We start from the raw sequence: 262,450 nt of genomic DNA on the forward strand, positions 1-262,450 counted from the left end.
ACTCCCACCCCCTGCAGTGGAAGTGCATAGTCCCAACTACTGGACCATCAGGAAAATCCCATTCAAATCTTAGTCTTTTAATATATTGGCTTTATATGTTTGGGTAAGCTATTTAACCTTTATGGAGTTTCAATTTTCTTATCTGTAAAATGGGTGAAATCTTGACAGGGTTATTATAAAGGTTAAATGACATAACACCGAACTGCAACAAATTTGTTGGTTTACTTATCCTTCTCTCCTTACATGGATGAACTGAACTGAGGTGAACTGACATGCAGAAATTAAATGTCCTGAGAAACTGCAGGTTGCATGTTAAAGTACCACATGTATCTAAAAGCCCTATATCTACAAGTTAGTTGTCAATCTCATATTTCTTATGAGGAATAAAGTCTTTTATTACCTCAAAGTTTAAAAAATCTTTGGGCTATACAGTCTTCCCTTTTCCTTCTCTGTCTGAAAGATGATCAGAAGGAAGACAGTGCTTTGCAACACATTACAACTATACCTTAATAAGTATTCCCATTGGTTTTCTGTGCAAAATATTTTATTCCAATGTTAATTTCCAACAAATATACTTTTAAGAGGGATATTGTACTCCACTACTTATTTAGAATTTGAAAAATCAGTGTATTTCTTTTTTTTTCCCAGTAGTAAATACCATCTTAATATATATCAAAACCAAGGTTACCCATTAAATCACATTAATACTTACTGATATTTTACCCTGAATAAGACTTTTTTTTGCTGCACAGCACAGTCTGTGGGATCTTAGTCCTCCTAGGGATCTAACCTGTGCCCCCTACATTGGAAAGCAAAGTCTTAACCACTGGACCACCAGGGAAGTCCTGAGTATGACTTTATATATTCATCAAATGTGTTACTTGATATGATGATTTTTCAATTAGTTTTCACATTTGTAAAACCACAAGAATTTTGCATATATAGAAATATTAAATTATATTTAATATAGAATCTTTATAGCAGTCACCAAAATCTAGGAGACTGAGAGATCCTAACTCCAATACTGACTGTCAAACTACTGACAACATGTGTCTCAGGTACAGTTCCTGGTGAAACAAAGGTCATTGCTCAATCATATTTTCCCAGTTATATTTAGGGTAGGTTGCTAGGAACTAAGTAGAGAGTATATTTTTCTTTTTTAAATATACTGAAATGTATATATCCAGATTTTCTTTCTGTCTGTCCTTGAGATTCATTACATTTGTTTAAATGAATTTAAAGAGTTTCTTCAGGGAGCTTTATCAGGAATTACATTTGTATTAGTGGTAAGAATGACAAACAGTTCCTTTGTAGTGTTGCACTAGTCAATACCTGTTTTTGCCTAAGGATGTAGCCATACCAATTCTGGATAATCCAGCTTTGAAGTGGGTTGGGCAGTGCTGGGTTTCATTTGTTGGTGCTATTAATTTGAGTTGTGACCTAGTCACACATGTCTACTGAAGATATAAGGTAATTAAGCTCTATAAATTCTAACTAAAGCCAGTGTACATGGCATTTTACATCAAAACAGTTTTCTAGAAAAGGTACTTTCCCCCCACTTTCTACGATGTACTATCTAGAAGGAATATTTACCTTAAATGTTCTGTTCTTGTAAAATATTCTCTTTTTGGCATGTGGAATGCCAAGCATTTACCAAATGCCAAGCAAGCATTTACCAAATGTTCACCATCTTCAAAATGCTCTTTAAATAAATGTTTGGCAGAATTTATTTTAAAAGTCATTTTCAAAATAATTTTTTGGTAGAATTTTTAGATTTCAGTTCAAGGAAGGTGAAATATTAAAAATTACACAATCAAGGTATCCAAAGCCCTTTGTTAAAGCTGCAAGAGGGTAGCCAATACCAAAGCTTTTGTTTTTAGCCAGTCTCTCGTGGTTAAACTCATATGGACATTCTCTGGGTCAAAGAATATTCGCCATTCAAACTTTTAAAGCTCTCATTATTGACAAAGGCGATAGAGAGAGATAATAGAGGTAAAGAGAGAGCTCCTTAGAGCTAAGGGGAGAAGACCCCCTTAGTTAGCCTTGTTTCGCATCACAGAGACCTGAAAAAATTAGTTTGGCTGCCAGGGGTAGGTAGAGGACTCCGGAAAAGTGACTAAAAAAATGAGTCTTTGCTATAAGTTTGGCACTTTGCTAAGCACCTTAAGTTGTTACCAATTTATTCATAACAAGTGAATCAGGGAGGTACTAAAATTATCCGCATTTTGCAGACGAGCGAAATGAAAGTCACAGAGATTAAACAACTAACGCCGGGAGGTCACACAGCAAATAAGTGGCGGCCCTAAAACTCGAAACTGCGCCAGAGCACGCACTCTGAGCCATTGCGTTCTGCCCCGCGATGTGATTCCGCACGCTGTCACGGCCTTCCCACCCTCCTTCGTGGGACAGTTCCCAGTACTGAGGCATGGCGCTGTCCAGCCCTCAGGCCCGCCGCCTTCAACAGGCAAGGGAACGTAGCCCCGCGGGGAGACCCCGCCCGCAGGTTGTAGAACAGCCGCGCCCAGCCACGTCCAGGCTGGCAGGCTGGCCGAATCGCCTCCCGGCGGTCATCCTCAGCAGCCTCTTTGGTTCCCTCAGCTCGGCGGTCTAGGCTCCGCTCGGAAAGGCTAGTGGCACGCAGCCAGAACGTCCCCGCTCACTCGCCCGTCCTAATCCCCTACTCCCACCCAAACAGCCTGAAGCTGAGTTTATACAGCCTCACCTGTCCCAGAGGAGGCGACCTCTCTAGTGACTGACGCACCGCTTCTCCAACCAGGGACTGGCAGGAAGGTGGAGCCTATCTGAGACTGATAGCTTCTTCCCTCCAATCCCCGTGCAGCAACTCTCGGCGCCTGGCGGAGAGCGACAGGTGGGAGCTGCGTTACCTCCGTGCCTCTTGCACACTTGACGTAAGAGCCTTACTAAACCCTGGGTGAATTCACTCCAAATCTCACCAATTCTTGCAGGTCGTCACTTCAGCCGTCATTTTAATCAAGAGTGGAAATTCCCCAACCCTTTCCCGTCACCTCAGATGGGGGCGGGATGAATGGTATCCTTACTGACCAATTGTACCACGCGACGTCCTGTGACAAAGTGACCGACACTTTATGTCGCCAATGAAGTTTCCCATTGTCTGGGGTCACTGTGACTGACCACAAGGCCAACTAATCCACTTTAAGGTCGTGAGGCGATAGTCAGAGAAACTGGCCAATAGACATAGAAAAAGACCGGAAGTCGGCGCGTGGGGAATAGGAGGCGGGTGTTCGCAACCGCCTAGGCCTGCGCTGGTCAACGCAGCTTGAGGGCCGCGAGCCAGCGAGCAGCGCGTGACGAAGAGTCTGAGCGACGGGTCGCCTTGACCAATAATCTGCAGCCGCTGGGGAGCTGCAGCCAGTGGCGAGTGTAGGGGGCGGGAGGCAGCAGGTTAGGCAGTGAGAAGTTAGTGGCGCTGCTGGGACGGGGGGGGAAGGAGACGCTTCTTCCTCCTGCTGCTTCTCTCGTTCCCGGGATCGGCGGCGGCGGTGGCCGCGGCCGCGAGTGACTCGGCAGCGTCTCCGGCTCCGCGTGCGAACCATGCTGACCGACGGCGGAGGCGGCGGCACCTCCTTTGAGGAGGACTTGGACTCGGTGGCTCCGCGATCCGCCCCAGCCGGGGCCTCGGAGCCGCCTCCGCCGGGAGGGGTCGGGCTGGGAATCCGCACTGTGAGACTCTTCGGGGAGGCCGGGCCGGCTCCGGGAGTCGGTGGCGGCAGCGGTGGTGCAGGCGGAGGGGACGCGGCGCTGGATTTCAAGTTGGCGGCTGCTGTCCTGAGGACCGGGGGTGGAGGCGGTGCCTCTGGTAGCGACGAGGACGAGGTGTCCGAGGTACGGCTCTAGGACCCCTGCTTTCCACACAGCTTGAGGCACGAATTCTCTCTGGGCCGGCGCAAGGCTCGGGCCATCCTCCCGCTGCCCAGATGGAGTCGTTCACTGTCAGCGATCGGCTCTCTGGCTGCAGTGGCGGCTGTGCGGGCCTAGTGCGCCCTCGGCTTACTCTTCGGCTCGAGTCGGACCGGTTCCCGTCACCATCCACAGACCCACAATAGGGAGTCCTTTGGTCTCTGAGCTTCGCGCGGGAAGCGGGACTCCTCAGGCACCTCCCGCCCACCCCGCTTTGGCGACGGGGGTGGGGGCGGGGTCTTGCCAGAGTCCCTGCCCTTGGTACTGAGAGAGCGGGACAGAGAGAGGGTGAGGGTGAGAGACGGACAGAGAGGGCTGGCTTGCGTAAAGAGCATTGCCACTGTACTGTGTGTCTCCTCTGAGTTGAAGGATTGGGCATTATTTGCTTTATGCCTTACTTGTGTGCTTAAGGAGGGTTCTTAATTCCCGTTTGGTCTGAGACAGGTGAGTACTAAGGAGCTCTGCTTTTGCGCTGAAAAATCACGTGGGTCCTTGCACCTGGGACTTTGTGTGAAGTTAGACAGGAAGAGAAGGTTCCAGTGCTTGTTTGGGCTTCGCAACAGCTGGATAGCTGAACTCTGGAGATTTTTAGGCTTGGAGAAGATGAGGTCCCCTTTGGATACCTTTTGCAGTGAGGGAAATTTGTTATCAGGATCTTCGTTCCTTTCAGCTGTTAGGCGCATACTGGACATTTTTAAGTTTAGGCAGCCTAGAATGGGAGGCATCAACTTTTGGGCTCTAGGGCTAAAGGAGATATTTTACGTTTGTACTTTTTCCCCCTGACTATGGCTTTGTTATAGTTCTGTCCTGTGGTGACTGTTGTTCTAAGAGCTTAGAATATTCTATTTTGATTCTAAGGTGCCTGGTTCATCCCCTATGACCAATTATTTTAACCTCTGATCTTGGTCTTAAAGTACAGGGGCTTCTCTGTATGTACAACTATCCTGGCTGTTGTATTGAGAGGCATAAGGAGAAACTGTATTTGTGGGTTGTAAAATACTGTTAGTGCGGTCTTACCATTCTTGATCGGAACAGGAATTCTTTTAGTTTTTTCTAACCCCAGTATTTTGCTTGAAATAAACTTTGTGGCTTGTAAAGGAGACAGTTCCTTGAATGTCTCTATGAATTTCACTATAAGAGAAATAACTTCTAAGCCAAGGTGGTACAGGATTTTGAGTAGGCAGTTAACGTAAAGTGTCTCTGGAGCACTTCCACTCCTGGGCTTGTGGAAGGCTTTCATTTAGACTTTGAATGAAAATTGATGAGAAATGAACCTAGAATATAGTTACTCTGTACCTAGGAAGTAAAGATTAGAGTCTGTTTTTCTTTGAAACTTGTTAGAGAAACTGAAAAAGTTTGCTTTGGTCTGAATGTGATAGAAGGATGATGTTCTTGATTTTTCTGGACCATTGCACAGTTGTCATTGATGAAGTCAGAGATCACACATTTGTTTTTACTTCAGTAGTAGTCTTAAATTTCTTCAGAGGTAGAGTGCTAGTGAGACTCCATAGTTATCATACTCTAACTCTATGGGCTTGTGTGTTATAGCTGGAGAAATGAGCTTTTGAAGTAACCAATTTTGCAAGACTTGTTCAGACACACAGATTATTTCATTTGGAGTCTCCACACCAGGCTGTTAAAGCTGTGAGCAGAATTCACACCTTTTGTGTGATTTTCTTTGGTGTTATCATAGAAATTATTCACGATTCCTTCAGCCACTTAGGCTAATGGTAGGAGAACCTCTTATTCTCCTAAATTTTCTATGCTTAAGGGATTTAGATATTAAGTATATATAGGTAGATGTCACTTTTGGATAGAGATTTCTGGAGTACCCACAAACTTGAGCCTAGCCTAAGATAATGCTTAATATGCATATAGATTCTTTCTTAACCTGAGGAGACAGGAAATTTTGTTTTTATGTCCTATTCATCCATATCATATAAAAAAGAAATTCCTGGAATATCTAGTGTATGTTGAATGTGTGGTAGGGTATAGTCTGTGCCTTTGTGAGTGAAATGACCTTTTTTTCTCAAGCAGATTTCTTGGATTTTCTCATTTCTCTCTGACAAGATGATAGTCTTCTCCCTTATTATTACCTTTGAGTTTCATTTAGTGTAGAAAGATCATAAGTAATATTCTTCAAAAAATACTCACCCAACTGACATTTGATGAATAATAGTAGAATTTTTATTTTCATCATACCTAGTTGTTTTAGAACCAAATATTTAGAATGGGGACATTCAGAGAGAAGAGTTTGTGAGTGAAGTTTGTCTTGTTCCCCAAGTGGGGCAGGCCTAGGTGAGAAATGAATAAGAAATATGGAGGCTTAGAGCATTTGCTCTAGAATTAGCTGAAGGATTTTGAGTAGGCAGTATATATTTGGTATACAAAGATATAAATACTTTAAGGATCTCTTTTCTATTCTTTTTTAGAGCCTACATCTGAGGAAAAAAAACAAAGTACTTTCTCTTGCTGGCTAAGTCAAAAGACCTTTTAATTTGAAGAAGTGGCTTGGATCTTTTTGTACATTTCTTACATTAGAATTGATCCTTGTTTTAAACATTGGGGTGGATACTTGTTTTCTGTTTCTTCAGGCATGTTGAGCATGTTCATTAGCTGTCAAGGTCCTTGAACAGAAAAGTCAGAACTTGCCCTAGATTCTTTTGAAATGTACCCATTTTTCAGAATAGAAGTCAGGTTGAAAATTATTTAAAAACTAATTTTTAAATGTTAATTTTAGATTTGTAATTTTTTTTTTAAGTAAGGTAAAAGGAAAATAAAATTCTAAAGAGAGGGTTTTGGTGAGGTTTATGACCTTTAATTTTTCTGTGTTAAGAACGTATGCATATACTGTATGTATACGTGTGTGACATCTTCCTTTAAAAATTAAAAAAATAATAAAGTAATATAATCTTATGGCTAAAAGTTCAACAGTGTAGATAATAGATATAATATGAAAAGTAAAAAGTTCTCCTCACCCCTACTGACCCTTCAGATCCCATTCAGAGGTAATGAGTATTACAGTTTTCCTTTCAGTAAAATTTCTAGGCCTATATAAGCCAATGTGTATATGTTTACCTGTTCCCATACACACTTAAAACATTAGAAATTAGAAATCATTTTAATTAGAAAGCATTGCTGAAGCTTTTTTATATGAGGCAAATGCTGTATTTACAATTAGGTAAAAGCAAAAGGAAATTGGGTTTAACATTTTTTTTTTTTTTTTTTTTGCGGGGGTTTAACATTTTATAGCAAATTATAGCAAAAGCTTTGTAGGGAATTTTTTTTTTTTCCTGAAAATTATGTTAAGAGTCAAACGCAAAAGCCATACAGAGGTTCCTTATGATTTTCTCTAATAGGAGATGGATCATTTCCTTTAGGGTTATTTACAGTCTACTGTGTGGAGCAAAGTTTCTCAACTACAACATATCAAAATTTGGAGCTATATTAATTCTTTGTTGTGAGGGGTGCTCCTGACTTTAGCAGCATCCCTATCCTTTACCCACTGGATGCTGGTAAAACACAACTAATTGTGACAGCTAAAAATGTCCTTTGTTGTTGTTTAGTTACTAAGTTGTATTCATCTCTTTTTGCAACTCCATTGGACTGTAGCCTGCCAGACTCCTCTGTCCATGGGATTTTCCAGGCAAGAACACTTGAGTGGGTTGCCATTTCTTTCTCCAAGGGATCTTCCCCATCCAGGGATCGAATCTGTGTCTCCTGCTTGGCAGTTGGATTCTTTACTTACTACTGAGCCACCAGGGAAGCCCCAAAATGACCTTAGACAAAGCCAGATGTCTTTGGGAGCAAAATCACCCCTGGTTGAGAACCACTGGTCTAGAGGCCCACTCTTATCTGGGATGGCAATTTTGTCATCAGTACTCTATATTCAAAGTTCAGGTAAACAAGGTGAGTCACTGCTTTTAATAACATCTCAGGGCTTATGTTCATAACTGAACAAGAGAGAAATGGAAAGAGGGTAGGTACTGACAGGTTTAATGTTATAAATTTTCCATGATAAATTTATAATTTTAGGAAACTTTAAAATACTATGTTGTTTTTGAAAAATTCACTTACTGCCCATGAAAATGAATTTCTAAAAAACCTTTATAGGGACTTTGTTAAAGGTAGAAAGGCTATATTCCATAAATTATCAGCAATAGTGATAAAACAGGGTTTTCCAGGTGGCACAGTGGTAAAGAACCGACCTATGAATGCAGAACATGCAAGAGATTCAGATTCAATCCGTGGGTTGGGAAGATCCCCCGGAACAGGAAATGGCAACCCACTCCTGTATTCTTGCTTGGAAAATCAAATGGACAGAGGAGCCTGGTGGGCTACAGTCCATGGGGTTGCAAAGAGTCGGACACGATTGAGCTCATACACACACACACACACACACACACACACACACACAGTGATAAAATAGGAAATGTACCTTTGTATTCTAGTGAGCAAATTTTGGAGACATCAGAATGTCAATTGAAAGAAAAATTACATATTATGACGATAGCAAATTTTTTATATTACATGAGTACCAACCTTGCACAAGTTTCATTCTATAAAGCCTTCAGACTTTACATAAAATGATTCGTTGATGAGTATGGTTGTATGAATGGCGGGTCAAAACAAAAAAAAATAGGTATGGGTAGAGGAAAACCTTACTGTGAAACTTGAAGTATGTAGAGGCTTTCTTTTGGTTATTATTTAGTATATTTTGATAGGTGATTTATATTTGCATAGTTCATAAGACTAATAAGGCAAACAGAGTAAAAAGATCCTGACCTGCCCTTTATACTTTTAATGTCTTAATGTCCTTTCAGAATAATTTAAGGAAATACAAATGTGTAGTTTTATTTTTCCCATTGTTATACAATGATGTCCTCCGGGAGTTGGTGATGGACAGGGAGGCCTGGCGTGCTGCGGTTCATGGGGTTGCAAAGAGTCAGACACACTGAGTGACTGAACTGAATTGAACTGATTGTGATACAAAAGATAACATACTATTCACGTGAGATTTTTAAATGGTGAATTTGATAAAAATTTAGACTTTTTATCTAATCAAAGTGATAAAACATGTTAAGAATGAAGCTTTGGAGATGAGTTTAGGCACATTCTTTTCTGAGCCTATCAGATGGTAGAATGATGACCTCTGAAAATCAGTTCTGACGAGATCGGGCGCGTTCAGGGTGGTATGGCCGTAGACTGAAAATCAGTTCTGGCCTTCTGATTCAATGAGATAAGATAAATAAAATCTGTTGCTTTAGTATTAGTCTTGAGTTGGCAAGTAAAAAGAAAAGAAATGAGGAGTCTACTCCTTTTTTTTTTTGGCAAAATTTACCTTCCTACAGAACCAAAGTTTTAATAAATAAATTCTTTATCTTTTTTTCAATGCACTTTAAATGAACTCTTTCAATATATCTTCTTAGACATTATGATTTACAATTTTCCTCTCCTGTTGCTTGTCTATATAGTCACTGAATCTTGGTGATAGTCCTATCTCATCTCATTTTTAGGTAACTGCTACCATTTATTGAATGCTTGTTATATTCCAATACCATATTATATAAGGGCTTCGCAGGTGGCTCAGACAGTAAAGAATCTGCTTGTAATGCGGGAGACCCCAGGTTTGATCCCTGAGTTAGGAAGATACCCTGGAGAAGGGAATGCAACTCACTCCAGTATTCTTGCCTGGGGAATTCAATGGACAGAGGAGCCTGGTGGGCTACAGTCCATGGGGTCCCAAAGAATCAGACACGACTTGAGTGACTAACACACACATAAAATACTTTGGTTATTTTATTTAATCATTCAACATCCCTTTGAGGTGAGTATTATCTACACTTTCATAGATGAATAAATGTAGGTTCAGAGAAATGATCAATTCAGAAAACAACAAAAATGGTTAGTGTTATTTATACAGCTAGAAATCGATAAAGCTAGGATTTGAATCCAGAACTCATGCTATTTCACATTAAGAACTAGGCAAAGTTTTTGGTTACCAGTGCTCTGCCTCCAATAATTACTTGCTTAATCTCTATTGAAGTTTTATGGATCTATAATGAAATCAGAAAAGTAAGGACAATTTAGTGAAATTCTCATAAAGCATTCTTTTCCCACTTTTTTCTATTTTGACTTAGTAACCTTTTTACTGTTATGAAAATTAATTTTTAAAATATCTGTGTTTGACAAAATATCAAATTGGAAAGTTCATGTTAGGACTCTGGTTAAAGCCTCAAAAGTCTGGGAACCATTAATCTGAATAACTTGCTCAGGATCACACAGCTAATTTATAGTAGAAAATAGGTCATGTGACTCCTATTGTAGTTAACTGCTGTATTGTCCTGCTGACTATTTCTCTTCTGACACATGAATTTATTAATAATTAATTGTTTAAGAAATGCCTATGAGCTTCCCTGGTGGCTTGGATGATAAAGAATCTGCCTGCAATGCTGGAAACCCAGGTTTTGTCCCTTTGGGGAAGATCCCTTGGAGAAGGAAATAGCAACCCACTCCAGTATTCTGCTTGGAGAATTCCACAGACAGAGGAGCCTGGCGGGCTGCAGTCCATGGGGTTACAAAGAGTCTGACACCACTGAACAACTAACACTTACTTAAGAAACACATGTCTCAAACTAGCATATAATCTGTAGTTGACCTTGTTGAAAAGCTTTTATATTATATAATAAAATTGATGACTGCCATGTGAATCAATATATTTTAAGAAGGCAGTCAAAGGTGTACCATTGGGGATCAGAGGAACACAACTTTAAGGTAATTTTGTCATTGCTCTTAAACTTGAAAAGTTCAGGCCTTCTCATTATTCATTTTAAGAGAATTAAATATTAAAAGTACCAATATAGAAAGGCAGATACCCAACTTTGCACCTTTGCCACTATAGGAAACATTGGTTTTAATTTGTAAAAATTAAAATCTGTGTGCTGTCTTATAGTTACTTACAGTGTACAGTTCTTGTGAATGAAGATCATTTGCCTTATGATGGTCGACAGGTTTACCTTTTTTTCTGGTCAACTTTACCTAAACCGGGAGGAAAGTAAAGTTGTATATAAAGCTTTTTTATTTCATAAGCTGAAATTTAGCAACAGTTTATCAAAGAGTACATTATGCTCTTCCTCCACTGTATATCCTTCTGTTCTCACAAAGTTTTCCCCTTAATGGATGCTGCTTTTGTTAGTAAAAATGGGTTTTTTTGTTTGTTTGTTTTTATGTAATGTATCCTAATGTTTTGATTCACCTGCATTAGTTTGCAGTTTTGAAAAAAAAGCAAGTAAACTCCCAGGGATTAGCCCCAGGAACCAAAGAGCTGAACAGGAGAACAGTTTACTAAGTTGTTACGATGCTATGTGATGAGGACAGTTAGGTTATGAACAGTTTTTTAAATTGTGGTAAAACATGCATAACCAAATTCACCATTTTAACATTTTTTTTCCCCACTTGTGGAGAAGGAAGTGGGAAATGGCAACCCATTCTAGTATTCTTGCCTGGGAAATCCATGGAGAGAGGAGCCCAGTGGACTGTGTACAGTCAGTCCCTGGGGTGGCAAAAGAGTTGGGCACAACTTAGTGACTAAACAACAAAGTCACAAGTACTGTTACCTTGGAAATTAAAATCTAAAACTTTGGCTATATTTCAGTAGCATACACATAACTTACTAAAACTGAACAGAACCATTAAAATTAATCTTGCTGTATATTTGCAGAAAATAATGAATTGGTACTTGAGTTGAAAAAAGTAGCCTTTGATATTCTGGTTAAAAAAGCTTCCTTTGTTTTAAATATGTTTGTGTATGTTTCAGTACATGTATCACATATGTACTGAATAAAGTGATGAGAATTAACTTTGTATTTACTTTGTAGGAGTTATTATGTAAATATGCAGACAAATGTATTTTTGGATTGTGTGTGCAGTGAGTTTTTTGTTGGATCCAGCTTATAAATATGCCAATTATATACCCTCATATACTAGTCTGATTTGAGTTTGTAAAATGAGGACTCCTTTTTACACACTTGACAAAGAAGGAAAAGAGCTAAAAAAAATTGTGTTAAAATATGTGCAACAGAAAATTTACCTATTTTTTTTTGTCACACTGAACAGCATGTGGGATCTTAATTCCCAGACCAGGGATGGAACTTACATCCCCTGTGGTGGAAGCAGGAAGTCTTAACCACCCAACTACCAGAAAAATAAAAAATTTACCATTTTAACCATTTTAAAGTGGTTATAAGTACCTTCACATTGTTGTGTAACCATTACCACTGCTGCTGCTGCTGCTGCTAAGTTGCTTCAGTCGTGTCCGACTCTGTGCCACCCCATGGACTGCAGCCCACCAGGCTTCTCTGTCTATGGGATTTTCCAGGCAAGAGTACTGGAGTGGGGTGCCATTGCCTTCTCCAAACCATTACCACTAGCCATCTCCAAAACCTTTTCATCTTCCAGAACTGAAACTCTGTACCCATTAAGCAGTAATGCCCTGTGCTCCCTTTTCCAGCCCCTTAATAATCACAATTAACTTCCTTTTCTGTGATTTTGTCTACTCTGCTGCTGCTGCTAAGTCGCTTCAGTCGTGTCCGACTCTGTGCGACCCCATAGACGGTGGCCCACCAGGCTCCCCCATCCCCGGGATTCTCCAGGCAAGAACGCTGGAGTGGGCCGCCATTTCCTTCTCCAATGCATGAAAGTGAAAAGTGAAAGTGAAGTCGCTCAGTCGTGTCCGACTATTCACAACCCCATGGACTGCAGCCTACCAGGCTCCTCTGCCCATGGGATTTTCCAGGCAAGAGTACTGGAGTGGGGTGCCACTGCCTTCTCTGTCTACTCTAGATATCTCAAATAAGTGAAATTATTCAGTTTTTCTACTTTTGGTGATTGACTTATTTTACCTAGCATAGTGTCTTCAGGTTCATGTTTGCATCATGTGTGAAACGTGAGCTGTGCTTAGTTGCTCAATCGTGTCTGACTCATTGCGACCCCATGGACTGTAGCCCACCAGGCTCCTCTGTCCATGGGGATTCTTCAGGCAAGAATACTAGAGTGGGGTGCCATGCCCTCCTCCAAGGGATCTTCCCAACCCAAGGATCAAACCCAGGTCTCCTGCATTGCAGGTGAATTCTTTACACTCTGAGTGAGGAGGGAAGCTTGTGTGAAACTTAACTGAATACTATTCTGTTGTTATGTATGTAACATTTTTGTTTATTCATTCATCTGTTGATGGACACTTGGACTGCTTCTCTACCTTTTGGCTTTTGTGAATATGCTGCTGTGAACATGGGTGTATAAATACCTTTTCGAGTCCCTGCTTTTGATTCTTTTCTGGTATCTACCTAGAAGTGGGATTGCTGGATCATCTGTTAATTCTATTTTTAAGTTTTTGAGGAACCACAATACTGCTTTCCATAGCAGCTGTACCGTTTTACATTCCCACTTGCAAAGCACAAGGTTTCCAATTTCTCCATATTCTAGCCAATCTTCTTGTTTTCTGTTTTGTTTTTGATTTTGAGACTAGTCATCTTAATGGGTGTGGTTTCGATTTGTATTTCCCTAATAATTAGTGATATTGAACATCTTTTCATGTGCTTCTTGGCCATTTGTGTCTCTTCTTTGGTGAGATGTCTATTCAAATCCTTTGCCCTTTTTTTTGGCCACATCTTGCAGTTTGTAGGATCTTAGTTCCCTGACCTGGGATGGAACTGGCCCCACCCATCCCCACAGTGAAAGTGCTGAGTCCTAACCACCGGGTTGCCAGGGAAATTCCTCTTTTGCTCATGTTTAGTTGAGTTGTTTCTTCATTAATTGTAGAAGTTCTTTGGAAGTTAATCCCTTATCATATAATATATATATGTATGTAATTTACACATATTTCTCACATTCCTTTGGTTGTCTTTTTACTCTGTTGTCCTTTTGTGCTTAAACAGTTGTAATATTATTTATTTGACTGCACTGAGTCTTAGTTTTGGCACGTGGGGTATTTGTTGCATCATGCAAGATCTTTTGTTGGGGCAAGCCTGCTGTAGTTGGCATACGATCTCCAGAGCACTCGGGCTCCGTAATTGCTGTGCAGGAGCTTGGTTGCCCAGCGGCATGTGGGATCCTTAGTTCCGCAACCAAGGATTGAAGGTTTTATTTTAGGGACTTCCCTGGTAGTCCAGTGGCTAAGATTCTGAGCTCCCAATGCAGGGGACCTGAGTTCATTTCCTTTTGGGGAACTGGATCCCACAGATTGCAACTAAAAAGTTCATGTGCTGCACCTAAAAGATCCTGCATGCTGCAGCAAAGATCATAGGTCCCACATCCCAACTAGGATCCCGCACAGCCAAATTAATAAATAAAAGTATTTTTAGAAAGGTTTTAATTTAGATGAAGTTCAGTTTATCTAATTTTTTCTCTTATTGTCTGTGCTTTTGTGTGCTAAGCACACAAAACGTGCTTGTGTGCTAAGTTGCTTTAGTCTCACTTACACTGTTCTCCATTCACTAGCTATTTATTGACCATCTAGTGTATGTCAGGCACTGTGCCGAACAACTGGATATAAACAATGGTGAAAAAGACAATCATGAATCTTGGCCTTCATAGATCTTCCAGTCTAACTGGGAAGTGAAAGTGAAAGCTACTCTTTGAGACCCTATGGACTGTAGCCTGCCAGGCTCCACTGCCCATTGAATTCTCCAGGCAAAAATACTGGAGTGGGTTGCCATGCTCCTCCAGGGCATCTTCCCGACCCAGGGATTGAACCTGCAACTCCTGCATTACAGGCAGATTCTTTACGCCTGAGCCACTGGGGAAGCTCTTTTATATCCATAAAGTTGTTGCCAAATCCAATGTCTTGAAGATTTTCCCCCCCATGTTTTCTTCTAAGAATTTTAAACTTTTAGCTCTTACATTTAGATCTTTGAGCCATTTTGACTTGATTTTTGTATATGGTGTAAGATCAGAGTCTTAACTATATTCCTTAGCTTGTGGATATCCAGTTTTTCCTGCACCATTTGTTGAAATGACTATAATTTCTCCTTTGAATGGCCCTGACATCCTTGTTGAAATTAATTGGTCATATGGGGGAGGGTTTTTTCTGGACTTTCTGTTCTATTTCTTTGGTTTTTATGACTGACTTTATGCCATTATTGCACTGTATTGATTGCTGTAGTTTTTGTAGTTAAGTTTTGAAATCAGGCAGCATTAGTCCTCCAACTTTGTTCTTTATCAAGATTGTTTTTGGAGAAGGAAATGACAACCCACTCCAGTATTCTTGCCTGGAGAAGCCTGTAGACAGAGGAGCCTGGTGGGCTGCTGTCCATAGGGTCACACAGAGTTGGACATGACTGAAGTGACTTAGCATGCATGCATGCATTGGAGAAGGAAATGGCAACCCACTCCGGTATTCTTGTCTGGAGAACCCCAGGGACAGAGGAGCCTGGTGGGCTGCTGTCTATGGGGTAACACAGAGTCGGACACGACTGAAGTGACTTAGCAGCAGCAGCAGCAAGATTGTTTTGACTAGTCACGTTTCCTTAAGATTACATGTGAATTTTAGGATCGGTCTTTGTATTTCTGTGAAAAATGCTATAGGATTTTGATAGGGATTGCACTGAATCTATAGATTGCTTTATGAGAACAAGTTTGAGTACAGATCTTACTTAATTGATTCACCACAGTTGATATTAGCAAATCAAAAAGCTTGAGATTGACAAAACATTTGAAAACATTTGAAACATTCGAAGACTGAGCTTTCACTAATGTCTTCCCAAAGCCATTGAATCCAGTTCACGTGGAATACTGTGCTCTAAGTAGATGTTTCTCTAATATGGTGGTTTTTTCCCCCTAGTTTGTCCTCATATTAACTAATTTGTGATTGATCACAATGCTTCACATACAAATTAAATGCTAGAAAGAACACTTTTTAGTCTTTTTATCACTAGAGGTGAGTTCAGTTTTGAAAAAATTATCTCGATCTGGTATTAAATCTAGATAAATAAACCTGTAATATTTTCTTTAATAATGTAGAATTTTAAAGTTTTCATATAGGCATTTTATGAAATCCGAGTCAGAAAGTAAAGGCCGTGTCAGTTGATACCTTGAGTGGTACACTGTACTTGCAGCACTTAATCAGCTTCTAATTGATTTTTTTTTCTCATGTTTACCTATTCTGCTAAATTTCTAATTTTGCCTTTTAAAAAATATACAGTTGCTAAATTCAGTGACACAAACTATCATTATCAAAGAGCAGATTCCAAGGATATATTCTCCCTCTCTTTTTTGCTACTTTTTATTTTTATAATTTCAAACTTACTGGAAAGTTACAAGAATAGTATAAAGAACTCCTCCCATATAACCTTTGTCCAGATAGACCAGTTGTGTTCATTTTATCCCATTCCTGTATCCTCTGTCTCTCTCTCAGATTTATTTTCTGCATAACTTGAAAGTGGGTTGCATACATCATGCCTTTTTTACCCTTAAATTCTTTAATATACCTTTCCTAACAACAAAGGCATTCTCTTACATAACCACAGTGTATTTATCAAGATAGGAAATTTAACAAATTTCAAAAGTATTTTTCAAATTCACATTCCTAAAGTTGAAAAAATTGAAATAGAATTCACATAATATAGAATTCATTCTTTAAATTGTACAATTTCAGTTGTTTTTAAATATATTCACAGAATTGTACAACCTTCACCATTATCTATTTTAAAACATTTTCATCACCCCAAACAAAACCTTGTACCCATTAGCAGGCATTTCCCATTCTGCTGTCCCTGCAGCTTTTGGTACTCACTAATCTATTTTCTGTCTGTCTGGATTTGTCTGGTCTGGGAATTTTGTATAAATGGAATCAAACAATATGTGATTTTTATGTGTTCACGTCTTTCACTTATTATATTGTTTTCAAGATTTCTACATGTTGTATGTATCACGTATCGGGTTTTCCTGGTGGCTCAGCTGGTAAAGAATCCACCTGCAGTCTACGGCTATACCACCCTGAATGCATCTGATCTCGTCTGATCTCGGAAGAATCCGCCTGCAATGTTAGAGATCTGGGTTTGATCCCTGGGTTGGAAAGATCGCCTGGAGAATTCCATGAACTACAGTCCATGGAGTCGCAAAGAGTTGGACACGACTGAGTGACTTTCACTTTCACTTTATCATCTGCCAGTACTAAATTGAAATGTTGTGGATGTACAACATTTTGTTCATTGGTTGATGATGTTTGGATTATTTCCATCTTTTGACTATTATAAATTATGATACTATGAACATTGGTATGCAAGTTTTTTATGATGATATCTTTTCATTTTTCTTGAGTGTATACCTTGGAGTGGAAGCTTGATCATATCATAACTGTTTTATTTTCTGAGAAGCTACCAGTCTGTTTTCTGTAGCAACTTCATGACTTTACATTCCCACCAACAGTATATAAAGGTTCCAATTTCTCTACATCTTTGTTAACATTTTTTTAATAGCCATCCTAGTGGGTATGGAGATTATTGTGACTTTGATTTGCATTTCCCCAGTGACTAGTGAAGTTGCATCTTTTCATGTGCTTGTTGTCTATTTGTATGTCTTTGGAGAAGTGTTTTTTCAGATCTTTTCCCCATTTCTTGGTTGGATTATCTTTTTATTGTTGAATTATGTTTGTTTGTTTTTAGGGGAAAAAACCCCATGTATTCTGGATACTGTCCCTTATCAGATACGTGATTTTGAAATATTTTCTCCCATTCTGTCAGCTGTCTTTTCACTTCCTTGATTTTGCCATTAAATTTAAAATCTTTGGTTGGACCCAGTTTTTATATTTATCTATTTTTTCTTTTGTTGCTTGCGTATTTGGTGTCATGTCTAAGAGACCATTGCATAATTCTGAGTTATGAAGATTTACTCTTGTTTTCTTCTTTTCTTCTAAGAGTTTTATACTTTAAGCTCTTACACTTAGGTCTTTGATCCATTTTGAGATTTGAAGGAATTATTTATTTTTGGCTCTGCTGGGTCTTTGTTGCTATGTGTGGACTTTCTCTAGTTTTGAGGAGCGCGGGCTCCTCTGTACTTGTGGTGCACAGCTTTTCATTGCAGTGGCTGCTTTTCTTGCAGAGAGCATAGGCTCTAGGGCTCATGGGCTTTGGTAGTTGTGGTATGGGGACTCTAGAGTGCGGGCTTAGTAGTTGTGGTGCACAGGCTTAGTTGCCCCATGGCATCTGGAATCTTCCCACAGCAGAGATGGAACCTGTGTCCCCCTGCATTGGCAGGTAGATGCTTAAACCACTGGACCACCAGAGGAGTCCCATTTTGAGATCTTACAGAAGATGGAAGATAGAGGTCTAACCTCATTCTTTTGAATGTAGACAACTAATTGTCCCAGCACCATTTGTTGAGAAGACATTTCTTTCTCCATTGAAGTGTCTTAGCCCCCTTTTCAAAATTTGTTTGCCTTTAAATATGATGGTTTATTTTTGGAATGTTATTTCTGTTTTATTCCACTGTTCTGTATGTATTCCACTTTATTCTTTTTTCGAGATTCTTTTGGCCTTTCTGGGTTACTAGATATGTTCTTGTTCTTTATCTAGTCTTCAGAAGAGGCTTAATAGAGGGTGTTTTGTATGCTACAGAATTTGTGGTCACACACAAAACCCACCCCTTCTCCATTAATAATGTTCATCTCTTGAAATTTCTGCTCCTCTTGTATACACTGAAGGTGGATGTTGGGAACTCTTATAATTAAACCTGTGTTTGCAAGCTATCAGAAGAACAAGTTGTTGCAATGTCTTTTTATGCATCCTTTCCCAGAAAGACACTGGGTATATATTTGAGAGGAGACAAACTTGAAGAGGAAGGAGGTGGTTAGTTTGAATAGTTGTAGTCTAAGTGCATCTGATGTGGACTGTGTATAGCCTGCAAGAGGAATATGGACAGAATTTCTTTTTCCAGAATAATAAACAGGTAAATGGAATAAAATGTGAAACATGGCGATTAGAGTGTTTGCATCTGGTATCTTCTGACAGTTGTTTAAGAGGTATGAATTCAGTATTTGAGTAACATACTATTAGCTTGACACCCAAGCCAGTGTTATCACCTGTGTTATTACACAGACAAATCTTAGATATTACTGCCCAAATGGTCCCAATTAGGCTAATTTACTAGTTAGTTTGGCTCTGAATAGTGAGAATGTATACTCTTTTAGTACCTGATGTGCTTGGGACTTGACTGACAAGTTAACAAAGAAAAGTTTATTTTCTTTTGGTTTGAAGATATTATTATTTAAGGCTATACTTAAATCAGGAGCATGGATTTGACCTATTACCACCCCTTCCCCAACAAAATTTTGAATAATATAAAAATATATCATCAAAAGTATTTACTACTGTGTATTATTTCCTTGTTAATCTGTTAAAAGCATGTTCTCAGTCTCTACTGAGGAAAAGTAATGTTTAGTTTGGGGTAGGGCCTCTTTCATGAACTCATATCTTACATAATAAAATTTTATCTATTAGAACCCTTGGCACTCTGTTTAAGAATTCTGATTGGTATTGCAGATTCCACAATAATTTAACTAGAACCTGCTATTTGTTAAGCTTTGTTCTGGGGTTTAGGATTAGATTACAAAGATGAAAAAATGTGGTGCCTACCCTTAAAGACATCAGGCTTTTCAGGAACATGAACATTTCAGAGAAATGTGAAAACAAGGTAAATTATTTATACAAAGTATATTTCCCCTTCTAAACTACTTTTGCATAGTAACAGATTATATTTGAGTGTTTGTTCAAGGCATGTGTACCTTAATTACATAACCTCATTTAATATTTTCCTAGTCTTGTGACAGCCTAAAATCCTTACCTCAGTGTAGGGATCATTGCCCTGTGTTAGTTGGATGATCACTATAAAGGTTGATGTTTGGGTGTTTTCAGGAGTTTGATGGGCTTTAAGTGACAAGTTTAAAGGGGAAGTGATTTAAAATGAAAGGATACAAATTTCATTAGCATAAGACTGCAAAACCACAACTACTGCATTATGTTCTATAAACTCTCCAAGCATGTTCTGCTCCAGAGCTTTTGGCATTTGTACTTCACTCTCATAGGAGCTTTCTTCTCTTAGATACCTGTGTGGCTTCCCTCTTTTACCTATTTTAGTAGTCTAAGAGCATTTCCTACTGCCTACTGTATGTATGTTCCATAAACATCTCAGATTCAAGTCCTAAAGCTGAACTCGTCGCTTTCCCCTCTACCCCGCCCCCCTACCCTGTAAATTGCATTGCCCTGAAACTAGTCAGTGTAGTTAGAAACTTTGGACTGCATCTGCTGTTTCTTACTACACGTATCCAAACAGGCACTGAATCCTGTAGTTTATTTCTTAACATCTTGTTTATTTGTTTCTTTCTCTGTATTCTCATTGCTTTGCTGTAAATCAAACCATCATTTTTCACTTGTACTTACTGTAGTAATACCTGGCTCTATCTGTTCAGTACCTCTATGATTAAACCTCTAATTCTTCTCTACCTTGCTATCACAGTAAATTGTCTAATGCCAGTTCAGTCATGTCACTCCTTTGGCAAAAAGCCTTCCCGTTCCTTAGATAAAGGATAAATCAAATTCCTTAGTATGGCATACCAGGTTATTTAGGATTTGGTTTCTGTTTCTTTCCTTGCCGTATCCTCCTTTATTTGCTTTTTGTATTTAAGCCATACCAAATTGCTGTAGTTCTCTGAACATTTCAAGCTATTAAACGTCCCGAGTAAATTACTTCACTGCTTTGGCTTCTAGTATCAGGATAATAGTTACTACATGCTGAGTTTTTATTGTCCACTGAACTAAATGCTTACCTTTATATTCTAAAATAAACTTTGCAACTATCATATGAAGAAAGTGATATTCCCAGTTTATAAATGAGGAAACTGAAGCTTAGAGACCTTATATAACATGCACAGAGTTGTACATCTAGTAATAATGAAGCCAGGGTTTGAGTCAGGTTTCTTGGAATATAAAACCCATGCTTATAACTACTACTCTGCAGCTGTTACAGTGGCCCCCTTCCCCATCCTATTGGATACTTCGTTGTTCCTGATCATCAACTCTGATTTCCCTTATTACTGCCCCAGCTGGAACTGACCATTTCTTCATCCTTCTGGGTTCCCATGTTGTCCATATATAACTCCCTGTTATATAGCATCTTTAGTACGTTACTGTATTTATTTGATTATCTGTCTTAGGAGCAGGAATCATGTCATTTATTTTTATGTTCCCTGTATGTAGTAGAATGTCTGGCACATAGTAGGTACTTATTAAATGTTGGATTTAATAAGCCAATGTATCTTGAATATATATGTATAGTGTTTAATATGCTCAGATTACTTGTTAGCCTAAGACAATGTAATGGATTTTATATTTTTGTGGAGTAGAGAGTAAGAGATAAACTGACCTTAATAATAAAAATGGTAATAGTAATAATAACAGCTAATACTTGTTGAGTGATTACCATGTGTTAAGTAAGTACTGCTGTGCAGTTTTAGGTATAGTGTCTTGCTTAATCATCAATAACCCTGTGATGTGGTTATTACTATTATCCTTATTTTATAAGCTGAGGAAAATGAGGCTAAGAACGGTAAAACGAGTTAGCTAACCTAAGATGGCACTGTCAACAGTTGGCTAGTGTTTTAAGACTTCTTGCTCTTAGTCATTATGTTCTCCTCCCATTATTGGTATGAATTGGAGGTTTATGGGTGTTTGAGGCTCTTTTTAACTTACTCAAATCAAGTATTTGGAGTGTTTGATGCTTATTTTTTATTTAGGGTAATGAGCAGAAGCCAGGACTTTTCCCTAACCTCAGTCTTACCCATTTATTATGATAGGGCAGATACAATGTTTCTACTTTCAACATTAAGATTTTCTTGGACTTAATTGCCAGGTTCTTCATTCCTTGTGACTTTCCTAATGAGTATGTGAGCAATCTTCTCTTTTTTAAAAAACCTATTGTGGCACAAATTTTGTTATATATTTGTTTGTTAGAAATAATGTAGTTGTAGCTACCAGAAATAATTAAATAAAAGCATGCTTTGTCTGTCTAAGAACTCTAGCAGAGAGGAGTTTGTGGCTTGATAATCTGTTACATTTAAAGATTTTTTCCTGACATTGCTCTTATTGTTAAACTTTGACATTATGATGCTTGTAGACTCTCTGTTTAGTACGTATTTGGTTAGTGTGTAATTGTTTTAGTCATACTGCATTGTTTAGAACAGTTGCTTAATACAGTTTAGTCTGGTGAAAAGGGTGTGAGCTTTGGAGTCTGAAGTACATGGCTTCAGATCTGCACATGGTTATGTCATCTTGGGTAAGTCTCTTTACCTTTTCTGAATTTCAGTTAAAATGAAGATGTTAATCTACTTCATTGAGTAGTAAAGATGATTGAGTGGAATAATATATGGAAAATGCACTTAATGGCAGCTATTATTTCCTTTCCTTTCTCCCATGTTTAGAAACTTTAAAAAATAATAGATTCAGTATTAAAGCTATGGTTTAGAAATGAAGTTTTTGTGGTTTACTGGAGTGGAGTACTATCTGCCTGCAATGCAGGAGATGCAGCAGGAGCCTCTGGTTCCATCTCTGGGTGGGAAAGATCCCCCAGAGAAGGAAGTGGCAATTCATTCCAATGTTCTTGCCTAGCAGGTCCATGGGGTTGCAGAGAGTTGGACACGACTGAGCAACTAAATAACAACAATCACCACAAAAGTGGAGTTAATTTTCTTCAGCTTTAACTGAGAATTAGGAAAAACCTGATGGTTCTCTCTTGTGCTTATTGAAGTTAATTAACTTCAGAAATCCCAAGATAACATTCATGTTTTTTTTGAGAAGAGGACTGTGGATCTAAAGTTTTTGTGGCAGGGCGGATGGCCTTTTCATTCCATTATTTCCAGTGTTGTTGATTATATTGGGCCTTACAGTATTAGCAAAACTCTTTGCTAAATTTGTCATTATTTGGTCTCAAATTGCAACTGTATTACCTTTTCCTTTTGAATGGATCTTGGAGCATGTTTGTGGTGAATGTGACTATTTGGAGTACCACCTTTTTTGCAAAAAAGAATTACTGTGTCCTTCAATAATTATCTCTGGGAATGCTGACCCATCCTTTTTGCTGCTCCAAGTAGAAACAAGAATTAAGCCACCTGCATTCTAAAATTGGTGTGATTCTGACTTAGTTGAGGGCTTACTTTGGGTGGGAAAAGGTAAGACATGTTTATCTCTCCAGATACAAACTAAACAAGAGAGAAGTAATAGCAAATACATTTAAACATATGTAATATTTTGGATGTTTAAATGTTTTATTTATCTTTTCATTTTTAATGATCAAATCTGAATATCTTAAGGAAGCTTTATTTTTAAAGATTTGTAAGAAGAGTTAGTGAAAAATAAAGATTTAGCCCCTCCCCTTGAGCTTTCTCATAGCTCTGGTGGGAATTCATGGGATTGATGATTGTTCTTAAGGATTGCCAGAAGCAATATTTGTGACTACTGATATTTCAGTACGTAACTCAAAAAACAAATGTATTTAACATGTTAAAAATAAAAATTTAATAATTAGTTTATAAGTGAAAAGGCATTTGTTGGTATTCTTTATTTGCTTTTTGCATGGTATGACCATATAGCTAGAGAATATAGAAACAGAAATGTTATGTACATGTTTTATGATAGAATGTTTTTTACTAACCTATTTTCTCTATTAACTAGCCCTCACTATTTCCAGAAATGTAGCCTTAGAGAAGGTAACAAATGTACAGGTGAGATTTTATTTTGCTGTCATATGACTTAAATCATATTATTGAAGGTGTTAATTTTAGTACTACTTACTTTACTTGATAGAAATTGTATTTTTTTTGTTGTTGTTTGTTTTTTTGGTAGAAGCGAGTTTTGGCCAAATCGTAGCTTAGGCTAATTAATGGTTTTTTTCTAATTAGATTTTGGCCAGGGTTGCTGGGTTTTATTTTAGGTGATAATAGCTGAGTCTGTGGTTATTCTCCCTAGTAACTGTTGCCATCCAGTGGCTTATTTTTGAAATGTTACATGGGACAAAATGTTTATTCCACTCTTTTCTCTTCTTGCTGTTTAGTTGCTCAGTTGTGTCCAACTGTTTGCAACCCATGGACTGTATGTAGCCTGCCAGGCTCTCCTGAGATTTCCCAGGCAAGAATACTAGAGTTGTTTAAATTCTAGATGAAGCTAAAAACTGGACATATTTTGTAGAAAAAGGGAAGGATAAAAAAGACTTTTGATGAGGAAGACCTCAAGAGTTTGTCTTTAGCATTTTAGATGAGATAGTGTTGTCACAGTGTTAGTCGATGAGTTGTGTCTGATTCTTTGTGACCCCATGGACTGTAGCCTGCCAGGCTCCTCTGTCCATAGATTTCTCCAGGCAAGACTACTGGAGTGGGTTGTCATTTCCTTTTCCAGGGGATCTTCCTGACCCAGGGATTGAACCCAGGTCTCCTGCATTGCAGGCAGATTCTTTACTGTCTGAACCACCAGAGATGCCCATAAGGAGAAAAACCTATATGTAAGGAAAAAACATGTAGTTTTTTGTGGGCCAGATTTTCTCACATCCTTTTTCTTCCACCTTTTATTTTTGTACCTAATCAGAAGTTGGAAAAGAAATCTGCCATGTGGGGAGGGGGGATCGGGATGGGGAACACATGTAAATCCATGGCTGATTCATGTCAATGTATGGCAGAAACCACTACAATATTGTAAAGTAATTAGCCTCCAACTAATAAAAATAAATAAAAAAATAAAACACACACACAAAAGAAATCTGCCATGTTTAAGACTTGAAATAAACTTTTTTCCCATTACTAAAAACAATACCATTGTAGGTTGATGTATTATGTTTGCTGCTTAGTGTAGCTGCTGGATAGGGGTGAGCTTTCTAACTATCTTTAGGCAATAAAGAAATTTCTGTGATCCTTTAGCTGTATGTGATCCATACGCTGTGTGTTTCTTCTTCATTTGCATAATGAAGACTAATTTCATTAGATACATCGTTACTTTGAACTTACCTATTATTTAGACAGTTTTTGGTGTTACATCATTGAGCCTTTATGTTAAACATATGGTATTGGTCTTTTTTTTTTTCATTTATGGTATTGGTCTTAATTAACATTTCCATGTTTCTGAAAATGGTTTCCATCTTGACTGGCCAGATACATTTTGAGGTAATGCTGTTGCAATTTGCATTGCAACAGTATGTGCTTCAGCAGGTTTGTCAAGTAAGATATTTATGAACTGCCAAAAGCAGTCCTCCAAATAGTCCCAAAGTAATGGGCATAACGGGATATTTTGTCCTTTTACTGATCCCATGTTAAGACAGGCTTTTGTTTTTTTTATTAAAGTTTAAAAAAAATTGGCTGCGCTGGGTCTTCGATGCAGCACACAGACTCTTGTTGCTTCACCTGGTCTTTCTCTAGTTGTGGCAAGTAGGGGCTGCCCTCCAGGTGTGGTGCACTGGCGGCTTCCCTTGCTATGGGGCACAGGCTCCAGGGTGTGAGGGCTTTAGTAGTGGGAGCACTCGGGCTCAGTAGTTGCAGCGCATGGGCTCAGTTGCCCCTCAGCATGTGGTATCCTAGTTCCCCGACCAGGGATTGAACCCGTATCCTCTGCCTTGGCCGGTGGATTCCTAACCCTGGACCACCATGGAAATCCTGAGACAATTAAGATTTTACAGAGGGTAGGACAGAAAAGTATGAGAATTGAGTACCTTTTGGCACAAATGTATTCAAGTCATTTATATGTCTAGTTATGTATAACTCATTCTGGGAACTTAAGATTTTCCCCACAAGTGTTACAGATATTTAAAATTTGATCTTTTGGGTCAGAAGCTAAAAATAAAATGTCTAAAACTATGTTTAAAAATTTAAGTGAATTCTAACTAGGAAAAAAAATGTAATTATGTGAGGTGATAGATGTTAAGTTATTGTGGTAATAATTTCATAGTATATACTGTTAGCGGTCATTCCCATTCCTCTTTTGCCAGCTCTTCAGGAAACCACTAATAATCTTTCTGTCTCTGTGGGTTTGCCTGTGCTGGACATTTCATATAAACAAATTTGTACAATATGTAACTTTTTTCATCTGACTTTGTTCATGCTAAGCACATGAACTTGGCTGAATAAAATTCCATTGTATGGATATTATTATTTTGTTTATCAGTTTACTGGTTGACATATGGGTTGTTTCCACTTTTTGTTTACTATGCTTAATGCAACTATGAATGTCTGTGTACAAACTTTTGTATGAACATGTATATTTCAGTCTTAGGTGTATACATAGAAGTGGAATTGCTAGGTCATTTGGTAATTCTGTGTTTAATTTTTGAAGAACTGCCAAACAGTGTCCCACAGGCACTTCATCATTTATGCTTCTACTAACAATGTACAAAGGACCTTTTATTTTTGAGAGTGAATCATTCGTCACTTTTTAAATGCATCTTCAAGTCCATTTTTTAATTTCATTCTCTTACTCCCCAGCTACATGTCTGACCACCTGTGCAATTCTATGCAGCCTTCAAAGCCTAGCTCAGATTCTACAAAGTCTTCTTAGAGTACTGGGGCTGGAAGTGATTTCGCTCTCTTTAATGCATATAGTTTGACCATTTATTTCTCTTGGAGGCCATTTGTGACAGTTGTTGGTGTCTTTGACATTTCTTCTACCATATTTTTGTATTCTCATAGTAGTTTGTATAAAACAAGACTTCAGTAAATATTGGAGAATGAATGGGAGAAAATTGGAAATCCTTATCTTGGATTTTTAAAATGTTACATGATGTAATCTGTATTTATCTTTGTAATATGTGTAATGGTGTATGAGACCGTTGCTTTTATAAAATAGACATATTAGCATCTAAATACTGTTTTTAATAAATTTCAGAATTTGTAATGGTTTAACTATCCTTACAACTGCAGGTGTATGTATCTAAAAATATGTAATAATTTCTTGTACTTGCAACAAGCTCTTTCTTGTATGAGCAGTTACCTTTCAAATCATTTGAAAACTGATAGTATACATTTATCTGTTGGCTTTGATCTAGAATGACATCTTTGTCTGTAATTACGTATTAAAGAAGCTGTATTAAAAAAAAAACACAGTACATGGCTCAGTGTTATTGGATATGATGTTAAAGATTTACTTTATTTAAAGCACATCATTGGATAATAAAATATATCAACATCATTTTAACTTTACTATCTTTATTAGGATATCTTTATTTGGTATCCATTGTGAAAACTGATGACCAACTAGTCAAATATTCCAAATAATGTAATCCAAATACTATGGTACTTTGTTTATGAATTTGGTAGGTAGTATCTATTGCTTAATGTCTAAGAGTCCCATGGCCTGTGTTTGAAATGTGACTTTGCCATTTATTAGCTATGCAGCCTTGGAGAAGTACTTAACCCTTCTGTTCCTGTTTTTCTGTCTACAAGTATGTTAACCTGCCTGGTTAGACATATTTACATATTATAGACATATAGAGGTATATAAATATGTATTCATGATTATATATGCATGAGTACTCATATGATCTTCTTTGCATACATATACGTACATACTTTTTGCAAAATAAAGATTGTAGTCTTAAATCTTGTGGTTTTTGCCTAATTTTATGACTTGTACTATTAAACATGCTTCAAAAATATTATTCTTAATGAATGCATAGTGGTCCATCCTGAGAATGTACAAAATGTACTTACCAAATCCCCTATTGTAGTTTTTTTAACTTAATTTTTGGAATTTTAGTTAATGCTGCAATGAACATCCCTGTGCATTTTTTTTCTTGCATTCAGATAAGTTTTTAAAGATGGAAGTGGAAGTGTTATTCGCTCAGCCTGCAGGCCCCCAGGCTCCTCTGTCCATGGGATTTCCCAGGCAAGAATACTGGAGGGGGTTGCTGTTTGCTCCTTCGGAGTATCTTCCCAACCCAGGGATTGAACTCAGGTCTCCCGCATTGTGGGCGGATTCTTTTTCCTTTTTTGACTGTGCTGGGTCTTTGATGCTGTACAGGCTTTTCTCCAATTGTGGGCGAGTGGGGGCTACTCGCTAGCTGGCGCGGGCTTGGACTTCCCATTGTGGTGGCTTCTTTTGTTGTGGAACATGGACTCTAGAGCACGCAGCTTCCTTTGTTGTGGCTTGCATGCTCTAGAGCACAGGCTCTAGTTAGTTGTGGCGAAAGAGTTTAGTTGCTCTACAGCATGTGGGATCTTCCCAGACCAGGGATTAAACCCATGTTTCCAGCACTGGCAGGCGGATTCTTTATCACTGAGCCACCAGGGAAGCCCAGGTGAATTCTTAGAGATTTCTTTAAATGAAATTACTGGATCAGAGAAGTGCTTTTGAAAGCATTTTGATTTATTTTTCCAAATTGCTTCCCAAAAAGGTTGTACATATTTTATTTGGTAAGAAAATTTAGAATTAATTTAAAATTACAGGGTTGCATGTTTATTTTTATAAGTTAATTTTACTTATGCTATTCATTCAACAAAGTTGTATTGAATAACTACCATATACAAGATATTCATAGGCTCAGAGGATAGAGCAGTGAACAAATGGCTATGATTCCTAACCTAATAAAGTTTTCCTGTCTAGAGCACTTAAGATACTTGACAGTGGATTAAATATTCTTTTCTTTAGTATAAGAGTCAGAATTGACTATATTGATTGGAAGAGAGGAGAAACTATACCTCAATGACCTGTTTATGCTATCTAGTCGTTTTACTATCTATTCCTGTATATGTCTTCCTAGGGGCTGTGTTGATGTACTTGTTTCATTTTTTTTTTTTTTTATTTTTTTTTATTTTTTCCAGTGGGTTTTGTCATACATTGATATGAATCAGCCATGGATTTACATGTATTCCCAGTCCCGTTGTTTCATTTTTAAAATGCTGCTTTTCAGGCTCTGTAGTGGGCACAGAGGATTCATTGCTCTCCAGGAAACTTGAATCTGGTGTGTCTGAAGATAAGCAGATAGTCAGGAGGCTCCCTCAAAGTCCGTCCCCATAATCTCCTGTTTTTGCAGTAATTTATTTGGTTATGTTTAAATTCCAAATCAGAAGTCCTATGACCTTCAATTGTAGTATTCTAACTATATTAAGATCAGCTTTATGAATATTGCATCTTTAATTCATCAACAGGTTGAATCATTTATTTTGGACCAAGAAGATTTGGATAACCCAGTGCTTAAAACAACATCAGAGATATTCTTATCAAGCACTGCAGAAGGAGCAGACTTACGCACTGTGGATCCAGAGACACAGGCACGACTAGAAGCCTTGCTGGAAGCAGCAGGTACTTTATTTTTTCTTTTCTCTTTCTCATTTCTTTAAAAGACTCCAGAGAACTCCCTGGTGGTCATGGTTGGGACGCCACACTTCCATGGCCAAGGGCCCAGATTCCATTCCTGGTGGGGGAGCTAAGATCCTATGAGCAGCAAAAAAAAAAAAACAACAAGATTCCATCTCTATTCAAAGTTATACAAGATTATCACCAAATTATATACTATATAAAGTTTGAAGTCTGTAAAACTTAGGGTTTTTAAAAAATTTCCTAAAGAAAATGTTCACATTTTATGTTTAAAAAATTCTTGCTTGAAAGTTCTCAGTGAGTGATTTCTAGGCTCAGCACTAACTTTTTTTAAAATTGAAATATAGTTGATTTATAGTGTTGTGTTAGTTTCAGGTATACAGCAAACTGATTCAGTCATACATATATATGTATTCTTTTCCATTACGGTTTACTGCATGACACTGAATATAGTTCCCTGCTATACAATAACACCAGCATTTTTAAAGTATTAGATAAGTAGCTAGTTATTAAGGAAAACTTGTTACCAGTTACACTGTAAAATTAAAATGTATAAGGTAAATTGAATCCATCAAATTATGAATCTTTTAGCTGATTTAGGGAACTGTGCACTTGATTACTGACTTTAGTCTGTAACTTAATTGTAGATGGCTTTTGTTTACTTAGAAGACATTTAAATAAAAATTGAACACAAAATTGAACCAGAATTTACCAAATGGTGTCAATTTTGAAGCAACAGAAAACTCTGTGATAAGCATGCTTTCTCAAAGTAATATATACTTCTTTAATAAATAACTATTTTATATTCTAAAGCCTTCTCACAATTTGCCTAACAAAATTTCCATCACATTATAATGAAAGCCTTTCATTTCCTAAAATTGTTTTAAGAGGGAGTTTATCTTTTTCTAATCTTTGTATATTGCTTTTGAGATACGTTTACTTTGTATGATATTTCCTTCTTTTACTGTTGTTGTTCAGTTGCTCAGTTGTGTCTGACTCTTTGTGACTCAATGGACTGCAGCACGCCAGGCTTCCATGTCCTTCACTATCTCTTGGAGTTTGCTCAGACTCATGTCCATTGAGTCAATGATGCCATCCAACGTCATCCCTATGTTTATTTATTTAATGTAAAGATGTGTGTACATTACAAATACATAAGAATTTAATCTAGAAAAATTTACAGGTTTTTTTTTTTCTTTTCTTTCGGCTCCACTGTCTTTGTTGTGGCTCTTAGGCTCTTCATTGCTGCATTCAGGTTTCTGTCTTGTTGTGAAACAAGGGCTCTAGAGTACTTGGGCTTGATAGTTGTGGTACCCTGCATGTGGGATCTTAGTCCCCCCACCAGGGATCAAACTCTCATCCTCTGTGTTGTAAGGCAGATTCTTAACTGCTGGATCATCAGGGAAGTCCTATCAAATGTTTTTTAAAACGTACTTTTGAAGCCCTGTCCAAGTCATATGCTTAATGAATACTTTCTTTTTGTGCATTAGTATTTTCATTTGTTTTTTTGGACATTTCATGAGCCTATAACATTTAAGAGGAATTTTTAGACTTATGTTTATTTAATTATGAGAATGTATTAAATTTTACTAGACTTGTAAAGATAAGATTTTTTTCCTTATAAGTATATTTAATTTAAAAAAAATTTTTTTAATGAAGAATAATTGCTTCACAGATTTTGTAAACATCAACATGAATTAGTCATAGGTATACATATGTCCCCTCCCTCTTGGACCTCCCTATCTTTTCCCTCCCCATCCCACCCCTCTAGTTTGATATAGAGCCCCTGTTTGAGTTCCCTGAGACATACAGCAAATTACCATTGGCTATGTGTTTTAAATATGGTAATTTAAGTTTTCATGTTATTCTCCCCATGCATCCCACCCTCTCCTTCCTCCCCTCACCCTATGTCAATAAGTCTGTTCTCTATGTCTGTTTCTTCATTGCTGCCCTCCAAATAAATTCATCTGTACCATCTTTGTAGATTCCATATATATGTGTTAATATAAGATATTTATTTTTCTTTTTCTGACTTACTTCACTCTGTATAATAGGCTCTAGGTTCATCCACCTCATTAGAACTGACTCAGATGCCTTCCTTTTCATGGTTAAGTAATATTCCATTGTGTATATGTACCACAACTTCTTTATCCATTTATCTGTTATCTGGACATCTAGGTTGCTTCCATGTTCTCACTATTGTAAATAGTGCTTCAATGAACATTGGGGTACAAGTTTCTTTTCAATTTTGGTTTCCTCAGGGCATGCCTAGGAGTGGGAATGCTCAGTCATATGGTGGTTTTATTACTAGTTTTTAAGGAATTTCCATACCGTCTTCCATAGTGGCTGAATCAATTTACATTCCCACCAACAGTGCAAGAGGGTTCCCTTTTCTCCACACTCTCTCCAGCATTTATTGTATGTAGACTTTTTGATGATGGCCATCCTGACCAGTGTGAGGTGATATCTCATTGTAATTTTGATATGCATTTCTCTAATAATGAGCAGTGTTGAGCCTCTTTTCATGTGTTTGTTAGCCATCTACCTGTATATCTTCTTTGGAGAAATGTCTGTTTAGGTCTTTTTCCTACTCGTTAATTGGGTTGTTTGTTTTTCTGGTATTGAGCTGTATGAGCTGCTCGTATATTTTGGAAATCAATCCTTTATCAGTTTTCATTTGCTATTATTGTCTCTCATGCTAAGGGATGTCTTTTCACCTTGTTTATAGTTTCCTTTGCTGTGCAAAAGCTTTTAAGTTTAATTAGGTCCCACTTGTTGACTTTTGTTTTTATTTCCATTGCTCTAGGATGTGGGTCACAGAGACTCTTGCTTTGATTTATGTCATCCAGTGTTCTGCCTATGTTTTCCTCTGAGAGTTTTATAGTTTCTGGTCTTACATGTAGGTTTAAAATTATGAAATGCTTCATGAATTTGCATGTCATCCCTGCGCAAGGGCCATGCTAATCTTTTCTGTTTTGTTCCAATTTTAGTATATGTGCTGCTGAAGTGAGCCCTAAAGACAGAATTCTTGACACTATTTTAACTGGAAAAAAAAAAGTTGAAAATATTTTTTACTTTAAGGTTCTTTGAGATTTAAAAAAACAATAGAATTAAGGCCATTTCAAGAAGAATTTTTAAAAATTCTTTTCTAAATTACAAATGTAATAGATAATACAAAATCACATGGATCAGAGCCTTGTATAACTCAATGAAACTATGAGCCATGCTGTATAGGGCCACCCAAGACAGATGGGTCATGGTGGAGAGTTCTGACAAAATGTGGTCCACTGGAGAAGGGAATGGCAGACCACTTCAGTAGTCTTGCCTTGAGAACCCCATGAACAGTATGAAAAGGCAAAAAGATAGAACACTGAAAGATAAACTCTGCAGGTCGGTAGGTGCCCAATATGCCACTGGAGATCAGTGTAGAAATAACTGCAGAAAGAATGAAGAGACGGAACCAAAGCAAAAACAACACCCAGTTGTGGGTGTGACTGGTGATGGAAGCAGGGTCTGATGCTATAAAGAGCAATATTCCATAGGAACCTGGAATGTTAGGTCCATGAAATCAAGGCAAATTGGAAGTGGTCAAACAGATGACAAGAGTGAACATCGACATTTTAGGAAATCAGCGAACTGAAATGGACTGGAATGGGTGAATTTAACTCAGATGACCATTATATCTACTACTGTGGACAAGAATCCCTTAGAAGAAATGGAGTAGCCATCATAGTCAAAAAAAGAGTCCGCAATGTAGTACTTGGATCCAATCTCAAAAACGACACAATGATCTCTGTTCATTTCCAAGGCAAACCATTCAGTATCACGGTAATCCAAGTCTATGCCCCAACCAGTAATGCTGAAGAAGCTGAAGTTGAATGGTACTATGAAGACCTACAAGACATTCTAGAACTAACACCCAAAAAAGATGTCCTTTTCATTATAGGGGACTGGAATGCAAAAGTAGGAAGTCAAGAAACAATTGGAGTAACAGGCAAATTTGGCTTTGGAGTACAGAATGAAGTAGGACAAAAGCTAATAGAGTTTTGCCAAGAGAATGCACTGGTCATAGCAAACACCCTTTTCCAACAACACAAAAGAAGACTCTACACATGGACATCATCAGATGGTCAATACCGAAATCAGATTGATTATATTCTTTGCAGCCAAAGATGGAGAAGCTGTATACAGTCAGCAAAAACAAGACCAGGAGCTGACTGTGGCTCAGATCATGAACTCCTTATTGCCCAATTCAGACTTAAAGTGAAGAAACTAGGGAAAACCACTAGACCATTCAGGTATGACCTAAATCAAATCCCTAATGATTATACAGTGGAAGTGAGAAATAGATTTAAGGGACTATATCTGATAGACAGAGTGCCTGATGAACTATGGACGGAGGTTTGTGACACTGTACAGGAGACAGGGATCAAGACCATCCCCAAGAAAAAGAAATGCAGAAAAGCAAGATGTCTGTCTGAGGAGGCCTTACCAATAGCCATGAAAAGAAGAGAAGTGAAATGCAAAGGAGAAAAGGAAAAATATAGCTATTTGAATGTAGAGTTCCAAAGAATAGCAAGGAGAGATACGAAAGCCTTCCTCAGTGATCAGTGCAAAGAAATAGAGGAGAACAATAGAATGGGAAAGACTAGAGATCTCGTCAAGAAAATTAGAGCTACCAAGGGAACATTTCATGCAAAGATGGGCTCAATAAAGGACAGAAATGGTATGGACCTAACGGAAGCAGAAGATATTAAGAAGAGGTGGCAGGAATACAAAAAAGAACTGTACAAAAAAGATGTTCACGACCCAGATAATCACGATGGTGTGATCACTCACCTAGAGCCAGACATCCTGGAATGTGAAGTCAAGTGGGCCTTAGGAAGCATCACTACAAACAAAGCTAGTGGAGGTGATGGAATTCCAGTTGAGCTATTTCAAATCCAAAAAGATGATGCTGTGAAAGTTCTGCACTCAATATGCCAGCAAATTTGGAAAACTCAGCAGTGGCCACAGGACTGGAAAAGTTCAGTTTTCAGTCCAATCCCAAAGAAAGGCCATGCCAAAGAATGTTCAAACTACTGCACAATTGCCCTCGTCTCACACACTAGTAAAGTAATGCTCAAAATTCTCCAAGCCAGGCGCCAACAATACGAGAACCATGAATTTCCAGATGTTTAAGCTTGATTCAGAAAAGGCAGAGGAACCAGAGATCAAGTTGCCAACATCCGCTGGATCATCGAAAAAGCAAGAGAGTTCCAGAAAAACATCTGCTTTATTGACTATGCCAAAGCCTTTGACTGTGTGGATCACAATAAACTGTGGAAGATTCTGAAAGAGATGGGAATACCAGACAACCTGACCTGCCTCTTGAAAAATCTGTATGTAGGTCAGGAAGCAACAGTTAGAGCTGGGCATGGAATAACAGACTGGTTCCAAACAGGAAAAGGAGTACGTCAAGGCTGTATATTGTCACCCTGCTTATTTAACATTGTCACCCTGCTTATTTAACATGATGCAGAGTACATGATGAGAAACCTGGGCTGGAGGTAGCACAAGCTGGAATCAAGATTGTTGGGAGAAATGTCAATAACCTCAGATATGCAGATGACACCATCCTTATGGCAGAAAGTGAAGAACTAAAGAGAATCTTGATGAAAGTGAAAGAGGAGAGTGAAAAAGTTGGCTTAAAGCTCAACATTCAGAAAACAAAGATCATGGTATCCAGTCCCATCCATTCATGGCAAATAGATGGGGAAACAGTGGCAACAGCGGCAGACTTTATTTTTGGGGGCTCCAAAATCACTACAGATGGTGACTATAGCCATGAAATTAAAAGATGCTTACTCCTTGGAAGGAAAGTTATGACCAACCTAGACAGCATATTAAAAAGCAGAGATATTATCTTGCCAACAAAGGTCTATCTCATCAAGGCTATGGTTTTTCCAGAAGTCATGTATGGATGTGAGAGTTGGACTGTAAAGAAAGTTGAGTGCCGAAGAATTGATGCTTTTGAACTGTTGTGTTGGAGAAGATTCTTGAGAATCCCTTGGACTGCAGGGAGATACAACCAGTTCATCCTAAAGGAAATCAGTCCTGAATGTTCATTGGAAGGACTGATGCTGAAGCTGAAACTCCAGTATTTTGGCCACCTGACGCGAAGAGCTGACTCATTTGAAAAGACCCTGGTGCTAGGAAAGATTGAAGGCAGGAGGAGAAGGGGATGACAGAGGATGAGGTGGTTGGATGGCATCACCTACTCAATGGACATGAGTTTGAGTAAACTCTGGGAGTTGGTGATGGACGGGGAGGCCGGGTTTGCTGCAGTCCATGGGTTGCAAAGAGTAGGACACGACTGAGCGACTGAACTGAACTGACTGAAAACACAATGAGATGTATTAATTTGATTGTAAAGGTTTACATATACTTGTCAAGATTTACATGTACTTTCAGACTTTCACTTGTAGTTATATAAATACACATGTATATTTGAATATACATGATTTTTTTTTAAGTTAAATAGGTTCATATTAACAAATCATAATTTTCCTTTTTTCACTTTCCTTTTTTGGACTTCCCTGGTGGCTCAGATGGTAAAGCGTCTGCCTGCAATGCAGGAGACCCGTGTTCGATCCTTGGGTCAGGAAGATCCCCTGGAGAAGGAAATGGTAATCCACTCCAGTATTCTTGCCTGGAAAATCCCATGGATGGAGGAGCTTGGTAGGCTATAGTCCATGGGGTCACAAATAGTTGGACACGACTGAGCGACTTCACTTTTTTTCACTTAATTTATTGTGTTCATCCTTCTATTTATGTTGATATTTTTAGGTTATTTCCAATTTTTTTATATCACAAATACTGCTATAGTTTATATCCATATATATCTATAACTTTTCTTGCTTGTACAAGTATCTTCATAGGACAGAGTTTTAGAAAGCGACACTGCTAGGTCAGGATATTTTTGCATTCAAAATTTTGATAACTTATCAATAGAAATCTCAAGTTTATGTTACTGTACCTTCCTATCAACTGTTTGAAAGGGCCTCACACCTTTGTTCTTTTGGTCAATTTCATAGTTTGTGTTCAGTCAATATTATCAAGTTGTGTGGTAGTTCTTTATAAATGATATAAATTAATTGTGTGTTAATTTTTCCAGTTTTTATTTTGCCTTAATTTTATTTATGGTGCCTTTAATTATATAGAAATTTTTATTGAAAATAAACATGTCTAATATCACATTTACTAATTTTTTACTTTATAGCTTTCGTGATTTGGTCTCATGGCTAGAAAATCCTCCTTAACATCAGCAATAGAAGAATACTACATAGTATAATAGTACTTTTCATTTCATTTAAGTCTACCTGGTTTTTATTTTTGTAAATGGTATGAATTTGAGATCTTACCTAATTTTCAAATAGCCAACTTCTGAATAGTGTTTAGGAAATAAGCTCTCTTATCTCCATTGATTTGAAGTGTCACCTTTGTCATATACTGAGTTCACAAATAATCCAGGATCTTGGGGGCTCTGTTATATATCCTCGATAGAATTAGTTTTCTGTGCAGGTGTCATACTATCATACTGTTGTAATTGGATAGCATCACAATGTCTATTTTTTCTCTTACAGTGCAATTTTTCCCTTTTTTTTGTTCTATAAATTTTTATTGGCTATTTTCCTCTCATTTTCAGCAGTAACAGGTGGTGATATCCACAAAGTTTTCTGTTACTGATTCTTCACTGAATCTAGAGAAAGATTTATTGGCAGCCTAGACCAACCAGATTGTGAGCTCTGTAAGGACAGGAGCTAGGTTTTATTCCTTTCTGTCTGGCACGTTTAAAAGCACATAATAAATGTAAAATATGATAATTTATTTTAATTACCATGTTTACCCAGAAAATGGTTCTAGGTGGGTGTTCAATCAAAGGAAGAAACTTTGGGTTGCATTGTTTGTTGTAATATTAAAGAATATCTCCTTCACTACTGCTAAGAATATCAATAGATAGATAGGGTCTTATACTCTAGATCTGATGCTGTAATTATACTTTGATAGAAATCTCATCCATTTTTTTACAGCAAGCATTAAGTTATATTTGGAGTTAGGTAGAGGACAAATTAGTATTATGTGAATTGTAAAGATGAAAAGACTAAAACATAGGTAGTTATGAATGGCCTTTTGACATTAGTGGCAAAATTGAAATTGTCAGCCTTACACATGCATTTTGCCCTAGATAATAGAGTTTAGAAATGTAATTACAATTTATACATTTATGCTTCTTCTTCCCCTGCACCATCTAATTGATGCACACTGAAGGAATTGGCAAGTTGTCAACTGCTGATGGTAAAGCCTTTGCAGATCCTGAGGTACTCCGAAGACTGACATCCTCAGTAAGTTGTGCACTGGATGAAGCTGCCGCTGCACTGACACGGATGAGGGCGGAAAACAGTCACAATGCAGGACAAGTAGACACGTATGTGTTTAATGACTTCTGCTGAGTATTCAATTCTATATCTGATTTTCATTTCTAATGAAATTACTTACTCCAAAGGTTATAGTTGAAACTCTAAACTGACCACCTGAGTAATAATAAATGAAATGGGTTGCTAATGCAGTAATCTAGGTCCTTGCTACTCAAACATGGTGCTTGGAACTAGCAGCATCAGCATCACCTGAGAACTTATTAGAAATGTAGAATTTCGGACTTGGATCTACTGAATCAGAATCTACATTTTAACAAGAAACATGGGCTGTTTGTATGCACATTAAAGTTAGAGATTCACTGATTTTGTTATTCATTCTGCAGTAAAAATTTTATTTAGATTTTCATCTTCTATTACCTCTACTCACCTCACTATTACCGAGTAAAATTTTAAATTTAAAATAAATACATCTTTGGGAATCATTACATTAGTTTAAAAACTTGGGCATCTAATGCTTTATACAGTTTACTTAAAACTTAATATGACATGACAATATGTTAGGACATTTTGAAAGATAAAAATGACAGCTGTTTTCACATTTACTTACTGCTTTCTGGCTTGGTGCACATACATGAAAAATTAGTATGCAAATAAATGTTCAGATAATTTTTTTCTTAAAATATCAGCATTTTTCTTTGTATGACTAACTGTATATATTTAATACAATTCATTATCATAGGACCTTGAGTTTTTCTGTGTTGGTTTGTTTTCAGTCGCAGTCTGGCAGAAGCTTGTTCCGATGGGGATGTGAATGCTGTTCGTAAACTGCTAGATGAAGGCAGAAGTGTAAATGAACATACTGAAGAAGGAGAAAGCCTGCTGTGTTTGGCTTGTTCAGCTGGGTATTATGAATTAGCACAAGTAAGCAGAAGTAATCTCTAGTGATCAGAATTGTGGAAGGTTTTGATGTTTTATATATTTTTTATCATTAATGAAAAATCATCATTAGAGACCAAGGTCTTTCCTTTTTGGCAGTAGGTTAAATAGAAACTGATACATAATTAATTTTTGTTTTCTGTGCATGTACTTGGCATGGTCCATTTTTTCTGCCACTTACTCAAAAATAGTCCTAGTGAATGAGAGACACATAGGGAAAAAAAGGAAAAAAAAACACATGAGATAATATTAATAATAGTAAATTTTAAACTTGCTATTAGAAATAATATACAACTATAATGGAAAATGTTGATTTACTTTTATTCCATCTGGATTATCCCAATTCTTTTTAGTTTGATTTTTTTCTGTTAGATCAATATTGAGAAATAGCCATGTGTTTACCACTTAGCTTCTGTCTTATGAATAGGTTTGCTATTCTCTTGCTAGATAATCCTAAGCATAATACAATTTTTTTGACAGTAGCAGTTAAAATTTTATAATTGGATGGTTATGTGATTACCTATTTTACTTAAAGATTAATATGTAATGGTATTGTAAAATATAATGTCTAACCAGTGTTTTGAGCGTGAACACTAGCATATTTTCCCCAAAGGTTATTATTTTTATTTTTACTTGTCTCCATTCTAAAAGAGTATCTTCCCAGATTCAGTATAATAGTACCTAGAGTACTATTAATTGGAATAATTGACAGTTTCTCTCTGTGTGCCTATGTGTTTTAAAGGTATTGCTTGCTATGCATGCTAATGTTGAAGACAGAGGGAATAAAGGAGATATAACTCCCCTAATGGCAGCATCCAGTGGAGGTTATTTAGATATTGTGAAATTGTTACTTCTTCACGATGCAGATGTCAACTCACAGTCTGCAACAGGTATGTCGAAAATGATGTGTTCATTTGAGGATAATAAATTGATATGAATAACTATAACCTGAGAGATAAAAATTTGATTCCTAGGGACAGTTGGTTGTAAATATACAGAAAAATCGTAGCCATTGTTTAGAATCTCTGAGTAAAATATAGATTAATTTATCTTCAGAAGTCTTTGGAATGCTCTTACATTCTGTTTGATCAGTATTGACAGTTTTTCTGCTGGGGACAATTTCTTTGCCACAATGATATATGATGTTTAAAGAGGCAGATTTATGAACTGTATCTTTCACAATTCTTTGTCTCATTTAAATACCAACTACCTTGTGTATATTAACCTGAGAGTCAAAACCTTATAGTTTTTTATGTCAAGTGTACAGAATGCATTTGCTAATCAGGTATTTTCCTGACAACATGAAAACTACTCTAGTAAGGTTCTTTATAACTCTTGGTCATATGTCTTGAGTTGCAGTAAATATACATTTAGTGATGAGATTCTTTAATCTCAAGCAAGCACATGGTTTAAAAAACAGTTTCAATAATGAAAGCATATCAGTGTTCCATTAAGTGACATTTGAGTATATGTTAGCATACTTAAATAAATGTTAAATGCAACCTAATTTATTTTTAAATGACCATGACTTCTTAGAAGGGATTGTAGGTCACTTTGCTGACCACTTTGCCATAGTTGTAGTAAAATTAATATCCTTAGTGTCTGAGACTGTTAAACAGTTGAATTCTGAACAACTTTGGTTTTAAAATGATAGTTTTCTTGCTGAACCTTTAAAACAGTCTTCTTCAGTCTCATACTATTGGGTAGTTAAACCATTTCCCTACTCCCTTTAATAATAAAAGTCCTCAAAACAAATCAGGAAAGAAATAAGTGGCAGATCAAAGAATAATGACCTTTAAAATAAATTTTTATTTTGAAGGAGTTAACTTAAGCTGAGGGAGATTTACTTCTGTCTCTTTGGGTTCTCATAAATGTAGGCTAAACATATATTTCAGAAAGAAAATGTATCTAGAACAATGAATTGTCTTATGAATAAATGTATAAAGATAAAGAAGAGGTAAAAGAAAATTAAGAAATGAATACACATAGAAAATGTTAAGTGTTTCTGAGTTGTATAGTGTTGTAAGAAAAAGCAATACTTTGAGTGATGTATTAGAATATTTTATTTTAAAATATATTGAAGTAATTTTTCAAGATGACGGTCTTATTTTACAAGCTAAGGAAATATGAAGAGAGGTAAATTGGCCCATTTATAATAAACCTTTTAATTAGTAATAAAATTCAGATGATGCTTCTAACCAATACAATGAAAAACTTGAGATAATAAATCTAGTGGTTTCTGTAAGGTCATTGAAGTGATAGAACTAGAGCAATAGTATAGTAGGAATTGTATCAGTTTTATCATATTTTTAATTTCTTTTTGTTAGGCAACACTGCATTAACTTATGCCTGTGCTGGAGGATTTGTTGATATTGTGAAAGTGCTACTTAATGAAGGCGCAAATATAGAAGATCATAATGAAAATGGACATACCCCCTTAATGGAAGCAGCCAGTGCAGGTCATGTGGAAGTTGCAAGAGTTCTTCTAGATCATGGGGCAGGCATCAACACTCACTCTAATGAATTCAAAGAAAGTGCTCTTACACTTGCATGCTACAAAGGTATTCTATAAATGTATATATGTTTTATAGAGTTTTTTCATAGTAACTTTGAATATTTAAATATTTGGATACTGAGTATGAGTTAATTTTGTATTGCTTATGCTTTCCCTGTGCTATAAAATTATCTAGCTTCTAAGACATTATATAGAAAGTCCATTTTAGCCTGTATTTCCTATAGTATAGTTTCATAGTATATGTTTTCTTATTATTTTAATTCAAAATTTACTCAACTAGCTGTAAAGTCAACAAGAATTCTTAGCACAGACTTAGAGGGTTTCATTCTTTAATAACTTTTGTTTTATATGATTTTTCCAATCTTTATTTCAAAAATAATACACACTCAAATAATAAGTCACATGATATATAAATCCTAAAAAACAGAATAGTGTAAAGAAATTTTACAATAACATATAATGTTACCATCTAAATATTTAAAAAGCATATAAACAATATTTTAGTATAGTTACTTCCAGTGTGTTTTTTAGGTATATTTATAAACAAATGTATACACATTTGACTCTTAAAACATGGGTTTGAACTGCACAGGTTCACTTACATATGGATTTTTTTCAATAAGTATGTACTGTAGTACTAAACAGTTCAAAGCTGGTTGAATCCTCGGATATGGAACCATGGATACAGAGGGCCAACTGTGATGTGGATTTTTGACTGTACCCTAACCCTCCACATTGTCCACAGGTCAAAATGTATATATACATTTTAAAAACTAAATGGCCATACTCTAATACTACTTTATAGTCTGCTTATTTTATTTAGCAATACATCACGAACACTTCCCCATCTTAATAAGTATTTTTGTAGTACAACTTTTGATATTCACATGGTATTTCACTATTTTAATTAGGGGTAGATTTGGCTGCTTTCGTTACAAAACCTAAATTAATAGTGATTTGAACAAAAGAGAAGCTTATTCTCATTTATATAAAACAATTCTGGGAATTCTCTGACAGTCCAGTGGTTAGGACTCCATGCTTTCACTGCCGAATGCCAAGTTCGATCCCTGGTGGGAGAGCTAGGATCCTGCAAGCAGCGTGGATTAAAAAAAATTTAAAAAGTTACAAAAATAGGCTATCTAGAACTAAAAAGGCAGTTCCATTTTTATTAAGATATCAGCATTCTGGTTTTCTGCTCCACCATCCTAGTATGTGGTTTCTATTTTCAAGATTACCTATTATCTATGCTCAAAGATGGTAGCTAGGGCTCCAGCAATCCATATTCTAGGAAGGATGCAGAGGGTAAGGGCAAAATGAGGAATGCCTTCCAACTTAGTAAGCTACCTTTAAGGAGTCTTCCTGGAAGTTCTGCCTTGTAAGTCCCTCCTGCATCTCATTGGCTACACATAGCAGCAAGGGAGGCTGGAAAATGTAGTCTTTTAGTCAGGCATGTTGCCACTGAGATGAAATCAGGATGAAAATGAAAGAATGGATATTGGGTAGGGAATTAGCAGTCTCTGCCAAATACATCAAATGGATGCACCATAATTGCCTATTGTTGGACACTTGAATTGTTCCCAGTTTTTCACTATTATTAAAAACACTGTGATAACATCCTTGTGCAGACATCTTTGCCTAATCTCTGATTATTTCCTTAGGATAAATTCCTGGAAGTGGAATTGCTGGGTCAAAGGGTATGGACATTTTTAAGGCTTTTGATACATATTGCCAAATTGCCTTCTAGAAAGGTTGAACCAATTTACACTCCCACCAGCAGTGTTTGAGAGTGCCCTTTACCCCACCCTACACCCTCACCAACACTGGGTATTATCATTCTTTTTAATATTTGCCATTTTGATAGTAAAAAAAATGGTGTCTCATTTTAATTTGCATTTGTTTAGTAGGAAGGTTTAATATATTTTTCATCAGTTTAATATTCATTTTCATTTCTTTTTTTTGAATTGCCATTTCATGTCCTTCATCCATTTTTCTACTGGAGTGTTTGTCTTTTTCTTATTGACTATTAAGGCTTTTTATATACTAAATGTATCAAGAAGGTTGAAATTATTTTAAATGGAGTTTTCTGTGCCTGCTCATTGCCACAGTGAGTTTATGGTTATTATTTTAAAGCTTTTTTTCTGAAAAATATGATCCAAACATACTTTACTTGGCATTCTGTTTTATTTCAGTGTTTTGATTTATAGTTTATATAGATTAAATCAAAGTATAAGTATTACCATTTTATTGCTTTACCTAGCTTGAATTAATGTGCTTTGGACTAATTTGATCTTTAAAACCTAGATAAGACCTTGATGAGAGCCTGCTTACTATTTTGGATTGGCTTTGTAGAATTGTTGTTGATTTATTGAATGCAAAATAAGTTCTCTTATAAATTTTTGTATAGACATCTGAAAGAAAAATATTTCCCATTTTAATACTTATATATTAAATTGATAGTTCTTGAGAAATATAGTTTTAAAATTTGTTTTCTTCTTTTTTTAAGGCCATTTGGACATGGTTCGCTTTCTGCTTGATGCTGGTGCAGATCAAGAGCACAAAACAGATGAGATGCACACTGCCTTAATGGAGGCTTGCATGGTAATTTTAAATTGCACTTTAGATTATATGGGACGAAAGGGTCATATATGTATTTAAGCCTTTGAGAATTATTACTATTTTTTGGAAAAATTATTATGAGATGGTGAAGAATCTGAAAATTTTGTACATTTTTAGGAACTGAAAGGGATGTGTGCAGTGTTTAGCTTTTCATAGTAAATCTACTGATGTAGGAAATCATACAAAAGGCAAGCTTAGCTGTGTTATTTCCAGCACACTCATGTACTTTTATTTTCTTCCCAACTGTTTCATCATGGTAAAATACACATATAAATATAATTAAGAGGATTACCACCACCATACTGTTTTCCATGGCAGTATATCTTCTAGAGAAATGTCTATTCAAATCCTTTGTCATTCTTGAATTAGCTTGTTTTTGGTTGATGAGTATTAGAAGTTCTTTATATTGTCTGGATCTTAATTCCTTATCAGATATATGATAAATATTTTCTCTCATTTCATGGACTGCCCTTTTACTCTGTTCATAGTGTCCTTTTGTGCACAAAAGTTGTGCTTTTGTTGGTTTTTTTTTTTCATTTATTTTTATTAGTTGAAGGCTAATTACTTTTCATTATTTTTTTTTTCATGGTTTGTTTTTCAAAAGTCCATTTCATCTATTTTTGTTGTTGTTTCCTGTGCCTTTGATACCATATCCAAGAAGTCATTGCCAAATCCAGTTTCATGAAGCATTAGTCCTGTGTTTTCTTCTAAAAGTTTTATAGTTTTAGCTCTTTTATTTAGGTTTTTAATCCATTTTGAGTGAATTTTTGTATATGGTATTAGGTTAAGTGTTAAATTTCATGCTTATGCATGTGACTATCTGGTTTTCCCAGCATCGAAGTTAGAAAGAATGACTTTTCCCATTTGAATCATCTTGACACTCTTATCAAAAATTATTTGATTATACATGCAAGGTTTATTTCTAGTCTCTCTGTTCTGTTTCACTGGCCTGTATGTTTGTCTTTAAGTCAGAACCACAAAGCTGTAATTATTGTAGCTTTGTTTAAGTTTTGACATCAGGAAGTATGAGTCTTCCAGCTTTGTTTTTCTTTTTCAAGTTGGTTTTGGCTATTCAGGTTTCCTTTAAATTACGTATGAACTTAATGATGAGTCTTGTTTTTGGTTTCACTGATTTTTCTCTGTTTTTCTATTCTTTTTAAATTTTATTTATTTATTTTTGGCTGCACTGAGTTATTGCTGCACACAGGCAGTGTAGTAGTTGTTTTGAACTTCTTTTCTTCTATCTCGTATATCTGATTCAATTCTGGGTCAATTTTTATTATTTTACTTCTTGAGGTCTATCAGCTTTTCTTGTTTCTTGATATGTCTAATTGTTTTTTACTGTAAACCATATGCTGTAGATGATCCCTTTTCAAGGCTCTGGATTATCCTGTCCCTCTTTTAAGGCTGTTACATTCTGTTCTATCAGGTACTTAAATTACCAGTGAATCATCCTGATCATATTGAGGCTTAATTTATTGCAGCATTACTTTTACTCCTAGATCCTTAGCTCTTTGGTCCTAAAGATGTTCACTCTTTGTTTATGCTTTATTTCCTTGGGCCATGGTTTGGAAGATGCCTAAAGAGAAAAAGTTACAGTGAATGTAGCACTTATCTCATATGCTTCCTTCTTTCAGTGATTATAACTCTTAACCCTAGCTTGGTTGCTGTCCAGTGCCTCTAGTAGTTTTATCCCAGTTTTTATAGTTGTTTATGATAGGAGGGTAAGTCCAATCCCAGCCACTGCTCATGGCTAAGACTGAATTCTTAGAATAAAAAAAAAAATCTAATAATGATATTAGGCCTTTAAGAATGGATTTATTATTATTTTATTTATTTATTTATTTTTGGTTGCTCTGGGTCTTCAGTGCTGCACGGACTTTTTCTCTAGTTGAGGTGAGCAGGAGCTACTCTGTAGTTGCAGTGCGTGGGCTTCTCATTGTTGTGGCTTCTCTTGTTGCAGAACATGGGCTCTCAGGCACGCTGGCTTCAGTACTTGTGGCTCCTCAGCTCTAGAGCACAAGCTCAGTTGTTGTGGCACATGGACTTAGTTGCTCTGGCATGTGGGATCGTCCCAGACTAGGGATCGAACTCATGTCTCCTGCATTGGCAGGTGGATTCTTTACCACTGAGCCATCAAGGAAGCCCAAGAATTGATTATTCTTAGTACATTGTTAGATGTCCTGGGGAGGTGGGAGGAGGAATGGGGACTTAGTATTTAATGGGGACAGAGTTTTATGTTAGGAAATTGAAAAATTTGGGAGATAGATGATGATGAGAGTTGCATAACAATGTGAATGTATTTAGTGCTGCTGAATGGTACAGTAAAATATGGTCAAATTTTTTTTTTTTAAGCGTGGATTATTTTTTAATTTTATTTTTGTATTCTTTTTTCCTTTGTTAGAAATAATACTGTTCATTAATATTTAAAAAGTTCTTAGCACAGTTTCTCTGTTAAGGTCTATGCTCTAGATGTGTTAGCAGAATATACAAAGAATCTTCAAAAATTAAATTCATACAAAACAGTTTCTTGGGAACCTAAAGAAGCTGGGTGCAATAGTAGTTCCCAGATTTGTGGACACTCATAAACCCTTATTTTCTTTTAAATTAGGTGTATATTTCAGACACGAAATAACTCAATATAGTAATTTGGTAAAAATGTGTTTTATTTTAATGTGAAGTATTTGTTCACATTAAAGCTAAAGTGATTATAACTAACTTATTCAGTTAAGTATAATAAAACTCTAGATAGATACTGAAACCTAATATTTAAGGTTTTTTTCATTAGTTCTTCAGTAAAAGAGTTTCGCAACCTTATAAAACCTTATTTTTCTACTCTCTTTACTTATCATTAGAGATACTTGGGTCTTTTTTTAAAATAAAGAACAACATACCAGCTCTGTCTTCATTTGCCACAGGAGTTAAGACCCATAAAATTTTGAAGCAAAGAATTTGAAACTAAAGAAATGTATTTATGATGATAAAGGGGTAGAATGAATACCTCCATGAGAATATTTTGTTAATTGCCTGTCTATGCAGATGGGCTCATGGTAAAATTATTTACAAGTGAGTAATTTTTGCATCTTTGTAAAATTCTTTGCCTTATTAGAACAAGCTAATGATGAGAAAAAATATAGGATAGTATCAGTCCACAGGGATTTACCTTGGTGATATAATCCGAAGTGGTAATGACTTCACAGAATTTGTTGTTATTTTTCCCTCAGTCTTTGTTTCTTAAATAGATCTAACACAATTTCTACACTTAAACATGACCCTTAAGTTTGAGGCTATAGCTATATTTGACCCTGGCTGTAGTATAAATAGTAATTATTTTATTTTGAGTTACTGTTGACTATGGATTTAATAGTTTTTTGAACTTCAGAGAATGTAGAAATTAAAAATTACTTGAAATTGTAACTGTATGTACCAAGTCTGATTCTTGTGGAAATTTTGGGGCTTACTCTGAAGTAAGGTAAAATAATTTTAATGGACTTTTGATAAGACAGATTTAAAAACTTCTCAGATGGGTATGATAATATATATGCATCTAAGCTGCCTCTCCTTTTCTTCCCTCCTGTCTTTCCACAATCTGTAGCTTTTCTTCTCCCACTTAAAAAATATGAAAACAAAAATTCCTTTCTTCTTGTTTTACTTCTGAAAATCTGCAGGATGGACATGTAGAGGTAGCACGTTTGCTTTTGGATAGTGGTGCTCAAGTGAATATGCCTGCAGATTCATTCGAGTCGCCGTTAACGCTGGCTGCCTGTGGAGGACATGTTGAATTGGCAGCTCTACTTATTGAAAGGGGAGCAAATCTGGAAGAAGTTAATGATGAAGGATATACTCCTTTGATGGAAGCTGCTCGGGAGGGACATGAAGAGATGGTGGCACTACTCTTAGCACAAGGTAAAATAGTTCTACTTCTTTAATTAAAAAAATCAATTTCCTTTGAATTTTTGTGTCAGTATCCCTGAAGTTTATTACAACTAAGATATTGTTTGCATTGATGATAAAATAAGTATTCAACACCCTGGGTGGAACACCAGAAACAGAAAAAATAAGAGATAATTATCAGAAATCAGAACACTTTATTGTAAGTCTTTTGTAACTATAGTTTTATCTATATGCTTTCCCCAGGAGCAAATATAAATGCTCAGACAGAAGAAACCCAAGAAACAGCTCTGACGTTGGCTTGCTGTGGAGGTTTTTCTGAAGTTGCAGACTTCCTGATTAAGGCAGGGGCTGACATAGAACTCGGCTGCTCCACACCTCTGATGGAGGCTTCTCAGGAGGGACACCTGGAGTTGGTTAAATACTTACTGGCTGCTGGTATGTGGCTTTAAAAATGCCTTTTATGGAGAAGGAAATGGCAACCCACTCCAGTATTCTTGCCTGGGAAAGTCCATGGACAGAGGGGCCTGGCGGGCTGCAGTCCATGACTGAGCATGTGTGCACGAGGGTGGAGGGAGATGGGTTGGTAACAATAAACTGGTAGAACTAAAAAAAATAAAAATAAAGACTCCTTTTAGAGAAAGAATTTTATATTGCTTTTCATAACTTTAACAATTAACTCTTATTTTTTTCATTTCTACAAAGGCTGAAAAATAGCTCCACAATTTAACTCTCGTCTTAGGCTTTTAAATCTCCAAAAATGTCTTTCTTTTTTAAAAAAATTAAAAATAAAAAAAACAAGTTTTATAAAGTAGTTAATGTTTGCTTAGTGATGGTAAGACTTCCCATTGGCCTTCTCTTTCCATTGAATGATTTGTGGTTTCTGAAGGGGAGAAATTAGCTCCTTCTACAGTCTTTCAGTAAGAGAATATAGGGATGACATAGAGGTTTTACTTTGATAACCTCTGTAACATTTGATAATGTCATTTCTTAACATTTCTTACTTCTCAAAAAAAAAAAGAATGAATGAAAAAGTGGAAATTTTTTTTGGCAGAAATATTTGGTCTTTATATAAAATAATTTGTGCTTTATATATTATGAAGCAGTAGTAAGAAATCAGTGTTTTTACATATAGTTTTATATAGAGCAAGTTAAGAATATATGAAAAAATTGATCCAGGCAGATATAAGCCTTTATATTTCCTTTGAAAGTAATACAGATTTTTTTAATCCATGTCTAATAAATTGTTTAAAATTTGATGTATAAGGAAATTAATGTATAAAGGGAAATGAAATATTAGCAAAACTTTATTGATCCTTTTTGGGCTTTCACTGTTAATTTGATTATAACCAGCATCAATTTTTCTTTTGAATTATTATTAAAATAATTTATTAATCCAGATCATTAATGGTTTGAATAATTGTTTAGATTTTGAACCATTGCACAAACCAACCATACAAGCTGACCTCTTCCTTGGCTCAAAAATTATTATTTGCTATAGATAGTATATGTATGTATATTATTCAGTTACTGTTCTCTCATTATTTTCTGTAATGGTCTGTGTCCTATTCAAGAGTCTTTCTTCACCAGTCTTCATTCTTCCCACATCCCTCTAAGTAGTCATGGTACTGTTAAGGGAGTTTTAAAAAAAGGAATAAATAATGTTAACTAAGAAATCACTGGATACCAGACATTCTGCTCAGCTCATGTGTTATCTCTATTAATTACCACTGGCCACTGCACACACACACATCTTATAGATATAGAAACAATGTACAGTCATTGTGTAGATAGCTTCTCTAAGCAAATCAAGCTAATAAGTGACAGGGCCAATATTCACACTTAGAGCTCACAACACTGTCTTTTCTATCATGTCACCATTAATTCTCACATTTAGCTACTTTTGCTAATTTGAAGTGGGTTGTTTCTGAAACTGTCTTGTGGCTTGAGAATCACATTTTATGTAATCATAAAAAGTATTCATAAAATTGTCTCAGAAGAAACTAAAACTGCCAATATGATTTCTGAAAACTGATATTTTTTGTTTTAGTAGTTCTTTTATTTCTTAGAGTATATCTTACTGGGGGTATATAGATAGACTATTATAGTTTTTAGTTGTTTAGTGTAGTTTCTTTCTTTATGGCTAAAAGCATTTTTTCAAAGCATATTTAAAGGAAAATTAGGATTCTTAAAATATATTCTGATGTTTTCATACTTAGAGTTTATGAGTTTCACCAAATTATAAAATTAAATTATCTAATATAATTTTAAAATTCACAGAATAAATATGTAATTTTTTTTGCTTGCCAGGTGCTAATGTTCATGCTACAACAGCAACAGGAGACACGGCTTTAACCTACGCTTGTGAAAATGGACACACGGATGTTGCAGATGTTTTACTTCAAGCAGGGGCCGATTTAGTAAGAGATTTTTAATTTCACATATTTTTGTATGAATGTTAATTCCTTTATTTTTAACATTTAGAAAACACTAGTAAAGCAGATCAATAGTTTGCATGTTTTATATAAAATAACTTGAAAATCTGGCTACTTTGTTCTTAGCTGTTGCATTTATTAAATGTATTTGAAAATAATTTTTAAAAGGGCATACTGTTTTTTTCTAGGTAAAACCATTTATTTCTTTCTTCCTCTCACTCCAGTCCTATTTAACATTCCTGAACCTTTTTAACTGCCCTGTATGAGATATATAAATGCAATGATATGTTTATAGAATAGAATAACCTTTCAAATCACTAAGTACTTTTCTTTTGTTTTTCTAATTAGTTAGACATTTAAAATAGAGCTACTGTCATCTTCCTAACAACATTATTACACCATTTCATTCTTTTTCTATTCTTTTAATATCTTCTATTTTGGCTTTTTAAAGTTTCAAATTACATGGCACGTTCATAAGTGTAATAATCCTTACAACTATGGGAAATTGTATAATATCCACTTGAAGGTTTATACTTCTTGCTGAAATGTTTGCTTTTTGAGAGAGTATTTTAAACTGCTTTCTGGAGTTTCTTTTACAATTCCTTTATGTATTTTTAAAAAATCTATGTGAGGCATACATAGTTATAAATGTTGCAGGCAATCGAATTTACTAATTTCCCTTATATAGAGAAAACTTTCTAAGTATTGTCTTTTAATCCATTTCTTGTAACAGCAGTTCCTCCCAAAATCCCTCAGAACATTGTTGGAAAATAATTACTAACTAAAATAAGTATATAATGTAATTATGCTATTTGTTTATCATGATTTCTACTACTACTAAATATGGGAATGAACACTAGCATTCATTCTCATTCATGAAGTTCTGCCAGATAGAATTGCTAAGAGGTGTAATTTTTGTGTTTGAAAATTATGACAGGTATGTTAAATAGATCTTAATCTTCTGCCTTCCTTAAGAGTTGCTCTGGGTCATCTATAAAAATTAAGAATTGAAGTATTTAATCACTTGAAATAAATAGGATAGAGCATAAAAACTTAGATACTATAAGCAAATTTAATATTCTTATCCTCTGAATTCTTATAAAATTCATTGTTCTTCCATTTTTCCATAGCAAAGTCACTTCCTTAACTTGTTTGCTAGGAGTTCTTCTAAAAATGTTAAATAGGAAAAAGAAAAATTACCTGTTAAATGCAGTATAAAGTAAAGCAAAACTTACTGATTTTGACAGTTAAAAATTTGTTATGAAATATCTTTAAATGTCTTACAGTCTTCTGTAATTCATTCAGTTGCTTGTGATTAAAGTTCCTTAGAAGAATTTCATTCAACAAGCAGATAGATTTTCATTTGTCATATTGTTTTACATTCAAAATATAAGATTAAAAAAATGGCTTAGATAAATATTTATCTTAAGTACAGAGATTGTAATGCTGTTATTCTAACATAATTGTTTTCTATTTTGTAAACCATCTTGTATTCATATTTATATGTAATTATAATTAAATTATAATTTCCAGCTGTGTGTTCCATCATAATCTTTTCCTTATTGCTACATATTCTCTGTTTATAACTTATATATAATATTCCATCAAGTTGATGAGCCATCATCATTCACTTATTATTGAACTTTTACTTTTTATATTTCACCATTGTAAATTATTAGATCTAATAATTTCATATGCATAACTTTTTCCTTTTTTCTACTTTTGAATTATTTCATATATAGTTTTCCATTTAAAAAAATGTATTCCTGTTTCCTGCTTTTGCTGTCTGGGGAGAGATATTTCAATTTTAATATTATTTTCCTGATTGTAAAAAGCAATTCTTGTTCTTTATAGAAAGTGTGGAAAGTATGGAAAAGTATAGTAAGTTTGATATTTAAAACCTTTAAATATAATTTCAGGATTTACTATAAGCCAGAGGTGGGCAACAAACGATCTACTGAAAAACAAGAAGTGAATAAAGCAGGCAGATCAGTCCTTGAATCCTGAGGAAAAACTGACTGATAATTCTTGCTAACTGAACCTAAAAAGGCAGCATCTTTCTTGTCCTTCATTCTTTTCTGTCATCTCCTAGTATCTGTTTAGAACTGTGGATTGGAATTGGAAAAACTCTATACTCCCACTGCATGGAGTAGAGATGTTTAACATTTCTGGATCCCATAGATGTGTTCTCGATGTCTAGGTTTGGTAGTTCTTTAAGTTAAATAGTATTTTTTTTAGAATCTTCATTTTGCAGGTAACTATTTTTACCTTCAGTTTTAAATAAGAACTCACAGTTCAGTCTTTGAAACACAATCTGGACTAACCTCATGTTTTCTCAGATTTTTAGAGCTTAACTTTTGCCACAATTCAAAGCTTTGTTATTCTATGTTTTTTAAAGGAGCTTAAAAGCCGTTGTCTCCCATTCTTTAAAATATTCTGTACCAGAATCAGGATGGTAGTTATAGTGTTATAAAAATGTAATGCAACAATTTGAATTCCTTTTATTGTTTTCTGAGATGAAACTGAGAGTTTTTAAGGCTTTTCATTCTACTTGTGTAGGAGGTATACTTTGGAACTTAGTTTTAAAGGAAATCTAGACAGTTTCTTACTTAATGCTTTTTAAAAAATCTTCAGCCAGAACTGATGGTATACTTGAGCATTTTCAGGTAGATCCTCAAAATATGTGCATGTTCTCATTTGAATCTTAGTTATTTGAGATTTTGTTTTTTCTTGTTTTAAAAATATTTAAAATGAAAAAGTATTTATAGATATTTTTAGTAAAAGAAAAACCACTGAATGTCCATCATATTTAGAAGATTATGAATTGATATGTAACTTATCTAACTTTGTAATAATTACATAAATGTCAATAGTCCCATTATTAAAAACCTTTGAATGAGATTAGTAGTCTTAAGTAAGCCATTTAAAATGTTCCTTTTAGAAATCAAAAATTAAATGAAATTAAAAACTGTCCATTAATTGCAGAGTTTTTTAAAAATTCTCCCTATTAACATGCAGAATCATTTTAACTACTCAATAAGCAGAGAGCCTTTAACAAATCACCTAATCCATATCTTCCTGCTATTTGCACCTCTTGTTACCACTGTAATGGGAATCATTGTATATTGAAAGATAGTATTCCTTTATGTGCTTCCTTTCTCAGTATAGCATCTTTTATTGGGCCCAAATTTATTTTTAGTATTTGATATAATGACAGGTATAATATGAGGTAAATCCATTGTAAGAAAGTTTTTATTAAAAAGCATTAGCATTCTGTAATATATTTAAAATCTAAAAGGAATTTTTTAAAAAAAGAGAAGATACCTGCCTTTGAAAACTAATCTTGTTTCTCGGAAAAGAAATATACTATCAGTGTCCTTACAAATTTGCTACTCAATTACTTGGCCAAAAATAACCAATAAATACCATTTCAAAACTGAAGTTGAGGGACTTCCCTGGAGGTCCTGTGGTTAAGACCATGCTTCCACTGCAGGGAGCATACACGGACAGGTTTCGTTCCTGATTGGGGAACTAAGATCCCGCAGCTGTGCTGCCAAAAATTAAAAAGTAAAAATAAAATCAACATCTACAGTATTAGAAAAACAAAAACTGAAGTTGATTCAGTTCCATAGTCTTTGAGTCGCTATCCTGGTGTCCTGTATAATTATTACTCTAGGCCTTTCTCCATATTTACTGGTTTTTAGACCAGAAGACATGGTTTTAATGTTTCATTCTTGTTTGTATCTTGATAGCTGACTTCAGCTAAAGCACTTACATGGCTTGATTTCTTTTACCACAGTCCTTTAGCTCCCTGTTCACTATTACTTTTTTTTTTTTCCACTATTACTTTTATGTTCAAGATGGAGAATTTGCATGAACTATTCAACAGTATAATTTGGATTGTAAAGCACTACTCTGCTTCTTTCTCTTTTTTTGGCTTGCTTGCTTTTAATCTTGACTTACTTTGTTATCTTTGTTTTCCTGGCTTCCATGTCCAACTATTTTATTGTTATAGAGTTGCTCCATGTCTATGAAAGATGACTACATCAGGTCAGAGTTTACAAAGGCCCTAATGATAGTATGTTTAGGTGGCAGCACTGTGTTGGTTAACATGTCAGCATTGTTTTGTTTTCCTGTATTTAAGTGAGAGAGAGAGATTTAAATATATAGTTTTTGTTGTGTTTTATTTAAAAATTTTTTTAATTCCAGGTTTATTAAGATATATTTGACATACAGCATTATACAAATTTAAGTTGGGATTATCATAATAAATTACTGAGCATTTATCATCTCATATACTGTGTGTGCTAAGTCACTTCAGTTGTGTCCAACTCTTTGCGACCCTATGGACCATAGCACACCAGGTTTCTCTGTCCATGGGATTCTCAGGCTAGAATACTAGAGTGGGTTGCCATGCCCTTCTCCATCTCATGTAGACACAAAGTTAAAGAAATAGAAAAAAAAATTATTTCTTGTTACGAGATCTATTAGGATTTGCTCTCTTAACAGCTTTAATATATAACATACAGTGTGAATTATATTTACCATATTGTATAATACATTCCCAGTACTTACTTATAAGTTGAAGTCAGTACAGAGTTCCATTGATCTTGGTGGTGGTTTTCAAATCATTTGTGAAGATGGTGGAATCTTTCTGTTTTCATCATGGCATGTTAATTTCAACACTAAAATATTGATACATTTGTTAACATAAAAGAAATACCTGTCATCTACAGAATTTCCTTCATGCAGCAAAGCTAAATTTGGAAAGGGAGAGTGATATATAAATTAGTATTTCTTCTGTGTCTCCAGCTCCTTGGCCTTTCATTTTAAAAGAGGAACTCAAGTAGTATTTCCCACAATAAACAACTAACATAGATATCAGAGAAGGTAAATACATTCTAGTTGTATTCATATAAAGATTTTTTATGATCTATTTTAGCATGTTACAGGCCTTCATTGCTATTTGAAAGTAAATCAGCTAAAAGGTAGAAGTACCTGCAGAAAGCACCCTGTAATCCTACATCTGAATGGAGAGCTAATGAGTGACAAAGACTACACTTAGGTTATTTAGAAAGAACTCTACATTAGAGATGCTACTGAACATTAGACAAGACCTAAATTTTCATTATAGCCATCAAACCACTGATCTTTAAGTAAATAGTTGCCTCAGTAATTTCATCTGTAAAATGGAATGTAGTATTATTTTCTGGACTATTTTACCCAAGTCATGTAAATATTCTTTCTTTGGTTCTGCTGAATGTGCTAGCAAATCACTGAGACTCCCTAGGCTTTTTTTCTTTTTTTTCTCCTCTTCTCCCCCTTTTCCTTTTTTTTATGAGGGGTTTGGACCAGAAGATCTTTAATGGTGTGTGTTAAGAAATTTAATTTTATGTTTTTTAAAGAACAAGTTAAGCAGCTACTTGTATGGAGGTATTGAATGGACTAGATGAGTGCTTAGCCCAAGAATGTGTAAAGTGCTATGGGATTCTTGAAGAAAATGAAATTTTAGTTGTGACTCATCATTAATAGCAGTGATGTGTTACACAAATGATTCTATCTCTTGAAATCTGTGTGTATATTAAATGTATTACTTAATTTTGGATGGTATTTATAATTAATAATTAGCAGATTTAGCTTATTATAAAATATTTTAATAGATAAAAGTTACCAATCCCCAGAAAATACAGTAACTCAGCAAGGCCACCCCAGTAAAGATTATTTGGCAATACAATGCTAAATCATTATGTCTTCCACCGTATCTTTTTACTATCAATATTTTTTCCTATTTAAATACTGTCAAAGAAGTAGGAAGAGTTTCCTTGACATGAATTTTTAAGTGAATTGTTTCCTTAAGAATAAAATCTCTCCAGTTATCTTTGGAATTGTTCAATTAAGAATTTATTCTTCTTTTCCTTCAGTTAAATTTTATTTCAAGTAGCAGAATAAACTTTTGTTATTTCCTCTTCTCATCTTTATATGGCTTCAAACTTTTCAAAATTTCTTTAAGATGGTTTTTTCAGCTTTGGCTTTCAAGTATACACAGATAATATTCAGTGGCTAGGAATTTAGAAATACTGTTTTGCTTCAAGATGTTCACCATCTTGAAAGTAAGGGTGGAAGACAAGTTTTTCCAGGGATGAAATAGGACATGGTTTCTTTCTTTATGTTCATAATCTGCTGTAGGTGCAGTGTCAAAGAAAATAAGTAGAACCAACCTAAAGAAGTATAGTAGGTACACAGTGTTGCTAATTCTGCATCTTTGCCATATTGAATAATAGTTGTCCTATGCAAATCAGTTGTAGTTTTTCTTATTTTTTAAATAGGTAATGCCTTTACATGGTTCAAAATTCGTAAAGTTTTAAAGTGTCCCATGGGCACCCAGTTTTCCTCTCTATTGGCAATCAGTGTTGTTCTTTCCTTCTATTCTTCTGGAGATATTTTATATAGATATGATGAAAAGTCACATATTGAAAGAAATACATACTCTAATGCTTAGTGCTTTGTATAATTCCTTACTTAAATAGAATTTTGGTTTTTACTATACTGATTTTCTCTGTAGAGTTGATCATAGCTTTTAAGATTTATTATTTTTAACATTGGAATAAAAATTGAAGCACTTTTGCACTGAGTAAATTGGGCCCCTTGAATATATTGTGGTGATCTGTCACTGATTTTCCTCCCTAACCATAGAAAGTAAGCTCTCTGACCTCTGTTGGCTTTTCTTAGACTGTATTCTACCAGCCAAATGAACTGTGAGGGAGGTTTTCCTAAAATAGTTGAACTAATGGAAACTGGGTATTTTGAATGTGGATATATTGGCACCCTCTGGTTCTTACTTCTGGAAGTTAAGATTTGATATGGACTTATCTTAAAAGACAAAAATTTTGAAAGATCAGTTTGTTATCTATATTAAATCTTAAAAAATAGAAATCTTCATAAAAAAATTTTTTTTAACTTAAGCAGTATGTTGTGTGTCTTTCTAGATATTTCTGTACACCCAAGCATGTATATATCCTGTGTTTGTGGGCTGTATCTCTTTTTTATATGAATAGATTTGTTATCACATATACTGTTCATCTATAGGGATAAATTCCTAGAATTGCTGGTTATCAGAGGGTCCACATCTAGAAATGTGATAGCTGCTGCTAAATTGTTCAAAAATGCTGAACCAATCTGCACTTCAGTTAGCAATCGAGGTCTCCTGATTCTTAATTCTCATTAAAATGAGTTACATATCTTCTGTCATCCTTCCTTCCTTTTTTTACAATTTAATTTTCTAATCTCTGATCATAGCCCCCATATTTCTTTTATCTTAAAAAATCACAGTATTCCAAGTAGCCCTATTAGCTGCTCATTAATTGCTCCCAAAGTTTTGGTGAGCTATATAAAACACAGATATAAAGTTACTTCTTGAAGAAGTATTCAGACATCATGTACAAATGCAAATTTTGAAATGTTTTGTTACTTTCTTTTTAAAAAACTGATTTTTAAAAAATCTAATATTTAGATAATATTAACTCTGTTCTGAAGAAGAGATTGTGTCTTACATCACAGAATTTTCATGAGTTATTTTATTTTTACATTGTTATGATTTTACAACATTTATGTTCTATTTTATGACCCTATTTCTCAAATTTGTTTAATTGTATATTTAGGTGGATTCAGTGTTTACCTTACTAGTCTTTCATGTTATATAGATTCTGAAATCCTGATTTCCTGAACTTGACTCAAGTTTTGGCTGGCTGATATTGGTATTTTGTTTTGAATTTACTCTCCTCCACCAAAAAGGAGTTTACAGATGCTTGCATTTTTAAGACTACTGTTTGTTGTATTTATAAATGAACGTGTGTGTGTGTGCATGCTCAGTCACTAAGTTGTGTCTGACTCTTTGTGACCCCATGGATTATTGCTCACCAGGCTTCTCTGTCCATGGAATTTCCCAGGCAAAAGTACTAGAGTGGGCTGCCATTTCCTCCTCCAGGGAATCTCTTCCCAATCCAGGGTTCAAACTCGCGTCTTGTGTGTCTCCTGCATTGGCAGTGGATTCTTTACCACTGAGCCGCCAGGTAGCTATATATAGAATTATTGAATCACTGGTTTTTTTCCTCTCAAAATTCTAAGCCCTCTGTTCTATTATCTTCTGGCACTAAATATTGCAAAAGCCTGCTAGAATATTCCCCAGTGTATGTAAGTGTGTGTAAGTGACTTCCTTTCTGCCTGGATTATCATAAGATTCTTACATTATATTAAACCTTTATGATTTCCCCAGGATGTATCCTAGTGTATATTATTTTTTAATAGTTTTTCCTGGAAAACCGTGAATGCTTTCTATTTGAAGATTTTAGTTCATCCTCTTTCCTTTCTCCTTTTCTTTTTTTCTCTTCCTTATCATCCTTCTCCAGTTTTCTTCTAGTACAACCTTGAACACTTCTTTTTCTATTCTTTTTTCTCCTGGGACATTTATTATCCATATGTTGAATCTCCCTTATTTGTATTATCTTTATGTCTGATTCTTTTCACTTCTTTTTTTTCCCCTCTGTATTCTTTCTTAATAGGGACCATCCATCAGGGCCCTATTTTCTCTGTAAAGTTGTTGCTGCTTCTAATGTGATTTTCATGGTTTCCTCACTACTTTGTATCTTCTGCTCTTCCAACTCACTTTTAAATTTCCTCTTGCTGTTATATCACTTTGTTTCACTATTTAAAGCATTTGTATTCCCTTTAATTTTTTGAAAGTATAAGGGAATATTTGGCTTAAATTTTCTTTCTGTTTTTATAGAAACTTCTTAATATGTTCTGTGTTGGATACTTTGTGCTTATCTATTCATATTTGAATGGGACTTGTTTTTGTTGAAACTCATATGGGGATGAGAAAGGAAGAACAAGTGAGCTTTAATAGTCAACTTCTTCATATCATATAGTTGTCTCAGAATATTTTCTCACTAAATCTTTGCCATAAGAGGTTGCACCTTCTTAGGTAAGCATATCTTCCTGGGTAGGAGGTAAGAGTAACTTAGAGTGAAGATTTCTCTAGGCCACATTTCTTTTATTTGGAGATATAGTTGACCCTGGTCGGTGATGGCAGTGCTCCTTGCTGTTTCTTCAGCTATCTTCCTGTCTCATCTGCAAGAACTTTCTCCCTGTCTGGAGTCTAGATCTAGAGAAAATATAGATATTCCATCTCTCAGGTTCTTTCAAGTCTCCTGTTTTAGTTGAAGTGTGAGCACTAACTGCATTTATAATGGGAAGAGGAGGTACTACAGAACTATTTAATCATCTTACAATATTGTCCCTACTCTTTCTCTCAGTTTCTGATATTCACAGATCTTTCAATTTAATTATTTTCCTTGGTTAGATATTAAGATACTGCTCTTTTTTTCCTGTGGTTTCAGTTGTATTTGGAGACAAAGGCATGAGTTCTAAACATTTAGCAGAATTATGTCTGCATATGTTAAGGTTTATGTTGAAATTATATTGGTAGAGACCATATTATCATGCTCTTAAAGAAATCATACTCTGTTCATGAGATTATGGTCTCTACAGATGGTAATCTTTTTAGTTGAAGATCCTGAGTTAACAAAGCCCAGCACCTGAAGTACCAGTCACAAGGTCTTCATGGCCAAATGTGATTTTCATTTTTGGAATAAGATCCGTGAGTTCTTCTTTTTCCTTTCACAGGACAAGCAGGAGGACATGAAGACTATTTTGGAGGGCATAGATCCGGCCAAGCATCAGGTGAGGGTGGCCTTTGATGCTTGTAAGCTACTACATAAAGAATAGATGATGTAGGTAACCAGAACTCTGGATATCTGAATTCCAGCCAAGAAGTTCCAGGACCCTGCTGGGTGACAAAGGAAATACTCTTCGATTGAAAAAGATTATGAAGTTCCAATAAAAAGATTTATATTACTAGTAGTTTGCTTCCTTAGTATTCTTTTATGTGGTATTCCTTAAAAACCTCTTAGGTGAAAATAGTTTTTCCTATTCAGATAGTTCTTTTGCATTCTCCTTTATGGAGAGAGTTAAGATACCCCTCAGTCATAAAGCCCTTTGTATTCAACTTTGTTCAACAAAAGTCTGAAACTCAGATTTAGAGTGATACAGTGGATTATTTGTTATATAATCCTCAAACAACAACAAGAAAAAATAGTGACACATTAACTAGCTGATGCCCTAATTTCTGTAAAATTAAAATTTTCTTCTTAATAGCCTCTCATGTAACCTCATTCTAAAATTGTTGTTTATAAACAAACATTTCTTTTCTTTTGAAAAAAAAAATGTGTGGAATTTTTGCCCTAATGGTTTTAAAAGTCAAGCAAATTTAATAACCATTATAATTCAGGGAGATTTGTTTATACTCAGGAGTAGTGCTTAATTTTTAAATTAAGAATAAGTTGTGATTGCATCACAATTTAGGCCATCTAAAATAAAATTTTCAGTATCAAGCCACTTTTAATCATAATGCTTATTAAGGATCACCTTTATTGGCTTTGGAACAAGAAGTTGTTATATAGTCATTCTATTTGGAGTAAAGTAAATAAATTTCTTTCACAAAATATTACGTGAAAATGTAAACTTTTGCTCAGTTTATGTAGTAACTCTGGCTCCTGTCAAGAATGTAAAACTGAGTGTTAGTTCACATAAAGTTATTTCTTTCTCCCTGTATTTGTTAAAGGAGATGTGATTATAAATATATCTCTAGCTATAAGTCTTAAGACTTTGGATTTTCATTATTATTATTTATTGGAGGATAATTTTTAAAATTAGGTTTGCAGTCCTCCTTTTAGAGGTTCAGATTCAACAGATCTGAAATGGGGAGTCTGCACTTTAGATGATATACCAGGAGATTCTCATAAGTCCTTTATATTCCATACTTTGAGACACTGCTGTCTGTATTGTAGAGACTCTGCTGTCTATACTGTAGAGTCTGTAGATTATTCTGCATCATTGTTGAGTTTTGTTCTCATCTTTGCTTTATCATCATCCTTCCTCCATCCAAACTGAATGAACTTGGTTTTGGTCTTTGTTACTTGTTTTTAGAAACTGAGCTAAATACAAACCCCCAATATGGTGCCTCTTAATCTTTCTCCATCTCAGTTCTATTGAGGGATGTGAATCTGATCAGTAACAAATTGCTAAGGTAATGATTAACATACAGAGTAGTGGGTTGGAAGAGCATATTCACTAAGAGAGATGTAAGAAGCCGTTAGTACGTACATAGTATAAAACAAGTTTCCCTCTCCTCCCCCTGATTCTGGTCCTTACCCCAAGACATTGCCCTCCTTCAACTCCAAGAAGCACTGCCTCTGTGATATAGTGGCAATCTTCAACAAATACCTTGGGTGCCCCGGACTGTGGTTTTAAAGGAAATTGACTTATTTTAAAGAAAAAAAACCTTAATCTAAATTGTTTGTTATCTAAAGCCAAGTAGAAAAAACTTATACTTTTTTTCTCATAGTATTTATGCATCAGAACCAGAACTTTGCAGTACATTTTTTATGAACAAAAGTATAGCAGACTTGTAAGTTCTAATTATCAATATATTTTAACTATTAGTGATTAGTTTACCTTAATAAACTAAATAGGACCTCCCAGTTTTTAAATAACTTTTCATTAAGGAATAACATATACATATTTTAAGATTTTACTACTTAAAGCTGGAAAGCTTTTATCAATTTTTTCTTGATCTCTAAACTATCTGTGCAATACACAAAACTCCTTATAATTTTTTTTAAAAGGCCAAGTTCTTTCCTTCTAGTTCATTGTATATTGAATGAATCCTGTCTCAAATTTGTTTAAATACAAGTAACAAATAACTTCCCTTCCAGAGGGTAAAGTCTCTTAATATACTTTGAAACCTCTCTGTTCTGTCAAGTACATAGATACAGTAAATAAAATATGGGAGAGAAACAAACTAAACTAAAAATATGTAGCTATACTCAGAAACAAGGTTAAAGAACTTTGTGGCCTAAAAATGGACTCTGGATCTACAGTTGAAGCTATAGGCTCAAGGAGAACTAACCTAAAAAGTTGGGCACTGGGGGCTTGAATTTCAACTTCTTTAAGGGAATAAGAACTGAATGTATCTCACATAGAGCAGGCCAATAGATTTAGTCTACTTGATTGAAGCATGAAACTGGTACCTTATTATTACCCAGCCTATGAAGCAGGGTGGAAAAAAACTCAAAGCAACTGCCCAGGATTACCATTAAAAATTAGCAGATGTTCTTCATAGAGGGAAGATGCAAAGACAGCAGTGTAGCTGAGAACTTGGAGGACATAATTATTTGATATAGTAAGAAGAAAGAAGAACAGAAATAACTTCATGGGATAAGAAGCTTAAGTTGCCAGGTAAAGGTCTACTTCTGAAACGGACCAGACTAAGGTAACTTTCAGACCATCTGATGAGAAGGGGTAGGTTTATAAATGGAAATAAAAGAAAAAAAAACAACTCCCATGTAAAATGAACTTTTTCAAATAAGAAAAATTATAAAGCTCAGGAGCAAATCTACATCAAGAGAGATAGTCAAAATGCAAGCAGACAGACAGCAAACTGGGAGAATATAGGCCCAATAAAATTGAATAAAAGACTTTAATCAGAGATTTTAAACATGCTTAAACTAGAACAATAGCCATAAAATAATGAGAGGCAGTGAAACAGGAGCTGATAATTATGAATTAAGGTCAAGTAGACATGAAATACTTAAACTTTCAGGTAAAAAAAATTGTGGAAACAAAAATGTATAAGACAAACAGTATGTTGGACAGTTGAATAAGGAATTAATGAATCAAATGATAAATAAATATAATACAGCACAAAAATAAAGAGATGGAAAATATAAAAGAGAAATTGAGAGAAAGGAAATAGACTCTACCATATATATATTTGAAGTTGCTGAAGGAGAAAATAGAAATAGCAAGCAAAGGCAGTGCTTGAAGAGATAATGATGGAGAATTTTCTAGAATTGAAACCTGACATGAGTCTTTGAAAAAAATTACTAAGAAATGCTTGAAGAGATTGATGGAGAATTTTCTAGAACTGAAGACTGACGGGAATCCTTGGTTAAAAAAAATCACTAAGAAGGACAAATGAAACTGTAGAATTTTAAGGATAAAGAAAAAAAATCTTAAAAGCTATTAAAGGAAAAATGAATTATTCTCGAAGAACAGTTACATTTTTGGCAATAGATCCTCATCAACAATAATAATTACAAAAAACAGCAGAGGATAATATCCTCAAAATATCAGAAGATAATAACATGATACAGAATTCTGTACTCTGCTAGCATTCCAAAGAAGAAGACATACTTATATTTTCAGATGTAGATATTTTCAGATCAACAAAGAATAAAAGAGTTTACCACCTCAGACCCTTGCCAAAAGAACTACTAAAATACATGCACATCAGTAAGAAGGAAAAAGAACCCCGGAGGAAGGTGTGGGATGCAAGAAACCTTGGTAAGCACAGAAGCTGGTAAACTATAAATACAAATTTGTGAGTATAAAACCTAAATTTTTATGCTTAAAAACAAAGTAGTGCTAAAATCTAGACAGAAATAGTATGTAATTCAGCAGGATATGTTAGAAAGTTCAAAAACCATGTTAGAATTCTTGTGTTGTTCAGGACAGAATAATCAGGTACTGAATAAAGAATCTTTTTTTTTTTTCTAAGAAAAATATATTATTAATCAGAACAAATACAAACCTGTTCAACTCATTTGTTAAAAGGGCAGAGAATTTTGAATTAGATTCAAAATCAAAATCTAGCGAGTTCTGTTTTCAGGGGAAAGAACTAAAGCAAAATAACAGGGAAAGATTGACAAGATAATGGAAAACGTTATGTAAGACAATATTAATATCAAAATGGAATTTTAAGCCAAAATTATTCTTAGAGATAAATAAATGCTTCTCCCATTAGTATAATAATCAGTCACTTATCAGTATCTAACATCTACCCTCCAATTAAAATAGAAAAGTACAGTTACAAGAAAATTAGTTCTACATTTCTACTCATAGGATTTTTTTCCCACACTTCTCCATGAAACTGACAGATAAAACAATTGCTAAGAATAGAAAAATCAAGTTTGTTCTTAAAGAGAGCTATAATTTTGTTTCCAATAAATATGGAATATATTATTTTCCAATACATTGAATATTCATAAAAATGATACATGATAGGCCACAAAAAAAGTTTTTAAAACAAACTTTTTCATCCTATGAACTACATTCTCTGATCTTTTGTAGTTTTAAAATTACAAATTGACAATAAAACTTTTTTTAAAAAATCCCGTACACTTAGAAAATGAGGAAAAATACTTTTACATGATTCATGAGTTTAAAAGGCAATCACAGTAAAAACTACAAATGAGTTGTTATCACTAAAACTACACATTAAAACTTGGGAGAGAGGATACAGCTAAAGTGGACCCTAGAAGGAAAATTGTGTGTGTGTGTGTGTGTGTGTCTGTAATGAAAGGAAGTGAAACTACTCAAAGAACAACAACACAAAGAAGGAAGGACATAAGGTTAAAAAAAAAAGTTAATATTGAGTAGTAAACAAAGAGTTTAAAAAATAGGGGTAAACAGCAAAATAAAAGATGATTTTTAAAAAATTCTTAAATAGATAAAATAAGACCAGCTTTTTTCAAAGGGGCAAAAGGCACAGATCCATGGTATAAACTTAAATAGAGTTTTAACTTTGATATAGTAGAGAACTCCCATTTATAGGGCAGTATGAACAATCAGTTTGAATACTTAGATGAAGTAAATGAACATTGATTTTTTCTGTAAATTGTCAAAAATGATTCCAGGAAATTCCCTGGTGATCCACTGGTTAGGACTCTGCACTTTAACTGCTGAGTTCCCAGGTTCAGTCCTTGGTTGATGAACTAGGATCGCGCAAGCTGCATTGTGCAGCGCAAAAAAAGGAAGTTCTAGAATCACATACCTCAATAAAACAATAACTATTTTACAAATTGAGTCAATAGTTCAAAACCACTCATCTCCTAAAAGGGTAAGAGCATCCCAGAAGGATTTACTGGTGAGCTTTACCAAATGTTCAAAGAATAGATAATCCCTTAATTTTTCTAGTTATTCTTCAAAAAAGAGAAAAGTTAAACTGCACAATACCTAACTTTGTAGCCTTGAAAAGTAATTTTGTATATTTATGCAGGGAAAAATCATGATTTTTTTCCTAAAATTTTATTGATACTGAACAAATATTGGCTGAAATAATAAACCCAACATTCATAAGTGAATAGTAGTACTACTCATTAAGTAGCCAGCAGACCTTCTAACAACATGGGGATTAGGGATGCCCACCTGTGTAGTGGAAAATTTGCTTGTAACTTTACCCATGTTGTTCTGGGTTCTGCATCCCTGTGATCAACCAACCACAGATCATGTAGTGTGTGTTCAACCAACCACAGATCATGTAGTGTAATACTTAGTTATCAACATATAAATGGACCCACACAGTTCAAGCCCCATGTTATTCAAGGGTCAGCTTTACAAACAAATTTGATTCCTATCCTAAAAGAAGGACTTAGTGATCAGATATTTTGGGTCAAGTGATATATGTTGTGGGATATACATTTTTAATTTTAGGACAAGAAATGTAAATCCAGTGTAAAATTGCAGCATTGTCTTATCAGCTGTTTCCTTAAACATAATTGTTCAAAACCAAAGGAATGAATGTATATTTATAGGGAGGAAAATAGGAAGCTTTTAACACCTTTTATTTCCAAAATTTTATTAGTATGTTGAATTTTGAAATTTCAAAATTGAGGTGAGGCTCTTGGGATTATACTCTTTGATTTCTTATTTTTAACAGCTATGGGAATATTTTAAATATACAGAATTAACAGTTAATTAAAAGTTTGTTCTAAACAGGGCTTTCAGAATCTTTTGTCTTTGCCACTATTCATGGGATCTAGTTGCATTGATGGGTGTCACTGCCAGGCTTAAGAGATAAGAAAGCCAAAAAAAAAAAAAAGGAAAAATGACATTAGTGTTGCCCACCCATGATCTAGTAATAATGTATCATCTGATGTAGATAATCAATTTCTTAATCTAATTTTAGCTACTACTTTTAATTTATTGTTAACTTCTCTTTCTCTTATTTACCTAGTAGAAAATTTAAACTTCAACCTTCATTTCTATGAGAGGGAAGATTTGAGAGGTCAGTTATGCTTAGGTACCTTCTTGGTAAACAGTATTCAAGTACTTAATTGTTTTAGATATTAGGTATATAATGGTAATCAGAAATGGACATGATTGCTGTTCTTATGAAGCTTGCATTTTAGTGGTGGACATGTTACCCAAATAGTTACACAAACTAATATGTGTTTGGAACTTATGAAGGAGCAATTCATAGAACTCTTTATAAGTTGATAGTAGGAAAATTGATCTAGTCAAGAAGGTTCAGGATGATCTTCTTTGAGGAACTGACACTTGAAACAAGGATGAAAAGGAGCTAACAAAGAAGTGTTACAGGGAAGAGATAGCAGCTTAAGGAAAAGGGCCCTGAGACAGAGGGTAAATAGCAGTTGCTAAAGGAGCAATTTCTTTTCCAATGTTTAGCTGATAGAATTCCAGTGTATAGTGTATTGACATGACTTTCTGTGTCTTTCTGAGTATGCTCTTCATGATGTGTATTCTGTTTTGTTTGAAGTTAATGGCCAGAATATTACATTTATCTACATTTGAATTTAAGTTCAAAATCCATTCTAAAACCACATTATTTTGGCATTGTCTATAGTTATTCATTCTTCGTGTGTGTGTGTGTGTGTGTGTGTGTGTGTGTGTGTGTGTGTTAGTCGCTCAGTCATGTCCAGCTCTTTGCAACACTGTGGACTGCAGCCCTCCAGGCTCCTCTGTCCATGGGCCCTTAGAGTTAATAAAGAATGGTTGGAAGCTGTTTTATCATTCATTCTTCTTGCTGGTAAACTTCCTAGGAAGAACACTATCTTTCTGCTATTGTAAGACTGCTTCTTTTGCCTTGACTGTTCAAGCATTTAATTTTACTCTTAAAAATTCTGCTCATTTGTGTTTTTCTTTTTCCTTTTCCCTTTACTCCTGAAATACCACAGTGTTTTTCTTCAGACTGGTTTCTCACCTTTGATAGAGCTCTTACTGGCTTCTGATATGTTGTGATCCTCATAATCACCTTGTAAAATGAAGGCTGCTTTTTCAGAGTTCAGATGAATAATTAGGGAAACTTAGTATTAGAAAAAAATGCAGTTATTTCTCTTTGGGGACCAAACTAAACATAAGTCTAATTTTTAATGGTTACTGTTTGGTGTGCAAAACTGAACTTGCTCTTAGAAAGTTACACCAACTAGTGTGGATTGAAATTAATCCTGTATTTTCAAGGAATTGAGGTAGGTGGCCTAAGTGATTGCATTGAGTAAGTATTAAATCTTCATTATTTCTTAGGTCGTTGCTACTAAGTGTTTAAGACAGATGGTTAATGAATTGGCACTGATGGATTATTTTATGTTTCTTTAGGAACATGAATCTGAAGGTGGAAGAACACCTTTAATGAAAGCTGCAAGAGCTGGTCATTTGTGTACCGTGCAGTTTCTTATTAGCAAAGGTAAAGAAAGTACAAATGAGAATTTTCAAGCTGCAACTTCTGTAAAAAGTTCCTGAACTGTTGCAATTCATGTTAAAACTACTTTACCTGTAGTCTGAGTATTGTATTCTAGTCTTTTTATTGCTGTATATTCTTAGGAAGCAGAGTTCATAAGGTACTTTGCTGGAATCTTTATTAGTTTCAAGTTTGAGTTTTCATCAACCAAACAGTATATACTTACTCCCAAAAGTTGGAAAAGTCAAATGTGAAATGTCCAGCTATATATATAGTAGATACAGTATTGTTCAGCACTTAGGGCAGTTCTGCTGGAAATAGGGAAGGATAGAGGGGGGAAAGTCTACTACCATTGTTTATGGTACAGTTAACTCAGCCATATTAACAACTTAAAAATAATCTCATGTTGCTAATGTGAGGATGTTTATTGGTGTACCTTGCCTTTCCCAAATGTACTCCCCCGCCAAATGTACTTTAAGTTAGGATTAGGTTCAGCTGGGTAGTTTTGAAAATTAAATAAATAATAGTTTTCCATAGGTTTATTTTTCTTTCATAAAATAAATCTGGTATTAAGGAAGAAGGAAGACCAAACATTGCTGTAGTCTTAACTATCTAATTGGATCCATTTGGGATTTTAAAAGGTAGTTGAACTAAAAATAATGTCTTTTTTTCCTGGGGATCAAAATTAATTTACCAAAAAAAGAGGCTAAGAAAAGATTTTGCATTTAGACTTTTTTTAGGTTATATTACAGAGCTATTGAACAACTTACTAAATTGCCTTTCAATATATTCAGATGATCTTATGTCTTCTCTTCATATCCAGGTCTCTAACTCTTAAAATATACAATATGAAGAATTACATTTCTCTTAAATATTGTTTCAAAAGTTCTCTACCTTGAGACCTGGCTATACTGCCACATTTTAGAAGTAGATCAAAAATGTCTTTAGAGTTACATACAATAGTATTATTTGGTGCTTGTATATATATTAAACTATATATATTTATTAATCTAGATTTTTCATCTTAGAAGTGGTATTGAATGAATGGACTGCAACAATGTAGATGACTCTCACAAATATTATATTGAGTGAAAGAAGCCAGGCACAAAAAGAGTTCACTATATGATTTCATTCATATAAAGTTCAAAACCTAAAATCAGTTTGGAAGTCAGGATAGTATTTATCATTGGAGGGGTGGGTAGTGACTGAAAGAGTACACAAAGTGGGGCTTCTTGAATGTGAATAATCTGTTTCTTGATTTGGGTGCTGGTTACAGAAGTGTGTTCACCTTGAGAAATATTTCATACTATACACCTATGATTTTTGTACTTTTTTATGTCTATGTTGTACTAAAGAAATGTTTCAAAAATTATATTGTCTGAGCTGGCTTTGCTAAGATTGCTTTTTATTTTTCTTTGAAGGTGCTAATGTGAATAGGGCTACAGCCAATAATGATCATACAGTAGTGTCACTGGCATGTGCAGGGGGTCACCTGGCAGTGGTGGAGCTACTCTTGGCTCATGGGGCTGACCCTACTCATCGTCTCAAGGTATTCTACTTCAAAATAAGGAAATTATATATCATTATTAAAATATATTTCAGATATTTTAGTGCTTAATATTATTAATATTCATTGCTGTTTAAGTTTTGATTTTATATGAGCTAAGAAACTAAACGTGTTTAGTAATCATATTATTAAAAGAAATTGACAAATAATTAATTACAATGTCAATTTTTCTCAGGATGGCTCAACAATGCTCATTGAAGCTGCAAAAGGTGGTCATACTAATGTTGTTTCTTATCTTTTGGATTATCCAAACAATGTTCTGTCAGTTCCTACCACAGATGTGACTCAGCTTACCCCACCTTCTCAAGATCAATCTCAGGTAATATAAAATAGAACTTAAACTTATAAATATTCTTCAAATTGGAAATTTTTGTTTAAAATTAGTCTTAGATAAAATGGGCTTATTTCTCTTTTAAAATTTGAATAAATCTTGTCCTAAATTCTTTTGAGCTTTTCTTGAAAAGTACATGGAAATTTTTAAATTGTCTTTATTTACTGAAAATAGTGTTTAGTTCTTAAAAAGAAAAACACACTTGATACCATATAAGTATTCCAAGTTGTCCTTTTATTCAGCTAGGTCTTTAGGGTTGTTAAACAAGAGAAAGCTCTTCCCTTAGTACCTCCCAAGAGTGTTAATTATCCTACTTGTTTTTATTCAGTTGTTAAGTCATGTCCAACTCTTTGCGACCCCATGAGCTGTAGCATGCCAGACTCCTCTGTCCTCCACTGTCTCCTGGAGTTTGCTCAAACTTATGTCCATTGAGTTGGTGACGCTATCTAACCATCTTATCCTGTGCCGCCCGCTTCTCCTTTTGCCTTCACTCTTTCCTAGCATCAGGATCTTTTCCAGTGAGTCGGCTCTTCACATCAGGTGGCCAAAGTCTTTTTCGGCTTCAGCAGCAGTCCTTCCAATGAATATTCAAGGTTGATTTCCTTTAAGATTGACTGGTTTGATCTCTTTTGTAGTCCAAAGGACTCTTTAAGAGATATCCTGGAAATACCTTTTCTAGAGATATCCTAGAGATAGCTACTCTTGTCAATAAGGAAAGTGTGAGTGATATTTGCACCAAAGATTCTTTAATTTTTAAACCTACCTAAAAATACAGAGAGAATGTAGAGAGTATAATAAGTATACAAAGTTCAGTGACATCTTAAGTTCTTTTCTACAACGGTATCCTGAGAACTGCTGAAATACACTAATTTGGGAAATATGTTGGATTTTTTTCTTTTGACCTATAGAATTTGAACAAGGGTAAATTGATCAGTTGAATATGTTACTTTTACTCTTAGCTATAATTGAAACCAGCAAGGCTTGCTCCTTAACAAGAGAGTGATATTAATTCCATTTAGCTTAAAGCATGGACTATGTGTAAATTGCCTGAATTTGCCCTATCAGTATTGTCAGAAATTATTGCTTGGTAAACAATCCTGCTGCTCCTTTTTCATCTTCCTTTCACTCTTCTTCTTTTAAAGAAAGTTAATTAGGTGGTATATGAAGAAAATCTAAAACAAAATCTCTGTTTCATTTGCTGGTATATGAAGAAAATCTAAAACAAGATCTCTGTTTCATTTATGGACGTTTGTTTTATTCTTTGGTCTGAGATCATTTTTTTCTGAGTTGATTTTTTAGGTTCCACGTGTGCCAATGCATACTCTCGCCATGGTTGTACCTCCTCAGGAACCTGACAGAACTTTACAGGAGAATTCTCCTGCCATTTTAGGAGTACAAAAAGGTTAGTTCTTGAATTATTTTCCTTAAAATGGGCATTTTTATCACCTAATGTGTGAATTCATAAAGATACTTTCATGGTACACAGTTACTGTATATCTAGAATTGAGGTAGGTAATTCTGACAAATGCTAATCATCTTATATACCATTTAAAATAGAAAAGACAGAAGTACTAGGAAAATGATTTATTAAAATGGTAACATACTTCTAGGTGTAGTTTTCATCTGGCACTGCCAAAAATAAGCATATACCAAGTACTTCATTATATTAAAGTAGCAATAATATGAAGAATGAAAATATGTGTTTGCTATCAGTCAAGTCCTATTATCATTGATGCAATTCATTGAGTGTCAATTTAAGAATTATATTTAGGTTCTTTCATGAAATCCATTTCACTGAATGGATTAACATCTGTCAGTATGTGAACATAGACAAACAACTATTAAAAAGTATATGAATAACAGTCAAGTGGAATATTAAGGAGGACGATACACTGTTTAAAGGACTCAAGTTTATGAGCTCTGTTGTTTTTCTGCTACATTTTCATTTGTAGATATAAAGTACCTACACTTGATAATCATTTATGGTTGTCATATCTGAGCTCTCTGAAATAAATAGGTAATATGTAAAGTATTAAAAACTATTACAGATAAAACCAACTTATAAGCATATTTCATTCATTATATGACAAGTTGTAGATGTTTGAAATCATAATCAAGTGTGTATGTTTTAGTATCTTTTTTTTAATTTTTTTATTTTTTTATTAGTTGGAGGCCAATCACTTCACAACATTTGTTTTAGTATCTTTAATACAACTTTTTTTTTCTGTAGTCTCTCTGACTTAAGCTAATTCTAGCAGTTTTCCATTGGCTTCCAAGCTATTCTAACTTCAGAAAATGAAGACTGCTATTTTTAGTCTTAAGAAATAAAAAGCAAATTAAGCATGTACTTGTTAAGAATCTGAGGATCCTAACCAGCTAATAGGCTTTAGTAAAGTATTTGAACCTAAAAGCCTCAGGTTTTGTTGTTTTTTTGTTTGACTATATCCTATAGAGGACTGTAGTAACTTTGACTAGAGAAATTCAGTACTAAGTAAGAAATAATTGAAAAAATATTTATTGACACAGAGCCACAGAATAACCAAGAAATGAGCTAGGAAGGACACAGTATGTATAGAAAGGAAGTAAGACATTTTTAATTTAGATCTACTATGTAAGTCAACCGAAATGTTTGGGACATGATTTTTAAGTTGATACTCAAGTGAGTAATCGTATTTTTGCTTACTGAAATATCTTCTTATACTTAGTATCTACTTATTTTCTTCACTTTGATGTTTTATTATTTACTGAATAGTATTAAACTGAACATACCTTTTATGGAATCTTTCATTTTACTAAATTATTAGGGAAGGAAAAAATTAACACTTGTATCTAGACAGTTGGCACTTGCTGTTGCCAGATACCAAGCGGTATTGCCAGTCCCAACATTTTTTTTGCAGGATGAAGGTGTAATAATGCATTGTGTTTGAGTGCATCATAGAATATTATATGACTATAAATTAGGAAAAATAAATTGATGGTGTAAAAATATACCTGTGTGGATAGAAAAAGCTATCTTAAATTATTAAAGATATATTATTTTCTTCTTAATTTTCCTGCCTAAAATTTCTCACTTATGTCTCTGGAGAAGTTCCTTTGAGTGATGAATTTGCTGTTTGATCCTTTTTGCTTTTTCTAAGTCCATAGATATCTGCATTGCATATGTAACTAGGGTTGGAGAGAGGATTCTTACTCTCTAGGACTCTTTTCCTCTTAGCAGTTATCTTTTCAAGTTTATAACATTTTACTCCTATCTGAAGTCTTTATGCATATTTGCATCCTTTTAAAATATATTCATGCCCGTAAGTCTTACCCAGGTGTTTTTTTATATATTCTACTCAAACATTCTTCTTTCATGTGCACCATTCGTCCAGGCTCCATCCATCTTGACTATAGTCTCCTGGTTTAGGCAACTAATTTCACTTGTCCATTGTTAGTTCTCAAAGATTTGAGATCCTAGCTGACATTGATAAAGGCCTCAGAAACACCTTTATTAAAAAAAAAAATGAAGCTGGGTAAGCGTGCTGTACGCAGTTTCCTAGCATTGCTTTGCTTTATCATCTCTAGTTATGAGTACACTTGGGGAAGGATACATAAGTAATATCAAACCTTTGTCTTTCCATATTTAATTTTTAAATAAATTTATTTGTTTATTTATTTATTTTTGGCAGCACTGGGTCTTCATTGCTGCACATGGGTTGTGGTGAATGGGGGCTACTCTCTAGTTGCAGAGTGCGGGCTTCTCATTGCAGTGGTTTCTCTTGTGATACACAAGGCTTAGTTGCCCTGTGGCATTGGGATCTTAGTTCCCCAAATAGGAATCAATCCATGTTCCCTGCATTGACAGGCAAATTCTTAACCACTGGACCATCAGGGAACATTGGTTCCCAGGGACCACCACCACCCAAATTTAATTTTGTAAAGAAATTTGTTGACTGAAGCCACTTTAAATTATTGCATGTAATTTATTGTAGTAACTGACTCTACTGAGATCCTAAATTATGAGTCTGATTATTCTATGCAGTTGTATAGCTTAGAACTAACTGATCTATTGCAAAACATTAAAATGATATCAAGATAAAAAATACACTTCTTTTGTGTGCACCTCAACCCCTCTTGAGGAGTCATTTCTTTTCCCTGAATTCCTGTGGTACTTTATTGGATCTTCCTTCTGTCTGTGGTCACTCCTGCACCTTCACTTCCCCTTTGAACCTCAAGTATGGAAGGTTGGGTTAATCATACTTAATTCCTGGACTTTGTCATCATGGTTCCTGTCTTGTTTTACTTTATTCCTTTTTATCACTCTCTCCACACCCATACATATTTCCCCTTAGGCAGTCATTCTAATGTGTTTAATTTGTAGATTTTTTTGTTCTTACGAAGTTCTTATAAGATGTTCACTTCTTTATGTATATTTTAATTTACACAAGTGATATGCTGTATGTCCTGTTCGGTTTTTACTTTTTTCATTTAATATTTTTTTCAATATCTTCTATTTATCTATATTTTGCTGCAGTGGACCTTCTTTAGAGTGTGCAGGCTTCTCATTGAGGTGGCTTCTCTTATCGAGGAGCACAGGCTCAAGGTGTGCAGACTTCAGTAGTTGTAACACGTAGGCTTGGTAGTTGTGGTGCATGGACTTGGTTGCCCCACAGCATGTGAGATCTTCCTGGACCAGGGATCAAACTAATGTCCCCTGCTTTAAGGCAGATTCTTAAACAGTGAACTACCAGGGAAGCCCAACACTGTTTTTAAGATCCATCCGTATGTCTACCTCTAGATTGTTTCTACCTGTAGCATAGTGTTTATCCTGTATATCCTCTTTTTCACTTGTCCTTTCTCTCAGTGATGGGTACCCAGATTGTCTCTCATTCCCCACCAACACAGACAATGCTATGGTGAAAATTCTGATACAGTCCCCTTATGGATCTGTGTGAGAATTTCTTTGGGATAAACTCAGGAGCAGAATTGCCTGTCATAGAAATGCATAATGTTTATCTGACAAAGTACTATGAATTCACTCTCTAGAATGCTACAGCAGTTTACACTCCCACCAGCAATTTGTTAGGTTACTATATTTTACACCCCATTGCATTTCCATACCTGCCAGTGCTTCAATTTATACATTTTTATCTCCCTTTTTAGACTGTAAGCTCTTTGAGGGCAGGGTTTATGTTGCTCATCTTTGTATGGTCCACTGTGGCTTGCTTGTACTAGCCGTTAAATATTTGTTGAATAAATTAATAAATGCCAGGATAAGAATATAGATTATTCTGAAGGCAAGAGAAATTTATTAAGAATTTTTAAGCAGAGTAACATTGTATTTAAAGAGGATGTTTAAGAACTTAAGAAGTAGTATTCTAAACTGTAGAGAAAAGATTGAAAACAGAAATATACATGAAAAGTAAGCATTAGGTTAACATACTGCTTTATATCCCTGAGCTGTTTATTGGAGTAGGTAACATGAAAAGTTCTCAGTTTAATAGCAAAGCATTAAAATTATATAGAAAAATTATATGTACAGTAAATGAGGTTGAATATTCCTCTGAAAGTTTTACTAATAATATTCTCTAGTAGATTTCCATTAGTAATCATGGCAGTATGGATTTACATTTGCCCAAATTTAATATCTTTTCACATATAACTGCTTATAGTAAAAGCAGTTGATTTAATCTGTTGGCGTATAACACAGATACTCTATTTTTGGACACTGACTTAACCTTGGTCCAGTTGTATGTCATTCATTATTTTCCTTCGGCCATTATTTTTCTGTTTCCCAGTGGACTAATTGTTTAGACCCAAAAATGATTAATAGAATTAAACTCATTTCTATAGTAAACTAAATATTTGACAAGTATATATCCACCTCATTTTCTCACTTCCAGTAAAATATAAAGGCCATGTTCCAAGCTCTCTCTGTATCATAGTTACCCTATTGGAAACATTTTTAATTAATGGAGGAAAAGTGAAAGTTGAGGAAGTAGGATAGAAACCACGCCAAAGAGATAAGATGGTAACTTCACCTATGTTCCTAAATATTAATTTATGATATCACTCAGTGCTACCAAATGAATAGATTTATTTATTTCTCTGACAGTGCAAGATGTTTGAGGAAGAAGGAGCTCTTTTATGACATCTTTTATATAATGACATCTGCTACTTTCCTACATACTGAAAATTTTGTTGCTAAAAGGACACTTGTTTAACATTCTCTCCTTTTCCCCCAAATTGAAGGAGTTGCTTCAGCTTCTAGGAATATTTTTCACCAGCCTGACTTATTCATGATATTATAGCTTTTATTAGTGCTTTGATGTGTATCTAGGCAATCACACACTTCTATGGTTACTGATATTCAGTCACTGGATATTTGGGGAAGAACTGCCTTTTGTGCATTAATTTCACCATTCTCTGCTTTTTCTGCTGCCTAAATTTTGGACTTTTTGTCTCAATTTCAGTTAAATAAGTTACTCTTTTTAATCTTTTGCTCTTTGTATTTTATTTAACAAGTTAGAGCCATTTCTTTCTGTTACTATTCTCAAAATTCTTGTCTTATTTTGGATCTTACTATTTATATAAGATTTTAAATCTGAGAATGTCCAATGTGGTCATAATTAATTACCAGTCTTAGTGTTGACCTCTTAACCTAGTTTTCTTAATCTTAAATACAAATTACATAGAAACTATACAAGAGTGTTTTAAAATAATGTTGGAGGAGCTTGCGGAACTTAAGAATTTACTCTGCTGATGTCATTGAATTTGTTACACAACTGAAAATTTCCTTGCTGAGCTTGCAGATTCTGTGGCAGTTAAACTCCTTTTTCCTACCATTAATTGTCGTCATGAGGTACTTTGAACAAGTAAAGCAAACCATGGTTTTCTATATAATCTTATGGAAATAGGTATAAAATTATCTCACAGGCTAACAGCTTTTGCTCTTTAAGGATAAAGTCTCTTCCCACCACTTTGCTCAGATAGAAATATAAAATTGAATGTGGGTAATTATCGTTAGTGATTTTGGAACTGGTTGTATGACCTTGTTAAAGACAGTATCTAGGGGAAAATCTGTTAGGCTTTTTATGATAATAACATGTTGCTGTTATTTGAGCTACCTGCAGTTTTGAGTCCTCCTCTTCTAACAAAGAAGCAGTTAAATCTTTGATTTTTTTTGTCCAGTAGTTTTGTCAGTCTCTGGCAGTTCAGAACAATTAAACATCTAAAGGATAATTTTTTTTCCTTTGGACCTAGGAATCATTTTGAATGCATTGGATGAGGTAGTTTTTAAAGCTCTGAAGTTACATATATTATTCATATATATTGACCACAATCCTTGAGAATAGACAACTATTTTTCACCTAGTTTTTTTTTAAACAACTTTAATATTGCTTAATTTTCATACCATAAAATTCACTCATTTAAATGTACAATCCAATAACTTTTAGTAAATTTACAGAATTGTGTGATCATCACCTCCATCTGGTTTTGGATCCATCACTCCAAAATCTCTCATGCTTCTTTGTGATCAGCCTGCATTCCCACCACTATAATCCAGGCAACCACTATTTTCCTTACCTGTCTCTCTAGATTTGCCTTTTCTCTATAGATCTGATATAAATGAGATTGTACAACATATGGTCTTTTGTGCCTGGACTCTTCACTTAGCATAATGTTTTCAAGGTTCATCCATGTTGTAGGATATATCAGTAGTTTGTTCCTTTTTACTGTAGAATAACCCCAGTTCTTCCTAAACAAGATTAAACCTTAAACTGGCCTCAAAGTGATTATTAAATATTTCTTCCATTTTATGTCCAGATGTTAGGATTATTGATATTGATAATTATTTTGCCTTTGGGGAGTAAATTTAAGTGTAACTGAAAACCTTGACTTAAATGTATAATTATTTCATTTTTAATGTACACTGCCAATATGAGTATTCCTGTATGGGAAGTCTGATTTTCTCCCAGGTAATGTTCATTGTTTCTCTCATAGATTTTTACATAAAGTGTTTACTTAAACTCAGAATAATTGTCCTTTATAATATAAGTTTAATATGGTGTTCAGGTAGTGAACTTAAACACTTATGGAAGTGTTTGACTTAATTAATGAACAATTTAGAAAGTTATAGCTTAAGAATTAATTTCAACCTATATTTTAAATTAATAAAAGAAACATTTTGGTAATTTGAAAAACACTTTTCCCCACTTTGATCTACAAATTATAATTTCTTACAGTAATCTGTACTTACACAGTTAATATTGTAAAAAGAAAAATTGGGCAGTTACACTAACATTTATGATACCCTCAACATTATTTTGGTTCTGCTTTAGATTTTATGTTCTCTAGAAAGTCCAATTTAATAAGCAGAATTTTGAGATTCTTTCCTCTTTGATTTTCCTTTTCTGCCTACCCCTGACTTGTTTTCCAAAATCATCCAATCCTAAATATTGCATTTTTTAAATTTAAAAAAGTCACATTTTTTTGATTGGCAGCATCCCTGTTTGTGCTATGTAAAATCGAAGAGTTTGGTCATTAGCTACGACTGGTATGAATCTTTGAGCATTCATTCTACAGCATTAGTTATATGGGTTTTGGGAGGGAGGATGCTGGGGGGTGGGGGTTGGGGGAGGGCTGGGTTTTTTTTTTTCTTTCTTTCTTTCTTTCTTCTTCTTCTTCTTCTTTTTTTTTTTTTAGCATGGCACATTTTCAAACATTTTTCATGTGCTTAGGTACATCCAAGCAGAAGTCCAGTTCCCTGCAGGTAGCAGATCAGGACGTACTGCCACCTTTTCACCCATACCAGCCTTTGGAGTGCATAGTAGAGGAGACTGAAGGAAAACTGAATGAACTGGGACAAAGAATTAGTGCTATTGAAAAAGCACAGCTTAAATCATTGGAGTTAATTCAAGGTGAACCTCTGAACAAAGATAAGATAGAAGAACTTAAAAAGAACAGAGAAGAGCAAGTCCAGAAGAAGAAGAAAATACTGAAAGAACTGCAGAAAGTGGAAAGGCAGTTGCAGATGAAAACACAGCAGCAATTTACCAAAGAATATCTGGAAACCAAAGGTCAGAAAGACACAGTATCTCTACACCAGCAGTGCTCTCATAGAGGAGTCTTCCTAGAAGGGGAAGGAGATGATAGTCTCCCAGAGGATCATTTTTCAGAGTTACATCAGGTTGACACAATCTTATTTAAAGATAATGATGTTGATGATGAGCAACAGTCTCCACCATCGGCAGAACAAATTGATTTTGTCCCAGTCCAGCCTTTATCATCTCCACAGTGTAACTTTTCCAGTGAATTAGGTTCTAATGGGACAAATTCTCTTGAACTTCAGAAAGTATCAGGTAATCATCAGATTATAGGACAGCCTCAGATTGCTATTACTGGACATGATCAGGGGCTGTTAGTGCAAGAACCAGATGGACTAATGGTTGCAACTCCAGCCCAGACGCTTACCGACACTCTTGATGACCTGATAGCAGGTGGGTTAAGAAATATACCTATAATAATTTCTCTTTAATTTTTGTGCTCAACTTCTTTACACAACTTTCCAAAAACACCAACTTGGTATTTTTCCTTTTTTAGAACTATGTTTTTAAAATCATTTCTTGAGGTGTTTTGGAAGTGACTTTAACTAAACTCAACAGCATTAAAACACAAAAGTGTGCTTTCCCTCTTCTTTTTCGTTATTTGCAAAAGCAAAGAAATAAAGTTGTCATGATCCTTTATTTTAGACTTTTGGTATCAAAATCACCTTGTCTCATATCTTGGGTAGGAGATCTCAAAGTAGAATTTCTTTGCAGGCTTTAGAGATAATCGTATAAGATTAGACATTTAATTTTCCTATTGGTGATTTTCATATTTGGAAAATCAGAACTCTAAATCACACTGCTTTTTCTTCATGATTTTATTAGATCAATTTAAACGTTCTAATTAAAAGGGATATTCAGAAAAAAACTGTAAGCATTCCATATTGTTAAAATATGTGTGATTAGAAGATCTAATGTACATTGAAAGTATTGTCCATTTGATAATGATTTGGAGATTGGGCTTTTTGTAGTAACTGTCTTGATGAAAGCACACAGACATCCAACACACACTCAAACACACACAGACAGAGGTAATCACCAAAGCAAAAAAGAGACCAGCCTTATAAATTTAAAGTATATGTTTCTGTTTATTGTTGTGTGGAAAATTACAACTAGATATGAAATGAGGTGCACAAGTTTACTTTCCCTTTCATTGTCCTTGCAGCAGTGGGAAAACAGTGCAATTAATCATTTACCTTCCTAAAGATGGCTGGTGAATGTATCACCTCCATGAGAGCGCAGTTCAGAAATGCAGCCAGAATGGCTGTTGACAGTGGATGAAGACCAAGAACTAAGATGTAGCTGGAGTGATATTCAAAGGCAGGCCAGTCCTCTGTCTCTTGATTGCAACATTTTTTTTTCTTTACTGTTGTCTGTTTCTTCTTGTCATATTCTCCTCCCCTCCTCTCATCCCAGTTATGCTTTCCCAGTTTCCTTTCTTCTTCTGTGAGCCTTTAGTCTTCCTAATCTTTACTGAATCTTTTAAATGTGGAATAAAATTACTTAATTCAGGAATTTTATTGGGCATGTGTATGACTTCCAGTGTTTATTGTAAGAGTGCCTTTGAGGCTCCTCTGATATGTAATAGGTATTGCTGTGCAGAGGAGGAATGTCTTAGTTTTCATAAAGAAAATTAAAATGCTAGGAAATGTTTTAAAGAGTTAGATTCTTTATTCTTTAATTTTATTTTTTATGTCTTCAGCCCACAACCACTTCACTCAGATCAACTTTGTGTTATTAGCATTGCAAGTTGTTATAAATATTGAATAACTTTATAGTTCACTTATGGTTCTGATTTCTAATTTGTTTAAAGCAGTTATTGGAGTGTAAAGTATGATTAGGATTAATAATAATGAAACTCATGACCTGGAAGGAGCATTTTTAAGACTTAGTGTTCTATAAATATCATTATAATGTTCCTAATTAAGTACTCCATTTGCTGTTATGAAATCCGCATTATTGATCAGTTTAGTTTGTTGGAACTTAGGACCTGTCCTTTTTATTTTTAAAGAATGGAGGAAACATCTCTAAAGGGTACTTGTAGGTGTTAACTTTATGGTAGTATTTAAGGCTCTTTTTTGTAGAGGAGGTCAAATACTGTTTATTCCACTGAAGTATTTGTTAAATTGAAGTGACCTTTTATAAAGTTCACATGAAACTTCAAAAACTCAGTTTAGAAAACATCTTTTAATTATATTTAACATTAATCTAAATGAATAAAATTTACTTTCTTTTAGACATTAATGTCTCGTGACACTGTTGGCCCACCATATTATACAATATTCTTTTGTTAGTAAGCTTTAAAGTATAAATTTGTCAATACATTAAAAATTATATGTGGCATAGCTTGTGGGACCTTAGTTCCCTGAACAGGGATCAAACAAACCCTGGTACCCAGCAGTGAAAGTGCCGAGTCCTAACCACTGGATTGCCAGTGAAGTGAAGTGTTCGTTGCTCAGTCATGTCCAACTTGTTGCAACCCCATGGACTATAGCCCGCCAGGCTCTTCTGTCCAGGGAATTCTCCAGGATTGCCAGGGAATTCCCTAAAAATTATCTTTATTTAAAAACTTTTCATTTTGTTGAAGCTTATATTTTAAAATATATAGCAAAAAAGGATGACTTGCCTCAAAATTTAAAATGTTATTTTATTAAGTCTGAATTTCTCTTAATTTCTTAATTGAAGGTGAAAAAAATTAGATAAGGATGAATTAGGTAAATACCTAGTTCCATGATTATACGATATGTTAATATGTCAGTAAAATTATAGGTTAGGCCAAATATGTAATTAATTTTACCAATATCAAATCTAGTTATCATGCCTTTATATGATATCATGCTTTATTAATAAAAGAGAATACATCTTACAGTTTTACTTTAGATAATAGTGGTAAGTTTTACTCTTAGGACGGTTTTGTTTTTTTGTTTTTTTTTTTTTAATTTTTCCCAGCACGCCAGGCATGTGGGACCTTAGTTCCCTGATCAGGGATTGAACCCTCACCCCCAGCATTGGAAGGCAGAGTCTTAATTAACCACTGGACCACTGGGGAAGTCCCAGGATTTTTTTTTTTTTACTGCTGTTCTATCTCAAAATATTTGTCATGAAAGCGAGTTAGTTAGATACATAATTTATTAATGTTATAACTTCAGTAGTTGACTGACAGCAGTTTAGTCTTAGATGTATCATACTTGATATAGTCCCAGCCAGAATATATGTATACTTTCGGATTGGAAACTCCAATTGGAAACTTCAGGTCCATTTCTTCTGAAAGTAAGTGCTGGGCTTTTGAAGTTATCATAATACCAAGTGATTCTCAGTTCAAATGTCTAGAATAAAGGTCTGAAAATAAACAGCAATTTAAAGAAATTCAAAATAGCTTTGACCATTGAGGAGTTCTAGAAACATCTAGCAAAATTTTCATTCTTAATATATAAAGTTCCTTAGTTAAAAAAAATTAACTAATACCACTTTATTTACATTTATTGAGTGCTTGCCATTTACCAAGCTCAGTGCTAAATGCTTTTATATATGTAATTTCACGAGCTATTTAGTAATACTAGAAAATAAGTCCATCTCCCATCTATTTTTCTGTTGAAAACTGAGGCTAATGGAAATTAAGTTGCTAGTTAAATGTTAAGATTCAAAAATTCAGCCAGGTTTAAGAACCGTAGATATAATATGCATCCATTTGATTCAACTGGAAGTTCTGAGTTTATATTTAAGATATTATTTTCTTAGAATTCTAAGTTGTATCAAATAACAATTTCCCTTATTATTTTTATATTAAGATATGATTTGTGTATATGGTTTAATACAGTTTTGTGACTTTAGAACATTGTTAATGTTGTTGGCATCTTAATAGGCTCTCAACACATTACAATTCAAAAGTATCTTGCTTTAAGCAATCTGGTGATAGTCAATTTAGGTTTTAGAATAAAGTAATTGAAAATTATCTTTGAGGGAATTTACAATAAAATTCTTTAATAATTTCTTTTAGTAGATGTTAATATTGTATTTATAGATTGTTATTTATATGGAAATATTTAATACAGTTACTGTTACCTAAATTGGATTACAGTGATTTAATGTTTTAACAACTTGCAGCATTATTATCTTCCATATTGCCTACAAAACTGTCTTAAATTTTATAAAGAATTAAGTAAAATATCACCCCATTTTAGGATAGTACATAAATTTAATTTGAATTATGTAGTGACTTTCATGATAATGATCTGTTTTGGTCATTTTCAGAGACATTTTGTTCAGACGTAGGAAGCATTTTAGGATTTTTGAAATTGTCATAGTCCTGGTATAATTTTATCTTAATAAATCCTTTATTCCACATATACTTTTAAAATCTTTGCTATTTTCTAGTTTTATCTTTAGAACTTTTCATATGTAATTAATGCTTTTAAAGTCACTTCTGTGGAATGTTTCTGATTGTCATTATTACAAGGAGGAAAAAATGTTTCTAGGATACTGTTGTACCAAAATGTACAATCAACGTAGCAACACTTTTTTGCTAATAGAGCTGTTAAATGCACTAAAGTATTTTTTAAAAACCAACTCTGTAAAAAAAAGTCTTTTATACCATCACATTCTGACATAGCACTCTAGTCAACTATTTAAATTTTTTTTTAATATCTGTCTTTCATAATCACAAAAAGAGATAGCATGAATAAACAAATTTAACAATGATAGAAAAGTAATTCTTTAGTAAATATATGTTAATGAGTATGAGACTGTTGTTAAAATCTTACTGTTAAAAAGGTGCTATATATCAAAGTTTAGTGTCTTGTTTCTGGAACTTTTTTCCAATCTTATCAGCTGTTTTGAGGGGGGTAGCAAAATACTATGTGCTTTTAATTCATTCAGTGACAGAGTTTTAAAACTTTGTTTTCATCATGCACATTCTTGTAAGGCAAAACAAATGTTTATAATCATTTTTATTTATAACCATATGGCTAAATATTTATGTGTATATTTATGTGGTAATGGAAGCTGCAGAAAGTCATATGATCAAGATGATTTTATATATATTGGTTGGGAGGAGGGAGGGACAGCTGATGTAGAAACATCCTTAAAATTTGCTATTATTTATAAAGAAGTAGTATACTACAGTTAATCTTTCATACTTGTTCTGGTCATAAGTATCCTTGATTGAGATTTAGCCATATTAAAATTCTAGAGAGAAAACATTCTCCAACCATTGAAATGCTTAACATTTTCCTTTATGACTTATGTGTTTTTGATTGACTTTTAGCATGGGTAAGAGGAAGTTAATTGCCGTCACTGAAACTTTGTTGTCTTTTTCTATATTATTGATTATATATTTTTTCTGAGTTTTTTCTTTCTTGAGTGAATTGTAATGTTTTATTTTTCAGTGCAGTGATTGATAGTACTGAAGTCCTATAAAATATCTGATAATTACATATATTGGGCACTTACCATACCAAACACTGTGTTAAATGCTTTTTATATATTATCTCACAGACAATTCACAACATCCCTCTGAGATGGGTCCTGTTTCCCCCTCCATGGGGCAAACTCTTGTCTTTTATGAAAGAAAAGAAATATGCAGAGCCACAAGGATATAATTTCATTTAATTCAGTTTCAGACACTAGATTTTGAGGTCCTAAATAAAAGTTCCAGTGTTAAAGCAGTTTGATTTTCAGACACTGATTCATTTTAGCAAATTGTCACAGTAAATATTGAATTTTAAAAGTACATACTCTGTGCTATTTATGAGAGAGATACTCTAACTTGTTCTTTCCCTTCTTCTACATCTTCTTTCTGTTTTTCTTCTTCTTGTTTTAAAATTTGCATTATTTTCAGGATATTTTTATCTAATTGCCTTTTACAAACTAAGATTTACAATTCCTTTTTTTTAAATTGGAAACTATTTTCTTCCTATTGACACTGTAAAAAGCTGCTATTTCTTCTGTATTCACTAAATTCCAGGTACCATGCTCAGTATTCTATTCCCAACAACCTTACAATGGAGGTACTATACTTATCATCCCATTTTACACATAAGGAAATTGAGGTTCTGAGAGTTTAAATTACTTGCCCAAGATCAGAAAGTCATTGGTAGAACTGGGATTCAAACATATGTCCATCTGACTCCAAAGCTTGTGATTTAACTACTACATTGTATTACTGCTATAGAATTTTCTGTTTTCTGTGTTTTTCTGTATAAAAATGACTTTATTCTTTTAAGTAGAATTCAGCAATATGAATATTGTTTTTCAGCTGTGAGTAGCAGAGTGCCCACTGGCTCGAACAGCTCTTCTCAAAACACAGAATGTCTTACACCTGAACCCTGTTCTCAGTCTCCAAGCAATGTGGCTTCCCAGTCTATACCCCCTGTGTATCCTTCAGTTGACATTGATGCACATGTAAGTAGACTGCTTTATTTATATTTATTTTATGCACATTCCAATTATCTTTGGAAAGGAAAAGATTCATTGTACATTAATTGTGGAAATTAACATTATTGGCTCTTCAATCAATAACACCACCGTAAACAGAAAAAAAAGTTTGCCTCTTTTTTGTTTCCTTTTCCTAGACTGAGAGCAATCATGACACCGCATTAACCCTAGCTTGTGCGGGTGGCCATGAAGAGCTTGTATCTGTACTCATAGCACGAGATGCTAAAATTGAACACAGAGACAAAAAAGGTAAGAAGTGTTAGAAATAAAGTCTTGAGTGTCAGAAAATTTTTTCTCACTATGGGTAAGTAGTTCCTGGACTATTCAGTGAAAAGATGGGTTAGCATATTTCAATTAAGTATATCCAGATTTGTTCATCTACAGAGCCAAATTATTATTCAGAAATTCAAAAATTATAGATCATCCAGGGAAGTACAGCAAGTTGTGTTTGCTTTTTCCTTGGTCCAAAAGTAGAGCATACAGAGGTATCAAAGTTTATTATGAGTATAAACTTGAATAGTTTTCTTTGACTTAGCATTTTCTTTTTATCAAGTATTTATGCGGTTTTGTCAGTAAATTTGGGTTTAAAGGAGTTTTTAAAGGAGTTTTATGATTTTAAGTATCTGTCCTAAAGACTTCTTCCTCCTAAAACAATAAAGAATTAAAAAACAGTGGCTTAACAAGTAAAAAACACAAATTTGACTGAGATTTTTTTTTTTTCTGATTTAGGTTTCACACCACTGATCCTGGCAGCAACAGCAGGACATGTTGGAGTTGTTGAAATCCTTTTGGATAAAGGTGGAGATATAGAAGCCCAATCGGAACGAACTAAGGATACTCCTCTTTCATTAGCATGTTCTGGTGGACGTCAGGAAGTATGCTGATGTTTATTTTCATTTTGTAAACATTTTATTTGTATTTTAAATATGCATGTGCTTAGTAGTTTAGCTACAATGAATAAAACTTGCATGTGTTTTGAGATGTTCTTTATATTAAATTTAATGAGAATAGTAAATGTCCTTTTAAAGAATCTATTTCATGCCTTTTTAGGCAAAATAGAAATTCTCTGTATCCTTACATTTACTGAGTCTGAATGGAGCAAAATCCTAACACATGAAATGTAAATTTGTCACTTAATAATTGAGGAAGTGAAAGAGTAACAACTTGTTATTTCAGTATAATTAGGATTTCATAGGTCTGAATTCCTTGATAAAAATTGAATTCATTTATCTAGTACTGATATTTGAATATTTAGTATCTGATTAAAATGTTAGATATTTAGAGAACTTAAAGATCCCATTTCTTTGTGCTTCTTTCATTATAAGATGAACCCTTGGTGTAAACTAGATTTCTCTGTTCCTATTTTACTTTGCAGGTGGTAGACTTGCTGCTGGCTCGGGGTGCAAATAAAGAACATAGGAATGTATCTGATTATACACCACTGAGTCTAGCTGCATCTGGAGGATATGTTAATATCATTAAGATTCTGCTTAATGCTGGGGCAGAAATTAATTCAAGGTATCTATCACCTGTTCATTTTATTATTCATTATTAGTAAATTATGACCTTGGAGTTAAGTGTTTTCCCCTAAATATTTAGACAGATACCAGTTTTAAGCAAGATAATACTAAAGTTGCAAGGCCAACAATTATTCCTGTAGTAATCAGAGCTTATTTCAGCTAACGTGGCTGTTTTCAAAGAGGTTTCATTTCAGAAAACTCTTTGTTATATATATAGTTAGAAATTTATAGCCTCTGAATAGGAGTTGTGTTTTTAATTGTGAGATTTTCTTAATTTGAGATTTTCTAATTATGAGACTAAACAAATAAAATCTATTCTTTGGTGGTAGAAAGCTTTCTTTTCACTGAAACTTTTTCATTTTTTATGTTCTCTCTGCTTTTAAAAAAAACAACAGGCAACATATTATTTTAATTTTCTGAGCACATTTCCCCCCTTAGGACTGGGAGTAAACTAGGTATTTCTCCCCTGATGTTGGCTGCAATGAATGGACATGTTCCTGCAGTGAAACTGCTGCTTGATATGGGTTCAGATATTAACGCCCAAATAGAGACCAATCGGAACACAGCTCTCACCTTGGCCTGTTTCCAAGGCCGGGCAGAAGTAGTGAGCTTGCTTCTGGATCGAAAAGCCAATGTTGAACATAGGGCAAAGGTAAGCATTTTATAACTTATCAACTACTTCAGACATATTTCTAATAGAAAGAGCATAATATAACATGGCATAGCACACTCAAATGTGCTATTTTAAATTTTCCTAAGCTAAAATTAGGAAATTCCTGCCCCTAAAATCCTATTCAGGATTGTAGAATAGTACTATCCAGTGGTCGGTGACACACTGTCACCGTTCATAACTTTATTAAAGACAGCTAAGATCTCCTTTAATGAGACATGTGCTTTAACCATTGGTAAAAATCTCAATCAAAAATTACTTTATAAATTATAAAACTGAGGGAACTGAAATTGAGGCATCTATAATCTGATTGTAACAGATTATGACAATTTCATGACAGTGTAGCATTTAGAAAGTAGGAGTTAGTATGTCAGTGTTTATAATTTCTCTTCTTAGAACTATTAGGTACTTAGAGCCCCCGAAACACGTAGCTCATGTATAATTCTTTATAACCAGACAATGGTCAATCTAGTAGTCATTTCAAATTGAAAATGTCTGAATGAAAGTCTCTTATTTTTTTCCCTGATTATCACTTTTTTATTTCTTAAAAGAGACAGTTACTGTCTCATGTAGATTGATAACAACAGAGATGTTATGAACTATTTTTATTACCATAAGGTAGTATAAGTTAATTTAGTCTAGCATGTCTTAACTGAATCTGACAATTTTCACTTGCTATTTTAGTAAAGCTTAAGAGTGAATTTTGCTTAGCTCTCTTGGGAGAGAAAATCAGAAATAGAATCCACTTACAAGTCATTTTTCAGTCCTTTAAAGAAATCAATATAATTTACCCACATAATTTTTTGGTTTAAACAGACTGGTCTTACCCCCTTGATGGAAGCTGCTTCTGGAGGATATGCAGAGGTTGGAAGAGTTCTCCTAGATAAAGGAGCAGATGTCAATGCCCCTCCTGTGCCTTCCTCAAGAGACACTGCTTTAACAATAGCAGCGGACAAAGGTCACTACAAATTCTGTGAGCTCCTGATTAATAGGTAGGTAAATTTTATATTTGTAAAAATTTCCTATGATCCCTTTCACTTTTCAGAGCCTTTACAGTTAATAAAATTGTTTTACTTTATTTGACATTTAAAAGAACAGAGTATTTGTTTGAACTTTGTAAAAGAAAAAAGATAAATTAGAGAAAAAAAGGAAAAGTTAGCCCCTTCTCATAGGAAGCAAGCTATACTAACATTCTTTGATTTGTACAGGGGAGCCCATATTGATGTTCGCAACAAGAAGGGAAACACACCACTTTGGTTGGCATCCAATGGTGGTCATTTTGAAGTGGTGCAGTTGCTAGTGCGATCAGGTGCTGACGTGGATGGAGCTGATAACCGGAAAATCACACCTCTTATGTCAGCATTTCGCAAGGTAACTCTATGTGGACAAAAATGACAGAATTTGTTTAAAACTGCTGAATTTTAAGTTGAAGTCATAGGAGAAAGATTGGTCTTGAGGAATTGACACTGTTTCTATATACACACCTCTGCTATCTTGTACTCTCTTTGTGGCCAAATCTAAGAGCTGTATGGTAGTTCCCTATAAGCAACTTTGCTGTTAAATAACTTCGTATCTTGAAGAGTTTTGTTATATTTTTGTACATAAAACATGAGATTTCAGGGCAGATATTACAAGTAGATAGATGTTTAAGAGGAACAAAAACAAGTAGACTCATAAAAATTTATTATACCTCGTATATATATTAAAGTTTACTTCTCTGCTCTATATTACAAAGCTTTCCCATTAAAATTGTGATAGACTATAAACTACTTAACATGGCTTACAAAGCCCTGTATGATATGGCTCATGCCAGCCTCAGACCAATCATTTCTACTGCCCTTCCCCTTTGCCCCTTTGCTTACTACACTTCAGCCACTGGCCTAGAATTCACTAAATTTTTAACTTTCTGAGGCCCTTTGCTCACTGGTTTTCTTTTCCTGAAATATTCTTTCACTTGCTTTTCACCTGGCTCACTTCTCCTCATTCTTTAATGTCTACTCCTTTAATATCATTTCTCAGAAAGTCCTTTCCTAACTTGCAATCTGAAAAGTTTCTCTTGTTCTCTTTTATAGTTCACCATTATTTTCCTTATCTCATTTTGTAATTGTACATGCAAACGTGTTAGTTTTTTAATGCTCCTTTCCCCAATTAGGGGCTTCCCTGGTGGCTTGGACAGTAAAGAATCTTCCCCAGAACCGGGTTCAATCCCTGGGTCAGGAAGATCCCCTGGAGAAGGAAATGGCAACCCCCTCCAGTATTCTTGCCTGGAGAATTCCATGGACAGAGGGACAGAGGGACCTGGCAGGCTACAGTCCATGGAGTCACAAAGAGTTGGACATGATTTAGTGACTTTCATTTTCACTCCCTAATTAGACTGGAAGATCTATGAAGGTGAAGATTCATGATTGTCTTTTTCACCACTATTTATACCTAGTTGTTCAGCACAGTGTCTCACACACACTAGATGGTCAATAAATAGCTATTGAATGAGAGCAGTGTAAGTTACCTATCTTTTAAAAAATCTTAAATATTTTTTCCAATTTTTTCTTTTCTTTAAATTGAGATATAATTTATATATATTAAAAGTGCACAAATCTAAGATGCATAGTTTAATGAGTTTTAATAAATGTATATACCTATGTAACCCACATCCCATAAAGATAGAAACTACTTCCATAATCCTAGAAACTTTAATCATGCCCATTGTCAGTTAATTCCCTGCCCCAGAGGCAACCACTTTTCTGGCTTTTGCCACCATCACACTAATTCTTTTTTTGTTTGTTTATTTTTTGGCTACACCATGGCATGTGCAAGATTTTATTTATAGTTATCCCACCAAGGATCAAACCCGTGCCATGTGCACTGGAAGCACAGAACCTTAACTACTGGACCACCAGGGAATTTTTCCCATCAGATTACTTCTTGAAGATGTTTTAGAACCTTAGTATTAGGGGAAACTATGCAAGTTTCATTGTTAAAATAGATGTACTTTTAATGATTACAGATCATCAAGCCTCTGATAATACCATCTAGAAAATGTTTCACCTAGATTCAAGTCATAGGACTCAGACAAATATGACAGTCGACCTTGTTTAGTTTAGTAAGAGAGAGCCAAAGTTGTTGTCGTAGTTGAGTCACTAAGTCATGTCTGACTCTCTGCAACCCCATGGGCTGCAGCACACCAGGCTTCTCTGTTGTTCACTATCTCCTGGAGTTTGCTCAAATTCATGTCCATTGAATCTGTGATGCTATCTAACCATCTCAGCCTATGCCACCCCCATCTCCTTTTGCATTCAGTCTTTCCCAGAATCAGGGTCTTTTCCAATGACTTTTCAGGGTTAATTTCCTTTAGGATTTACTGGTTTGGTCTCCTTGCAATCCAAGGGACTCTCAAGAGACTTCTCCAGCACTACAACTCGAAAGCATGAGTTCTTCTGCACTCAGCCTTCTTTATAGTTTAACTCTCACATCCGTACATGACTACTGGAAAAACCATAGCTTTGACTAGATGGACCTTTGTCAGCAAAGTGAAGTCTTTGCTTTTTAATACACTGTGTAGGTGTGTCATAGCTTTCCTTCCAAGGAGCATGCTTCTTTTAATTTCATGGCTGCAGTCACCGTCCACAGTGATACCAGATGCCATGATCTTGGTTTTTTGAATGTTAAGTTTTAAGCCAGCTTTTTCACTCTCCTCTTTCACCCTCATCAAGAAGCTCTTTAGTTCCTCTTTACTTTCTGCCATTAGAGTGGTATCATCTGCATATCTGACATTGTTGATGTTTCTCCTGGCAATCTTGATTCCAGCTTGTGATTCATCCAGCCTGGCATTTCGCATGATGTGCTCTGCATATAAGTTAAATAAACAGGGTGACAATATACAGCCTGGATGTACTCCTTTCCAATTTTGAACCAGTCAAAATGACCAGTTCCTTGTAAGATTCTAACTGTTGTTCTAACTGGAGGAGGGAATAGCAAACCACTCCACTATCCTTGCGGTGAGAACCCCATGAACAGTAAGAAAAGGCAAAAAGGGGCAAAATAATGCTTTGGAATTTAGAACATCCTCTTTTAGATTTAATTTCCCTTTTATATTGAGAGAGATTTCACATCACCAGTTTTTATTTTATTAATAGATTTATTTCTATTTCTATTCAAAAGTATTTCTATTTTCAGTGGGATGAGAGCAAATTAAATTCAGGAGAAATATCATTTGGTCTTCCATGTATTTCCCAGCATGTTGTACTTACCTCTTTCTGTTCATATTTTCATAGTTTCAATTGTTAAGTTTAGTAAATTCTGAAGTGTTACTGTATCTTTCACTCTTTTAAGTTTTTGAGGATATGGGCCAGCTTTCATTGGTTTCTTTTGTGTACTTTTTGTTGTACTTTTTACAGGGTCATGTAAAAGTTGTTCAGTATTTGGTTAAGGAAGTCAATCAGTTCCCTTCGGATATAGAATGCATGAGATACATAGCAACAATCACTGATAAGGTAGGTTTAATATGCTGTTGAAGCACATTTTTATTCTTTATGGAATTATATACCAAAGTATATGTTAACAGCCTGTTCTTTTTATCCTTTATAAGACAGATAACCTGATTTTTCAATGATTAGTTTCTCCATTTGCAAATGAAGAATGAGTATAATTTATAAATTATTTTGAGATTTTCTTCCTAATATGGACTGTAATTACAGCAACTGCATCTAAACTTTATTATTAGGTTATTAGCCAGATAAGACAGTTTTCTAAGAACACATAAGCTTTTTAAGGAAATGGTAGCCTATTTTGATTTTTTAGTCAAACTCTAGATTCAGAGGATAACTTGATTTGGTTTAGTAAATATCCAGTAATTTGGACTTTAAGCCCTGAACTTTGGTATACTTACCAGCTCAAGTTTTATTGGCCTCTTTATGTGTTTCTGTATTTATATAATTCCATTTCTGGTATAGGAACTGTTGAAAAAATGTCACCAATGTGTTGAGACAATTGTGAAGGCTAAAGACCAACAGGCTGCAGAAGCAAATAAGAATGCAAGTATTCTTTTAAAGGAACTTGATCTGGAAAAGGTGAGTGAGAAATATAATTTTCCTTTTTAGAACTGGTTGAAAATCTAGTAGAATACATTTGCTACTTATTTGACTATAATCTTAACAAAATCTCTTTTTATAAAATGATAAATTATCAAACTACCATCAATTTTTTTTATTCTAACCTGTTATACAAAAAAAATATTTTTAACCATATAAGTGAAGAATTAGTTTTTAAACATGTCACAGTTTTCTACATGATATTATTGCCTAAGTTGTTTTACCATTAGTGTACGCAGAAATTTATTAAAACATTGGAAATCTTTCATTTATTATAAGATCTGGGGTATCAGTGGTTTATTGAATTCTTAAAGAGTAAGTGTCTAAATTTCCTTGGATGTGCTAGTATAATGGAAATTTTTTTTTAAAAGATCACTTTTCTGAGGTTCAGTGTGCCTCAGAAAATGAGGGTGTTCTTATGAACCCAGAAGTTATATTAAAAGAATAAATACTATAATCAAGTAGAGTTAGAATGTGGGAGATAGCTTAACATTAAGATATTTTATTGATGATAAAAGAAAGGGGAAAAATCCATTTTAGAGATGCTAAAATTTTGATACCAATTCTTAGTTTGTTAAAAGAAACAAACTTGTTAAAAAACAGAATAAAAAGTTGCTTAAAATCAATAAGACAAAAGATAACTTGCCCAGAATGAAAAATAATTTCATGGGCAATTCACAGAAAAAGAAATATAAATTTTCAGTAAATAGATGGAGAAGGCGCAGCTTCATGAATAAACAAAGAAATGCACAGTGAAAGAGTGATTTAAATTTCCTTTGCCAGACTGCTGCTGCTGCTACTGCTAAGTCTTCAGTCGTGTCCAACTCTGTGCGACCCCATAGACGGCAGCCCACCAGGCTCCCCTGTCCCTGGGATTCTCCAGGCAAGAGTAGTGGAGTGGGGTGCCATTGCCTTCTCCACCTTTGCCAGACTAGGGAAACTCAAAATTTAATGTTTGGGGGAAAAAATTTAAAGGTTTGATAATAGCTGTTGATGGCTAGGATGTGGAGAAATTAGGACTCCGGTATGACTTTTGATACATGGTATAAATTAGTGTAATTATTAATGGAGATTTGATGAATTAAATTTTAAAAAGTGCATACCTTTACTCCAGTCATTCCTCTTTTAGAAATATAGCCAAGGTAAATACTTTGACAAATGCTTAAAGATGCAAGTGTATTAAAGGACATTCACAGTTAAATTGCTTATAATATGGGGAAAGGTGAAAAACCTTAAAGTTTTATCATTAGGAAATTAAGTAAATTTTAATACTGCCATGATAAACTTGATTATAGTTAAAATCACAAGTGGAAAAAATAATACCATTTTAAAATAAAGGGAAGTTAAAGTTTGATGACTTCTATGGTTCCTTCCATGTCTGTAATTTTATTTTTGTGTAACTACCCAGGGGTATGGTCAGCAATTCCCTGAACAGCCATTTTGCTCTTATGCTATGAAAATGATAAAATAATTGTTAACTGAATATGCAATTTCTTCTTTCAGTCCTCAGACCCTTTCTTATTTACATAGGGAGTTGAGAGACTTCATTTATCTTTTTTTTTTTTTTTTTAATTTTTATTTTTTTCTTTGTTTGGCCATAATATAAAGTGCAGAAGAGTAAAATTTTGTGCTTTGTAGGCCATACAAACAGTCATGACTCTCTGACTCTGGTAGTATGAGAGCACCCACAGACAGTAGTTAAATGAATGTGTTCCAGTAGAACTTTATTTATAGACATCAAAATTTTAATTTTTTGATTATTTTTGCATGTCACGAAATGTTTGCCTTTTCATTTTTTTCAACCATTTAAAATGTAAAAGTTATTCTTAGCATTCAAGCCATAATTTGCTGATACCTGGTTTTGGATAAATAAAAATGTTAAAAATAGCTTATTTGTGACTTAGAATGGTAAATTATAGTTTTGAGGAAAGTGCTTTACTTAATTACCAGGACAACTGGACTTCATTGACAGTTTCATATGGTGAGGATTTTTTAGATAATTTCCATAGAAATGTGAGTAATTTGATGTGTTTTCTGTTTGTTTCAAGCTTTCTTTATGATGTGAGTCAACCATTGTCATGTTCCCCTTTCTGAAAACAAGTAATTTCTACAATGGCCTCCTATGGATATTTTCATAGTGAAATTTGTTAATATCTTATAAAGATTGTAACAGTTGCATTTTAATTAAACACTGCCACATAAATCTAGGTAGTCAGTAATCTACTTTCTGTCTTTATGGATTTGCTTATTCCAGACATTTGATATTTGGAATCATCATACAATATTTGGTCCTCTGTGACTGGCTTCTTTTGCTTCATGTTTTCAAGGTTTATACATATTGTAGCATATATCATTACTTCATTTTTTATTGCTGAATAATATCCCATTATATAGATACACAACATTTTGTTTATGCATTTATTAGTTGTTGAACATTTAGTTTGTTTCCACTTCATAGGTATACAAGTTGTCTGTTTTGTTTTAACTTGGAATGTTTCATGAATTTGTATGTCATTCTTATGCAGGAGCAATGCTAACCTTCTGTATTACTTCAATTTTTTTTAGTATGTTTGCTGCTGAAGCAAGCATGGCATACAAGTTTTTGTATGAATGTGTTTTCATTTCTCTTGGGTATATATCTAGGAATGGAATTGCTAGCTCATATGGCAATTCTGTGCTTAACCACTTGGGAAACTGCCAGATTGTTTTCCAAGGTAGCTGCACCATTTTATAATCCTACCAGCAGTGTATGAAGTCTTCAGTTTCTTCTTATTCTAACCATGATTTATCTGTCTTTTTGATTAGCCATCCTAGTGACAGTGAAATGGGTATCTCATTGTGATTTGATATGCTTTTCCCTGATGGTTTGTGATATTGAGCATCTGTGTTTACTGGCCATTTGATTATTGTTTGTAGAAATGTCTCCAGATCCTTTGCCCATTTTTAATTGACTGATTTGTCTTTTCATTATTGAGTTACAAGAGTTCTTTATCAATTCCTGATACAAAACCCTTACCAGATGTAAGATTTGCAAAAATTTTTTCCTATTTTATGTTTTCTCACTTTATTGATGATCCCTGTGAAGCGCAACAACTTTTAATTTTGATGATGTCCAGCATATCTGTTTCTTCTTTTGTTGCTTTTATAAATGTGTGTTAAGAGTGACACCCATGGGAAACCCCATGTATCATAAACAAAAGCATCATTTCATTATTTATTTTGAATCATTGCATTATTGTTAAGATGAGATAAAGAGTCGGCCGGACTTTGTGACTAAAACAACAATTTTATTACAGTCAAGAGAGGAGAGCAGAAAGCAGGCTCTTGCAGCTAAAAGAGAGAAAAGAAAAGAAAAGAGAAAAAAGAAAAAAGAGGAGCAGAAAAGAAAGCAGGAAGAAGACGAGGAAAACAAACCTAAGGAGAATTCAGAACTACCGGAAGATGAAGATGAAGAGGAGAATGAGGAAGATGGTGAGAAATGGACCATCTGAATTAGTGATAAAAATTCTTTTGTGTTTATCAGCTTCATTTTGAATGTTTTTTTGCTCTCAAAACTAATTCTAGTTAAATATTCAATTACTTTAATCTGAAATTGGCAGATGACTTCTATATTCAATATTTCTAAGTATTTTACATTGTAAAGTGACATAGACAAACAGAAGGGGAAGACATTCAGGTGTAATTTAAATTCCCTGTAAAAATTATGTATGTCCTAAAGTGATACCATAAGAGGTTTGCCAGCTTTTCTTCAGGTTCTTCCTTACTCTCTCATTCCCCAGTTAGAAACTGGGGAGAGGTCTAGTTCCTCAGTAAACTTTTAACTAAGGTTTAGTGTTGAAGCTGTATAGCACTGGGGCCCATTACTCTCAAAGAATTGTTTATTGTACAATCTGGCAATTACAGTAATAGGCAAATGATTTTTCTCTATTTGAATTCTAATTCTAAAATGCTATTTTAAAAACTTCTTAAAAAAAATAAATAAAAACTTCTTAAATCCAATCTGTATTGTGATTTTTGGTTAGTTCATGAGACTAGCATTTCAAAGCTTAAGAATGTTAATGTTTTGTACTGAGTTAGACATCAAAATATGATATTTTCATTCTCACAACTGTAAAGATTTGTTTATTTACTAGTGAATACTGATAAAAGGAAAATATGACTAAGAGTGAATTATGAATTATTAGGTATATTCTATCACAATCTGTTTTGAGATCCGTGGCTCTCAGTGTGATTTATATCCTTTTTCATAATTTCAGTGGAGCAAGAAATTCCCATAGAACCTCCTAGTGCGACTACCACCACCACAATTGGAATCTCTGCAACATCTGCAACATTCACAAATGTGTTTGGGAAAAAAAGGGCCAATGTTGTGACAACTCCTAGCACCAACCGGAAAAATAAGAAGAACAAAACCAAAGAGACTCCTCCCACTGCACATTTAATATTACCAGAACAACATATATCCTTAGCACAGCAAAAGGCAGATAAGAATAAAGTAAACGGAGAAAGCAAAGGTGGTGGTACAGGTGGGAATAGTGATTCAGATAACTTGGACAGCACTGATTGCAACAGTGAGAGTAGCAGTGGTGGTAAAAGCCAAGAGTTAAATTTCACTATGGATGTGAATTCCTCTAGTGATAGGAGATATCCCTCACTGCTACTCCATTCCCAAGAGGAAAAGACAAGTACCGCTGCTTCCAAAACTCAGACACGGTAAAATTTTCTGACTTGTTAACTCTGCACCTACCTTTCCTTTTGCATACCTGGCACAAGAACTTGAAGTAACACAAGTTGTGTTAAATAATTTAAGTCTACCACATTATCTGTCTTCAACATTTAAAACTGAAACATTTAAAACCGGTGTCCTCCTAATCATGTGCTAGTTATGAAAGGAAATTATTAGAACTTTTAAGGTTTAATTTTGAAGTTGAAAATATTAGCATACCTTGGTTTTACTTTAATTATGTCATTTTCATTGATTATATATAGTCCTTTTGGCTTCTGAATCCATTTTAATACTAAAATAAATGATGAACTCTTTGCCCTATTTCTGTTTTTCTGAATTGTTAATAATTTGATGTACCAAATTTTAATTCAAGTATTTCAGCAAATCTCTTGAGTTTCTATCTTAAAATTTATCTTTTATTGGATTTTGATATTTCTCTTAGACTTGAAGGCGAAGTGAATCCTAATTCCTTATCAACAACCTACAAGTCAGTGTCATTGCCTTTAAGTTCTCCAAACATAAAGCTGAATCTGACTAGCCCTAAAAGGGGGCAAAAAAGAGAGGAAGGATGGAAAGAAGTTGTCCGAAGGTAAGTACAATTAGTCTCATCTTTTTAACTTATCTCCTCGTTTTCTCCTCTTGTGAGATGGTTACCCAGTTAATTAATGACTAATTTGAATGTGATTTCAACTACAATGCCATACTATATCCAGAGTAGACTAAAATTAGAAATTAGAAACAGTATGTAAATTGTGCATGTATATTTTATATGATACAAGAAATGTTGGCTTTAGAAAAACAAAAAATACTTTATTAAAGCATAAGATATAACAGTTTACAGACAAATCATAGAAAAAGGTCACAAACTTCCTAAGAGAGAGATTCACTTGACAGCAAAGTCACGATGTTATTAGTGAGGGCTATGGTATTTGTTTAATGGTCCCATTTTGAGTCAGACAAGTTTGTTCATCTACGGTATTTAAATAATGTTAGAGTTCGCTAAAGAACCGTTGTCTGCTTTTAACTAATGCAGTTAGATCACCATAAAAGGTGGGGAAAGAGCTCATAAAATTTAAACTTCCTTCTCCCTCAAAAAAATAAAGACAAATAGCAACACCCTACAGCTAATTTGACAACTCCTTTTATTCACACTGTTTTATACATAAACCGTGATGAATAAAAACAGAGAGGGACCAGTGCTTTAAAATGTTTCACACAATCCAGAAGGTATCTCAAGCCTCTGCTCATGCTTTACAACAGGAAATTAGGACAAGACACAGATTTACTTGTGTGCACTTAATCACCAAAGGACTAAGATGTCTGAGGTTTTATTGTATAATTTTTCTAAGACTTTTTGTCCATTAGAAGCAAACAGAAAAGGAAGAAGTCTTGGCAGAACAGGAGAAATGATGTGCACTTAATAATTAGATTGATTTAAGTATTATTTATGGCCTAGTCTATGCTCTAGCTTTCAAAATGTCTAAATATAGTCTTCCCAATTTGTCTACATTAGCATATTAAATTTTGATCGTGAAATGTATTTTAGAGTCTGCAATTGGTTATTCTTCTGGAAGGTATAGTTCAAAGCTTGAGGGTGGAATCTTCAAGGGGGGAATCTTGACAGCCAGCAGTGACCACATGAAAATAATGAATGTTGCTTTCATTTGGTTCTGTCAGCAAACACTGGGTTTCCACAGTAATCCTGCAAGAGAGCCAGGCCATCTTGTCAGATCCCAGTGTCAGCCTCTGGTGTTCTAATTCCACTTGCCTCACACAAGTGGAATTCACACACTTGTGAATTGCTTTTTATGTAATTCAACTCCGAGGCTTATTGCTTAGTAAAGTCGTTGAAACTGATAACCTGCCTGTATTCATTTTCACATAGAGTTTAACAATGTGGTATGCATTATTTTAATTTTGAAAGTATCAATATATATGATCATTGTCATTCAGTTAACATGTGATAGTTTGAATGCTGAGATCATGAGTGACTTAAGTATAATTTTTTCAAATGGCAATGTGTTTTTCATCTTTAACTAAATTAAATTCAATATAATAAGAGGTCAGTTTCTAAATAAAAGCTTCTAATAACTTCCTCTTTAAGGTTTGATAAATAGTATTCTCCAGATGTTCATGAACATACTTACTGAGACATGTTTTTTTAATAAACATTTTGATTTCATATGCTCATGTGTGTGGTCTTCCTTTTATAGGTCAAAGAAATTATCTGTTCCAGCCTCAGTGGTTTCCAGAATAATGGGAAGAGGAGGATGCAACATCACTGCAATTCAAGATGTTACTGGTGCCCACATTGATGTGGATAAACAAAAAGATAAGAATGGCGAGAGAATGATCACAATTAGGTAATTGTGAAATATATATGTGTGTGTATATATATATAGTTAGTTCTGTGAGGAAGTTAAACTGTATTAGAAGCACATTTTTGTTAGCCATGGTACAATCAGAATTTCATTTTGTGGTAAAGATTACCTAGTTTTTTATGATTTTGATCTTGTTTTGTTTTTTGTTTGTTTTCTCCCCAGGGGTGGTACAGAATCAACAAGATATGCAGTTCAACTTATTAATGCACTTATTCAAGATCCTGCTAAGGAACTGGAAGACTTGATTCCTAAAAACCATATCAGAACACCTGCCAGCACCAAAGCCATTCATGCAAACTTCTCATCTGGAGTAGGCACCACAGCAGCTTCCAGTAAAAATGCATTTCCCTTGGGTGCTCCAAGTCTTGTAACATCACAGGCAACAACATTATCCACGTTCCAGCCCGCTAATAAACTTAATAAGAACGTTCCAGCAAATGTACGTTCTTCTTTCCCAGTTTCTCTCCCCTTAGCTTATCCCCACCCGCATTTTGCCCTGTTGGCTGCTCAAACTATGCAACAGATTCGGCATCCTCGCTTACCCATGGCCCAGTTTGGAGGAACCTTTTCACCCTCTCCTAACACTTGGGGACCATTCCCGGTGAGACCTGTGAATCCTGGCAACACAAACAGCTCTCCAAAGCATAATAATACAGGCCGTCTACCTAACCAGAACGGAACTGTTCTGCCCTCAGAGTCTACTGGACTAGCTACTGCCAGTTGCCCTATCACTGTCTCTTCTGTAGTTGCTGCCAGTCAGCAACTATGTGTGACTAATACCCGGACTCCTTCATCAGTCAGAAAGCAGCTGTTTGCCTGTGTGCCTAAGACAAGCCCTCCAGCAACAGTGATTTCTTCTATGACAAGCACTTGTAGTTCCCTGCCTTCAGTCTCCTCTGCACCTATCACTAGTGGGCAAGTTCCCACCACATTTCTGCCTGCAAGTACTTCTCAAGCACAGCTTTCTTCACAAAAGATGGAGTCTTTCTCTGCCATGCCCGCCCCCAAAGAAAAAGTGTCCATACAGGACCAGTCCACGGCAAACCTGTGTCCCCCCTCTTCAACTGCCAACAGCTGCAATAGCTCTGCCAGCAACACCCCAGGAGCTCCAGAAACTCACCCACCTGGTAGTCCCACTCCTCCATCCAATAACACACAGGAGGAAGCACAGCCATCCAGTGTGTCTGATTTAAGTCCTATGTCAATGCCTTTTGCATCTAATTCAGAACCTGCTCCATTGACTTTGGCATCACCTAGATTGGTTGCTGCTGATAATCAGGATACCAGTAATTTACCTCAGTTAGCTGTACCAGCACCTCGAGTTTCTCATCGATTGCAACCCAGAGGTTCTTTCTACTCAGTGGTACCAAATGCAACTATACACCAGGATCCCCAGTCCATTTTTGTTACAAATCCAGTTCCTTTAACACCACCTCAAGGCCCACCAGCTACAGTGCAGCTTTCTTCAGCCATGAACATTATGAATGGTTCTCAGATGCACATTAACCCAGCAAATAAATCTTTGCCACCTACATTTGGCCCGGCCACGCTTTTCAATCACTTCAGTAGTCTTTTTGATAGCAGTCAGGTACCAGCTAACCAGGGTTGGGGAGATGGTCCTCTGTCCTCACGAGTTGCTGCAGATGCCTCTTTCACTGTTCAGTCAGCGTTTCTGGGTAGCTCTGTACTTGGACACTTGGAGAATGTGCACCCTGACAATTCCAAGGCCCCTGGCTTCAGATCACCTTCCCAGCGAGTTTCTACTAGTCCAGTTGGTAAGTTATTGTAACTGTCATGACTGCGCAATTTGGGGCTTTAACAGCATAATCTTAACCTTCCAAAGATGATAAAGCATTTATTTTATACATAATGTTTATTGCATGATCATGAAGAAATAAGAGTATATCATAAACAGTAAAGACCCCTTAATGACTGCTGATTGAGTGGACAAAAAACTGGTTGTAGGTAAGTCATTCAAATATGAACTGCTTTATATTCTTTTTTATGATCTCTCTGTACCTGTTATCAAGGGAGTTACACCTTGTGTCAGTTCATTTTCTAGAATTGATATAATATATTCATAAAAGGGACCCATAGGATGCTTCAAGGATTCCAAATTCACAGACATTTTTTAAATCAAAGTGAGTGTTTGCATTTCTTAGATTTAAAAAGGTTGGGTTATAATTCAGAATCTACATTCTTTGTTTTCAGTCATGGGCACTCAGAATGAATATTAAATGATGTCTTAACCCATCTTGTTTATAATAGATGGAGCTGCTTGAAGAGATCCAGTCGTGTATGTGCTCTTATTTTTAAAAAACAATTTCAAATCAGCTCTTTGTTCCTTGAAATTAGAAATTAGCTGCTGAGGCAGTATAAGAAAGATTTGGAAAGATAAGAAGCTAGTGGTGAGCAGAGATATTTGGAAAGCCAGAATCCATTTTCCAGAGTCTAAGGGCCAAAATTGTGTTCCAGTCTGCTCTATTATGCTCTGATTTAGTCCAGTCTGCTCTAATAAATGCTAAAAGACAAATTAGAAATTGTGGCTGACCTAGAATGCGGGGGGTTAAGAAGTAATAGTGCCACTTATTTAGCATTTTTTTTCCAGTTGGAAAACTTCCCAGAGCCCATTTCCTTTTTATTAATTATAAACTAAGTTGTTTAAAATTTGTGAGTTTACTAATATGGCATAGCCTTAGCATTTCTATCAGATACATTTCCATTTACTTACCTTTTCAGGAAAACATAGCTGTTATATCATCTCTCAAATAGAAATAAATGTTACATAAGACCATCCGTGGCCCAAAATATTAATCTCCAAGATTTTTTTTTTCTTCTTTTCTGTAAATAGGTACTACTTTAACTTTTCATTTTGGTCAAACTAATAAAGTTTTCAGAGGCCTTAGGATGAAAGAAGAGCTCATTGCCAGTGCTCAGATTGTGGTAAAATTTAATTAATTTTTAAATTAATCCTTTACATGACTGGCACTAACTAATACGTCAATTTAGATGCTTTAGCTAGAGTTGAGCTTGAGATCTTTCATATTCCAGTGTTTGAGTTCTTTGCACTCTTAATACTATATCCCAGAAGATGTACAGATTATGAATGGCTGGAAAAAAGAAAGTCAAGGAAATCATCCATCTAATTTGGTAGTAAACCAGGTTTGGGATCCTTATTATTCAGGTCTGTAACATCAAAATTACTTATTACTAATGAAAAAAAAAAATTTTTTTTTTTTAAAGCAAGCATTAATCCTTGACCTTCCTTCCAGGGTCCAGGATTGATTAAGTTTGGCTTCATTTCATAACTGCCTGGGTGGTTTCTTTTGTTGACATTCGTCTTTCAAAAGACACGAAAGCATGTAGAGAAATTGGAACTTTCGAACTCTGCTGGCAGAAATTTAAAATGTTACTGCGACTTTGGAAAAATAGTTCCTCCAGAAATTAAAATGGGTTACCATATGATCCAGTAATTCTTCTCCTAGGTATACCCAAGAGAAAACATATGCCTACACAAAAACTGGTATACAGATGCTCACAGCAACACCTTTCATAATAGCCAGAAAGTGGAAACAATCCAATGTCCATCAATTGATGAATGGAAAACAAAATGTGGTGTATCTATATAATAAGATATTATTCTCAGTATAATGTATATTCGGTATTATGAGATAAAGTAAAAGAAATGGAGTAGTTATTTGTGCTACAACTTAGATAAACTTTGAAACCATTTTGCTAAGTGAAAGAAGCCAGTCACAAACAACCACATATTGTATAATTCTTTTTATATGAAATTTCTAGAATAGGCAAATCTAGAGAGAAGAAAATATATTAGTAGTTGCTTAAAGGTTCAGATATGGATCAGGTAAAGGAGGGTGGAGAGTGACAGGTAATGCATACATTTTCTTTTAGTGTGAACAAAAATGTTCTAAAATTGACTATGGTGATGGTTGCACAACCCAGTGAATATACTAAAGCCTTTGAATTAAAGACCTGCCTGAGAAGTTTTGAATTTTTTATGTTGATGTTAACAACTTTTTCCTGAAATGAGCACCTATAATCCTTTTCCAGATCCTTGCCCTCTTTCCCTACTACACTCTCAAGAGAAAGCAATGGAATTTGAGAAGACTATCAAATTCAGACTTATGTAAACTAGATATTGATAGAAATTTTGATGTAGTTTGCAACTTTTGATTTTTTTTTTTTTTATAAGATGGAGTTCTGAAATTAGTTTAATAGTATGCTTTTCCTCCTTGTTAGGAAGAAAAAAATTGGTAGATTTTGTTATTCATCTTGCATAGGAAATGACTATAGTTATAGAGATGAATAGCTATTCTTCCAAGTAATAGGTAACACTTAGTCACAACATGCTGTCATTTCATATCGCCTCCAATGAAGGCTTTGAGATTTAACTGAAACATACTCCAGGTGACTGCCATTCCTAAACACTGGACTTTCTATATCTAGTGTTGCCTGGGGTATTCTTCTCAACTGCAAGAAAAAAAAAATGGGTTTGGGACATATAGTGTGGTATAAATGGATTCTTGTTGCTGTGATCCACAGAATAAACTGTGTGCTTTCTTCTTTTTTAAAGAGGAATTAAGTAAACTTTGGACTTTCATTTTTTAAAGCCTTAGCTAATTTGATGTCTTGGACCTGTTTTATTTCAGGATTACCGTCCATTGACCCATCAGGCAGCTCCCCATCTTCCTCTTCTGCTCCTCTGACAAGTTTTTCCAGCATACCAGGAACTCGGGTTTTCCTGCAAGGGCCAGCTCCTGTTGGGACCCCTAGTTTCAACAGACAACATTTTTCTCCCCACCCTTGGACGAGCGCCTCAAACTCATGTAGGAATCCTGGAGGAAATCGTCCCAAAGAGCCTCTAATAAGTTATTAAGTCATTTGTTACAGGGAACACCATATTGTAATTTTAAGTAATCTAAGTTATATGCAAATACCCAAGGTTTGTATTGCAGTCATGTCTAAAATTATCAGTCATTTATAGGATAGAAAACTTGAGAAGGGTCAGGCTATTCTTTCAAGCCAGATTTGAGGTTACACTGAGACTTGGATCAAGAAAAGAGGTACAAAGAAAAGAGAGAAACTGAGGAAGAAGCTGCTTACCCTCTTGGTTTGAGTTCAGCTTTTTTGTATCCTCTATTTTCTGATGAACCATGGCATTTTTATCAAGAGTCACCTCTTTTAGTATCCAAACCACCACCTAAGGATTTAGTTACTTTATAGCAATCTAAGCATTATTTGTTATTAACTCATTCAGTATATATGCCTTGAGTTAAAAAAAAGAGACAGAAAAGAAAAAGGGAAGTAGTTTTATAAGATGCTTTGAGGACAGTATTGTGAAATGGTTTTATTTAAATATCTAATCAGTTTGGTATGATTCCTCGTTTATTTTTACATTTGAGGAAACTGTATTGCCATTTATAAGTAAAAATATTCCCCTGTTCTGACTTATTTATTTCAATATTTTGAATAGACGAAGTTCTAAAATGACGTGAACAGGATTTGATTTTTTTTTTAATGAGTATCATGAGGTAGTCAGTGAATATTGGTCCTTTGACAAAAGAACTACAGCAAGAATAAATAGGGCCGCCTTCTTTTCTAGCCTTGTTCAGTTCAATTTAAAAAAGTTTTTTTTAGACTATTTGTACTTGCTTCAGGCATTAGTAATATAGGATAATGTTTATAGAACTCATCTATTTTCATTTGAATGATCTTGCAAAATGAAAAATTTCTTTCCAGAACCTGTGTTGTGGAATAGATCTTTCCAACAAGGTTTCTCATATTTTTATAATTTGAATTTTTATATGTAATAAAACAATAGAGAAATATTTTGCCACCAGGTGACTCTCCTATTCCATCTGTTTCTTCGGGATCATCTTCACCTCTTTCAGCCACTTCTGCCCCACCAACATTGGGCCAACCAAAAGGAGGCAGTGCCAGTCAGGATCGAAAAATCCCTCCCCCCATTGGAACAGAGAGACTAGCCCGGATTCGACAAGGAGGGTCTGTCGCACAAGCCCCTGTGGGAACCGGTTTTGTCGCTCCTGTTGGACACAGTGGAATCTGGTCATTTGGGGTCAATGCCATGTCAGGTACAGTTACAGTGCCCTCTGTCTGGAGGGATATCTTGAGTAAAGTGTGAGATTTTGCCTTTTAAACTTAGTTCCTTATCTAAATAAATAAGCTTAATTCCTACACTTAACCTATAGGATTGTTTAAACCTTTGAGGAGCCCAGTCCAGTCTCAAAGTCTGGAATGTTTGTTGGGGTTATATATTAATAATAGATGTAATGTGTATGATAGTAATAAATATAAAATAATAAATACAGAGTGGATTAGAAATTAAAAATTCAAAGCATACTTCCTTTCCCTCTTAAGCTTTTCATTGGAGAGTAGGACAATTATTTGATTTCTTTCAGAGAGCATTTAATCTTTTGAAGGACAAGGTAGAGTGTTTGGGATATTCCGAAGACTACATCCAATTACAGGAACTTGGTTTTATTTTGGATTGCAAAGATTTTTATGAATGTGTCCTGAGCTATCAAAGGAATGCTTTTAATTAAATTTAGTATGAAAAACTCCAGTGGTAATGTTTTGCTATTTTATCCAGATAAATATCTAACTCTTGAATTCAATTCTTTTTTCTAGAAGGCTTATCAGGTTGGTCACAGTCTGTGATAGGGAACCATCCAATGCATCAACAATTGTCAGACCCAAGCACATTCTCTCAGCATCAGCCAATGGAGAGGGATGATTCTGGAATGGTAGCCCCCTCTAACATTTTTCATCAGCCTATGGCAAGCAGTTTTGTGGATTTTTCTAAAGTGAGTTGACAGACATCATTGTAACTTGTTTTAACACTCTGCCAGCCAATGTAGTCACATGTTAAGGAGTAAATTGTACTGAAATAATTCTCCTTTTTGGTATAACTAGTTTGTTTCTATGAATTTGTCAGATCTTTTATCTGTTTTCAAAAGTGGGTTATGTTGTTTACATTAGCTTGTCCTTGAACTATCCTGAAGATGCTGCCATCTTCTTTCCAAACTTGGAAGATTTGACTTTTGCTGCTTTGCATCTGGCTGCTACAGCTGAGAAGAGAGGCCTCTCCCTCTCTGGAAAGCTGGCTCTGAGCTCACCATTGCTTTCTTGTCTGCTCTGAGAGCTTCCAGGCTGCCATAAAGCCAGATTGTGGCTGCAAGCTATTGTGTAGAATTCACTTTTCTTAGCACAAGCTTATTAGTAAATCTAAAATGTGGGAAAGTTGGGGTATTATATGTTCATAAAATATTGGAAATTTCCCAATCATTGAATATTGGATTTATTTGTTTTCTCTATTGTCATTGAAAAAGTGTTGCTGATGTAGATAACTACTTTCAGTTTCTCAACTCTGTACAGTGGTGCTATACATACTACATACTCTGGAGTTCTTTGAATGAAGGGAAATGAGAGAGATCTATGCTGGTATTATGGAATCATCATTTATAGTCACTTCATGATTACACCTTTCTGCTGTTTTAGGGTCTACCAATTTCCATGTATGGAGGCACCATAATACCCTCCCATCCTCAGCTTGCTGATGTTCCAGGAGGCCCTCTGTTTAATGGACTTCACAACCCAGATCCTTCTTGGAACCCTATGATAAAAGTTATTCAAAATTCAACTGAATGCACTGATGCCCAGCAGGTAAAATGAACTTAATGCTCTTTTATTTTTCAGATTTATCATGTCATCCTTTTAATTCTTTGGTTAATAACAAGTTCTGAATATCAAAAGTCAAGACATCTTACCACTTTGATCTGAATTAAGTTTTTCAATATCAAAATGATGCTACTTAACATTTTGTTTCATGTACTGTATTCTTTCTAGGCAGAAACAGTGAATTGCCATTGCATTTATATACTCGTTTTGTAAATGTCTAAAGATTCCTAATTAGAAATTCCAATTTTTCCTCCCCCTTTTCAGATTTGGCCTGGCACGTGGGCACCTCATATTGGAAACATGCATCTCAAATATGTCAACTAAGTTAGAAGGTCTTACTCTTTAGCCTTGTTTGAGAAATTTTAACCTTGGAAGAACCCTGGGGATTTTTTTCTAATGTGCCTAAGAAATTTTCTCTGAGGCTTTAGCAATGGAAATTTGATTGCCCATTGTATAAGAACAAATTGATTTCCTAACCACCTGATTATGTTCTCTGGTTAGTTTAGCCATTTTGAAATTAGTGCTTTGGGCTAAACATACTGAATGCTACTTGTATGCAGAAAAGAATTAGATGATTACATATTTCAACCTTTTAGGGTGGTAAATAACATGTACAATTGTTTACATACTTAAAAGGAAAAAGTTGAGTAAATTTCTTGTCATATAGTGGCTCTACTTAATGTAGCCTGTATTAATGTGAAATATTTACCAGAATATTCAATAAAAAGATGAACAGTGTTTAGAAGTGGGGTGTGATCCTTTCAGTGGTCATGCAGGTACTGCCCAATCCACAATCATATTGAACCAGGTTGTTAATACTATATTTGTAATAGGCTTCTCACATTTTACACTTTAGAGTCCATTCTTAGATTGCCTTGCAAAAGCACTTCTAGAATGAGTTGTATACTTAACTCTGTTAAACATTCCTTGTTTATGTTTCGAGCCCCTGTATCCTATCTGATTTTAGCAGATAGTCCATTAAAAGGTTTAGCTCTTTGTGGATCATGAGTATGTTAATAAGAACAATAGGATTTCAGTCAGATGACACTGAACAAACTTAAGATACCCAGATCACCTTTCAGATTTCTTTTGTGCTTCCTGATTTTTTAATCTAAAGATTTATTTTGGTTATAGGTGTTTTAAGTTTTGAGTTGGGACATAGGAGGGGGTGGGGTGACTCATATAATTCTGTTATATTGTCAGATCAGCTGAATGTTTATAAATATGTGACTAATTCTGAGCTTAGTTTCTTGAAGAGCCAATATGGTGAACAAGCTAAACTCAGGAACCCTGGAATGGATTGCTTTGGCCAAACTATAGGCTATGCCAAGAATTTGATGCAATAGAGAAAAAAAACTATCCCAATGAAAAGAACAGTCATCAACTTGTTCATGTTGTAATGTGGTTGAATTACTTGGTCTTAGATAAAAGCAATCTAAAAAATAAAACAAAATGTTGGAGACTGATAGAGAAGCCAGAACACACTTTAAGGCAAAGAAGGTTGCACAGAAAAATAGTAACTAGGAGCATAGCCATACCAGAAACATTTTTCTACTCTCATACCAACAGGAGTTCTTAATTTTCTCTGCCCTTCTCCTAGAGCCACCACTAGATGAGACACACCATGTTTGTTCTATCTTAGACATACCTGGTTCTTTTGTCTTCTGTATCATATTGCATATGAAAGATTTCTTATTTTCTATTTTGATTGGATTTAGAAATTATCACTGGTGTTGATAATCACTATTGCCTTTGTAGTGCTTAATAACCACATCAGGTAGTCTCAAGAGACCTCACCTTGATGGGAACAAAGGACCCCTAGGATCACCTACATATCTTACTGTTTCCAGTTATCACTAATAACAAACAAACCAAAAGAAAACATCACCTAATATTAGTGAAATGAATGGAACTATTCTTGATGAAATGTATAGTGAGAGATAATAAGTAAATTATTCAGTGGGACAAAAATTAAGTGGTGGTCTATCTTAACTAATTAAAGTACACTTGAATTTTTGGAAGAGCTCTTCCAATATCTTCTACACCCTGAGGACAACAGAATGAGAAACTTCATCACAGGTCAGGAACTAGAACCCATAAGAAGAGGATACAATTATGAGAAACCCCTAGGAGGATTAGGAACAAATAGCAGCTGTGCAGTTTGTAGGAGTTATTTAGGATACCCTTCTTCCTGCCCTCTTATCTGTACTGCCTTCTTTTCTATTTGAATCCCAGTAGCCTACTCCCCACTACATTTTGCCTGCTATAATCTCTTCTTCCTCTGTCTTGCCTCTTCCTGGCATTACTTTACTGCTATTTTACCAACCTGAACCTTGGATTAAATCTAGCTCAGGTAAGAACTTAATTACTTTCAAATATACAAGGGATTTGCGGGGAGGCAGAGCGGGTAGAGTGGAACAAGTGTCAGAAGACTAAGTTCTCTTTTCATTTCTGCTACTCAATACTGTGTGACCTTAGGCAAGTCATTTCTCATCTCTGGGCTTCACTTTCCTCATCTGAAAATGAAATTTAGTATAACTGAACTCAAAAGGGTCTCCTAGTTCTAACAGATTTACTTGTCTCATGAATGAGAATATGTGGTATAGGACTGCTAGAAGCTGATACATGGCTGAGGTTTGAGAGCCCCTACCATTTGGAATCAAAAGCCTGCTGTTGTAAGAGCCATTATTGATTTGGGGGATTTACTGGAGGCAGAAGAAAACCTTGCACACCCGTAGTGAGCCTTCAAGTCATTAAGAAACATCCTGCTGAAACAAAAGAAAAAATAAAAGGAACATCCTGCTGAGGCATAGATCAAACCCTATGAATAAGAGCTCATTCAAGAAATAAGACTATCATCAAGGTTTCTGAACCTACTTATTTCAAGTAGTGTTCGATAAAATAAAATACCAGCACCAATAACAGTATTGATGTTTTTAAGACCCTTTAAACCTATTATGGCTACAGTGTGCTGACTTGCCCTTTTATAGGCCAGTCTGCTTCCTTCAGTCCCTGCTCTCAAAGGGGAAATTTCATCACCTCAGCTAACCAGACCGAAGAAGAGAGTTGGACAGCCAATGGTGGCCTCTCCTAACCAGAGGTAAGAGATCTCAGGACCTGGAACTATAGTTTCCATCTTGTAAATTCTGACCAAGTCTTCCCAACCTCAAAATTAGTATAGGAGGTACCATCCTTAGTTTGAGGTGGCTTTTAGAAGGGGAAGGGCTGATCATATTAGAGTTTCAAGTCAGACAGGGAGGACTACTTAGTATACATGGTTCTGGAATCCCACTGTTTTAAGACCTTTGTACCACATTGTAAACCTAGGAAGAGGCAAACAAACTGTATGAAAACAGCTTCTGAACATCTTGTTCTTTAACTAGTCCTGGAGCTCTTCTACCAAGAAATGTGGCTGGTTGTGACATCTTCCCAGTGGACCCTGTCCTGGGGTGAGGGACTCTAATAATGCTGCATTTTCTATTCATGCTCAAAGATTTGTCACCATGTGTCAATGTTATTGACAGGTTACTTTGCCTTCACTCTCTCCTGTAGGAAGTGGTTGAGTATCCAAAACTTAAGTATGTTAAGACCACATCCAACAAAGGCAGGAGCCTGAGCTTGAAGACCTAATTTGGAAAACAAGATTGTAAATCTAATGATAAGATTGCAAACCTATTTTGTGGTTGCTTTTCATCTCTTCCTGTCTTATTTTAATGATACTGATGTTAGTTCAAAGTAATTTGCCTGGTGGCAGAGACCTGGTATTTCCCTACAGGTGTAATCAGATCTCTTGAGTTTAAGTTGTTTTTTTTTTTTAAAGCTCCTGTACTCTAATGGTCAATAAGTGTTGACAAAACCCTCTGATTTAAACTCTTTCTTGGTCCTTCATGCAGGTTGAATGCATGACAGATCTGGATTTCTCTCTAAAACCCAACTACCTATTCTCTAGTTCCCCAACCCTTGTAGCACACAGTGTCTCAAGAAAAGTAAGCTTCTGGTGGTAGTCTTATAGTAGTAGTAACTGCTGCTGTTGTTCTATAGAAGAGATTAATAGATGGGAGACCTCACTTCCATACTGATCCTTCTTAACAAACTTTGACACTTGTCTCCTAGTTCTCCTGCTCTCACTCATCTTTCCCAGTCTCCTTTGGTGAAATCCTCTTCCTCTACTACCCCTTAAAGAAATGTTGATGTGCCCAGGTCTCTTCTTTTGCTGTATCTTCTCCCCAAGGAATCTCATCCCACAGCCTTAGATTTTACTCCACCCAAATCTGAATCACTAGCCCAGAGTTCTCCCTCTGTAGCTTCAGATCTGTACATCTGGCTCCTTATTTAACATTCTCCAGTGTTTTCCATCTGAACATTCCACACACATTATATACTCCCCAATATAACATAGGCCCCTCCCCTTGTTTTCCTTATTATATTAGTTGGTACTATAAACTACCAAGACTCTCAAGTCAAAAGACTGGGAATTACCCTAGCTTATCTCCTTCCCACCCTACCCTTAAGTCAATCATGTTATCCTTACTCCTCTGTATATCTGGATCCCCTTCACTTCTCGCCATCCTCGCAGCCACTGTCTTCTTGCCCACCCCATTTCACTAGGCTGGAGTCTTCATCTTCAGTCTCACTATCCTCCATCCCATCTCTCACTCCCCTCATTAGACTGCTTACCTTGCTTAAAAGTTGAGTTGTCATAGACGGTTCCTCACAATCTGATCCCAAGCCTTATGCTCCAGCACTTATTGTTAAAACACTTCTTTCAGGCATATACCACTTTATAAGAGGCTCAAAAGCCTTTTTGGAACAATAAAACATACATATCCTTGCTACCTAAAGTGTGATTCTAAGGACATGCAAACCTAAGGCTCTGTATCACCTGGGATTTTATTAAAAGCCTAGAATTTCAAGTTCTAATTACTGTATCAGAATCTTCATTTTAATAAGATCTCCAGGTGATTTATGTGTACAGTAAAATTTGAGAAGCAATGACTTGTAAAATACCGTTTTTTGTTTTTTTTTTTAATAAGTAAAGAAATCAGAGCTGAAGGAAAATTTGGTGAAGCCAGAGCTGAAGTAATACTGATAAATGCATGAAATCAGGTGGCTGGAGAAGGGAGACACTGGTGAAGGGTATACTGATTTTGAGGAAGCCAAACAGCAAACAACTAGATCAAGTTGAGATTTTTAATGTACTCGACTTAGTATTTTCTCTCTCACCATCTCTCTCTCGCCTCCTTTCATATCACCGTGCCTACATCAAAAAATCTCTTTAAAGGCCACTCTTGGGTCAGTGGTTAAGACTCCACACTTCAGTGCTTCCTGAAGCACAGGGAGCTTGGATACCATCCCTGATTGAGGAACTAAGATCCTACATGCTCGGAGACTTGGCAAAAAAAAAAAAAAAAAGCCACACTATCTTGCCAGAGGGCTAAAAAACCAAGCCCTCCTCTCCAGCCCCCAGCCCTTCTTTAGTTTTCTGAGGTTGTGAAGTTAGCTAGGAAAGATAAAAGGCAGGAGAAGGGGATGACAGAGAATGAGATGGTTGGATGGCATCACCCACTCCATGGACATAAGTTTAAGTAGACCCCGAGAGTTGGTGATGGACAGGGAGGCCTGGCGTGCTGCAGTCCATGGGATCACAGAGTCGGATACAACTGAGAGACAGAACTGAACTAAGGTTAGCTGCGGCAGAGATCAAAGAACAGGCTTATAGTATCTTGCAACCTTTATTCATCCTTTAATCAGCCCACTTATTCCTCAACTAATGTCTGTGCACCAGGCCATCAAGACACTTTAACCCTGTACTGAAACTGATTAATGGGGGGGCATAATAGCTGTGCTTAGGGGCACACACTTGAATCAGACACACTCAAGTATGAATCCCAGCTCCCGCCCCTAATACAAGATCCGTGACTTCCAACCATGACCTAACCTCTCCGGGCTTTGGTGTCCTCACTTGTAACTGTAACTAATAATAGTGTCTTACTATCCAACTGTTAAGAGGAATGGATGAATACAAGCAAAAAACGTGTGCCATACCTCACGCGTTCCCAGCACCCGCTGGAAACAGTAAATGACTGTTTTTGCAGAGCTCATAGGCAAAAGCAGGCCGGCCTATTTGGGGCCAGGAGGAACTGGAGGCCACTGCGGGTCCCGGGACATGCTCCAACTTTCGCTGCGTTTGGGGCTTGCTCCCGCGAGGGTAGGGCGGGATCTTCGGGTTGAGTGACAGCCGGCCCGCCCCCGGCGTGACGTCGTCCCGGTGTTGTGGCTGCGGCCGCACGTGGTAGAGTCCGCCACAGACTCCGCTCTGCGTTCTCAGCACCAGCCGCTGCCCTCCTGCTCTCTCCGTTCTCTATGTCCTCATCCACCAGCTGCCCGATTCCTGGGGGCAGGGAAGGACTGCCCGACTGCTACAGCAGCACGCCGGGGGGCACGCTATACGCCACTACCCCCGGAGGTCAGAGGGCCGGGCCAGGGTCGACAGGCAGAAGGCAGGCCTGCGTGTGCTTGTCGCGGGACATGGGCGGGGAGGTACGGGCTTGGAGTTGTCTGCAGGCCCCCTTGCAGGTTTTAGCTTTTGGCGGGGTGGGTTCTTGGAACCTAAGCTCGGTTCCCTAAAACCTCAAAGTGATGCAACACGGCTTTGTGCCTGTTTTCCAGGTGACTCTGGGCAGATATCATCACTGTGGCCTGGGTTCTAGGCTCCTTGTTCACCTACCCCTGCCAGTATTGCCCCCTGGGAGCTAGAGCTGTGCCCTCGGCTGTGTGGCCTCAGCAGGAAGCAACTGGGTTTTGCAGAGCTGCAAGTGGTGGGGATCGGGGGCTAGAGGTGGGGGCAGTCGGGGGCAGGGGCTTTAGGCCGCTGCGCTGGCTGGCTTGCCTAGTGGATGATTGGTGAAGCAGCCTGGAATCATACCCACTCTGGGATTCTTGCCATGCGGGCAAAGGGAAGGAGTGAGAAGAGGATAGGGCCTTGTGAGGACATGGCAGGGGCCAAGCCCTCTGGGCTGAGGTGAGCCTGACAGGACTTGGGAGGGGGGTCAGGATGAGAAGAGCCTGTTCCTGGGTTTCACAGGAGGAGCACTGCCCCTCCATTACCGAGCCCAGGTGGCAGCACTAGCCTTCACATCTGTTCTTTGGCTTCCTCATCCAACTGAGGCTGAAGAGCTAGGCCCTGCCTTTTGAACCAAATAGGTAGAGTTCAGAGCCAGCAGAGGACAGGAACCTCCAGAAGTTCTTGAGCTCCCCTAAACCAAAAGCCCCTGCCTAGACCAGCTGGGATGCACCACTTGCTCTATGGTGCTCAGACACATCTTGGTTAGGCCCAGAAGCCTTCAAGTGCTGTGAGGGCTAGTCAGCTGAGATCCTGACTGGGCTGCAGAGCAGTAGCCCTTAAGAAAAGGAAAGATGTGACCCCTTGGCCCTTAAAAGACCTGTGTCTGGGGTCCCAAATAGCTTTGTACCCAAGCTCCTGCCTCTTACCTAGCCCCTACCCCTTGACAGGCACCAGGATCATCTACGACCGAAAGTTCCTGCTGGAGTGCAAGAACTCACCCACTGCCCGGACGCCTCCCTGCTGCCTCCCTCAGATTCCCGGGGTCACAGCTCCTCCAACAGCCCCACCCCCCAAGCTAGAGGAGCTGACGGAGCAGAAGGAGACAGAGGAAGAGATACCCGGTAAGGAAAGCAGGACCTAAAATTTTAATAATGGCTTTGAAGCCAAAAGCCCCAATTATGTAGATTGGGGGCGGGGGTCAGTTCTGAGGGGGCTGCCTGAACTAACAACTGAGGCTGTAGGCTCCCAGCCCAGCAACCATTCCTCCCGCCCTTTCTCTCCCCAGATGATGCACAGTTTGAAATGGACATCTAATCCCGTGCAGAGGACCACGTGTGGAATGAGAGGAATCCGTCACGCTGCTGCCGCTACCTCCTTTCTCTGGGGTATCCAAAGGCCTGCTGGGCTCATCTAATCCGGAAGGGGGTGATCTGTTGGTTCTGGGCCTCCATGTTGGGTCTGAGGCAGCTAGACCAGGGATAGGAGTGGGCAACTTGCCAAGCCCTTAGCTCTACTCTCTCTTTGGTCTGTAGGCACTCCTCCCAACCCCTGGCACTGGGCTCCAGCTGAGACTGGGCCAGGGGAATGGAGAATGTCACTTTCTGACTGCTTAGTAAACATTCAAAGAAATGCCTTGGCTCCAGTGTTCTCCTCAATGTTGATCTCCCCAGCTCAGCCATAATGTAAGGGCCCCAGCAAACCTGGTTAGGATCAGAGGTCCCAGGTCCCTTCCTAGCTCCCTCTGGGCCCACTTTCAGCAGCAATTAGACCCTGAGGCAGGCTTTGGGGACAGGCCATAGGAGCTGCCAAACCATAAACAGCAATAGCCTGACCCCTGCCAAGGGCAGTTCCAGCCTTTCCAGGAAGCACCATTGCCGCAATCAGCCTCTCTAGCAGTCCCTCCCTGGTTGTTTCAAAGCAGGAAACAAGAGGCAATGCCCCAGCCTACAGCCGCCTTTGGTCTTTCCCCATGCCCTTTCTGCCTCCCACCTGTAAGTACCAGCCTTATTCCAACACTGAAAACCTGTACTCTCCCTTCTCACAGCATGATGTGAACCTCCTGGCCCCTTCCACCTGGTTCTGTTGTCCTCAAAGTGTTAGAAGACCTTAGGGCCCAAACCGAGGCAGCAGCTTATTTGGTGAGTCAGATAAAGAGTCATAATCCTGCTCCCCCTCCCCTGCCCCCATGGGAAAAATCATGTTCCCATATTGCAGCAATCTGGTCTTTTTCACCTTCAATTTATATAGCTATGTTATAATCTCTGTAGCACTTGCATATATCAAGGGTGATGCAATGCAAATAAGCAGTCTCCTCCTTTTGAGAGAAAAAAATCTCCCCATGCTATTTGAGCCTCTGTTTCCATGTTGAAACAAAGTCATCCAAACATAGATGACTCAGCCCAGAAAGGGATGTTTCCATGTAATTTGGGGGAAAGTGGCAGGTGATAATCTGCTCATGCTTAGCAAGGCCATTCATGATGAATAGAGGAAAACAAGGAGCAGAGTAGTCAAGGACACCAGAGGGAACATAGGAAGGGCTCATCTCTCCTACCCAGGGCCCACTATATTGAGATGTTTTTATTGAAATGCATATGGTATGGTAACAAGCAACTTCGTTGTGGTCCAGGTGGGACCTCTTCCCCCAGAGATGGGTCAGACCAGAGTTCCCCATGGGCAGACCATCTCCCCAGTGGTACAAAGAAGTCAAGTTAGAGAAGCCTTCCATGCCAAGGCACAGGAGGTGGTGTGAGATGAGTCTGGGGAACCCACAGGATCACAGGTCGTGCTGGACACCTGGTACAGTTTGGTTCTGCTCAGCTGTGGCTATGGATTTCTCTTCATTGGCCTCCTCCTCTGAAAACAGACTCCTCTTTACCGCAATTAATCTTTTAACTCCCACCATCCACTGACTGACCTCAGTCACATGGTCAACCATGAGTGAGCGGTGGATGTCATCTGCTGCATCCCACTGGTGGCTTGAAAGCTCTAAGGAGAGAGAGGGGCTGAGCAAGCAACCTGGAGCCAAAGATATAGCTGCCACTCCTCCTCCCTCCCCAAGTCAGTCAAAATCTCAGCACCTAGTCCAACTCGGACAACCATGGCAGGATGAGGGGTTAGGCTATACCAAGGGACCCCGCCACACCTTGCACCAGCAGAGCCATCCTCTTCTTTACAGGCGTTGACAGCTTCCCTCCAGCCCACTGTTCCTGCAGCAGAGCCAGGCGTCGACTGATGTCATCACATACCTGTTTCTGAGAGACAGAAGCGCCCTCCAAGTCAGTGCTGCCTACCCTGCAGGGGCAGGGTAGGCAGCACATGCTCTGTCTGGTCCAGGAACTTTACACTCAGTCTGAGTTATGGTTCTTTACGCAAAGATTAGAGGCCCCACTAAGAATCTGATGAAATCTATGGATCTCTTTTCAAGGAAAATGTGTGTATGGTTAGAATTTTTTAATTTCTGGAGCTTTTCAGATGGTTAAAAATTAATTCTATAGTGCTGCTTTACAATAAGGAAAGTGAAAGTGTCACTCAGTTGCGTGTCACTCTTTGCAACCCCATGGACTGTAGCCCACCAGGCTCCTCTGTCCATGGATTCTAAGGGCCAAAGAGGTGAAGACCACTCTACTTTCCTTTAAGACTGCTCATAGGATCAGAGGGTCTACCTTTGAGAGCCACACCTGCATCTGACTGTTGATGGGAGCTTTCCCAACTTACTTTTATGTGGCCACGGCAGTCCTCCAACGCCCGTTCCAAAGGTCTCAGTACATCTTCCAGCAGAGTCTCAGACTCAACGACTGGGGAATCCATGGGCACCGTTCTGGAGGGAGGACAGCTCCCCACAAATGGGGGGGGTCTGGAAGCCTTACTTGATGGAGGTGGAGGCCCCACTGGGGGGAGCCCAGGAGATGTCTCTGAAGTGGGGACTGAAAAGATAAAGCAGGACCAAGCAAACATGGCTTAAATACAAACAAATAAAAATGGATGCTGTGGTAAAGCAGAATAGTAGTAGAGGACCCTACCTAGACTGAGTATTCAAGGAAGGCCTTCTAAGTTGACGTCAAAGTTTACCCTGTGTTACCCTATGTTTACACTACGTGACATTTGGCAAGTTACCTTTAACCTCTGAGTTTGGGTTCCTCTTCTATAAAATGGGGATATTACAGTAGCAGCACTTATTTCACAAGGCTACAACTATGATTAAGTGTAAGAATATAGGTACAGCTGCAAAAGTGGGTAGCAAAAAGTGCTCACAAAGTTAAGAACTTGGATGAGATAGATGCAGTCATAAAGAGTTGAAGGAACCAGACACTAGGGTAGAGGTAAGGGCAGTACCCAAGAGAAGGGAAAAGTCCTGACTTGTTCAAGGAACAGAAACAAGGCCTGTGTGGCTAGAAATGCTTAACACTGAGAAATTAGGAGCTTTCACTGGAAAGGTAAGTAGTGGTCCAGACCCTGCAGGACTTTGGAGGAGTTTGGTCTTGAGGCTGTCTGTGCTTAGTCACTCAGTTGTGTCCGACTCTTTGTGAGCCCATGGACTGTAGCCCACCAGGCTCCTTTGTCCATGGGGATTCTCCAGGCAAGAATATTGGAGTGGGTTGCCATGCCCTTCTCCAGGATATCTTCCCAACCCAGGGATCAAACCGAGGTCTCCTGCACTGCAGGTGGATTCTTTACTGACTGAGCCACAGGGAAGCCAAGAATACTGGAGTGGGTAGCCTATCCCTTCTCCAGGGGATCTTCCTGACCCAGGAATCGAACTGGAGTCTCCTGCATTGCAGGCAGATTCTTTACCAGCTGAGCTACCAAGGAAGCCTGGTTTTGAGCTACTACTCCATTAATGGTAACAGGAAACCATCGCCAAGTTTATAAAATCAGGGGGTGACATCACCAAACTTGTTTTTTATGGCGTTCACTCTGTATGGTCTGTGAAAAGTTGATGAGAATAGGTAAAGAAGGGCAGGGACACCAGTTGGGAGGTTAACAACAGTCCAGGAAAGAGAATGCTGGCATGGACTAGAGCGAGAGTAGACAAGGGGAAATGGGGAGGTCTGATTTATTTAGGAGAAGACAGAACAAATCTTGATGGGAATGGGGGTGAAAGACGGGAGCCAGCAGTGACTCTTGGTGACTTTAATGACATGATGGCAGAATCACTATGAAAAATGAGAATACTAGAGAAGAAAAGTCAAAAATTATTTTCAGATATTAACATGCACATGGATGATAATTCATCTAATTGGTCTGTCAATCTGACCTCACCTCCAGTGACCACTCTCCTTCAGCCTCTCATCATCTGCCTTGTTCTCAACAACAGTGCCCACCCCTCCTAACCCTCTAGCACAGTTACTCAGATTTTCAAGGTGCATTAAAATCACTCCCTTTAAATTCATACAGCTACAGGGACTTCCCTGGTGGTCTCCCTGGCTGAGAATCCACCTTCAATTGCAGGGAACATGGGTTTAAATTCATAGCTACAGATTTTAAAAAAACATCTAACACTGCCTGGAAATCCTATACTTTGCCTTGTTTTTCTCCTCTTCAGAACAATTATTTTCACATCTTATCGCCTATAAGCTTTTCTACCTGCTCCCTTTATTTTCCTTTCCTTGATGTCTACTTCTGACCCTGCCTCATATTTCACCAAGAAAATAAAGGTCATTAAACAGAACACTCATCTTCCCACCACCAGTTCTGCCTACCCACCTGCCCCTGGAGCTGCTTTCCTTTCTCCTCTAATAGAGGAAAGGCTCCTGCTCCGCCCAGAGGCTCTCTCTCCAGCCGGACTCTACCCACCTCTCTTGTCTTCTCTGGGCTTTCCTCCTGCAGTCATCCCCTTTCCCCTGTGCCATCAGTTCTTCCTCTACTAAACCATCCCATCAGCATACAGAACTCTCCCTTACCTCACATTCCATCCTCAGGTACTGCCCTATTTCTCATCACTCCTGAATGCTTCTGTTAGCATCACTGGTGATTGCTACATTTGTCCAATCAACTAGTCCCTTTTCTCCATCTTACTTACCTCTCAGCAGCATTCATCAGGGTTGAATCAAGATATTACTTTCTCCCAGAGTAACTCTACTTGTCTTACTTCATTGGCCACAACCTTGAAATGCTAGAGAAACCTAGGGTTCTGTCTTGAATCCTGTCTTTACTTTTTGTACTCAAGTTCACGACATCAAATACAATTCATATGATAGTGACATATTTCTATAATTCAGGCCCAGAGATCTCCCCAAAGTAGCAGCCCAAATTCAACATGGCCAAGACAGAAAGCTTGCTTTTCTCCTCCCCTGCCAAAACCCAGTTATCCCATATCAATGAACAACACCGTCCAGTTCCTCAAGTGGAAGTTAAGTTACACAGCCTCCTCTTTCACCTCACCTACTGTATCTACTCATTCCTACTGACTTTCTCCGTAACATACCCATATCCACCCAATTACTACTACCTCTAGTACTCCCACCCCTGGCCAAATTATCATTATATTTTACCTGTGTTATAGTTTTTCCTTTCACTTCTTCCTTAAAATCTGTTTTCCACAGAGCAAACAGTGATCCTTTTAAAGATGTAAGTCAATCAGTGTTTCTCAGTCTGGGGAGATTTTGCCTTCAAACGTCTGGAGACTTTTGATTGTCACAACTGTGTGGGTGCCACTGGCATCCAGCGAGTAGAAGCCAGGGAGCTGCAGACATCTTACAATGTACTGACATGCACAAGATAATCCCTCACAAAAAAGAATGATTTGGCCCCAAAAGCCAGTAGTGATAAGGTTAAGAAACTGATTTATATCATAACTCTGCAGTGTTATAGATGTGGCTAAGAGAGGGGTGAAAAGAGCTGAATCTGAGCCCCCTATTCAGGGTCACATCAGTCGTCACTAATCATGTCCCACTGTTTGCAACTCCATGAACTGTAGCCCACCAGGATCCTCGGTCCAAGGAATTTTCCAGGCAAGACTACAGGAGTGGGTTGCTATTTCCTACTCCAGGGGCTCTTCCTGACCCAGAAATCGAACTTGTGTTTCCTCAATTTCCTGCACTGGCAGGCAGATTCTTTACCTGGGAAGCCCTTTCAGCCACAGATCATCTTCAACTCTATCCCTAGCCCACTATGCTCTAGCCATCAGATATTCCTTTAGTCTAAATTTGCCAAACTTATCTTAGGGCTTCTGCACTAGCTGTTCCTCATGCCTGGAATGCTCTTGCACCTGATCCTTGCCTTTTTAATCCTTCAGGTTTCAGCTTAAATGTCAGCCCCTCAGATAGCTTAGTTACCCAATCATTCTCACATCACCCTGTTTTATTTCTCTGCAGAGTTCTTACCACCATTTCATCTTTCTCCAAAGTTATACTGTGGACGCCAAGAAAACAAAACTTTTTGTCTTGTTCACTGCTGTCTAGTTTGCCTTCAAACACAGCAGGGGCTCAGTAGATGATACTGATTAAATGAATGACATGTTAAGTCTGAGTTGCTTATCATATAGTCCAGTGACGAGGTAGAACATACAAATGGGTGTACCACCACCATGGGGTTCCGAGAAAAGATCCAAGTTTGAAATAGAATCTGAAAATAATTTGGGAACAAAAACTATGTTAAAAACCGTAAGTCTGGATGAGGTCACCTAGGACGAAAGCACAGATTCTTTGGAGACAAACCTGGGCAACAGATGAGCTCAGAAAAAGGCCTGAACCGAGCCCCTTTCTGGGACTCCAACCTCTCTCAGTTAAGTCCTCAGAAGAGAAAAATAGGATCACGGGGCAAACTTATCTCGGCACAGCCCATTCTCGGGGGGTCTCGGCGCACAGGGCCGTCACGCACCTCTGGGGGATCCATCCTGGGGAGCGGCGACCCTCTTGGTGAGCGGCGAGCGCTTGGGTCCGCCAGCCTGGGTCTGTAGCCCATAGGAGAATTGCGGCGGATCGTTCCAGCCGCGCTCCGTGTTGCCTGCGAAAGTGAGAAGACGTGTGAAGCGATCCCGGCGAGGCGACAGAGGGTCCGCACCCCACACGGTAACCGCCGCCAGCCTGGGCCGGGGAAGGACCAAGCTCCCCAGCCCACCCGCCGCGCTCACCCGGCTTCACATACAGCTCCGCCATCTCCACTTCCGCACGGCCAGCGGGGCATCACGTCATTTCCGGGGCGGCCGCACCCAGCCGACTAGGACGCGCCCCCGAAAGGGCAAGTTTCCTGGAGCCCTCCAGGTTGGACAATTCAGGAACGCTGAAAATTGCCCTGCTCCAACTCCGTCTATTCCAGCTAGTTAACCCTCGGGAGTGCTGACTATATGGTAGGAAATGAGGCTGTTTTCCAGGAGGTTTTGCTCTAGGAGCTTAAGACCCCTTTGGGTTCCCTCTCCAAATCACAGTTGCTCTCAGGAGCAAGTTTACACCACCAGAAGCTCCTGCCCCACATATGCCCCACTGTGGTCTAGCCAAGTGGACTTCCAGAACTTGTGTCCACTTCCCTGAACGTTTACACTCTTTTGGTTGGAATATATTTATCTGGAAGCCTAGTACACTTTAAAGTGTCTCAGACCAGGTACTTCTGAGGAGTCTCACCTGAGCTCCCACAACCCTCTGAGATTTCCCAGTTGTACTGCATGTTATCTTCAGTCCTTGACTTTCGTTTATTTGACATCCTCAGAAGGTGGAGCCCCTATTTGATTACACCTCCAATGCCGACCTTAATGCCTAGCACAGAGAAGTCCTTTAGAAATATACTTGTTAAATGAAGTCAGATTTCCAACTCTCTCATCCCCTTATGTGACTAGCAGCTGCCACCAACACCAAGGACGGATACAGACACTCATCTCATACAGGCTGAGTATACCCCCAACCCTGTCCCAGGCCGAATATACTTACATCCAGTGAGGTCACTGAGGGATTTTTATTTGTACTGATTTTTGCTATAAAGTGTTGCTGAGGTAGAGCCAACTGTCCAGGGTTGGACAGGGGCAAGGAACACAGGGACCCAGGGAAAGGAGAGTCTGCAGCCTAGGCTGTGGTACAGGGCCTCTCAATCACCCATACAAACAATGAATTGGGCAATAGAGGGTGGGCAAGTGTCAGTGGGGCACGCAGAGAAGGCTCCAAAAGGTGAGAGGCTACAGGCCCCTGGGAAAAGAAGGGGTACAGGATTGGGCGTGGACCCAGAGCCTCCTTCCCCAGTCCTCCCCAATTAACTTAGGGCATGTGGAGCAGAGAGGGTTTCAGCCGGAAGGCATCAAGAAAAGAGAAGACACCCCGCTTTCGAGGGGCTGCCCCTGCACCCCCAACCCCTCCTTTGAGCAGGGGAAGTGGCAGGGGACCTCCTGGGGAGTCCACAGAGCTGGTCCGCTTGAGCCGCAGGCGGGCACGGGCCTGGGCACCCCAGGCCTTGCCTCGAGCTGCAGAGGCCACAAGACACTTCTGGTACTGAACCTAGGGAGAAGAGGAATGTGAGGATCCAGCTCCTTCCGGCCCCTGGACTCCCTGAAAGCTTCCACAGGACAAGGCATCAGGAGGAAAGAAACAGGTAACCTGCCATGTCTGGAGCCCCTACAACATTCACAGGTAGCTCAATAACAAAAAGTCTAAAACCTGGCATTTACTGAGCATTTAAGGAATGCTTGACACTGTGTTACGTTCTTTGTATACTCTACTTGATCCAGTTATTTATCAGGTGTTATAATCACCATTTTGTAAATGAGAAAGTGAGATTCAACGAGAATACATGATTTACCCAAGGAAACAGAGTCAGAAATTAATGGAATTCAAAACTAACTCTGACTGTAAGGCCTATGTTCTTAGCCATACCTACCACTATGCTGGCTTCTCTCTCTCTGCTTACAGTGGACTGGCCCCTGGCAAAGTGGAGTTCCTCATCAAGGGGACGTTCTACAATCCAGTCCCAGTGCAAAACTGCCCTGCTCTTCTCTCTCCTGAATTCAACAGGGTTTTACAAGGTCTTCTTACTTCTCTGGTGTCTTCCAAATCTTAAATCCATACTGTAGTTTAAGTCATCTTCCAAATCCACAAACTTGACTTCACTGTCTTGCTCAAAACCTTTCAACAGCTCAGCATGCCTCAGGATGAAACAAACTCATCACCCTACCCTGTGAGTTCTTCTGTGACCTGGATTCTGCCATTCTTTCTGCCCGTCTCTCATTCTGTCCATCCTTCCCCTGCCGAGCCCTGCCCCCCGCCCCGTGCACTCCATATAAACTACATTCTTTCAGACACTTGACATCCCTCTCACCTTGACCACTGGTGTTCCCTGTACTTGACAGCGCATCTTTGAAATCACTCCCCTTCACCTGGATAACTTCTCTCTTTGGACCGGCAACTCTCAGTTTTCTATCACTTCAGAGAGCCTCTTTGAACCTCTGAAGGGGCCAAAGCTTCCAGCATCCTGTGATGTACAACTTTCTTCTCACCTATCTGTGCTCTAACCTAACTGTTCTGTGAGGGAAAAGGCCATGCCTTCCATACCAGTGAATTCCCAGGGTCAAGTATAGTTGAGTTCTGGCAACTACTCATATTTCAGTGAGTGAGTGAATGGAACCGAGTGCAAATGTCCCACATTCATATGCCCAGAAACCAGAAAACAACTCAAATGAGAGAAAACAGGAAACAGAATGTTCACCCTATACGGCACAGCCCTTACACAATTTCAGCTGAATGCTGAAATGTACACATATGGACTCAAGTGTCAGGGCTTCTGATATTTAAAGAAAAACAGGAATAGCTATTATTATGTGAAATGTCCTGGTCTTTAAATATTGACAATTAAAACCTACTAAAAACAGCATGAGGGTCAAATAAAATACTCCTGAACCACAGTCAGCCCTGGCATGGCTGGTCTGTGATCTCTGGAGAGGCTGCTAATCCTGAACTCCAGTGAACAGAATAGAGCAGCTGCAGGGCAATACCACCCACCCATTCCCACCCCTAACTCACCATGCAAGCCGCCTGCACAGCTTCAGAAAGTCCCCCTGCATGGGGCTGGCACCAGAAGGCTGCACACTGGAAGCTCTGATGGCCCAGGTCGACAATGAGACCAAAGGTGTGTGGGTCACGACCAACACCAATAAAGGTCACGAGGCGCACAGGACACTGCCACAGTGGCTCCTCCTCTGCACCAGCCTCTGCCTGCCCAAATCAGGCCTAGTCACTGAAGGGTCAGATACTAGCTGGACCCCTTGAGCACTTCCAACAGCAAGCAATAACCCCTTAGCATCCCCGCCCAGCCCTCCACAGCCCCCAACTTCACCCTTTTCTGGCTGGTACCTGAATGGGATGTGCTGTCATAACAGAGTCAGACACACTGAGCATGGCAGGGACCCAGGTGTCCCGATCCCCACGGGTGGTGAGCGTACCAATGGCCTCGTTCAGCACATCCATGCCTGGGGGGACATGCCCACCTCAGTGTCTCCCAGACGTAAAGAAGGCTCTGCAAGGAGTGTCTAAGCCCCTCTCACTGACTTAGGTTTCAGAGAGAAGGGAACAGAATAGCTGGGGCCAGGCTTCAAATCCTGAGTGGAGAAGGGCAGTACATCCCAGGCTACAGAAGGCCATGGGAGCACTCTGAAAAATGGTGGTAGAGCCTTCCTTTTCCACCTTCCACTTTCCTTACACAGCCCAAGCCCTCCAGCCCACTCAGTTCTCACCCATGGCTTTGGTGACTGGCAGGGTCCCCATGTACAGTGCCTCATACTTCTGAGCAGCCTGGCTCACAGCATCCAGTAGTTCCACTGAAATATATACAGCAAGTTGGTCTCGGTACTCTCTCAATGACCCCTTTCTCCACCCTTCTAAGGGAACTGGAGCAACTAGGAAAAAGGCCAAGGATGTTCTTCCAATTTAGGGTTTGGGATCCCTGGGAAAAGGATACCTCAGAAGTCCTCTATCTGCAGAGAAGTACTAAATATGCCCCCTCCCCAACTTTCACCAAAGTAGCCTATTTTTGCATTGCAGCCCTGCCCCCCATACCTTGTCGAGGCAGGTCTTCAGGGGTGATGGGGTCTAGTGAGCAGCAAGGGGAATCACCACTGACCTCCACTCGCTCTGACAAGATCTGAAACACAGTGCAAACAGCATGCGGTGAAGGGAGGGGGAAGTGAGGTAAGGAAGCCAATACCACCCTAACCCAACAACCTTAGCAGCTTCAGGCCCAGCTCCATACCCACATTTCCTGCCCCACTCCTGGCCCTTACCTGGGCACAAAGCCCATGTAGGGCACTGGCAATGGCTTTTGCAGGAACGTCACAGCGAAACACATGGCACTTGAGCATACAGCTGTCTTTGTCACCCGCCACAAAAGCGAAGTCCCTGGCAGGGTCAGAGATGAGGGTAGGGCAGGAGTGGAGATGGGGCTGGGGGATGGGTGGGGGCCCTGCAGTGCCTGCAGGAGGCTGGAAGTCAGAGTTAACGGAGGGATGGAACAGGGAGATCAGGGCTGGAGCTCAAGGCACTTGGCTGTCACTCACCTGTCACTGTTCCAGAAGCATGTGGGAGCACAGGAGAGAATCAGCCCAGCCTCTCAGACTCTCCCCCTTCTGTCCCTGCTGGGCTGGAGCCCACCCTCCCCAACCAGGGCTGGATCAGGCAGGGGAGGCAGAGCTTGGGTCCATGTCAGAGGACCTGTGTCCAGGGGTTCAATACAGGGAATGAGCATCAGTGGGGATCACAGCCTGCAAGGGGGAAGGAGAACCAACTCTCACTTCCAAGGATGCAGGGGGTCCTCACCGGCCCTTGGAGCTGCCCACACCCCATACACGGATGTGCACCAGGGGCTGGCAGTGGATCAGACTGTGGTCCAGGGGATTCACCAGGCTCATGGCATCCTTCTTCAGAATCATCAGCATGTTCTGGCCCTGCCAAGGAGAGATCAGGCCAGAGCTCAGATGAAGGTGGTTACCATGGGGAACAGGCAGTTCAGGGACAGCCACCTCTGCTGGATGCTAGGTTGAATACCTCGAAGGATCAGCCAGCTCACCTCACCCCAGGCACCATCTGGGGGCTGGCTCCGGCTACGGGTCTGGGCCAGCTGCTGGATGCAGTTATTGACAGCGATACTGCTCTTCCCTGGTACCAGGTCCTCTTCAGGTACTTCCACCCAGCCCAGAGAGCGGACTGCAAAGCACTGACAGGTTGAAGGAAAGGACAGAAGGACCCTGAGTAAGGGAAGTAGGATGAAGTAGGATGGGTGGTGTCACAGGCTTCACATATATAAACCCTCTGGAGACCTCCCTTCACCCTTTATCACCTCTGCCCAGCCCAATCTCACCCCTGACCTTTCCCTCCCCAAAGTCCTGGGCTGGCCTTCAGGCTTAAGTCACTACCTTAGCCCCTGGTTCCATTCTCTGGATGTAGGATTCTTCACCATACCAGGACAGAGAGTTACTGGAATAGAGCAGAGCTCGTAAGAGGACCACAATTCCTACAGAAGGCACAATGGTGAGAACCAGACTACTTGATGGGCACAAGATGTGGGATAAGAAGCAGAATATAGAGTCCCAAATGTAAACTCAGAGGGAGACAGAGCCCAGGACATATTAAATAAGTGTAATATGGAGCATGGCTTAGAAATGGAGGAAAAATTCAACACACAGGACATAGAATAAAACTTACAAGCATGCAATAGGGCCCAAAATGTGGACCAGTGCCCCAAATCAGGACAAGACGACCCTTGAACACAGGATAGGAACTTCCATGGACAGAAGGTAGGGTAGTCAGCAAGATGTAGAACATGACAGGTCAGGACCCAGAATACATAAGACAACCATACAGCAAAAAACAGAGCTTGGATCAAGGAACAAAACACTGGGACAATCAAGAATATGGGACAAAACCAAAAACATAGTGTGTATGTGTGTGTGCTCAGTGGTTCAGTAGTTTCTGACTCTGCAACCCCATAGACTGTGGCCCACCAGGCTCCTCTGTCCATGGAATTTCCCAGGCAAGAATATTGGAGCAGGTTGCTATTTCCTCCTCCAGGGGATCTTCCCGAACCAGGGATCAAACCCACGGCTCTTGCATCTCCTACACTGGCAAGTGGATTCTTTACCACTGTGCCACCCCAGAACTTGGGCCAGAAAGGAGACTGTAATAGGTCCAGCTGCATCTTTGAGTGCTATGGAACCCCAAGTTTTTCATTTCTGCCTGGCCTATCCCCCTTACCTCTGGTCCAGTGAGCTCTCCAGGCTGGAGAAGGATCTCCCCTTGGGGGGCCGAAGTCCCCAAATTCCCTCTGTCTTCTGTAGAGAGGGGGATAGGTCAGTGTGGCAGGCATAGGTCCACACATGAGCTCTGGCCCTGTCCTCACACTCCACCTACCTTGCCTGGGTCCTCTGCATCTCCTGACTCCCAGGTTGGGCGCTGCCACTGAGTGCTACCGCTGGGTACATGCCAATAATAAGTACCTGCAGCATCGCGGATCTTCCTCCAGCCAGGGGGCAGGCCTGGCTCCCCCTCCAGACTCTGGTCCCCCCACAAGTCATCTACAGGAACGTAGGATAGGAGAGGGAGGGCTTATTTGTGGACTCATAATAACACTGTCATTATTCCTCCAACCCATATTTGCGCTGAAGGTCCAGTCTAAAGGTCGGCTTCCAACCTTGGATACAGCATTGCAAAGATCTGGGTTCATTTGTCCCCTGGTCCTCATCCCAAGACATAACGTACGCAAGTAACTTAAAGACAGGCTCCCTGTCTTTGATCCTAAGGTAGCCTTTCGCGCTCCCTCGCCCTCCCTCAGCTCCCGATCCTCCCATCTGGACGCTCTGTGCACACCATCGCAGTTGACCAGAATGATGGCCAGCATGTAATCCTTGCCCAGCATAGCCCTGGTCGCCCTCACTCAGCCCAGCACGCCTCCGGAGCTGCTGTGCCTACAAGTCCAGCCTCTTTGCGCTGGAATCCGCCAGGCCAACGGGAGCCGCACAAACACGGGGAGGAGCAGAGGCCGGATCCTAGGGGAAAGGACCCGCCAAGGTAGCGCCTCCAGTCTAGAGGTGGCGCGTGTAAACAAGACGTTCGGATCTCCCAGTGCCTGCGCGTTCGCGTCCGCGAGTCTAGGGGAGGCTCAAGGACCGCGGCGCACACGCTGACATCACCGCTCAACTGTGAGCTCATCAAGCGGCGGAAGATCCTCCAGGAGAATGGGCGCAGAACGCACACGCGAAAAAGTGAGATCATCGCGTTCAGGTCGTCTGCGCACGCGCACACGTAGCCTGGCGCGGCTGGGGGGCGCTGCTCAATGAGAGAGGTCACGTGGGAGTATCTGCGAAAAGGGGGCCGTCAGGAAAGCGCTTTCACCTTTTCCTGAAATGCCCCGGAAGTACCTGTGCCCTCAGTAAAGATGGCAGTAGCGTTTGCCAGGAGGGAGGCGGTGCTGCGCCTGCGCAACAAGTTCTGCAGGGAAGATGGCGGATGACAAGGTGAGTGGACATGAGGATTGTCTGGTCTGGGGTGGGCTTCACACCTTTTTAGTTCTGAGGATAGGCGACAGTTGAAACGGCTCCTGCATGAGGGTGCCCCTTGTTTCTCCTGGGGGCAAACTTTTACTCCTGTGGAAAGTTGCTCAGTCGTGTCCGACTCTTCGCAACCCCATGGACTGTAGAGTTAATGGAATTCTCCAGGCCAGAATACTGGAGTGGATAGCCGTTCTGGGTATCCCCGTCTCCAAGGGATCTTCCCAACCCAGGGATCGAACCCAGGTCTCCCGCACTGCAGGAGGATTCTTTACCAGCTGAGCCACAAGAGAAGCCCACAAGGGAAGTTACTCCTGTCAGCTGCCTCAGTAATGGAAAGTGGGGTGGCAGAGCATTACGCCAGGCAAGCAAAGCCAGGGATTTTCCCAGGTGTCCCCCTACCTTCCGCTCTTGGACCATAGCGCTTCTTAAGTTACTTGCAGACACTCCTAACTCTACTCCATTCCTTAGCCCCCGAAATTTTCCTTCTAGAGACGGGAAGTTTATAGACCACAGAGACACATCTGTTTCGATCACATTCCTTGGGCACTTATTAATTTCATACTTACATGCGACCAGAATCACTGAATTCATTTACTCACGCTCCTGCAGACAGCCACCTTCCCTATCTCCTCACCAAACTCCAGCTCATACATCCACACATTCCGTTTGGGGTGGCTTTAGGGAGGAAGGGGGAGAAGCCTAGGCAGAAATCAGGTTTGCCCCCAAATTGTCCAAGGAACTGCCTCAGGCCATTACTCACCATTAATCTGGAAGTTCAGCACTACGCACAGATTTACCAAGTACCTGCAGTTCCTGTGTTAGGCCTCCAAACACATTGGACAAGACAGACCTTCAGGTAGCTTATACTCAGTAGTGGGCTTCCCAGGAGGCCCAGTGGTAAAGATTCCAGTGCAGGAGACGCCAGAGATTTGGGTTTGATCCCTGGATGGAGAAGATCCCTGGAGGAGGAAATAGCAACCCACTGCAGAATTCTTGCCTGGAAAACTCTGTGGACAGAGGAGCGTGGAGGGCTACAGTTCATAGGGTCTAAAGAGTCAGACACGACTGAGATACTAAGAGTGCACACACACACTCACTCATTGACTGATGCTTGCGTGATAAACCTAACTAAAGGTCCCCTAGCTGTCCCTTCTCCCCTATATGCTGCTTGCTGTATAAAGTTCTTGTAAGAGTGTTTGTAAGTTACCGGTGCGGATCCCATCTGTCATCCCTTTCCAGGCCCTCATATGAATTCTTTATTTTTCAATGCCTTTCTTCTTTTACTACTATCACATCAGACTTGAGCAGGGTAGAGAGCTGTGTCAGCCTTCTGAAGCCAGCCTCTTCTTTGTCCTAGGATTCTCTTCCCAAGCTTAAGGACCTGGCTTTTCTCAAGAACCAGCTGGAACGCCTGCAGCAGCGTGTGGAAGACGAAGTCAACAGTGGTGTAGGCCAGGTAAAGAAAGATGTGCCTGTTCCCTACCACCACCACCCCACCCCCCTTAGGCTTTATTATCCAATATGCTTTTGAATGGGTGATAGAGATTTATTCAGCAAGTTGTTGTTTATTGAGTTCCTGTTCTCTGTGACCCCAAGGAACATTTCCCTATAAATGGCAGTTGAACTAGAATCTTAAATAGGGGTTAACAGGGTAAAGAGGGGAGGAGAGAACATTCCAGGCAGGTGGAACAGCACAGACAAAACCCTTGTAGTGGGAGGTAGCATGATGAACATGAGAGGTGAAAGCAGTTTGGTCTGGCTGCAGTAGGGGCAGCATGCTAGGAAATAAGACTGGAGAAGCAGGCAGGGCTCAGATTCATCAGGGACATCTCTCTCAGTGGGCTTCTCTGGTTAGAGCTTTTGGACCTCAGGGTTCTGACATTGTGTGGTCATGACTCCTAGGTTCTTTTTCTGCCCCAGAATCTTGAAAAACTTTGGTGAGCATACTACAGCTTTCCAGAGTAAGGAGGAGTAGGTAGTGGGATGTGCTAAGCTTGGCTTGAGTAGCTCCTAGGTAGAGAAGAGGAAAGCCCGGCTGACTTTTCTCCTACATTTTCCTCCACAGGATGCCTCATTCTTGTCCTCCCCATTCCTCAAGGGCTTCCTGGCTGGCTATGTGGTGGCCAAACTGAGGGCATCAGCAGTATTGGGCTTTGCCGTGGGCACCTGCACTGGCATATATGTAGCTCAGGCATATGCTGTGCCCAATGTGGAGAAGACATTGAGGGACTATCTTCAATCACTGCGCAAAGGGCCCGACTAGCTCTGGATTCCATGAGGGAGGCAGGATGAGCAGCTGGGGGCAGCTGGTGGAGGCCTTCAGCCACAGATGCCATATCTGGCCACCCTGGCTTTCACCCATTTGCTGTCTCCAGCTTTCCCACCACCTTCAGCCTTGCTTCCTTTCCTGCAGAGACTGGACAGTGACTCATCAGCCAACACCCTGAACCCCTTGCCTCCATAACCCCATGGGACTGGCCCCAAGACTATGGCTTCTAGAGCCACCCACCCTTCCTCGTCTAGCCCTTACTGTGGAGTCTGCAGCTAACTCTGACTCTCAGTATTTTCTCTCAAGGCTCCTCGCTCCTGGGAGCCAGCTCTGTAACTTGATTTTCCCTGAACTGTCACAACCCCCACCCCACCTTACCCACCCTTGCTAGCTACACAGGCCACCCAGGGTCTAGTTTGGGCATGAGTGTAGAGGACGGGGGTGTGCCAGGCCTGGGCCGTCCCAGGCAGGCCCGCTGGACCCTGATGCTGCTCCTGTCCACTGCTATGTACGGTGCCCATGCCCCATTGCTGGCACTGTGCCACGTGGATGGCCGTGTCCCCTTCCGACCCTCCTCGGCTGTACTGCTGACTGAACTGACCAAGCTGCTGCTCTGTGCCCTCTCCCTCTTGGTGGGCTGGCAAGCATGGCCCCAGGGGACCCCACCCTGGCGCCAGGCTGCCCCATTCGCACTGTCAGCCCTGTTGTACGGCGCCAACAACAACCTGGTGATCTACCTGCAACGTTACATGGACCCCAGCACCTACCAAGTGCTGAGCAATCTCAAGATTGGAAGCACAGCCCTGTTCTACTGCCTTTGCCTCCGACACCGCCTCTCTGCACGCCAGGGCTTAGCGCTGCTGCTGCTGATGGCCGCAGGAGCCTGCTATGCAGCTGGGGGCCTCCAAGACCCAGGGACCACCCTTCCTGGGCCCCCTTCAGCAGCTGCCACGAGCCCCATGCCCCTGCACATCACTCCACTGGGACTGCTGCTTCTCATCCTGTACTGCCTCATCTCCGGCTTGTCCTCCGTGTACACAGAGCTGCTCCTGAAGCGGCAGCGGCTACCACTGGCCCTTCAAAACCTCTTCCTCTACACTTTTGGTGTGCTCCTGAACCTAGGTCTGCATGCAGGTGGTGGCCCCGGCCCAGGCCTCCTGGAGGGTTTCTCGGGATGGGCAGCACTCGTAGTGCTGAGCCAGGCACTGAATGGACTGCTCATGTCGGCCGTCATGAAACACGGCAGCAGCATCACACGCCTCTTTGTCGTGTCCTGCTCTCTAGTGGTCAATGCCGTGCTGTCAGCCGCCCTGCTGCGGCTTCAGCTCACCTCTGCCTTCTTCCTGGCCACGCTGCTCATTGGCCTGGCAGTACGCCTGTACTATGGCAGTCGCTAGCCCCTCACCACCTCCGCCCTGACTCCTGACCTGTAGGTTGGGCACCACCATCAGAGCCACCTCCCAGTGCTGACCTCTCCCCTCAGCAGCCCTGTAACAAGTGCCTTGTGAGAAAAGCAGGGGAAGTGAGAGCAGCCACATTACTCTCTGGAGGTAGGTTATCCCTGGGAGATTTGAAGGCTGGGTTTGATTAAGGAAACTCTTCTGCCCCCACAAGTTCTTCCAGACTAAGAAATTAGGGGAGCATCCGTTCAGAGGCCTGAGAAGTTATCCTGTGCTGATGGAGGAGGCATGCTGCTTCATCCTGCATGAATGCAGTTGCTTAAAGTAAGGTGTGGGCAGCAGTTGGCTTTCTTTGCCTACTGTGGTCACCCCAGCAGACCCGTAGCCCTCCAGGCCTGGTGCTGGCTGCTCCAGCCCAACCATGGTACATGGCTCCCCCATAACATAACTCATCCCCCAGTGTCATGTAGGAAAGCCCAGTTGCCAGAAGTTATGTGTATGTCCATCACCCAGGCCTCTGCCATCTTCTGTAGCTCCAGCAGCACCTGGAGGTAACACCCCCTGCTCTCTCCACACCTAGCCTTTGTTCTGGAACCCTCAGAGAGGACTGGGACTTGACTCATCTCAGGGAATGTCGCCCCTGGGCCCTGGCTTGAGTCTACACTCCTGATCTCTCTGCTCACCCTAAGGGCTCTCTCAAGGCTCAGTGTCCCCTCTGGAGCTCCTCAGAGGTGTTGTCCTTCCCTCTCTGGGTCCTGCCTTTTCTTAGCAGTGACCCAGCTCCCATCTGCCTGGGGAAACTCTACATGGAGTGACCTGGGACCAGGCACAGGGAAACTTGCTTAACTCAATCAGTGTCTAACTGTATAAGCAATAAGGTCTTAATAAAGTGCTCTGGGGTGTAGGTGGTTCCTACAGTTGGTCATGATTGTCCTGTGTCTTCTGTGTTGCATAGCTCCTCTCAAACATAATTCATTCCTTTGGTGCCCTGAGTATCTTAATCATGGGGTGACTTACAGATTAAGAGAAAAGGCTGTTTTCTCAGCTCTTGCCAGCATGGTAATTTCCTTTGAGAACTCTTTGGAGCCAAATTTTCTCTGGCACAGAGCTTTGGAAATTTCTCTGAAGTACAAAACTTGTTGTTTAGTTGCTAAGTCATATCCAGTTCTTTTGCGAGCCCAGGGACTGTAGCCTGCCAGGCTCCTCTGTTCATGGGATTTCCCAGGCAAAAATATTGGAGTAGGTTGCTCTTTCCTTCTCCAGGGGATCTTCTTAACCCAAATATCCAATCTGTGTCTCCTGCATTGGTAAGTGGATTCTTTACCACTGAGCTACCAGGGAAGCCAAAACTTGAGCCATAGAGAATTTGTGAGGAGTCTTGGGACTCAGTAAGGGAGACTGCAAGCTGTAGGCTAGAGAACTCTTAGGACTCAAGGTAGTTTTGGTTCTCATGCTCTGAATCCCTCACCAATATTCCTGCCTGTTGTCTCTTCTCATGACCAGAGGAATGTCAGGCCCCACTCCTGTGGTAAAATACCTGGTAAGCTTGTGGCGGGGGAACCAGTCCTGCTGAAGCAGAATCTCAGGGATTGGGGTTTGGGAATCTTTATTTCTTTTTTTTTTTTCTCTTCAGTAAGTTTCCTAGGTGATTCTGACACACACTCCAACTTGTGAACCGCTACTGCCTGCAGTGTAGAACTATAGCCAACCAGGTGTGAGTGTTAATTCTGGCTCCAGCACTTACTAGCAGACTGTCCTTGAACAGTCACTTACCTCTCCTAGCCTTAGTAGGCTTATCTCTGAAATGGGGCTCAGATGATACCTACTACAATGTAGGGTAGTGTGTGTGTATGTGTGCACGCACTCAGTTGTGTCTGACTGTTTGTGACCCCATGGACTGTAACCCGCCTGGCTCTTCTGCGTCATTTCCTACTCCAGGGGATCTTCCTGACCCCCAGGGATGGAGCCCATCTCCATATAGGGTAGTGGAAATCTCTAAATCAAATAAGGGATATTAGGCGTTTAACAGGGACTGGCACAACGCACACTGGTTAGTGATGTGATTATTCATCTATAGTAGAGGTAAGCTTGGCTGTTGTGTCCCACCTTCCTCTCCCTTCTCGGACCTTTACAAATGAGGAGAGAAGAAAGTGCCCCTGTCGGATTCCTGATCACCAGATTTCTCCTCAGGGCAGGTATCCAGCACGACCGCTGCCAACCCGGTCTGCCAAAGTTGCTTATTCTGGGCTTGGAGCTCCTGGTTCTGTGTGGCCAAGCTGATGGAGTCTTGCAAGATGCCGGCCAGCAGGCTGCGGTAGTGATGCTCTGTAGTCATGACCTGCTCCTCGCACAGCCCCCGCCAGGCTCGAAATACCTGTGCCCAGATTCCAAGATTCCCATCAGTCAGGTAGCCTTGGGACCAGCTCAAGGCCTGCCCTCTGTCTCTCCCAACTGACCTGCAGCACATGGCATGTCTGAGCCCGGGCAGCCTGCACGTGTAGGTCATAGAGTGCTGTCAGGTCCTGCTCCGCGGCATCCCGTTCTGCCTGAAGGGCCTCCAGGTGACATCTCAGCACTGTCTGCTCCCGGTGCCATCTCTGCCTCTCCTTGGAGTCCTTCAGTGATAACACATGCTCTCTGTGGAGTGCAGTGTGTGTGCCAGGCTCGGCTCTACATTCTATTATGATTTAATTGAGCTAATGATAACCTTTGAGGTAGTTGCCATCTTATAGATTTGAAAACAGTGGATCAGAGAAGTGACCTAACTTGCTCAAATTCACGTGTCTAGTGAGGGACAGGACTGAGATGACATGGCTTTCTACAGTTCACCATCATCCTTGGTGTAAAGTCCAAATGCAGAGTGTTGACACCAGCTGGTCTCTAGCTTTGCCTCTGACCACACACCTGCCAGGCTCCAGCCAGATGGAAAATACGCAACACCCAGAACCTATTTTGCTTCCCTTTGGACTTTCACTCGTAGGGAATTCTCTTCTCAAAACATGTCTCCCACCTCCCCTGACCCCACCTCTGTGCACACATGTTTTGTTTCTTGTTTAAACAAGTTACATTTACGGGATGAGCACAAACTGCCCTGTGGATCTGAATCTAGTGCATTTCTCTGGCTGATTTGTTTGTTGTTTAAGCCTCAGCTTAGATGCAATCTCTGCTCCATTCCAGCCTGGTCCAGGTACACCTCTTTGTTCCAGTGAGTCACTAGCTCCCTCTCACAGCACTTAGCACTGAGAATTGCCTCATGTGTCCCCCACAAAGCTGTGAGGGCCATGAGAGAGGGTGTCACCCAGTCTTTGATGCTGGATCCCAGCCCCCAGCCCCCTGCCTGGCCGGGTTAGAAGGAGCCTTAAGTCCCCTACTGGGCCCTCCTCACCTCCTCAGCCACCAGACCTTTGACCTGGTCACCCGCCACCACCTTGTCGTCCTGTTCCATGTGCTTCAGCACCTCTTGGATCCATGCTTGGTGCTGCCCTCGCAGTCTGTGCCTCTGGGCCTGAGCCAGGAAGAAGTGCAGGGCCACATCCGGGGTCTGCTGGGCCTACGTGACATCGATCTAGGCTCAGCCAGAAGCCCATGTGTGCACACAGTCTTGGGACAAAGGGCCCAACCTGTCCAGCAGAGCCCCATTACCAGGGCAGCCCCTAGAGTGACATCAGGAGGCTAGCTGTCAACCTATGCCCTGGACAGAGACTCAGGCTTTGAGGGAGGAGGAGAGATACTGATTTCTGCCAAGAGGTTTCATGGAAGCCCCAGTAGGGAAACAGCCCCTTCCCATGCCCATCCTTAGGAATCCAATAGCTCTACAGGCCCTTTATTTGCCAGAAACTCTGCATTTCTCCCTGATGTTAGGGCAAGGTAAGGAGGAGGCATATTATTGGCTCTCTGTGACTCTTTACTTCCAGTTGTTCTGGGATACATAAGGTGTTACTACCTGTTCCTCAGAGTCCCTGAATGGGTGCATTTGGTGGAGATCAGGTCCTATAGATGCTGTTCTTCCTGCCACTGGAGGAGAATGCAGTTAAGTAACCAAAGATGGAGAAGACCTCCAGTTCCACCCCAAGCACCAGCTTCACCTTGAGGCTCCTTCTGGAGACCTGGGTTGGGGCTTGCTGTTGAATGTGTCACCTGCTGAGAATATATTATGAGTGAGAAGTCTGTACCTTTCCTCCAAGGATCAGGGTCCCAGCCCTACCCCACCCCCTTTTCTTAGCTATATGACCTCAGGCAGGTGGCTAGTCTTTTGAGCCTCCGTTTTCTTGTCCATGAAGTGGAGCTGATAAAAGTTGTAGAGAGCATTAAATGAGAAAAGGCACCCAAAGCACTAAGCAGTGGCCAGCTCTGTTCAATAACCTGGAGTTTATAGGCCCCAAGGCCCAGGGCTGTAAAAAAAATGAGTACTAAGTAATTATGAAAAGGGAAGGACCAGGAGAAGTTGGACAGAGGCTACTTTCTTGTGACAAATCATGGAAGACAGTGCCACCTTCTGCCCAAGGGAGGCCATGCATCCTAAGAGAATGAAAGCACTATTCTGGATCTTAAGACCTGGATGTCTGCACCTCTGCTGCCTTTGATGACCCTAGAGACCCTGAATTACTCACATCACTTCTCTGAGTTTCCGTTTGCTGCAAAGTGGGAGCAGTATTGTCATCCCTGTTTAAAATAAATTGTGGCTTCCCCTTGACCTTCAAGGCAAAGTCCAAACATCTCAATATATTTACAAAGACCTGCATGACCAGGCCCCTGCTTCACTCACCAATCCTTCTCCCTGGACTTTCTTCCTCAGACTGTATCCTCCACCAGATTGAGCTGCTTGCTGTTCCCCAAAGAGACCAAGGACTTACCTCTGAGAATTTTCCTCTTATTTTCTCTGCCTGGAATGTCCTTCATTCATCTTTGCTAGTCACTTCCCTCAGGTTTCAAGTTTCCATGAGATCACCTTCCCTCTCTTGCCAAGACTAACTCACATGCCTGCATAGGACCCTTCGGATCAGCCCTTCAGAGCACTGATCACGGAGTAATAGTTTCTCTCCAGAGGATTGTAAACTCCATGAGGACAGGGGTTTTCCAGGGCCTGCATGATGTTATGCCCAGTACATAGTGAGTGATCAGTGTAAATGTTTGAGGTTGAGAACATTAATGAATGAAGGAAGGGCTGCCTCACAGTGCTCTATAGACAGAATAAGGCAGCAGACATCAATAGGGCTCCCAAGAGTTTGGATGAGAAGCTGTACCTGTGGTTCTGGGAGCCCCACAGCCTCAATTTTGACCGCTTTGAGCATCCAGCTTCCCCAACGCTGGCTCCAGGCTTTTACCACCTACAGAGAAAGGATTCTGGGCAGGCTCTGGCCATTGCTGGCTCAGGCACCCCCAGGCCTCACCTTGCTCACATGCAGCTCCCGCAGTGCCCTGCCCAGCTGGCTGAGCCCACTGTCTGTCAGGGCATCCCCAAGGAGGCCTGATCGCAGGCTCTTCAGACCAGCTCGGCGGGCCCGGGCCTCTTCTACTGCATCCCACAGGGTGGGCCTCACGTGTTTCACCTTCCTCCTCCTTCCTGCGGCCCCCAACAAAGCAGACTGGAACAAGCTCAGGGGGCTGCCTAGTAAGGGGAGACACAGAATGAATCTCTCCTTCCTCTGAGATCCAAAGCACACTGCTTGTAATACTTTTAATTTTTATTGAGAGTATTGTTCATAAAAATAGCTAACACCTATCAGGCTTTTATATGTGTTTGATGGTACTGTGCTAAGGCTTTCTGTGGATTGTCTCCTTTTATCCACACAATGCTCCAATGAGACAGCAACTCTGATTTACTCTGCCTCCCTCCACATTTTCCAGATGAGGCAGCTGGAGCTCAGAAGTCAAACAACTTCCTGGTGAGTGGCAAAGCTGAAACTCAAGCCAGGTTCTGTCTGACACTAAAGCCTGTGCCCTTAACCATGATCCCAAACTGGTCTGTACATAAACACACTTCTTTTACTTCCTGATTTGTCCTTGAGAATGTGAACTACCCCAACTTATTTTCCTCATTCCTGACATAGGGTGAGGTCTGGGAATACGTTGGCCAAATGAATGTATGTCTGTTGATTTTGGAGACAGAGCACCAGACTTTCTTGTTTGTTTGTTTTGTTTACTCTTATTAGTGGAAAATTTCAGACATATGCAGAGTCTGGGAGGTCCATTCTCTTATCATCCAGGTTCAACAATTATCAACTTAAGTTCTTGTTTGTTCTATACCCTCCACTTGACCTCTTCCATATCTCTGACATCATATTTCACAGAGTCCTGATCTTTTAAAGAGTGTGTGAGTTATTGTGATTGTATTTACCCTTCCTTAGTAAGCATCAAGGGATTGGGGTGGTGGGTTTGGACACGTACACATGGGGTATAAAAGATTTTCACAAATGCTGGTCAGGGCCCTTGGCTAAGAGGAGACTCTGCCTTGGGCCCGCTGGTGTAATAAACTGCACTCCACTAAAAAAAAAAATAATAAAGAGTGTGTGAAAATAGGCAAGCACCTCCCCTTCTCTGATCCTCCCTTTCCTCATTTATTAATTAAACCTGTCTTCCTTTCCTCACCCATAGATTTGATCTGCCTCATGAAGTTGTGGTAATAATCAGAGGTTTTAGTCAGTATAAAAATGCTTGATACACCATTGAAGGCCACTGAAAGGGTGAGGCTTTTACTGTTGGCCCTGCCTTTCCAGACTTTGGCAGCTAAACCCTTCTGGAACTTTTCTGAATCCTAACCCTCCCATCCCTTTCTAGGCTTGCTAGGGTTGGGGCTGCAACTGGTTGGGTGACAGGTAATGCCACATCTTAGAACTTCCCGAAGAAACCACACCCTACCCCAAGTCACCTTGAGGATCCAGGCGAAGAAGGAGGCTACTGTAGTTGTTTCCTTCCAGAAGCCATGAGACAACCCAGGTCAGAGAGCCCTCCACCTCCTCACCAGCCACATTGCCAGCCAGTACCTGCAGCAGGGGACAGTCTCTGCCAGAGGGAGGGAGGGAGGGAGGAAGAAAGGAGATGGCCACTGGTAGATGGAGAGAGAACTGGCCCAGATCACACTCTGATGAAAGGTTGACTATTTCCAGTCACTTTTGTGTACCACCAGACAGATTTGTGACCTTGTATAGATCTTTATTTGATTATTTTTAAATTACACAAATAATACATCCTCATAGTAAAAAAGAATTTAATTGCATATTTGACAAGGGACTTGTATCCAGAATATATAAAGAACTCTTACACTTCAGTAAAAAAAGTACAACTTGGGGAATTCCCTGGTGGTTCAGTGGTTAGAACTGTGTGCTTCCATTGCAGGGGGGAAATACACACATACATAAAAATGCAACCCAATTTTAAAATGGCAAAGCAAGGTGACATTAACAAAAACGGCAGAATAAGGAATCTAGGGCTTTGTCCCTCCTCAGAAGCATCTGGCAAAAAAAATGGTCAGAATCAACCTTACTGGAACTCTAGGAGTTAGTCAAAGGTTTACAGCAATCAAGTGAAGTTTAACCAGGAGAAAGGCAACTTAACTATGGTAAGAGATCTTTGTGGTGTTTTTAAGTTACTCTAGCCCCAACCTTCTCCCCAGTACAGCCCACATTTCTGATGGCGGTACCTGGTTCTGAAAGGAGCAGAGTAGATCTCGTTCCCAAGGAATTGTGTTTGTTTTGACTATCTGGGTTTCACACAAAGGACTGACAAAAGGAGTTTCCCTTTGTTTCACTTGTCTTAGAATTTTCTTGGGGCAGAGGAGCTATGCCAGAAGGTGGTCCCTCCAGACTTTGAGAGATGAAAGAACAAGAAAAAAAAAATAACAGGGCAAGTAGTAGACACATGAAAAGACTGGACAAAAAAGTTGGGTAGTGAAATTTGGGGGGAATAAGAGTTTTTGAAAAGTTTCCGTGTGTACTGGGGACCTAGAAAGTCACACACGTGTCCAAGGCAGTGTGCATGGTGAGAAAAGACCTGAGAAGACCATAGGCTTTCACCTCTGGCTGATTTAGAGCTGAGTGCAAGCAGGATGTGAAGCTAAGGCAGAGCTATAAATGGCCTGGCTAAGCATTGAAGGAGTGACCCAACACAAAGTCAGTGTGTAGAAACCTAGAGATTTTTTTTCTTTGTCTTTCTTCCTTTTTTCTCCTATCCTCCTCCCCACCTCCTGCTTCCTTTCATTCCTCTCTCCTCATTCCCTTTCCCCTTCCTCTCCTCCTTCTCCTTTTTCCTCCCTTTCCTATCTTCTTTTTGAGGTCGGGGTGCATTCTTGGAGGTTAGGGAATTCTGTGTCATTGGCTAAGCACTGAGATAGCAGAATGAAGATTTCAGTGACTGCAAGGAATACAGTCTTTGCAAAAATTGTTTGGAAAAGTAACTAAATAAATGGATGGCTGATGCCCACAATAAGCAACAAGTCAAACCCTGGAAAGGAGGGAGAATCCGACGTTCACAGTTACCAGGTTATCATATATAAAATGCCGGAGCACTGAGGAAAAAGAATGGAGACTTAAGGGACCAGCACAGTAAATAATATAGTCTTCACAAAAATACTCAAATTGGCCAGTTTCCAGAAAAAAATTATTAGGAATGTAAATAAGAAAATATGAAAAAAAAAAAAAAAGAAAAGAAAATATGGCTCACTCAAAAGAAAAAAAGAAAGAAACAAATAAAAACTGCTCCTGAGGAAGCAGACACTGGATTCAATAGACAAAGAATTTAAATCAACTGTCTTAGATATTTTCAGAAAACTAAATCAAGAAAACGATGTCTCAGTGATTATCAATAGGATAGAAATTATAAAAAGGAACCAAGTAGAAATTCTGGAGCTGAAAAGTACAATAACTGAAATTTAAAATTCACTAGAGGGCAGATTTGAGCAAGTAAATCTGGGTGTGGTTGTGATGGTTTAGTTGTTAAGTCATATCTGACTCTTTGTGACCCCATGGACTGTAGCCTGCCAAACATTTCTGTCCGTGGGATTTCCCAGGCACAAATACTGGAGTGGGTTGCCATTTCCTTCTCCAAGATAGGTCAAATAAAATTATCCAGTCTGAGGAGCAGAAAGAAAAAAAAAAAGGAAAATGAGTCTGAGAGACCTGTTGACTGCCATCAAGTGTAGACACATATACGTAATGGGAGTCCCAGAGGGAGAAGAAAAAGAGGAAAGGGTAGAAAGAATATTTGAAGAAATAATGCTCCAAAATTACCCCAAACTTATGAAAGACTTACTATGCACAAAGGATCTTCAATAAGATTTAAAACCAATTTCTCATTAGAAACCATGGATCCCAGAAGGCAGTGGGATAACATAGTTAAAATGTTGAAAGGGAAAAAAACCTGTCAACTAAATTTTCTACATCTGGCAAGAAATAAGATATGCCCAAATAAACAAAAAATTTGAGGAAGTTCATTGCTGGTAGACCTGCTTTACAAGAAATACTAAAGGGAGCAAATCCTTGAGCATGTCAGAGGTGAGGGAAAGAGGAGACTCTGATGCTGCCCTGGGCCTCTACATCCATATTTCAGCCACCCCCTCCCCAACCCTTCCCTAAAGCTATTAAAAACCTCCATGAGACTTACACTTCTCCTGGAAGCTGCAGGATCCGCAAGGCTCCTTGCCACATGCCCTGGGTCCCAGGCCCCTCAGGAGGGTCAGGCCCCAGGCAGGACATGGTGACAGTGAGCAGAGAGCAGCTCCTGTGATGGAGATCATAGGATCAGGCCAAATGACCAGGGGGTGAGGGTGGGATGGGGTGACAGGTGTCCTCCTGTCCTCACCTGCCTTCTCCACATGCAGCCCGCAAGTACAGCTCTGAAGCAGCTCTTGAGTCAGATACCTCCACTTCACTGGCATTTTCCACCACCCTGGAGGAAGGGAAGGCTGAACTCAGCTCCTAAGCACAAGGGTTCTGTCCAGCTCCCAGAATCTCTGGATGGGGAGCCCATGGGCATCCCTAAAGCCTATAAGAATCATCCCCAAGAATCATCTCCAAGCTCAGTATTTCCCCTAGAAGCCTCTCATCCTTATGATCTTATTTTTTTCTCCTATTATCTGCCCAGTGTGGGAAACAAGGTAGTTGGGACTGCTCTCGTTTTATAGATGGATAAACTGGAGTTCTGCTCAGTGAGATACTCAGATCACCTAGAATGGAGATGACAGAGTTGAGGAGGTGTAAATGGATAGGGTGGAGAGAAGAGTGAGAGGGATGAAGGGAAGACTGTGAGAGGGAGTCCTGGGGGCAAACCCAGGCCCTGTAAGCATGACCCCTAGTTCAGAGCCTCTCTTCCTTGGAGTGGTAGTAGGGAGAAGCCTCCAACAACTTGGTTTGGGGTGTTAGCCCTGCCTTAAGATAAGCGCTCTCAGACCTCACTGGGCCCTGGACACTCACAAGCCCAGAGGAGCCACCTCCAGCACGGATAGGTTCCCTGCCCCTGGAGTCAGCAGGTCCCGGCTCCTCCCACTGGCACTGAGCTGAGATCACAAGCACGACAGCTGTTACAAACCAAATGTTTGCTCAGACTTTGGCTCACATGACTGTCCCATTGGGGCCCCGTGAGCCAAGCAGGACACCAGAATTCAGCCATTTCAGGCAGAAAAAAGGAGCGCCCAGCAAGGCAAGCCAACACTGGTGAGCAGCAGAGACTCAAGCACTTCAGGTTGCCCTCGAGTCTCAGGCTCTATGGCAGCATCACCATGGCCTTGGTTCCCCAGGTTTCCCCTTCCCCAGGGCCTCACCTGTACCAGGCTAAGAGTGCTAAGCATAGCGTCAGAGCCCTTGAGGGGCAGAGCTTCTTCAAACAGCATCTGTAGCAGCTGAAGTGGAGAAAGGGGTCCAGTGCAGATTGAGAAAGGATTAATTTCTTTTTCAACATTTCCTGAGGGCGAAGTCTATGCCTGACCCTGTGCTAGGTGCTGTGGACAGGGTGGCCAAGACAAAAATAGCCCCAGGGCTCATGGTTCACAGGAAGCCAGACAAGTGAACAGATATTTTCAGTGGGACCTGATGTTTGCAAGGGCAGGGGCTCATGACAAGGTTTTGAGGCAATTATTTTAGTTTGGGGGCATTCTGATGAAGCCTAAAAACAAAACTTTCAACTTTATTATCAGTATTACTAAGAACAGTGAAAATTAGATTTGCCTGAGTATTTGATGTTTGCACATCACCCCTCCCTGACCCTCACCCTATGTACGCCAGCCACCCACCTTCCCTGACCTCTCAACAGCTTCATGACTGATGCAGGCAAAACAACCTGTATGGACTCTGCGGCGCTATAGGAGCCCTGAGGAGGGACATCTAGTCCAGCTAGGGTGGGGAGGGGAAAGTTCTTGGAGGTCTCCTGGAGGAGGCAACATGTGAGTCTCGAAACAGCTATGCCTGATGCCTTCTCTGGGACTCACCTGAGGCACGAGCCGGGGCGCCTCTGTTTCCCGACCCCGAAGCAGCAGGGCCACACTGTACCCTCGGCCCACGGAGCCCAGTGTGGGCCGGACTCGTGCTAGCAGCTCCTGCTCTGCCTCCTGCCGGAGACACAGGCACACCCCCAACTCAGGCACCCTGACCCAGCCCGCCCTGAGCAAAGAGCTTCGGAAGCACTCAGCACCCCAGGGTCAAGGGTTCTGAGTGCTCCCAACCACCTCCCATCACCCTATCAGAACCCCGTACCTGAGCGGCATCAGAACCCAGGACTCTATCAAAGGTGATGCATTGTTCCTGTGAGCAGGACAGGAGTCAACAGTGTCACTCCCATCTTCACACACACCCCAGCCCAGCCCATATCTACCTGACTCTCCAGAGGCCCAGGCCGAAGTAGGCAGATGCTCCTGGCCCCCTCCAGAAGGAGCGTAGGGCAGCAGGTCTCCTTGGGGCCTGAGACAGGTAGACTTCATATCAACACTCCTGGGGGAAACTGAGCTCCCAGGACCCCCGAGTCCTGCCCTCAACCTTTGCCTCAGTTTCCTAGTGAGATGGCCTTGCCCTCCCCCTCTCCCAGGAGGCTCTCCCAGGCTGTGTTACTTCTGAGATGAATGTGTGGGGGCTTCTTACCAGATCTTGTCTGCTCTACTTCCACCACCACGGTCAACCGGGCCTGTGGGTTGTCAGTGAGGGCTGCGGAGGCTGAGGGGCCCTGGCCCAAAGCAGCCCCTGTGCCCATCACCTCTCCACACTCCATGGCTTCTGTGCCTCTCAGATTCCCCTCAATAATTCATTTCCCCGACCTGAGGGCTCTGGGCGGGGCCTCTAAACAATAACTAAGGAGAGACGGTCCTCTATTTTCTGAGTGAGTCAGACTGTTGCATGGAATTTTTCTTTTTTTCCTCTTATGAAATTTTCAGACATTAACTGTGAAAAGAATAGTTTAATGAAACTCCAAGTACTCAGCTTCAGCCATTATCAACTTAATGGCCAGTCTTATTTCTTCTGTTCCCCTTTCCACCCCTAGTGGATTCTTCTGAAGCATATCCCAGACACTTTATATTTCACACATAGCTATTTCAGTATGTATTTATAAAAGATAACCGCTCTTTTTTTTAAAAAAAAGATAGCTTTATTAAAAGATAATTCATATACCATATAATTCACCCATTTAAAGTGTGTGTTTCAATGGTTTTTGGTAAGTTTGCAGACATGTATAACTATCACCACAGTTAATTTTAAAACATTTCCATCCCTTTATAAAGAAAGTCGATTTCCTTTACTGTAACCTCATTACCCCCACCCTATGCTGACCCTTAAATAATCACTCATCTACTTTCTGTCTCTCTAGGTTTGCCTATTTTGGACATTTCACATAAGTGGACTCACATGTGTTCTTTTTGTGACTGGCTTGTAGCATCTGTCAGGCGAGTGTTTGCTCCTCAGTTCTTCTGTCTCCTGTCAGCAAAAATTTGCAGTGATGGATGTTAGAGACCTCGATGTGTCATAGCTCTCGGACGGTCCGTGTTATAGCTCTCAGGTCTCGAACAGACCGTGTTATAGCTCTTAGACAGATCAGTGTTACAGCTCCGTGTTACAGCTCTATTTTATTTAGAAAATAGCAGGAAAATACATCCTCAAGGCATGAGGGAATGCCAATCCAAAGACTCAAAGAGAAGAGAGTGGGGGAGCGCGCCAGTGCGCAGGAGACAGAGAGACCCCCGGCCCTTTGGCACCTCTTTTTACATGTTTTTTCCTCCCCACTGGGCCTGCCCTATGTAAATTGGGCTAGCCAGGAGTGCTGTTTGTTCTACCTGAGGTCCTCACTCCGGTCCTCGGACCTTCCTTTGTTCCATTTTCGCGGGTTTTCCCTTCCTTGTCTTTTAGCCACCGCCATTCTGGACTCCTGTTTCCTATTCTAACTACCTAACACTTCTATCAGTGCTTCTTTCCTTTCTGTGATTGACTCATGTTCCATGTAGGATTAAATTGCTTCTGTTACAAGATCCCCAGAGTCTGGCCAAACTTCACAGGTGAGGACACAGTTGCAGTAAGACTGCCCTAACTTCAGACGCTTCTTCTGCAGCTTCCATACTTTGATAGAATGACTTACGGAACTCAGCTCTGCTGTGCTCAGTCACTTTTTAAGTCAACATCAGACAAGGTCTGGAAGGGTTCTGAGTGAAGGATCTCCTGTTTCTACGGCGTGAGGGTATGCCTTCCCAGTACATCAGTATGTTCGCCAACCAGGAAGCTCCCTGAGCCTCATTGTCCAGCATTTTTCAATGAGTCATGATTAATTAAATCATAAATTATATGACTGAATCCAACTCCAGCCCTTTCATCTGCAATTTTTTTTTTTTTTTGGTTGCACTCGTGGCCTGCGAGATCTTAATTCCTTTACTAGGGATCTAACCTGTGCACCCTGCAGTGGAAGCTCAGAGTTTTAATCACTGAAATGCCAGGGAAAGTCCCTGAATAGTCTTTTTTTTCTTTTTTCTGGTGAGCAACCTCCTCCATCCTGAAGCTATCTAGGGACCCTGCCAGAAGTTATCTCATTAGTATAACAGAGAGATTCCTATTGCTTAGGAATTACAAAGGTTTTTGAAGCTTTGTGCCAGTAACTGGAGACGAAGACCAGATATGTTCTTCATTATATCACAAATCACTCTGGTTTTTCACCAAGGATCTCTTACAGCCAAAAGAATCATACCTGTCTGACCATCTATATTCTGTGTTCAGTTTGTTCAGTTCAGTCGCTCAGTTGTGTCCAACTTTTTGTGACCCCATGGACTGCAGCATGCCAGGCCTCCCTGTCCATCACCAACTCCCAGAGTTTACTCAAACTCATGTCCATTGAGTCGGTGATGCCATCCAACCATCTCATCCTCTGTCTTCCCCTTCTTCTCCCGCCTTCAGTCTTTCCTAGCATCGGGGTCTTTTGCAGTGAGCCAGTTCTTCACATCAGGTGGCCAAAATATTGGAGTATTCGGTGTACATCTGTGTAACAGGTGGAGCAATAGTATCAAGATGAATATGCCTAACCTTTGGAGGAATCATTTTGGGGTAGGCATAGAAGGCTTGTATTTTCCCATACATTTGCCTATCATCACTGATACTGTATGCTTACCAAAATGCCTGTTATTATATCTCATTGTGTAGCTGTTATGTGGGCTTCCCTGGTAGCTCAGTCAGTGAAGAATCCGCCTGCAGTGCAGGAGACCGCGTGCAGCACTGGAGACCCAGATTCAATCCCTGTGTCTGGAAGGTCCCGTTGAGAAGAAAATGGCAACCCACTCCAGTATGCTTGGCTGGGAAATCCCATGGACAGAGGAGTCTTGTGGGCTACAGTCTATGGGGTCGCAAAAGTCGGACACGACTTAGAGACTAAACCACCACCAGCTGTTATGTGAAAATAAGGAGTAATTAGTTCAGCCTGTCATTATATTTTACTACCAAAATATCACCCACAGCAGGGCCAACCAGATTTACTGTCTTCTCCTCAATCTTGGCAGGTTCCAAAAGCAAAAGTGGTCTCAGGATTAGATGGCTTCACCCTCTGACATCTGGTATAACTGAACTAAAGGACAGGTCATCGTTTTCTCTGTGTTAGTGTAATATTGGAGTTAGTGTTAGTGTAATATTGGAGTTCCTTCACTCCTTCACTCTCAGCCACTGTTCCTCCTTCTAAAGTCGTATGGATGTCAACAGATGCTGAATAATCAGAACAATCTTATAAAAGAAGAACAAAGTTGGAGGACTCATACTTCCTGATTTCAAAACTTATTGTGAAGCAAGAGTAGTGGAACAGTACGCTGTGGTACTGGCGTAAAAGCAGAGATTAGTCAAAGAGCAGTAAGGGTCCAGAAATAAACCCATGTTTCTAAGGACAACTGATTTGACAAAGACGTCAAGAACATTCAGTGAGGAAATGATCTTGGCTGACCTCTGCTTGCAGCGGCCTGAGATGGGGCTTCCGTTCCCTGACCAGAGATAGAGGTCAGGTCTAGGCAGTCAGGGTACCGGATCCTAGCCACTAGACTGGTGATCAGTGACAAAGCCCTAACTTTTTGACTTTGCAGAAAAGAATTCCCACAAAGATGGAAAGTGGTGAAACAAGAGTTTATTAGGACAAAAAAGAGTATAACACATGTGTTTAGAGCCATGGGTAGGCTCAGAGAGAGTCGCACCCTCATCGTAGTTTGAATCACTTTTATGGGGCATTTCTTCCAAGTTTTCTTTGGCCAATCACTTTGATGTGCCTGGTTCTGAGCCCATATTTGGTATATCTCAGGGTCCTCCTCTGTGTGCATGTGCATCTCTTAGCCAGGTTGGATTCTAGTGAAGAGGCCTGTGGCTGATTGCCTCACTTACTATGAAGTGACACCCCATCTTTTTTGACCTCCAAGGAGCCTTTCTGCACATGTGTAGGCAAGGAGGTTTCCTTAACTTCAAGAATATGTGGTCTTTTATCACTTATCTCGGCAGAGCCCAGCCTCTTCCATCATCCTGCTTTATGGAGTTTCTGTCCACAGGAGACAAACTGTTCAGCCTGGGGTCATCTATCTCCTACTTTAGAAGGATTAATCTTTTTAATAAATGACACTGGTACACCTGGATATCCAGATACAGATGAATGAAACGGGACCCTTACTTCAGACCATACACAAAAATTAACTCAAATAGATCAATTTCCTAAATTTAAGAGTTAAAACTATAAAACTCATAGAAGAAAATAGAGAAATTAATCCTCATGACATAATCTGGCAGTGAATTCTCAAATATGGTACCAAAAGCAAGCACAACAAAAGAAAACAGGATAAACTGAACTTCATCAAAGTTAAAAATGTTTGTGCATCAAAATATGAAAAACAACCAACAAAATGGGAGAAAATATTTGTAAATTATATGTCTGACAGTGATCTAGTATCCAAGATATATAGAGAGTTCCTACAACTCAGCAACAAAAAGACAAACCACTCAAGTAAAAAATGAGGAAGAGATTTGGATAGCTATCTCTCCAAAGAAGATAGATGCAGTAAAAGATGCTCAACATCATTATACATCAGTGAAATGCAAAAAGATAAACAAAATTAAAACTAGGCAAAGAATTTGAATAGATATTTACTCAAAGAAGCTCAACAAGCATGTGAAAGGATGCTCAAAATCCTTGGTCATTAAAATGCAAATCAAAAACATAATGAGGTACTACTTCATACTCACTGCTGCTCCTGCTAAGTCACTTCAGTCATGTCTGACTTTGTGCGACCCCATAGATGTCAGCCCACCAGGCTCCCCCGTCCCTGGGATTCTCCAGGCAAGAACACTGGAGTGGGTTGCCATTTCCTTTGCATGGACTCTAATAAAAAGAAAAAAAAAAGATGGTCTCTGATTTCAGTACACAACTGAAAATATAATCTTTCAGGGCATGTATTGCTTAAAATGTATAATACAACTTGCTGCCAGACCAGATGCGTAGAAAAACAAAGTCACCTCCTTTCTATAGCCATTGAAACAAAGTCTACTGTTCTGTTTTAACAAATCTTTATTGTATTTTGCACTGATTGACACACATCTGCTTATTTAATAGTTAAGAGTACCTGGGGCATCCTTGGTGGTTCAGTGGTTAGGAATCTGCCTTGCAATGCAGGGGACACACATTTGATCTCTGGTTTGGGAAGATTGCACATGTTGCAAAGCAAGTCTGTCTACCACAACTACTGAGTCCATGTGCTGCAACTACTGAACCCGTGCCCTGTAACTGGAGAGTAGACACGGCTCACCACAGCTAGAGAAAACCTGCATGCAGTAATGATGACCCAGCACAGCCAAAATAAGTACAAGAGTACCTGATAAAAGTCCCGGCAGTCTGTTTCAATTCAGCAGTTTCTACACACTAACAATGAACAGTCTGAAAAGGAAATTAAGAAAAACAACTCCATTTAAAATAGCATCAAAAAAGAAAAAAAATACAAAAAAGAATGAAAAAAATAAAATAGCATCAAAAAATAAAATACTTGGAAATTAAAGAGATGAAAGACATGTACAGTGAAAACTACAAAAGTTGCTGAAAGAATGAAAAAAGATAGAAATGGATGGAAAATCATCCCATGTTCATGGATTGGAAGACAATATTATTAGGATATCAACACTCTCCAAAGCAATCTATAGATTTAATTAAATTCTTATCAAAATCTAATGGCTTTTTTTTTTTGCAGAAATAGAAAAATCCATCCTAAGATTCATATGGGCTCTCAAGGGACCCCAAGAAGTCAAAGAAATCTTGAAGAATATAATTAGAGACCTCACACGTCCTGATTTCATACCTTATTACAGAGGTAACCAAACAGCATGGTACTGACATGAAGACAGATACATTGACCAGTAGCATTGAAAAGAGCCCTGGAGAAGGGAATGGCAACCCACTCCAATATTCTTGCCTGAGAAATCCCATGGACAGAGGAGCCTGGCAGGTTACAGTCCATGGGGTTGCAAAAGACACAAGTTAATGACTAAACCACTACCACCACCATTGAATAGAGAGCCCAGATATAAAACCTGAACGACATGGTCAAATGATTTTCAACAAGGGTGCCAAGACCATTCAATATCTTTTCAAACAATGGTATTGGGAAAACTATTGACATGCAAAAGTGTTGGGAGGCAGATATATTGAATAATATCCATCGAGCTGAGAAAGAACTTTGAGATGAAAAAACGAAGCAGGCAACTCCATAAAGTACAGTTTGAAGTTTATTGTGGGTACTGACATACAGCCATGTTACTTACATAATGCAGGTGTTGTGAATTTACATACAGCCAAGATCCAGAGGCACTCACAGCTGCACTCTGCGAAGGGGATACCTGAGATTTAAAGGGGTCAAGGCTAAAAACAGAATTTGACTACCAAGTAAGCTGCACATCTGCATCCAAGGGAACCTGGGCTTTTTCCTCCCTGAGGGTCTCATGACCGTTAACCATCTGTGTCAGCAAAAGGCATTCTTCCAGTTTTCATATCAGACGAAGGCAAGAGTAAAAGCTGTTAGGTAAGTTATCTGGCTTGGGTACACTTCTTGTGAGTAGAGTAAAGCTCAGTTATGCAGAGCGAGGAGGGGGCAGGACTGTGGGCCTAAGATGAAACTGAAAAAATGGAGCCAGCGAGGTCTGGCCACACAGATTGGCAGTTTATTTAGCTGTCCCTGTGATTCTTTGAGTCTGTAGTCTGATGACCTGTGTAACTCTCCCATCAATGTAATAATGTGCATTCTCTGTTCCTATCTGTGTGGTTCTGGACACTGGAGGGACGCAGGCAGGAGAAGGGCTCTGTTTACATGCCTCTCCCCACTCCTCTTTAGGTCCCCATTGAGGCATATCTAGATCCCTTATGGATGTGACTGCCTCCTTGATGTGATGAAGAAGGAACCCTTAGAAGGAACAGTCCCTCTTGGTTGATGTCCTAGGTCACTGAGATAATGTGGTTCAGGGGACATACACTGGTAATTGCTGTGTGAAGGGGTCCAAAGAAGCTGTGAAGGGTCTAAGATATTATCCTGTTTGCAAATCAAAGAACAATCATACATTTGTATATTAGCATAATTGCAAAATCTCTGGTTCAGAGAAGGTTAAATTACAGCATCTTGCATCAGTTCCCCATTCTCAAGCTCCCCCATTATTACCTGACAGAGTGAAAATCAGTGTACCTCTGTAGGCAGAGAGGCTATACACTACAGGAGAGCAACCCTGAAATTATCAACCTCAGAGCTTAGGTAGAATGAGTGGCATAGCTGTCTTTCCTCACTGGGGGTTGGAGGAAAAAGAAGAGTAAGAATAAGCAAATGGCTCTGGGTTTTATAACCTTGGAAGGGAGCAGCTGCGTCTTGGAAAATGCACCAGAGAGGATCCTTCCAGGCATGTTTACCATTCAAACATCCTTTAACACAGGTTCTAGTAATCTGTTCAGAAAACCCCCAATCGCAGGGAAACCCTTGGTTCTCCCACGCAGCCCTAGACACGCAACTTTTCCCTGCCCCTTCTGCCCCCGTAGTTCTTTTCTATGGTGGGACGGGTATGGTTTCTAGCAAGTTAGGAAGAAGAATGTTTAAGTATAACGGATTCCCTGCTCAGCAGTGTACCCAGTAAACATCTGCTGAGTGAATGACACGGATCTGCTGTTTAAGATTTTAATAAGGATGGGGCGGAAGCCTGGTTGGTTGAGATGTCCTGACGAGGGTCTCCCGGAGCCAGGGCAATCTGAGCCAATTCATTCCTCTCCCCTCTCTTCCCCCGGCCTTACGTGAAGCCTCGGGCTCCTTGAAGCAGCGCCAGGGTTCCTGACACCCCCATGGTCAAGGCCGAACGCGCACAGGCTGGGACCACGCCGGAGATCATCGGGGCGTCTTGGTGCTGGAGGGCTCCAGGGTCCAGAAAGGGATTTCCGTCCAGAGTCAGGTCATTTACCTCGGGCAGCTCGTCTCGCCGCGGTTTTCTGCTTAGCTTGTTGCAGCTGAGATCAAGCGCGCTGAGCTTGGGCGGCAGTCCTTTAGGCACTTGCTCCAGCCCAGCGAACGACAAATTGAGAGAGCTTAGCGCCCTGGGCCAGACACACCGGGTAGCGCCCGGGGCGGTGGCGCGCAGCGAGTTGTGGCTGAGGTCCAGGCTTCGGGGCTGCACCCTCGCTGCCTCCAGCGCCGCGCACACGCCGCTCAGCGTCTCCATCCCGGCGTTGCGTAGCGCTAGATATTGGAGGGCCGGGAACTTGTGCGGACAGAGAGCCGCCATCAGCCCGCTGTCGCCGAGACCGGGATTGTTAGACAGGTCTAGGGTGGTGAGAGCCTCGAAGGCGGAGAGCCCTGCGCAGGGAAAGGCAAGCGAGTGTGCTCGGGCAACGTTCAGCTCCTTGAGCCCGGGCTTGAGCCACTGCTGCAGTTCGCCGAGCCAGGCGCCTCCTGTTGCCCACGATACGTTACGGAGACTGAGGCTGGTGAGCGCAGGCCCAGCGGCTTCCAGAGGCGTCGGGGGCGTCGGGCCGGTTACCTCCAGGTCCTCAAGCGTCAGTTCCTTGAGACGAGAGTACCCGAGCGCGCGCAGAACGGCGACCAGAAGCTGAGCGGGAACCTGTGCAGCGCCCAGCTTGAGTCGCCGAACGCGCAGAGCCTTGATTGTGTCAGCATACTGCTTCGGGTCGGTGTCAGTTCCCTTGAGAAATTGTTCCAGGCTGCGGCCGCCGCCACGGATCTCCACCTCGACGGCAACCATACACTGAATAGCGCTAGACCAGTCAGGCTTGGGATCCGTGAAGTTGCAGACACAGCGGAAATCGTCGTCGTCCAGCTCGCAGGGCTCTGTGGTGTCCGCAGACACACGCAGCAGCGGCGGCAGCAGCAGCAGCAGCAGGCAGGGCACGCACACCTGGAAAGACAGCGGAGGTCAGGGCGGCCCAAGCCGGTTCCTAAGGTTCCCCGAATAGCCCCCGCTTCGGCCCCAAGAGCATACTCTCACCATAGTCGGTAGATCCTCAGAGCCTCTGCCTCTCTCTCTGGTTATCGGCTGGACTGTGGCTTCTTTCCTTTTCAGTGGCTCACGCCGGCTTCCAGGCTCCACAAACCGATCTGTCCTTACTCTTTGGCAGCCTCTGAGAGTTTATGTAACCCTGTGATGTCGCTCTGCTCCCCCTTCTTTGAACCCTGTCACTTCCCACCTTTCTTCCTCCCAGCCACCCCATTCGCTACTCTTCCTGGAAATTTCGCAATGAAGGATGTTGCCAGGAGAGGGGCTATAACAGGAAGGATCTTGCAAGGCATCTATTCCTCTGACCCAGGCAGTGCCCAGATGACTCAGATGCCTCCAGGCTTGTTTGGGTTGGAGACAGAGAGATCCCCAGTTCCTCAGGACAGGATTCTCAATGTCCCCTGCCCCTATCCCAGTGATTCAGGCTGGGTACTTTCCATAACTTTTCCCTAGTCTTGGTGGTTGTTATTAACTTCTTGTCAACCAAGTTCAACTCCCTGAATATCCTCGGATATCTAACTGGATATATTGTGGAAGAGACTGCAAACTTCATTTATTGACTCCAAGGGCTAGTTCGAGAGAAGGAAGGTGGTCTAAAGAACAGCTTCCCCCCAATGTGCTTTTTTGTTTTTTGCTGACTTGTTCTTTAAATGTGTTTAAGAAAGGAACAGGTTTTTAATTTTTTTTGGGGGGGCGGGCCTGCTGCTTGTGTGATCTTAGTTCCCTGACCAGGAATTGAAAGTCCACACCCCTGCATCGGGAATGGCAGTCTTAACCACTGGACCACCAGGGAAGTTGCAGACACAGCAGAAATCTTCATCGACCAGCTCTGGTGTGTCTTGCTGCTGCTGCTGCTAAGTCGCTTCAGTCGTGTCCGACTCTGTGCGACCCCATAGAAGGCAGCCCACTGGGCTCGCCTGTCCCTGGGATTCTCCAGGCAAGAACATTGGAGTGGGTTGCCATTTCCTTCTCCAATGCATGAAAGTGAGAAGTGAAAGTGACGTCGCTGAGTCTTGTCCGACTCTCAACGACCCCATGGACTGCAGCCTACCAGGCTCCTCAGTCCTTGGGATTTTCCAGGTGAGAGTACTGGAATGGGTTGCCATTGCCTTCTCCAGGTGTGTCTTAGGAGAAGGTAATCCTGATAGATTCTTTTTTTTAATTGAAGTATAATTGATGTACAATGTTATGTGTAACAGGTGTGCCATGTGGTGATTCATGAGTTTTAAAGTAACAGCTTTCTTAAAAGTAGAGAAGTCTATGTGTTGAACAGAGACACATCGGCCAAGTGCCTCACTCTCTTAGTTTCCACTTCTCTATCCTGAAATTTGAGAAACAAGATATTCCTAATATAATTTTCTCACTTGCACCTAGCTCTCTCCTGCCCTCTCCCCAGCACAATTCCTATGTCCTAGGAAGGAAAAGCTGGACCTGTGTTGAATGAGGATTAATTAGTAACTCACCTACTCTTTCAAGAAAAGAAAAGCAAGTGTCCCAGAGGGTGTGGAAGTGTTGCCAAACCAGGTTCGTTTGGCCAACAGGCATTAAGCCAAACTCTGAAACCCTGAAGTTTGTAGAAAGGATTTATTCATGAGGAATCTGAGGAGCAGGAAGAACAAATCTCACATTTACCTCCTCAACGGAAAGGGGCTTAGGATACTTATGGGTGAAGGGTATAGATTGGTTGGAGGTGCAGAAGAAGGTGATTGGGGATAGGAAAAAAGGTGAGGTAATCGGTACTCTGCTGGTGTGTCTGAGTTACATGCTTCTTCATGGGAGGGACATTCATAAAATGGTAGTATTAGCATGGTCTGAGGGTGAAGTTTTAGCCCTCTGACATCAAAAGGCCATCCATCCAGCACTCACACAGACCTGGTTGGAGGGTTGTGGTTTTAAGCAGTCTTAATAAGCTGGAATGTGAACTGGACAAGAGCTGACTCTAAGTTCCTGAAAAATCGGCTTAAGGAACCATTACTATAGCAATCCGTACATCAGAGGTATTGCCCACGAAGAGGTATTAATGGAGTCTTGTGACATACTGTGTAAGCTACATGAAGGTATGTAATTTGCAGCAACGATTAAGGCTAAGGCGAGCTTGATTGATGAAGGCAATTTACATGATATTATTTATAAGTTATAGTTCAAGAGATCTAGTTGATGACAGCCCTCAGTTTCAGAAGGGCTGTACTTTTAAAAGAGCCCTTGTAAGTCTGAACTTCTAGATTTCTGGGCAAAGAGCCACATAAAAACATTTGAATTCTCACTTCCCTTTTCCCCAGAAGTAACTACATATCTGTCCCCAGTGCAAACAAGGAGCCCACATTGGACCACACTGCCTCCTGTATGTCCTGTTGGGCATGTTCTAATAATACCCAAAGTCATGCCTAAAGTCCAGACCGTGTCACTGGGACATCCCTGAGGACCAAGATATGAGTATAGTTCAGTGTGAAATACGCCAACTGACTGCAGTCAGACAAACAGGCTTGGAATCCCAACACTACCACTAAGGTTGTAGCAGTAGCCCTTCATTGTTGTCTTCATCAGAGTCTCTGCATTCAGAGGACCCAGGCTACTGAAGCCTGACTCCTCAACAAATTCCATCACCTTAACAACAAAGATCTACTGTGTAGGGCAGAAACTCTATTCAATATCTTATAGTAATCTGTAATGAAAAAGGATCTGAAAAAGAATATACATAAATGACTGAATCACTTTGCTGTACACCTGAAACTAATGTAACATAAATTAACTATACTTCAATTTTTAAAAATGGTTTAAAAGATTCCATCATCTTAGGGGAGACACTCCAAGTTAAGAGGGGCAATAATAGTTTTGCAAAGGTCCCCAAGTCACAGCTTCATTCAGAAAATATCCACCATTTGTCTACCAAGTGCCAGAGCTGATGCCAAGTCTTGGGATGCTGATCTGATCATCACATAGTTCCTCAAGTACTCTAGAAGGTGGGGGAGGCAAATGCAGACACAGAACTACAGTCCATGGTGAACAGGATTCTTACACAGGAGAAAATAAGGACTTGTGGGAGCTCTCGAGAAAGAAACAAGCGGGTCCCAGCAGCTTGGGCGGCGGGAGGAGCGGCAGCGGCCAGGCTACTCAGCTTCGCGAAGGCCCTCGGCGCGCCGCGGCCCTCAGGCACCCGGCTCTCGCCCGCCCCGCCGCCACGATGCCCAAGAGGAAGGTCAGCTCCGCCGAGGGGGCGGCGAAGGAGGAGCCCAAGAGGAGATCGGCGAGGTTGTCAGCAAAACCGGCTCCTGCAAAAGTGGAAACGAAGCCAAAAAAGGCGGCGGGAAAGGATAAATCTTCAGACAAAAAAGTGCAAACAAAAGGGAAAAGAGGAGCAAAGGGAAAACAGGCGGAAGTGGCCAACCAAGAGACTAAAGAAGACTTGCCTGCAGAAAATGGAGAGACTAAAAACGAGGAGAGCTCAGCCTCTGATGAAGCAGAAGAGAAAGAAGCCAAGTCTGATTAATAACCACACACTCAGTCCTGTCAGTGGTCCCTGTTTCCCTTCTTGTACAATCCAGAGGAATATTTTTATCAACTATTTTGTAAATGCAAGTTTTTTAGTAGCTCTAGAAACACTTTTAAAAAGGAGGGAATCCCACCTCATCCCATTTTTTAAGTGTAAATGCTTTTTTTAAGAGGTGAAATAATTTGCTGGTTGTTTATTTTTTGGTACAACCAGAAAATAGTGGGATATTGGATATGGGAGGCCCTGATTGTCTTGGGTGTCAGCTTAACATTCCATAGATGGGGGGTAGCTTTTATATCCTATAATACAAAAGCATACTAAATGGCAGTTTGGAGTCAGTTGTGCATTTAATGTCTTGAACACTTTAAATTACTTCTCTTCCCATATTGTTTTGGTAGAATTATTTCCTACAGCAAACCACTTTTTGATCTTGGCTCTCCTGGTCAGAATTTTGTGCACTATACTATAACATCTTTGGTCGTGGTAGTCCAGTTTTCCTAGTAACTTGGTTAATGTGCTGTGAACGATCGACAGTTTGGGTATGTAGTGTATATGATATTAAATTGTGAATCACTGGGACTTATGATGTAACAACATATCAATATTTGAAGATATTGGTACTTGATATCCTGTTAAGGAAAGTTTGCTCCAAATTTTAAGCTGGAAAGTCACTGGAATAACTGTTAAGAATCACAACTACATGATATTTTAGATTTCTGGTACGTATGTGAAGAATTGTGTACAAATTGAAATGTCTGTGTAGTGATCCTCAAAACAACCAATAAAATCTCAGTTATAAAAGGAAAAAAAAAAAAGAGAAAGAAACAGTTAGGCCTGTAATAGGACATGGGGCTATTTCTTACAGGGTTAAAAGTGTTGCCAGGCAGATAAGTGCAATAAAACAAACAAACAAAAAACAAGCTCTCCTCCCCCACAAAAAAGAAAAAACAAAAACAAAAATAGTTTGGGCAGCTGTAACTGAGCAGACACTCTGGGCAGAGCATAGATTTTTCCTGGGGACTTGCCTTATCTTTCATATCATGAGAAAGATGTAGGGTCAGAAGCCAGCCTGTCCCATAAGGAAGGGGACAAGACTCAGATCCTATTCCCCAGCTAGATCATGGTGCATCGGTAATGATACTCAGGGAATTCCCTGCTGGTCCGAGGGCTAGGGCTCTGTGCTGCCACTAAATAAATAAATAATGCTCAATAAATGATTGTCCAGAGGCTGGATGGATGCTGGAGCTGAAGGGAAGATGTGGAGGATAAGATGATGTTCTGCAGATATTTAACTAGATGTTTCGTGGAAGAAATCAAAGACTTCCTTGACTAACTCCAAGAAGTGGAATTAAATCCAAGGGAAGGAAGTTGGTTTGAAGAACACTTTCCTTTCTTGGATTTGTTCTTACTTGCACTTTTGCCTAAGTAGTAGCTTTCAAAAAACTGTTGTTGTGTCCATCTCTTTGCAACCCCACGGACTGCAGCACACTAGGCTCCCCTGTCCTTCACTAACTCCCAGAGTTTGCTCAGATTCATGTCCATTGAGTCAGTGATGCTATCTAACCATCTCATCCTCTGCTGCCCTCATCTCCTTTTGCCTTCAGTTTTTCCCAGCATCAGAATCTTTTTCAATGAGGCAGCTCTTTGCATCAGGTGGCCAAAGTATTGGAGCTTCAGCTTCAGCGTCAGTCCTTCCTGAATATTCAGGATTGATTTCCTTTAGGATTGACTGGTTTGATCTGTTTGCTGTCCAAGGGACTTTCAAGAGTTTTCTCCAGCAACACAATTTAAATGCATCAATTCTTTGGTGCTCAGCCTTCTTTTTGGTCCAACTCTCATGACTACTGAACCTTTTTTGGCAAAGTGATGTCTCTGCTTTTTAATATGCTGTCCAGATTTGTCATAGCCTTTCTTCCAAGGAGCAAGTGTCTTTTAATTTCAGATGATCAGCAGATTCTATAAGAATTCTTGAACTTTTTTTTTTTCTTGGCACACACCTTGCCCAGGATCTTAGATGCCCACCAGGGACTGAACTTTCTGTCCTCAGCAGTGAAAGCATGGAGTCCTAACCACTGGGCCACCAGGGAATTGCCTGGCAATAAAAATTCTTAAGTGCTACCAGGACTCTACTCTCTTGGAGTTGTGAAGGGTGTTTGGGAGGAGAAAACATCAAACAATTACACTGTAACAATGACAGCTGTGAAAAGGGTTATGAAGAAGTATATGATGCTACATGCTCTCAAACAGGGGCACTGGTCCAGTTGTTCTGAGTAGGGCAGTGGATATTTTGAGACTGGTGTTAGTTAAAGGAAGGGGGCTGGTTCTAGTAGAGGTGGGGTGGCAGAGACTGGGCTGCAGACAATGGAACAGCCTGTGCAAAAGCCCAGAAGAGAAAAAAGTGCAAGACTTGTTCAGGGAACAAAAATCCTAGGAGAGATGAGTAAGGCACGGCTGGAGAGGTATGCAGGAAATAGGAAATAGGGCTTAGTTGGGCACAATTCAGATTTTTGAGGGTATGGAACAGTTTTTGTTTGTTTTGGCTGCGACGCCCAGCTTTTGGGATCTTAGTTCCAGAGGGCGGATTGAACCTGGGGCTATGGCAGTGAAAGTGCCTATTCCTAACCAATGAACTGCCAGGGAATTCCCTGGAACTCGGTGTTTAATTCACCAGTGTTTCCCCATTACCTAGTAGATGAGTGGCGCTCAAAGTTGATGAAACAATTACTTTATTGTAAAAATAATGCCATTCACTTTTTTTTGCCATTCACTTTTATGCAGAATAGTGATCCATAATTGTATTTGTCTCATTTTTCTCACCCGTAAAATAGGGATTTTTACTCTCCAAGCCAGGCTTCAGCAATACGTGAACCGTGAACTTTCAGATGTTCAACCTGGTTTTAGAAAAGGCAGAGGAACCAGAGATCAAATTGCCAACATCCGCTGGATCATAGAAAAAGCAAGAGAGTTCCAGAAAAACATCTATTTCTGCTTTATTGACTATGCCAAAGCCTTTGACTGTGTGGATCAGAATAAACTGGAAAATTCTGAAAGAGATGGGAATACCAGACCACCTGACCTGCCTCTTGAGAAACCTGTATGCAGGTCAGGAAGCAACAGTTTGAATTGGACATGGAACAACAGACTGGTTCCAAATAGGAAAAGGAGTACGTCAAGGCTGTATATTGTCACCCTGCTTATTTAACTTATATGCAGAGTACATCATGAGAAACGCTGGGCTGGAGGAAGCACAAGCTGGGCTCAAGATCGCCGGGAGAAGTATCAATAACCTCAGATATGCAGATGACACCACCCTTATGGCAGAAAGTGAAGAACTAAAGAGCCTCTTTATGAAAGTGAAAGAGGAGAGTGAAAAAGTTGGCTTAAAGCTCAACATTCAGAAACATTCCAGTCCCATCACTTCATGGCAAATAGATGGGGAAACAGTCGAAACAGTGGCTGACTATTTTTCTGGGCCCCAAAATCACTTCAGATGGTGATTGCAGCCATGAAATTAAACGACGCTTACTCCTTGGAAGGAAAGTTATGACCAATCTAGACAGCACATTAAAAAGCAGAGACATTACTTTGTCAGCAAAGGTCCATCTAGTCAAGGCTATGGTTTTTCCAGTGGTCATGTATGGATGTGAGAGTTGGACTATAAAGAAAGCTGAGCGCCAAAGAATTGATGCTTTTGAACTGTGGTGTTGGAGAAGACTCTTGAGAGTCCCTTGGACTGCAGGGAGATCCAACCAGTCCATCCTAAAGGAGATCAGTCCTGAGTGTTCATTGGAAGGACTGATGTTGAAGCTGAAACTCCAATATTTTGGGCACCTGATGCAAAGAGCTGACTCATTTGAAAAGACCCTGATGCTGGGAAAGATTGAGGGCAGGGGATGACAGAGGATGAACATAATGGACATGGGTCTGGGTGGACTCCAGGAGTTGGTGATGGACAGGGAGGCCTGGCGTGCTGCGGTTCATGGGGTCGCAAAGAGTCAGACACGACTGAGCAACTGATGTGAACTGAACTGAAAATGGGGATAACTGTCATGGCAGCGTCCAGGATTTAGCTAGCACTCATCACTGAGAGTCATTGTTATTGGTGAAAGGGCATTCGATATCTTCAGGGTAGTTTTTTTATTTTATTTTTTGCTTTGGGGGCTTTTAAAGCGGCACTCCGGATTTTAGTTCCCCGATTAGGGATCCAACCTCGCCGACCCCAACGGAAGCGCGGAGTCTTAACCACTGGACTCCAGGGAAGTCCCTTTAGAACTCAGGATAGTTTTGAATGTTCTTTTAGACTGTGTTAGGGGCGGGAAGGTTGTGTTTGCTGACACTAGTAGCCGGGGGTTTCCAATGTCGGCAGCCGAGAAACCGAAGGCAGAGGGACAGCTTGTTTAGTCGCAAAGTCATGTGGGATTCTTTTGCGCCAGGGTCGTCTGTCCATGCGATTTCCCAGACAATACTGGAGTGGGTTGCCATTCCCTTATCCAGGGATCGAACCTCTGTCTCCTGCATTGGCAGGCGGGTTCTTTACCACTGAGCCATCAAAGAAGCTCGAAGCCACAGCCGCTACTTGGAATTCGCTTGGCTAAAGGTCCCATCCCTCAATCAGTGGCCCCTCCCCGCCCTCGCCCCACCCAATCCTGTCTTTTCATCTTCCCTCCCCCGGTCTGCCCCACCCTCTCGCCGCTTCGCCCAGGCCGGCATGTGGTCGCGCCCCCTTGTTCCGCCCCGCCTTCACTTCGCTGCGTGCCCCGCCCACTGACACCTCCCTTTCCGCCCTGCCCTGCGCCTGCGCCTGCGCCGGCTGTGTCCTGTTTTGGATTTCTGGGTAAAGTTGTTGGCTCTCCAGTTCGTGCAGAATTTTTCCACTTCTCTCATGTGGAGCGGACGGCGAGGCCTCCTCAGGCCGTTAGGCTGCGGAGTGGAGGAGCTACGGTGCCGCCGGCGGGAGCGGGAGGCAGGTGCGGTGGGCGAGAGAACACTGGAGGATGGGGTTATGGAGGTCGGAGATGGGGCAACGGGACGAGCCCTGGGTTGTGGGTTCCCCTCCCATGCTCAGCCGTCTCCTTTCCCCTCAGCACTGCGGAAGGCGCGGAGGGAGCAGCAGCTGGTCAGCAAGAGGCTGCTGAGAGACGAAGCTACGGAGGAAGCCGAAGGGGGATGTGTGGTCGTGATCCTTGGAGAAGCCGAGGTGAGCGGTCAGGGTGCGTGTTGAGAGTCACACCCACTAGGCGGCAAATTCCTTCTGTTGAACTGGAGGGCTGTCTCCAAACCTGAACGCGGACCCTTCAACACTTCTCTCCGTCTAGTGCTCAGTCGCTTCAGTCCTGTATGACCCTGTGACTCCCATGTACTGTAACCCGCCAGGCTCCTCTGTCCATGGCCTTCTCCCGGCAAGAATACTAGAGTGGGTTGCCATTTGCTTCTCCATCCGTCTAGTGGGCCAAGCCAGAAACCAGGAAATCATTCTTGACAACTCTCTTCCTTACCGCCACACCAGTACATCATCGAGTCCTCCCCTCCCCTGCCCTCTCTTCCCCTCCCCCCCCTTTTTTGCCTCCTACCTCTTTACATGGCGTTGCCGTCAATACTGACAGTACCCTTTTCTCTGCATACTTAACAGAAGCCTCTTAACAGGTCATCTACCGAAATTTTGCCTCTCTCAAATTCATCCTTTGGGAGGGGGGGTTCAGGATGGGGAGACACCTGTACACCCGTGACTGATTCATGTTGATGTATGGCGAAAACCACCACAATATTGTAAAGTAATTAGCCTCCTATTAAATTAATTTTAAAAAATTCATTCTTTACACATCAGGCAGATGCGTCCAAAATCCTTCCTCTGATCTACACACTCTAGCGTAGTATAACTTCTGCCATTTGCAGTCTTATCGGTTTACTCATTTCAGCCACATTGTCCTCTTTTCAGTTCTTGGAACAATATACCAGCCCCATTCTTCTCTATGGCCTTTGCATTTGCTGCATCTAAAGTAGGTCTGCAGAATGTTAATTATACTAATTGTTTGCTTGTTTGTTACCTTTTTTCTAACTAGACTTTATCCACAGGAACCTAGACTTTATCTTATTTGTCATCATTGAAAATTCAGATGCTTATACAGTATCTGGTGTATAGTAGATGCTCAGCATTTATGGAATAAGTGAACAAAAGAACTTAGCTCATTTATTCATTTAGCAAGCATCAGGCATACTCTATGTTTATACTATGTTTATGTGTATAGTTTATGAAGAACTTACACCTAGGTTATGTCATTTATTCATTGTGTGTCTATTTTGTACCAAGACACCTATGGTGGGTACTCAGGTACACAAAAAAGAAAAGAGTCCCTTTCTTTGACATGTTCCCAACCCACTGAAGGAGACAGATGTGCTCCTACCTGTGGTGAAGGAAACATGAGGCACAGTAGAAACCACTGAGTCTTCCAAAGGATACTAGAAAGAACTAATTTCCCAGAGGCAGTTAGAAGAGAAAGCTGAAGTAAGTGAAGGACCTGTGGATGGTATCCCATGCAGAAGGGATGGATATTGCAAAAGCTTGGAAACATTGAAAAAACAAGTCATGTTATGCTAAATGTTGTTGCAGTGTCAGTTGTATGGGGACAATGGCTGGAGGGGTAGGTTATGCCAGGCTGAGAGATTTAAATATTATTCTTGAAATAACCCAGTAAGACACCAGAGTAGATGTTACTCCCATTTTTCAGGTGAGAAGCTGGGTTTAGTCCCCTGTAGAATAAGTGGCAGGACTGGTATTAAATGCAGTTTTGATTCCCTCTTCTGTCCACTCTACTGCAGGGTTAGCATTTATTAGCCATAATAGTGTGAATGACAAGTTCTCGGGATCATGCCATATTGGAGGGCTCACAAGTGAAGTAGGCAGAGCAGAACTCATGCCTTGCTATCTGGCATCGATGTGTTGCCATGTCTCATTTCCCTGTGCTGTGCTGAAGATCCAGGAGTTCCTGCGGTTGGCCCAGCGGGGGATAGAGGAAAAGGAGAGGGAGAGGGCTCTGGTCAGCCTTCGTCGAGGCTTGCAGCACCCTGAGACACAACAGATCTTCATCAGGTCAGTGTGGATGATGTGAGTGGGTGGCTGGGGCACTGGGGGATGGACAGGGGTGTGGAGGGGATGGGCCGCTAGCTGAGAAGGACTCTGGTGCTCACTCATGTAGGCTGGAGGGCAGCATTCGGACCCTGGTCGGGCTCCTGACCAGCAACCAGGCCCTGCTGCAGCTTGAGGCGGCTCGGTGCCTTCATGAGCTCTCTCACTCTGAGCAGTCTGCGGTGGCTGAGGCCTGCCTGCCAGCCACTTCCTACCTTCTCACCTACCTCTCCGGTCACAGCTCAGACTTTATAGTAAGCCCTGTCCTATCTTGATTTTGGTTTGGATTTAAAAATTATGCTTTTGGGTCCAGTTTGAGCTGGCAGGTAGGTTAAGGAGGAAAACCTGGTTCCCTGACAGCCACAGCCATACATGCACCATCACCTGCCACTCCCCTGTGCCCAGATTCTCAAGGACTGGGATGCTTCATCTTTCCCATTCCCACCCTAGCCCCTGCCCACGCCCCCCCCCCCCCCCCACCCCCAACCCCATCCACTCCCGGCCTGAGATCCTGAGGTAGGCCAAGCCCAGTGCTTTTGTTGTTCTGCTCTCAGGAGCTCTGTCTGTATACCCTGGGTAACCTGATTGTGGAGAGTGAGGCTGTGAGAAGGCAGCTTCTGCCTCAGGGCATTGTTCCGGCTTTGGCTGCCTGCATCCAGGTGAGTGTCCACCTTCTTTCTTCCTCCTGGAGTACCCATCTCCTCACACGGCCCACCTGCTCTGGTTAGGCAGCTGCAGCCTCTTCTCTGCGCTAAGAGGTTGAAAGTCGTAGGAAACCTTATGGCCTAGCTTCCAGAGTCAGACCCCTGCTCTGCTCCTAGTCTCCCCGTCTGACTGTGCTGGAAGCCCTTGGATATGCCTTGTCCCAGCTTCTGCAGGCTAAGGAGGCTCCAGAGAAGATCATCCCGTAAGTCAAACTCATGTGTAGGCAGGTGTGACTTACTCGGTAGTGTAGCCCCTGGATGCCTGACTGAGTCTTGTTTCCAACGCGTTGGACATTTTAACCCCATGTGCCTGACTGGGAAGAGCTTTGGGTTTTGGGCACTTTGCCACCTGCTCTTCGGGTTTGGGAAGAGTGATTGACATCTTGCCTTCCATGGTTCCTACTCAGAGCTCTGCTTCTACTGACAGCTCCGTCCTGGGCTCTACTCTCCCCCAGCACATACTGCAACTGTTACAACCCGGCCCAAAGCTGAACCTTGGGGTAGCTGTGGAGTTTGCCTGGTGCCTTCACTACATCATCTGCAGGTAATAGGGCAATTGGGAAAGTGCCAGACTTCCCCTGGGGCTTCCTTCCATGATATTCAGGCTTTAGTTTCTGAAATTGTTGGGATAAGTCTTCTTTCTTCTCTGGTCCTCTCTTCTTGGAGCCCAGGGAACCCACAGACCTAGGCTGTTGGCCGGCTTAATGTAGGACTGACTGAGTAGTGACTGCTTGCTTCCTGTTGCCCAGCCAGGTCAACAATGCCCTGCTCATCACCCAGGGGGCTCTAACCACCCTGGGGCTGCTGCTGTTGGACTTGGCTGCGGCTGTCCAGAGAACTAAGAATGCAGGACTGGAGCTGGTATGTGGACAGGCCAGTATCTGGGTGACCTTCTGATTCAGTTCCTGCTCGTATGCAGGTTGCCCCTTCCTCCTTAAACCTGAACCCCTGCTCGTCTTTACAGCTGGTATGCCCTGTTGTTCGGTGTCTAAGCAACTTGCTGACAGAGGCAGCAGCAGAGACTGTGGGAGGGCCAGTGCATCTCCGAGATGAGCGTGTTGTGGCAGCCTTATTTATCCTTCTGCAGTTCTTCCTCCAGGAACAGCCCAGCCTGCTTCCTGAGGGCCTCTGGCTCCTTAACAACCTCACTGGTAAGCACCACAATCTGCCTTGGCCTGGACCTTTAGCTCCTGGGAATATTTCTTCTTGGTCTGGGCTGAGGTGGGTAGGATTGGGAGTGGGTTGGTTTCATGCCTGAGTTGGAGGAACTTCACTCTGACATTTTCCCTTTCAGCAAACAGTCCTAGTTTCTGTACCTCCTTGATCTCCCTGGATCTGATTGAGCCCCTCTTGCACTTGTTGTCAGTGTCTAATGTTGTGAGCGTATTGGTAGGTATTTGGTTCCCTTGGGTCCAAGATATGGTGGCCTAAGTGTAAAACAGTGGGAGCAGACCTGAGCCCTCAGAAGTACCCTGAGCTGAGAGCTGGCAGGTGGTGTGGTATGGATTCCTTCAGAGCCATACAATCACAGAGCAGTCTAGGTGTGAGTTCCTAAACTGTAGTTTACTAGTTATTAACCTTGGGCATGTCAGCTAACCACCTTAAACTTCAGTTTCCTCATTTATAATTGGGAATATAATCCTACCAGAGGGTGCCTGAGAGGATTACAGAATATGCATATTAAGAGTGCTTGGCATGGTGACTGGGCATGTGGTCAGCACTCCATTCCAGCTATCTTTAAAATCTTTGGGTTTCATTGTCTGTGGGGACTGTGTACATGTTTCTGTCTGCAGGTGCTCACAGTTCTGTGCAACGTTGCAGAGAAAGGTCCCGCTTACTGTCAGCATCTATGGCCAGGGCTCCTGCTCCCCACCTTGCTGGACACGTTGGCCCTCTCTGACACTGAAGTAGTAGGCCAGAGTTTGGAGCTGCTGCAGCTGCTCTTCATCTATCAGCCAGGGGTGGGTTTCTGGCCTTAGTCCCCAGTCCCCCTGTTCCACCGTGGCCCCCTTCCTTACAGTCTTTAGTTAGTTCTCTGGGCCTGGCTAGCCTATGTGGGCTCCAGGTTCAAACTTCTGTACTCTTTTTGGGAATGCACTCTTCCAAGAAGAGGTGGGCTAACTCAAGGCTGTGGTGTTTGTGTGCTGCAGCTCAGGGACCCAGTGTTGAATCTCTTTCTTCCCTGCTCTCAGGCTGCCCAGGCCTTCTTGCAGCAGTCAGGGCTGCAGGCCTTACAAAGGCATGAGGAGGTGGCACAGCTTCATGATCGCGTGCATGCTCTCCAGCAGACAGCTCTTCATGGGTAACCTGACTTCTGAAAGTCATGTCCTCCACTCCTTATCTCCCATACTCCTGTGTCCTCGCCCATAAATCCCCTTTGGGGGTTTAGAACCATAATGGTATCATGCCCTCAGCTCCCACACCTAAGCCTAAGCCAAGACCTCTGGATCCCAGCTCTTCCCCTTTCACCCAGCACTGTCCAGGCAAGAGGACCAGATGGAACTCAGTGTGGTGTACTTAATACCGGTCCCTGGAATCTCCTTTTTTCTTTTTCTTTCCTTTTTTTTTTTTTTTGATTCAGTGGCTCATGGCTTTTGATGGGACAGAATAAAATAAAGTCTTATTTTTATATTCAACTGCTTTTCCTCAGATGGTTGCACAATAAGGGGTAGTCGGTGGGATGAGAATCAGATCATCTTGAGACAGCATTTTCAGCACAATCTTTATACAGAACAGAATACATTTCTCCACATTGTACTCAGTCCAGCAGAGCCCAGACTCTGGGGCTGTTGTTCCTAATCCTCAGTGGAGACTTCAGGCTTTGCTACTTAGCACATTCTCCAGGGCTCTAGTTACCTGATCAGCACTGAAGTTGTTCAGAGAGACATTCTTCTCTTGGCCAAATGCTGAGGAGACAGGAAGATTATTAATTATTCACTCTGCACTGTACAGGCTACCAAAATAGTCTTGCACTTACACTCTTGGTAGGATAGGAAGGGTAGTAAAAGAGATAAGACCAAAATGTATCTGACATGCCTAGAATTTATCCAGTGGGTCTCTAACATATCTTGGAAGCCCAGGTCTAAATAGAATTTTGGCTCATTCTGGGTGGTCATAATGGGAAGGAAAGTGGTTCAGGGAAGTTTTAAGGGGCATGGTAGCACTGATTATTAACCATTGTGAGCAGAGTATTACATGGGCCTGCCTCTTAATTGTGCCCATTTAATGGCTCCTGTAGTTCATAAACTAAAGTTATTTGTGTGTCCATTTCCTCTAGTCTACTAGCTTTCAGAAGGAAAATTTTTTTCCTGCAAACAACTTTTAGTGCATGGCATACTGCAGTTAGCTGCACTGTTAAAACCAATCTGCCCTGGGTGTGACTCCCTGCCTTCCCCCAGACATTCCTAGGGCAAAGTGTAATTAAAAGCTATGATTAAAAATACCATTATTCAGTGAGTGAAAGTGAAGTCGCTCAGTCCTGTCCGACCTTTGTGACCCTATGGACTGGCACCTGCCAGGCTCCGCCATTCATGAAATTTTCCAGGCAAGAATACTGGGGTGGGTTGCCATTTCCTTCTCCAGGGGATCTGCCTGACCCAAGGATCGAACTTGGGTCTCTCACATTGCAGGCAGACTCTTTACTGTCTGAGCCACCAGGGAAGCCCAATTGTTCAGTAAGTATGAATATTTATTGTGTGTCTATATTCAGGCAACATAAGAGTAGTTTTCAAATTGTGGTAAAATGACACAGGTAGTATGTTAATAAACACTTGGTAAAATGAAATAGGGTAAAGAGGCAATGTTACATAACTGGTCAGGGAATTCCTTTTTGAGGAGGTGATACAGAAGTTCAGACCGACAAAATAACCTGAATTGTAACTGGAAGAGCCAGCTACTTAAGTCTGGCAGAAGTGCAGTCTAGGATGGGGAACAAATGTAAAAGCTCAACCGTGTTATGCATCTTAGCTGAATAACGTTAGGCATGTTCCACACAATTGTTCATTCAGCGCTCTCATCTCTAAAAGATGAGAAAAAGGAATCCACTCCTCATATACTTAAGGTTCAAGAGATCTGAACAGGAAAGCACTCAACACGGCCTAGCAGTAAATGCTCAACATAGCATTATTTTAGGGTTTTACTACTGCGATTCCCATATGCCACCTGGACCCGCACTGACCACTGGTAACTTGAAAGGACCTACATTTGGTGGACTGGACCAGCATCTCTTCTCCCTTAACTGAAACCTGAACTACAAAAACGATTCCTTTGCAGGGCAGGGCCCGCCTCCACATGTTACTTGGATACAAACACTCTAACTCTGCAAATGTATATTTCCTTATTTGCAACAAGATCATAGCAAAGTTGAAGTCTGAGTCCCAGTCCCTGTATAGGTTTCTGTGACCTTGGGCGGCCCTTTATCTCTTCGAACCCTTGTTCCCCTCACCGGGGTCTCTGGTTCCCTGCGTCCCGCGCTCACCGTAGCGGGCCCAGAGCTTGGGCTGCACATCCGAGCACTCGCGGATTAGGATGGGCAGGTCGGGATTCGCTTTCTTCAGCTCCACATAGCGTTTCTCAATGAAGTCCCTGCGGGGCAGGAGAGAGCACCGCGCGTGCGGTGTGGGCACGGGCCTCTCCAAACACCCGGGAGGTCGAGGTCATGACCCTGGCGTCCCGAAGCCCACCCGCCTCACTGGGCCGCGCCTCACCTGACGCCCTGGCTGCCGGGCGAGCGCTGGCACAAATGGATACGAATTTCACGAAGGCCCAATTGCCCTCGGACCCCACGAACCGCTGCAGCCGCCGCCATCTCGGCTAGTACTCAATTATCCGCCCTAGACTTTCCGGCCAAGTAATCCTATCAGATCAGCCTCGGACGCTCCAGCCCTGTGATAGGTTGGCGGGCGGAAGGGGCGGGGCTACGTTTAGCCAATGCCATAAAAGCATTGCCAATCAACTCCTGCTCTGATTTCTCCGCCCGCTGCCGAGACGGAAAACCTGGGGCCCGAAAGGAATTGTGGGTGGTCTCCTGAAGTGCATTGTGGGGAAGTTCCTGTAGCGTCTGTGTTGTTACCGGATCCTCGGTGGTTGTTGGGGTTGAAACACCGCGGACGAAATGCCGGAGCGAGATAGTAAGGCTCGGGTCATCTCTTCTTTTTTCCCCGCGGGACTCGGGACATTTGGCGTGTTATTTTGGCCTTCAGAATTTAAGCCGTATATGTGGGGGGTGGGGCGGAGTGGAGGCGGGCCGAGAGTGTGACGTTTAGAGCCTGGCGAAACAGTTGGGCCCCGAATGAGGCCCGGAAGCTCCAGATTGTACCTGAATCTTGTTCTGGCCCCAGCCCACGACAGATAAGATTTATCTGTGAACCTCCCCCAACCCCTGTCACTTAATTTTCAGTTACGTCAATTTATCTTTCGCGTAGTATCTTAGATATCATGTTTAGGGTTTCTTGGCTGATCCTCCAGCCTGGTTTAGGGGTCCCGTCCTCTGCTCTCCCGTAGCTGCTTGTATTTTTCTGCTTCAGCATTTTTTACATTGTATTGTCAATGTCGCGGTTGTTGACTTCTTTCCCCACCAGATTGTGAGCAAGTTGACAGGAAAAGACATCTGTATTGTTCACTACTGAATCCCCAAATTTTGCACAGGATCTGACTCTAAAGAGATTGATTAAATTAATATCAATTCTTTTTCTTAGGCGAGCCGTTCTCTAACCCCTTGGCTCCAGATGGCCACGATGTGGACGATCCTCACTCCTTCCACCAGTGAGTGTTTTGCTGTAGAACCGTGAAAATGAGCTGGGGAATGAGCGAAGTGGTGGTGGTGATGGTGAAAGAATTCTCAATGTCTTGTCAGGAAGAATGGTCAGAGAATCATACCACTTGCCCTTTTATCTCTGTGAATTTTAACTGGGTCAGGCCAACTGCATCAAAGTGTTAGAGGGGAAATAATGGCAGGGTGAGTGCTAATTTTTAAAAATTTATGTTTAATTTTTCATTATTTAGGAATTTTTGTATAAAATTAAAACATCAGAATGAAGGCAATGTTATCTTTGATAACACACCCAATTTCAGTCCCTATTTTAGAGGTAACCACTTTACCTTTTTTCATGGCAGTGACAAGGACTCCTTTTTTTTTTTAAGTTTGTCTTTTGTCAGTTTAATTTGTAGATCTCTGGTACAGAATATAAGAGGGTACAGGAAAAGTTTTTCCTACCCTGCTTGTTACCTACATACTTGTTGGCATCGAGTATACTAATAGCCAGTCCTACTTGATTCTTGTTCTGCCTCAGCAGCAACAGAGACCAACCCTCACCCTTAGTGTGATATTCAACTTCATCTTCCTCCCAGGCAAGATACCCTGCCTTCATTTTCCCTCACAGCTTGTCCTTTGGCTTTCTCTTAGCTCATGCCTTTTCTCATCAATGGCCCTCCAACGAGAGCATGGATCCTCAGACTACCTGGCAGGGAGAGGCATGTGAGGTTCATGTAGTAAGTGTCCAGATGGCTGGAGCTGGACTCTGCCACACAGTACACACAGAAGTGATTACATACTGGTGCCACCAGCTGTGATGGCTGCACATCCCCCACATAGGTTTCAAAAATGCTGGTGGATCAGGGCCAGGGCTCAGACCCTAAAATCCCAGCCTCAGAACTCTATAGTATGGGATAGCTGTGTCCTAGTGACCCCAAGTGGAAATGTAGTCAGCCCCGAAGTAGGGATGCACACCTCTGCTGAAGGACTCCCTTCTCGACCTAACTCTAGTCAGGCTTCTGCAGGGCTTATGTTTTTTACCAGGTCTCCCGAACCCAGTTGTAGCAAAGAATTCTGTTAGGGTATGGAAAATAGCATCAATCAATCAATCAGTGAGATCCAGTCACGCCTCTCGATATCTAATCAAATTCCTCTTCCACCCTACCTTTGATGTCTGAGTAATTTTCCATAAATTCCCTTTTGTCTCTGTTGTATTCAGAGTTGAATTTTCATCCCTACCCCCTTTTGCAATAGTCTTAATTCCTATTTTCATAGTATTGAAGAGTCATTTTTGGGGAGACCTAGCAGGATTCTTTGCTATAGTGGGCTCAGCAGGCCAAGGAAGAGGCCTACTCTGAAGAGAGTTCAAAGGAAACTTACTTGAGTTTGGTCATTGTACCAGTTAAAATTACATTTTATACCATCAGTGCTATGTTCTCCACACTTGGGAAATACTGTCACAGTTTATTTATTAATAGTCTCCAGTGAGAGTTTAGGTTGTTCCCAAGTTTTTATTATTTTCAAAACTAATTAGATCTCTTTTACAGGCCTTATGCACATAATGCCAGTAATTGACCAAGTTAAATAGACATGAATGGAGTTGCTGCGTCAAAGGATATTACACATTTAGATTTTAAGAAAGATCCTGCCAAATTGTCCTCCTAGTTATCTGTGCTGATTTATATTCCTGTTGGCGATACGAGAATATCCACTTCCCAAATTCTCACTCATTCTTGATTTATCAAACTTTTTAATCATTAGCACTGATGCATTAAAAAGGGCATGTCTTTGTTTTAATTTGTATTTCCCTGATTTCTAGTAAAGTGAAACCATATTTTTTACATATTCCTTTTCCAATTCTCTTCGGGTACTAATTTTTAAAAATTTTTGCCCTTTAGATCAAAACTCACTAATGAAGACTTCAGGAAACTTCTCATGACCCCAAGGGCTGCACCTACCTCTGCACCACCCTCTAAGTCACGTCACCATGAGTAAGTTCTGGGGTAATCCAATCTGTGTTCTGACTTATTTCCTATGGAAAATTTATTGAACTAGATGTCTTATGAACTTGAAAGCCTTTTTTTTTTTTGAAGTCCATGGTTGTGATTCTCTCCCTCTTGAAATTGAAGCTCCAGGAAAGACTGGGATGCTCTAGGGATCTCAGTTTTTCTCAGAGTATGTTCCACGGACCATTTGTTGGACCAACTAGAGTTGCTGCTGGTGCTTAAATAAGTAGATTTCTGGATCCATTCCAGCCCCACAGACTCAGATTCTAGGACAGATATTTGGGTATATATAATTTTAGTAGTCTTTCACATGGTTGTGATACTTTCTAAAATTTGAGAATGACTCACCTACAAATATTGACATGGATCTCCACCTGATTAAAACTGGACAGTTTTTGCTTTGGTCAGTATTCTAGGCTTTTCTTTAATCCTCAAGGCCACTTCTTGGGATTTCTGGGGCTGTGGCAATATTTTGCTGTCAGTGAATTTCTTTTTTTGCTAGAATGCCAAGGGAGTACAATGAGGATGAAGATCCAGCTGCACGAAGGAGAAAAAAGAAAAGGTAAAGGAAGGTGGAGGAGTATTCGGTTTTTTGGTGGATGGTGTTTGGGGGTAAGGAATAGGGGCTAGTTAGGAGCCAAGAGATTGAGGTTTTCCTTTCTTGTCTTGAGGTTCTCTGCTTTTGTAGTGGAGAGGAATGATATTTAGAATGGCAGTTTATTGGGCAGTTTAGGGCTTTGGAGCCACCTTGTGGTGTTTTAATCTCGCCTTTACCAGTTTCTAGCCTGGATATTCTTGGGCATTTTGCTCAATGTCTCTAATCTTCAATATTCTCATGGGTAGAATCAAGATAGTGATAATAATTTTTATTAGGTTGTCATGAGGATCAACTGTGACAGTCCATGTAAACACTTAGTACCAGTTCCTGGCATATAGTAACCATCCAGTCAATCTTGGTTGCCACCATCATTGTCATTGCCATTATTTATATGACACCAAGCTTCCTGGATCTCGAACTTTACTTTTTCCTCTCTTCTTGAGGAGGACTGGTAAGAAATGGCTTATTTTCAGGTGAAATTTGGAAGGTGATAAACATTGAGGTGACTTTCTGATTGTCATATGGAAAAGTCTCATACCTGTAGAGACTCAGTGATATAGTACTGGGTGATAGTGAAGGATTCTGAAGTAACAGATGGAATATAGTGAGGTGACTTTAGAACAGCATATTTGTGAGCTGGAAGATGCTGTAGTTCTGATTTTGAGGACTGTCAGGAGGTGGCCAGGGACTTCCCTGGTGGTCCAGTGGCTAAGACTTCGTGCTTCCAATGCAGGGCACCTGGGTTCAATCCCTGGTCAGGGAACTAGATCCCACATGCCCAAGTGAAGATTGAAGATCCCTTGTGTCGCAACTAAGACCTGGTGCAGACAAATAAATACTAAAAACAAAAAAAGAGGTGACCAGCAGTTCTGTCAGGACATATATGAGCTTTCAGCATAGAGAGTTGGATGAAGGTATAAAGAAACAGGCAGGAACAGGTTGAGCCTCACACATTTGCCTTTCCCTGGTCACAGTTATTATGCCAAGCTTCGCCAGCAAGAAATTGAAAGAGAGAGAGAACTAGCAGAGAAGTACCGGGACCGTGCCAAGGAACGACGGGATGGCGTGAACAAAGATTATGAGGAAACGGAACTGATTAGCACCACAGCTAACTACAGGGCTGTGGGCCCCACTGCTGAGGCGTGAGTACTGAGCGGGCCAGGGCATGATTCTCAGCATTGCAGAGTCATACAACGGCAGTATGAATTCTTCTCATTTTCCTTGCTCTGGAAAGTCTTTTCCCCATACCAAGCCATTTCAAGAGGCACTTCCCGCCCACAAAGGATGGTTATTTTTTTTTTCTAGGCTTCATTTTTCAATTTATTTATTCAAAGGATGGTTCTTATGTGGTCTGTTTCATTCTCCAGGGACAAATCAGCTGCAGAGAAAAGAAGACAGTTGATCCAGGAGTCTAAATTCTTGGGTGGTGACATGGAACATACCCATTTGGTGAAAGGCTTGGATTTTGCTCTGCTTCAAAAGGTGAGCCTTGGTTGGTAGGTGGAGAGTAATACAGCCATGCTGAATGCTCTTGTAAGGGCCTAAAGGGTGACGAGGGAGACTGCTCTTAATTCAAACCATCTAAAAGGTCTAACGGTGACCCTTCTGTAGGACTAGTTGCTATTTGTCCTTCAAGTCTCAGCCTCAGTTTTATCTTCTTGGGGAAGCAAACCTTCCCTCATCACCTAGGTATGGTTGTCTCCCCACTCCTCACCTCCTACTACCTGCACGCTTGTGTAGCTCTTCTGTTTTATTTATAGCAGTTATCACACTTTGTTGTTTAATTGTTTAATTTGTCTGCATTTCTTTTCATAAGCCCCATTAAAACAAGGGACTATATTGTTTTCTTTAGTATTGAATTCTTAGTTCCTGGCATAGTGTGGCATAATGGTGTTCAGTAAAGATATGTAAAGTGAATAAATGGGTAAACCTTAAGTGTTTTCCTGTTAGGTACGAGCTGAAATTGCCAGCAAAGAGAAAGAGGAGGAAGAAATGATGGAAAAGCCCCAGAAGGAAACTAAGTAAGTAAACATTAGGGAGAGCTTGAGAGTTTAGAAAGGTGGGGCCAAACATAGAAACACATTTAGCAAGAATGTTCTGTCTTTGCAGGAAAGATGAGGATCCTGAAAATAAAATTGAATTTAAAACACGTTTGGGTGAGTACAGAATTTTTGTCCTAGTACCTCTGCATTCCAGATGACTTGTGGGGAATTTAGTGCTCTGGGCAGGATAGGCTTCCCTTCTCCCTCAACCTACTTTTATCTCTTTTTTTGTCCCTAAAGCGGGTAGCTCCCACATACTACTACTCTTAATAGAACTCAGATGTGGATTTATTCATTTAATATATATTACTAATGTTCCCGGTAGTTACTTCACATATATTACTAATGTCTCTGGGCTTCCTAGGTGGCGCTAGTGATAAAGAAACTGCCTGCCAATGCAGGAGATCCAGGAGATGCAGTTTCCATCCCTGGGTTGGGAAGATCCCCTGGAGGAGGGCATGGCAACCCACTCCAGTATTCTTGCCTGGAAAATCCCATGGACAGAGGAGCCTGGCAGGCTACTGTCCATAGTATGGGTCGCAAAGAGTCGGATATGACTAAAGCGACTTAGCACACTCGCACGCACTAATGTCCCCTCAGTTAGACTGTCCCCTCAGTTAGTCCCTCTCAGATTTGGGCTTATCCATTAAGGGAGGTAGCATGGTTGGTGATTAAAAACTCCAAATTTGGAAACCTGCATTTGACTCCTGTGGTGAAATCATGCAAGGCATGTGATTTGGGGTGCAACCAACACAATTTCTCAGCTCCTGCTTGTCCACTTGCAAAATGGGGTTCATATTCACCTCTTGGGATTATTGGGACAAAGAGAAATGATATGTGTAACATGCCTATCACATTGGGCATGTTGTAGTGCTGTTTTCCCCCATCTTCAAATCTTCATCAGTATTACCTTAAACTTCATCCTTCTTCCTCACAGGGCCTAATACAATGCTAGGCTCACAGTATTTAGAAGGCAATGTAAGAAGGGTGGATAAGAGCTCAGACTTTGGAATTAAATGGCCAGGGTCCCATTCTTTGTTCTGTCTCTTAGTAGCTCTAGGAGTGCAGCAGTCAGATTAAGTGGTAGTAAATCACTTAACTCTCAGCGTTGGTATTCTTATCAGCTAAAAGTAAACTGCAGCTGTTGTTGTAGAAGGTTCTTACTGGCTACTTGCTGCTGTTTCTCTTTTTGTAGGCCGAAATGTTTACCGCATGCTCTTCAAGAGCAAAGCATATGAGCGGAATGAGTTGTTTCTTCCAGGCCGCATGGCCTATGTGGTAGACCTGGATGATGAGTACGCCGACACAGACATCCCCACTACTCTTATCCGCAGCAAAGCTGATTGCCCCACCATGGAGGTGAGTGACCCAAGTCCCAAGAGCCTGCCATGCGAGCCTTAAACCTGGTAGTCAGCCTTGATGTTGCCCTGAGCCTCATCTACCACATTTAACCAAGTCCTGTCCACATTTTAACCTCCCAAATCTCAGTTGAATCCATTGACTTTTCTGTCTCTGCCAGTAACGCAGCAACATTCCAGTCTTAGCCAGCATCTCTTGCTGAAACTATTAAAAGAGGCTCCTAATTAGTTTCCACACTTCCACTGTTTCCCTTTCAGTATTGTATTTACTTTTATTATTATTGAGATGTAATTTGCATACCGTGCAATTCACCCCTTTAAATTTTACAATTCAGTGGCTTTTAGTATGTTCATAGAATATACTGTGAATGTATAACTGGCATCAAAGTCAATTGTAAAACATTTTCATAAAAAAAAGAAGCATTTTCATCACCCTCAAATAGAAACCCTGTACTATATGGCCACTACCATTCCCCTTGTCTTTCCATCCTCTTTTCCACTATTTTTATACATGGCTAGAGTGATCATTCCACAACATGAATTTTGTTTCATCATGGTTTAGAAGCTTTTGATGATTTCTTACTGTTAGAATAAAAAGCAAAATCTTTATCATGGCCTGTGAGGCCCTAGCCTTTATCATGGCCAAAGGCCCTAGCCTCTGCAACCTGTTTTTACCACGCTTCCCTGTTTGTTCTCCAATCATCCTGGCTTTCTTGAATGTACTAGATTCACTTTTGACCCAGGCCTTTGTATGCTGTTTCATCTGTCTGGAATGTCCTCTTACAATGCTTACTCTACCTGTCTTCACCTAGTTAATTTTCACCCATCCTTCAGTTTGTTAAAGAAAATGAATGAATGAATGAAGAGAGTCCTGCTCAGTGGGATAACATTCTTCTTGGATTTTTCAGGCCCAGACCACACTGACTACAAATGACATTGTCATCAGTAAGCTCACCCAGATCCTTTCCTATCTGAGGCAGGGTACCCGCAACAAGAAGCTCAAAAAGAAAGATAAAGGTAACCTGGAGGGATAGGGAGAGGAACCTTACCCTTTGAGGGGCATTTGAGGATGGAACCAAGGTCTCCTGGAGCCTTCTGTTTCCAGAACTTCAGGAGGCTCCTGGGGACCAGAGAAAAATGGGAGCGATGAAGCATTAGGAAGGGGATAGTTATATCTGGGTTCTGTCTGCTTGACCCACCCAGGAAGCAGTGGTCAGTCTTGAGGCATGGGAGGGGAAGTAGGGATAGCTTTTGTTGTCCCATCTTTTAAAAAGAAGATGTATAAAAGGGTATTGAGAGCTGGGGAGCATGGTGAGGCTGGGTGGAAATTAACTCAGGAGTGTTTTCCTTACTCTCTTTATGTTACAGGGAAAATGGAAGAAAAGAAACCCCCGGAAGCTGACATGAAGTATGTGTCCTAGCCCCTGACTCCTAGTCTGAGGGAAGAAGGTCTTCTGGGTTTCCTGTCTTTGGCATTTGGGGGAAGCCTTGGTGTGAGAATCTGGAGAAATGGTTGGGGGAGATGGAAATATGTGTGACTTTGTCAGCTTGGGATTTCTGTTTTCCTAGTATATTTGAAGATATTGGGGATTATGTGCCCTCCACAACCAAGACTCCTCGAGACAAGGAGCGGGAGAGATACCGGGAACGGGAGCGTGATCGGGAGAGAGAGAGAGACCGTGACAGAGAGCGGGAGCGAGAACGAGACCGAGAGCGGGAGCGGGACCGAGAACGAGAAGAAGAGAAGAAGAGGCACAGCTACTTTGAGAAGCCAAAAGTGGACGATGAGGTGAGTGGGAGTCCCGGGCACCAGATGGAGGGGCTGCCCGTCTTTGCGGCTGCCCAACCAGGTGTAGAACCCCCATGAGTTATATAGGTGCCTCATGGCTCCATAGCAGCAACTGGGTCAAGTAATCTGTCCTGGAAATGTGGGCAAGGGGTGGGGTAGCAAATTGTTTCGAACTTGGGGGAGAGATGAGTGGGCATCCTTTTTGGTGACACTCACTTCAGTTTCTGTTTTCTTTCCAGCCCATGGATGTTGACAAAGGTGAGTTGTACCTGTGGCATCTTGTATTGGCTTTGGCAGTGCTGCTTTGTTCTGGACTGAGAGTCTGACTCAGTTCAGAGCTGCCAAGGACAGGACTGGGGAACTTCTGATTCTGGGTTCTCGAAAGATCCATGTCTTGCTTTATGGGGTAGATAGAAGATAAGTGTGGAATTCACTCTTCCTGCACAATGGTAGGCCATATTTGCTTTGTTGGATGTAATTCTCCCAGCTGTGGGGTTCTGAGGATGTGAGGCGGGTTGAGTGAAGGATATTCTGGGCAAACGACTGCATCTCAAGAAGAGTAGCTCATTTTGAGTTGAAATGTGATTAAAACTTCATTAGTTAAAAAAGAATTCTGTTGCTTAAAAAAAATGTTCTTACAAAAAGCACAGGTGGGAAGGGTGTTGTAGGGAAGAGGTTGTAAATTCCTTATTTCAGAGTCTGAACAGAGTTCTCTCTTGCGCAGGACCCGGATCTGCCAAGGAGTTGATCAAGTCCATCAATGAAAAGTTTGCTGGATCTGCTGGCTGGGAAGGCACTGAATCATATCCTTTATTTCAGTGTGTTCACAGGTTCTAGCAAACTGTTCTCTTTTCATTCCAACTCCACCTGCTTCCCCATAACCACCATCCCTTATCCCCCACCCTCACATGTCTTGCTTTTATCTTTTTGTGCTGGATTTTGAAAAGGATGAAGTTATGATTTTCCACTTTTTCAAAGGACCCATTCACATTCTAGCCCTCTTTAAGAGTTTTCATGTTGGGGCTTCTAGCCCTTGGCCCTTCCTGCTTGAAGTTTTTCTGCTGTTGGTAGAATTATATTCTTTAATGTAGCATATGCTGAAGAAGCCAGAGGACAAGAAGCAGCTGGGAGATTTCTTTGGCATGTCCAATAGCTATGCTGAGTGCTATCCAGCCACGTACGTGAGACTTTTTCTTTTAATAATAATCGTCACATAGCTTTTTATTTATTTTTGATTAATTTTATTTTTGGCTATGGTGGGTCTTTATTGCTGTGTGCAGTCTTTTCTAGTTGCAACGAGCGGGGGCTACTCTCTAGTTGCAGTGGCTTTTCTTGTTGCGGAGGTCAGGCTCAATAGTTGGGACACAGAGACTTAGTTGCCCCCCAGCATGTGGAATCTTTCCAGATCAGGGATTGAACCTGTTCCCCTGCTTTAGTGGGTGGATTCCTAAACACTGGACTACCAGGGCAGTCCCGAGACTCTGTTGAAGAAGGTGGACTGGGATGACTGGAGAACAAGGTTAGGGGTAGTAGAAGTGAGGTGGAAATTTGATTTGCTGGAACCCAGAGGTACTTCTTACTGGATAAAGTATTCTATTAGGCTGTGTGTGGGAGGCCTAGGAGGGATGGCTATTCCTAGGCATATAGTCTCTTAGTAGGTAGGTTTCTGAATGAAGCATAGGTGTCTAGAATTCCACCATCTCTTAAACTGTTGCTTTTTTTTAGGATGGATGACATGGCTGTGGACAGTGATGAGGAGGTGGATTATAGCAAAATGGACCAGGTGTGAAGCTGGAAGAATGGGTGGGAGCAGTTATTGTTTAGCATATACCCTGTTTCCTCCTCCAAAACAGCTGTCATTTCCTGAGGCTCATCTTCCAGTCAGCTAGAGTAGTAGGAGCAGTGGCATTGTGGGGTCTTGGGCAGCTTAACTGTTTTAAAGTGTCAAATGAGATAGGGCCAAAAATATGTTTCTTTTTATTTCCTATAAAGTGCCAGGCTTTGACTTCCGTCTTAGGCAGTAAGCAGGTCTTTAGTGCACACGTAGAAAAGGGCAGAAGGAATTTCAGTTTTTAGAAAATAACTGGCAGGAGAAGAAGGGAAATAACTTGAGTTTTATTATAGCCAGGATTGATATTTTCCTCTAACTTTTAAACAAACAAAAACACCAAACACCCATAAAGGTGAAGAAGTGTCATGTAACTTTTTCCTTGTTCTCTCTGTACTTTTGTGCTTAATAGCATGGTTTAATTCTGTTTTGGAGCCTTGCTTAACCCTGGCTCTGCCAAGTATTAGTGTTGTGACCATGTCAAATTATGTTACTGCATATTCTTCAGTTTCCTCATTAGGAAAATGGAGAAAACTCTTAAGTTCTCTCAGAAGAGTTTCTGAGAGAATTAAATAAAGTACATGTTAAGTGTGCAGAATATTGCCTGGCCCATAGGAGTGAGTGAAGTGAAAGTCCCTCACTTGTGCAACTCTTTGCGACCCCATGGACTATACAGTCCATGGAATTCTCCAGGCCAGAATACTAGAGTAGGTAACCTTTCCCTTCTGCAGAGGATCTTCCTAACCCACAGTAAGTACATAGTAAACACTTAGTTATTGTTTATTAAGGTAGGATTTATTGATAATAAAACCTGGGATTATGGGAGAGCCTGGCTTTAATCAAGGGCTAAAATTTCATTTCCACTGACAACTCTTCCTTCCCTGATCCCCCATTCTGTCCTGAAACAGGGTAACAAGAAAGGTCCTTTAGGCCGCTGGGACTTTGACACCCAGGAGGAATACAGCGAGTATATGAACAACAAGGAGGCTTTGCCCAAGTGAGTCTTGGTACTAAATACAGCCAAGAGTGAGGAGAGGGATGGGGGTGGTTAGAGGGTGTAGTCTGGCTGAAACATTATGAAATCAGATCTCTGCTCATAGGTCCTCTGGGAATATCTTGCTACTGCTCTGCAACCTCTGATGCTTTCTTCACTCAATTCCCCTTTTTTTCCCTTCAGAGCTGCATTCCAGTATGGCATCAAGATGTCTGAAGGGCGGAAAACCAGGCGCTTCAAGGAAACCAATGACAAAGCAGAGCTTGATCGCCAGTGGAAAAAGATTAGTGCGGTAAGTGGGACTGATTCTGGGTGGGAGAGCCTTAGCCGGGAAGACATACTGGCCCACAGATTCAAGAACCAGGCAAGGGGTTGGAGAGCCATGGAAGTAGGAGAGAGGTCAGCCTTGGATTTCAGGTGAGCTTAGACTGGCAGTTTGTCAACTATAACTGTTCTTCTTGCAGATCATTGAGAAGAGGAAGAAGATGGAAGCCGATGGGTGAGCAGCAACATTCTTCCTCTGTGGGACTGGTGAGAATTGCTTAGTATATTGATCTTACGTTCATTTCTCCTTCTATTGCAGAGTTGAAGTGAAAAGACCAAAATACTAAAATCTCTGGTTCCAACTCCAAGAATAATCTCCACAAGGATTTACTCCCCACTGCTTGCTTTATACAATTCCAAAAAAAAGTTGAAAGATTTTTGTGTGTGTGTGAATGTATATAAATTTTATTGTATAATGTTTTGATCCCATTAAAGTTGGTTAACCTGCTGTCTTATCTTATGTATATTGAGGGCCCAGGTACACCAAGAAGTCTACTAATCCCACTGATTGTATAAAAATCACATGGAAAAAGTCAGCTCAGTCCTTTACTGAGCTGTGCTTCTGTTAATAGATTTCTGGGCTGGAAGAAGCACAAGCTGGAATCAAGATTGCCAGGAGAAATATCAATAACCTCAGATATGCAGATGACACCACTCATGGCAGAAAGTGAAGAGGATCTAAAAAATCTCTTGATGAAAGTGAAAGAGGAAAGTGAAAAAGAAAACTAAGATCATGGCATCTGGTCCCATCACTTCATGGCAGATAGATGGGGAAACAGTGGAAAGTGTCAGACTTTATTTTTTGGGGCTCCAAAATCACTGCAGATGGTGATTGCAGCCATGAAATTAAAAGACGCTTACTCCTTGGAAGGAAAGTTATGACCAACCTAGACAGCATATTAAAAAGCAGAGACATTACTTTGCCAACAAAGGTCTGTCTAGTCAAGGCTGTGGTTTTTCCAGTGGTCATGTATGGATGTGAGAGTTGGACCGTGAAGAAAGCTGAGTGCCGAAGAATTGATGCTTTTGAGCTGTGGTGTTGGAGAAGACTCTCGAGAGTCCCTTGGACTGCAAGGAGATCCAGCCAGTCCATCGTAAAGGAGCTCAGTCCTGGGTGTTCATTGGAAGGACTGAAGCTGAAATTCTAATACTTTGGCCATGACATGTGAAGAGTTGACTCATTGGAAAAGACCCTGATGCTAGAAGGGATTGGGGGCAGGAGGAGAAGGGGATGACAGAGGATGAGATGGTTGGATGGCATCACCGACTCGATGGACATGAGTTTGAATAAACTCCGGGAATTGGTGATGGACAGGGAGGCCTGGCGTGCTGTGATTCATGGGGCTGCAAAGAGTCGGACACGACTGAGCGACTGAACTGAACTGAACTGAAGCAATATGTATAGTAGCCAGGATACCCAGTGGAGAAGGGACGAATGACCCTTACTGATAGCACAGAAAAACAAGGATGATTGGTCTTAAATATCAGACTCATCTGGGGACCTAGTCTTAGGGTAGAGGTTCTCTGGGACTTAAGGTTAGCCCAATGGACTGCCAGTCTGATCCCAAGGTTGTGCACGACTGGGCTCTAGGTGAAGGCACCTGATGAGAAACACTTCTGGGAACAAAAAAACTTTTCACAGATTTATGCCCTCCTGGGATCTTCAGTAATTCCAAGCAGAAATCACTGCTTACTGGGTTGGAAGGGAAGTGAGGAATCACTCACTTGAGGAATCCCTATCCTAGATAAGAGGGGTTTGGTGCCCTTCAACACACTGAACAGTTTGTCAGGGCCTAAGTGTGGGCTCTCTGGCTTTCACCTCACTCCTTCACCATCCCTTTCTTCTCAGCTTACTGCCAGCACTTTGGTACTTGTCAGCAAAGGTCACAATTTATTTCTGGCTGGTCCATAGCTGCCACTGCCTGCCCAGAGGTACAACCTGAAGGCTTACAGGATCCAAGAAAAGCTAGATGGTTACCTTAGCCATTGCCTTTGGTTACTTTCACCTTGAGAGGGCTTTTTGAAGAAGCCAGCTTTGTGCATGGCATCTAGGAGGCTGAAATTGGGCTCTGTCTGAAATAACACCTAGAAGGGTTAATTTCAGACAGTAAGTGATACCCTGATTTCATGGTTGTTGTCAGCAGTCACAATTAGGGAAAAGGTCACAGAAACCAACCTGGCTCAAATGATGATACCTAGAGGGTCACTTAAGATCCAGACCTGGGGGTTGACTACCAGTTTAAAATAAGTTTCTGCAAGTACCACCAAGCCTTGTGGAAGTAACCAGGTGGCCGCATAGTGAGGAACAAGGACTCACAAGTCCATACAGGGACTTGGAGCCTCGCTGAGGTCTCTAACCTCACTTCTTTCACCTTTTCTTAAGGGAGCTGGGTATCAGCATGTAAGATGTCTTAGAAGGCTTATACTACCTTATACTACAATGTGAGAACGTTCTCTTCAGACAGGAGCCCATGCTCCTCATCTGTCCCACAATACAGAGTGCTTTCATCTTTGTGGAATCTTTGGTAACCAGAATATCAACTGTTGTGCCAATTTTTCCTTTTCAGCAACTCCTTGCCAGCTCAGCACTGCTAGCCCAGTCCTGCTGAGGGTCTGCAGCCAAACAGTAGGAACTGGTGGGGCACTGTTGGTTTGGCCACGAGGATGTTCAGTATCCATCCGCGGCTGCAGCTTAAGTGTGAGTGGGCTGCCTGCTGTCAGGGACCCCCGCAAGTCAAATTCTTGTGGTGTGGGCTTTTGTCGCTTACTGATCAAACTGGTGGTGGCTCATCTTGGTCTTTCACCAAGCCATGAATAACTGGCGTCCTCCTCTCCTCCCCTGAGGGCAGACAGTCATCCTTACCTTTTGCACGCCAGGCTTCCCTGTCCTTCACTATCTCCTAATGTCCTTCACTATCTCCTAAAGTTTGCTCAAATTCATGTCTATTGAATCTGTGATGTTACCTAACCATCTCATTCTCTGCCGCCCTCTTCTTTTGCCTTCAATCTTTCCCAGTATCAGGGTCTTTTCCTGAGAGTCGACTCTTTGCATCAGATGGCCAAAGTATTGGAGCTTCAGCAACAGTTCTTCCAATGAATATTCAGTGTTGATTTCCTTTAAGATAGACTGGTTTGATATCCTTGCTGTCCAAGGCACTCTCAAGTCTTCTTCAGCACAATTCAAAAACATAAGTTCTTCCCGGCTTAGCCTTTATGGCTGACTGCTGGAGGCAGTACCAAACTGTCAGCCTGGATCAGGAAAACGCAGTTCCCATCTCCAGGTGAAGTGGCCAAGGAGGGGGTTGACGGTTGTGCTGTATAGCCAGCCCAGCAACTCTCCATTGCGAAGCATGGAAGTACCGGGCATAAGCGGCCTAGATCCTCAGTTCGTTTCCACCTACGAGCCGAGTCCGGCCCCGCCTCTTCCGGGTTACGGAGAACGCCTAAACGCCACTTCCTGTCCAGCCCCTCAACCCTGAAGCGGTTCCCTGGGCCATTCCTACCGCTGTGTAGCTGGTTCTTGGGTTCAGTTCCCGGTTCCTTCGCGGCTCAGGTCATCTGGTGCATGGACCGCATGTGTGAGGAGAGGCCCGCGGAGGATGGGAGCGACGAGGAGGATCCCGACTCCACAGAAGCCCCAGCCCGGATCCGGGACACTCCGGAAGATATCGTCCTAGAGGCTCCGGCTAGTGGGCTGGCGTTCCATCCGGCCCGCGACCTCTTGGCAGCGGGGGACGTGGACGGGGACGTGTTCGTGTAAGTGCGGGGCAGAGATGGGGGCGTGAAGAGTGTGGTGGGCCTAGGGCTGCTCAGTCTGGAAGCTCTTCAGGAATGGAGCTGGGATGAGGAAAGAAAGTTACCGGGAGATTAAGTTTACAAGACTCAAATCTTGTCCAGTTCGTTTAATAACGTTCGGCTTTAAGCAGGTTACCACATAAATCTCTTGAAAGAACTGAAAGAGTGGCTGGAATGCCGTGACGGAGCCCGGACAAGCAGGCGAACAAGTAGTCCTTCAAGACACTTAATTCCCACCGAAATATGTATTGATTCTGAAACAGGACCAACTGGGCCCCCTGCTTTCCCTCCTTGCCCACTTTAACTGATGTTTTAAAAACACAAATCCGACCCCTTCACTTCCTTGAATAGTTTACCCTTCAATAGTTTACCTTTGTTTTTAGGATTTAGATTCCTTAATCTGGTTAAAGGCCTTGACCTTCTGGCCCTTGTTCAGATTTTTTTTGTTTCTGTGCTTATTCATTGTTACCTTTTAAAAAATGCACCTTGAAGGCTCAGCTCCTTTGCACATGTTATCCTTCTGCCTGGAATTTCCCTCTCTTGCACCTATTGTCCCAGAGTTCTCAGCATCTCCTCACTCTTCCAAGGTGATGCAGACTAAATTAGATTACCTGTTAGAATCTGCCTTGGCACCAGATCTACCTTTTCCTTCTAAAATGCATAATGATGTGTAATCTGTGTTAATAATTTGAATGTTGTCTCCTCCACTAAAAAAAAAAATTTTAACTTTTTACCTCGCCCCACAGTAAAAATACCTTTTATGTTTTGTGTGGTGCACTTTGATATTTTCTGGTTTATTTTATCCTATTGTAATTGTGGGCATACAGAAAATGCTGACTGCAACTCACTAATGGGTCATGACTAGAATTTGAAATACGGTGTTCTGGAGTGTATAATCTGTAGTCTGTTTAGTTCTCATTATGTCTGCTGCTTCTAGCCCAGGGTGAGTGCTCAATACATGTTTGCTTTTTGAATAAAAAATATAAGCTGGAAGCAGTGAAAAGCCATTGAAGGCCCTAACCAGGAGAGTTGTTCTATCAGATTTACTTAATGGATTTAAATCCCAAACCCTTCATTAGCTACAGTGTCCTTGGGCAAGTTAAATTTTTTTTTTTTTAATCTTTGGAAATGGGAACAATGGGTGATTCCCTTGTGGTCCAGTGGTTAGGACTTGGTGCTTTCACTGCCAGGGTCCCAGTTTCGATCCTTGATTGGGGAACTAAGATCTCGCAAGCTGAGTGCCGCAGCCAGAAAAAAACAAAATGAGAACAATAATACTTATTTTGTAGAGAGGTTTATTACTTCTGTCCACGTTTACAATGTCAGGTACTTGGGAGTCACCTTTCTTCATACCCCTCATGGCTTCTGTTTGTCTCCTCTTCCTGCCCTCAGCCACTGCCTTCTGGAGGACTTGAAGTTAACTCATGACCATTCCAGAGAGGTTCCTTTTGCCCAAAGAATTCAATTCAGACTTCTGTTTGGCCTGCATGATTGTCTTAAGCCCAGTTCAGCTCATCTTTCAAGATTTAGCCATACCTCTCTTGCCACTTGAACTCTCCTCATCCTTTTTTTTTTGCTGTGGGAAGAATATTAGCATCTGTTTCCAGTATCTGCCCCTTGTTCTCTGCCAGGTGAACTACTTATTCTTCATGATCCAACTCAGGTGTCATCAATGTGGTTAGCTTTCCAGGACTATCTTCCCTTCCAAGGTATTCATTCAGTCTGTGAATATTTATTAAGCAGCTTTTTCATGTTAGACACTGGGACAGAGCATTTATTGAACCCTTTTTGAAGATCTGCTGAGGCAGGCACTGTGGATAATCTCTGGACAGGTACTTGCCTTAAAGCTGAGCTTACAGGCTGGTACCTCTCTGTTCTCTCTCCCTTTTCATCCTACCACTATTTCAGCATGTTGTCATAATGTGCTATAATTAATTGTGGCTTCCCTTAGCTCCCCTGGGCTTCCATGGTGGCTCAGATGGTGAAGAATATGCCTGCAGTGCAGAAGACTTGGGTTTGATCCCTGGGTGAGAAAGATCCTGGAGAAGGGAATGGGTACCCACTCCAGTATTCTTGCCTGAGAATTCCATGGACAGAGGAACTTGGTGGGCTACAGTCCATGGGATTGCGGAGTTGTAGACGACTGAGTGACTAACACTTTCACACTTAGCTCCCATAGACCTGGAGTGTAAGATCCCTGTCTTTATTAATCTTTACATTTTCAACTTCTGGCCTGTTCTTCTGTTGTTAGTTTTGGACTTCCAGAGTGATTCAGACTTAATCTTTCCCCAGGCTAGGGTTTCCAAAGATGAAGAGGGATGGGGGTGGGATGAGGTCCCAAAACATACATTGAGTGAAAAAAAGATACAACATTTGAAAGTCACTGAAAATGGGAAAATGGGATGGTAAGCTCCTTGGGCTTGGAGGTGTACAATCAGTAACTCCTAGGTAGATGGAAAGTTGGCTAGTTGGTCCTACACTGCCAGGTGAGGTCTGGGGTCATTCATTGTTCTTCAATTCTCCCCAGCTTTTCCTACTCCTGCCAAGAGGGAGAAACCAAGGAGCTGTGGTCCTCAGGTCACCACCTCAAGTCCTGCCGAGCTGTTGTCTTCTCTGAAGATGGGCAGAGTGAGTGTTAGGGAAGGCTGCCAGCAATGTGGTGGTGGGAAGGGAGCAATGAACAGTACCATGACCTGGGCGTTTCCTCCCCAGAACTTGTTACTGTCTCCAAGGACAAAGCCATCCATTTTCTAGATGTGGAGCTGGGCCGACTGGAAAGACGCATTTCCAAGGCTCACGGGTAAGGGGAAGCCGATTGTGTGTTGAGATAAAAGATAAGGATTGACCGGTACATCCCTACTGGGACCAAGGTGCTCCAGGAAGTTCTGTATCTATGTCTCTAGTGCCCCCATCAACAGTCTTCTGCTGGTGGACGAGAATGTTCTGGCCACTGGGGATGATACAGGTGGCATCCGCCTCTGGGACCAAAGGAAGGAGGGCCCCTTAATGGATATGCGGCAGCATGAGGAATACATTGCTGACATGGCTCTGGATCCCGCCAAGAAGCTGCTGCTGACAGCCAGGTACAGCTTCAAAGCTGTGTTCCACTCCTTTTCCTATATTACATGTCTCCCTCAATGAGTACCTCCAGCCAAGCCTGCTGCTTTGCTCTCTCTACAGTGGAGATGGCTGCCTCGGTGTCTTCAACATCAAGCGACGCCGGTTTGAGTTGCTCTCTGAGGCCCAATCTGGAGACCTGACCTCTGTCACACTTATGAAAGTACAACTGGGTTGGGTGAGATGAGGGTGTGATAGGGACTTGATCTGATGTGGCTCTACAAACATGTTTTGCCCTGTTTCCCTGCAGTATGGGAAGAAGGTGGTGTGTGGCTCCAGTGAAGGTACCATCTACCTTTTCAACTGGGATGGCTTTGGGGCCACAAGTGACCGCTTTGCCTTGAGAGCTGAGTCCATCGACTGCATGGTTCCAGTGACAGAGAGTCTGCTGTGTACTGGCTCTACTGATGGAGTCATCAGGTGAGAGAAACCAGATGGCCCTCAAGTCATAGGAAGGGCAGACCTAACCAACCCAAACCCAACACTTTTCTTTCTGCCCAGGGCTGTCAACATCCTGCCGAACCGAGTGGTGGGCAGTGTGGGCCAGCATGCTGAGGAGCCTATAGAGAAGCTAGCTCTCTCCCACTGTGGCCGTTTCCTGGCCAGCAGTGGCCATGACCAGCGACTCAAGTTTTGGGACATGGCCCAGCTGCGGGCTGTGGTGGTGGATGACTACCGCCGACGCAAGAAAAAGGGAGGACCACTGCAGGCACTGAGCAGCAAGGCCTGGAGCACTGATGACTTCTTTGCAGGACTGAGGGAAGAGGGAGAAGATGCCACAACTCTGGAGGAGGAGGAGAGTGAGGATGACAGTGACTGAAGGGATGAGCTGAAACTCAGGATGGGTTCTCAGTGGACAGAAGTCTTGTTTTCTGGGTTGGATCACTAGAGAGGCTGGGAACTGAAAATATCCTATTGTGCAGCATGAGAAGATGCTCAGGATCAGCACATTGTGTGAGGAAGTACTGGTTTTGTGGCAGCTGCTCACTCTGCCAGTGTAAAACAAAGCCCACAGTTGGGGCAAGATAGCACGGACACAGGTATACACCAACCAGGGGTTTAATATAAATACAACCAGCATAGAAGAATTCAAAACTACACATACACCAAAACCACAACACCAAGTGGTGGGGGCAAAGGCAGATGTTTGACTCTTTGGCTCCACCAGCCCTCAAATAAAAACTTCAACAAAGAAGACAAAACAAGAAAATAAGAAGCAAAGATTCATACTAAACTGTGGGAGGAGGAGAGAGGGTGTGGGTGTGTGTGTGTGTGTGTGTGAGTGACACAGAACACCTTGGGGTCAGATGAAACCCCAAAATGGGAGAAGAGAAGTTCCCTCACCACAACTTTGGCCAAACCTGAGCTGCCCCCAGGTGTTCTGGGGCCCTGCCCCAGTTCGGAGGCTGTTTCAGGTCTAGGGCAGGGCCCAGGCTCCTCCCCTTCTTGGGATCACATAGTGGCTGCCCAGGCCTGCTGGGCTGGGTGCTGACACAGGCTGCCTGTGGAGAGGATAAGGTCACTGCTGAACCATGGTACCTCCTGCCTCAGCCCCAGTAGACCAAAGGAGGCTGGCCCTAGACTCATTTATTGCCTCCAGCAGCCGTGCAGATACTGCATCCTTAGCCACCTCATGCCCATCCTGCCCATCTGGGGTCAGCACAACCCAGATGAGGCCACTGAAGGGCACTGGATGCCCGGGGATCACCACCTGGTACCAGAAGCGGTGCCAGCCAGCAGGGCCTGTGCCCAAACACTTGGTGAGGAACACTGGGCTGCCCAGCTTCATCCGTTGGCACAGCAGCTGCAAGGCAACCTGAGACCCTTGGAACTCGAGCCCCTGGTCCCTGGCCAGGGCTAATCGGCTGCCCTCTGGCTGTAGGCACTGTAGCGAGGGACCCATGAGTTGCTGGCGGAGTCGCTGCTTCAGGTCTGGCTTAAGCCACTCCACAGCCACCTGTTCTCCACAGAGGTGGGACTGCCCTGCAGGAAAAAGGCAGAAACAGGGTAGGTCTAAGCCCCAGGCCCAAACTCCCAGACTCTCGAGTCCTTTGGAGTCACATCTTTTTAATCTGTTAACTGGTGAGTCATGTCCAAATTTGTGACCCCATGGATTGTAGCCCACCAGGCTCCTCTGTCCACGGAATTCTCCAGGCAGAGATACTGGAGTGGATTGCCATTTCCTTCTCCAGGGAATCTTCCTGACACTTGAATTGAACCTGGGTCTCCAGCACTTCAGACAGATTCTTTACTGTCTGAGCCACCAGGGAAGCCCCTGGAGTCACATAAGCCTATCTAATTTGTAACCTCCCCATTTCCTGGTGGTGGTACCCAAGTGTGCATGTGTTTCTGGTTCTTTGCAACCCCATCGACTGTAGTCCAGCAGGCTCTTCTGTCCAAGGGATTTCCCAGGCAATACTGGAGTGGTGGTCATTTCCCCCTCCAGGGGATCAAACTCCTGTCTTGTGTCTCTCGCTTTGGCAGTTGGATTCTTTTACCACAGAGCCACCATGGAAGCCTGTGACCCCAGGCAACCTAAGTTAAATAACTTCTCTAGGCTTCACTGTCTTTATTTACAAAGGGACCTAATAACCCCTACCTTCTAAGTTCCCTTGGGGTACTAGTTGATGGCAGGCTTTGTCTACCTCATAATCATCACAATAGCTAAACTTTACCATGAATACTTGCCAAGAACAAGAGAATGTGCTAAAAGCTGTTTAATTAGGCTCAGGAAGCAGGTTCTACATTGTGTAAAGGTAAGCTCAGTTGTTTGCCTCCAGCAAGTCAATTTTTCTTAAACCAGTCTCCAATCTCAGGAGAGACAACGTTCTGTTTCACTACAGTGTGTAGGGTTAAGTCAGGAGATAATGCGTGGAAAGTGTTACATTTAGGTCATTGATAGCTGGTAGGACCAGTGGAAATGTAAAAACGTGAGGTCAAATAGTCTGTCTCAAACCAGACCCTAAGCTCTCGCAGCTTTAACCCGCTTTGCTGAACTATGCTGACCTGTAGAGGTAAAGTGCCCGGCATAAAGTGTGTGCTCCCAACCAGCGGTCCCCCGCAGTCTCCAGTCCTACCTTCCACCAGGGCCTTTTTGGCCATGGCTGCGGCCCGGTGCGAGCTGAACTTGAGCAGTGCGATCTGTGCGGGCGTTGGCCCGGGGCTGGGCAGCAGCAGCGCCTCCTGCAGGCCGGGTCCCAGCGGCTGCAGCGCGCGGAGCAGGGCGCGGTGGCTCAGGCCCTGCGGCAGCCCGTCCACGCTTAGCTCGCACTTCTCGGTGCTGCGGCACACGAGCAGCGGGCAGGACGGCCTCAGCAGATGGTTATGCAGCGTGGCGATGGCGGCCTGGGCGCCGCGCCGCGAGCTGTAGCGGGCGTAAGCGAAGCCGCGGTTCAGGCCACTGAAGGTCATCATCAGACGAAACTCGTAGAGGCGGCCCACGCGCTGGAACAGTGGGATCAGCTGGTGCTCGTACACGTCCTGGGGCAGCCGCCCGATAAACACCTCCGACCCCGCTGGCGGCGGGCTGCCCACCCATCCTGAGAGAAGAGGGTGGGGAAGGGCACCGTCATCCAACCAGAAAGTTCTTGGGTCGGGGTCCAGGGACCGAGCGCCTGAGGGAGTATGGGTGCACACGTCTGTGAAAATGGGTAAAACACCCGTACTCCTCCGGGTCGTCGGCATAATCGAGTGACTGAATTACCAATGGGACTGGCACCTTAACACTAGACTTGCTCCCTTCCTCGAGGGGGCGGGTGGGTGGGAAGACACAGATTACATATTTCATCTGCTGGGGGCGGGGGGCGTGTAATGGGTAGTTTGGGGTTTCTGACTAAACTCCGAGTGGAGCCTCGGGGCAGGCCCCTCCCTCCCCCGAACGCGGCGAGTCGGGGCCGTAGAGGCTGGCTTAGCCCCCTAGCAGGCATACGGCTGGGACGACCTTACCTGGGGGTGGCCCGCCATACTTCCTCTGCCCGTTCACCTGCACCAGCCGGATGCCCGTCTCCCTGACCCACGCCTCCAACGCCGCCTTGTTCTCGGGATTCACCCTCTCACACCACAGCTGAGGGGAAAAGGGTGGGTTGGAATGGCGGACTGCCGCGTCCGTACCCCGTCTCGCCAGTGATGCCCAGGGTTCATCAACCCTCTAGTATCCAACCACTTACCTCACATTCGCGTTTGGACTGCATGGCTTCCCAGCTTGCGCACTCGTACCCCCTTTATAACCTTCTCCCTATCTGCCTATCTGGAAGCTTCCCTACCCCACCACCCCCCAAGCTCTCATTGGCTCTGAGCACGACCCCGCCCACCAAGGGGGTGGGGTATTCGCCGAACTTGCGCCGTTCGAACCTCGCACCCGCGGGTGAAAGCTAGAGACCCTAGCAAGTGCGTCTGCAGACGGCTCCACCCCTTCAAAAATGGCTTGCAGACTGGCTGGATGGAGGCTACATACAGATGAGAACGTCCGGGACACCCTCCACCCTGCAGAAGAGCCCATGGGGGCTACTGTTAAGTGTCTCTCCCCATTTTCTATCGCTGAAGTGGTTGCAGTGGGAGACCCAGACTCTGACCAGGAAGGCAGGGCTAGGCGGTAGTGACACAGGCAGGCTCCAGTGGTTGAGGCATTTTATTGGACCTTCCAAGGCTGGTTGTGGGGAACGTTCCCTCCACCCAGTTGTAGGGCTCTGCAGAAGAGACCATCTTGCGCCAGGTCCCTGTAGCCCAGGGACACTGGCAGGACTAAGCCCCCAGAGCCATATGGAAAATGGTATAGTACCTGACCATTTTTGTCTGTGATTACAAATAAAATAATCTTAATAAAAATAAAAAAGTCTCTGTTCTGACCACTTTTCAGGTCTTCCTGTTGGGACAGAAATGTGCAAAGCTGAAGTAGGTATGCAGAGTCTTATCTTAGCCTTAAATAGTGTCAGTCCCACTTTCTTCTGATAGTTTGCTCAACTCAGCAGATGCAAAGGGGCTGGCTTGTTCTCCTTTTGATTTCCTCCACGAGGTCTTCTCTTCGGACATCCACCTGGCCAGGAAGGAAGGACAAGGTAGTATGAGCATCTTGTGTTCCACTGCTGAGTGCCCATGTCTTCCTCCAGTCATCAGGCCTGGCTCCGCTGGGAGCAGGAACCCAATCAACACGTCAGGGGAGACAGTGCTTCCTGGGGAAGCCAGAGAGACACAGGGTATGTGGGGATGGAGACCATAAGCATAGTATCATGCTACCTACCCCCTTAGTCCTTTAGGGGGCTAATATGAATGCCAGACTTTTGCTCAGGTCTTGAGTGGGCTGCAGCGTCCAGAAATGGCATTCATTCCATGTCCCTCCCCCTTCCTGCCCACCTACTTACCTCTTCCCTGCTGGCCACTGAGCGCAGCTTGATGACCCCGTCCTTGAGCTCTTGTTCACCAATGATGGCCACCAGTGGGATACCTGCCTCCTCACAGTACTGCAGCTGATTCAGTAACTTGGGATTCTTTTTGTAGAGCAGTTCTGCCTGCAGGGGACCAGGGAAGAAAAAAGGCTGGCTTCTGCAGTCCTCAGGGACAACCTTCTTGGGGCCCCTCGCTCTCATCTTCACCCCAAGAAATCACAGCAATGGCAGGGACACTGTGGACAAGCTTTTATTTCGTGTGTGTCCAGCATTCCCAAATGTGCTGCCACCCGGGGGCTTGCCTTCTCTACCTTGATCCCAGCATCCCATAACTCTGAGACGAGCTTCAGTCTCTCTTCCAGCAGCTTCTTCTGTGCGGATGCCACAAGCACCTGTGTCTCTGTGGTCCGTACCTTCTCCTCCAAGGCCTAGAAAAGAGTTAAGAAAGAGCTGAGCTACCCTTTATAACACCTTCAGTGAGCAAACAGAGCAGGCTCTTGTCAGTATTCTGAGAACAGGCCCCAACTCCATCAGGGCAGGCTAGTCTTTTCTCATCTAGCAATTGGGCAAAAAGTAGCTCTTAGAAGAATAAGAAATGAACTGAGTGGCTTGTGCATATGACTTGCCAGAATAAATAATGGAGGGTAAAGGTAGCTTTTAAAGGAAATGGCAACCCACTCCAGTATTCTTGCCTGGAGAATTCCATGGACTGTGGAGCCTGGTGGGCTACAGTCCATGGGGTCGCAAAGAGTTGGACACAACTGAGTGACTGAGCACACACAAAGGTAGCTTATGTACAGTTTATAAACAAGCTTATCTCCATGTACTATCTTGTGGATCCATCATAAGGAAGTGATATTCTGCACTCATGAAGGCAATCCAATCACCCCTAGCAGTTCTAGTATTGACAATCAAGAGACTATCTTTTACACTAAAGCCATTGGAGGGGTGTGGATGGAGGAGAGAAAGAATGCTGCTGCTGCCTGTTTCTTTTTATGGAAAACTATTTCTATTGTTCTTACAATATAAGCTGCCTATTGGAACTTCAGTTGGAAAACAGTGACCTCAAGAAAAGGATGGGAGCAGTGGGAAGGTTACTTAAGAACAGTAGCAACAGAAGTGGGCCTGAGGCCACGAAGGGCTTCCCTCACATTACTGTAAGTGCTGGGGAGTCAAGATAGCCATCTGAAGGATCCCAGAGCCTCAGATACATGCTTCCCACTTAGAGACAGTATCAGAGTCATTGGGAGCAAGACTGGAGTTAGACTGCCTGCATTCAAATTCTGAATGTGCCACTTAAACTTTGGCAAATTATTTGATCTATAATCTTCAGTTTCCTTGTCTGAAAAATGTAAATAATAAAAGTAGCTGCCCTCTTGGGCTTCCCTCATAGCTGTTGGTGAAGAATCTGCCTGCAATGCAGGAGACCTGGGTTCAATTCCTGGGTTGGGAAGATCTCCTGGAGAAGGAAATGGCAACCCACTCCAGTATTCTTGCCTGGAGAATCCCATGGACAGAGGAGCCTGGGAGGCCACAGTCCATAGGGTCCCAAGAGTCAGACATGACTTCATGACTAAACTACTACTACTGCCACCCTCAGAAGGCTGTTTAAGAAGTTTTTTAGACAGTGCATGAAAAGCACTAGGCACAGTGCCCAAGCACAGAGTAGTAAAATATTAAGTATTCTGTATTATGAGAAAGATCCAGGTCTTTAGATATATTGGCCTGGATTTCTGACAGCTCTGAGCAAAGTAGGGACCCAGAGCAAAGGACTTTGTGAAGAAAGAATGATTAAAGATCCATCAAGCTGGCCTGTATTAGGGTGAGAGTCTGAAGGACAGCAACTGTCTTCTCTCTTTCTTTGCAAAGATGCTCCTTGACCAGTGCAGTACTACTTCCTCCTTAGAGATCAAAGAAGATAGCTCAGGTGCCACCAGCTGCCCAGAATGTCTTCCACCCAGCCCCAAGCCCTACCTCCAGCCTCTGCTCCACGATGGAAAAGATCCGCTCTACTCCAATGCTGAGCCCCACACAGGGCACCTTGCGCCCTTTGGGGTCAAACATGCCCACCAGCCCATCATAGCGCCCTCCAGCAGCCACGCTGCCCACACCCAGGGGTTCTTCCCCTGCTCGGGCTGGGGGCTGTAGCAGTACCGCCTCATAGATCACGCCGGTATAGTAGTCCAGTCCTCGAGCAAGGCTCAGGTCAAAGGAGATCTGGGGGGACAAGAACATGGTCAGTATCAGATAAGGATCAAGGGCTGGCCTCCAGCCCCGGAGCTCAGCTGAGACTCCCATCCCAACCTGACTCACCTTGTCAGCAATGCCAAACAAAGTCAGATACTCAAATAGCAGCTTCAGGTCTCCCAGGCCCTCCAAGGCCTGCTTGTTCTGGGACAGTTTAGGATCCTGGAGCAGCTGTTCCACCAGGGATACTCCACCTGGGGAGATAGATCTGTGAGCCAGACTGACTGACAAGAAGAAAAAGATACATGTATGCATACACACACAAAAAGGGAATTTCGGCTTTAGCGTGAGGGCAGTGGGATGGCTGCTTGGGAGGCAGGCTTTGTTTCTCACCATGCTGCTGGACGTAGTCCCCAATGCGGTCAGCCACCTCAGGTGCCAGGCCCTTCTCTACTACCATCTCATTCTTTACTTCCTCCCAGGACACCTGGGCAGACAGATATGGGTCAGGGAACCCTGGACAGCTTCCCCAGGGCAGAGCAAGTATGACCCCTCTTCAGGGGGTGTCTTGAGCAGAAGCTGCCTGTCAACGTATATCCTGGAGCTAATCTTCCTCTGTGGGCATAGAGGCAGGGCCCTCTCTCTCCTAATCTTTTCCATATCTCAGGGCAAGGTTGCACCATGGGAAAAGAACAGTCAAGTGTTTGGTGGTTACCTTGTCCAGCTTGTCCACTGAGGAGCAGATGGTGCGGAACTTGCTGTCTGGAACACCACAGACAGCAAACATTCCATCTAAGATGCGCCGATCATTCACCTACAGTGACCCAAGGCATAGTGATAAGGAATCTCTTTACATGACCCTTGATAATGCTGGATGCTTAGGCTACTGTTCCCTCTGTACCAGAACCTTCTCCGGTGAGAGGCCAGGCCCAGCTTTGCCCCCCACAGCTCCACTCAGTTCTGACCTTGACCAGGAAGTCGCCGATCTGGAGTGAACTCAGGATCTCACACATGATCTTCAGGCACTCTGCATCAGGAATCATGGGGTCAAATTGCCCAGCAATGTCAAAATCCTGTAGGGAGAGGGGTAGTTAGAGGTCGTCAGGGGTTTAACCTTGAGGGAGGATCCTGGGAGCTCTGCTTTCCATGAAGGAGGCCTCATTGCACTCATGTGCGGGCCATGTTCTTCATTTTCTGTCTGACTGTCAGCCCAGAGGAAAACCCCAGCCTTCCTGGGTCTCTTACCAGGCCTGGTTTTCTTCCCATCTATTGGGCTATTACTTTCAATATTTTTCCTTATTTCCTTCCACTGTTGTGGGGAGAGTTACCTGGCCTCCATCATTTTCTCTCTTCATTTAGAAGCTCTGCCACCAGTCTGGATGACAGTACCTCAAATCCAATTTCCTCATCCTTTGCTGTCATCCTATCACTGTGGTTTAATATAAAGAGCACTGGACCAAGACTTCTAGTCCTAACTTTGCCCTTCATATTCCTATAGTCTCTTCATCTTCCTGAGCCTCAAGTTCACTCATATGTAAAATGAGGAGAATAATCCCTGTCCTGTATGTGAAAATACTAAAGAAATCTTAGGGTTAGCATTATCTGGGGCATCTAGTTTGTTCAGGACACCATGAGTACTCAGGAGGTTCTACTAGCTTGAGGGAGTGCTGCCTTACCCAGCCTGCCCCCATACTCACACATTGGTAGAATTCCCGATATCGGCCTCGGGTCATGGCTGGGTTATCCCGCCGATATACTTTTGCTATGTGGTAGCGTTTAATGTTGGTCAGTTTATTCATTGCCAAGTATCGAGCAAAAGGAACCTGATGACAAAGTTAAGGAGAATGGCCCACTTATCACAGTCTGGAAGTTGATGATCCTCGCCAACAGAAGCTGGGGTCTAACCCCACCCTGTGTGGGTTAAAATCACCACCTGTAAGATTAACAGCATTTCTGAACATCAGCAAGAATCAACTCTGTTACCACAGGGGCTGCTGAAGTCTCAAAAAATATTAAGGCTCTTTTCTTATGGGGCTGTGGTGAGCACGGCAGAGGGGTGCGCAGATTGGCCGGGGAGAAGAAAGGGGGCCCTATTCAGCGATGTCTAAGCAGATGATTCTCTGACATAGCTTGGAGATAAAGGAAACAGACTTTTGGTCAATTAAGGAGAACGCCATCCATTAGAAAGGACAAGGGAGATGTATTCTGAAGCCAGAGGATTGCTGCCAGAGTCAGAACTGGACCCTGACATAAAGCTGAGGTCTCACTCAGGATTTCAGAAGCCTTCTAACGCTAGCTATGCTCTGTTTAGCCAAAGTTCAGTTCCTGCTTTAGAGAAAGAATTTCCCTGATTGCAAGATGCATTATATTTGATTCCACCTATGTCTAGCTGCCCTCAAACCTGAGGCTAGAAAAAGCCCCAGCCCAGTGAGGGCCAATCCATCCAAAGTTTAAAAAGATACAGTGAGGTCATATCGAAGAGACAGCAGCTCCCCACCCTGATCCTTCAGGTCATAGATAAGCTTAGAGTCTTCTCCATACTTTCCAGTCAGTGTTTCCTGGAGAAAAAGAAATGTGATCACAAAGATAAATATAAAAATTTAAAAGTAAGTTTTAAAAACAAAACCCCCCATTCTAACGATGACTGATTTCAACTTACATTTTCTCTAAAATTCATATATTGAACCCGCAGTCACATCAGATTAGGGCTCTATTGGGGGACAGGGTCTTTAAAGAAGTAGCTAAGCTAAAATGAGGTCATTAGGGTGAATCCTAATCCAATAAAACTCATGTCCTTATAAAAAGGAAATTGGACACAGAGGAGGGAAGACAATATGAAGACACAGGGAAAAGACACCATCTAAAAGCCAAGGAGAGAGACCAGGAACAGATCCTTCCCTCGTGACCCTTAGAAGGAACCAACAGCTTATCTTGGACTTCCAGCTTCCTGGCAATACATTTCTGTTGTTTAAGCCACCTAGTCTATGGTATTTTGTTATGGCAGCACTTGCAAAACTAATCTAGTTGGTAGAAATAGAAATGAGTACAATCATTTGATGCAGAAATTCTATCTCTGGGAATTTATCCTGTAGATAAACACCCACTAGTACCAGACATTGTTCTAAGCCCTGTGTCTCCATCTATGAACAAAGGCAGTCCATGCCCTCTTGGATCTTCTGAAGTATTGACAAGAGACAGGCAGTACATTAATGCAAGGAAACAAATTAACAGATAATTTCTGATAGTGATAGCTGCTTTAATGGAAATAAAATAGGTTGATATGCTAGATAAGGGTTGCTTTAGAAAAGACATTGGAGAGGATTATTTGAGGAATGGAATTTTAATTCAGATATGAAATGAAAATCTATCATGTCTAATTTACTCTGAAATTAAAGTCATGCAAAGAGCTAGGGAAAAAGGGAGCTCAGGAAGAGGGAAGAGCAAGAACAAAGTCCCTACGATAGACACATTTAGTATGTTCCAGGAACAGAAAAAAAACCATGGTAGCAAAGTGGGCAAGGGGAAGAATAGCATGAGATGAGAAGCGAAAGGTAGGCAGTTGCCACATCATGTAGGGCCTTGTAAGCCTGGGTGAAGAGCTTAGATTTTATTATAAATGCACTGGGAGCCAGTGGGTTTTAAGCAGGGAGTGATGCAAAGAACTGCTTTTTAATAGAACTAGAAAACACCTCAGGGTCCATCAATAGGCGACTTGGTTGCATATTTATCCTTTATACGTTTGATCTGCTTGTATTTAGGAAACATCTTGGGTACAGGTGACACAGAATTCAGGGTAGTCTGGAGCCATAACAGCTTCCACTCCTGAAAAGGGCTCTCTTTTGGAAGCTGCTGGCTGCAACCAAGGTAAATAAAAAGCAGGCCCTCTCCCTCTATGCCAGTCCTGTCCCTCTTCTCATGGAGAAAATACCAAGCTTTGTCTGCAATAAGAGAGGCCTTTGGGCCTCACTCCCTTGCCACCCTCTTTGTTGTTGGTATTCCCATTCTTCCACCACATAATTTCTGCTCATCCATCTCTCACCTTGAGTTCAAATACAGGTGTATCAATCACTTCTGCACCATGGCGCTTGAAGCAGCTGATGATTACATCAAACACCTTCTCCCGAACTGCCATCTGCCGGGGACTATAATCTCTTGTGCCCTTGGAGTCAAAATCAGCCAGAGAACCAAGGATGCAGTTTAAAAACAAAGAACAATACAGTCTAGAAATATACAAGTATGACTTCAATGATGATGAATGAAAACTCTGTCCCAAACTTAGATTTCCCTACAGGTCACTGAGTGGTAAAACAGGTGCAAATAATTCCCTATTAACTACCACACCTATTAGCTCTCACCTTTCTAAATTTTGATGCATCTTTTTTTTTTTTTTTTTAAAAAACGCATCTTTTACTTTGGTTCTATCTTTCCGAATTCTTGGAACTCTGTTCTCTTGAGAAATTTTCCTAAACTAATTTTCTGGGATAACAAAACATTTCCTTGCCTAACAGAAAACATCTACCTGATGCCAGGCATATAAGCAACTCAAACTGGCTTAACTCATTGAATTCCATATTTTACAAGTAATATTCTCTCCCAGCATACCTTAAAAAAAAATCCTAGTGAATACTACTTATCTTTAATTTGTTTCTGATAGCCCTATGACATGGACTGAGTAAATGAATTAGAACATGTTGAGAAGTTAAATCATTATTTAAGGCCACTCAGCAGGTTCATGGCAGTCAGTACCAGAACTCTGTTCTTTCAGGTCAGAACTTCTAGTTTGGGTTGTTATATGCTACTCACAAGTAGGACCTCTTTATATTCTTACTACTTACTAAGGACTCCAAAGTGGATTATTCCTATCAATATTTATCATGTTTGAAATGAAAACTGCAAACATTTAAAAATATTAATTCACTTAACAAAAAAGAAAATCCATTACATGTTAACAAAAATAACAGTTTAGGAAAATGTAACTACTTTCCAAAACAAAGAGATTTGGTGAGAAGAGTGGCATTGATTTACATTTTTGCAAATCTTTAATGTCTGGATTAACAGAAGCCAGCTCTATTCTCATATATGCTTTTTGCATTCAATTCTGTGGTGATATGTTGTTCTGGTTGAGTATATAAAGAAAATCTAGCCTTACAGAGATGTATAATTGTAAAAGGAGGAATATTTTAATAAACTTTTCAGCTAACTTTAGATATTCCTAAACTACAACAAAATCTGATGAGGGAAAGCTTCTTAAGGATTGGTTACAATGTGGAATCTAAAACTACATCAATGAACTTTTTACACTGTCACATTAAAATCCATTATAAGGAACACAGAATTCATAGAGACAGAAAGTAGAACACTGCTTACCAGGAACTGGAGGGAGGGTAGAATGGGGTATCACTACCCCATTTAATGGGTACAGAATTTTAGTTTGGTATGGCAAAAAAGTTCTGGAGGATGAACAGCGGTGATTGTCATACAACAGTATGAATGTACTAAATGCCACTGAACTGTACACCTAAAAATGGCTGAAATGGCAAATTTGATGTTATCTATATTTTACTACAATTTAAAAGGATCTGTTACTCTATCTTGTACTTGGAATGGCTATTTTACCCAGGCATGATTTTATAACATCATGCATTGGTCATTTAGAAAATATTGGTTCTTTGATAACAGTTATACAGATCTTCCAAATGTTGATATGCTTCATTATACAATATCAGAAAACCATATTTGTTTATGTCACCATTGCTGCTACTGCTAAGTCACTTCAGTCGTGTCCGACTCTGTGCAACCCCATAGACAGCAGCCCACCAGGCTCCCTGGGATTCTCCAGACAAGAATACTGGAGTGGGTTGCCATTTCCTTCTCCAATGCATGAAAGTGAAAAATGAAAGTGAAGTCGCTCAGTCATGTACAACTCTTAGCGACCCCATGGACTGCAGCCTACCAGGCTCCTCTGTCCACGGGATTTTCTAGGCAAGAGTACTGGAGTGGGGTGCCATTGCCTTCTCCGTCATGTCACCATAGATCTCATCAAAAAAGTTTTAAGTGTTGGGAAGCTGTCAGGCTCATGGTGGAAAATAACAAGTTCTAACTTTTTCTTGAACACTTGAATTTTATTTTACTGGCAACACATACTGTTGAATGTTTCCCTTGAGGTGTCAAGGTGCACTTTATTCATTTTTATTAAAAGATCTGCCAGATATCCAAATCTTTAACACAATAGTTTATCTTTTAGTTTTTCTTTCAAATACAAAACATTTTCCATGAGAAAAGCAGCTAGTTCAGCTTATAATTCATACATGGCCCCAAGTATTTTTTCTATTTTGGGATGCAGCAGAAGTGCTTTATGTGTGCTTCCCATTATATCTTGTGGAGTATTAAAAAAGTGTACTCAAGGGTCAATGATCAGTAAAATTAATAATTTTTACTGTTTTATCACGGACATTCTTAAGTAAAACTGAATTTTTTTTTCCCCTGTGAGTTTTTGAAAGTAAAGAACATAAACTGACTATTAGTACAGCTCCATGCCAGCATCTTGATTTGTGCTAAGACATCAGCAGTTCTACACACCAGTGCTTTTGCACCTTCATTGCAAATGAAATGAAAAGGGCATGTAACATTATGAAAGTAATTTTGACCAGGAAGGTCCCTCGAAAGAGTCCTTTCCCTGTAATATTGAGTTTTTTGTTAACTATGAATCACACGTCAAGAAATGTATTTCAACAAACTGGAGTGGATATTAACTCTTCACTATATTCACATTTTCTTTTAACATTATATTATGGAAATTTTCAAACACACATTATAGAGAATAGTACACGGAACCACCAGGTATCTACTATCCCGCTTAAACAACTATCAACATCTACTATTTTTTAACTAAGCCCCAGCATTTTTTTCCTGCAGTATTTTAAATTAAATCCTAGATATCATATACTTTCATCCACAAATATTTCAGTATGATTCTCTAACATACAAAGATTAAAAAGAAAAATACTGTAATACCTTTCTTACAACCAACACAACTTAAGATCAGCCCGCTTAACAGCAACCCTTTAGATGGTGCCCAAACCATGTTTATTACTCCCAATTGTTGCAGTCATATCTTTTTATGCTTGGCTTGTCTGAATCAGATTCTAAATAACTTCATGTCTTGTACTGGGATGATGTGTCTCACGTCTATTTAATCTGCAACAAATTCCTTTTTTTTTTTTAATTGTCCTTTCTTATTGAGGAAATTGAGTCATTTTTCTGAAAGAATTTTTCTCATTCTAGATTTGGTTAACAGTATACTCAATGTGGTCATTTAACCTGTGTTCCTCCATTTCCCATATTTCCAGTAAACTGGTAGTTAGATCTGAAGACTGATTAGATTCAGGTTCAGCTGTTCTTGGCAAGAACACTTCATAGGTGGTGCTGTGTACTTCTTATTGCATCACATCTGGTGGAATATAATATCTGGTAGTCCTACTTTTAGTGATGCTAAGATTGATCATTGAGTTTAGGTGAGGCCAGCCTGATCTATCAATAAATCCCCATTAATCTTTTCACTCAATAGTTTGAATAGCTATTGATGGTTACTGCCTTGTGATTTTACACTGCCTTTTTAATGTTTGAAATGAGTTACATGTAGAAAAGAATAGCTCAATGATTTTAGGAGCCCAAACAATTACTCTTAAAAGGTGACATCTCAACATAAGGAAGACAAATCATCTCCTGTGGAAGTAAATTTCACATATATTCATTGAATACCTATTTAGTCCCAGGCACCTAGTGTCAGCCTCTCAGGTTAAATCAACCATGTGAATAATGAAAAGTCAGCAATAAATGCAATAACAGAGTATTTATGAAGTGCCAAGGGTACCTAGATGATGGGTAAGTAGTCCAGTTTATAGAACTCACAGAAAGTGTCACCTGAACTGAAATCATGGAGGCTGAGCTAGCAACTTCATTCCACTCTACTGTCCCTCTCTATTTGATTCCAGACATAAAGTCTTTTTCTAGTTCTTAGATAGTACCAAGATTCTTTGTTGCTTCAGGATTTCCCTACCTGGACCTATCTTCCTCACATTCTTCACCTGGCTGTCTCCCACTCATCTACAGATCAACTAGTCTATTATTTCCTCAGACTCTGCAGTTCTCCCTTATTTTTCTCCGAGCATCCTTTCTATTTCTTTACATAACTTAACACAACTTGTATTACATATCCATGTGTGGGATTATTTTTCTTCCCAAGTCTGTTTCCATTGTAGGATGTAAGCTCTGTGTGTGTGTGTGTTGTCGCTAAGTCGTGTGCAACTCTTGCGAACCCATGGACTGTAGCCCACCAGGTTCCTCTGTCCATGGGATTTCCAAGGCAAAAATACTGGAGTGGGTTGCCATTTCCTTTTCCAGGATATATTCCCCACCCAGGGATCGAACCCGTGTCTCCTGCATTGCAGATGAATTCTTTTATCACCGATGCACCAGGGAAGCCCAAGCTCTCTGAGGGCAGGCTATGTTGTTCACCATGGTACACTCACTGCTTTGTACACTGCTAGGAACACAGTAAGCACTCAGTAATATATACTGAGTGAAAGGAGGAGTAGACTCCCCCGAGCACCCAGCTGGCCTAGTTTCTTCCATCACGTTGCCATCCCAGAATGACTCAGATAGAGTCCAGTCCAGCCTGGCGCCAAGAGCAACTGCTGTACCCTATGCAGCATTTCAGATCCTCCTCAGTGATCTGGTTCAGGTAGGCAGGCATATGCGTCCTTGCGAGTGGAATTAGGGACCCTCTAGGAGGCTCCCTAAAGGAATGATATTTACCTTGGGGGTTTTGAGCACAAACTTCGGTTTTCCTTCATCAGGGCCCAGCTGTGCCTTCAGTTTCAGTAGTTTTGCCACCTCCTCTTCGATCTGTGGAGGGAAAGTCGGCGCTGGACTACCGCATCTGCCACTCCCGCTCCAGCCATTCATTCAGTATCCCCCCCTCATCAGGACGTGGGCCATATCTCTCTCCTAGCTTTGCTTCCCCCAAATCCTACCCCAACTACCTCCCCACTCAGCCCGTTCTGCTATTTACCAGTCCAGTCCCTTCTTCCAGATCCCTATCCTCTGAGCAGACCACCCCCGCTCTGTCCTCGCTGGCCTTGTTTTGTCCTCTCTCCCGCCGCCTGGGTCGCACCTGCTCGGCGCTGGCCTTCTGCTGCTTAAGGCCCCGCACACGCTCTCCCTGAACTCGCACCAGATCCTCCAGAGCCGCACGATCGGCCATACTGCCTGCCGACTGGATGTGACTGCTGGCTAGATAGACTGCGGTGGCCACAGCCTCGACTCGGAGGACTTCCGGATATCGAGTAGTTGGCCCATACGCCTAGAGAGCCACCGCCCAATAAAAAAGTCACTTCCGGCTCCTATCGGATGTGTGGAGGCCGGGCGGGAGCCGGAGAGCAGTGGAGCGGCTGTGTTAGGTGTGAGAGGTGTAGAAGCACTCATCTCATCTCTGGTGCTCGGCTTCGCCTCCACAGCGTCCTGTAACCTTTCCTGGGGTCCTGTCTGCCTCATTCTTAGGTCCTTTGCCTCTTGTTCCGGAAATCCTGCTTCCTGCCGCAAGATGCCCCAGCTCGGACTCCTACATTGGAGAGCCTGGACTGTGTTGCTTGGTCAGCTCCGGCGGCCTCCCGGTGCTGTGTGCATCAGGGCAGTCCGTTCTCACAGTCAGGTGAGCCAGACTGAGATAGCTCTGGTCTGTCGGGGCAGGATCTCCAGGTCTGAAAGCATGGACTCTCAGCCTGTACTCCCGCCGTATTACATCTAGTGCCCTAGATGTACCGACACAGAGCTAAGGCCTTTTAGGATGCTTTATAATTTAATCATCAAAGCAATCTTGAGAGGTTGGGGTTATATTTCCATTTTATAGTTGAGGAAGCGGAGGCTGCAAGGTTAAATGACTTACGTATGGCTACATAGTAAGGGAGCATTTTAGTACAGGTCCACTATCCTTATCTGAACCTTTTGGGGTCAAACACATTAAAAAAAAATTTAAGCAAAGAATGTGAACATTCCCACTAACGACCATAAGTAGAGTGAGTTCACGTTAGAATTTACCTCAAAATGAATCCCCCTCATCCCAGTTTGTAGATTTCAGAGATTATGGATCCTTAGGAGGGGCTGTGGGCTTGGAGAACTGAATCCGCCGAAGTATGAACTACACCCTGTATATTTCTGGAAGGGTGTACAGTCTGCTGGTAGTAAAATCACAGATTCTGTTTTACCTTGGGAAAGACACTGTTGACTTCCTCGTAGATGCTTTGTGTTATCATGACCAACAGGGTGCATATGTTTTGTTATTTGCAGTCACAGTATCCTACTAATCTTTTTTTTTTTTTTTAATCCATTCCTGTTTGTTCCATAGGCATTGTTCTCTGTTCTTGGAGGAAAGAGAATGCGCTGTACTTGGGCTGGTTCTCTTCTGTCTTCAAGTTAATTTTTTCCCTATTTCTAAGCCTAATGACCATTGCTATCTTATTAACAATTTTTATTTTTTGCTCTTTGTGTGGAAACAGAACCAGAGATCATATTAGTCCCTACTCCTAGATGGTCGGTGGTGGTAGTCTTGGGTTTCTTTGTGCCTTCATTGTTTTTGGGTGATTAAACTTTTCCATATATTTGAAAACTCCGAATTTGGTGAGGAAGCTTGTATGGTAAACACCTGATCTTATATGTATTGCATATACAGCTGGGTTTTTGGAAGTGCGCTGAGATTAGGATAGGTAGCATAGTGTTCAGAGCTCCTATTGCTCAGGGCCAAAAATATTTGCAGGTTGGTGGTGCACAGGGCCAGAGATACCACAATCCTTGCCAGTATGTGGCTGTGCTAGGTCTTAGTTGCAGCATGCAAGATCTTTTAGTTGTGGCATGGGAACTCCCAGTTGCAGTATGTGGGATCCAGGGGACCAGGGATCAAACCCAGCCCCCCTTGCATTGGGAGTGTGGAGCCTTAGCTGCTGGATTACCAAGGAAGTTCCTCTGGCCAGAATGAGAGGATCTGTATCTCACATTTTTTCTGCCAGGTTGCAGAGGCACTGTTTACATCCCAACTGAAACCTCATCAAGAGAAGTCAAATTTTATTATCAAGACCCCAAAGGTAATACCCTGTATCTCACCCTGTCCATTAGAGTGCTTTGGAATTCTGCCCTCTGCTTCCCTTCCCAACCACTTTTAATGTTTTCATTTGTTTTGGCCATACTCCGTGTCTTACAGTGCAGGATCTTAGTTCCCTGACCAGGGATTGAACTCATATCCTAAACACAGAGTCCTAACCACTGGACCCCCAGGGAATTCCCTACTTTTAACGTTTTTTTTAACTAATTTTATTTATTTATTTATTTATTTTTTTAACTAATTTTAAAAAAGTCTTTACTATTCTGGAGGTACTGGGTGGGGCTCATAGTCATCTGAACCCAAAGTGATTTCAACTCCAGACCTTAGATTGTAGATATAGGTTAACTCTTTGTCTTAAATGGACTTGGTTTTGTTTTCACTCTGGCTCCTTTTGATTTCTAGGGTACCAGAGATCTTAGTCCCCAGCAGATGGTGGTGAGGGAGAAAATTCTTGATGTGGTTGTTAGCTGCTTTAAACGTCATGGAGCGAAGGGGTTGGATACCCCGGCATTTGAACTAAAGGTAAGAGGAGAAAAAAGTGCAGGAACCCCATTTCATCACATGCCTTATTTCCCAAGGGGCTTCTAGCCTATGTTCTGGACTTTTCCTTTTAACATGGCACTTGTGTTTGGCCTCTGTAGGAGATGCTCACTGAGAAGTATGGAGAGGACTCTGGGCTCATCTATGACCTGCAGGATCAGGGCGGAGAGCTGCTGTCATTGCGCTATGACCTTACTGTATCCTGAGTTCTGGAGGACTTCCCTCTCTCCAAACCCAGAGGGCATCTCTGACTAACCGGAAAAGAGTGGCTCTGGGACCCTATAGTCTTGTTGGCGGCAGTCTTTACTTCTGGTTTCTTCCAGAAGGCAGTTCTGCCAGCACAGTCTGTCTTAGTGCATTGTCATTTAAGTCTATAGTGTGTTAGGTGACCTTCCCTGGTGGTTCAGTGGTAAGACTCATGCAGAGGGTGCACGATCGATCCCTGGTTGGGGAACTGAGATTCCCCCACGCCATGCAGCGTGCCCCCCCCCACCCCCCCACAAATAGTATGTCAGCATCCCTGGGGGAAGCTTGCCGAAATACAAATTCTTGACCTCTAGCCCCTGATGTTCTTATTTCTGTAGCTGGAGTGGGAGTTAGCAATCTGCATTTTAAACAGGTACTTGGGAATTAGGATGTAGGTGGTCCTTGAGCATTTGAAGAAAAATTGACTTAGAAATTTTAGACAAATCCAGGTTCTGAAGCTTGACTCTTCTAAGACAGTTAAGAATTGATCTGAGTGGGAGGGAATGGCCAGACTTGAAGTTCTTGAGTCGTTTCTATCTCTGTTTCCACTGCTTTTTACAGAACTTGCAGTCTTGCTAGCTGGGATTCCTTCGTTGACACTATTTAACATACATTGATTGCTAAGCCATGGGTATAGAGAAAGGAGACAAAGAAGGTCCTTGTTCTAATTCTAGTGGATGAGATTTGACTGATAGAGCTCCAGTCCTCCCTAATGTCTTTCCACTGGGCCTAAACTTTGGATGCAGTATCCTTCTTCCTTAACCTATTTATGTGAGGTCCCTTTTGCTCGTTATCTGGCAATGAATAAAGTGAAGAAGATGAAACGCTATCATGTTGGAAAAGTGTGGCGGCGGGAGAGCCCAACCATAGTCCAAGGCCGCTACCGGGAGTTCTACCAGTGTGTAAGAAACCTGATGGAGTTTGAGAGTTCTGGGGGCCACGACCAGGGAACTGGCTGCTCAGTAATTTTTTCCCCATCTTTTTCTTTGCTGCAGGATTTTGACATTGCTGGTCAGTTTGACCCTATGATCCCTGATGCAGAATGTTTGAAGATCATGTGTGAAATCCTTAGCGGATTGCAGCTGGGGGATTTTCTCATTAAGGTGAAGCCAGAGCTGAGGACTGAGGGGCGAAGTCTGGATTTGGCTCAATGCTGTCTCAAAACTGTCTCAAGACATAGGTGACACCAGCCATTGAGCCTATAGCTCTAGGATTTTCTTTGTACAAGTGTTGCATTTCATATCTATATCTATATAATCATTCTGTGAAACTTCTGTCCCTTTTATGAGTCAGGAGAGCTGGGACTGCCATTGTTTTGATGGAGAGGTCATTGACAAGGCATTTGGGTTGCTTCCATTGAGTTCACAGATCAATGACCGGCGGATTTTGGATGGAATATTTGCTGTCTGTGGTGTTCCTGAAAGCAAGTTCCATGCCATCTGCTCCTCAGTAGACAAACTAGACAAGGTAATGAAAAAGACACGCTTCAGTAGACCCTGCCTTCAAACCTATACCCTTAGAGGAGATAGTGGCCAGAAGTGAGTTATTTCTGGGAGGAATGTAAGGAGACATTCTGAAACAAGACCTGAATTTTGCTGTGCAGTTGAGATTATGGCTAGATTTCCTAAACTGCCTCTAACTGTGCTGAATATAGTGTTAGCTACTCATGACATACCTAATGAATGAAACAAGATATCCTTTTCCATTTAGAGAAGGAGGGATCTTGGGGCTAGCCTAATGTTTGGATGTTTGTGCAGATGTCTTGGAAAGATGTCAGACATGAGATGGTGGTAAAGAAAGGCCTGGCTCCTGAAGTGGCTGATCGAATTGGGGATTATGTCCAATGTCATGGTAAGAACCAGTGTTTTTATTTTAGAGGTAGGTGATAGAACCAGATTAAGGATGATCTGTGTATAACTTCTACCTCTGAAACAGCTTTTTTCCATAAATGTGCTAAGTTCCAGAGCCTGGTTTGAATTTAATAACCTTTTTACTTACTGTAACCAGTTATGTCTTCAGATATCAAAGATGGAGGTAGAAGAGGGAAATCTGGTTGGATATGATCAGGATCTTTTTTTTTTTTTAAAGAAAATGAGGAGGACTAGTTGAAGCACATTAGGGTTAAATTTGAATGAAACACATCTGGGTGTATAACACAGACCTTATTTCTCCCCACATGTCTCCCCAGGTGGGATATCCTTGGTGGAGCAAATGTTCCAGGATCCCAGACTATCCCAGAACAAGCAGGCCCTGGAGGGCTTGGGAGACCTGAAGCTGCTGTTTGAATACCTGACTTTATTTGGAGTTGCTGAGAAGGTTAGCTGAATAGGGAGTTGACCTCCTGCTGTGTCTAGGGTTCTCAGGGTCCTGAGTCTTGTGTGACACTGACTATAACTTTGTCTCCACAGGTCTCCTTTGACCTGAGCTTGGCTCGAGGCCTGGACTACTATACAGGAGTGATCTATGAAGCAGTGCTGCTACAGACCCCAGTGCATGCTGAGGAGGAGCCACTGAATGTGGGCAGTGTGGCTGCTGGTGGTCGCTATGATGGGCTGGTGGGCATGTTTGACCCCAGAGGCCACAGGGTGCCATGTGTGGGGCTCAGCATTGGGGTAGAGCGAATCTTCTCCATTGTGGAGCAGAGGATGAAGGTAGGTCCTTGGTAGGGTTAGAGTGGGGCTGCACGCATTAAAAACTCATGTTTCTGGAGGTGCAGTTGGACTGTTTTTTGATGATTGTTTTTGTTTTTTTGAAATATTAGTGCAAAAGAAGTTATTATTAGTTTACTTTCTCTCTCTCTTTCACTAGATTTTTGGTGAGAAGATACGGACCACAGAGACCCAAGTGTTTGTGGCCACACCACAGAAGAACTTTCTTCAAGAACGGTTGAAGCTAATTGCAGAGCTTTGGGATGCTGGGATCAAGGTATAAAGGAGCTAAAATCCACACCATCTAGGTATATGTAGAATTCATGCACCAGGCCCACTTCTAGCTTATACCTAGGGTGGAACTCAAGACCTTTCTAGTCTTCACTGGAGTATCTTCTTAAGTACAAGTAGGCTAGGTACTTATTTTTTAGATACGTTTGCTCCTGGGATTTCAGTGGTATGCTTAACTTCTAAATCCCCTATTCTTAATTCACCCTTTTCAGGCAGAGCTGATGTATAAGAACAACCCTAAACTACTACCCCAACTGCACTACTGTGAGAACATGGGCATTCCACTGGTGGTCATTATTGGTGAGCAAGAACTGAAAGAAGGGATAATCAAGCTCCGTTCAGTGGCCAGCAGGGAGGAGGTGAGTCAGGCCAGCCAGAAATAGGAGTGACCAAGTGTTCATACCTTTCTTAGATTCTTTGAGAAATATGTATATTTTAGCTGTGGAAGTATCTCCAGGGTTAATAGTGATAGAGGTGAATGAGGCTCCATCCTGGGCAACCATTATAGCTGATGATTGGATGGATGGGCAAAAGGACAAGTGAAATCTCCATGGGTATTTCAAGATTAATCAACAAAACAGACATAGATTAGGTGTTTGAATCACTTTAGTCTTGAGGGGATACATTCTCCAGGTCAGGTTGAAGCACATACTCCTCCCTACTGGTTGCCCAAGTAGTGGGAGCAGTTGCAGAGGTAAATGAATCCAGAAAATTAGAGGCTAAGAAACTAGTATCACTCTCTAGTTTGTCACATGAGGGTTCTCTTATGTTTCAGGTGGCCATTAAACGGGAAAATCTAGTGGCTGAAATTCAGCAACGACTGTCTGAGTCTTGATCATTACCTGAATGCCATCTGCTGCTCTTTGTAGAAAAGGTTTCACCTAGGACTGACTTCCTAAAGGACTTCACACCTGCTGGCCAGAATGGGTGACAAGTGTTTCTGGATCCTTATCTTTTCTGTGTACAGAACTATAGAATGCCCTGAGGACTCCTAGGCTAGTGTGAGCAGCTATGCTGCATGGGCACACATGATGGCTGGTATGTGAAAGAGATATGCTCTAACTGCCAAGGCAGATGGCAGGTTTGAAATGCCATTGAACGCTACCAACAATGTGCTGAGATGGTTGCTGTCAGCAAGTCTCTGGGAAAGTCACCTCAGGTTGAGAGGATTCTGAACCATTGAGATCAAAAGTCATATATTTAGCCTTCTACTATGGCTTCTGGAAAGTTTGTCCAAAACCTAGTCATGGGCTGTCCAGGGAGTTTTGGGGAGACAGCAAGGAGGGGAAATGACTGCCTTCTGTTCTGTTTAAAACAGAGGTGCTATCCTAAGGGCATTGCACTGCCCATATTGATGTGGCATCTCTTTAGCCCATTCACTGTTAATAATAACAGGGTGAGCCTGTTTGTTAATAATCTTGAACATTGAACTTAATAGGTGACCTGACAAAATGGACATATGATTTTGGAGCCCATTACCTGTGCCGGAATCACTTCTCTGATTTCCATGTCCTGCCATGGAGGTGGCTGTTCTTGAAGTGGTTGTATAATATATTAAATAAAATTTAAATGGAGTAGTTTGAGTAATTTGTTATCAAGGGGTTGGTTTGCATAGGCCAAAGAAAATGCTTGAGTGTACACTGGAGGATTCTGTGAGCTAGGAGTAATCTCCCTGGGGTGATGCTTCTGTATTGAGTGAAGGGAGCGGCCACAGTTCCCCCTCCCCCCAATTTAGAGATAGAATCACACCACTGAATCAGTGTATAGTGAGACATCTGCTAGAGTTCTTCACGGGAGTGTTGCTGGTACCCACCTTCCCAAGTGCGATCATGTTGTATAAACTGTGCCCTATGGATTAAATGACCCTAATGTTCTCAGCTGGAGGAAAAATGAGTGAATCAAAGGGTCGATCCCTGGGTCGGGAAGATCCCCTGGAGAAGGAAATAGCAACCCACTCCAGCACTCTTGCCTGGGAAATCCCATGGATGGAGGAGCCTGGTAGGCCCCAGTTCATGGGGTCACAAAGAGTCGGACATGACTGAGCGACTTCACTTTAACTTTCACTTTTCAAAGGGTGCTAGCATTGCTTCAAGATAAAGAGACAAACTGCAAAAAGCGCTTTGTATATGTGCGTTGGGAAGGCTGCAACCTTTACAAACAGTTCAGTGCTCTAAGGCTGTATCTTTAGTGCTTGCGGTGAAGCACTAACGTGAAGCATTTGAGACCCTATAACAGCGCTTCAGCCTTAAAGGTTTGGAAACTCCTGGAATGCACGCAAGTTTATTAGACTAGATGAGAGAGCACTGATCTGAATCTTATTTTCCTCTTGTTAAGACGAGTTGAATCTGCCTGTTTTGAAAGCCAGGGCAAAAACGTTTGCAGGCGCCCTTACTTCCGTGTTGCTTCATACTTTCCTTGCGCATGCGCTACTTCCTCGGCGCGGAGGCGGGGCTGACAAGCCTATTTTCGAAGCCCTCCAGTTCTTAGCGCGTTTAGAACACGAGCGTTTAAGCTGATTGGAGGCAAGCTTGCTTTACGGCTCAAGGCCGCTTTTTACGGCATTTTCCGGCTTCCCATTCACTTCGCAGTGAAGATGGCGTCAGGCAGTGGGGTAGGTGTTGTGTGAGGAGGCTTGGAGTCGGGGTTAGGGGGTGGTTTCTCGGCGCTGAATATTCCTCACCCAATTGGCTTTCCGACACCTCTTCGCAACATAATGGCTCCAGTTCAAGAGCTCTCCAGTGAGGCTTTCGTGCAGGGTCTGAGGAGGGGAGGGCTCGGATTGGGGTCCTGAGGTAACCTTAGCTTCCTAGTGGTGTCCGGAGAGGCTTCGCTCTCTTCAAGTCCCGGGCCGCCTTGGCAGCGTGGACGCGGTTTCTTCAGTTTTTCCAGGAGTTGGACACGATGAGCGGCGAGTCTTAAGCGCATTTTTCTTCCCCCAGACAAAAAACTTGGACTTTCGCCGAAAGTGGGACAAAGATGAATATGAGAAGCTCGCCGAGAAGAGGCTCACGGAAGAGAGAGAAAAGAAGGATGGTGGGTACTTGCACCATCAAGTGCTAACTGTATTGTAGAGGCGATGCAGTGGTTGTAGAGTGGGTGGGGAGTTGAAATGCGCTGTCCTCCATACTTCTGTAATATCTGGCAGAGTATTGCCTCCCTGGTTCTCGGTTTCTTCAGGTATAAGGTGAAAGCGAGGAGATGGACTGAAGTGCTTTTGAGGTGCTTTCCAGCTCTGTGATTCTCGGCTTTCTTGCTCTGCCTTTGCTTGGCTCATTTAGTACTTTCCTCAGGTACAGAGAAGAGAGTGGAATCCTTAGTAGTGACAGGAGGAGGAGTATTTCGCTGCTGTGTGTTACTACTATTGAAGAGCCTCTTTTTCTCCCAGCAGGAAACATGGTATTTAACCTAGCGTCTAGCACTGTTCTCTGTGCGATAGACAGTGTCAGGGAGTTGGTGCTCCTCTTCTAGAGATTCCACTATGTAGAAAGAAATATCTTACTTTCTCGTCTGTTTTCAAACAGTACATTCTTCTGCTTTCTTCCACACCAGATTACATACTCTAAATCTTTTAGTTTTTATGTTACTTGTATAATAGTACTTGGCCTGCAACAGATTATTTCCTAAATATTGGTCTCCCTTTTTTTTTTTTTGGTAGCAGAGTTTTATTAAAGTATAAAATGGGACAGAGAAAGCTTCTGACATAGACATCAGAAGGGGGACAGAGGCAGTGTCCCCTTGGTCTCCCTTTTGAGAGTGGTCTTGCTGTTCTTGTCAAAGTTTGCTTTTTGGGAAAATTCAGAACTCTTGCCTTCAGTTCAGTTAATTAATGAATAAAAAAATTGCTTTTAGATTCGTTGGCTTTAAAGTGGAGAAAAGATGTAGAGAGTTAAGAATTGCTTGTCATTTTTTGTGTTGAGCTTCTTAGCTGCTGCTACAAGTGACTGTTGTGTCCTTTGCTTCATGTTTCAAAAAAGAAATGAATGTAGACCTCTGAATTTGGACTTTATGCATTTCTTTTCCTTTCTGGTTAAGGAACTCTAATAATGAAGGGACTTCCTTCCCCATTATATTTCAGGAAAACCAGTGCAGCCAGTTAAGCGAGAGCTTCTCCGGCATAGGGACTACAAGGTGGACCTGGAATCCAAACTCGGGAAGACAATTGTCATTACCAAGACCACCCCACAGTCTGAGATGGGAGGGTGAGTGGCTTTTCTTCTTTCTTTGCAGCCAGGAAGTGTTAAACAGCCAGGAAGTGTTATGCAGGATACCTGCCCCCAGAATAACAACCTTGTTTCCTGTAATTCCATCCATTTTCCTCTAGGGTCTCTAGTTAACATGTCTGTAAGAGGGGGTTACTCTGTAGGCTTCTTCATATTAGCACTGTAACTACTTCTTAATATCTTAAAAGGGGTTATTTGTTCTCCTGCTAAAGGAAGAAATGAAGGAAAGGACTACTGAGGAGATTTCTAGGGGAGAAATTAGGTGCAGCTAGAATAGAGCCCAGAAACTGTCGGTGGTGAATAAAGGGAGTTGAGGTTCAAGACTGGCTACAGAAGTTGTAGTTGTTATGGTTTTCCTGGTTGTGCACCTTCCTCCTAGACCCTTACCTTTAGGAAGAAAGGTCTCACAAGAACTCTTCATCTTTTTGCCTAACACTACTACTCTGTCTATGTGCGTTTTCCAGCAGGAGCATAACACAGATAACAACAAGTGACACTTCTCTGAGCTGCTTCTCTGAGTAAACTCACTGTTACCTTTCCTCTTTGTGTTAGTTATCTATTGCTATTTGTGTTATTTATTACACAAATATTACTGGTTATATTAACCCAGTATTTAGCAGCATAAAACAAAGAATAGCTCACAATATCTCACATGGGTAAGTAATACGGGAAAGGCTTATCTAGGTGGTTCTAGCTCAGGGTCTCTCACAAAGCTGCCATCAGGGTGTCTGCTGGATCTCCATTCATCCGAGGTGTAAGTAGGGCTGGAGGATCTTTGTCCAAACTCTTGTCACTTGACTGTGATTTGGAGGCCTCAGTTCTATGCTCTATGGGCCACTCCATAGTGCTACTCACAACAAAGCTAGTGGTTCCCCAGGGCAGGTGATCTACATGAACAGACTAAGCAGAATGCATGTTTTTTTAGAAAACCTAGTCTTGGAAGTGACATAACATCACTTTTGATATAGTCTATTGATCACACGGAGTAACCCTGGTACAAATTGGGAACGGCCTATATAGGGTAGAAATATAGGTGGTATCATTGCGGGGGCCATCTTGAAGGTTGCAAGCCACACTCTTCTAAGAGCAAAGGCTTTGTGGAAATGAGAAGTGTCTCCTCTAAAAAGAATTTTTACCTAAACATTATGAGTTTCTTGGCTGAAAACAATAAAATCTTTATAACCAGATTTGAAACTAGTGCTGTTTCTTTCTGTTTTCTAGATACTACTGCAATGTCTGTGACTGTGTGGTGAAAGACTCTATTAACTTCCTGGATCATATTAATGGAAAGAAACGTAAGGCTCGGAGGTAGTTTGTGATTGAGGCTGAGATTGAATTTTTGTGATGGGGTAAGGGAGAGGGTAGTTTCTATTGAGCTTTTTTATGTCTGGGGCATTCTCTAGTTCCTTCAGCACAGGCCATTCTTTACTTTATTATTTAATGTTCCTGGAGTCCATGAGGTGAGAATCTGTTCTAGGCTCTCAACAAGTCCAAACCATGGTTTTCTCCTGGGCCTAACTGTTCCTATTGGTGTGCATTTGCTCAGTAAGAGTAGTTGAAAGCTGCTTTATCTTGTTATTGGGGGCTGCTGCCAAGAAGTTTTTTTTTAGTCCTAATATTTTTTACTGCATGTTTTATGAGTTTTTGGTTTTGTTTTTAATGTCAGGAAAAGACTTTTTGAGGGATAGGAAGTTTTAAGAACCTTACCTTTTTTTCTATTGACCCTACCCAGATCAGCGAAACCTGGGCATGTCTATGCGTGTGGAACGTTCCACCTTGGATCAGGTGAAGAAACGTTTTGAAGTCAACAAGAAGAAGATGGAAGAGAAGCAGAAGGATTATGATTTTGAGGAAAGGATGAAGGAACTCAGAGAAGAGGTGGGCTCTACTATCCTTCTGTCCCTTCTTCAGCTTTAAATTTTATGTTATGCATCATGGGGAGGCTCTTTTCCTCATTCCACTCCCACTCCCAGAGGAGAATTTTGTCTCCTGAACTCTTATACATTAAGGGAAACATTTATTGCCCTTGTTTGGGACTCTCATAATTTGAAGGAAATGGCTCTAAACCCGTCCTTTTTTTCTAAACTTTCTGGGCCATACTTTTTCTTTTTACTACTAAGTTATTAACTTAAGTGCATCTAGTCCCCATTAGGCCTGTGGAACCAGGCTGACTGGGTCAGAATTCTGTTTCCTCCATTTACTGGCTGTGAATCTTGGACAAGCTATATAACCTCTCTGTACCTCTGTTTCCTCATAGAGATCTTAGTATGTAATATACATGAAGCATTTAGACCATCTCCTGGCATATACTGTATGCCCTGTGGCTTTTTTCCCATCACCTTGTTGTGAGCTAGAGATGAACTGGGATGTAGGATTGAGAAATGCTTTCCACAGGCTGAGACTTCTCTTTGCTGTCCCTTACAATCTTTACTGTGGCTTTTCCTCTGCTCTTGAAATTTTACTTGTCTATGTTTTTCTTCTAAAGATGGAAAAGACACTCACCTATCTCTTTCAGCAAGGTTTGCTCAGGAGTCTGAACTGATTCTGAGTGATTTCCCCTCTAGGAGGAAAAGGCCAAAGCCTACAAGAAAGAGAAGCAGAAGGAGAAGAAAAGGAGGGCTGAGGAGGACTTGACATTTGAGGAGGATGATGAAATGGCAGCTGTGATGGGCTTCTCTGGCTTTGGTTCCACCAAGAAGAGTTACTGAGGCTTTCTATGCTTGGCTTTTTGCTGGGCCTAACTGTGTGTGTGTGTGGATGTCATTTTGGGGGAGGTACTGGGGAAAGTTGGTAAGAGTGGCAATGGGGAGGGCTAGAGGGTGGGTGTTTCTGGTTTTCCTCTGCCTTGGGAGAGAGCACAGAATACAAAGGAACATGCTATGACATATTCCTTCAGCCTCAGTATATCACTGGAGACACAGGACCTCTGACCATCTGATTTCCCAATAAAGAAAAACCCCTCTTCTGAGGCCGCTTTCCCGAAACTCCCCTTGCATCTTTCCCTCTTCATCTGTCCAACTCTTATCTGAGCATCCTACATTTATCCTGTGTTCTGCCTTTGTTTTAATTTTGACTCAGCCTACAGCAGAAGGGTTCTCTGGGTCCCCAGTTTCCAGTTGACAGTATATCCTTGACTGCCCCCCCCCCCCCGCCAACCTCTGTCCATCTCCCTTGTGGTTCTCTGGCCACCTGTGCATGCATGTGTACTTCTGCCTGGATCTGTGGTATGTGCGGGTGCGTGTGCATGAATCTGTCACATAGAGGGAACCTGAGCTAGAGCCTCAAGAGCATTGCTGCCTTGGGGCCTGGTGTTCTCAGCTTCTTCAGAGCATGTAACAGGAAATTAAATGGGATGAGTGGTGTGGTTTTTGTCTGGTGAGTTTTTTAACTTTTGTTCTTCATATGTAAGATCTGTTCAGCTTTTCCTATTTGTTTCATTTTATTGAGGATTACTCTGTTTTTGTCTTCCTTGTAAGCAGGCTCTTGGAAGAACCTGTTTGATGCAAAAAAGAAAAAGGAAAAAACCTCATATGGGAGCCCTTGGGTCTCAGAGGCTGTTCAACATGTATAATAAATGGCATTGACTGGGCCTATTTCACATTTGGTGGGAACATTCCATATTCTTCCCTGTGTATTGTTTTTTTTTCTTCCCCACACTTTTTCTTCTCCCTGTATTTGAGCCCTGTCACTTTTTTTCTAGATGTCCTTCGACGTGAGTTATACTTCCCTCTGATGGAATCTGTGCCTGGAGGAGTCTAAAAAAACTTCTCCTATTTTTTAGCCTCCTTTGATCTGCTGGGTTTGGAACAGCAGAGCTCAGGGTTGAAAACTTAGTGTTTTCTTAACTATCTGCAGTTAGGCTAGGCACAGGGTTCTCAGTTTTGCACTGTTGACATTTTGGCCTGGATAAGTCTTTGTTATGGGGGCACCCTTGTGCATTGTAGGATATTTAGAGTATCTTTAGCATCTACTCACTAGTTGCCAATAGCACCTTCTCCAAGTTGTGACAGTTAAAGATGTCTCTGTCCCTGGGAGGTTGGGATGGCTGGGCAGAATTCCTTCCCCTAGCCCCACTGAGAACCATTGAGAAGCTGCCTTGCCTAGTTTGGTCTAACTTGAGCATTAGATGGCACAGACTGGTTAACTAAAGTGAAAACAACTTTGGTATTCCCTGGATCAGGTACTATGCCAGGTCCCAGGGATGTAGGGGGGTGGGGGTGGGGGTGGAAATCAGTTCCTTAAAGTAAAAAAACACGAATGGTAATTACACAAGTTTTAAGCAAGTGAATTCTATAACAATGTTAGTTGGTTCTGTATCTTGAAAAGTGGGCTCTATTTTGGTTAACAAGGCTGCTAGCATATGGATTGTTGACATTTTCTGTCTCAACTAGCTCTTCTGACACCTTTATGTAGCATCTGAACCACTTGTGGACCCCCCAGAGTACTATATACTCTTCCGTTTGGACTTTTGTGCAGAATTTCCTTACTGTCAGACATATCTTTTACCTAATTGTATTTCTGATGCTGAATCTTGCCACGGGAAACACTGAGAGTGTCTTTACCAGTTCAAAATTTCTCCTACAGTATTTGTTGCAGACATATTAGTTGGTGCTTTCCTTGGCAGGATTCTCTGTTCTACAGGTCCTCTGGTAAGAATCTGCCTTTGTCCCCTGGGTCCTTTTGTTCCCCCTTTCAGGACAGACTGGAGAATTTGTCAATGTGCTGAGTTCCTTCAGTGCTTCAGTATTCTTCAGGCAGCTAATTCAGCTTGACTTCAAGTGATTTCCCTCCCGTTTTGGTACTGGTGGAATCTGACTTCAGGTTACCTCTACTGAAAAGCAATTCTGAAGTCCATTTTCTCTATGTTCCCTTGGGACTGGCAAGTGGTTTGAGTTTCCAAGGGATCTGTCTAGCTCATGGGTGTTTAGAGGGTTTCAAGCTGGTGAATTAAAAGTGGTGGAGGCAGGAGATGGGATGAAAATTTAGGAACCTAGAGCAATCCTAGAAGAATTTCTCAGAAGAGAAACTTTCTTGATGTTTGTGGTCTTCCTAAAAATCCAAGGAAATTTTGCATTCTGATTGAAGAGTTTGCCTGTGACTGGCCTACGTGAATTCATGCATTCAGTGAGTTCCGAGATGCTGAACTTGTTCTAGGTCCTGGTAGTATATTCTGGGACAAGGTATCAAGGCCCCAGCTATCATGGAATGTACATTCTGGTGGAATTGCCAATTAAAGTATTTAGGGAACAAAAGATCTGTATGGCTTCTGATGATTCTTTGGCTTCAGGCACCCCCAGGGCCTCTCAAATCTCTCCCATAACCTCCAAAAATTTAAATACAAAGAGTCTTTAATCCAGCAATTCTACTTGTATAAATATGTCCTAAAAACAGACTTGCTTATGTATACATACACATACAAGGATATTTAGTGCAGCTATGTTTATAACTGTGAAACAAAGTAAATCTAGTACATTTATACTCAAGCAGAATTCAGCCATTACAGTATGTATGTATGAATTAGATGTATATACTAAAAGCTCTCCAATACACGTTAACAAACACAAAACAATACCCAACAAACTAATCCCCAATAAGCCTACCTGCACCCCTCACTCCCACCAGTCAAGACTACTGTGTGTATATTTATAGTGTGTATAGAACTGGAGGGATGCACACTGAAATCGTAAACATGGTTAACTGAAGAAAAGTAGGAATTGGCTGTTTACAGTGTACACAAAAGGAATAGGGTATTCATTTGCAGTTTCTAATAATTTTCTGAAATAGTAACAAATAATACTACATAACACCTGGGAACTGTGTAACACCTGGGATAGGCACCCTAGGGTTTACCTGGTTAGCTGCAAATTTCCAAGATAAGGCCCGAATTTGCAGCTTGTAAAGATTCAAATCTCCTGACTCAGGGCACTCTGAAAATTGTTAAGTTCACTTATCGGCCCTGTGTGGAGGGGGGCGGGCGGGTGTTGTCGGGGGAGCAAGAGGCTGGAGGAGACGTCAGAGACTAGGTGATTGCCGAGTAATAGATGTGAAAGGGCTCGAAAGCAACTGCGGAAGAGCTCACTAGGAGATAGGAGAGGGGAGACTTGGTCCTTACTGCTGTGTGTCCACAGGTGCGCACTCTCCAAGTATCTGGACTAGGGGTGGGGGAGCAGATGGATTTTCTAAGGTCGCCAAGTTAGCCCGATCACATATACTCCGATTAGTTTGTGACGCAACTCTTTCTCGGCAGTCAAGAGGACAAAATACAGACATTCCCTTTGGGCTGGCCGTAGCTCAGCGGTTCCTTCGACTTCATCGTGTCAAATTACTCTCTCTTGAGAGTGGTTCGAGACCCGCGGGCGCTCTCCAGTCCTTTTGCCGCTGTCCCACCTTCATTTTCCCAGTGATCCCGCTCGGAGAGAGTGTTTTGAGATTCCTACCCCGCCGGGAGCACGAAAGTAACCACCTTTCCCAGTGGTTGTTTAGCTCCCATTCGACTAGGAACCGGGGATCCTTGAAGAAATGCCTGGTTCTACAACTGGGGCAGAAAATAACAGAGGTGAACACAGCGCATCTTGGATTCACCTAGTAGTTCCCGGAAGTAAGGAAGTGCTAACCTCCCCCCACGCCCCCCCCCCCCAAAAAAACCTTTGAAAATTGCTTTTGATGTTAAGTAATGTTTGCGTTTTTGTTCCAGTAGTTATCCGTTATACTTCTGTCTTTTCTAAGTCCTCAAATAACTTTTCTATAGGTGGCTGTATTGTCTACTTTGTCAGCTATATCTTGACTCCCTCTTATTACTTACATGTGCTGTGCTAAGTCGCTTCAGTTGCTTCTGACTCTGCGACCCCATGGACTGTAGCACGTCAGGCTCCTTTGTCCATGGAATTCTCCAGGCAATAATACTGGAGTGGATTGCCGTTTCCTCCTCCAGGGGATCTGCCCGACCGAGGAATGGAACCTTCCTCTCCTGTGGCTCCTGCATTGCAGGCGAATTCTTTACCGCTGAACCAACCCATTACTTACATAAAGATCAATTCTTTTATTCTTTTTTTCCCTTTCTCTCCTCCCAAATTGAGACATACTGTTTTCAGAAAACAATTTGCATACTCTTTCCCCATCCTTGTTACCCCCTTTATTTTACTTGCAGATCTACAACTTATTAGTATATTTAACACTAACCATCCTGATGCTTTCTGAATTTTCCTGTTAGTTCTTGGTTGGATGAAACTAATTTTCTAGTAAATTCCTCAAAAGAGACTCCTGAGTACAGTATTCTGAGTTCTTGCATATTTAATGCTGATTTTCTATAGCCTTAGTATGTAAAGGACATATTGGCTGGTTATAAAATCTTGGGTCTCACTTCTTTTCTGAAGGGTGTTTAAAAACTTGTTTGCTGCCTTTCTTGTGTGCTGTTGTGAAACCTTTTGCCAACCTGATTTTTTTTCCTTCCTAAATAATTTGGTCATTTTGCTTGAAGCCCAGAGGATTTTTTTTTTTTTCTTTCAAATCTAATTGATTTTCCCAAGAAACCTCAGTTCTATTTTTAATTTATTTGATAAAATTCCATACTGTTTCTATAGTGGCTGCACCAACTTATATTCCCACCAACAGTGTATGAGGATTCTCTTTTTTCCACGTTCTTGCCAACAGTTTTTGTTTCTTGTCTTTTTGATGATGGCCATTCTGACAGGTGTGAGGTGGTATTTCTTTGTGATTTTGTTTTACATTTCCCTGATGATTAGTGATATTGAGCATTATTCTATTCAACCTGGAAGCCAGGTCAGTTTTCTTTGTTTTTTAATATTGTGGTAAAATACACAGAAAAAATTTACCATCTTAACCATTTTTAAGAGTACAATGGATTTAACTCAATGGAATTAACTCTGTTCATATTCTTATGCAACCATCACCACTACCCATCTCCAGAACTTTTTTCATCTTGCAAAACTGAAACCATATCTATTAACTCTCCACCCCCACCTTGCCCCTAGCTTCTGGCAACCACCATTCTACTTCCTGTCACTATGAATTTGATTAATTTAGGAAACTCATATAAATGAAATTGTCAGTATTTGTCTTTCTGTGACCAGCTTATTTCATTTAGTATAATGTGTTGTGGCATGTGATAGGATTTCCTGGATATATACCCAGAAGTGGAATTGTTGGATCATATGGTAATTTTGGACTTCCCTGGTGGTTCAGACGGTAAAGCATCTGCCTACAATGTGGGAGACCAGGGTTTGATCCCTGGGTCAGGAAGATCCCCTGGAGAAGAAAATGGCAACCCACTCCAGTATTCTTGCCTGGAAAATCCCATGGATGGAGGAGCCTGGTAGGCTATATATAGTCCATGGGGTAACAAAGAGTTGGACAGGACTGAACGACTTCACTTTCATGGTAATTTTATTTTTAGTTTCTGAGGAGTCTCCATACTGTTTTCCATGGCAGCTGCACAATTTTACATTCCTATCAACAGTGCACAAGGATTTCAATCTCTCCATATCATTGACATTTGTTATTTTGTTTTCGTTTTTTTTATAGTAGTCATCTTAATGGGTGTGAGATAATGCCTCTCTATTCTCCTATGTTATTTTTCTAGTAGGTCTGCATCCATATAGTGTTAGTATTTTTATTCAGTTCAGTTCAGTCACTCAGTCATGTCTGACTCTTTGCGACTCCATTGACTGCAGCCCGCCAGGTCTCCCTGTCCATCACCAACTCCCGGAGTTTACTCAAATTCATGTCCATTGAGTCAGTGATGCCATCTAACCATCATTTCATCCTCTGTCATCCCCTTCTCCTCCCGCCTTTATGGTCCAACACTCACATCTACACATGACTACTGGAAAAACAGCTTTGACTATATGGACCTTTGTCAGCAAAGTGATGTCTCTGCTTTTTATTATGCTATCTAAGTTTGTCATAGCTTTTCTTCCAAGGAGCAAGCGTCTCTTAATTTCATGGCTGTAGTCACCATCCAAAGTGATTTTGGAGCCCAAAAAAATAAGGTCTCTGACTGTTACCATTGTTGCCCTATCTATCTGCCATGAAGTGATGGGACCGGATGCCATGATCTTCGTTTTCTGAATTTTAAGCCAGCTTTTTCACTCTCCTCTTTCACCTTCATCAAGAGGCTCTTTAGTTCCTCTTTGTTTTTTGCCATAAGGGTGGTGTCATCTGCATATCTGAGGTTATTGATATTTCTCCTGGAAATATTGATTCCAGCTTGAGCTTCATCCAGCCCAGCATTTCACATGACATAGTCTGCATATAAGTTAAATAAGCAGGGTGACAGTATACAGCCTTGACAGCATTGTTCTTACCATTCTTTTATTATTCTTTTAATGTCTGAGGGTCAATAATTATAATGCTTCTTTTGTTTCCAGTGGAATTTGTGATTTGTATCTTCTGTCTTTTTTTTCTTGGTTAGCTTGGCAAGAGGTTTATCAGTTCATATTTTCAAACAACCAGATTTTAGTTTCATTGAATTTGCCTATTGTTTTCCTGTTTTCAATTTCATTGACTTCTACTCAAATTTTAAGTATATCTCCTCTAATTATATTTAAAGATTTCTTCTGCTTACTTTGGATTTAATTTGCTCTTTTTCTATTTCATAAGATGGAAGCTTAGGTTATTGATTCTAGATCTTTCTTTAATAGTATATGTTTCATTGCTATAAATTTCCCTCTATGTACTGCTTTTGCTGTATCCCATAACTTTTTTTTGTTTGTTTTGGCTATGCCACAAGTGTGGAATTTTAATCCCCTGACCAGGGATTGAACCTGGGTCCCTAGCAGTGAAAGCATGGAGTCCTAACTATTGGACTGCCAGGGAATTCCCTGTATCCCACAAATTTTGATATATGATACTTAAATTTTCATTTAGTTCAAGTTATTTTAAAATATCTTTGGTGACTCCTTCTTTGACCCATGTGTTAGTGAGAGGTCTGTTTTTTGTTTTGTTTTTTGCTATGCTGGGTCTTTGTTGCTGTATGGGCTTTTCTCTAGTTGTGGCGAGTGGGGGCTACTCTCTAATTGCATTGCACAGGCTTTTCATTGTGGTGGCTTCTCTTTCTTCAGAGCACGGGCTCTAGGGTGCAGGGGTTTCAGTAGTTACTGCAGCATGTGGGCTCAGTAGTTGTGGCTCCTGGGCCCTAGAGCATATGCTCAATAGTTGTGGCAAACGGGCTTGGTTGCTCCATAGCACATGGTATCCTCCCGGACAAGGGATTGAACCTGTATCTCCTGTATTGGCAGGATTCTTTACCATTGAGCTATCAGGGAAGCCCCTGTTTCATGTATTTTAATGCTTGTGGTTAGGACATGTGCATTCAGAATTGTTATGTCTTCCTAGAGAATTGGTCCCTTTTAAAATTATGTAATGTTCACCTTTTTAAAAAAATTAATTATTTTTAATTGGAGGCTAATTACTTTACAATATTTTAGTGGTTTTTGCCATACATTGACATGAATCACCCATGAGTGTACATGTGTCTCCCATCCTGAACCCTCCCCCACCTTAATGTCCACATTTATCACTGATCATTTTCTTTGTTCTGAAATCTGCTTTATCTGAAATTAAAACAACTATTCCAGCTTTCTTTTTAAATTTTTTATTTTATTTTAATTGGAGGATAATTACTTTACAATATTGTGATGGTTTCTGCCATACATCAATATGATCAGCCATAGATAGACATATGTCCTCTCCCTCTTAACCTCCCTCCCATCTCCCTCCCCATCCTACCCTTCTAGGTTGTCCCAGAGCACAGCTCTGGGTTCCCTGCCTTTCTGGCTTTCTTCTGATTAGTGTTAGTATGACATATCTTTCTCTATCTGTTTATTTTTAACCTATATATGTCTTTATATCTAAAGTGGGTTTCTTGTAGACAAGATCTAGTTTGGTCTTATTTTTTTTATCTACTCTATATCATCTTTTAATTGATATATTTAGATCATTCACATTAAAGTGATGATTGATATAGCTGGATTAACATTTACCTTATTTGTATCTGTATTTGCTGCCCTTGTTTTTTGTTCACCTTTTTGTCTTTCACTCTTTTTCTGCCTATTCTGGTTTTAATTGAGCATTTTATGTGATTTCAGTTCCTGACCTCTCTTAGTATATTGATTATTCTTCTTCTAAAATTAATAGTCGTTACATTTAAAACTAGTCTTACATTCATTTTCAAATAACACTATATCACTTTATGGGTAATTACGTACCTTATATCAAAGTCTTCCCCATTTCTTCTTGTCCCTTTCTAACATTGCTATCATCGCTTATCCATCATCTATAACCCTCTGGTATGTTGTTTCTGTTTTATTTTGAACAAATTGTGACCTGCAATCAATTAAGAATAAGAAAAAAAATATTTTATATTGTTATTGCTCAGTTGCTAAGTCGTGTCCTACTCTTTGCAACCCCATGAACTCTAGCACTTCAGGCTTCTCTGTCCATCACTATCTCCCTGAGTTTGCTCAAGCTCATTTCCATTGAGTCAGTGATGCCATCCAACCATCTGATTCTCTGTCGCCCCCTTCTCCTTTTGCCTTCAATTTTCCCCAGCATCAGGTTCTTTTCCAGTGAGTCAGCTCTTTGCATCAGATGGCCAAAGCATTGGAGCTTTGGCTTCAGCATCAGTCCTTCCAATGAACATTCAGGGTTGATTTCCTTTAGGATAGATTGGTTTGATCTCCTCACTGTCCAAGGAACTCTTAAGAGTCTTCTCCAGCACCACAGTTCAAAAGCATCAATTCTTGGCATTCAGCGTTCTTTATGGTCCAACTCTCACATCCACACATGACTACTGGAAAAAAACATAGCTTTGACTATGTGGACCTTTGTCAGCAAAGTGATGGCTCTGCTTTTTAATACACTGTCTAGGTCTGTCATAGTTTTTCTTCCAAGGAGCAAGAATTAATTTCATGGCTGCAGTCACTGTCCAAAGTGATTTTTGGAGCCCAAGAAGAAGGAATCTGACATTTTCCACATTTTCCCATCTATTTGCCTTGAAGTGATGGGACCAGATGCCATGATCTTAGTTTTTTGAATGTTGAGTTTTAAGCCAGCTTTTTCACTCTCTTCTTTCACATTCATCAAGAGGCTCTTTAGTTCCTCTCTTCACTTTCTGCTGTTAAAGTGGTATCATCTGCATCTCTGAGGTTGTTGATATTTCTCCTGGCAATCTAGATTCTAGCTTGTGATTCATCCAGCTCAGCATTTCACATGATGTACTCTGCACATAAGTTAAATAAGCAGGGTGACAATATACAGCCTTGATATACTCCTTTCCCAATTTTGAACTAGTTCATTGTTCCATGTCCGTTCTCACTGTTGCTTCTTGTCCTGTATACAGGTTTCTCAGGAGGCAGATAAGGTGGTCTAGTACTCCCATCTCTTTAAGAATACTCCACAGTTTGTTGTGATCCACATAGTCAAAGGCTTTAGCATAGTCAATGAAGCAGAAGTAGATGTTTTTCTGGAATTTCCTTGCTTTTTCTATGATATAGCATATGTTGGAAATTTGATCTCTGGTTCCCCTGCTTTTTCTAAATCCAGCTTGTACATCTGGAAGTTTTCAGTTCACATACTGCTAAAGCCTAGCTTGAAGGATTTTGAACATAATCTTGCTGGCATGTGAAATGAGTGCAGTTGTACAGTAATTTGAACATTCTTTGTCTTTGCCTTTTTGGGGGATTGAAATGAAAACTGACCTTTTCCAGTCCCGCGGCCACTTCTGAGTTTTCCAAATTTGCAGGCATAATGAGTGGAGCACTTTAACAGCAATATCTTTTAAGATTTGAAATAACTCAGCTGGAATTCCATCACCTCCACTAGCTTTGTTCATAGTGATGCTTCCTAAGGCCCACTTGACTTCAGACTCCAGGATGTCTGGCTCTAGATGAGCAACCACATCATCGTGCTTAACTGGGTCATTAAGAGCTTTTTTGTACAGTTCTTTTGTCTATTCTTGCCACCTCTTCTTAATCTCTTCTGCTTCTGTGAGGTCTTTGCCATTCCTATCCTTTATTGTGCCTATATTTGTATGAAAATTTCCCTTGGTATCTCCAGTTTTATTAAAGAGATCTCTAGTCTTTCCCATTCTATTGTTTTCCTCTATTTCTTTGCATTGGTCACTTAAGGCTTTCTTATCTCTCTTTGCTATTCTCTGGAACTCTGCATTCAGTTGGGAATATCTTTCCCTATCTCTTTTGCCTTTTGCTTCTCTTGCTTTCTCAGCTATTTGTAAGGCCTCATCAGACAACCACTTTGCCTTCTTGCATTTCTTTTTCTTGGGGATGGTTTTGGTCACCACCTCCTGTACAATGTTCCATACCTCCATCCATAGTTCTCCAGGCACTCTGTCTACCAGATCTAGTCCCTTGTATCTATTCATCACTTCCACTGTATAATCATAAGGGATTTGATTTAGGTTATACCTGAATGGCCTAGTGGTTTTCCCTACTTTCTTCTATTTTAGCCTGAATTTTTCAATAAGGATCTGAAGAACTGAGCCACAGCCAGCTCCAGGTCTTGTTTTTGCTAACTGTATAGAGCTTCTCCATCTTCAGCTGCAAAGAATATAATCAATCTGATTTTGGTACTGACCATCTGGTGATGCCCATGTGTAGAGTCATCTTTTGTGTTGTTGGAAGAGAGTGTTTGCTATGACCAGTGCAGTCTCTTGTCAAAACTCCATTAGGCTATGCCCTGCTTCATTTTGTACTCCAAGGCTAAACTTGCCTGTTACTCCAGGTATCTCTTGACTTCCTACTTTTGCATTCCAGTCCCCTATGATGAAAAGGACATCTTTTTTTGGTGTTAGTTCTAGGAGGTCTTGTAGATCTTTATAGAATCATTCAACTTCAGCTTCTTCAGCATTAGAGGTTGGGGCATTGACTTGGATTACTATGATGTTGAATGGTTTGCCTTGGAAATGAACTGAGATCATTCTGTCATTTTTGACATTGCAACCAAGGACTGCATTTTGGACTCTTTTGTTGACTATGAGGGCTACTCCACTCCTTCAAAGGGATTCTCACCCATGGTAGTAGATATAATGATCATCTGAATTAAATTCTCCCATTCCTGTTCATTTTAGTTCACTGATTCCTAAAATATCGATGTTCACTCTTGCCATCTCCTGTTTGACTGCATCAAATTTACCTTGATTCATGGACCTAACATTGCAGGTTCTGATGCAATATTGTTCTTCACAGCATTAGACTTTACTTTCACTGCTTTGGCTCAGCCTCTTCATTCTTTCTGTAGCTATTTCTTTGCTCTGCCCCGGTAGAATATTGGGCACCTACCAGCCTGGTGGGTTCATCTTTCAGTGTCATATCTTTTTGCCTTTTCATACTGTTCATGGGGTTCTCAAGGCAAGAATACTGAAGTGGTTTGCCATTCCCTTCTCCAGTGGACCACATTTTGTCAGGCCCTAAAGAGCAGGGACATACCCTTTAGCCACTCAACATAGCTCAATGACATGCCTGGTGCCATGGCTGTCCCACTGCTGGTCCTTGTTGAGCATTTAAACTTCACTGGCCACTGGGTGTTGGTCGATTTGTGGCTACATTATTCCTTGTCAAATGCTGTTCCTTTCATTAGATAGATCTATATTATTTTATTTCTCTCTGAAGTACTTTTTAAATATTTCCTGCAAGGCAGATCTACAGGTGATAAATTTCTTCAGTGATTGGTTTGTAATAAAGTCTTTATTTTCTCCTTCACTTTTGAACAGTAACTTTACTGGATACAGAATTCTAGGTTGATGGAGTTTTTTCTTTCAACATCTAAAGTATTCCATTCTGCTCTATTCTTGTTTGCATGATTTGATGGCTAATTTTATAATTCAACTTGGCTGTGTAACAATCTCTAAATATGTGGTCAAATACTCTTATGGATATTTCTGTGAGGGTATATTTTGGATGATATTAACATTTAAGTCAATGACTTTGAGTAAAGCAGATTGTATTCCACAATGTGTCTGAACCTCACCAATCCTTTGAAAAGACTGATCTTCCCTTAGGAAGAGTAAACTCTGCAGGAGATGGTTTCCAGACCTGAACCAAACTGAAGCATCATCTCTTCTGTTGTCTGCAGCCTGACAGCTCACTCTGAAAATTTTGGGCTTGCCAATCTCTGTAATAGAATGAACCAATTTCTTAAAATAAATACTTTTCTATTTTATACTTATTCCATTGATTCCATTTCTCTGTAATTGTCCCCAAATTCTAAGATATTTTTTTAATTCCCCCCCACCCCGACTGTTTTCTTTTCTTTGTTTTTCAGTTTGGGAGTTTCTATTTTGAAATATCTTCAAGCTCAGTGATTCTTTCCTTAGCTGTGCCCAGTTTACGGATGAGCATTCATCATTTCTGTTGTAGTGTTGGTGATTATCTAGCGTTTACTTTTTTTGTAAATTAGAACATTTATTTCCCTTTTAAAATCCATATTTGAAAAATAAACACTTCTTAGAATTTCTTTCCCTCCGAACACAATTTCAAGGTTGTTTATATTCCAGACTCAAGCAAGAGCTGAAACACAATTCCAGCATAACATTATATAATGATCACTTGGATTCTGTTTGGCTTTGGAAATACCAAGCCTGAAAACAGACTCCAGTCATCTTGCTCTCATCCTTATGTACCTGATATTTTTTCTTCAAGTGGCAGAGTGAATTGTCAGACTTACTTCATGAAATCTTCATTGAAAGTTCAATCTATCACCTGAAATAATTATCATATTGATAATAGAGGAAGTTGAAGTATCAAATTATGTTATTAATATATACTTAAAATAGGTTATTGTAGGTCTAAGACATTTTACATGGATAACTTGGGAAAAACTTATCCATGAGGAAAGAGGAAAAGAAGTGATACTGGGTCTCATTTTAAGTTTCTGTTAAAGATAGTTATATGTGCTTTCTTTCATAGCATCTTCAAATTAATGAAAGATTCTAATTTTAATTGATAGTATTGCAACAGTTTCAATAGCCACTTTGTGGCAAACAAAATTTTCTGGGAGAATTGGAGAGAAATTTTGTTTTGTTTGGATTTTCCTTTAGAAAAAGTTATATACAATTGATTTGAGTTTCATCTCTTGTATTTCCTTTTGATTCTTTCTTTGAGTTTCTATATCTCTGCTTATATTACCCATCTGTTTTTGCATGTTTTCCACTAGAGCCCTTAACATATTAATGATAATTATTTTAAATTTTGAGTCTTTATTATTCTAACATCTCTGTTATATCTGATTCTGATTCTTGTTCTGTCTCTTCAGTCTGTATCTTTATCCCTTTAAATATTGCTTGTAGTTTTTTGTTGAAAGCTGAACATGATGTACCAGTTAAAAGAAAATGAGGTAAATAGATTTGTTTGTGTGAAGTTTTGTTCATCTGCCTGGGGGTTAGTCTGTTTTTACCCATAGCTGTAGGTGTGAGAGGTTAAAATTTCCTCTAGTGTTCTTGTTTTTGTCTTCCTTGTTGTCTTTAGTTCTATGTAGAGACTTGTTAAGTAAGATCTGATATGTGTTTTTTTCAGTCGCAATCTTTTGTTTTACAGGATCCCTGAAGATGTGGTGGTAAGGTTTATGGGAAGGAGGGAAGTGTTCTTTAATCCTAAGATTACATCTGAGTCTTTAAAAAAAATTAGTTATTTATTTGACTGTGCTGGGTCACATGGGATCTTCGATCTTTGTTGTGTGTGATATTGATGCATGTATATATTACAAAATGTTTATCACAGTTATTTAACACATTTTAGTATTACATAATTACCAGTTTGTTGTTTTTATGGTGAGAACATTACAGAATATTCTCAGAAACTTTCAAGTATACAATACACTATTGTTAACTCTAGACACCATGTTGTACATTAGTTTCCTAGAACCTGTTCATCTTACACTTGAAAGTTCGTACCCCTCCCCTCTCTGGGGGACACATGTACACCCATGGATGATTCATGTCAGTGTACGGGAAAAACAGCCACAATATTGTAAAGTAATTAGCCTCCAATCAAAGTAAATAACTTAAAAAAATTTTTTGTTTAGCTGTTCTGAGGCAGCCTGTGGGATATTAGTTTCCTGACCAGGGATTGAACCTGTGCCCCATGTACTAGAAGCATGGTGTTTTAACCACTGGATGGCCTGAAAGTTGATGATTTTTAACCAACACCTCCCCTTTTCCCTTACTCCTCAGCACTTGGCAACTACTGTATTCTACTGTTTCTATGAGTTCAATGATTTTAGATTCCACCTATAAGAGAGATTATATAGCATTTGTCTTTCTCTGTTTGATGTATTTCACTTAGTATAATATTTCATTTCATTTATTAATATTTCACTTAGTATAATATCAAGTTTATCCACATTGTCACAAATGGCAGGTTTTCATTTTTTAGGCTGAAAATAAATAAATAAAAGGTGAGAGGAGAGAGAGAGGCAGCAGCTAGGTTGTTTCCATGTCTTGGCTACTGTCAATAATATTGTAATAAATATGGGAATGCAGATGGCTCTTGGAGAAACTGATTTCATCTCCTTTCAAAATATATCTAGAAGTGGGATTGATAGATTATATAGTAGTTCTATTTTTAATTTTTTACAAAGCCTCCATACTAAATATTTTCTGTAGTGGCTGCACCAGTTTACATTTCAACTAATAGTGCCCCAAAGTCCCCTTTTCTCCACATCCTCACTAGTATTTATTTCTTGTATTTTTTTGCATAATAGCTATTGTAGCAGATGTGATATTTAATTATTATGTTTTTTATTTACATTTCCCTGATGATTAATGACATTAAGCACATTTTCATGTACATGTTGGCCATTTGTATATCTTCTGTGGAAAAACATCTAGTCAAGATATCTGCCCACTAAAAAATTTTTTTAATTAGTTGTACTCACCACTTATCTATTTTGGATATTAACTACTTATCAGATATACTGTTTGCAAATATTTTCTTCCACTCTGTAGTTTGCCTTTTGATTTTGTTGATTATTTTTCTTGCTATGTAGCAGCTTTTTAGTTTGATAAATATCAACAAATATCACCCATTGATATTTGCTCTTGTTTGTGTTTTTGGTGTCATATCCAGAAAATCATTGCCAAGATCTATGTCAAGGAGATGTTGCCCTATTTTTCTTCTAGAGGTTTAATGATTTCATAGCTTACATTTAATCTCTTGGTTTACTTTGAGTTAATATATGTGAATAGTGTAAGAAAGGAGCTTGGTCTAATTTCATTCTTTTTTATGTGAATATCCAGTTTTCTCAGCACCATTTATTGAAGAGACTATATTTTCCCTATTTAGTATTCTTTGCTCCTTGTCAAAAATCAGCTGACCACATAACTGTGGGTTTATTTCTAGGTTCTTAATTCTGTTCCATTGGTCTGTATTTTAGTTTTAATGATAGTACCATAGTGTTTTGATTACCATATCTTTGTAATAGTGTTTGAAATCAGAAAACATGATGCCTCGTGTTGTTGTTTCTCTGGATTCCTTTCAGTACTCGGGGTCATTTTTGGTTCCATGTGAATTTGGAAATTGTATCTATTTCTGTGAAAAAATGTCATTGGAATTTTATTAGGGATTGCATTAAATTTATAGGTGGCTCTGGATAGTATGGACATTTTAAAGCAGCATCAACTCTTCCAATTCATGAATATGTGACGTATTTCTGTTTATTTGTGTCTGCGCCCCCCCCCCCCCCCGCTTTTTTTTTTTTTCTTTCTTCCAGCCTTCCCTGGTAGCTTGGATGGTAAAGCGTCTGTCTACAATGTGAGAGACCGGGGTTCGATCGCTGGGTTGGGAAGATCCCCTGGAGAAGGAAATAGCAACCCACTCCAGGATTCATGCCTGGAAAATCCAATGGACCGAGGAGCCTGGTGGGCTACAGTCCATGAGGTCGCAAAGAATCGGACACGACTGAGTGACTTCTCTTCACTTCCCTTTTTCAGTTTCTTTCATCAGTGTCATATAACTTTTATTGTATAACTCATGTACTTCTTTGGTTAAATTTATTTTTAAGTATTTTGTTGTTTTTGATCCTATTTTAAATGGGATTTTTTTTCATATAGTTTGTTAGTGTAAAGAAATGCAACCCATTTTTTAATATTGTTTTTGAATGCTGAAACTACTGAATTCATTGATTAGTTCTAACAATTTTTGAGTGGAGTCTTTAGGATTTTTTAAATATATAAGACCATGTCATCTACAATTTTACTTTTTTTCCAAATTGGATGCCTTTTGTTTCTTTTTCTTGCCTAATTTGTCTAGCTGGACTCTAGTACTATGTTGAATAGAAGTGGCAAGGGTGGGCGCCCTTGTCTTGTTCCTCATATTAGAAGGAAAGTTTTCACCCTTTAACCACTGAATATGATGTTACTTATTGGCTTGTTATATGTGACCTTAATTATTTTGAAGTATGTTCCTTCTATACTTAATTTGTTGAGAGTTTTTATCATGAAAAGATAATGAATTTTTTTCAAAAACTTTTCCTGCTTCTATTGAGATGATCATATTATTATTGTCTTTCATTCATTTTGTATGGAATATCACATTTATCAATTTGCATAAGATGAACCATCTTTGCATCCCAGGAGTAAATCTCATTTGATTTTTTTTTTTTTTTTGGCTGTGCTACATGGCCCATGGGAATCTTACTTAGTTTCCTGACCAGGGACTGAACATGCGCCCTGAGCAGTGAAAGCACAGAGTTTTAATCACTGAATGGCCAGGAAATTTCCCTACTTGGTCCTTCTTTTTTTTTTTTTCTTGTTACTTGGTCCTTTTAATGTACTGTTGAATTTTATTTGTTAGTATTTTGTTGGGAGATTTTGCATCTGTATTCATCAGGGATATTTGTCTGTAGTTTTTTCTTTTTTTTTTTTTTAGTCTGTAGCTTTCTTGAAGTATCCTTATCTGGCTTTGATATTAGGGTAATGTTGGTCTTGTAAAATGAACTTGAGATTGTTTCCTTCTCTCCAAATTTATGAAGACTTTGAGAAGAATTTGTATTAATTCTTCTGTAACTGTTTTGTAGAATTCACCTATGAAGCCGTCTGGTCCTGGGGTTTTGCTTGTTGGGAAGGATTTTACTGAATTCAGTGTCCTTATTTTTTGTTGCTCTGTTCAGATTTTTATTTCTTCATGATTCACAGTTGATAGAGAATATATTTATTTCCTCTAGGTTTTCCAATTTGTTGCATATAATTGGATATAGTAATCTCTTATAATCCTTTTTATCTTTGTGGGTATCTGTTGTAATGTCTCCTCTTTCGTGTATAATTTTATTTATTTTAACTCTTTTTTCTTTGTAAGTCTAGCTAAAGTTTTATCAATTTCATTTAATCTTAAAAATCTTTTAAGTTTTCTTGATCTTCTCTTTGTTTTTCTCTTCTCTATTTCATTTATTTCTGCTCTGATCTTTGTTATCTCCTTCCTTCTACTAACACTGAGCCTAGTTTGTTCTTATTTTTCTAGTTTTTTTTTGAGGTGTAAATTTTAGTTGTTATGTGAGAGCATTCATTTTTAAATTAATGTATAGTAAACTTTACTCTTAGAACTCCTGCTGCATCCGGTAATTTTTATATGTTGTGTTTCTATTTTCACTTATTTCACTTATTTCTATTTTCACTATTTCACTTATTTTTTATTTCATCTTTGACCCATTCATTGCTCTGGAGTATATTGTTTAATTTCTACATATTTGTGATTTTTCTAGCTTTTCTCCTGTTATTGAATTCTAATTTCATGCCATTGTGATCAGAAAAGATACTTGGTATAATTTCAATCTTAAAATTTGCTAAGACTTGTTTTGTGACTTAACACCTGATCTATCCTGGAGAATGTTCCAGGTGTGCTTTGAAGAATGTATATTCTACTGCCATTGAATGAAATAGTCTATATATTTCTGTTAGGTCCATTTGATCTAAAGCATAGCTCAATGTTTCTGTCTGGATGATCTATTAACTGTAGAAACTTGTGTATTAAAGTCTTCTATTGTTGATTAGGTGCTTCCCAGGTGGTACAGTGGTAAAGAATCCACCTGCCAATGCAGGAGACATGGGAGATGTGGATTCAATTCCTGGGTCGGGAAGATCCCCTGGAGGAGGAAATGGCAACCCACTTCAGTATTCTTGTCTGGAAATTTTCATGGACAGAGTATCCTGGTGGGCTATAGTCCATGCAGTTGCACAGTCGACTAACAACTGAGCACACATAAAATTGGAAAAAATTGGAAATTATTATTGTTGATTACTCCTTTCATATCTGTTATTATTTGCCTAATATAATTAGGTAGTCTGATGTTGGGTATGTATATATTTACAACTTGTATATCCTCTTGAATTCATTCCTTTATCATTATACAATAACCTTCTTTGTCTCTTGTTACAGTATTTGACTTAAGGTATTTTGTTCAATATGAGTATAGCTACCCCTGCTCTCTTCTGGTTTCCATTATCATGAATATCTTCTTTGAGCCTATGTGTATTTTTGAAGCTAGAGTGAGTGCCTTGTAGGTCGCATATATTCAAGGTCTTTTTTAAAAAAATCCAGTTAGCCACTCTGCCTTTTGGTTGGAGATTTTAATCCACTTTTATTTAAAATAATTTTTGGTAGGTAAGGAGTTATTATTGCCATATTGTTAATTGTTTCCCAGCCATATTGTAGTTCTTTGTTCTTTTCTTCCTTTGTTGCTATCATTGTTTGTGAATTGATGGTTTTCCGTATTAGTGGTATACAGTTGAACAACACAGTGGTTAGTGGTGACAACACCCCATGCAGTCAAAAATCCACATGTAACTTATGATTGGCCTTCTGTATATGCAGTTCCACCATATCTATGGTTCCTCTGTATCTTCAGTTCCATATCCTAGGATTTTGTCAATTGCAGATTGTGTAGTACTGTAGTATTTACTTTAGAAAAAAAAATCTGTGAATAAATGGACCTGCACAGTTCAAATCTGTGTTGTTCAAGTGTCAATTGTACTCTCATTACATTTTCTTTATATTTTCTGTATCTACTATAGATTTTTGTTTTTTGTAGTTATCCTGTGGCTTACTTGAAACATAGATACAACTTATTTTAAGCTGATAACAACTTAAATTTGATCACATGCAAAAGTGTTTTACTCTGCTCCATGTATTTTATATTTTTGATGTCATGATTTACATATTTTTATATTGTTTGTCCATTAGGAAATTATTGTAGCTATATCTATTTTGGAATGCAAAAGTAAGAAGTCAGGAGATACTTGGAGTAACAGCCAAATTTTGCCTTGGAGTACAAAGTGAAGCAGAGCAAAAGCTAACAGAGTTTTGCCAAGACAATGCACTGGTCATAGCAAACACCCTTTTCCAACAACAGAAGAGACGACTGTATACGTGGACATCACTAAATGGTCAATACTGAAATCAGATTGATTATATTCTTTGCAGCCAAAGATGGAGATGCTCTATACAATCAGTAAAAACAAGACCTGGAGCTGACTATGGCTCAGATCAACAACTTCTTATTGCAAAATTTAGGCTTAAACTGAAGAAAGTGGAGAAAAACCACTAGGTCATTCAGATATGCCTAAAGCAAATCCTTTATGATTATACAGTGGAAGTGACAAGTAAATTCAAGGGATTAGATCCGGTAGACAGAGTACCTGAAGAACTATGGATGGAAGTTCATAACATTGTACAAGAGGCAGTGACCAAAACCATCCCAAAGGAAAAGAAATGCAAGAAGGCAAAGTGGTTGTCTGAGGAGGCTTTATAAACAGCTGAGGAAAGAAGAGAAGAGTAAGGGAGAAAGGAAAGATATTCCCAACTGAATGCAGAGTTCCAGAGAATAACAAGGAGAGATAAGAAGGCCTTCTTCAATGAACATTGCAAAGAAATAGAGGAAAACAATAGAATGGGAAAGACTAGAGATCTCCTCAAGAAAATTGGAGATATCAAGGGAACATTTGTGCAAGGATAGGCATGATAAAGGACAGAAATGGTAAGGACCTAACGGAGGCAGAAGATATTAAGAAGAGGTGGCAAGAGTACACAGAACTATACAAGAAAGGTCTTAATGACTAGGATAATCAGAGTGATGTGGTCACTCACCTAGAGCCAGGCATCCTGGAGTGTGAAGTCAAGTGGGCCTTAGGAAGCATTATTACCAACAAAACTATTGGAGATGATGGAATTCCAGTTGAGCTATCTCAAATCCTAAAAGATGATGCTGTTAAAATGCTACACTCAATATGTCAGCAAATCTGTCCAGTAGACATGTACAGATATGAGTGTTAGACTGTAAAGAAGGCTGAGCACAGAAGAATTGATGCTTTCGAATTGTGGTGCTGGAGAAAATGCTTAAGAGTCCCTTGGACAGCAAGGCGATCAAACCAGTCTATCCTAAAGGAAATAAAACTTGAATATTCATTGGAAGGGCTCATGCTGATTTTGAAGCTCCAGTACTTTCTTTGGCTGCAAGATGTGAGGAGCCAGCTCATTGGAAAAGACCCTGATACTTGGAAAGACTGAAGGTAAAACAAGAAGTGGGTGCCAGAGGATGAAGTGGTTAGATAGCATCGCTGACTCAATGACATGAACTTGAGCAAACTCCAGGAGATAGTGAAGGACAGGGAAGCCTGGTGTGCTGCAGTCCATGGGGTTGCAAAGTCAGGCACGACTTAGTGCTCAACAACAACAATACATCACTAGCAAAAAAAAAAAACAAAAAACCATAAAGTGAGAAACACACGTTAAAATGATGTATAACATAACCACATTCATTTACGAATGTATTCCAATATCAAATGGCAGAGTTCAACAATGGAAAACTGCTGTTACTTCTGAACCAACAAAATATCTACAAAGATGATCATGTTATCTCATTTTCTAACATATAACTCAGACAGAAATTCTGTTTAATAAATAACATAAATCCAACCTTTATCAAAATTGGGAGAAAACATGCTGTAATTAGAAATAATGTAATCAGAAAGAATGTGGAATGACCTTTAGTAGTGAATATCAGTTTACTCAACATCAGGGAACTCAAAGCAAAACAAAACAAAAAGACATCAGAGAACTCATACTGGTGAAAACACAATGACTGTGAGAAGATGTTTAAATTTAAGTCACTCAGTCCTTATCATACCATAGAGAATTCATATTGGTTAGAAACTTACTAATGTTAAGAATGTGAAGGCTTCCCTGGTGGTTCAGTGGCAGAATGTCCACCTGCCAATTCAGGAGATATGGGTTTGATCCCTGGTCTGGAAGGATCCCACATGCCACAGAGCAACTAAGCCCATGTGCCACAACTATCAAGACTGTGCTCTAGAGTCTGGGATCTGCAACTACTTAGCCAACTCACCACAACTACTGAAGCCCACATGCCCTAGAGCCTGTGCTCCACAACAAGAGAAGTCACCACAATGAGCACCCCATGCACCAAAACTAGAGAGTAGCCCCCACACACCTAGAGAAAAGCCTGCACAGCGATGAAGACCCAGCACAGCCAAAATAAATAAAATTATAAAAAGAAGAATATGAGAAAGTTGTTATTTGTGTGGATAATATAGTCAATACCAGAGAATCTATACTGATGGAAAATCTTGTGAATATAAGGAATGTAGGTAGTTTAGAACTAATTGAGTTCCTTTTGTAAACCAGAGAATTCATACTGGTGATAAACTTTATGACTATTAGTAATGTGGGGAAGCCTTTCTTATGTGCATACAAATTACTTAACATTGGTAATTTATACTGATGAGAAACCAATGAATGTAAGAAATATGGAAGAATATTTAGATTTATTGCAGTCTTTACCATGTATTAGAGAATTCATACTGGTGAGATGCTTTATGAATATTAGAAATGTGATAAGGCCTTCATTGTGTGTGGACAATTTGTCCACATTAGAATATTCATACAGGTGAAAAACAATAGGAATATAAAGAATGTGGGAAGGTCTACAGACTTGATTGCATTCTTTCCTCAAGGTGGAGAATTCATACTGGTGATAAATTTTATGAATGTAAGGAGTGAAGGAAAGCCTTTATGTGTGGACAAGTTACTCAACATCAGAGAATTCATACAGGTGAGAAATCACAGGAATATAAAAGAAGGACTTTAGACTGAATTGAGTTCACTCTTTAAGTCAGAGAATTCATACTGATGATAATCTGTATGAATGTAAGAAATGAGAGAACGTCATTATTGTGTCTGTACAAGTGACTTAATATGAGAGAATTCATACTGGTGAGATACCTGATTAATATAAGAAATGTGTAAAACTGTTGCTGGGAATATAAACTGATACAGCCACTATGGAAGACAGTAGGGAGATTCCTTAAAAAACTAGGAATAAAACTACCATATAACCCCAAAATCCCATTATTGGGCATATACTCTGAGAAAACCATAATGAAAAAGATACATGTACCCCAATGTTCATTGCAGCACTAATTACAATAGCTAAGACACGGAATCAACCTAAATGTCCATACAATGGAATATTACTCAGCCATAAAACAGAATGCATTTTGAGTCAGTGCTAATGAGGTGGATGAACCTAGAGCCTATTATACAGAGTGAAGTAAGTCAGAGATAGAAAAACAAATATCATATATTAATGCATATATATAGAATCTAGAAAGATGGTACTGATGAACTTATTTGCAGGGCAGCAGTGGAGACACAGACATACAGAACAAACTTATGGACATGGGGAGGGGAGGAGAGGGTGGGACAAATTGAGATAGTATCATGGAAACATATACCCTACTGTTTGTAAAATAGACAGCCAGTGGGAATTCGCTGTATGACTCAGGGAACTCAAAACGAGGCTCTGTGACAACCTAGAGGTGTGGAATGGGGTGGGAGGTGGGAGGAAGGCTCAGGAGGGAGGGGATATGTGTATACCTATAGCTGATACATGCTATGGCAGAAACCAACACAATATTGTAAAGCAATTATCCCTCAATTAAAAATAAATTGTTTTTAAAGTGTGCCAAGACAACCCACAGAATGGGAAAAAATATTTGCAAACAGCTGACTGGCAGGTGATTAATCTCCAAAATTTACAAACAGCTCATGCAGCTCAATACCAAAAAACCAAACAACCCAATAAAAAAATGGGCAGAAAATCTAAATAGACATTTCTCCAGAGAAGACATACAGATGACCAAGACATGAAAAGATGCTCAGCATCAGTAATTATTAGAGAGAGGCAAACCAAAATTATAATCAGATATCACCTCACAAAAGTCAGAATGGCCATTATTAAAAAGCCTACAAACAATAAATTCTAGAGAAGGTGTGGAGAAAAGGGGACTCTCCTTCACTGTTGGTGGGAATGTAAATTGGTAGAGCTACTATGGAGAACAGTATGGAGGTTCCTCAAAAAACTAAAAATAGACCTAGCATATGATCCAGCAATCCCATTCCTGGGCATATACCTGGAGAAAAACGTGTTTCAAAAGCATACATACATCCCAACATTCATTTTAGCACTGTTTACAATAACCAAGACATGGAAACAACCTAAACGTTCATCGACAGATTGGTGGATAAAGAAGATATGGTACATACAATGGAATAGTTAAAATGAAAGTTGCTCAGTAATGTCCAACTCTTTGCAATTTCATGGAATTCTCCAGGCCAGAAAACTGGAGTGGGTAGCCTTTCCCTTCTCCAGGGGATCTTCCCCACCCGGGATCAAACCCAAGTCACCCGCATTGCAGGCAGATCCTTTACCAGCTGAGCCACAAGAGAAGTCCCAGAATAGTGGAGTGGGTAGCCTATCCCTTCTCCAGTGGATCTTCCCGATCCAGGAATTGAACCAGGGTCTCCTGCACTGCAGGCAGATTCTTTACCAGCTGAACTATCAGGGAAGCCCCCAATGGAATATTACTCAGCCATAAAAAGAGTAAAATAATTCCATTTACAGCAATATGGATGGACCTGCAGATTTTCATACTAAGTTAGTCAGACACAGAAAGACAAATGTAATATGACATTGCTTATATGCTGAATCTTAAAAAAAAATGATACGAATGAACTTATTTGCAAAACAAAGACTCATAGACTTAGAAAACAAATTTATGGTTACCAAAAGGGAAAGGTGTGGGGAGGGGAGGGATAAATTGGGAGTTTGGAATTGACATATACACTCTACTATATTTAAAATAGGTATGCTAAAAAATAAAAATAGGTAAGCAATAAGGATCTACTGTATAGCGCAGAGAACTCTACTCAATATTCTGTAATAACTTAAATGGGAAAATAATTTGAAAAAGAATATAAGTATATACACACAACATTGGAAGTCAACTATACTCCAATATAGCATACAAATTTTAAAAAACGTGGAAAGATATTTAGACTTAACTCAGTCCTTACTGTATGTTAGAGAACTCATACTGCTGAGAAGCTTTATGACTATAAATACTTAATAGAGTCTTTACTGTGCATGAACAACTTACTTAATACCAGTTTATTAATATTGGCTGAAAAATTCTCTGCATGTAATCAAAATGGGAAAACTATTAGCATGTATCAATAGGTTCCTTGATAATATTCATATTGGCAAGAAGCTCTTTGAGTGTAAGGAATGTGTGAAAGCTTTTAGATATAATTCAATCCTTAATACATGTTGGTGAATTTATACTGGTATGAATTATTATGAATATATGGAATATGAGAAAGTTTTTAATCAAAGAAGACATCCTGATATACAAAAGAGAATTTATAATAATGAAAATTCTATAAATATAAAATACGTGGCAAAGCCCAAAATAGTGGCTATCAGATTACTCAATTTCAGTGAATTCATACCAGGGAGAGACTCTATGGATGCATGGTATGTGGGAAGACCTTTATTCATGTTAGAAATCTTAGTTTTCATCAAGTAATTCATTCTGGTAAAAATAAATTTTAGGAACTTAGGAAGAACTTTAGGCAACATTTACATCTTTCTCAGTTTGGGAGAATTCATAATAAAATTTAATTAACAAAGAAAGCCTTCACTTTTTATACTTCTGTTTGTAGATAATCAGAATATCTATCCCAGAAACAAAATGGGTAGTGTAGAAACTCTGTATGCTAATTTACGTTCATATATCTTTTACTGGTGAAGTTTTACCAGGTATAATTTGGAATTATAATAGTTACTTTGGAGAAATTTTGATATAGACTAGAATGTTCATTTTGAGGCACAAAGGAAATAATATTTCTACTTCCCAGTGGAATGCTTTATTTAATTTCTGTGAGGACTCTTCCACCTTGAAACTGGACTTTAAAATTGCCTGACAAAATAATTGCTTAAAGCAAATTAAAATCATGAGAAAGTTAGAAATGCCTTATTTGTAGATCCACAAAAGCCCATTACGTTCCCCTCCATATCTTTTCTACTTTTCCCTTACCCATCTTCCACTTCCAGGACCTTGTTCAATTTTCATTGATTCCTTACTTTTACTCCTCCTCCTTTTCCTCAACTGACAAAACCCTCATTAATGCATCTTAAATTTTATGTTCTCACTTGGGAAAGACTTCAACATGTAGCCATGTTTGGATTTCTGTGCCATTGTTTGGACTTCCCATGGCCCAAAATAAAAAAGAATAACGTTTATTAAGATGATCATGTGGTTTTGTCTTTTATTGATTTAGAGTATTGCACTAATAGATTTTCAGATGATGAAACATCCTTGCATTACTGGGATAAATCACCATTAGTCATGATGCTTTATCTTCTCAAAATTTTGCTGGATTCAATGTACTAGTATTTTGTTGAGTATTTTTGTCTATATTCATAAGATATATGAGTAGGTTTTTAAAATTTTTTTATTTGTTTATTTGGCTGCACTGGATCTTAGTTGCAGCTTGTGGGATCTTTGATCTTTGTTGTGGCAGGTGAAATCTTTGGTTGCTACATGCAAACTCTTAGTTGTGACATGTGGCATCTAGTTCCATGACCACAGGTCAAACCCAGGCCCCCTGCATTGGGAGCGCAGAGCCTTATTAGTCACTGGACCACCAGGGAAGTCTCTATGTGTTCTTTTTTTTCTTATAATATCTTGTCTGCTTTTACTATCAGTGGCCTCACAGAATGAGTTGAGAAATATTCCTTCTTTTCCTATTCTTTGGCAGGTGTGATGTAAAACCTCTATTAAATGACTATTTGGTCCTGGGATTTTCCTTGTGGGAAATTTTTTTTTTTTTATGACTAACTCAATCTCTCAGAGAAGGCAATGGCACCCCACTCTTGCCTGGGAAATCCCATGGATGGAGGAGCCTGGTAGGCTGCAGTCCATAGGGTTGCTAAGAGTCAGACAGGACTGAGTGACTTCCCTTTCACTTTTCACTTTCATGCTTTGGAGAAGGAAATGGCAACCCACTCCAGTGTTCTTGCCTGGAGAATCCCAGGGATGGAGGAGCCTGGTGGGCTTCTGTCTATGGGCTCGCACAGGTCAGACACAAATGAAGCGACTTAGCAGCAGCAGCAACTCAATCTCTTCACTTGTTATAGGTCTATTCAGATTTTTATATTTTTTCTATAATCAATTTTGGTAGTTTGTGTCTTTCTAGGAATTTTTCCATTTCATCTACATTATCTAATTTGTTGTTCCACACTTGTTCACAATATAACCTTATCATATATGATTCTTATTTCTACAAGGTCAGTAGTCATGTTCTTTCTCTCATTTCCAATTCTAGTAATTTTATTCCTTTTCTTTTTGTCAGTGTAGCTAAAGTTTGTCAATCTTACTGATCTTTTTAAAGAACTATCTTTTAGTTTTATTGATATTTTATTTTTTCTTTACTTTAGTTCATCAATATCTATTATGTCTTTTTTTTTTTTTTTCCTTTTTGCAACCCCATGGACTGTAGCCTGCCAGGCTCCTCTGTCCATGGGATTCTCCAGGCAAGAATACTGGAGTGGGTTGCCATTTCCTTCTCCAGGTATTATGTCTTACTATTTATGTCCTTCTGGTTGATTTAGGTTTAGTTTGCTCTTCTTTTTTTCCCTTCAGTGTCTTAAGGTAGAAGTTTAATTTATTAATTTAAGATCATTCTTTTTGAACTTACAGTTGTAAATTTCCCTCTAAGCACTTGTCTCCATTATTGTTTGGTATGTTGTGCTGTATTTTTATTTACCTCAAACTATTATTTTTTTTGATGTTTCTTCCTTTGATGATTGGTCATTTAGTAATATATTATTTAATTTTTACATATTTTTTATTTCCCCAATTTTTTTCTGGTATTAATTTCTAATTTCCATTAAAGGGGAACATCCTTTAGTGAGTTATCTTTTTAAATTTATTGAGACTTGGTTTATGTCTTGGTTAAGGTCTATCCTGGAGACTGTTTCATTGAGTACATTGTACTCGAGTACATTTGAGTACATTGAGTGTATATTTTACTGATGGAGTTTTCTGTAGAAGTCTGTTGTATCTAGTTTCTAGTATCTAGTTTCTACAGACAGTTGTTCAAGTCTTCTGTTTCCTTGTTGATCTTACGCATGGTTATTTCATACAGGATTGATAGTGGAGTATTGAAATCTCTGTTGTGGAATTATAATGTGTCTTAGTGTTGGTTTCTTTTTCTTTTTCTTTTTACAAAAGATAAGAGTTACTTTTACTTAATTAGCTCATTCTCTGACCTCCATGATGGCAATTTAAATAAACATGGAATCACTATCCATATTTTCCTGTGTTAATTTTCCAACTATTTTCAGTGTTCATTTTTGTCTCAGAGAAATTCACAGAATATACCTCAAACTTTACAATTTTTTAAAAACTGAGTACAGTTAGCTCCGTGATGCTTCATTTCTAATAACTTGTTAACAATGATTACAATTCACAAATTTTTTAAAAACTGAAATAATAATTACATGGTTATTTTTACAAAGTGGCAGACTAAAATCCAACAAAAGAATACACTATAATTAAATTTAATGATGGGCACATTTATAGACAAATAATGATTATGGTTTTAATTACAGGTGGTGCCTATTTTATCCAAGTGCAATCCGTCCAAAAAAAAGGGTTTAAGATACACTCTTCATTCAAGCACAAACTTCATTCAGTGGAAAATAAAAGAAAATCAGCCAGTAAATTTCACCACCACCAAATTAAATTAAGGAGACAAAATCAGAAAGAAATAGAATATCCACATTCATGAAAAGCTGTGATCATAAAACAATCATAAGAAAGTCAAAAGAGATTTTTGTGTTTGTCAGTAAACCTCAAAAATTATTCCAAGTCACATTAAAGGGTGTAAATACTCAGTAAGGCATATATGTCAAAACTTTTCTTCAGGTGGAGAAGTGAGCAAGTTGGGAAAAAGAGACGTTCTCTCTATGTCTTTATCTTGTATGAAATAAAAAACACAGCACTGTTTCCGCCACAGAAAGAGATAAAGGGAGATAGGAAGGACAAATTAAATCAGAAATCTAGTTTCGTAGCAACGTTCACAGTAGTAATTTCATAGTGAGGTTCATGAGATTCCTAACCCCTAAGAAACTTTTTTTCTTATAAGGAAGTTAATCTATGTTCCTCACAAGTAATTATTCTAAGAATGGGACTATCACATGCATTCATATGATCATAGTTCATAGGCACCAAATCTCAGCAACTTGTAGCTGAGGGGAAAAAATGCCATGTTTAAACACTGAACTATGCCAATGAGTGAGCCATAATTACAATCCATTCTCTATTAAGTCTCAATAAAATATTTTTCTTTAAAATTAAACCACTTATTAAGATCTGTTCCATAACAAGGAGAGCCAGAATACTAGAAAATTTAAATATATATATATATATATACATATATAAATATATATATATATTAGCTCTCTTAGCACATGAGGACAAAAGGCATTTTCATGGGAAAGTGAAACCTGTATTTGGCAACTGTATACTGTTCTCTAATCATTTGGCATTCTTGCTGAAAGTGACTTGCTCTTATCTTTTCCCTACATTAGATTTGGGGTACTGATAGCTTCCACAGCTAAAGACTTACTGCTACTGCTAACTGCTGCTAAGTCGCTTCAGTCGTGTCCGACCCTGTCCGACCCCATAGACGACAGTCCACCAGGCTCCCCTGTCCCTGGGATTCTCCAGGCAAGAATACTGGAGTGGGTTGCCATTTCCTTCTCCTGTTGGTTTCTTTAGATTTATTTTACTTGGAGTTCCTTGAGTTTATTGGATTTGTAGATACATGTGTGCACTTTGCTCAGTCATGTCCGACTCCTTGCGACCCCATGAACTGTAGCCAGTCAGGCTCCTCTGTCCATGGAATTTTTCAGGCAAGAATACTGGAACGGGCTGCCATTTCCTACTCCACAGGATCTTCCTGGTCCGGGGATGGAAACCATATCTCTTGCATCTCTTGCATTGGCAGCCACCTGGGAAGGCCAGTATATTTTTAAAATAATCTTTCTACTCATTTCTCCTTCTCCTCTCACTCTTGGGCTCCAATAATGTATATATTCTAATTATTGGTGTCCCATGAGTCCCTTAGGGCTCCAATTACTTTTCTTCAATCTTTTTTCTTTCAGTTCCTCAAACATTTCCATTGTCCTACCTTCCAAGTTTGCTGATTCTTTATTCTGTCTACTAGTTTTGGCTGTTGAACTACTCTGGCGAATTTTTCGCTTCAGTTGTATTTTTCAGCTTTTTTAAAAAAGTATCTTTGGTTGTGTTGGGTCTTCACTGCTGCATGGGCTTTTCTCCAGTTGCGACAAGTGGGGGCTCCTCTCCAGCTGTAGTGTGTGGGTTTCTCAGTGTGTTGGCTTCTCCTGTTGTGGAGCACCTGCTCTAGGATGTTCAGACTTCAGTAGTCGTGGCTCCCAGGCTCTAGAGCACAGGCTCAAGAGTTGTGGCACATGGGTTAAGCCACTCCACAGCATGTGGGATCTTCCCAAATCAGAGATCCAGTATGTGTTTCCTATATTGGCAGGAAGATTCTTTACTGGTGAGCCACCAGAGAAGTCCTCAGGTTTGTTTTTTATACCATTTTCCTATTGAAGAGTATCTTATTTTTCCCCCAGTGTTTTGGATACTGTAAACAATGTTTATAATGCTATTAACATTTATCTAGAGGTTTTTTGTGTGAATGTAAGTTATTACTTCTTTGGGATAAGTGCCCAGGAGTGCAATTTTAAGTCTATCTATTCCAAAAGAATAGGCCAATCTATTTTCCAGAATGACTGTTGTATTTTATATTCTCAGAAGCCACTTATGAATGATCTAGTTTTCTTCATTCTTGCTAACACTTGATATTTTAACATTTTAGCCATTCTGGCAGGTATATAATGATATCTCATTATAGTTTTAATTCACATTTACCCAAATGCTACTGATATTGAAAATATTTTCATGTGTTTCTTTGACATCTGTATATCTTTTTTGGTGAAATGTTTCTTCATGTCTTTTGTCAAGGTTCTAATTGGGCTATTCAGTTTTTTACTGTTGAATTTTGTTTTTTCATTATACATTCTAGATATGAGTTCTTTGCCAGTTTTATGCACTTGCAGACAATTTCTCCAAAATTTTAGCTTTTATTCCCAAACCCTAAATATGATATTTCACAGGGTGAACTTTCTTAAATTTTGATGAAGTCCAATTTATCAATTTTTTCCTTTTACAGACTATGTTTTTGCTATCAAGTCTAAGAACTCTTTCCCTATGCTTAGATCTTAAACATTTTCTCCTATTTTTGGTAAAAGTTTTAGAGTTTTATGTTTTATTTTTATGCTAATGATCCATTTTGAATTGATTTTAATATAAGATGTGATACTTAGGTGTGTCTTTTTGTTTATTTTTTGTTTTTCCTAACAAAGTCCAATTGCCATAACAGTATTTTCTAGAAAAGCTGTCTTTTTTGCATTTAATTGCTTTTGCACCTTTGACAAATTCAGTTAGTTCAGGACATTTGAGTGGGTCTATTTTTGGCTTATTTTTGTTCCATAGATTGATCTACCTGTCTGTTTATGTACCAATAATACAGACTTGATTTCCACAGCTGTATAGTAACTCCTAAAATAGGATACACTGGTTCCTTCTAAATTTTACTGTTTTAAAAAATTGCTTGAGGTGTTATAGTTCCTTTACCATTCCATATAATCTTGTCTATGTCTATAGAAAATCTTGTTGAGGTTTTGGTAGAAATTGTGCTAAATCCATATGTTAATTCAGGAAAAAGTGACATCTCCCCATAGCATATTGAGTCATCCAATTCATGAACACAGTAGAAATCCCCACTTATTTAGATATTCTTCCATTTCTTTTATCAGTGTTTTGTTGTTTTCAGAATATGGTATACATTTACACCTAAGTATCTTTTTTGAGCTAACATAGGTAGTATTGTATTTTAAATTTAATTTTGGTATGTATATTTTCAATGTTAGTATATGGAAATATATTCATTTTTGTATGTTTGTTTTCTGTGACATTGCTGAACTGACTTCTCTAGGAGGTTTTTAAAAATTCCTTGAGGTTTTAATGTATACAGTTGTGTTATCTGTAATTAGGGGCAGCTTTGTTTTTCTCATCCATATGCCTCTTATTTCCTTTTCTTGCTTTATTGCACAGAGTAGAACTTCCTGCACTATGCTAAAAAGAGTAGCGAGACCAGACATTTGGCTTTGTTTCCAGTCAGAGATTGAGGCATTCAGTTCTTCACAATTAAGTGTTTTCTGGAATCAATATTGCCAGGAGAAATACCAGTAACCTCATATATGCAGATGATACCACCTTTATGGCAGAAAGTAAAGAGGAATTAAAGAGCCTCTTCATGAAAGTGAAAGAGGAGAGTGAAAAGCTGACTTAAAATTCAACATTTAAAAAATGAAGATCATGGCATCCAGTCCCATTACTTCATGGCAAATAGAAGGGGAAGCAATGGAAACTGTGACAGACTTTCTTTTCTTGGGCTCCAAAATCACTTTGGATGATGACTGCAGCCATGAAATTAAAAGACACTTGTTCCTTGGAAGAAAAGCCGTAACAAATCTAGACTGCATATTAAAAAGCAGAGACATTACTTTGCCGACAAAGGTCCATCTTGTCAAAGCTATGGTTTTTGCAGTAGTCATGTATGGATGTGAGAGTTGGACCATAAAGAAAGCTGAGGGCCAAAGAATTGATGCTTTTCAACTGTGGTGCTGGAGAAGACTCCTGAGGGTCCCTTGGACTGCAAGGAGATCAAACCAATCAATCCTAAAGGAAATCAGTCCTGAATATTCATTGGAAGGACTGATGCTGAAGCTGAAGCTCCAATACTTTGGTCCCCTGATACAAAGAGCTGGCTCATTGATAAAGACCCTGATGTTGGAAAAGATTGAAGACAGGAGGAGAAGGGGACGATGGAGGATGAGATAGTTGGATGGCATCACCGACTTGATGGACATGAGTTTGAGTAAGCTCCAGGAGATGGTGATGGACAGGGAAGCCTGGTGTGTGGCAGTCCACAGGGTTGCAAAGAGTCGGATATGACTGAGGGACTGAACTTTCTATAGGCTTGTCATGGATGCACTTTATCAAGTTGAGAAAGTTCTATGGTTTTTGAGGAAAAGTCAGATATAATTTTTATATTTGTTCATATATAGGTAAAGTGTATTTTCCCTCTGGCCTCTTTCAGGATTTTTTAAATTAAACTTTTTATTTTGAGATAATTGTACATTCAGATTTAGTTGTAAGTTATAATACAGAGAGATCTTGTGTACCTTTCACCTAGTTTCCCCTGATGATAACATAGAGTAAAACTGTAGTACAATAATAGAATTTTAATTTAATCTTTGATTTTCTATAATGTGAAACTGATATGCCTAGATATAGATATTTTGGCATTTATTCTGCTTAGTATTATCTGAGCTTCCTGGATCTGTGATTTGATGTCTGAAATTAATTTGGAGGAAATTCTCAGTCATTATTATTTCAAATATTTTTCTTTTCTCTCTTCTCCTAGTACTCTCATTATGTGCATGTTATACTTTAAAAATTTGGCCCACTGTCCTTTGATTTTATGTTCTGTTTTTTAAAACCTTTTTACTCTTTGCTTATTGTTTTCTGAGGAATCTATTGATACATCTTCTAGCTCAGAGATTCTTTCCTCATCCATGTCCAATTGACTAATGAAGATCAAAGTCATCATTAGTCATCAAAGTCATCTTTCATTTCTGTTACATTTTTTAAAAAATCTCTAACATTTCTTTTTGGTTCTTCCTTAGGACTTCCATCTCTCTGTTTACATTGCCCATCTCTTCTGTTCTTACATATTGTCTATTTTATCCATTGGAGTCATTAGTATATTAATCATAGTTGATTTGAATTCCCAATCTGATAATCTCAACATTCCTGTCATGTCTGGTTCTGATGTTTGCTCTGCTCTTCAAATTATGGAGTTTTTCCCCCCTTTTCGGTATACCTCATAATTTTTTGTTGATAGTTGGACATAATATAACTGGTAAAAACTTTTATAACTAGTCTAATCATAATGAGTTGGTGAGGTGTGGGGAGAAGGGAATCATTCTATAGTCCTATGATTAGGTCTCAGCCTTTTAGTGACCTTATGCTTCTGCACTATGAACTTCACAAGTGTTTCTCATTCCCTCCACCACAGGTCAGACAGGATAGCTAGAATGCCCCGGAATTGGGTGTTTTTCTTCTCTCTTATGGAAGGTTAGATTTTTAGTATATGTGCTGCCGAAGAGTTAGAGTCTGCTGGAATTGGGTATTTCCATTCCTTCAGGTCAGTTAGGCTCTGATAATAAACAATAAATAATTAAACTTCCATTAATTAGTTTCCCCTGAGGGAAAACCTCATTAAGAAGCAAAGAGTACTCTGGGTATTTCACAATGGTTCCTTTTCCCCTCCCACTGCCAGAAACATGAGGGGATTTTTTTCCTGATATTTACTGTAGGAATCTGGTCATGCTCTGGGAGATAAATTTCAAAACATTTTTGCCCTCCTCCACCTCAAACTGCTTCCCCCTAGATTTTTCAACTCTGAGACTCTAACACATTGAGCCTCCAGCAATTTATGCATTACAATTCAAATACTCCTGCTCCAGCTCTGATTCCCATAGTGGCTATTGCTCTTGGGTCTCTGTGTCAGTAATCTCTGACTTTCTGTATTTCCCTATTTCTTTTATTTTGGGGGCAGTGGTTTGCCCTGTGTCCTTCCTTCTCTTACATATCCAAAAGAGATTGTTGACTTTTTTTCAGTCTGCTCAGTTTTTGTTGTTAGAATGCAGTGGTGATTTCAAAGCCTCTTACATTCAGAACTAGAAACTGGAAGTCCTTGATAGTGTCTTTTGATGGAAAAATTATTTTTCAACTTTTTTGGAGTCTAATTTGTCTATTTCTTATTTTGTTGCTTGTAGCACATACAGGGAATCATCACCAAACTGAAAGTCATGAAGCTTTTGCCATGTATTCAGCTAAGTATTTTACAGTTTTAAGTCTTACATTTAGGTCATGGATCTATTTGAGTTAATTTTTGTATGTGGTGTTCAGTAAGGGTATAACTCATGAGGATATCCTGTTTTCCCAGGTGGTGCTAGTGCTAAAGAACCCACCTGCCAATGCAGGAGACATAAGAGATGTGGGTTTGATCCCTGGGTCAGGAAGATCCCCTGGAGGAGGACATGGCAACCCACTCCAGTCGTCTTGCCTGGAGAATTCCATGGACAGAGGAGCCTGCTGGGCTACAGTCCATAGGGTCACAAAGAATCAGACGTAACTGAAGCAACTTAGCATATCCTGTTTTCCCAGCACCATTTGTTAAAAAGACTATTTTTCCTCCCCTTGAATGGTCTTAGCACTTTTGTTGAAAATTGTTTGACCATATATGTAAGAATTTCTTTCTGGGTTCTTTTTTTCTACCCCATTGGTCTATGCATCTGTATTTATGACAGTAACACAGTTTTGATTACTGTAGCTTTGTATTAAGTTTTGAAATCAAGATGTGTGAGTCTTCTGGCTTTGTTCTTTTTCAGGATTGTTTTGGCTATTTATGGTCCCTTGAGATTCTGTATGTTTCCATATGCATGCCTGCTAAGTCGCTTCAGTTGTGTCCAACTCTTTACAATGCTATGTACTGCAGCCCACCAGGCTCCTCTGTCCATGGGATTCTCCAGGCAAGAAGACTGGAGTGTGTTGCTACGCCCTCCTCAGGGGAATCTTCCTGACCCAGGGATGGAACCTGTGTCTCCTACATCTCCTGCATTGGCAGGCAGGTTCTTTACTACTAGTGCCACGTGGGAAGCCTATGTTCCCATACGCTGCTAAGTTGCTTCAGTCATGTCTGACTCTTTGTGACCCTATGGACTATAGTTCACCGGGCTCCTCTGTCCATGGGGATTCTCCAGGCAAGAAGACTGGAGTGGGTTGCTGTGCCCTCTTCCAGGGGATCTTGCCGACCCAGGAATCGAATCCGAGTCTTCTGTATTGCAGGCAGATTTTTTACCACTGAGTCACCAAGGAAGCTCATGTTTCCATGTACTAATTACCAAAAACTAAAGAAGGAAACTCCATTTTGTCACCACCAGAGAGAAGACAAAAACTGTAAAGAGATAATTTATCTCAAACATGAAGCTTTAAAAAAGCAAGATCTCAAAGTAAAGTGAGAGTGACAGGAAAGGCGTAGTGCTTTTTCAATGCTATTTTCAAGGAGAGGTGACCAGGGACGCCAGTGCCTGCTGCTCTCACTTCTACTCCTTACAGCCTGAGGGACAGGCAGTGGCCAGATTCGTTCTCCGTTCCTGAGGAAGCCAAACACAGCACCTTTGTGGGTCGCATCGCCCAGGACCTGGAGCTGGAGCTGGGGAGCTGGTGCCTTGCCTGTTCTGGGTTGCATCCAAAGGCCACAGGGAACGTCTGAAGATGAATCTGTAGAATGGCATTTTGTTTGTGAATCCTCGGATCCATTGGGAGAAGCTGTGTGAACAGAAGGCGAAATGTAATATCCACCTGGAGATAATCGTGGATAGGCCGCCTCAGGTTTTCCATGTGGATGTGGAGATGCATGTTTTAATAAAAATCCTCTGGTCTTTGGAGCAAGAGAAACAGGTTAATTTATTTCTGAATCTAGACTGCTGGATTCGCGTTTCCCGATAGAGGGCGCTGCTATCACAGACATTGGTACCAATGCTATTCTAACCCTCAGCTCCAGGGTTTATTTCTCTTTGGGTGTACAGGCACGTGGTGAACTAAGTCACTTTAACCTGAATTGAAGTCTTTGAATAAGAAGAAACACCAGAACTTCGTTTATTATTGACAGCCACTGGGACGGGAGCAAACCAGAACTAGAAGGTACAGTTCAGCTGCTGATCACAGTGCTCGACGCTCCATTGTTTGCCCAGGACGTGTACACAGTGTACTTATTAGAGACTATAGCAAATGGAACATTAGTGATCACATTAAACACCTGTGACGCTGATGAAGGTATAAATGGTGAAACTGCCTTTTCCTTTGGCAATGATATCCCTCCTGACATAAAAAGAAACAAAAAGCTTCAAAATTGATTCCAGCTCAGGGGAAATTAGGCTAATTGGTAGACTGAATATGAAGAAATGAAACCCTACAAAATTCAGGTAAAAGCAGTTGATAAAGGAGATCCTCCAATATCAAATGACTGCAAGGTTTTAGTGAGTGCTGGATGTAAATGATAATACTCTTTACCAGTCAGAGGGGACCCTCCACTCTGCACTGTCATTGCCTTCATCTCCTTGTCCAACTGTGACTGCGGTGTCAATGGGTAGGTGACCTGCACCCTGAGGCCTCATATCCCCTTCAAGCTGGTGTCCACCTATGAGAATTCATTGGTGCTGGACAGCACCCTGGACTGTGAAAGCGTGTCAAAATATGTGGTGGTGGTGACTGTAAGGTGCTCACCTTCCCTGTCAACCACGGCCAGCGTGTTCGTGGAGGCGGCCAATGTGAACTGCAACATGCCTGTGCTGCTGCCTCCCAAGCTGGATGACTGGGCCATGCGGTGAGCCAGCTGGTGGCAGGGTAGGTGGGTGCCAGCCACATGGTGGCGAAGGTGCACACAGTGGAAGCGGACTGGGCTACAACACATGGCTGTCTTAAGGACTTGGGGCTACCACGCGTGGCTGTCACACGAGCTGTAGCTAATGGTGGGTGGCGAGCACAGCTGTACACTGGTGAGATCCGCACGACGCACACCCTGGACAAGGCGGACGCACTGCGCCTGCTGCTGCTGGTGAAAGATGAAGGTAAGCCAGGCTGATGGCCACCGCTACCATGCTAGAGGACAGCAGCTGGGCGCCCAAGGCCGCTGTGTGGGTTTCGACAGGCATCGCTGGAGCGGAAATGGTGTTGGTGGATGTGAACATTTACCTGATCATTGCCGTCTGCGCGGTGTCCAGCCTGTTGATGTCATGCTGCTGCTGTACACGGCGCTGTGCTGCTCTGTGCTGCCCAGCGAGGGTGCATCTGGTCCACGAAGCCCGAGCTGATGTGCTCTGTCATGGTGGGGAGCTGGTCTTACTCTCAGCAGACGCAGCAGGGGGTGGGTGCTCTGGGGAGGGCCGCCCAACACTGACCTCATAGCTTTCAGCTCCGTCTTTGTTCAGATCTGAACACGTTGGGAGGAAAGGAACATCCAGAAACATCCGGATCTTTCTGGCAATGTAAATTCAACTCCCAAGCTTTAGGTTTAGTTTTTTAAATTTTTAACTTATCTAACCATCTTTTCAAATGTCACTTTAAAAACTGTATTCCAAGTGTTCTGACTAAAGTCAGAACAAATCTTACCATTTATTGTAGATCTTTATTCTATTACATATGGCTGCATCTTGAATGGAACTTGGAATCAAAGAACAAGCACATATAGGGACAAATCATCTTCCTTGGTTTAAATAGCAGGATACTTTTGAAAGAAATACTGAAATATTAAGTAGATTTGAGCATATTTAACATAGGATCTTAATGTAGTAAAATACAGTGACATTTTCAAGTTTATATCTCACAATGAAACGTCAAGCTCTGGACAAAAAATTATAGGCAAATTTTTAGAAACCATCTACCTTTCCTTAACATTTTAAGTTTCAAAGTGGGCATTTTAAGCAAAAGTAATTTAAAATATATTTTTAGAGTGATATTTTAATTTTTATATTAAAATATACAGTTATTTTTTGGTTGCCATTATGGTCACTATCCTGATGTCAATGACTTTGAGTTCTGGTTCTAGAAAGCTTGATGTGGAAAGAATTTGTTATTATAAGATCATTGACTAGGAAACACTTACTGAGCACCTTCCATTTACTCACAAATGTTCTAAGACACTTTATTTTTACTTCTCTCAACCTTTCCAATAACTTTGTGAAGTGCATACTTCTTTCTGCTGTAAACTCAAACAGTTGATTACTGATCATTATGTGAGGATTTAGCAATATACTGAAGAGTATGTTTGATTAGTTTTGCAAAACCAGCTGAAACATATTTGTTAAAACTATTATACTTGCTAGTCACTAAGTCAAGAGCATAATGTTAAATTTTATTTCCTATGTTTAATTCTGAAGTTACACAAGCATTAAATGAAATATTTTTGTCTGCAAACATTCAAATAAACATACAGAAAACATCCTATGAAAGTCCCCTTATAGAAGCATTCTATAAGAAGTTAGTAAAATTTAGTAGTTAAGTTTCTAGATATTTGAACTGATATAGAGCTGTTGCTTAGAGTGTTTCAAAAAACAGGTGGTGAGCATGTTTCTGCAACTTTTCAAATATTAATTATCACCCCCCCAGGCTTCTGGCAAAAATCAGCAAAATAATAATAATAATTTTAAAGTCATATTGCCAAGTTTCCAGCTCCTTTAAATATAAGGTAAACTTTGCAAGATTATAAAGTTGAGAAAGATAAATTGAGTCACAAAAGAATTTCTCTTCCCTAATTCACACTACTTATGTGCCCATGTCCAGGCTTAGGAATTTCTCTAGGGACACTCAATATATTTACTGATGGATCCATTCCACAAGCACAGACAGAAAGCCTACTGCATACTAAGTCCTGCTGTAGAAACTAGGGACCTAGCAAGAGTAAAACAAGATAAGTAAGGTCCCTGGCTTCAAGGTGATCACACTGTAACCTATTTAAAATCACAATTGTGTTATGAAAAGACTTGGATTCGGGGTAATATTGCCTTTTCAGTTTTCTTTGTCTAAACAGATTGTCTTATAAAGGAGAATCTCATTCTATTAATAACTTTTTAAAAATAGTCAATATAATGCTGACTGCTATTAGCTGTAGTTAATATTCTTGTGCCGTTCGGAATCTTTGTGACAGCTTTCAATAGTTTTGTCTTCCTTTATAAGATTTCTTCCATGAAATGTATTCCTTCCTTTCTTCTTCATTAAGATGACCCAGTTGCCTTATTTTTCTACTTTTCCACCATTCTTTGCTATCATTAATGTGTTATATAGATTTACGGGAAAATTTATTTTTTGGCACATATTTCATGGTATGTTTACAATTCAAATTAGTCATTCATTTGGGAAATTTATTAACTTAAAATGGCCATATCTTCAAAAGGTAAAGTTAGATATGCTGAGATCTTATCAGATATGGTGGGCTATAGTTCATAGAGTTGCAAAGAGTTGGACACAGCTGAAGCAACTTAGCACACATGCAATTTAATTAGTTTTGGTTAATATTAATTATCCATTAAAGCTGGCAAAAAAATAATAAAGCTGGCAGCTTCACACCTTTGTCATCCATCTGAAAAAACTAGACAGAGATCATTGTGCTGTTAATACTTTTTATTCTCCTTTTCCTATGAAGGCTCCAAAAATCATCCCAGTGGAAACAAAACCTATCACTGCTTTCAGTAAAATATTGGTAAAACTTACCTTATTATCATTTGATTATTCAATTTCAGTAATGAATTTCAATTTTATAACTATGATTTTAGGAACTGTAATTTTACTTTCATGTTATCTTGGTATGATTATAACAATGTAATTTAATTTGTAAGGGAATACTACAAATTAGCATTGTCTAAAATATAAGGAATAATACCCAAGAAGACTATTTCTTGATATGTTCCTTCTTTTTCAGAAAACTTCTTTTCTAAGATTAGAACTGTGATTCTATTTTCTAGTATTTGTTGTTCAGTTACTAAGTCGTGTCTGACTCTGCGATCCCATGAACTGCAGCATGCCAGGTTTCTCTGTCCTTCACTATCTGAGTTTGCTCAAACTCACGTCCATTGACATACCATTCACCTGACATGTCCAAACTCATGACTATTGAGTCAGTGATGCCATACATCTCATCCTCTGTTGCCCCTTCTCCTCTTGCCCTCATTTTTCCCCAGCATCAGGGTCTTTTCCAATGAGTCAGCTCTTTGCATCAGGTGGCCAAAGTATTGGAGCTTCAGCATCAATCTTTCCAGTGAATATTCAGAACTGATTTCCTCTAGGATTGACTGGTTGGATATCCTTGCAGTCCAAAAGACTCTCAAGAGTCTTCTCCAGCACCACAGTTCAAAAGCATCAATTTTTTTGTGCTCAGCCTTCTTTATGGTCCAACTCTCAAATCCATACATGACTACTGGAAAAACCACAGCTTTTACTACATGGACCTTTGTTGGCAAAGTGATGTCTCTGCTTTTTAATAAGCTGTCTAGATTTGTCATAGCTATTCTTCCAAGGAGCAAGTGTCTTTTAATTTCATGGCTGCAGTCATCATCCACATTAATTTTGGAGCCCAGGAAAATGAAATCCGACACTGTTTCCACATTTTCCCCATCTATTTGCCATGAAGTGATGGAACCGGATGCCATAATCTTAGTTTTTTTAATGTTGAGTTTTAAGCCAGCATTTTCACTCTCTTCTTTCACCTTCGTCAGAGGTTCTTTTGTTCCTCTTCACTTCCTGCCATTGAAGTGGTATCATCTGCATATCTGAGGTTGTTGATGTTTCTTCTGGCAATCTTGATTCCAGCTTGTGATTCATTCAGCTTACTGTTATTTTCTAGTATGTGCTGTGCTGTGCTTAGTCATGTCCGACTCTTTGCGACCCCATGGGTTGTAGCCTGCCAGGCTCCTCTGTCCATGGAGATTCTCCAGGCAAGAATACTGGAGTGAGTTGCCATGCCCTCTTGCAGGAGATCTTCCCAACCCAGGGATCAAGCCCAGGTCTCCCTCATTGTAGACAAATTCTTTACCATCCAAACCATCAGGGAAGTCCATGAATACTGGAATGGGTCACCTATCCCTTTCCAGGGGATCTTCCCAACCCAAGAATCAAACCAGGGTCTCCTGCATTGCAGGAGGATTCTTTACCTACCAGGGAAGCCCATTTTCTAGTATAACAATAAATAATTAGAGAAGTTAGGCGTCACTTCAAGTACCTTTGAGACCTATGGTCAGGCAAGAATACAAATAGATGAGAATGAGAAACAGTTGTTTATTTTGGTAGCCACTGTCAGTATTCCTGTTCTTCTCCTTTTGGGAACACTGGAGGATTTCATTTCCTTGCTACCTTGAGCTTTGATTTTCTTTGCTCAAATACATGTGAATGATATATATCACTTCCAATCAGAAACAGATAATTGCCAGTGAAAGATTGCCTTCTGCTGTCTTTTCCTGTTGTAGCATTTACGGAAGTACAGGTTGTTGCTGAGATGCCATTGATCAAAATATTCTGGGATGCTGAGCCAACATGTGGAGAAAAGCTGTCCTAGACAGTCTCCCTAAACCACAGAGGACTTTGTCAGAGATAAAATTGTGTTTATTTAAAATGGAGATAGTCAATATACAGCAACATGGTCATTGGGGTTCCACTGCCATTAAGCTAATGTGAACAGAACACATTTTACAAGAAGAGCATTACAACAGGTAGTCTATACAACTGATAGGAGAACATTATTACTGACCCTTTCACTAAAGTATCTGACCATTAAGTAGATTAGATAACTTGGATTTCATGAAAAAATTATTGTGTAGTGATTTCTTTTTATATAAAAATCAGGAGAAGAAAAATAATAAACTGAATTTAAAATGTCTTAGGCACCTCTTTTTTTTTCTTGCCTATCATCCACTTCCCTTTCTTGTTTTCTTCCTTCTGGGGCTTTGTTGTAGTTTTGTGAAAGACTTGAATGAGCATTTTTGAAGAATGAATGCTCAGAGACATAAAATCATAGGGAGTTGACAGTTTGCTTTGGTAAGTGCAAAGGGTATTCTTTTAGCAATGGATACTATATTGGTTTTGTAGTGCTTCTGTATGTAACAAATTACCACAACCCTGGGGGCTTGAAACAACACAACAGAAATGTATACTCTCACAGTTCTAGAGGCCAGAAGTCCAACAAGGTGTTGACAGGGCCATGTTCCTTCTGCAGACTGTAGGGGGAGAACTCTTCCCGGCCTCTTCCAGGTTGTGGTGGCTCCAGCCATTCTGTGGCTCGTGGCAGTGTAACTCCAGTTTCTGTCTCAATGTTCACAGTCCCTTCTTTCACATGCCTCTGCGCACTTTTTCCTGTCTCTTATAAGGATATTTGTCATTGGATTTGTGACCCACCCAAATCTAGGATAATGCTAAGATTAGGGTTATCTTAATTATGTCTGTAAAGATCTCTATTCCAAATAAAGACACATTTTAAGGTTCCGAGTGGATATATCCTTTGGGAGCTACTATTCCAAACACTACAGATACAAAGAAATGTCAAGCTTATTGGCTGAGCTTGGCCAAGTATTGGAGCTTCAGCTCAGCATCAGTCCTTCCAGTGAATATTCAGGGTTGATTTCCTTTAGAACTGACTGATTTAATCTCCTTACTGTCCAAGGGACTGTTAAGAGTTTTCTTCAGAACCACAGTTTGAAAGCATCAGTTCTTCAGCATTCAGCCTTCTTTGTGGTTGTGACCTCCTTATAGTAACTGAAGATAACTTTTATGCGTTTTGAACACTAACTTACCCTCAATTCACTTTGTTTTATCCCTATGTTATCTTTGTCATATTTTCATATCATTTGTGTATGAACGGGACAGCTAAGAATTATTAAAGTAATATATTCTCAACACTAAAGAGAGATCAATTGTACTGTTCTTGAATAAAAATCCAAATGTAGTAGGAAAAGAGATATTCTTAATTAAGAATACATTATCCAGATGAGGAAAATGAATTATTAATTTACAAACATCTGTGAACAGTCCAGAAAGCAAAATTAAATCACAAAAGCAAAAATGAAATCTATAAATATATTTTTGATTTATAAAATAGAAACTAAAATATCCTTTGATTTCTATGTGCTTTACTTGAAGAAACAGAAAAAATTTTCTGTTATATCCAAAAGAACTGAAAGCAGGGTCTCAGAGATATTTTCATGGTGGTGGTGGTTTAGTCGCTAAGTTGTGTCCGACTCTTGTGATCCCATGGACAGAGGAGCCTGGCAGGCTACAGTCCATGGCATTCTCCAGGCAAGAATACTGGAGTGGGTTGCCATTTCCTTCTCCAGGGGATCTTCCCAATCAAGGAACTGAACCCCGGATCTCCTGCATTGTAGGCAGCTTCTTTACCAACTGAGCTACAAGGGAAGCCCATATTTTCATACCCATGCTTATAACAGCACTATTCTCAATAGCTAAGAGGTGGAAGCAACCCAGATATCCATGGATAGATGGATGAATGAATAAACAAAATGTGGTATACAAAAAACATCAGAATATTATTTGGCCTTATAAGTAAGGAAATTTATCACATGCTACAACATGGGTGAACCTTGAGGATATGCTAAAGTCAAATAATCCAGTCACAGAACAACTGTGAGATTTCACTTATGTAGATACCTAGAGTAGTCAAATTTGTAGAAACAGAAAGTAGAATGGTGGTGAGAGGGGTACAGTGTGGTGGAAAAGGGGAGTTGTTTTCTCATGGGTATAGAGATTCATGTTTGCAAGATCAAAGTTCTCAAGATATTTCACAACAATGTGACTATAACAAACTAAACTGTATACTTAAAAGTGGATGAAATGGTAAATTTTGTTATATATTTTTAACACAGTAAAAGGGGGAA

At 40.3% G+C, this 262,450-nt stretch overlaps 16 protein-coding genes, 2 non-coding genes and 1 pseudogene across 37 annotated transcripts; 10 read left to right on the forward strand and 9 right to left on the reverse strand.

The window, feature by feature from the left end:
* The first annotated feature begins 3,432 nt into the window (after positions 1–3,432).
* Positions 3,433–115,823, forward strand: ANKHD1 (ankyrin repeat and KH domain containing 1). 13 transcript variants are annotated; one of them, XR_009694176.1, is made up of 38 exons: positions 3,434–3,864; positions 29,105–29,258; positions 37,584–37,740; positions 38,464–38,611; positions 39,369–39,516; positions 40,954–41,187; positions 43,645–43,739; positions 47,426–47,663; positions 47,895–48,086; positions 49,959–50,068; positions 59,765–59,821; positions 67,595–67,682; positions 69,098–69,225; positions 69,419–69,562; positions 70,874–70,976; positions 78,295–79,053; positions 84,914–85,059; positions 85,230–85,341; positions 85,822–85,967; positions 86,468–86,610; positions 87,051–87,264; positions 88,099–88,274; positions 88,491–88,653; positions 91,677–91,772; positions 92,232–92,348; positions 95,666–95,840; positions 96,626–97,082; positions 97,538–97,684; positions 99,309–99,458; positions 99,639–101,251; positions 104,147–104,323; positions 105,338–105,589; positions 106,146–106,321; positions 107,016–107,180; positions 110,186–110,295; positions 114,708–114,881; positions 115,046–115,145; positions 115,805–115,823. XR_009694176.1 is itself a non-coding variant. In XM_061151468.1 (37 exons), the coding sequence occupies exons 1-37, from the start codon at positions 3,574–3,576 to the stop codon at positions 115,047–115,049; spliced, it is 7,959 nt and encodes a 2,652-aa protein (XP_061007451.1). In that variant the 5' UTR covers positions 3,434–3,573; the 3' UTR covers positions 115,050–115,389. The 13 variants fall into 13 exon arrangements, 12 of the variants coding, with proteins under 12 accessions (XP_061007463.1, XP_061007451.1, XP_061007452.1 ...); XM_061151468.1 differs by lacking the exon at positions 115,805–115,823 and having other exon boundaries at positions 115,046–115,389; XM_061151469.1 differs by lacking the exon at positions 115,805–115,823 and having other exon boundaries at positions 105,389–105,589; positions 115,046–115,389.
* LOC133062980 (U6 spliceosomal RNA) lies at positions 32,181–32,287 on the reverse strand. The gene has a single exon (XR_009694299.1). It is a non-coding gene; the product is annotated as a U6 spliceosomal RNA (small nuclear RNA).
* Positions 94,850–94,954, reverse strand: LOC133062999 (U6 spliceosomal RNA). The gene has a single exon (XR_009694315.1). It is a non-coding gene; the product is annotated as a U6 spliceosomal RNA (small nuclear RNA).
* Positions 115,824–116,322: 499 nt separating the features above from the next.
* SRA1 (steroid receptor RNA activator 1) lies at positions 116,323–121,996 on the reverse strand. The gene is made up of 5 exons (XM_061151483.1): positions 121,832–121,996; positions 121,579–121,704; positions 117,475–117,683; positions 116,903–117,011; positions 116,323–116,745 (listed from the first exon to the last, which is right to left on the reverse strand). Exons 1-5 carry the CDS (start codon positions 121,854–121,856, stop codon positions 116,534–116,536), a joined length of 681 nt encoding a protein of 226 aa, XP_061007466.1. The 5' UTR covers positions 121,857–121,996; the 3' UTR covers positions 116,323–116,533.
* Positions 121,997–122,627: 631 nt separating this feature from the next.
* On the reverse strand, positions 122,628–128,914 carry APBB3 (amyloid beta precursor protein binding family B member 3). The gene is made up of 12 exons (XM_061151481.1): positions 128,532–128,914; positions 128,076–128,239; positions 127,920–127,996; positions 127,082–127,142; positions 126,736–126,882; positions 126,486–126,613; positions 125,954–126,068; positions 125,730–125,814; positions 125,408–125,491; positions 125,028–125,143; positions 124,698–124,889; positions 122,628–123,179 (listed from the first exon to the last, which is right to left on the reverse strand). Exons 1-12 carry the CDS (start codon positions 128,578–128,580, stop codon positions 122,943–122,945), a joined length of 1,455 nt encoding a protein of 484 aa, XP_061007464.1. The 5' UTR covers positions 128,581–128,914; the 3' UTR covers positions 122,628–122,942.
* Positions 128,915–129,023: 109 nt separating this feature from the next.
* On the forward strand, positions 129,024–131,488 carry LOC133062467 (SLC35A4 upstream open reading frame protein). The gene is made up of 3 exons (XM_061151484.1): positions 129,024–129,178; positions 130,572–130,670; positions 131,280–131,488. The coding sequence occupies exons 1-3, from the start codon at positions 129,164–129,166 to the stop codon at positions 131,475–131,477; spliced, it is 312 nt and encodes a 103-aa protein (XP_061007467.1). The 5' UTR covers positions 129,024–129,163; the 3' UTR covers positions 131,478–131,488.
* A 409-nt stretch (positions 131,489–131,897) lies between these two features.
* On the forward strand, positions 131,898–133,808 carry SLC35A4 (solute carrier family 35 member A4). Its single transcript, XM_061151482.1, has one exon. It carries the CDS (start codon positions 131,906–131,908, stop codon positions 132,878–132,880), a length of 975 nt encoding a protein of 324 aa, XP_061007465.1. The 5' UTR covers positions 131,898–131,905; the 3' UTR covers positions 132,881–133,808.
* A 644-nt stretch (positions 133,809–134,452) lies between these two features.
* Positions 134,453–145,133, reverse strand: LOC133062468 (uncharacterized). Of its 4 annotated transcripts, none has more exons than XM_061151489.1 (17): positions 144,946–145,133; positions 144,683–144,768; positions 144,565–144,612; positions 144,300–144,419; positions 143,637–143,714; positions 143,290–143,372; positions 142,679–142,765; positions 142,481–142,597; positions 139,752–139,885; positions 138,274–138,491; positions 138,127–138,210; positions 137,115–137,168; positions 136,969–137,023; positions 136,827–136,897; positions 136,269–136,388; positions 135,340–135,498; positions 134,453–135,257 (listed from the first exon to the last, which is right to left on the reverse strand). In XM_061151489.1, the coding sequence occupies exons 1-17, from the start codon at positions 145,070–145,072 to the stop codon at positions 135,012–135,014; spliced, it is 1,887 nt and encodes a 628-aa protein (XP_061007472.1). In that variant the 5' UTR covers positions 145,073–145,133; the 3' UTR covers positions 134,453–135,011. The 4 variants fall into 4 exon arrangements, with proteins under 4 accessions (XP_061007472.1, XP_061007468.1, XP_061007469.1 ...); XM_061151485.1 differs by having other exon boundaries at positions 136,269–136,433; positions 144,946–145,127; XM_061151486.1 differs by having other exon boundaries at positions 136,269–136,433; positions 136,969–137,020; positions 144,946–145,125.
* Positions 145,134–151,050: 5,917 nt separating this feature from the next.
* CD14 (CD14 molecule) lies at positions 151,051–154,202 on the reverse strand. Its single transcript, XM_061151493.1, has 2 exons — positions 153,814–154,202; positions 151,051–153,723 (listed from the first exon to the last, which is right to left on the reverse strand). Exons 1-2 carry the CDS (start codon positions 153,814–153,816, stop codon positions 152,605–152,607), a joined length of 1,122 nt encoding a protein of 373 aa, XP_061007476.1. The 5' UTR covers positions 153,817–154,202; the 3' UTR covers positions 151,051–152,604.
* A 2,683-nt stretch (positions 154,203–156,885) lies between these two features.
* LOC133061415 (non-histone chromosomal protein HMG-14-like) lies at positions 156,886–158,090 on the forward strand. The gene has a single exon (XM_061149432.1). The coding sequence runs from the start codon at positions 157,004–157,006 to the stop codon at positions 157,307–157,309; it is 306 nt and encodes a 101-aa protein (XP_061005415.1). The 5' UTR covers positions 156,886–157,003; the 3' UTR covers positions 157,310–158,090.
* Positions 158,091–162,058: 3,968 nt separating this feature from the next.
* On the forward strand, positions 162,059–167,775 carry TMCO6 (transmembrane and coiled-coil domains 6). 3 transcript variants are annotated; one of them, XM_061151490.1, is made up of 12 exons: positions 162,060–162,279; positions 162,397–162,509; positions 164,284–164,399; positions 164,506–164,689; positions 164,990–165,094; positions 165,257–165,342; positions 165,567–165,683; positions 165,889–166,000; positions 166,104–166,290; positions 166,434–166,528; positions 166,933–167,100; positions 167,332–167,775. In XM_061151490.1, the coding sequence occupies exons 1-12, from the start codon at positions 162,195–162,197 to the stop codon at positions 167,443–167,445; spliced, it is 1,482 nt and encodes a 493-aa protein (XP_061007473.1). In that variant the 5' UTR covers positions 162,060–162,194; the 3' UTR covers positions 167,446–167,775. The 3 variants fall into 3 exon arrangements, with proteins under 3 accessions (XP_061007475.1, XP_061007473.1, XP_061007474.1); XM_061151492.1 differs by lacking the exon at positions 165,257–165,342 and having other exon boundaries at positions 162,059–162,279; positions 165,893–166,000; XM_061151491.1 differs by lacking the exon at positions 165,257–165,342 and having other exon boundaries at positions 165,547–165,683.
* A 72-nt stretch (positions 167,776–167,847) lies between these two features.
* Positions 167,848–170,003, reverse strand: NDUFA2 (NADH:ubiquinone oxidoreductase subunit A2). The gene is made up of 3 exons (XM_061151494.1): positions 169,846–170,003; positions 169,617–169,723; positions 167,848–168,045 (listed from the first exon to the last, which is right to left on the reverse strand). The coding sequence occupies exons 1-3, from the start codon at positions 169,944–169,946 to the stop codon at positions 167,954–167,956; spliced, it is 300 nt and encodes a 99-aa protein (XP_061007477.1). The 5' UTR covers positions 169,947–170,003; the 3' UTR covers positions 167,848–167,953.
* A 107-nt stretch (positions 170,004–170,110) lies between these two features.
* Positions 170,111–183,144, forward strand: IK (IK cytokine). Its single transcript, XM_061151495.1, has 20 exons — positions 170,111–170,268; positions 170,836–170,902; positions 172,790–172,882; positions 173,400–173,459; positions 174,470–174,637; positions 174,863–174,977; positions 175,446–175,516; positions 175,605–175,651; positions 176,733–176,896; positions 177,804–177,912; positions 178,264–178,303; positions 178,465–178,684; positions 178,924–178,942; positions 179,409–179,487; positions 179,790–179,861; positions 180,410–180,467; positions 181,421–181,509; positions 181,690–181,798; positions 181,971–182,005; positions 182,090–183,144. The coding sequence occupies exons 1-20, from the start codon at positions 170,253–170,255 to the stop codon at positions 182,115–182,117; spliced, it is 1,659 nt and encodes a 552-aa protein (XP_061007478.1). The 5' UTR covers positions 170,111–170,252; the 3' UTR covers positions 182,118–183,144.
* A 2,138-nt stretch (positions 183,145–185,282) lies between these two features.
* On the forward strand, positions 185,283–189,598 carry WDR55 (WD repeat domain 55). Its single transcript, XM_061151497.1, has 7 exons — positions 185,283–185,586; positions 188,153–188,253; positions 188,338–188,425; positions 188,529–188,708; positions 188,806–188,905; positions 188,993–189,162; positions 189,244–189,598. The coding sequence occupies exons 1-7, from the start codon at positions 185,396–185,398 to the stop codon at positions 189,560–189,562; spliced, it is 1,149 nt and encodes a 382-aa protein (XP_061007480.1). The 5' UTR covers positions 185,283–185,395; the 3' UTR covers positions 189,563–189,598.
* A 187-nt stretch (positions 189,599–189,785) lies between these two features.
* Positions 189,786–193,238, reverse strand: DND1 (DND microRNA-mediated repression inhibitor 1). The gene is made up of 4 exons (XM_061151498.1): positions 192,909–193,238; positions 192,688–192,805; positions 191,820–192,281; positions 189,786–190,725 (listed from the first exon to the last, which is right to left on the reverse strand). Exons 1-4 carry the CDS (start codon positions 192,930–192,932, stop codon positions 190,262–190,264), a joined length of 1,068 nt encoding a protein of 355 aa, XP_061007481.1. The 5' UTR covers positions 192,933–193,238; the 3' UTR covers positions 189,786–190,261.
* Positions 193,239–193,351: 113 nt separating this feature from the next.
* On the reverse strand, positions 193,352–205,644 carry HARS1 (histidyl-tRNA synthetase 1). The gene is made up of 13 exons (XM_061151496.1): positions 205,486–205,644; positions 205,128–205,217; positions 200,350–200,469; positions 198,773–198,868; positions 198,008–198,133; positions 197,276–197,383; positions 197,026–197,124; positions 196,704–196,797; positions 196,437–196,564; positions 196,098–196,340; positions 194,435–194,551; positions 194,100–194,246; positions 193,352–193,774 (listed from the first exon to the last, which is right to left on the reverse strand). Exons 1-13 carry the CDS (start codon positions 205,573–205,575, stop codon positions 193,703–193,705), a joined length of 1,530 nt encoding a protein of 509 aa, XP_061007479.1. The 5' UTR covers positions 205,576–205,644; the 3' UTR covers positions 193,352–193,702.
* Positions 205,645–205,720: 76 nt separating this feature from the next.
* On the forward strand, positions 205,721–212,764 carry LOC133062477 (histidine--tRNA ligase, mitochondrial). 3 transcript variants are annotated; one of them, XM_061151499.1, is made up of 14 exons: positions 205,721–205,771; positions 205,872–206,022; positions 207,374–207,448; positions 207,868–207,987; positions 208,107–208,202; positions 209,028–209,153; positions 209,247–209,354; positions 209,545–209,718; positions 210,009–210,102; positions 210,440–210,567; positions 210,660–210,902; positions 211,060–211,176; positions 211,403–211,549; positions 211,966–212,764. In XM_061151499.1, the coding sequence occupies exons 1-14, from the start codon at positions 205,722–205,724 to the stop codon at positions 212,023–212,025; spliced, it is 1,689 nt and encodes a 562-aa protein (XP_061007482.1). In that variant the 5' UTR covers position 205,721; the 3' UTR covers positions 212,026–212,764. The 3 variants fall into 3 exon arrangements, with proteins under 3 accessions (XP_061007482.1, XP_061007485.1, XP_061007484.1); XM_061151502.1 differs by having other exon boundaries at positions 211,403–211,490; XM_061151501.1 differs by having other exon boundaries at positions 209,620–209,718.
* Positions 212,765–213,648: 884 nt separating this feature from the next.
* On the forward strand, positions 213,649–219,008 carry ZMAT2 (zinc finger matrin-type 2). The gene is made up of 6 exons (XM_061151503.1): positions 213,649–213,801; positions 214,130–214,223; positions 215,266–215,389; positions 216,632–216,705; positions 217,143–217,288; positions 217,975–219,008. The coding sequence occupies exons 1-6, from the start codon at positions 213,784–213,786 to the stop codon at positions 218,116–218,118; spliced, it is 600 nt and encodes a 199-aa protein (XP_061007486.1). The 5' UTR covers positions 213,649–213,783; the 3' UTR covers positions 218,119–219,008.
* Positions 219,009–251,901: 32,893 nt separating this feature from the next.
* Positions 251,902–256,012, forward strand: LOC133062893 (protocadherin alpha-4-like; annotated as a pseudogene).
* Positions 256,013–262,450: the final 6,438 nt, after the last annotated feature.

This window comes from Dama dama, chromosome 9 (genome assembly GCF_033118175.1).
Source record: "Dama dama isolate Ldn47 chromosome 9, ASM3311817v1, whole genome shotgun sequence".
Lineage (NCBI taxonomy): Eukaryota > Metazoa > Chordata > Mammalia > Artiodactyla > Cervidae > Dama > Dama dama.

Coding starts and splice junctions, on each gene's coding strand:
- ANKHD1 (XM_061151468.1), top strand. CDS start 3,574: ATGCTGACCGACGGCGGAGGCGGCGGCACCTCCTTTGAGGAGGACTTG. Junction 38,612..39,368: donor GGTATTATGAATTAGCACAA/GTAAGCAGAAGT, acceptor TGTGTTTTAAAG/GTATTGCTTGCTATGCATGC. Junction 106,322..107,015: donor GTTTTGTGGATTTTTCTAAA/GTGAGTTGACAG, acceptor CTGCTGTTTTAG/GGTCTACCAATTTCCATGTA.
- SRA1 (XM_061151483.1), bottom strand. CDS start 121,856: ATGGCGGAGCTGTATGTGAAGCCGG. Junction 121,705..121,831: donor GGAGCTGTATGTGAAGCCGG/GTGAGCGCGGCG, acceptor TCACTTTCGCAG/GCAACACGGAGCGCGGCTGG. Junction 117,684..121,578: donor CCAGGATGGATCCCCCAGAG/GTGCGTGACGGC, acceptor TTATCTTTTCAG/TCCCCACTTCAGAGACATCT.
- APBB3 (XM_061151481.1), bottom strand. CDS start 128,580: ATGCTGGGCAAGGATTACATGCTGGCCATCATTCTGGTCAACTGCGAT. Junction 125,144..125,407: donor GCCAGTCACCAAAGCCATGG/GTGAGAACTGAG, acceptor ATGTCCCCCCAG/GCATGGATGTGCTGAACGAG. Junction 124,890..125,027: donor TGACAGCACATCCCATTCAG/GTACCAGCCAGA, acceptor TGATTTGGGCAG/GCAGAGGCTGGTGCAGAGGA.
- LOC133062467 (XM_061151484.1), top strand. Junction 130,671..131,279: donor TCAACAGTGGTGTAGGCCAG/GTAAAGAAAGAT, acceptor TTTCCTCCACAG/GATGCCTCATTCTTGTCCTC.
- SLC35A4 (XM_061151482.1), top strand. CDS start 131,906: ATGAGTGTAGAGGACGGGGGTGTGCCAGGCCTGGGCCGTCCCAGGCAG.
- LOC133062468 (XM_061151485.1), bottom strand. CDS start 145,072: ATGGAGTGTGGAGAGGTGATGGGCACAGGGGCTGCTTTGGGCCAGGGC. Junction 139,886..142,480: donor CTGCAGCTTCCAGGAGAAGT/GTAAGTCTCATG, acceptor TCCCTCTGGCAG/AGACTGTCCCCTGCTGCAGG. Junction 135,499..136,268: donor AAGGTCTGGTGGCTGAGGAG/GTGAGGAGGGCC, acceptor TTATCACTGAAG/GACTCCAAGGAGAGGCAGAG.
- LOC133061415 (XM_061149432.1), top strand. CDS start 157,004: ATGCCCAAGAGGAAGGTCAGCTCCGCCGAGGGGGCGGCGAAGGAGGAG.
- TMCO6 (XM_061151490.1), top strand. CDS start 162,195: ATGTGGAGCGGACGGCGAGGCCTCCTCAGGCCGTTAGGCTGCGGAGTG. Junction 165,095..165,256: donor CTTTGGCTGCCTGCATCCAG/GTGAGTGTCCAC, acceptor CTCTGCTCCTAG/TCTCCCCGTCTGACTGTGCT. Junction 166,291..166,433: donor GCTCCTTAACAACCTCACTG/GTAAGCACCACA, acceptor TTTCCCTTTCAG/CAAACAGTCCTAGTTTCTGT.
- NDUFA2 (XM_061151494.1), bottom strand. CDS start 169,946: ATGGCGGCGGCTGCAGCGGTTCGTGGGGTCCGAGGGCAATTGGGCCTT. Junction 169,724..169,845: donor CCCGGCAGCCAGGGCGTCAG/GTGAGGCGCGGC, acceptor CCTGCCCCGCAG/GGACTTCATTGAGAAACGCT. Junction 168,046..169,616: donor CAAGCTCTGGGCCCGCTACG/GTGAGCGCGGGA, acceptor CTGTCTCCTCAG/CATTTGGCCAAGAGAAGAAT.
- IK (XM_061151495.1), top strand. Junction 174,978..175,445: donor ATTTTGCTCTGCTTCAAAAG/GTGAGCCTTGGT, acceptor TTTTCCTGTTAG/GTACGAGCTGAAATTGCCAG. Junction 178,304..178,464: donor CCCCCGGAAGCTGACATGAA/GTATGTGTCCTA, acceptor CTGTTTTCCTAG/TATATTTGAAGATATTGGGG.
- WDR55 (XM_061151497.1), top strand. CDS start 185,396: ATGGACCGCATGTGTGAGGAGAGGCCCGCGGAGGATGGGAGCGACGAG. Junction 188,426..188,528: donor CGCATTTCCAAGGCTCACGG/GTAAGGGGAAGC, acceptor CTATGTCTCTAG/TGCCCCCATCAACAGTCTTC. Junction 188,709..188,805: donor AAGCTGCTGCTGACAGCCAG/GTACAGCTTCAA, acceptor CTCTCTCTACAG/TGGAGATGGCTGCCTCGGTG.
- DND1 (XM_061151498.1), bottom strand. CDS start 192,932: ATGCAGTCCAAACGCGAATGTGAG. Junction 192,806..192,908: donor AGTCCAAACGCGAATGTGAG/GTAAGTGGTTGG, acceptor TTTTCCCCTCAG/CTGTGGTGTGAGAGGGTGAA. Junction 190,726..191,819: donor CAAAAAGGCCCTGGTGGAAG/GTAGGACTGGAG, acceptor TTTTTCCTGCAG/GGCAGTCCCACCTCTGTGGA.
- HARS1 (XM_061151496.1), bottom strand. CDS start 205,575: ATGGCCGATCGTGCGGCTCTGGAGGATCTGGTGCGAGTTCAGGGAGAG. Junction 197,384..198,007: donor ATCGGGAATTCTACCAATGT/GTGAGTATGGGG, acceptor CTCTCCCTACAG/GATTTTGACATTGCTGGGCA. Junction 196,565..196,703: donor GGACTACGTCCAGCAGCATG/GTGAGAAACAAA, acceptor CTATCTCCCCAG/GTGGAGTATCCCTGGTGGAA.
- LOC133062477 (XM_061151499.1), top strand. CDS start 205,722: ATGTGTGGAGGCCGGGCGGGAGCCGGAGAGCAGTGGAGCGGCTGTGTT. Junction 205,772..205,871: donor CAGTGGAGCGGCTGTGTTAG/GTGTGAGAGGTG, acceptor CCTCATTCTTAG/GTCCTTTGCCTCTTGTTCCG. Junction 210,568..210,659: donor TATTTGGAGTTGCTGAGAAG/GTTAGCTGAATA, acceptor TTGTCTCCACAG/GTCTCCTTTGACCTGAGCTT.
- ZMAT2 (XM_061151503.1), top strand. Junction 215,390..216,631: donor CCACAGTCTGAGATGGGAGG/GTGAGTGGCTTT, acceptor TCTGTTTTCTAG/ATACTACTGCAATGTCTGTG. Junction 217,289..217,974: donor TGAAGGAACTCAGAGAAGAG/GTGGGCTCTACT, acceptor TTTCCCCTCTAG/GAGGAAAAGGCCAAAGCCTA.